Source organism: Dasypus novemcinctus, chromosome 28, assembly GCF_030445035.2.
Source record: "Dasypus novemcinctus isolate mDasNov1 chromosome 28, mDasNov1.1.hap2, whole genome shotgun sequence".
NCBI lineage: Eukaryota > Metazoa > Chordata > Mammalia > Cingulata > Dasypodidae > Dasypus > Dasypus novemcinctus.
Genome location: NC_080700.1, coordinates 33,977,704 through 34,192,153, shown reverse-complemented (window position 1 = coordinate 34,192,153; position 214,450 = coordinate 33,977,704). Strand labels below are relative to the sequence as shown.

General features: G+C 42.2%; 3 protein-coding genes and 1 non-coding gene across 9 annotated transcripts; 2 read left to right on the top strand and 2 right to left on the bottom strand.

The window, feature by feature from the left end:
- The first annotated feature begins 21,562 nt into the window (after positions 1-21,562).
- On the top strand, positions 21,563-54,118 carry ZC3H12D (zinc finger CCCH-type containing 12D). The gene is made up of 5 exons (XM_058289765.2): positions 21,563-21,851; positions 39,458-39,597; positions 47,347-47,581; positions 50,878-50,984; positions 52,199-54,118. Exons 1-5 carry the CDS (start codon positions 21,580-21,582, stop codon positions 52,642-52,644), a joined length of 1,200 nt encoding a protein of 399 aa, XP_058145748.1. The 5' UTR covers positions 21,563-21,579; the 3' UTR covers positions 52,645-54,118.
- A 23,636-nt stretch (positions 54,119-77,754) lies between these two features.
- On the bottom strand, positions 77,755-162,674 carry TAB2 (TGF-beta activated kinase 1 (MAP3K7) binding protein 2). Of its 6 annotated transcripts, none has more exons than XM_058289701.1 (8): positions 162,552-162,642; positions 138,812-138,960; positions 114,700-114,890; positions 100,768-102,268; positions 84,681-84,841; positions 84,378-84,471; positions 82,994-83,074; positions 77,755-79,797 (listed from the first exon to the last, which is right to left on the bottom strand). In XM_058289701.1, the coding sequence occupies exons 3-8, from the start codon at positions 114,799-114,801 to the stop codon at positions 79,655-79,657; spliced, it is 2,082 nt and encodes a 693-aa protein (XP_058145684.1). In that variant the 5' UTR covers positions 114,802-114,890; positions 138,812-138,960; positions 162,552-162,642; the 3' UTR covers positions 77,755-79,654. The 6 variants fall into 6 exon arrangements, with proteins under 6 accessions (XP_058145684.1, XP_058145685.1, XP_058145686.1 ...); XM_058289702.2 differs by lacking the exon at positions 162,552-162,642 and adding an exon at positions 161,951-162,371; XM_058289703.2 differs by lacking the exon at positions 138,812-138,960 and having other exon boundaries at positions 162,552-162,674.
- LOC111758985 (U6 spliceosomal RNA) lies at positions 95,297-95,403 on the bottom strand. Its single transcript, XR_002793091.2, has one exon. It is a non-coding gene; the product is annotated as a U6 spliceosomal RNA (small nuclear RNA).
- Positions 158,309-163,112, top strand: LOC139437794 (proline-rich protein HaeIII subfamily 1-like). Its single transcript, XM_071212472.1, has 2 exons — positions 158,309-158,376; positions 162,095-163,112. Exons 1-2 carry the CDS (start codon positions 158,309-158,311, stop codon positions 163,110-163,112), a joined length of 1,086 nt encoding a protein of 361 aa, XP_071068573.1.
- The last annotated feature ends 51,338 nt before the right edge of the window (positions 163,113-214,450 follow it).

Genomic DNA, 214,450 nt, shown 5'->3' with positions numbered 1-214,450 from the left:
ATCTGGAAAAGTTTTGCTATTCAGAATTTTTTTGTCTCTATGTAGTTTGCCACAGGGCTCCCAATGCAGAGTACCAGAAATGGGTCGGTTTTTATAATGGGAATTTTATTAGGGGAAAATCTTAACAGTTCTGAGACCATGGAATGGCCGTATCAAGGCACCATCAGAGATGCTTTCTCACCAAAGTCAGCTCCCGTGGGTCTTGGTGTCCCACCACGTGATGAAGCAAGATGGCCAATCTGCAGTCTCTCCACTTTGTCCCTGAGCTCGGCTGTGGTGATCAGGCATCACCGCTTGCTGGGTTTTGTCTCCTTGAGCCTCTCAGGGCTTCTCTTATCTCTGCAACTGTAGGCGAACCTGGAGTCCTCTCTCTCCTTTCTCCTTTTTCTCATGTGGCAAGATCAAAATGGTGGCTTCCTTTCTCTGTGTTCTCAGTGTGTATGAAACTCAGTCATGAGGGAATGGATGTGACTCAAGCAGTTGGGCACCTGCCTCCCACATGGGAGGTCCCAGGTTCGGTTCCCCATGCCTCCTAAAGAAGACAGGCAAGACAAGTGGATGCAATGGGCTGGCACAGTGAGCTGACACAACGATAAGAGATCAATAAGCAGTGAGTGGAGGTGGCTCAAGTATTTGGGTGCCTCCCTCCCACATGGGAGGTCCTGGGTTTGGTTCCCAGTGCCTCCTAAAAAAAAAAGAGCAGACAACACACGATGAGCAGACAGCAAGGGGGCGTGGTCGGTGTAGAAATAATCTTAAAAACTCAGCCAGAGTGTGGAGACCCAACTCTAGTCATGCCTCACTGACAGTTCAATCAAGAGCAATCTAAACGTGATCTACTCAAGGTCCTTTAGCTGAATCTAATCAAAAGTCCCCATCTACAGTGTATTTGCAGGCACAGGAATGGGTTAGCTTAACCATTTTCTGGGGTCCACAAAAGACAAACCAAGACACCCTCCCCTCTCCTCCCTCCTTTCCTTCTGGGACTAACTGTGTGTATGTTAGACCTGAATTGGGCCACAACTGTGTTTGGTGTGTGTTTTGTTTTAGTCTTTTTCTAAAAGACTAAATGTTGGATAGTTTCAGTTGCTGTGTCCTCAGAGTTCATTAATCTTTTCTTCTGCAATATCCAATCTCCTGTTAATCTCATACAGTGTATTTTTCATGTCAGACATTGTATTTTTAATCTTTAAACGTTCCATTTGGGTCTCTACTGAACATGCGTGTGCTTTCCTCTACCATTTTGAACACGTGGAGTATATTTGTAAGCTATTTTAATGTCCTTGTCCCGTAATTCTATCACTGGTAACACACCTGTCTGTTGCTATTGGTTGGTTTTCCTCATCATTGGGTTGTATTTTCCCTCTTTGTATGCCTGGTAAATTTGTGTGTGTGTGCTTTGTTTTGTTTTGTTTGTATGCCTGGTAAATTTTGATTGGATGCCGGTCATTTATTTTATGTTGTTGGGTGCTATTTTTTTTTTTTTTTGTATTCCTTTAAATATGTTTGAGCTTTGTTCCGAACATAAATTACTTGCAAACAGATTAGTCATTTCAAGTCTTTCATGCTTTGTTATTTAAGTCCTGAATAGCCTTTAGTCTGGGGCTAAGTACCCTTCTGAGCACTCGTCCCTGAGCCTTGTCTGTTACATGATTTGTCCACTGTGGCAGTCGGGAAGGTAAACTTGTGGGTCCTGCATGAGCGTCTGAATTGTACTGCCTGCTCCTTCCTGACCGTTCTTTCACCAGCCGGGGTGGTTCCTCGCAGGCACGCACTGGTTAGAATTCAGCTGAAGTCTCCAGGGCAACCCTCTGTACCTCTCTGGAACACTGTCCTCCTGTAGCTCTTCCTCTTCCATGCAATGCCCTATGGATTTTGCCTTAGCTTCCCTAAGTTCTCAACCCAGAGAGACTTGCAGGCTCTTTCTGGGTTCTCCTTCCTCTTGCTGTGCCTGGAAACTCCACATGGGAAGCTGGGGCAGTTGCAGAGCTTTCCTTCTTTGTTTTCCTTCTCTTGGGGGTCATTGTCCTGCACTGTTTTTTGTCCAGTGTCTGAAAAAACACTGATGAATCTATTTTGTCCACGTTTTTAGTTAGGTTGGGGAGGATAAATCCTGTCTCTGATACTCCAGGTTGGCCAGAGTGGAAGTCATATCATATTTATTATATTTACATTTCCTAAATACTGAGGTTAAATATCTCTTTATATGTATTGTAGTCATCCTTGTTTGCTCTTTGTGAAAAGTTCGTTTCATGCTGTTAGTACATTTTATATTAGGTTGTTATTTCTTATTGATCTCTTCAAGGAATTTTTTGTAGATTGTGGATACTAATCCATTTTTAAAATCAATTTTATTGAAACATTCATAAACCATACAAACCATCTAAAGTGTACAATAAATGGCATTTGGTATAATCACAGAGTTGTGCATTCATCACCTCAATCACTATTAGAGCATTTTCATTACTCCACAAAAAAAGAGAAAAAAAGAAAAAAAAAACAGTGAAAAACAAAAGCAAATGAACAAAAAGAAAGGAAAACACCCTTCCCCTTTGTAGTCACCTCTCAATATTTCTACTCTTTTCCTGCCATATATAATCTATTTCCATCTCTATAATTTATTTGTATTTATATTTTGTATAAATGGGGTCAAGCAATAAGCAGTACTTTTTTGTCTAGTTTCTTTCATTTAGCTTTTTTTTTTTTTTACCATTGCCAAACCCATTTTTTTGCGAATAGATTTCAATACCTCCAAGCCTGTGGCTTATTCTTTCCACTTTACTGTTAATGTCCTTGGAGAGGCACAGGTTTTAAATTTCCCCCAAATTTTAATAAATATATTATTGTGTAAATTATATAAAATTTGTCATTTTAACCGTTTTTAAGTGTACAGTTCAGTAGCATTAATTACATTCACAATGTTGTGCAATCATCACCACTATATTTTTCCAAAACCCTTTAATTACCCCAAACAGAAAGTCTATGCATTAATCAGTAACTCCCCATTCCCTTTCCTTCCATCCCCGGGTAAACTTTAATCTACTTTCTGTCTCGATGAATTGTCCATTCTAGATATTTCCTATAAGTGGAATTATACAGTATTTGTCCTTTTGTGTCTGGCTTCTTTTACTAGCATGTTTTCCAAGTTCATCCATGCTGGAGCATGTATTAGAACATCGTTCCTTTTTATGGCTGAGTAATACTTTGTTAAAAATATACAACATCGAGCTTACTCATCTACTGAAGGACAGTTGGGTTGTTTCCTCCTTTTGGCTACAGTAAAAAATAGTATGAACCTTGGTGTACAAGGATCTGTTGGAATCCTTGTGTTCAGTTCTTTGGGGGTATATACCTAGAAGTGGGATTGCTGAATCATTTGGTAATTCTGTATTTTACTCTCTGAGAAAATCCCAACCTGGTTTCCATGGTGGCTGCAGTATTTTACATTCCCATCAGCAATGCATGAGAATTCCAAAATTTCTCTACCTCCTTACCAACACTTATTTTCATAGTTTTAAGTAATAGTTATCTTAGTGAGTATGAAGTGGTATCTCATTGTGGTTTGATTTGCCTTTCCCTGAAGACTAATTTTCATGTGCTTATTGGACATCTGATTTTTTTTTTCATTGCAGAATGTGTATTCAAGTCCTTGGCCCATTTTTTATTTATTTGTTTGTCTCTTTGTTGTTGAACCATAGTTCTTCATATAGTCTAGATAGTACATTCTTATCAGGTTACGATTTCCAAATCTTCTCTCCCATTCTGTAAGTTGTCTTTTCACTTTCTTGGTAATGTTCTTTGGAGCACAAAAGTTTGTAATTTTGAGGAAGTCCAATTTATCTTTTTCTTTTGTCGCTTGTGCTTTTGGTAACCAGTCTAAGGATCCCTCATGAAATACAAGATCCTGAGTGTTTTATTCTATGTTTTCTTCTAATATTTTTATGGGCTTAGTTCTTATTTTTAGGGTGTTGATCCATTTTGAGTTAAAGAATGAAATTGAATAGGGGTCCAATTTCATTATTTAGACTGGGATATCCAGTTTCCCTAGCACCATTTGCTGAAGAAACTGTTCTTTCCCTATTGAGTAGACTTGACACCCTTGTCCAAAATCAATTGACCATAGATGTATGTTAATTTTTCAAAAACTCACATTCCCCCATCATTGTTTTATTTCGAGGAATTGCCTTAGAATTTTACCATCCTTGGGAGCAGGTGTAGCGCAGTGGTTGAGCACCTGCTTCCCACGTACAAAGCCCCAAGTTCAATGCCCCGTACTTCCCCCCCCCAAAAAAAAAATTTACCCTATTTCGCCCCCTATACTTAAAATATAATGTTGATATCTTCACCTTCTTCTCCAGTTGATAATACTGGAAATCTTCAAGTCACCCCTCTTTCAACCTTTTTGCTATAATCATCTAGTATCCTAGTCAGCTCCCTCCCCCAGGTGACTCCTTCATCTGTTTGCTGTTTTTATTTATTTTTTTGCTCATTGTCTGTTTTGCTTTTCCTTTAGGAGGCACACAGGAACTGAATCCAGGACCTCCCCTGTGGGAGGCAGGCACCCAATTGCTTGAGCCACATCCACTCCCTAGTATTCTAGTTTCAGTGTAAGATATTTAAACTTACAAATTAAGCCCTATTTTTATTATTGTTTTATACAGACAATTATTTGTTTAGATTTAGCCATGTGATAACCAGTTTCTTTTTTTAATGTTATTGAAGTTGTTGGTTTATAGAAAAGTCATGCATAAAATACAGAGTTCCCATATACTCCCCTAATGATTAAATATTGCATTAGCATTAACCAGTTTATTAACTATTTTCTTGCTCCTCTGACTTCCACGCAAGATAATTTTCTTTTCCAAAGCCTGCCCTTTGATGCTGCTCAAGTGACAGTCTGTTGATAGTAAACCCTTAGTTTTTGTTTATCAAAGTGTTTTTAATTCACTTGTTCTTAGAAGTTAATTTTCTGAATACACATTTATAAGTTGAAGTTACTTTTTCTCAGCACTTTAAAGATAACATTCTACTGTCTTTTTATTTATTTTTAATTTAATTTAAAAAAGCACTTATTTTATTTTTCTCCCCCTCCCCCCCTTGTCTGCTCTCTGTGTCCATTTCCTGTGTGTTCTTCTGCGTCTGCTTGTATTATCATGCGACACTGGGAATCTGCTTCTCTTTTTTGTTGCGTCATCTTGCTGCGCCAGCTCTCGTGTGTGCAGCGCCACTCCTGGGTGTGCTGCGCTTTTTCACGCGGGGCGGCTCTCCTTGTGGGGCGCACACCTTGTGCATGGGGCTCCCCATACACGAGGGCGCCCCCGGGTGGCACAGCACTCCTTGTGCACGACAACATGGGAGACGGACGCTCTATCAGTTGAGCCACGTCCGCTTCCCTGTCTTTTAAAAATATTTATTTTTATTAGAGAAGTTGTGAGCTTACAAAACAATCATGCATAATGTGCAGGATTCCCATACATCACCCCTCCACCAACATCTTACATGGTTGTGGAACATTTGTTACAGATTATGAAAGAACATCATCAGACTATCATCACTAATTATGGTCCACAGCATACCCTTAGTATATATTTTCATACACCCCCTCTTATTAACACTATGTGTTAGTACTGTACATTTGTTATAGCTCATGAGCAAGCACTCTCATATTTGTATGGTTAACCACAGTCCATCCTGCACCACATGGTTCACCATCTTGTTCCATGCCTTGCACAATCCATCCAAAGCGTATATTCAGTGGCTCTCACTTTCACCACAAAATTGTGCAGTAATCACCCCAGTAAACCTTTGAATGTTTTCCTTAGACCAAAAGAAAAAAATCCCATACCTCCCTATTATTGACCCTTAGCATTGATATGGCACCCTTTTTGACACTGATGCAAGAATATCACAATATTGCTGTTAACTATAGTCCACAAGTTACACTTATTGAGTCTTTCCCATGCATTACCATATTCTTACTATTCTACTGTGTTTTGATTTCTGTTATTGCTGAGGAGAAGTCTGTTGTCATTCCAGTTGTCATTTCTTCGGAGGTAATGTGTCTTCTTTCTGGCTGCTTTTGCTGTTGCTGGTGGTGCTAATTAAACTTTCAACTTTGAAGACAATTGTTAATTTTTGTGCCACAGCCTTTAGATGCACTTGCAATTAAAAAAAATACCAAGATATCACAGGTACCCTTTCCCCAGTTTCTCTCTATAGTAAAATCTTGCAAAGTTATAGTATAATGTAACTACTAGAGTATTGATATTAACGCGGTATAGACACAGAACATTTCCATCACCACAAGGATCCATCATGTTGCCCTTTTATAGCTCCACACACTCTCATTTTATCCACTTTCAAATATACAATTCAGTGGTGGTAATTACATTCATAAAATACCTCTATCACCATCCATTGCCAAAACTTTTCCATCACCCCAAACAAACTCTATCAATTAAATTTTAACTTCTTATTCCCGATCTTTAGTTTACTGTATTTTACCTGTTCTGATAGGTGTCTAGAGAGATCTCATTGTGGTTTTAATTTGCATTTTCCTAATTGTAATGATGTTAAACAACATCTCATGTATTATTTGCCATCTGCATATCCTAATCGGCGAAATGTCTCTTCATGTCTTTGGTCCCTTTCTAATTATACTGTTGGTTTTTTTACTGTTGAGTTTTGAGTTCAATATCTAAGTTCAACTAATAATCTAGACACTATTTCTTTTTTGAATATGTTGTTTGCAAATGTTTTCTTTCAATGTGTAACTTGTCTTTTCATCAATGGAACAGGGTTGTTCACAGAGCAGAAGTTTTTTGTTTTAATGAAATCTCGCTTATCACTGTTGTGAACTGTACTTTGGTAGTTAAGGGTAAGAACTCTTTTCCTAGTCCTAGATCCTGAAGTTACCTCTTTTTCCTTCTTTTTTTTTTTTCTAAAAGTTTTGTAATTTTGCATTATAAGTCTGTGATTCATTTTGAGTGAAGTGTCATACTTAGGTTGAGTTTTGTGTTTTGGTTTTTTTTTTTGGCAAGGGAGTAAAGAAAATTTATTAAGAAACAAGAAAAAAGCAGTACACAATCTGGGACATAAATTGTGGTGTACTGTACAGGGAGACGTGTGCCTTTTTTTTTTTTTTTTTTGCCTATGGATGTCCACTTGCTCCAGAACCATTAGTTCAAAAGGCTTTGTCTCCTTTTAAGGGTTTTCTTTGTCTTTGGTGTTCTAGAGTTTCATTATGATTTGTTTAGATTTGAATTTCATTTTATTTATCTTGCTTTGTATATCATTTCCTATGATGATGGCTTTGTGTTTTTCATTATTCTGGAAACTACTCTGCCATTTTCTCTTTAAATATTGCCTCTCCCCTATTCTTTCTGTTCTATATCTTTTTATGACTTCAATCAGTTTAGTGGTCGATCTCCGCAATCAGTTCTTTGTATCTTAAATTTTCATATTTTCCAGATAGTGCATTCCCTGAGTAATTGCTTCAGGTCTGTATTCCAGGTCACCCATTTTTTTCTTTCTTCAAATATCTGACCATAATCTGCTATTTAACCCATCCACTGAATTTTTAATTTCAGTGACTTCACTTTTAGAAGTTCTTTTTCAAATTTGTCTGGTTATATTTATTTTTTTATTGTTCCTTGCTCACTTACTTCCACTATCTCTCATTTACATAGTTATTCTATGCTATTTTTGATAATTGCAATGCCTTTATTTCTTGAGAATTTAAATCTTTTTTTTCCCTTCTGCTGACTCTTGCACATAGTGATTTCTTTCCTTGTACGTTTATGATTTTTCTTTTTTATGCTGGAAGTACATAATTTGGGCCTCCTAAGATCGTAAATTAAGGCTGCTTTTTTCCAGAGAGTGTTTATATTTATCTCTGCCAGGTTCCAGGGGATCCTGCCTGGGGCGACTTCCATTTCTTTTTTTTTTTTTTTAAAGATTTATTTATTTATTTAATTTCCCCTCCTCCCCCGGTTGTCTGCTCTCTGTGTCTATTTGCTGCGTCTTGTTTCTTTGTCCGCTTCTGTTGTCATCAGCGGCACGGGAAGTGTGGGCGGCTCCATTCCTCAACAGGCTGCTCTTTCTTTTCACGCTGGGCGGCTCTCCTTATGGGTGCACTCCTTGCGCGTGGGGCTCCCCCACGCGGGGGACACCCCTGCGTGGCAGGGCACTCCTTGCGCGCATCAGCACTGTGCATGGGCCAGCTCCACAGGGGTCAAGGAGGCCCGGGGTTTGAACCGCGGACCTCCCATGTGGAAGACGGACGCCCTAACCACTGGGCCAAAGTCCGTTTCCCGACTTCCATTTCTTGACTTGGACTTTCCCTTCGTGCACTCAGAGTGCCCTTCTGAACCCTGAGCCATTGTGTGAGTTGACAAATGTCAGGGGGGACAAATCTGTTAAGATTTGCCATCCCGCCCCCACTACCACAAAGCTGCTGAAGACGCCTGCGGATATTTTCTAGCCTACCCTTTTTCCTATGGGGGCCCTTCTAGTATCCTGGCCTTAGATTCTGCTCCCCAACTCTTTCAGGCCCTGTGGGCTGAAGCCCTTAGTTGCCACATTTTGCATTCAGGGCCACTCTGGCTGGTAGTTTGCTTACAGTTCTGTTCATATATTTCCGCTCTTGAGGAATTTCCTTGTCTTACATTCTCAGTAAAGCATGTAAAAGTATACATGACTGCTATCATTTACCTGGCATGGCTGCAATTCAGATACCCAGTCCACCATACCACTAAGAGCAGAAGTCTCTCCGTTATTGTACATAATTTTTGGACATCAATAGAAAACATTTTAATGGCATTACTGTAAGAAACTATCACCCTGAACATAGAAAAATAAGTATTGTTTGCATAGAAGGTCCTAAAATGTGGTCTGAAAGAAAGAAGGAGCAAGAGAGAGACATGATGGTTGTTATGTGATAGAAGCAGTAAGAAGAAATGACTTACTGACAGCTGAAACTTGAATTCAATTTGTTCTGTGGGAAATCTAAAAGCAGTAAAAAAAATTCTGGGCAAGTAGATTTGGCTCAACAGATAGAGCGTCAGCCTACCACATAGGAGGTCCAGAGTTCAAACCCCGGGCCTCCTGATCCGTGTGGTGAGCTGGCCCACGTGCAGTGCTGATGCGTGCAAGGAGTGCCGTGCCACGCAGGGGTGTCCCCCGCATAGGGGAGCCCCGCACTCAAAGAGTGTGCCCTGTAAGGAGAGCTGCCCCACATGAAAAAAAAGGTGCAGCCTGCCCAGGAGTGGCGCTGCACACATGGAGAAGTGACGCAGCAAGATGATACAATAAAAAGACACACAGAGTCCCGGTGCTGCTGATAAGGATAGAAGTTGACACAGAAGAACACACAGTGAATGGACACAGAGAGCAGACAACTGGGTGGGGGACGGACACCGGTGGAAGGAGAGAAAGAAAAAAATTAAAAAATTTATCTTAAAAAAATAAAATGATTAAAAAGAATTCTGAGCAAAGCATTTCAAGGAAAAAACGATTCTGAATTGCAAATGTTAGGTTTCAGAAACGAGTTTTAACAATGATGTGTGTATACAGAAATAATGAATTATATTGATCAGAAAGTGATTTTATTGGTGATGATCTCTAGTTAGGTGCTCAAGTGTGCTTGGTTAGATACAGGGCAGTCTTGGTTCTGGGTTGCTCTTGTCTAGGAGAAAGTGACCTGTTTCTTCTTGTTTGCCTCTCTAGCTTTTAAGTCAACTCTTAAAATCAGGCTCCAGTGGTACACCCCTCTGATTTTTCTTTAAACTGAAAAAAAATGGAGTGAGCTGCATCTGGTCAGATTTTATTGTGTGGTTGTTAAATGGTTGTTTTGAGGCTGACATTGCTCACTAATTATAACTTTGCTGTAAAGTTTCAGGCTGAACTCTCTTACCAGTTGAGTTTTCAAAAATTGTGATCAGAATTATTAAAGGCTGAAAGTGGGGAAACTTCCAATAAGCGCAGCAGTTATATTCACACTAATGTCTTTTAATAAATTGGGTTGATTTTAGTTACTGAAAGGTATATTTCAGACCCATGTTTTCCACTCACCACAAAAAAAGGTAATCTCAAGTTTTTTGACATTTCTCGCCTCTCTAGACTGAGTTGCAAAGAATGCGTAATAGATAGTAAAATCGAAATCACAGAAGCCTCACCTTCTGGTGGCTGTTGCTATGAAACCATGTTTTGATGGGAAATTTTAGAGAAGCTTACTCTTCCTGTTGTTAAATGAGAGAATATGGAGATCCCCTTACTTTTCAAATGTATCTTTTTTTTTTTTTTTAAGCAAGTAATCTCAATTATTATTCTTACTAATGCGACAGTCTTTACTCCTACCCTGTCTTAACCACACAGGACTACAAATTCAGCTTAATTTTGCTGGGGGCTATGCCAAGAAAGAACCATTTTATGTTTTGCCTCTTCTAGTCATTGAACAGGTAGATGAGCAGCGTTTTTGAGAGATGTTTTATGTGGAGCTAGAATGTTGAACTGCTGTTATTTATTTTGCCTAGGACATTAGGAAGCTTGACACACAAAGAATTGCCAATACGTTAACCCACTAGCAAGAGAGCGTGTATAAAAAGGGATCTTAGGGAAGTGTTGCTTCTCTGCTTTCTTGCCATGAATCTAGAAAAAGACCACAACGACTTGGTTCCTGAAAAAGAGAAAAGTTTTATTTCCTTCAAATGTATCTTCATCTGGTGGAAAAGAGAGCTTGGGATTCTGAGCCTGGTTATCTTAGAAAGTCGCCAAACCTCTCAAAGGGTTGTTGGTGAAAATCAAGTGAAATAATATGAAAGTAATTTAACCGTGATAAGAAAAATTCCTACCTCACATTTAACCTCGTTGGTAGAGAAGACAGATAGAAATTGGATATTGCTCACAATACCTGCTCGCAACTAATTTCCTAGAGTTTCCTTGGGGTTTATCTACTATGGGATGCCAAGTTCCTTCAGAAAAGGGCATTTACCCAACTTTCCACGGGGCTCTCAAGAAAGAGTGAAACAACAGTGACAGTATCTCCACTCAGTCGCTCACTGAGTGCACAGCTCTGTGCTAGACTCTGCTTGGGGAGGTAAAAGAGTAGGATCCCATTTGATCATTGACAGGTTAGTTAAAAAGATAATTCAGAATCCTTCTTAGGAGGAGACAGCCTTGCACAGGAACATAAACACTTCCCCAAGGGGACAGTGAGATTGGGGGATACAGGAAAAAAATGAAACAACTCGAAATCGGTTCTAAAACTACTTAATCAAATAACTGCCAGGCTGTGCTTAGAGCATGTGCATTAGTTTCCCGCAGCTGCTATAACAAATGACCACAAACCCAATGGCTTAACACAAAAGAAACCTCTTCTCCCTCAATTCTGGAGGTCAGAAATCCAAATCTTTGTCACGGGCCTTAGTCAAGGTATCATCAGGGCTGCTCTCCCTCCAGAGACTCCAGGACAGGGTCCATTGCCTCTTCCAGCTTCCATGGCTGTCGGCATTCCTTAGCTTGTGGGCACATCACTTCAATCTTTGCCTCTACGGTCATGTCAACTTCTTCTTCATGTCTGCCAAATCTCCCTCTGCCTCCATCTTTTTTTTTTTTTAAGATTTATTTATTTATTTTATTCTCCCTCATCCCCCTCCCCCTGCCCTGCTGTTTTTGTTGTCTGTATCCATTTGCTGTAAGATCTTCTGTATCTATTTCTCTTTTTTTCTCCTCTAGGATTCACTAGGATTCGATCCTGGGGACCTTTGATGTGGAGAAGGGTTTCCTGTTGGCTGCGCCACCTTGGTTCCTGGTTTCTGCTGCACTTCACCTTGACTCTCCCCTTCATCTTTCTTTTGTCACGTCATCATCTTGCTGCATGACTCACTTGCATGGGCACTGGCTCACTGCGTGGGCACTCTTGCCGCATGGGCACTGGCTCACCACACAGGCAAGCTTTCTCTTCTTCTTTTTCACTGGGAGCCCCCTGGGATTGAACCCACGTCCTCCCATATGGTAGGTGGAAGCCCTATCCCTTGAGCCACATCCGCTTCCCTGCCTCCATCTTATACGGATCTACGTGGTTGCATTTAGGGCCTGCCCAGATAATCCAGGACAATTGCCCCATCTCAAGATCCTTAACTTAATCACACCTGCAGCTACTTTTGCCGTAGAAGGTAACAGTCACAGGTTCCAGGGATTAGGACGTGGCTATCTTTTGGTGAGCCATTTTCAGCCTTGCATGGTCCACCCTCTGGCCCCCAAAGATTCACATCCATCCCAATATTCCCCAGAGTCTCAATTCATCATGGCATCAAGTCCAAAATTTCAACTCAATGTCATCAGCTCCAAAGTCCCAAATCTCATCATTGAATTCATCTAAATTGGGTGTTGGTGAGACAGGCTCTTGGTATGATCCACCCTGGGGCTAAATTCCACTCCATATTTGGAGCTGTGGAACCAGAAAACAAGTTACCTGCTTCCAAAATACGATGGTGAAACGGGCATAGGATAACAGTCACTGATATTCCTAGTTCCAAAGAGGGGAAGTGGAAGGAAGAAAGGAGTCACTGGTCCCAAACAATTTTGAAATCCGGCAGGGTAAATTCCATTAGGTTTTAAGACCTGGAAAGAATCCACACCACCTGCCTCTGCTTCTGCTTCTCTGGCCTTGGCATCATCTGTCCTTTTCCTTGAAGGGTTACGTACTGGTAGCTGGGTAGCTTCATCAGCCTGTTGCCTGCTTGTAGCATTTTGAGAGTTTGACAGCCTTCATTTCATCCTGTCTCTGTCCCTTCCAGGTCAAACTAACAGTGTTTTCTGGTAATATAACATTCTCACAAACCTTGTGGGTCTCCCGTGTATGTAACAGGGGGATCGGACAAGAGGGCTGTTTAGTTTCTGGGCTGCTAAAAACAAATTCTGATTGGATGGTACATTGGGAATTTATTGGCTCCAGTTTTGAGACTTGGGGAAGACCAAAATCAAGGCCTCATCGGGAGAAGGCTTTCTCCCAGAACGCTGGCATTCTGGGGCTGGCCGCCAGCCACCCTTGGTCCTTGGCTTTTCTGCCACATGGCAGTGCACATGGTCGCCTCTCCTGGCTTCTCTAGGTTCTGTTGACATCTAACTCCTTCCCATGGCTTTCTCTCTCTCTATCTGAATTTCTTTCTGCTTACAAAGCACTCAAGTAATAGGATTAAGACCTATTCTGGGGAAGCGGATTTGACCCAATGGATAGGGTGTCCGCCTACCACATGGGAGGTCCACAATTCAAACCCCGGGCCTCCTGACCCATGTGGAGCTGGCCCATGCACAGTGCTGATGCGCGAGGAGTGCTGCGTCATGCAGGGGTGTCCCCCACTTAGGGGAGCCCCACGCTCAAGGAGTGCACCCTGTAAGGAGAGCCGCCCTGCGTGAAAAAAGCACAGCCTGCCTGGGAATGGCCCCGCACACACAGAGAGCTGACGCAGCAAGATGATGCAACGAAACGAGACACAGATTCCTGGTGCCAATGACAAGAATACAAGCGGACGCAGAAGAACACACAGGGAATGGAAAGAGAGCAGACAACTGGTGGTGGGTGGGGCAGGGAGGGGAGAGAAACAAATAAAAAATAAATCTTAAAAAAAAAAAAAGACCCATTCTGATTCAGTTGGGCCACACTTTAACTGAAATAACCTCATCAAAGGGTCCTGTTTAAAATGAGTTCTCTTTTCTCTTTAGTAAGAAGAAACCAGATCTTACTTTCTACACTTTGCTTTGTAATCTCAGCTGAATATACAGGTTTGTTGCTTCCACGCAGGTACAGGACACAATTCAGTTAAGTTTTCTACCACCCTATAATAAGAATCCCCTTTCTTCCAAAAAGTCTTAAAGAGTGGTTCAGTTCTTTCAGCTTCTCAGAGTTATGGCAGCAAATCGAGAAGAGGTTACTCTGCAGACACTTGTACACCAATCTTCATAGCAGCATTATTCACAATTGCCAAAGGTAGAAACAACTCGCGTGTCTATCAAAAGATGAATGGGCAAACAAAATGTGGTACGTACACACAATGGAATAGTACTCAGCTGTAAAAAGGAATGAAGTCCTGATACATGCGACAACATGGACGGACCTTGAGAACGTCACGCCGGGGAAGTGGACTTGGCCCAGTGGTTAGGGCGTCCGCCTACCACACGGGAGGTCCACGGTTCAAACCCCCGGGCCTCCTTGACCCGTGTGCAGCTGGCCCATGCGCGGTGCTGATGCGCACAGGGAGTGCCGTGCCACGCAGGGGTGTCCCCCGCATAGGGGAGCCCCACGCGCAAGGAGTGCGCCCCCTAAGGAGAGCCGCCCAGCGCGAAAGAAAGTGCAGCCTGCCCAGGAATGGCGCCGCACACACAGAGAGCTGACACAACAAGATGATGCAACAAAAAGAAACACAGATTCCCATGCCGCTGATAAGGATGGAAGCGGTCACAGAAGAACACACAGCGAATGGACACAGAGAGCAGACAACTGGGGGGGGGGGGAAGAAAAAAAAAGTCACGCTGCATGAAATGTCAGACACAAAGGGACAGATATTGTATGATTCCACTTATATGAAATAGCCAGAATAAGCAAATTCGTGGAGATAGTCGATTACGGGCTACTGGGTGATGGGGGCGAGGGAGTGAGGAAGGTGCCAGTTGTTGCTTAGTGGGTGCAAGGACTTTCTGTCTGAGGGGATGAAAATATTTGATGTTGGGGATGGTAGCACAGTATTGTGGGTAAAATTAATGCCACTGAATTACATACTTGAAAGTGGTTAAAATGAGAAATTGGGAAATTTCGAGTGGCGTACATGGTGTCACAATAAAAGCCACCCCCCAAAAAAAGAGATAAGGTTATTCCAAATCAGATGTTGAAAAGGGACATTACGGGGGTCCCTGTCTTATGGAGACAACCAGGTAATGATTTTTCGGGTCTAAATAACATCTCCAAGACTTAAGACAACCCAGGATTCTGAGGCATCGCCTTCTCCCCTCTCCCCCACCATTTCTATTTTGTCGAGCCCCTTCTCACTCTGGACTCCTCCACAGCTGCTCAGCTCCTCACCACAGGAACGCGTCAGCCCTGCTGAGCAATTCTGCTGAAACCCTAAGACCTCTTGAGGAGACTTTGAAGATTTTAGAGGTATCACTAATCATCTGTACTATCTGTGACTTCCAGTCAAGATCGGGGAAGACAACGGAAATGAAGTTCTTCACAATTTCAGGTGTTAAAAATAGAAAACAGAAGCTTCCAGCAGCCAAAGGCCTTCGTGTCCGCAGAGCAGTGTGTGACCTGGGGGGTGGCGGGCTTCTGAGAACAGCCCTGTTTCTCCCTTCTTTAGAAGACTTCTGAAAGGAAATTAAGTTGATTTTAAAGTCTCAGGCGAAAAAGTCTCGGAAGTAGGTGCTTTCTTCAGTTAATTCTGTGTAAAAACAGCCCTTCCGTCTCACACATAACCTTTTGAAAGTCTATGAAAAGCAACTCTTGAGCTGTAACTAGAGGGTTCCGTAGAAAGCTGAGCAGTCAAGGGCCCCGAAAGGTCAGGAAAAATCACTCTCCTTCCCAACCCCAGGTAGAAGCCCAATTTGTTTTCATTTTGAAAATGTTCATGTGTATGCCCCGCCAGAATGCAAGACTACAAAATTAAGTGCAGACTCTTGTGACCAAAGACAAGTCACCTGACCCACTGGTTTTTCCATTTCTGTAATCACAAGGTGCTGCCTCCCTCTCCAGTTAGTGAAAAACTCAAATAGAATTTACCATAAACACCTACTACCCATCAGCCTTCACCTTTTACTAGCTGCGTAACCTGTTCGAGCTTCTGTGACTGTCTGAGCCTCAGATCCTCACCTGTGAAAAGGGAATAACTCTATCCACTGTCCAGAGCTGATGTAAGTTAGAACAAGAGTACACATGAAAGCAAAGAAGCTTTATTTTCAAGTTGTCTGGTACTCTTGTTCTTCTCTTTCCTTCTTGGGGAGACGTGGGGTCTTTGGCGGGACGTGGGGTCTTTAGAGAGACATGATGTCCTTGGGGAAAGATGGAGTCCTTGAGAAGATGGGTCCTTGGGGAGACCTGGGGTCTTTGGGGGAAATGTGGGGTTTTGGGGGAGATGGGGGGTCTTTGGGGAGATGGGGGGTCTTTGGGGAGACATGGAATCCTTGGGGAGAGATGGAATCCTTGAGGAGATGGGCTCTTGGGGAGACATGGGGTCTTTGGGGGAGATGTGGGGTCTTTGGGGAGCTGTGGGGTCTTTGGGGAGATATGAAGTCCTTGGGGAGACATGGGCCTTTCATGAAACGTGTGTCCTTGGGGAAACTTGGGGTCTTGAGGAGATCTTTGGGGGTCTTTAGTCAATGCAGTAACAAGACTGCAGCTATTGTTTTGAAATTCCAGGTGGGAGTGGGGCAGAAGGCCTCCAGTGGGAGCAGGAGGGCTGTCACTGGGCAATCACTGGGTCCACAGGTGCAATGCGCTGGGCCCTTCTCCGTCTGGTGAAAGCCAGCTCTGGTCTTTCTTTTCTCCTCAGAGGAAGAGAAGTCATTCCTTCACCTGTATTTTCTTATTTTTATTTTTTAGGAGGTAGCAGGGACTGAACTCGGGACCTCAGACATGGGGAGCAGGCGCTCAACCTGCTGAGCTACACCCGCTCCCCCTTTCACCTGTATTTTGAAAGCACGTTTTGCAAATCAGAAGCATTATACCTATCGTCGTGTTTTATAGCTTGTTGCTGGCATTAGCTGGCCTGGTTTCCTGCCCTGATTGTGTACCAAATTGAAATTGGACTATTGTTGCTTTTATTTAAAAATTTTTTTTATAGAACTGTGCCCAGCACACGCCTGGGTCAGTTAATATTGGTTGAATGGCTGGATGGCTGGATGGCTGGGTGGATAAATTAGGCAGTGGTGGCGTCCAGGAAATAGACTTAGTCATCAACTAGATGTAGAGGTGAGAGAAGGAGAGGAGTCGAGGGTGAGAGTCCTTATTTGGGCCCCAAGGTGATGCCGTTGAACGAGATGGGGAAACCAAGACGAAGTATTTGAAGAGAGAACTTCAGATTTGGCATTTATTAAAGCAGAACATATTAACCTCGTATATCCTAGGGGGCTGTACCATCGGTCACATCAGCTCTGCCTTGAAACTCTTGCACATGACACGTCCATGACGTAGCCTCTGGGATACTTCGTTGTGCACCAGCGAGAGCATGAGAGTGACAAAAGCAAATGACATTGGTGTGCATCTATCTGTTCATGCCAGCTGGGCCCTGAGCCTCAGCAGAGTTGCAACACCTACTCTCCAATTTGTTGGACCCACCCAGGACTGCTAACAAGGAGGTGAGGATGGTCAACCACCACACCAAGGAACAGAGAGAGTCTACAACTGCAAGCAAGAGAGTCCCATCTACCAGCCATGTGGGATCAAAGTCCCCTCTCAATTAGAGGGGAGTGGGCGCCACCACCCCAGAGTCCTCAGGATTGGGGAATAAAATATGCACTAGAGTGGACTTACTAGTATTCTACTCTAGATTTATTGTGATTCTAGCAATGGAAGAAATCGTATCATTGATGTGGAGACAGTAGCCACGGGAGGTGCTGAAGGCAGGGAGCGGGAAAAAGAGGTGTGATGTGGGGGCATTTTCTGGACTTGGAGTTGTCCTGAATGATATTGCAGGGACAGATGCAGGACATTCTATATCTTGCCATAACCCACTGAATGGACTGGGGAAGAGTGTAAACTACAACGTAAACTATAATCCATGCAGTGCAGCAGTGCTCCAAAATGTATTCATCAATTGCAATGAATGTGCCACACTGATGAAAAGAGCTGTTGATGTGGGAAAAGGGGTGTGTGTGTGGGGGGAGTGGGGCATATGGGAAACCCCTATATTTTTTTAAGGTAGCATTTTGTGTGATCTATGTATCTTTTAAAAATAAATAGAAAATATATTAGAAAAAAAAGCAAATGACAACATTATTATGAATAAAGCTTTCACCTTGCAGCCTTTCTGTAAGCACCTAGGGGTCCCCCGAGGGTCCCTGGACCAATTTTGAGAGGCACGGAGGTAGACACTTGGGCAATGCGTGCTCCGAGCTCCCACAGCATTCCATCCAGCTTGCGTGGCCTTTACCGCACACACGGACCCGGTACTGGCTCTGAGCCAGATGCAGCTGCAGGGCTGTGCGGCGCCTGAGGGCGGGGGAAAAGAGATGGGGACGCTGAGGAGGGAGCAGGGGCCAAGCAAAGAGATGGACTGACTTAGGAGGAGAATCCCACCAAGGTGTACAACCTCCGGGAGCAAAGGGTTCAGCCCAAAACGTTGGCATGTAAAATAATGACTAAGGGAGTGGTCCTGTGCCCAAGGCGGCAGGGAGCTTGTGTACGGCCAAGATGCAAAAGGCTCTTGAGGGTGGCACCGCCCAGGCTGCTGGACCAGGGCAGGGTCCGTGTTCTCCGGGCGCTCCAGGTCGCCTGTAGGCCAGGTCCCCGGGGGAGGAGAGAGGTGTGGCTGTGCAGGAGGTGGCTGCCAAGGGACCTACCCCGCCGGACCTCCTGGTGGTGGCTCTGCCCCAGCCTCAGCTCCACGGGAGAGACCGGGCAAGGGGACGGGAAGCCAATCGGGGAGCTCAGAAGCGAGGAGTGAACGCTGTGGAGGACCCAAGTATGAGAGTAAAGAACCTGAAAGAGCGACGAGACCGAGTAACAAGGCAGGTGTGCGAGGATGTGGGTTGAGCGCCATCTGTAATAGTGAAAAATCATACTATGTCATCCACATAGTTTGATACCATGTAGTGTAACAACCACACACACAAACAAAAACCCAAACCCTGAAATCATCCCCGTGCGAATTCCCATATTTTATGTGTGGTTAACCACTGGAGAACTCCTCTATCTATCTATCTATCTATCTATCTATCTATCTACCTACCTACCTACCTATCTATCTATCCATTCACCTACCCATCTATTCATCATGCCATCCACTCATCCATCCACCCACCTACCTACCCATCAATCCATCCATCCACCCAGCCACCTATTTATCCATCCATCTATCCATTCATCTGTCCACCCACCTACCTACCCATTCATCATCCATCCATCCATCCACCCACCTATTCATCCATCCATCCATCCATCCACCACCCACCAACCTGTCCACCCACCTATCATCCACCCACCCATCCATCCATCCATTCACCCACCCACCTGCCCATCAATCCATCCATTCATCCATCCACCCACCCACCTATTTATCTACCCATCCATCCATTCATCTTTCCATCCACCCACCTACCCATTCATCTATCCATCCATCCACCCACCTATTTATCCATCCACCCATCCATCCATCCACCCACCCACCCATCCATCCAAACAATCATCCACCCACCCACCTACCCATCCATCCAAACAATCATCCACCCACCCACCTATCCATCTATCCATCCACCCACCCACCCACCTAACCATCCATCCATCCACCCACCTATTCATCCATCCACCCACCCACCAACCTATCCACCCACCTATCCATCCATCCACCCACCCATCCATCCATCCATTCACCCACCCACCTGCCCATCAATCCATCCATCCATCCATCCACCCACCCACCTATCCATTCATCATCCAGCCATCCACCCACCTATCCATCCATCCACCCACCTATCCATCCATCCATCCATCTAACCATTCACCCACCCACCTGCACATCAATCCATCCATCCATTCATCTATCCACCCACCCACCTATCCATTCATCATCCATCCATTCACCCACCTATTCATCCATCCATCCATCCACCCACGCACCTACCCATCCATCCAATCATCCACCCACCCACCTATCCATCTATCCATCCATCCACCCACCCACCCACCTAACCATTCATCCATCCACCCACCCATCCACCCATCCATCCATCCATCCATCTATGCATTCACCCACCCACCTGCCCATCAATCCATCCATCCTTCCATCCATCCCTCCCTCCCTCCCTCCATCCATCCATCCACCCATCCACCCATCCATCCATCCATCCATCTATGCATTCACCCACCCACCTGCCCATCAATCCATCCATCCTTCCATCCCTCCCTCCCTCCATCCCTCCCTCCATCCATCCATCCATCCATCCATCCATCCATCCATCCGAGTTCTAACTGTGTCAGACACTCTTCTCAATCCTGGAGAATACAGTGGGCAGGGGACAGCTAAACAGGCATTTTGAAACGAAAAGCAAGTTGCTGAAAACAGATACAGCCCGACACCACGTACGTAACCACACACACACACACACACACACAAACCCTGAAACCATCCCACAAACCAGTCTACGTGACAAGCCAGGAAATGCGCAGCGAAAGCCTGCAGCTGTGAACACGCAGCAGCGGCGGCAGGTGGGGTTTGGGGTGTGCACGAAGAGGTACCTTATCTCTGTTCTTTTTTTTTTTTTTTTTTTTTTTGTTTTTTTTTTGTTTTTTTTTTTTTTTTTTTAATTTTTTTATTTTTTATTGACTTTGTAATAATATTACATTAAAAATATATATGTGAGGTCCCATTCAACCCCACCCCCCCACCCCCCCCTCTCCCCCCCCCCCAACAACACTCGTTCCCATCATCATGACACATCCATTGGATTTGGTAAGTACATCTTTGGGCACCTCTGCACCTCATATACATTGGTTCACATCATGGCCCATACTCTCCTCCATTCCATCATGTAGGCCCTGTGAGGATTTACAATGTCCGGTGATTACCTCTGAAGCACCATCCAGGGCAGCTCCATGTCCCGAAGACGCCTCCACCTCTCATCTCTTCCTGCCTTTCCCCATACCCTTTGTCCATTATGTCCACTTTTCCCAATCCAATGCCACCTCTTCTATGTGGACACTGGATTGGTTGTGTCCATTGCACCTTTATGTCAAGAGGAGGCTCAGATTCCACCTGGATGCTGGATGCAATCCTCCCATTTTCAGTTGTAATCACTCTAGGCTCCATGGTGTGGTGGTTGTCCTTCTTCACCTCCATCTTAGCTGAGTGTGGTAAGTCCAATAAATCAGATTGTAGGTGCTGCTTATCTCTGTTCTTTACACTTCCGGCATCTTTTGACTTTTTCACAGGGCGCCTTCGGTGATTCTTTCCTTAGTTTAAAATCTTTTCTGAAAAGAGGGAGGTCCTTGCGGGCAGAGAGGAAAGAGGGGCCCAGTGTACCCCCAAGCTTCCGCTGGGCCCACCGTCCCTTTTTTGCAGCGCCCACCAGGCAGGGGTCTGGAAAGGAGCAGAGGGGCGAGGCCTGGGGGGGTAGAGATGGGGTGCGCTCTGAGTTGCCTGGAGGAGAGGGTGCTGGTGAGCACAGGTGCATCCGTGGGCCGTGCGTCTGGCGGGCCCGTCCCCCCACCCCCGGCGCGGGACACGCCCCCGAGGCGCTGTCGGCGCCCCCGAGCACCCAAAACCCCCGGGCCCGGCCGCGACCGGGCTTCCTGCCATCAGAGAGACGGGGCGGCGCGGGGCGCGGCGCGGGCCCTTCCTCTCCGGGCGCGCGCGGGAGGCGGCGGGGCGCGCCATGGAGCGCGCGGGCGGCGCCGAGCTCTTCCAGAAGCTGGGCTACGGCCCCGAGGACGTGGCCCGGGCGCTGCGCAAGCTGGGCGACGGCGCGCTGGTCAACGACGTGCTGCAGGAGCTGCTGCTCAGCGGCCGGCCCCGCGCGCACGCCGACCCCGCGCGCCTGCTCGTGCCCCGCGGCTCCTGCGCCGCCCCCGACCCGCGCCCGGAGGACGCGGGCCCGGCCGGCGCCCTGAGACCCATCGTGATCGACGGCAGCAACGTGGCCATGAGGTGGGTGCCCGCGCCCCGCCTCGGAGGGCTGGAGCCCTCCGGGCAGGGAGCTGTGTGGCCTTCGGGAAGTCCCTGAGCCTCTCTGAGCCGCCCTTTCGCCCTCGGTGAAATGCGGAGGAAAGGCGACCGGCAGGGGAGGCCCAGGGCAGGTGCCCCACAAGGGCGCAGAGAAAGGAGGGCGCCCTGGGCCTCCTTTGTCTGCATTCTGTCCCTAGCCTTGGCACGACTCTGGGAGAGCCACAGCACCTCAACTTCCTCTCCTGTGAAGTCCTCTTCTCCTCCCTCCCGACTTTGAGAGGCGGATGGGAAATGAACTTGAATTCCGTGGGGAGCGGGCTGCAGTTCCCTAGTTAAATCCCAGAGAAGTGCTGTGCCCACCCCCACCTATTTACCCGGCGCCCTGGCGCGTTTGGGTGAAGGGAGCTCCGTGCACCTGCTGCTGGCCAGACCAAGGGCGGAGCCCCGGGCAGTTGTTTCCTGGCAGGTGCAGAGAGGCAGGCTTCCCGGCTCCAAGGCCTGGTGGGAGCCCACAAAGTGTCTGCAGAGCACCTGGGAGTCCTGGCTGCCGCGTGTTCCCAAGGGACTGGGCGCCCTGTGGGTTTTGGGGGGACTTGGCAGGGTTCTGATCAGCTCAACCTGGATCACCGGCCTTGGGGCACCCCCCGTTGCAATCAAAGGGCTCCCGGGCTGGCCATGCAAACAGGGAGCGGGGCCTCTTCTCCCAGCAGCAGGCAGCTGGACCCCCCAGCTCTGCCCCCTCACCCGTGCTCCCTGGCAGGTCCAGAGAGCGAGCCTGGGAGATCCAGACTAGTCAAGATCCCTGGGGAAATCCAAGGGATTTTTGAGAATCCAGTGGGTTCTGACTTCTTTGTTGTCGGTGCGATGGTAAAAGGGCGCAGCGTTGTGGAAAGACAGACTGGCGGTTCCTCAGAAAGTGACGTCTAGGATTACGGTGACCTGGCAATCCCACTGCTAGGCTAGACCCAAAAGAATCGAAAGCAGGGCCTGGAGGAGACACACGCACACCAGTGCTCATAGCAGCCTTATTGGCAATTGTCAAAAGATGGAAGCCACCCAAGTGTCCAGATGAACAGATAAACAAAATGTGCTTATCTCTACGTAGTGGAATCTTATTCAGCCGTGAAAAAGGAATGAAGTTCTGATACATGCGACAACGTGGATGGACTTGGAAGATATCAGGTTGAGTAAAATAAGCCAGACCCAAAAGGACAAATATCGTATGATCTCACTGATAGGAAATAATTAGGATGGCAACTCCATCGCGTCAGACACCCAAGAACAGGTTACCAGGGATGGGGGGCGGGGGTAGGGAATGGGGAGATCATGCTTAATTGGTACAAAATTGCTGTTTGGGGTGATGGAAAAGTTTTGGTAATGGATGGTGGTGAAGGTAGCACAACATCGTGAATGTAATTAACATAATTGAATTATATACTTGAATTGATTAAAAAAGGGAAGTTTAGGTCGTATCCATATGACTAGAATAAAAGTTAAACAAACTTTAGGACTGTACAACATGTGCAGTGAACCCTAATTAAACCATGGGCTGTGGTTAATAGTACAATTATAGTAACATTCTTTCATCAGTTGTAATAAAGTTACCACACTAGTGCAAGATGTCAATAATGGGGTGTGTGTGCATAGGAAAACTCTGCATGAGTTTTCTGTAGATTTTTCTTTTTTCTACAACTTCTCTAGTACCAAAAAAAACCCCAAAAGCATTTTTCAAAAAATCCAGTAGGCTCCGAGGATCCTCAAGATAAAGCCTGAGAGGAATTGTGCCAAGTGGGCAAGGAGCGTCTCTCTCTGGGCATCTGTGGAGAGGGGGTGTCGCATTTAAGATGGCATCGCTTGGCTCGAAGCCTCACCCAGCGCTAAGATTATAGGAACCCTGCGATTCCAAATCCACCCGGCAGGACGGCTGTAGGGTTCAAAGACCACTTTAGCGGGGGAGCGGATGTAGCCCTGTGGTTGAGCACCTGCCTCCCATGAACGAGGTCCCAGAGTTCAATCCCTGGTCCCTCCTAAAAACGAAAACAAAACCCAACACTTCGGGGGCACCAGAGAGGGCCTTGGAGATTAGACACGGAGAGGCGGGGGGCACATGGAGCCCCCGGTCTGCCTGCGAGGGTTCTCGCTCTGCCGCTTCTGATGTGAGAAAGGCAATACTTATAGCCGGATGGGTAGAAGGTCAGGGCAAAAGTGGAGCCAAAATTCCACTGTGGGGTGTGTGTGTATGTTAGGGGGTGGGGGCTACTTCCCAGCAGATACCTGTTCATGCCAAGGCGGGGAGAGGGCACTCCTTTTCCTCTTAACCTTTTCGGGGTCACAGCTCCCCCTGAGAATCTGATGAATGCCACAGTTGTGGGGGACCTCACGTGGCAAAATCTTTGCAGATGTGATGCACTGAAGCGATTGAATCTCGAGCCGGGGAGATTGTCTTGGGAGATAATTTAGGGGGGACCTTGAATGGCAGCACAAGTGGCCATAGAAGAGAGAGGCAGAGGGAGATTTCGCAGGCGGAGGAGGGGGCGCTGGGAAGACGGGAGCCAGGCGGCTGCAAAGCAAGGAGCCGCCAGAAGCTTACAAGCTGCAAGGCTCCCCGAAACCTCCAGGGGGAGCCCTGCCCGCACCTTGATCCAGCAGATGGTAATTTTGTTAGAGCAGCTCCTGGAGGCTCATACAGCCATGCTCCTCTCCCCAGGGAAATCCACCGGCACCCCGAGCTTCCCACTTCCCCATGGGGACTCTGCTGAGCCTCTCATCTGTACTAACACACGTAGGGATGATGAAGGTGGGATTTTCTAAAGAATGGGAATAAAAAGGTTTTGTTGGCGCCCACACCCCATAGTGAGAACCACATGCTCTGCTCTAGACACTAAGAGAAGACTTTTTTCCAGAACTTGTTGCAGACTCTGATTATCACCTCCAAATGCTTTTCTTTTTTTTTTCTTTAGGAGGTATCGGGTTGAACCCAAGACCTCATACGTGGGAGGCAGGTGCTTAACCACTGAGCTACATCCACTCCCCAGTGAGAGTTGTTTGTTTATTTGTTTGTTCTTAGGAGGTTCCTGGGATCAAACCTGGGACTCCATATATAGGAAAGAGGTGCTCAACCATTTGAGCACAACTGCTCCCCAGTGAGAATTTTTTTTCCATTTGTTCGTTATCTGGAGGCGCTGGGGATTGAACCTGACACCTTGTATATGGGAAGCAGGCACTCAACCATTTGAGCTACATCTGCTTCTCCCAAAAGCTTCTTTATTATTATTTTTCCTTATTCTTCCCCCCGGTGTCTGCTCTCTGTGTCCATTTGCTGTGTGTTCTTCTGTGTCTGTTGTGTTCTCATTAGGCAGCTCTGGGAACTGATCCTGGGACCTTCTGGAGTGGGAGAGAGGCGCTTACTCTCCTGCACCACCTCAGCTCCTTAGTTCACTGTGTCTCATATTGTCTTTTTAAAGATGTCATTCCATTGTCTTTTTATTTACTTAAGATTTATTATTTTTTAAATTTATTTCTCTCCCTTCCCCCCCCACCCCCGTTGTCTGCTCTCTGTGTCCATTCGCCGTGTGTTCTTCTGTATCCACTGGCATTCTTTGTCAGCAGTACCGGGAATCTGTGTCTCTTTGTTGCATCATCTTGCTGCGTCAGCTCTCCTCGTATGCGGTGCCACTCCTGGGCAGGCTGCGCTTTTCTCGCGTGGGGTGGCTGTCCTCATGGGGCGCACTCCTTGTGCGTGGGGCTCCCCTATGCGGGAGACACCCTTGCGTGGCAGGGCACTCCTTGAGCGCATCAGCACTGCGCGTGGGCCAGCTCCACACGGGTCAAGGAGGCCCTGGGGATCGAACCCTGGATCTCCCACGTGGGAGGCCGATCCGCTTCCCTGTACTCAGTTTAACTGCTTCGTGCTCAGTGTGCGGGGGCTGCAGGTGGAAATGCACCCAGACTAAGGCGAGGAGGGTTTTAGGATATAAATGCTTTCACTCGCGGGCTGCCTGCCCAGCCCCTTGCTTCCCAGAGTGCACGTATGTGGGTGTGTTGTGTGTGTGTATGTGTAGTAGACACACACACACGAATGACTGCACATGCCCAAACCTCCCATTCTGGTCCCACAGTAGTCAAGAAGAGACAGGGCATAAGGACAGGCTGGTAGTAGGACTTGTTTGTTCCTTTAAAAGCCACGTTCAGGGGAAACGGACTTGGCCCAGTGGTTAGGGCGTCCGCCTACCACATGGGAGGTCCGCGGTTCAAACCCCGGGCCTCCTTGACCCGTGTGGAGCTGGCCCATGCGCAGTGCTGATGCGCACAAGGAGTGCCCTGCCACACAGGGGTGTCCCCTGCGTAGGGGAGCCCCACGCACAAGTAGTGCACCCCTGCAAGGAGAGCTGCCCTGCACAAGAAAAGCACAGCCCACCCAGGAGTGGCTCCGCACACATGGAGAGCTGACACAACAAGATGACGCAACAAAAAGAAACACAGATTCCCGGTGCTGCTGACAAGAATACAAGTGGACACAGAAGAACCCATAGTGAATGGACACAGAGAGCAGACAACTGGAGGGGGGGGGGGAGAGAAGTAAAACAAACAAACAAACAAATAAATAAACAAATAAAAGGCACGTTCGGGGGGCGTTGGGGTCCGAGGCTTAGCTCCATGCCTCCTTCTACAGTCAAGGTCGGTGTGTCCTCCAGAGGGGGTCTCAGCTCTGCCAGACCCCCAGCTGTGACAGATGCCAATGCAGGACTTCCTCCGGCGGAGCACCCCAAGTGGTGCCTAGGGGTTTAGAGTCTACCCGAACATTTGGTCAACCTCAGAAACACCCTTTCTGAACATCCCCCCTCGCCGAGGCTTTGCAGGGCAGTGGACCCTGCTGTCGTTTGTGTCCGAAGGCCATGCCGCGCGACCAGCTGTCTGGAGCTGCAAAGGCCCCTCAGATCCCCGGTCTCTTCCACCCCGAGCAGACGGGAAGCGCATCTTCCATGGGCAGCTGCGCATCCGCGGTCAGAAGTCGGGCGTGGGTCTCCTTGGGCCGAAATCAAGGTTGGCAGGGCTGGTTCCTTCTGCAGGTTCCAGGGGGAAGTCCCTTTCTGTGCCGTTTCCAGCTTCCAGAGGCCACCTGCCTGCCTTGCCCGGGGACCCCTTCTCCCATGTTCAAAGCCATCACCGGTCTGAAATGATATTGCAAAAGATGGGCTGTTGACGTATCGGTGTCCATTGGCTTTCATTAAAAGTGCCAGGGATCCCCGAAACATTAACCGCTGGTCTAGAAGGAGAAATGACAGGCAGTGCCATGCTTCTCTCTCCCCTGCCTTTGGGGGAGCAGGGGGATGTCCACGCCGCCCTCAGCACTTTGCATCTGACCTTCTCATCAGACAGAGGAGGAAGCACAGAGAGGGCTTTGGCCAAGGTCAGCAGCTGGCTCAAGCAGAACTCTGGCTGCCAGCCTCCGTGTGACCTCTGCTGAAGTCCCGTGGGCTTTGGTGGCCACCCTTCAAGGATGTTTTTTTTTTTTGGTCTCAGGGCGGGGATTGAACCCGGGACCTCGTATGTGGGAAGCCGGTGCTCAACCACTGAGCCACGTCAGCTCCCCTGGAGCTGTGGTTTTTCTGTTTGGCTGCTTGTTGTTTCTGTGTTTGTTTTAAAATTTCTCTCCACTTCCCCCCCATTGTCTGCTCTCTGTGTCCACTCACTGTATGTTCTTTTGTCCACTTTCATTCTTGTCAGTGCCACTGGGAATCTGTGTTTCTTTTTGTTGCGTCATCTTGCTGTGTCAGCTCTCCGTGTGTGCGGCGCCACTCCTGGGCAGGCTGTGCTTTTTTTGCACTGGGCGGCTCTCCTTGCGGGGTGCACTCTTTGTGCATGGGGCTCCCTTACGCCGGGGACACCCCTGCGTGGCACGGCACTCTTTGCACACATTAGCACTGTGTGTGGCCAGTTCACCACACAGGTCAGGAGGCCCTGGGTTTGAACCCTGCACCTCCCATGTGATAGGCAGATGCTCTATCCATTGAGCCAAATCCGCTTCCCTGCTTGTATTTAAGGAGGCACCGGGGATTGAACCCGGGACCTCCCATGTGGAAAGCAGGCCGCCTGCTTGAGCCTCATCTCTTCCCCAGGATGTTTTGTACTGGCTGAGCCTGGTAGACCTGGTGTCTGCAGTCTGGGGGCCGACAGTGGGAGTCACTGGCCAAGGGTTTTTTAAAGGCATGTGTTTGTTCGGAGCCCACAGGAGTTGACCTGTTTTATTAAACAATTCTGTCCAAAAGCCATTTAAACAGAGAACTCAGTTTGTAAAACTATCACACGATCAACCACCGTAACAACAAAAGGGGTCTGTTTGGGTGGTGTAAGCCGGATGTATGGCTTCCTTGATCATTTCAGAAGCTCTGGTGGGTCACCTCCAGTGAGAATTAGTAGACGCAACGTGGGGAGTGCATGCTGCAGGGACCTGGTGAGCCCCTGTCATTCTTTTTTTTTATGTACCCCACGTGGAAAACCAGGGAGGTAGAAGCAGGGGACAGAACACAGGACTTAGAGCCTGAAGGTCTGAATTCCAGCCTCTCACTCAGGGCTGCCCAGCAGAACTTTCCGTGATGATGGGAATGTTCTAGAATGTTCTAGCGTGGTCCATGACAGTGGCCTCTGGCTGCATGAGGCAGCTGAGCACTCGAAATGGCAGAGAACTGAATATTTAATTGGACTTCATTTTCACTAATTCGAATTTGAATGTAGATAGCCACATACTGCGACCTGACCACAATGTGCCATGCAAATGTAGCCTCTCAGCTGAGCAGCCACCCCGTGAACTTGGGCCAGTCACCAGACTCTTGAGCCCCGCTTTTACAATTAGGGGGTTGGAATAAAAATCCCAAGTGGCTTTTCTATCTCTAATGTTCTAGAATTGGAGGTGGCTGTTTTACACTCGAAAGAAAGAAATGCATTTTTTTCTTATAAAGGAATCTCTCTGCCTGGAGGTCCAGGGAGAGAATGTAAGTTGCCCACGGCAGTGAGTGCCACCTTCCAGGGTCTTGCCCGAGCCCATGTTTGCCACCTGCAGTTCCGAACCTTGTACCTTCCCTGTCTCACCCTGGCAAGGGTGGCAGGGTGGGAGGCCCTGGGTCCAAGCAGGCCACTTGCCTAGGGTGCTGGCCGAGGCTCTCCCCAGGCTGATGAGCGCTGAACGTGCCCTCAGCAGGAACCACCTGCCCGGTGACCCCCCACCTGGGTGCAGGTGCTCTCAGCCACACGGGGCCCAGGCCCCCGCAGGCCCTGCGAGCCTGCTCTGGTGGGGGAGCAGCACAGGCGCTGATTGCTCAGACCACTCCCCACACCTTCCAGGGGTGTGTGCGCCTGTGTGGGCAAGAAAGACTGGAGCTTGGGCCACTCAACTCAACACCCGGCTTGCTATACACCTAGCCTTAAGAAAAGCGTCCTGCAGGTTTTCAAAAGACTGAGGCTTTTACCGAAAGCTTGTTGACAGCTGCGTTGTGGCCTCTGGAGGAAGAGGGACCCTCCCTTGCCAGCTGCCACCAGCATTTCCTTGCCTGGGCTGGGAGCACGCCAATCTGCCTGATGATTTGCATGCTCTACCCGTAAGGCAAATTTAGAGAAGGCGTGGTATGAAGCTGGGGGAAAGCCACCCGGTCGTTTCACATCCTCTTACAACCCTAGGCAATGGTTTCATTTCATTGTGTCCTCATTTTGGGGGTATACAGAACTTTTGTTTTGGTTGTTGTTATTTTTTTTTTTATAGTCCCTCCCCAGGTGGCTCCCTTGTCTCTTTGCTTGTTGTTTTTACTTATTGTTTGTGCTTGTTTGTTTTTTTCTTTAGGAGGTACCAGAAACTGAACCTGGGACCTCCCATGTGGGAGGCGGGTGCTCAACTGCGTGAGCCACATTCATCTCCTGCTTGTTTGTTTTTGCTCATTTCATTCATTCATTCATTCATTCATTCATTTATCTCTCCTTCCCTGCCCTTCCCCCCAGTTGTCTGCTCTCTGTGTCCATTCTCTGTGTGTTCTTCTGTGTCCGCTTGTATTCTTGTCAGTGGCATAGGGAATCTGTGTCTCTCTCTGTTGCGGCATCTTGCTGCGTCAGCTCTCCGTGTGCGTGGCGCCACTCCTGGGTGGGCTGCGCTTTTTTCACATGGGGCGGCTCTCCTTACGGGGCGCACTCCTTGCACGTGGGGCACCCCTATGCAGGGACGCCCCTGCATGGCACGGCACTCCTTGTGCGCGGCAGCACTGCACATGGGTCAGCTCACCACACAGGTCAGGAGGCCCTGGATTTGAACCCTGGACCCTCCGTATGGTGGGCAGACGCTCTTATCAGTTGAGCCATATCCGCTTCCCCCCGTTAACATTTTTAAACCCTGAGAAAACTCAGCAGACTCTGGCTTATTCTAGAGTAATGGATTTTCAACGAAGAGAGAGCTCATGATCGATATGGAAGACTTTTCATTTTAAAATTTAAAAAAATTATTGTGGTAAGATAGACATAACCTAAAAGGTGCCACTTGAGCCATTTCTCAGTGTGAACTGCAGCGGCATTAATTACATTCACAATGTGGTGCTGCTGTCACCACCGTTCATTACCAGAACTTTTTCATTCCGCCAAACAGAAACTCTGTACCTGGTAAGTGACAAATTCCCCGTTCTACACCCCTCGGTTCCTGCCCCTGGTGACCTGTAATCTACTTTCTGTCTCTGAATTTGCATATTCCGGTTCTTTCCTAGAAGGGAAATTGTTCTGTATTTGCCCTTTTGTGTCAGGCTTATTTCACTCCACGTGATGGTCATCCGTGTTGGGCCAGGCATCGGGACGTCATTCCTTTCTACGGCCGAGTAGTGGGCCCCCGTGTGTCCCTCCCGCGTGGTGGTCATCCATCGTCCCCTGTGGTCTCTGCTGCCACCGTTCGGCAACTGTGAATACGGGCGTGCAGGTGGAAGGTCTTTACCACACCCCTTCCAGAAGCTACCAGCAGGCAGTAAAGAGGGGGGTCCCTAACTGGGCGGGGGTTCGCCCTGCTTCGGCGCCCCAGCGTCCGCTCGGCCCTGCGCTCCCATCTCAGTCTGCCCCCCTTCCTCCTCTGGTGAGACCAGGGTGGCTGGAGCAGCTGCTCACCCGCCCCCTTGCCTTGACTTGGGCTGGGGAGGGGGCTCTGGGTAAGGAGGGCTATCAACTCCAAGTTCAGAGCGTTTGCACTTGAACCCTCTATTAGTCGGCCAAAGGGGTGCGGATGCAAAAAACCTGAAGTCTGGCCTAGCATGTGTGCCCTCTGCAAATACCAAGGAGTTGCTGCAAAAAGCAGGTCGGGTCCTGCTCACGACCCCTGCCCAGCCCCCAGCTTTCCTAGTCGGGACCTGCGAATCCGCCTTGAGTAGAGGAAGGAGTGAATGCACGAATGCACGAGCATCTTGGCTCATGTGTCTGCCTGTCTAACATGGTAGCCAGAACCACATGAGGCTATTTAGCCATTAAAATGGGGCTAGTCACTTGTGTCTAGCAGCTACCACCTGGACAGAGCAGGTCCAGATTCCCTTTATTTTTTTAAAATTTGTCTTTATTTATTTATTTTTTTAATGTTACATTAAAAAGTTATGAGGTCCCCTCACCCCACTCCTCCCATAACAACAACCTCCTCCATCATCATGGGACATTCATTGCACTTGGTGAATACACCTCTCAGCACTGCTGTACCACATGGTCAATGGTCCACATTATAGTTTACACTCTCCCCCAGTGGGCCATGGCAGGACATACAATGTCCAGTAACTGTCCCTGCAGTAAGTACCACCCAGGACAACTCCAACTCCTGAAAATGCCCCCACATTGCATCTCTCCTTCCCACTCCCCACCCTCAGCTGCTACCGTGGCCACTTTCTCCACATCAATGCTACATTTACTTCCATTACTAATCACAATAGTTCCATAGTAGAATATCAGTAAGTCCACTCTAATCCATACTCTATTCCTCCAGCCTGTGGACCCTGGGATGGTGATGTCCGCTCCACCTCTTTATCAAGAGGGGGCTTAGATTCCACGTGGATGCTGGATGCAATTCTCCTGCTTGCAGTTGTAGGCACTCTTGGCTCCCTGGTGTGGTGGTTGACCTTCTTCACCTCCATGTTAGCTGAGTGGGGTAAGTCCAATAAACCAGAGGGTAGGAGTTGCAAGTCTGTTGAGGCTCAGGGCCTGGCTGTCACATGGTCAGTGTTATTCTAGTAACAGATACACAACCTGAAATTTCCCCTTTTAATCACGTATATAAATCAGGGCTGTTAATCACGTTCACGATGCAGTGTTCCCGTCACCTCCACTCGTTACCAAAGCTCTGCAGTCTACCCACATAGACACTGCACAATTTAAGCCTTAGCTCCCCATTGCCTACCCCACCCCCATCCCCTGGTAACTCGTTGTCTAGATTCTGACTCTATGACTTTGCTTATTCGAATTACTCCGTAGCAGCGAGGTCCTGCAGCATTTGTCCTTTGGGGTCTGGCTTGTTTCACTCCACACGATGGCTTCAAGTCCATCCTCACCATCCTTTCTTGCCTGGCCAGGGCTTTGCTGCTGCCCCAGGTAGTCTCGTGAACAGCTGTGGCTGTCTGGGGTCAGCGACAGGGCAGCCATGCTGAGGCTCTGAGGTTGGCAGGAAATGTGGAAAGGATCGAAAAGCAGATAATCTCCACATCCCAAGAGACCAGAAAGGTGGATGAAGGTTGTGGTTAATGGTACAAACACGAGAATGTTCTTCTGTGAAGTAGAACAAATGGACGTCACTTTTACAAGGTGGGACCAATATGGCGGTGCACGGGGAAATACAATCAATGTAACTGATGGGCAACAATGTTGTAATATTCTTTCATCAATGTCAAAGAAGGTGCTATAACAACGTTAAGGGTCAGTAATAGGGGAGTATGGGATTTTTTCTTTTGGACTAAGGAAAGTGTTCAAAAGTTGACTGAGCTGATGACTGCACAGCTTTGTGCTGAAAATGAGAGCCACTGAGTGTACGATTTGGATGGATTGTACAAGGCATGGGACTGTATAACACAGTGAACCATGTGGCGGAAATGGTCTGTGGTTAACTTACAAATACGAGAGCATTCTCTCTCTGAACTATAACAAATGTACAATACTAATACATGGTGTTAATAATAGGGAGTGTGTGGGAAAAATCCACCAAGTGTACATTATAGACCACAGTTAGTGGTAATTGTCTAATCATGTTCTTTCATAATCTAACAAATGTTCCACAACAATGCAAGATGTTGGTGGAGGGGTGATGTATGGGAATTCTGCATGTTATGCATGATTGTTTCGGAAGCTCACAACTTCTCTGCTATATGTATGTAGCAGTTTGATATGATTATGAATTCCAAAAATAGATTTTGGATTATGTTTGTAACCTGGTCCCTACCTGGGCATGATTAAGTTATGATTAGGGCTTTGATTGGGCCACATCAGTAGGAGGGCATTGAGTCCTCACCCTTTGGTGAGTGGGTGCACAGAGATAAAAGACACTGCAAAGGACAGAGTTGATGCTGAAGCCTTAACCTGGAGCCCCAGGAAGTAAGCTCACAGAGGAAAGAGAAGCCAGCCCCAGGAAGAGAGGAACCCTGAGCCCACAAAGAAGCAAACCCTGGGAAGAAAGGAACCTTGAACCCAGACAGAAGCAAGACCCTGGAAGGGAGGAACCCAGGAAGCCTGAACGCTCGAAGACGTTGGCAGCCATCTTGCTCTGACATGTGCAAACAGACTTTGGTGAGGGAAGTAACTTATGCTTTATGGCCTGGTGTCTGTAAACTCCATCCCCAAATAAATACCCTTTATAAAAACCAACCAATTTCTGGTATTTTGTGTCAGTGCCCCTTTGGCTGACTAATACAGAATTTGGTACCAAGAGTGGGATAGTACTTTTGCAATTACCAAAATGCTGGAATGGTTTTATAAATGGGTAAGGGATATTTTTTTGAGGAATTGTGAGATGCTTGATGGAAAAGGCCTGGATCACTTTGAAGAGACTGTTGATAGCAATATTGATGCTAAAGAGACTTTTTAATGATGCCTTAGAAGTAAATGATGAAACTATTATTGAAACTGGAGGAAAGATGATCTGGGTTTTAAAGTTGCAGAGAACTTAGCAAGATTAACTCCTGATGTTTTATGGAAGGCAGAATTTGAAAATGGCAAGCCTGGGCATTTAGCTGAAGAAATCTCCAAAGTAAACCCAGAGAATGCAGCTTGACTTCTGTTTGCAGCTTACAGCAAAATGCTAGATGAGATTGATATACTGAGGACTGAACTGTCAGGCACAAAGAAAAACAGAAACTAATTCTGGAAATTCCAAGCCTCTGGAAATCAAGCTCCCAGAAGAAAGTGTCCCATTGGAGGACTTAACTAAACTTGGAACTTGTAAATCAAGATTGAAGATACAGTTATCTCAGAAAGACTTGTGGAAAGTCTTACTGTCTGATGGCTTGGACCCCTGCTTCTTGCTTGCTAAACCAACGAGGTTTTTGAGAGAACTGTGTGAACAAAACCGCTGTCAACTTGGACTAAAAGGGACATGGAAAGGAGAGATTGAAGGAGAAACAGCTTTAAGAGGCAAACCATGGAAGCTGAGATTTGGAATTAAGACATTACCTTGGGCCAAGAGAGGAACTCCAACCATGTGTATAGAGAGGGTGAGTTTGCACCAGTAGTTGAAGAGGGTGGATGTTCCCACCCGATGTTCTGGGAGACTTTTGCCACCCCAGGGTACAGAGAGGGTGGGTGGAGCACGTTCCCCAAGGATTAGGGTAGTTAAGGTCAGCACTCTACAGGTCTGAGAGGGGCAGACCTGTTCCCCATGGATTAGGGAAGGCCAGGTGGTCAACTCGTTGCTCTGAGTGGGTTGAGACTGTATGCCAAAGGTTAGGGGGAATGTTGTCTTCACATCACTGTATTGGGGGGGTTAAGACTCTAACCCAAATATTGGGTAAGGTGTGGCAATCACCCCAACACTCTTGGAGGGTGAGGTCTGGAGCTTGGTTGACACCTAGATGCTCCGTAAGGGTGGAACCAACAAAATGGCCATTGGGCAAGCATGTGGAAAGTGTGGTTTCCCATAAGGCACCAAGGAAAATAAATCATCTTAAGAATGATTCTCAGGGAAGCAGTTGTGGCTCAACTGATAGAGCATCTGCCTACCATATGGAGGGTCCAAGGGTTCAATACCCAGAATCTCCTGACCTGTGTGGTGAGCTGGCCCATGCACAGTGCTCTTGTGCACAAGGAGTGCTGTGCCATGCAGGGGTGACCCCCGTGTAGGGGTGCCCCACATGCAAGGAGTGCACCCTGCAAGGAAAGCCACCCCACGTGAAAAAAGCGCAGCCCGCACAGGAGTGGTACTGCACACATGGAGAGCTGACGCAGCAAGATGATACAACAAAAAAGCAACACTGTTGCTGCATGACAAGAAAGCAAGCGGACATAGAAGAACACACAACGAATGGACACAGAGAGCAGAAGATGGGGGGGAAGGAGAGAGACATAAATAAAATAAAATCTGAAAAAAAATAAAAAAGGATTGACTCTCAGACTGAAATTAAATGGAGGATGCCCTGCAGGTTTACTGAACTGTAGAGGACCCAGTGACTCACGTTTCCCTCCCAACTTCTCTTTATTGTAATGAAAATGTTTATCCTTTGTCTGTCCATTTGTATATTGGAAACAGATAAATTGTTTTGTAAGTTTCCCTGCTATAGGTGGGACTTTGCCCCCAAACAAACTGTATTTCTTTAAACTGACTGAGATATGATTTAGTACTTGCATTGTTACTGATTTAAGGTTTTTTCAAATATTGTAACGTCTTTTTGGAATTTAGAGGGTGGATTGCAGCAGTTTGTTTTGGTTATGACTTCCAAAAATAGATGTTGGATTATGTTTGTAATCTGGTCTGTACCTGGGTGTGATTAAGTTAGATTAGGGCTTTGATTGGGCCACGTCAGCAGGGCATTGAGTCCCCACAACTAAGGGGTGGGGACTCACAGATACACGACATGGCAAAGGACAGAGTTGAGGGTTTTTGATATTGGAGTTTGATGCTGAAGCCTTAAGCTGGAGGACCAGGAAGTGCACAGAGGAAAGAGAAGCCAGCCCCAGGAAGAGAGGAACCCTGAGCCCACAAAGAAGCAAGCCTGGGAAGAGAGGAACCTTGAACCCAGAGAGAAGCAAGCCCCAGGAACGTAGGAACCCAGGAAGCCTGAACCCTCACAGACGTCGGCAGCCATCTTGCTCCAAATAGACTTTGGTGAGGGAAGGAACCTATGCTTTATGGCCTGGTATCTGTAAGCCCCTACCCCAAATAAACATCCTTTATAAAAACCAACTTCTGGTATTTTGCATCGGCACCCCTTTGGCTGACTAATAAAGAATTTCAGACAGTCCACTGGTCCTTGGGGGCTTGCCAAGGACCCCGAGGTGTGGCTTCAGACTCACCTGTCTGGCCCGTCTTCCCAGGCAGCCCGGTTAGGTGCTGCACGCTGCTGGCCCTGGACTTCTCCGGAAGGCTTGCCATCTGCCAGGCGATGCTGAGAAACAAGCCTCCTCTTCTCTTTACCCCCTCATTGTTTGCACTTGCTGCATCTGTTTGTTCTCCTTTTTCCTTTAGGAGGCAAAGGGAACCAAACCTGGGACTTCCTATGTGGGAGGGGACCACCTCCATTCTCTGCTTTGTTGTGTCTCTCATTATGTTTTTCTTCTTGTGTCTCTTGTCATGCCATCTTGTTGCATCAGCTTGCCACGCCTGCCCATCGCACCAGCTCGCTGTCTTCTTTAGGAGGCACAGGGATCTCAAGCAGGGACCTCCCATGTGGTCGGTGGGGGCTCTGATCACTTGGGTCATGTCCGCTTCCCTCTCTCTCCTTTCTTTTCTAATGTCCCCTGGATGGAAGCGTCTAGCTTCCCACTGATACGGTCTCCTTACTGTTTCCATGTCTCGTAGCTCAGCCTCAAAGGGGTGTCTTCTCAAAACAGGAAGTAACTCCAGACCCAATGGGCCAGACCTGGCTCTGGGTCTGTTACTGGAGCTGAAGGACTTTGGAAAGTTCTCTTGTGTCTCCACAAAGCCTGACTTTCAGTACGGTTGATCAGGACTTCTAAACGCTCCCTTCTTCTCCTTGCCAACCTGCAGCTATCCCAGTGCAAGGTAATTGGTTGCCTCTGGGGACACAGGCAGAGGCCCTGCCCGAGAGGAAGTGTGATGATAATTTAGTGTTATCCTCACTGACACGGGGTGGCGGGGGCAGGCTGGCTTCTCGGGACAAGGCACGGGTGTCAAGGTGATCTTTGGCTCTGGAAGAACAGGTCCCTGCCTCTCTCCAGCTCCCTGACATATGCCCATCGATGTGCCCTGGTGATACTGCTCTCTTTCTTGTCCCTGCATCAGCGTCTTTCCAGCCAGCCCCTCCCCTGACCCACGCAGCCCGTCCTACGAGGCTGGAGTCTTTTCAACCCTTCAGTGCTTCAGTGAATTTCTATTGAGCTCTTTCCAATGACCAGGCGCCCTGCTAGGCACTGGGAAATCAATGTTGAGCAAGGTAAATCAACGGCCTGTCGAGGGGGGGAGACCCATTTCAAGGAATCCCACGAGGGCCAACTTGCCACTGTGATCTGTGTGGGGAAGGAGAAGGGTGGTGCTGTGAGAGCTTGTAAAGCGGAATCTGACTCAGGAAGGCAACAAAAAGCTGAGGCTTGAAGGAGGAGGGGAGCCAGTTGGACCAGCAGGGAGAAAACAGCTGGTGCAAAGGCCCTGGGGTGGGAGTGGAGGCAGGATGCGAGCTGCAGGAAGGCAGGGGACTGGAGGGGAGCAATGACGGAGAGCCCTCCAGTCTTGTGGCCAGGCCACATCCAGTCCATGGCTAACACATCTCAAGATCGTCCACTTGTCTCTCCAGCAAAACAAACAAGCAGGCACCCAGACAACCACCGCCAACCCCCTCGGCTAAGTCTGAGGGATGTTCTCAGGCTCCATCAGTCTCTCCGGGAGATACCCAACTCCCTCATTTGCTTGGCTTTCTTGATGCCTTTTCTGCTCTCATAGGCCTTTTTCGGTCTCTCTTATAAGATTATTTTCCTCTACCTATAACCAGCTACTGAATTCCAGGGCTTCTCAAAGTCGGGCTCAAGCCCGCCTCTCCCTCCGGGCAATCAGACAATTCTCTCCCCACTGCAGCTTCACCGATGACTCACACATTTTATCACTCTCCTCTGAAGCCCAGGTGTTTACTTAACATCTCTACTTTGGGGTCACAAAGGCTCCTCCAACTCAGTGTGTGCCCAGAACCGACCTCGTGACTCCCCCCTCTAGTCCTCTCCCCACCCAGGCTTCCCTCTCTCGGTGAATGGACCCACCATCCAGTTCCATTAGCCAGTGCCTTCTTCTCCACCGCCCCCATATCCAATCAACCACCAAAATTCTGGAGATTTTACCTTTGCATAGTTCATAAATTCACCCACTCTTCTCCATCTTTCCCCACCACCAGTTTGGTCCACATCACCATCATTTTTTATTTTACAATGACAGTGTCTGTTTTTTCCTTAAACATTTTATTTTGAACTAATTTTAAACTTACGGGAAAAGTGTAAAATATTACTAACCCCATGCTGAGAACTCCAATATTCCCCTAACTGCCCCCCCCACAGGGTCCACCAATTTTAATATGCACCAATTTCTGTATCTATCTATCTATCTATCTATCTATCTATCTATCTATCTATCTATCTATCTATCTATCTATCCATCCATTCATCCATCCATCCATCCATCTGTTTATCTACTTATCAGTTTTCTAAATATTTGAGGGTAAGTTGTATACATCATTCTCCTTGCATACTTAATACTGCCAAGTACATTTCCTAAGAACAAGGCTATTCACTTATGTAACTACTGTAAGTACAGATATCAAGTCTACAATACCTTCTTTACCAGTACCCCACATCCACTCTTGCTGTCTTCCAATTTATTCTCCTCTCTAATGCTCGACAGAGGTTTTTAAAACAAAAGTCTGATCATATCACATATGCCCCCATTCTTAAAATCTTTTCATGGCTCCTCCTTCTTCTTAAGAGAGAAAAAAAATCCTCAAGACGGCTGGCAAGACCCTGCCTGGTCTCCAATCACACCTCTCTCTCCTGACTGCCCCCATTCGTGTCTTTGGTGGAACCTGTGATGAGGCACGTTGGCCTCCTTACTTGGACTTGGGAAACCCAATAACACGTTTACACACTACCGCTTAGGGCGTGTGCGAATGGTTGATCTCCATTTTAGGTTGATCTTCATTAGCTTCAGTTAATGAGAGACTCTTTATTAATTGTTGGGATGCCCTACCCTTGGGGCCTGAGACCCTCTCCATATTCATCACAAGCTTTGTGGCTCTATTTAAAGGATAGATTTTGTGCAAAGAATGAACTATTTTTAAAATGCAGGTTTACCTGCTTCTCTCTTGATTATATGACTGTGGTCCAGGATACTCCCAGGGGAAATCACCTTTAGGGAGCCTTTCTGTGTCTCTAGAGATTTCTTTGTTTCCCCATTTTAGCCATGGAAATAAGGAAGTCTTCTCTTGCCGGGGAATCCAGCTGGCTGTGGACTGGTTCAGGGACAGAGGACACACCTACATCAAGGTTTTTGTCCCTTCCTGGAGGAAAGACCCACCAAGACCTGATACCCCCATTCGAGGTATGCCGAAGCAGATTCATGCTCAAGCAGTACGGTACGCTTTTCATTGTGTATTAGCCAGGGTTCTCCAGAGACACAGACCATGGGGGCTGGCAAGTCTGAACTCCGCAGGGCAGGCTGCAAACTGGAAATCCCTAAAAAGGCGATGCTGAATTTCTTAGTCTGCATTCCCCAGGGGAATCCAGCAAGAAACAATGTTGAAGTTGAGTCCAAATTTTGCTTCTGACTTCTGAAATTCTCAGGTCTGGCTTTTAAGATCTCCAACTAATTGGATGAGGAGCCTCCTCAACAGTGCTGAGTCTCCTTTGTTGATCTTAGATGTGATCGACTGATTATAGATGCAACCCCACCTCAAAATATTCTCACATTAACAAGCAGACCCATGCAAACAACTGGACACCATAGCCTAAGCCAAGATGACACATGCAATTAACCATCACACTTATCTATTTATTTACTCGTTTAATGATGTCTGTCTTCTTCATTGGACTATAAACTCCATGAAGGCATTGACTATATGCCAAGAATTATGCCAGGTGCTAGGGCTATTGCAGTGAACCTATGTTCACTCATATGTTCGCATAGTAGGTACTCAATACATAGTCGTTGAATAGCCGAATGAACAAATTCCTCCATCTTGTAGTGTCAACAATTAAGTTCCAAAAATAATTGTCTTGCAACTTTTAACACTCAACAGAAAGATTGGCTTTCACCCTAAATAGAAAATAGGATCTGAAAAATTACTTCATTCAGTCAGGTAATATTTATTTACTGAATATCTGGTCCAATGTCTTCATTTTAAAAAAAGAGAAGGAAACTGAGACCCAGGGAATTCTTTATTTTCAATTGTGTATCAGTTTGGAATATTTTAAGCTACAATTAATAGCAAACTGAGGTTTAAACAAATGTTTTGTTTTTTTTTACTTTTTTCCCCCTTTTTTATTATCTTTTTTTTTTTTTTTAAGATACATAGATCACACGGGGTTTTATTTTTGTTTGGCTTTCCCATAAAGAAGTCAGAGGCTAAATTATAATTGGTATTGTTTCAACAAACCAATGAGAGTAGGACTGACCCCTTGATGATTCTGGGAAATTTCACTGCCTTTTTTCCCCCCAGCTTTTTAAAAAGTTATTTTATTGTGACAACATATATACAACACAAAATATCTCATTTTAACTCCTTTCATGTGTATAGTTTAATGATGTAAATTACACTCACCGCAGTGTCCTTCCTCCACCCACATCAATTACCAGCACTCCAAACAGAAACTGCATCTATCTAACAATAATTCCCCATTCCCCTACCCCCAGTCCGGTAACCTCTAATCTACTTTCTGTCTCTACAAATTTGCTCGTTTTGGATGTTTCATGTAAGTGGAATCATACAAAATTTATCCTTTTGTGTCTGGTTTATTTCCCTCAATGCATCTACAGGGTTCATCCGTGGTGCAGCATGTATCAGAACTTTATTCCTTTTAATCGCTGAAAAATGTTCCATTGTGTGTATATACCATGTTTTGCTTACCCACTCATCGGTTGATGGGGTGCTTGGTTGCTTACACTTTTTGGCAACTGAGAAAAATGCTGCTATAAACACTGGTGTAGCCTTTTTACCAATGGTCTTCGTGGTGTTGCTGTCATTTTATTATTTTTACAATGTTTAACAAGTGCTTCTTCTTTTCTTTCTGTCTTGCTTTCTTTTCTAAATAAAAAGCTATTCTTGTTTTATGGATGTAGCATCTTCCTGAGTATATCTATACCAATATAGTCTTTTTTATAAAATTCTCCTAAGGCCCATGAAGCACATCTATTTTTTTCTGCTGTCAGTTCTCTTTGTTTATCTATGTTTCTTTCCTCACTCCTTCCCCCTCTCTCTCCCTTCTTCCCTTCCTTAGCTGTTAGGTATTCCTCTCAAAAGTCTGGTCACCCTCAGTTGACCATTTTTATTTGAGACTGAAGAGCCAGACTGGTTTCTTTCCTGGTATGGAGACCTCTCTCTGGAGGTGGGGTGACGCTCTGTGTCGATGGGTAGATTTCCCTGTGGCACAGGCAGCCAGGAGCTGGCAGCAGCTGCCCATCGCTGCCTGCCACGTGCCCCAGCGCCCAAACCTGACATTGGTCTGATTTGGTCTGACTCTGGCAGTCCGCGGCCCTGCCAGCCGTCTTCTTTCTTCCTCCTTAGAGCTGCACTTTCTTTTTAGTGGATGGGAAAAGCTTGGCAGTCCCGGCCCTTGGAGGTAGCTACCCGTGGAGGGCCTTCCGTGTGTGGTCCTCACCCGGGCTGACCCCGCTTCTTCTCCTAGTGCTCGCAGGTCCTCTGGGACTTTTCCAGAAAAGGGCTCCCACCTGTGCTTTAGCCCTCTGTGCACATTCGGGGACTCAGGCCCCTGGGCGCGGAGGTTTCAATCAATGTGCCCCTACCTGCTTTCTGTCCTAAGATGGGTCAAAATCCTGGATTTGCCACTGTCTCTAAGCCCATTTTTAATGGGATCATGGAGTCCCTTTTTGTGCTTCTTTGCTGCGGCATGAAGACTTGTGCTCAGTTCTCCGCTGTGCCCTGACTGCCCCAAAGAATTCTTTATGGCCTTACCATGGAGAAGAGTGGCTTTCAACATACGTGCAGTTTTAAAGATAATAAGGAGGGAGAGTGTGGAGTTCATTGTGGGGTGGGCCGGAGTTATTTTTTTTTTTGCCTTTATTTATTTTTTTAATGTTACATTAAAAAAACTATGAGGTCCCCATATACCCCCCACCCCCTCACCCCAGTTCTCCCCCCATAACAACAACCTCCTCCATCATCATGAGACATTCATTGCTCTTGGTGAATACATCTCTGAGCACCGTTGCACCTCATGGTCAATGGTCCACACCATAGCCCACCCTCTCCCCCAGTTCACCCAGTGAGCCATGGGAAGACATACAATGTCCGAAAACTGTTCCTGCAGCACCACCCAGGACAACTCCAACCCCCGAAAACGCCCCCACATCTCATCTCTTCCTCCCACTCCCTACACACAGCAGCCACCATGGCCACTTTCTCCACACCAATGCCACATTTTCTTCGATTACTAATCACAATAGTTCATGAATAGAATATCAGTAAGTCCACTCTAATCCATACTCTATTCCTCCATCCTGTGGACCCTAGAATGGCCGTGTCCACTCCACATCTATATCAAGAGGGAGCTTAGATCCCACATGGATGCTGGATGCAATTCTCCTGCTTGCAGTTGTAGGCACTCTTGGCTCCCTGGTGTGGTGGTTGACCATCCTCACCTTCATGTTAGCTGAGTGGGGTAAGTCCAATAAACCAGAGTGTAGGAGCTGCAAGTCTGTTGAGGCTCAGGGCCTGGCTATCACATGGTCAGTCCAGAGATTCAGGTCCCCTGGGTATACACTAAACCCCAGCTACAGATTCAGGTCCCCTGGGTATACACTAAACCCCAGCTACAGATTCAGGTCCCCTGGGTATACACTAAACCAACTACAGTTCTGGTAAAAGTAACAGGAGAGGCTTGTGGACAAAGATCACATCTGAGTCCAGCTCCATCACACAGAAACACAAACTCCAAGGAAGGGCCAACTGACATGGCCCTGAACTCCATCTGCCATGACCATAGAACCTGTGGGAGATGGAGTTTTTAAACAAGCCACAAGCCTAGGGGGAACAGATGAATAAATGTGACTACATTAAAACAAAAGCTGGCGCTCTCTGCCTGGTGGAGCCCGCACCTACCCCTTAGGTGCATAATTCTATTCTTTTCTCCATTTCTCAATAAACTCTGTTCTTTACTTAAAAAAAAAGAAAAGAAAAAGAGCCTCAGTTTGGGAGAGGCCACACAGCACGTATTACTGACAAAGGATCACATGATGGATAGAGACCTCCCAAATTAGTGAGCAGAGCACCTGTGGAAAGAGACGTCAAAGCGTGAATAGGTCGTTCACAGAAGAGAAAACATAAATGGTCATCAAACATGAAATGATGGCCAATCCTGTTAGTAATCAGAGGTAGACAAAATAAAATCGCATTAAGAGACCATTTTGTCCCCACCAGATGGGCAATAATTAAAAAACCTGAGAACGCCTAGTGTTGGCAAGGCTGACTTACCTGTAAATTGGGATAGCCACTCTGGAAAACAATTTGTCCTTACCTTGCAAAGTGCCCTTTCCTGCAACTCAGCAAGATCCTCTCCTAGAGAAATCCTTGCACCTCTGCTCCAGAAATTTATATGCAGAACAGCAGTGAACACGATGACAAGGCCACATCTCACAGTCACAATTGCAAATGAAAAGGGCAAGCTGCAGAAGAGTGCAGTATGATTCAGTATAGGTATGGCCGCTTTGAAATGGTCCTTTCTGGGGATACATAAATATGCATATATATATTTAATGATAGCAAGATATTCATAACACCAAGGTTTTTTTTTTTAGGAAGTACTGGGGGTTGAACTCAGGACCTCGTACATGTGAAGCAGGTGCTCAACCACTGGGCTACACCTGCTCCCAACATGAAGTTTTTTTTAAAAAAAAGATTTCTTTATTTCTCCCCTGCCCCCTTGTTGTTTTTACACTCGCTGTCTGCTCTCTGTGTCCATTCACTGTGTGTTCTTCTGTGTCTGCTTGTCTTCTCTTCAGGCAGCACCGGGAACTGATCCTGGGACTTTTCAGAGTGGGAGAGAGGTGCTCAATCACTTGTGCCACCCCAGCTCCCTGGTCTGTGTCTCTTTTTGTTGCGTCATCACACTCCACATGGGCCAGCTCTCCACCCGGGCCAGCTCACCTTCACCAGGAGGACCCAGGAATCGAACCCTGAACCTCCTACATGGTAGACAGGAGCCCAATCACTTGAGCCACATCCACATCTCCCAACATGAAGTTTTAAAAATTGCTTATCTTTAGGGCCACAGGGAGGGATTCAACCTGGGAGGGTGACAGGGACCTCAAGAGCACAGGCTGTGTTCTGTTACTCAAGTGGCCTACTTTTTAATCATTCTTGTACTGGATGCACATACACTTCTTAAGACCATGTTATATTGGAAAGGACCTAGACTTAAAGGAAGAAATGATTTATGAAGAATGCACCAATATTTTAAGTTGTAACCCTTGTGCGAAGCAGGGATTCTCGTTTGCGTGTCTCCAAGGGCAAAACTAAGGTGAGAGAGTGTAGACCTTGCAGAGATGTGGGTTTCAGGCCCTGAAAAGAAAGCCCTTAAAAGAAAGCTCTTGTGATATTTGCACCCTCTGCTCCATGCCTGCACCTCTTGGCTTTTGTGAGCTCTCCCTCACTCACCGTGAGGCACGTACGAGAGCTGAGAACACCCTCACCTCGAAATAGGAAACCTGAGGGTAGAGGACTTCTTGGGTTCCGTGGCCAAGAGCTGGGGTAAACCAGAGTCCAGGCTGGACTCCATGCCCTGTGCATGTTACTGTCCTCAGAGCAGTCAGTTATGGGATGCCCCACCTCTCAATGGGGTCCCAAGCAGGTTCCTGTATTGGGGGGTGGGGGTCAGTGGTCCAAGGACCCCATTCAGGGGATGTGCGGCACCTCATAATTCCCAGGGTAGTGCCAGAATTCCAGTGAAAAGACGAATGTCTTTCTCCAGAAGAAATCCTCGTGTCTACCATGGGGGATCTGGTTCTTTGGAAGGAAATGAGAGCATCCAAAGTACAAGAGGGGAAGCAGATGTGGCTCAAGGGATAGGGCTTCCGCCTACCACATGGGAGGACCCGGGTTCAATCCCCGGGGCCTCCTGGTGAAAAAGAAGAAGAGAAAGCGTGCCTGCGTGGCGAGCCAGTGCCCACACAAGTGAGTCATGCAGCAAGATGATGACGCAACAAAAGAGAGACAAAGGAAAGAGTCAAGGTGAAGTGCAGCAGAGACTAAGAACTGAGGTGGCACAATTGACAGGGAACTTCTGTCCACATCAGAGGTCCGCAGGATCAAATCCCTCTGAATCTTAGAGGAGAAAAAATGACAAGAGAAGACCAAAAAGAGATAGATATAGAAGATCACACAGTGAATGGACACAGACAGCAAAAACAGCAGGGTGGCAGGGAGGGGTAAAATAGATAAATAAATAAATCTTAAAAAAAAAAAAAAGCACAAGAGCTGTGGCTTACAGTGCCCTGGGGTTGCCGTAAGGAAGTACCACACGCTGGGCAGCTGGAAACAATTGTCTCACAGGTCTGGAGGCCAGAAGTCCAAAATCTATGGGGCAGAATCCTTCTTTGCCTCTCTCCTAGGCAATCCCTGGGATTCCACCTGCACCTGAGTTGTCACCTGTTCTCCCTGGGGTCTGTATGTGTGTCTCTTCTCTTCTTATCAGGACACAAGTCAAAATGGGCTCCAGCCTCATTTTGAATGTTATTATTTTTATTTTGGGAGGATTTCCCATACTTACTATTTCTTAAAAAAAAGTTTTATTGTCATAATGTATCTATATCTAAATCATCTCTTTCTCTATCTATGTATATATATGTGTAGCTATTTTAAAATAAAAGCACGGGAGTCATAAACACCAAGTTTTAAAAATTAAGTATCTCTAGGGCAACAGGGAGGGATTCAAGTTGGGTCGGGTGACAGCGAGCTCAAGAGCTCAACACCTCCCATTTTAGCCCCACTCAGGTGTACCATCCAGTGGTGTTAATTTCACTCACAATATTGTGCTACTGTCACCAACATCCACAACCCAAACATTTTCAACCCTTCAAACAGCAACTCTGCATCCATTAAGCAATAACTTCCTCTTCCCCTCGTGCCAGGCCTAGGTAACCCATCATCTACCTTCTTTTTTTTTAAAGATTTATTTTTATTTATTTCTCTCCCCATCCCCCCCATTGTCTGCTCTCTGTGGCCATTTGCTGTGTGTTCTTCTGCATCCGCTTGCATTATCTGGTGGCACTGGGAATCCGCATCTCTTTTTTGTTGCATCATCTTGCTGTGTCAGCTCTCCGTGTGTGCGGCGCCACTCCTGGGCGGGCTGCGCTTTTTTCACGCCGGGCGGCTCTCCTTGAGGGGCGCGCTCCTTGCGTGTGAGGCACCCCTACATGGGGGCACCCCTGCGTGGCACGGCACTCCTTGCGTGCATCAACACTGCCCGTGGGCCAGCTCACCACACAGATTAGGAGGCCCTGGGGATCGAACCCTGCACCCTCCATATGGTAGGTGGACGCTCTGCCAGTTGAGCCACGTCCACTTCCCGTCATCTACTTCTGTCTCTATGAATTTGCCTACTCTAGGTACTTCCTGGTAATGAGATCATGGGATACTTGTCTCTGCACGTCTGGCTTCTTAGCTTAAGGGGCTCATCCATCCGCCTTGTGGTAGTACCAGAGCTGCTTTTCTTTTTACACTCTGCGCGCCCACCCCCTTTTGTCCAGTTCCTCCCTACCTTAACAAACCACATCTTCAAAGACCCAACTGCAAGTCGGGTCACATCTGGCAGTGGCAGTGAGTGTGTCCTTTTGGGGGACACAACTGCAACCCAAACGCCCTCCCTTGTTGGGTACCAAACTGCACCCCTTATGCCACAGGTCCTGGGAAGCCCTCCGGGCCTGGGGCTGCTGATGGACTGGGTGAAATGGAGTGAGAAGAAGGGAAGGGTACCAGGGAGAAGTCTGTGGTCCCCCTGCCCTCCTCCTGCACCTCCCTGTCCTGCTCCACGGGCTGGGGGCTCAGCTGGGCTGGGCGGCGGGGTGGGGGGCCCCCCAGCAGGCCGTCCCCAGCGCCCATGTGCCCTGTGGCCCCAGAGCAGCACGTGCTGGAGGCGCTGGAGCGGCAGGGCACGCTCGTGTGCACGCCATCGCGGAGGGCCAGCGGGCGGCGCGTGGTCTGCTACGACGACCGCTACATCGTGAAGGTGGCCTACGAGCAGGACGGCGTCATCGTCTCCAACGACACCTACCGCGACCTGCAGAGCGAGAGCCCCGCCTGGAAGTGCTTCATCGAGCAGAGGCTGCTCATGTTCTCCTTCGTCAACGACAGGTGCGAGGGCGGGGACTGATCAGGAGCCCCTGGGGCCAGCCTCGGCCAACAGGCGGGGTCCTGGGCACAGGTGGGGAACCAGGGGTCCCCCACTCCCCTTTCCAGGGCCGGGCAGCCCGTCCCCCAAACCCCTCCACCCCCTTGCTCAGTGGGCACCTTCTCCACTAGGGCTGTTTGTCCCCCTGTCCCCCCGGCCACCATCACCTAGCAGGGTCCACAGCGAGTTGCCCAAGAGGTTCAGTTTCGTTATTTGGGAAGAATTTCCTACTTCAAAGAAGAGCGTTGAAACGGTCATAGTGGGAACCATCTGAATTTTTGTTGCTAGTCCTTTCCTTTATTTTGTTCTACGTTATTTGAGTTTTGAATTATGTATGAGGCCGGTCAGTATCATCTTCCTTGGGCCTTGGACTGCGGAGAGCTTGTGTACGCTCCCCGGAGCTGAGTCTGTCTCCACACCTTTTCCTTCTGATTTTCAGGAGACTCTGACGGGTGGGCGCCCCCGGGGCTAACCAGCTGCCATGGGGCAGGGAGGGTTGGTGGGGCTGTCAGGTGTGAACAGGTTAGCAGATGGGTGGGGTGTCTAGATGGGACCCAGGTGGGGGAGATACCCAAGGCAGGCTTGAAGCAGCGTGGGTGTAGCTGAGGGGTTGAGTGCCTGCTTCCCACGTATGAGGTCCTGGGTTCGAGCCCCGATACCTCTGAAAATGATAGCAGGCTTGAGCTTCTGTCACGACCAGCACGTCCACTACAAGCTTGAGCTCGCTGAGGGCAGGTGCCAGGAGCCCGGCAAGGCGGGTGTGGATCTGCAGGGGAGGGACCAGGTTGGGAGAGCCCGGGGCTTCCTGCTCATGAGTCCATTTCCACGTCTGTTCGGACAGTGGGGGCTCGACCTCATTCTGGGCTCTGCTACTGGACTTTAGGGGTGTGGTTTGGGCCAAGTTCCTTGTGTCTGTGAGGGCAGGGGCCAGACTGTCGCATTTGCCAGGTCCCCAGCGTCCTGAGCACATATAGGTACTGGACAGCCATCTGTAGATGGGTGAGTGGATGGCCAAGTGAGAGACTGAGTGAGTGATGGGTGAGGGAATGAGTGACAGAGTGAATGACTGAATAAATGAATGAGTGAATGACTGAATGAGTAAGCGAGTGAATAAGTGAGAGTGAGTGATGGTGAGTGAGTAAATGAATGAATGAGTGAATGACTGAATGAGTAAATTAGTGAATAAATGAGTGAGTGGATGAATAAGTGGATGAGTGAGTGAATGAGTGAGTGAGTGAATAAGTGAATGACTGAGTGGGTGAGTGAGTGAATGAGTGAGTGAGTGAATAAGTGAATGACTGAGTGGGTGAGTGAATGAGAGTAGGTGAATGAGTGAATGAGTGAGTGGGTGAGTGAGTGAATGAGTAGGTGAATGAGTGAATGAGTGAGAGAGTGGGTGAGTGAATGGATGAGTGAGTGGATGAATGAGTAAATGAATGAGTGGATGAGTGAATGAGTGGGTGAGTGAATGGATGAGTGGGTGAGTGAATGGATGAGTGAGTGGACGAGTGAGTGAATGAATGAGTGAATGAGTAAATGAGTGACTGGATGAATGACTGAATGAGTGAGTGAATGAAAGTGAATGAGGCAATGAATGAGTGAATGAAAGAGTGAGTGAGTGGATGAGTGAGTGAGTGAATGAGTGAATGAGTGAGTGGATGAGTAAGTGGATGAGTGAGTGAGTAAATGAATTAGTGAGTGAGTGAGTGGATGAGTGAGTGAATGAATGAGTGAGTGGATGAGTGAGTGAGTGAATGAATGAGTGAATGAGTGAGTGGGTGAGTGAGTGGATGAGTGAGTGAGTGGATGAGTGAGTGGATGAGTGAGTGAATGAGTGGATGAGTGAGTGAGTGGATGAGTGAGTGAATGAATGAGTGGATGAGTGAGTGAGTGAATGAATGAGTGAATGAGTGAGTGGGTGAGTGAGTGAGTGGATGAGTGAGTGAGTGGATGAGTGAGTGAGTGGATGAGTGAGTGGATGAGTGAGTGAATGAGTGGATGAGTGAGTGAGTGGATGAGTGAGTGAGTGGATGAGTGAGTGAATGAGTGAGTGGATGAGTGAGTGAGTGGATGAGTGAGTGGATGAGTGAGTGAATGAGTGGATGAGTGAGTGAGTGGATGGATGAGTGAGTGGATGAGTGAGTGAGTGGATGAGTGAGTGAGTGAATGAGTGAGTGGATGAGTGAGTGGATGAGTGGGTGCGGGCATGGGTGCTTGGCCTGGGAAGGAGCAGGCAGAGGGAAAGGGAAACAGCCCTCAGGGGAGATGCTCTGCAGATTGGAATCAGCTGTGTCCCGGGGGTGGCCCCTGTCCCAGCCTCCAGGGAACGGTCTCCCGCTTCTTCCTGCCCGCCAGCCTCCCGCTGGCTGTGCCCTCCCAGCTCCAGGGCCGCCGCAGCCCCCACTGTCCCTTCTAGGTACACGAGGCCAGGGGCACTGGTGGCCTAGCTCAGGCGGGAGGACGCTGGCAGCTGGCAGAGCAGCTCCTGGGAACACGCAATCTCTGTGCTGCGCCCGCGAGCGCCCCGGGCACCGCCTGGCCAGGCCAGGCGGGCGGCCTTCGGGAACGTCCAGCGACCTGGACAGACCCCGGCGCCGAGAGGCTGACCGTGCCTGGACCTGAGTGGGGTGTCGGGTTGGACCTGGTGCCCCGGCCTGCGGGACTTTGGGGGGCGCCCACCCACAGAACAGACCCCAACCCGCTTAGGCTCCGGAGACGCTCAGTGAAGGACACGGCTGGGAGGGGCACCTGGCACAGGGCTCTGGGGACCCAGGGGTCACGGGCTCACAGACCCCCTCCTGGAATTTCACGTTCGCTGTGAAGTTCACCCTCTATGCCCAGGGACATGGGAGACATGGGATCCGAGCCTCAGGGGGCCCGTGAGCCCTGTGGAGCTTTGCACCCTTCTGTGGCAGGGAAGGAGCCCAGGGGGCCTCGGGGCCATCCGCTTCCTTTTTAGCGAGGCCCACGCAGGCTCCTGTAAACTTGAGGTTCAGGCCCCGTAGGTCCCACCAAGCCCCCAGCCTGCACTGTCAAGTTCCTAGGTGGGGGGAGGGGGGCGCACTGACACCGCCAGGGGCTGGATCCAAGGGGTGCAGAGGGTGGGCGGGCACGCGGCGGGGAAGGCCGAGAGCACCCCCATTGGTGGGGTGAGCCCCGGACACCCCCACCCCACCCCTGGGCGCCCGTGGGCGCTTGGGCCCCTGGCCGCATCAGGGCTCCGTGGCACTGGCAGTGCCCCCCTGCGCTTGTTTTCCAGGTTCATGCCTCCCGATGACCCCCTGGGCCGTCGCGGGCCCACCCTGAGCAGCTTCCTGAGCAGGCGGCCGGAGCCCCCCGAGCCGGGGTGGCCACGCTGCCCCTACGGTGGGTGGCGGCCTCGTGGCAGGGCCCTTCAGGGGGTGGGGGCCTAGGGGGCAGGTCGCCGGTGACTTCTGTCCTGGCTCAGCTGGGTGGCCTTGGAGAGGCCACCTGGCCTCTGGGGACAGGGTCCTGCAGGGGTCATCTCGTGCGTGGGAGCATCAGGGAGGGCCCGGGCAGGGGCCCCACTCGGGGCAGGGTGGTGTCGTGGAGCGGGAGGCCCGGCGCCCCCAGCTCCCCTCCTCAGCCCCTTCACCTGGCACCTGATGGCCGTGTCCTGGGTCCCCTCCCCGCAGTGGCGTCATGGAGGGAGGATCTGACCCCAGAGCCGCCGGGACCCCGTGCGGCCAGCTCTCTCACCACCTTGCACTCGCACGCACCTTGGCATGTCCCTTAAGGCCCCGTCGTGGTCCGGTGCGCGCGACGGTTCCATAAAGCCTTGGGCATTAGGGTGACCAGCCCTGTTTAGCTCCCGGTCGCCTCCCCTGGGTGGTAAACCATCGGATCATCTCTGTTAGAACCGGCCAGGGAGACGGCTGTGGTTCCACAAGGGGTGTGGGCCAGGAGGGAAACTGAGGCAGCACCGGGGGTGCAACCCTCCCAGGGCAGCCACTTCCCGCCCTCTATCCCCGTCCCCTGCCCCCCCCCCCCAAGTTGTCCTGCCCACAGGGTCCTGAGCTGGAGGCCCCTGGGTGCCGAGGTCCCTGGTCAAAGGGAGGAGAGCCCACCCACTCTGGCCAGGGTGCTGGGCCCGCTGCCCCACGCCCTGCGCACCTCGCCGGGAGGGGAGGCCACTTTCCAGGGTGGAAGGACTGCGGGGGGAGCTGCAAGGAGGGAGGGAGCGCTGGAAGGAAAGAGGGGCGCCCAGAGGCAGGAAAGGGGGGGTTCTGGGGAGGGAGGGAGGGGCCCCGGGGAAGGGAGCGCCAGGAAGGAAAGAGGGGTGCCCAGGGGCAGGAAAGGGGGTTCCGGAGAGGGAGAGGAGGGAGAGGAGGAGGGAAGGAGGGAGGGAGGGAGGGGCCCCGGGGAGGGAGAGGAGGGAGAGGAGGGAGAGGAGGGAAAGGAGGAGGGAGAGGAGGGAGAGGAGGGAGAGGAGGGAGAGGAGGGAAAGGAGGAGGGAGAGGAGGAGGGAGGAGGGAGGGGCTCCGGGGAGCGAGCCCCCTGCGCGCCCCCGAGCCCCGCGCGCCCCCCTCACCCGGAGCCTCTCGCCCCGCCCCTTCCAGGCAAGAAGTGCACGTACGGCGCCAAGTGCAAGTTCCACCACCCCGAGCGGCCGCGGCGCGCGCCCCCGGCGGTGGCCGACGAGCTGCGCGCGCACGCGGCGGGCCTGGACCGCAGCTTCGCGCGCCTGGCCTGCGGCGACAGCCCCGGGCCCCCGGCGTCGTGGCCCGCGCGCCCGGGAGCCCCCGGCGCCGCCCCGGAGCCGCAGGACGCGCGGGCCCAGGCGCGGGGTGGCGGCCCCGGGGACCCGCCCGGCCCCCGCCTGCAGCCCCGAGCCCCGCGGGCGCCCGCGCCGGGCCGGGCCCCCGTTTGCCCGCGGTGCTCCGAGCTGGGCCGTGTGGCCCGCGCCTCCGGGGGAGCGCACGGCCCGGGGGACCCCGACGGGCCCCGCGCAGGCCTCGCCCGCCCGCCTCCCGGGGCCCCTTCTCCTCCTGCGGGGGACCCCTGAGCAGCCGAGGCGCCCGCCCTGGGGACCCACCCACGGAGCTGGGCTGCCCGAGTGCGGTAGGGCACCGTGTCCTGACCCCTGGGTGCGCCCGCAATCCACAAGTAGCACATCACAACTGCACACCCAGCAACACGCATGCACCGCACACACCGCCCTTCCCTGCCACCCCCCACCACCACGGCCCACCCGTGCCCACACCACACATGCACACCAACCTGTTTTTTCCAGCCACCCTTGGTGGCACTTTGGGGTCCAGAGCAGGGCTGAGCCTCAGTCCCCAGGTTTACTGCCCCCTCCTACCAGCTCCTGGTTTGAATTTTGGGGCTCCCAGTGGATGAGAAATGGGGGTGGCGCCCCACCCATTCCCAGGTGGATCCCAGCTCTCGGGGCTTCTTAGGGCCATTCAACCGGGCAGTGCCAGGGGCCTCACAGTAGAAAACCAGCCCCTGAGCAGGCCCCCCTCCACTTATTGCCAGGCTGGCTGCGTCCATTCCAAGGAGATGCTTCCCGTGATGGGCGCCGTCCCCTGCTAGATGCAGCGACCTTGTGTGTCCCTGGGGTTCCTTTTGTTTTTTTATATTTTTTAGGAGGTACTGGGGATTGAACCTGGGTCCGTGTACATGGGAAGCAGGTGCTCAAACCACTGAGCTACACCCGCTCCCCCTTTTAGCTTTTAAACTATATACTTAGTGTGGCTTGAGCCAGATGTGCCCTCACCCCTTTTTTTCCAAGGACGATACTGCACCCACATTTGCCCCAATTATTTTGGGACCTCGGGCCCACGCTTTCTAGATCAATTGGATGGATGGGACAAGGGCCGCTTTAGGGCCGCTGTTTGTCGCGCTTGTCTGGCTCCTGGCCGGGACTCATCGCGTTGCTCAGTCGTAGTCGTAGTTGACCTCCTTGGAGGTCAAGTTGGAGTTTTCGTAAGCTGTAAAGCTGTTTTATTTGTGATTAAGATAAGCACAAAAACAAGTGAAGAAAGCACACACATCAAGTGTAACCCCCTTTGGAGTTTTTTCCAAAGCCTTTGTATGTCTTTGAGACACAAAACATAGGAGGGACTGGGGAATGAAGTGGCCTCAGTTGCCAGCTGTTCCCGTGCTCAGAAATAAACCGGTTTTGCCCATACCTGGCCTCTGGTCCGACTGAGCTTTCAGTTTCTCCTCCCGCCACTTTCCCCCCGTTGGCTTTTCATGGTCCCTGTTGAGGGTGTGAAGACTGAGGCTATGGCAGGTTTTGGCACCTGCTGCTCCTGCCATCCCACCCTGGGGTCCACCTTCCTGGGAGAAGCTGTGAGCCCAAAGCAAGGCTGTCCCTTTGCTGGATGTCCAGCAGGTTGTCCCCAGGGAGCCAGCGGCCTGTCCGCTTCCTGGACATTCCAGTCCTCACCACCTAACTTCGAAGGCATCCACACTGCTCCTCGGTTTGAAAAAACCCGCCGCCCCGGTCGAGTCTTCGGCTGAGTCCTTGGTTGCTCACATCAGGCGAGCCCTGTGCCACGCAGGGTTTGTTTCCGAGACGGCCGCCCAGAGGCCTCTCCTGGAAGGGGGTTTGGGGCAGAACTGCAGGACCTCGGAGGGAGGCGAATGGACACAGGGCATCCCAGCTCTTGGTACCAGGTTGAACTTGGACGGAGCAATGAGCGGCTGCCAGCTGCCCGGCAGAGCCTGTCCAGCCCTTGGAGTGGGGGGAGAGCACAGGAGGAGAAGGGGGGAAGCCCCACGACTGGGAAGCAGGGGAGGAGAGGCCAGAGGGCAGCAGTGAGGAGTAGGGTCCTAGAGAAATTCGCTGGAGCCACCAACACCCAACAGGGAGCCAGGACAAGCTACGTAGCTTCTGGGGGCAGGGGGCAGTGCAGAAGGAAACTGTGAGGTGCTTGGTTCAAAAGCCATTGGAATTTCAAGATGGTGGCAGTAGAGCGTTAAACCCTGTGCGGGGCCCAGGGGGACCCCCCAGCTCCCACGCCCGCAAGACCAGCCCGGCTCGGAGTTATTGGAAAGCCAAGTTACAGAATGTTCTCCACGCTCCCCGGGGAGTGAAAGAGGTCAGAGCCCAAGATGTGAACTGGAGGCCAGCGATGGCTGTTACTTTATGCCACCCTGATCGTGGGACTTTGTCACGGCAGCCCTGGAAGCCAAGGCAGAGGCTTGCCCACTCCCCCTGCTTCCCCAGCTCAGGCCCCCACCCAGCCCTCCCCCTGGGGGAGAGCCCACCGCAGCCACCCGGGGCCGAGCTGAGCGTCCCTGGCTCTCCCTGCCCGCCCCGTGATGGAGGTGCCTGGGTGCCAGCGGGGGCTGCCCTGAGACGGGTAGCAGGCTCTGGTTCAAGCACCTAGTGGGTGCAGCCGCGCTGCCTGGAGCCAGGACTCTCCTTTCTGGCTCTTTCTCAGCTCTTGCCAGTTGCTGGCATGCTCCCAGCTGGGGGCCCTGCGACGCAGCCTCGGACACGTCCTCGGGAGGACTCGGACCCAGCAGGCTTGGGCGACGCGCCCGTCCCCAAGCACCCCGAGGGAAGCCCCCAGCGGGTCCAGCCCCGCCGGGCCGGGGCGTCCCCTGGGATGGTCAGCCGCTGCCAGACCCTCACAGCGGGGTGGGGAGCTGTCCCGCAAAGAAGGAGGCGGGTCTCGGGCAGACCACGCACCTGCCCACCGAGATGCCCACAACTGGGGGCTGGTGCTGCCCGCCCGCCTCCATGCCAGCCCTTCTGTTTAGCCTCTTTTTAAAAATTTTATTTCCAAAACAATTTAAAAAAATAAACTTTTATTTCTCTCCCCTTCCCCCTCTGCCCCCCCATTGTCTGCTCTCTGTGTCTATTCGTTGTGTGTTCTTCTGTGATCGCGTCTATCCTTATCAGTGGCGCGGGAATCTGTGTCTCTTTTCGTTGCGTCATCTTGTTGTGTCAGCTCTCCATGTGTGCGGTGCCATTCCTGGGCAGGCTGCACTTTCTTTGGCGCTGGATGGCTCTCCTTATGGGGTGCATTCCTTGCGTGTGGGGCTCCCCTACGTGGGGGACACCCCTGTGTGGCACAGCACTCCCTGCACGCATCAGCCTGCACATGGGCCAGCTCCACACCGGTCAAGGAGGCCCGGGGTTTGAACCATGGACCTCCCATGTAGTAGGCAGACGCTCAATCCGTTGAGCCATATCCACTTCCCCGGTTTATCCTCTTTCTCGCAAGCCAGGAAAACCTGGCGTATGCGCCTGCAGACCCCCACCCTCCCTGGGGGGTGAGCAGGAAGTCTTGTCAGATGGGCGTGCAGGTGGGACCCCTGGGCGTGGGGGCGGTGGGAAAGGGGCTCCTGAGGCACCCTCCGCATTTAGGCTTGAGTCACCGCAGCTGAGTGGACGATGGGAGGATGGCTGTGCTCGGGGCAGAGCCACCCCAGAACCCGGGCACGGGAGAGGCCCTGAAAAAAGAAATGGGAATGGGGAGCGGATGTAGCTCAGGTGGTTGAGCACCTGCTTCCCATGTACGAGGTCCTGGGTTCGAATCCTGGTACCTCATAAGAAATAAAGGGAACGAGAAGGCTAAGGGGCACAGGGCCGGCGGCGGCTGAGCACCTGTCCTGACCGACGCGTGGACAAGGCTGGGGCACCCCTCAAGGAGGGGTCGCCGGAGGCAGCAGTTTGCCTCTCTCTGAAGTGAAGCCCCCTCTCGAAAACTGGGTGTGCGTGATGAAATCAAGACTCAAAGGCAGGCGTCCCTGAGTGAGGCCGGTGCAGGGACATTTCCCCCCAGGGAAGCTGGGAGCACGGGGCGCCAGGGAACCAGCCTTGGCGGGACAGCCCGGCCACCCCACCATCTGGGGAAGGGTCCCCAGACAGGAGCGCGTTCCGGCCCCGCCTCCCTCAGCTCTCACCCTCGCCCTCTGAGGCTAAGCCCACTCTGGCGACGGTGGAGGACTGGGTCCCCGCCATCCTCAGGGACATGGTGACACTGAAAACACTTTGGGTCCCTGAGCTGATCTTAGGGACTGTGGGGGGAGGGGAAGGGCAGAACCCAGGTCTTAAAATGAAGGAAAGGGGCTTTGGGCAGTGTCGGGTATTGACAGGTAGCGGGGTGGACGTGGGTGCTGATTCTGGGGCCAGGGAAGTCTCCGAGTCTGGTGCCGCCCCCCTAAGTGAGCGGCCCTCTGCCTGTTCGGGGGGGCGCTCAGGTCTGGCCAGAAGAGAGAAAATCAGCATTGGCGACATGCATAATGTCTCGTACAGACTTTTTTTTTTAAATAGGTGTTTTAATTTTTTTTAGATTAAAAAAAAATTTATTTCTCCCCCTGTCCCTCCCGCTGTCTGCTCTCTGGGTCCATTCGCTGTGTGTTCTTCTGGGTCTGCTTGTATTCTCACTGGAGAGCTCTGGGAATCGATCCTGGGACCTTCCGGAGTGGGAGAGAGGTGATCATTCTCTTGCGACACCTCAGCTCCCTGGTCTGCTGCGTCTCTTATTGTCTCTCCTCATGTCTCTTTTTGTTGCGTCATCTTGCTGCGCCAGCTCTCCTTGTGGGCCAGCACTCCTGCATGGGTCAGCACTCTGCACAGGCCAGTGCTTCACGTGGGCCAGCTCGCCTTCACCAGGAGGCCCTGGGCATCGAACCCTGGACCTCCTATATGGTAGGCAGGAGCCCAACTGCTTGAGCCACATCTGCTTCCCTCGTACAGGTTTAATATGATGTTGATGTCTACAATCATGGACCTCATTTCATTGCTGTGACAAATGCTGTCCATGCTTCAGCCTACCTCTGTGGGCCAAAAGTGCTGATTTGTTCAGTAATGGGTCTAGGTAATGAAGTTTTTCTACCAAAGGGGTTTATTGAAAAGACATCAACGGGAAAAAAAATGAAAAAAGCTCTAGACGCTTCCCTTCACACCTCCCACCTTACCCTGGTTCTAGGACACACAGCACCCATCCAGAGGCGGCTCACGTTTTAGATGATCACAGAGTTGACACCGAAAATCGGCCAAATTACTGAAGGGATTTCCTGAGTGGACAGTCATTGCTAAGGAGAAGCTTCCCAAAATGGTTTACCAAACGCAAATGTGTGTGTGGGGAGAGGTACATTGTGACACAGACACCTTAAAATCATGAGGCACGTTGGTACCCCTTACGTGCATTCCCATATTCTGTGTCATGTGGTTTCCATATGAATTCAGAGCCCTCTGGGTAAGTGTATTGGGTCAGCCAAAGGGGTGCTGATGCAAAGTACCAGAAATCTGTTGACTTTGGTAAAGGGTATTTGTTTGGGGTAGAAGCTTACAGACATAAGGAAAGAGTCCAACTCAAGGTACCATAAGAGGTACTTTCTCACCCAAAGTCATTGGCCGTGTGTTGGAGCAAGATGGCGGGCGATGAATGTGAGGGTTCAGCCTACCTCTTCCCTCTTAAGGCTCCGTGGTCCCAGCTTCTTCTGATCTCAGCCGTAGGCTGGCGTAAGGCTTGTCCCTCTGCCCAGGGCTGGTTTCTTTCCGGGCCCAGCTGCTCTGCTTGCTCCACGAGGCCAGCTGGAGACTCTAAGGCTCATCTCTCCTCCCAGGGCCTCTGCCGTGTCTGTGCAGCCGTCTCTCTTCCTCTGTGTTGTTCTGCTCTGTGTCTGCTTCCAAGTGAGAGTCTGTTTTATCAGCCCACCAAGGAGGCTGGGACTCAACGTTGAGTTGCACTCTAATGACGTGTAGCAGTTTGATTTTATTTATGAATTCCCCCTAAAAAGATAAGGGATTATGTTTGTAAACTTATCTGTTCCCTTGGGCATGTCACCTTTTGCTTCTATTAAATCCAGAGGTTTTACTTTATTAAATCAATATAGGGCTTCGATATCACCAGATCATTAGGGCATGCCGGGTTGAGTCCATGTGCCCTTCGTGGGGATAAAACAGACCCTCACACGGAAGTAAAATACACAGAAGCAGATACACAGGAAGAGAGAGTGCTCCATAGACACGGCTCCGGGAAGAGAGATGAGCCTGAAAAGTCTATAGCTGACCTTGTGGAGCGAGGAGAGCAGCTGCACCCAGAAAAAGACGAGCCCCAGGGAGAGAGATGAGCCCTCTGCCAGCCCACAGCTGAGATGGGAAGAAGCTGGGACCACTGAGCCTCAAGAGGAAGAGGAAGCTGAGCCCTCGCAGACACCGCCTGCCATCTTGAGTCAACACGTGGCAATGGACTTTGGGTGAGAAAGTACCTCTTATGGCACCTTGAGGTAGACTCTTTAGGGCCTGGTAAATGCAAGCTTCTACCCCAAATAAATACCCTTTATGAAACTAACAGGCTTCTGGTACTTTGTAACACAGCACTCCTTTGGTTGACTAATCCAACGTGGTTGAATCAAAGCCCTAATCTTAACATGATTTAATCAGATGTCTCAGCTGCGTCTAATACAATCAAAGGGTTTTCACACTTAGAGGAACAGACCAGTTTACAAACACAATCTATACCTTTTTTTTGGAATTCATAAAGAATATCAAACTGCCACAGTAGGTTTTATCTGCCCCATTTTACAGACGAAATAACCTGAGGCTCACAGAGGTGACTCATCTAAGATCACTCAGCTGGAAAGTGATGGGTTCTGGAGGTGGAGCCAAGAGACCAACCCAGGGTTCTTTCCACTGAGCAGGGATTGGGGAGGGGTCCTTGGCCACCTGCAGTGTGGACTTAGCGCTTGGCGGCTGAAGAGCTGGCCATGCCTCCGGCAGCCCAAGGGCGAACGCAGCTCTCCTTCCTACCGTCTTCTGTGTGCCCTTGGGAATGTATCTTAACCACTCAGCGCCTCCATTTTCTCACCAGTCCAATGGGCGCAGGACACTGAGGTATCAGATGGTTGAGGATTCAGCGAGCGTTGGGCAATGGTCAACCCAGCAACTGCAGGGCGTGTTGGCAACTATCATGATACATTGTTGCCTGCAGAGGTGAACGCTGGCTGGAGGCAGCGCCAATGGATTTTTGCTTTAGGTCTTCAGTCACCTAGGACTGGGGTGGGAGTGCGTGAGGAAGTTTTTTCCCCACGTGGACATTCTTTTCCCACTATCGACTCCCACTGCACATCAAGTTCCTGCTTCTGGGCTCTCAGTCCTGTCCCCCGCGCCTGTGCCAACAGCACAGCATCTCAATTAAAGTAGCTCTGGAGTGAGTCTTGAGGTTTGGAATGTCACTGAGCTCTCCAAGGGCAGGGCTCTCTAACCACTGGATTCCAGGCTCTGAAAACCAGAGTACACAGCAGGACCTCAGTAAGTCTTTGCTGGGAAGCAGTTATGGCTCAACAGCGTGTCCGCCTACCACATGGAGGGTGCAGGGTTCAAACCCAGGGCCTCCTGACCTGTGTGGAGCTGGCCCATGCACAGTGCTGCCACATAAGGAGTGCCGTGCCACACAGGGGTGCCCCTGTGTAGGGGAGCCCCACACACAAGGAGTGCGCCCCCTAAGGAGAGCTGCCCCACGCAAAAAAGGCACAACCCACCCAGGAGCGGCACCGCACACACGGAGAGCTGACGCAGCAAGATGATGCAACAAAAAGAGACACAGATTCCCAGTGCTGCCAGATAATGCAAGCAGACGCAGAAGAACACACAGCTAATGGACACAGAGAGCAGACAACTGGGGTGGTGGGGGGTGGGGGTGGGGTTAAATAAAATAAATCTTAAAAAAGTAAATAAAAATAAAAAACATTCCAGGGAGCAGATGTGACTTGAGCCAGTTGAGCGCCCGCCTCCCATATGGGAGGCCCCAGGTTCAGTTCCTGGTGCTTCCCGAAAAAAAAGCAACAAGCAAAACAAACAAAAACACCAACTCAGGGAAGCTGACGTGGCTCAGTGGTTGAGCACTGGCTTCCCACGTCAGAGGTCCTGGGTTCAATCTCTCACCCCGGGTACCTAAAAAAAAAAAACCCAAACCCCAAAAAGGGGGTGGTCACATTCCAACACGTTCCAAGTCGCACCCCTGATCAGCTTGCTTGGGGACGGAAAAAGGGATGTGCTCTAACCCCCGAGGTCTTTTCCGACCCACCCTCAGAACTAGTTCTTCCGCTTAAATTATGTTCCAGGCGCTGTCAAAGGGCCTCCAGCGCCGCGCGGGGTGGAGCTCGGCTGCCTTGCCTTCTGGAAGGGGAGGAAAAAAGCAGCTGACAGCCTGGAAACGTCGGGTCTACCTGCTTGGCCGTCATGCAGTCCAGCCCTGAGCCTTCCTTCTCTTCCCCCCCCAGGGCAGGAGGCCTCCCCCCACTCCCCCGCTCCGCCCCCTGCAGCCCTGCGATCCCCGCGCTGACCACCAGGGGTCGCTGTCGGCGCGCGGCCGGGGAGCCTTCCCCTGGGGCCGTGGGTGAAGGTGACCGCGCAGGTGCAGCCTGCTGGCACCTGCTCTCCGGCCTTTCGCGAGCGAGGCTGTCAGAGCTGGCACCTCGAGTGACGGGCCAGGCAAACAGAAGATGCTTTCATGTCGCGTACTGAAATTCATAATGACACATTGCAAACATACAGAAAGGAATACCGCGAAGGCCTGAGTCTTACTGAATTTGAACATTTGCCATGATGGCCTCAGTTGTTTTTGTTTTTCAAGAAATAAAACATTGTACACGCCACTGCAGTCCCGCAGATACCCGAGTACTGTTCCTATTCTGCCTTCACTCTCCAGAGGCAACCAGCATCCTGTGTTGGGTGTTTTCCATTCCTGTCCATATTTTTATACCATCACTACATTTATATATCCTCATGAACCTTATATAACATCGTACTGTGTGTTTTAGAATTTTACGTAAATGTTACCATTTACATTACATGTATTATTTTGCAGTTCCTCCCTCCCTCCCTTCCTTCCTCCCCTTCCTTCCTCTCTTTTCTCCTTTCTCCTCCTCTCCTCTCCTCTCCTCTCCTCTCCTCTCCTCTCCTCTCCTCTCCTCTCCTCTCCTCTCCTCTCCTCTCCTCTCCTCTCCTCTCCTCTCCTCTCCTCTCCTCTCCTCTCCTCTCCTCTCCTTCTTTTCTCTTCTCTCCTCTTCTCTTCTCTCCTCTCCTCTCCTCTCCTCTCCTCTCCTCTCCTCTCCTCTCCTCTCCTCTTTTCTTTTCTTTTCTTTTCTTTTCTTTTCTTTTCTTTTCTTTTCTTTTCTTTTCTTTTCTTTTCTTTTCTTTTCTTTTCTTTTCTTTCTCAGCCAAAGGGGTGCTGATGCAAAATACCAGAAATTGGTTGGTTTTTATAAAGAGTATTTACTTGGGGCAGGAGCTTACAGATACCAGGCAATAAGCATAAGTTCCTTCCCTCACCAAAGCCTATTTGGAGCAAGATGGCTGCCGAAGTCTGCAAGGGCTCAGGCTTCCTGGGTTCCTACGTTCCTGGGGCTTGCTTTTCTCTGGCTTCAAGGTTCCTCCCTTCCTGGGGCTGGCTTCTCTTTCCTCTGCGTGCTGACTTCCCAGGGCTCCAGCTTAAGTCTTCAGCATCAAACTCCAACATCAAAACTCCAACATCAGAAAACCCTCAACTCTGTCCTTTGCCATGCCTTTTATCTGTGAGTCCCCACCCACCAAGGGGCGGGGACTCAATGCCCTAATGATGTGGCCCAATTAAAGTCCTAATCTTAACTCAATCAGGCCCAGGTACAGGTCAGATTATAAATATCATCCAATAAATATTTTTGGAATTCATAACCATATCAAACTGCTATAGATGCATTCATGCATATGTTAGTAGCTCTGGCTTATTTATTTGAACCTCTGTATTCTATTCAATTGTCTCTATAACAATTTATTTATAAACATATGGACTATGTCCAATTTTTTTCTGGTCATTACAAATAAGGTTGCAATGACCATTTTTAAACAAACTTATTTACATATACCATAAAATGGTCATCCATTTTAAGGGTAAAATTCAATGATTTTTAGTAAGTGTAACTAAAGTGCAGTGCAACCATCACCACATATCAGCTTTAGAACATTTTCATCACTCCAGTGAGATCCCTTTTAATCTCTAGTCCCAGCCTGGGCAGCTCCTAAGCTATTTTTTTGGATGATTCGTCTCTGTGCTCATTGCAAGAGTTTCTCTCTTCATCTAAGCATGAAATTGCTAAGGCCACAGGCAGGCACATTTTCATCCCAATATTTTGTTTCCTGGGGCTTCCTGTGGTTGAGCCCACCTGCACTGTCTGTGGGGGTGGACGCCCCTTTGTCGACCTCACTGACAGCACTGTGTCCTCTCAAGCTGTTTATTACTTTTGTTCTTTTCTTCTCTTTGGTTATTTTTCTTGCCAGTCTTTGAGTGTAATTCCACTGTTTTTGTTTTTCATTTTTGAATTTACTTATTTTATTTTTTATTTTACTTTTTTTTTTTCCTAAGGAGGTACCAGGGATCATACCCGGGACCTCGTACATGGAAGCAGATGCTCAAAGCACTGAGCTACACCTGCTTGCCATGCTGTTGTTTTAATATACATTTTCTTCATCTCCATCTTTTGGTGTTCTCAGCTTTCTGAGTTTCCTCTTCTGTGAATTGCCTATTCAGAACTTTTGCCCATTTTCCAGAGTGTCATTTTTTTTTTTCTTTTTGATTCACAGGAGTTCCTTAGCTATTCTGGATAATAATTCTTTTTCAGTTACCTGCTTTGGCCATACTTTCTGTGTTTTATCTCAACTCTGTTATGGACTTTTGTTGGACAGAGGTTGTAATTTTTTTTAAAAAATTTATTTCTCTCCCCTTCCTTCCCACCCCAGTTGTCTGTTCTCTGTGTCTATTTGCTGCATCTTCTTTGTCCACTTCTGTTGTCAGCAGCAAGGGAATCTGTGTTTCTTTTTGCTGCATCATCTTGTTGTGTCAGCTCTCCGTGTGTGTGGTGCCATTCTTAGGCAGACTGCACTTTCTTTCACGCTGGGTGACTCTCCTTATGGGGTGCACTCCTTGCGTGTGGGGCTCCCCTACGTGGGGACACCCCTGCGTGGCACAGCACTCCTTGCGCGCATCAGCACTGTGTGTGGGCCAGCTGCACCCGGGTCAAGGAGGCCCGGGGTTTGAACCGCAGACCTCCCATGTGGTAGACGGACACCCTAACCACTGGGCCAAGTCCGCCACCAGGTTGTAATTTTTAAAAAATAATAAACCTTATCTTGTGGAGAAGTTTTAGGTTTACAGAAAAATTACACAAAAGTAGAGAGTTTCCATATACTTCCCCCCATCAAACATACAGTCTTCCCTATTATTAACATCTTGCATTAACAGGATACATTTATTACAATTGATGAATCCCTGTCGATACAGTCTTTTTTTTTTTTTTTATTTTTTATTATCCCCCCCCCCCATTATCTGCTCTCTGTGTCCATTCGCTGTGTTTTCTTCTGTGACCGCTTCTATCCTTATCAGCAGCACTGGGAATCTGTTTCTTTTTGTTGCGTCATCCTGCTGTGTCAGCTCTCCGCGTGTGCGGCGCCATTCCTGGGCAGGCTGCACTTTCTTTCGCACTGGGTGGCTCTCCTTACGGGGTGCACTCCTTGCGTGTGGGGCTCCACTATGTGGGGGACACCCCTGCGTGGCAGGGCACTCCTTGTGCACATCAGCACTGCGCATGGGCCAGCTCCACACAGGTCAGGAGGCCCGGGGTTTGAACTGTGGACCTCCCATGTGGTAGACGGGCGTCCTAACCACTGGGCCAAGTCCGCTTCCCACGATACAGTCTTAATAACTAAAGCCCATGTGACATTTTCCAGAACCCCCAAGTCCATGGTGGGCTGGAGTCTGTGCTGCTGCTCTACTGCCCCATTCCACGGGCTCCTGCTGGATAAAAATGGGTAAGAGTTGTGAGGAAATTAACACGCACCTTTCTAAATAGATCAAAGTGTAAGCTAGCAGGAGAGCTAATATTCAAACAATGAGCACTTGGCAACAAAGCTTTCTAGGGTACCACTGAATATTTCCATACTCTTTCATGGCTGAAATAGCCCTTCCTCAAAACTTAATTCTGGCTCATGTACATTCTGGGGATTTGCAACAGTGAAAACCACATTTATGATGGTAAATTATCAATACGGTACCAAGAGAGCCAAATATGGGGCTTTGCCTTCTGTAGTAGTTTGATATGGTTTATGAATTCCAAAAATAGGGATTGGATTATGTTTGTAGACTGGTCTGTTCCTCTGGGCATATTAGATTATCTTGGATTCAGAGGTTTCACTTTTACTTGATTAAACACTGATTAAGGCTTTGATTGGACCACGTTGGTAGGACATTGAGTCTCCGCCCCTTTGGTGGGTGGGAAGTCACAGAGAAACGGGACCGCAGAGAAGAGAGGTTGAGATTTTGATATTGGAGCTGGGGAAGTAAACACACAGAGAAGCAGATACGTGAGGCCCTGGGAAGAGAGACAAGCTGTTCACCTGAGAGTCTACAGCTGGCCTTGTGGAGAGAGCAGAGCAGCTGAGCCCAGAGAGAAACGAGCCCCAGGAAGAGAGGAACCCAGGAAGCCTGAAGTCTCGCAGACTTCAGCAGCCATCTTGCTCCAAATAGACTTTGGTGAGGGAAGTAACTTATGCCTGTATCCCAAATAAATACCCTTTATAGAAGCCAACTGATCCCTGGTATTCTGCATCAGCACCACTTTGGCTGACTAATATACAACTTGCTCGGCTTTGAAAGTGCTGTGGCTCACACTGTCCTATGTGAGCAGCTCACATCTGCTGTCCTGTGAGATTAAGCCATCCTAGGAGCTATGGTGGGGGCTGGTGGAGGTGACGACCATACAAATGCACGGCTCAGAGTTGGCCCAAAAGCCCCGGCTGCTGGCCCTCTGGATGCCTGCCCCTACCCCACTCCACGCCTGTTTCCATGAGCTGCTCCCAGCTGGTGCCTGAGCACAGCAGGTCCCGATGAGACGAGATGCTGTTAGACAAGCTTCCTCTCTGTTAGACAAGCTTCGCCCAAGGGCTCCCCACTGGCCTGCCTGAAGAGTCCTTAGAATTGATCTGCACACTGAGGCCTCCTCCTGGGGCCCCTGCTCCCCTCTCTCCGTCAGGGGTGTCAGATCTGCACCGCGGCCTCAAAGCTCTCCCCACCTCCCACTTCCTCCTTCCCGTTCATCTCCTCCAGGACACAGGATGCAGGAGAGGTCCCTAGGATGGGATTTCGAGGGACTTGATCAAGGAGGATGAGAAGATTGGATAGACAAGTCTTCAGCTGACATGGGGCATGTGATGGTTTGAAGCTGGAAGGATCCCAGGAAAGTATGTTCTTGAAGTTAGTCCATTCCTGTTGGCTATGGGCCCATGGTAAGTAGGATCTTTTGGTGAGTAGGATCGTAAGATGTGACCCAGGGCGGTGGACTTGGCCCAGTGGTTAGGGCGTCTGTCTACCACATGGGAGGTGCGCGGTTCAAACCCCGGGCCTCCTTGACCTGTGTGCAGCTGGCCCACGCGCAGTGCTGACGCGCGCAAGGAGTGCCGTGCTACACAGGGTGTCCCCTGCGTAGGGGAGCCCCACGCGCAAGGAGCGCACCCCATAAGGAGAGCCGCCCAGCATGAAAGAAAGTGCAACCTGCCCAGATGTGGCGCCGCACACAGAGAGATGACACAACAAGATGGCGCAACAAAAAGAAACACAGATTCCCGTGCCGTTGACAACAACAGAAGCGGACAAAGAAGACGCAGCAAATAGACACAGAGAAAAGACCACTGGGGTGGGGGGGGGAAGGGGAGAGAAATAAATAAATAAATCTTAAAAAAAAAAAAGATGTGACCCACCTCATTTAGGGTGGGTCTTAATCCTCTTAGAGTCCTTTATACAGGGGGCACTAAAAAGCCACAGACACAGAAAAAAAATGCCTTAGAGTCAGAAGGAGAGGTTCTGGAGGCTGGAATCAGCAGGGCCTAGAGGCACAGAAAGAGGCTCCCGAGAGGCTAGGCCCACGGAGCAGCTGGAAGCGGAAGAGAAGAGGCCTGGAGGAGAGGGGCGAGCCGAGAGGACCGCCCTTGCGCCTTGCCATGTGCTTGGCGGCTCCCAGCTGAGCTCCTGGCAGGTAAGCCTGGAGAAGGCAGAGGCCAGCAGGGCCACCGTTACGCCCTGCCATGTGCCTGATCACAGGCTGTCTCCCCCCAGAACCCAGGCCCATCCCCATGAGACGCAGGGCCCCTCTGTGGACAGCTCCTGCAGGCAGCACCCTCTCGGCCTGGTTGAAATGCTTAGTCTGCCCTGCAGCCTGCACCTCCACCTGCCTGGTCCCCTTTTCTTCCCCCTCTCCTGCCAGGAGGCTCCCCACCTTCTCCCGACCTCCCTCCTTTCACTTGTCACAAGCATGGAGCCCCCCACCCCCTCCACACATCTCACGCGTCCCTCATTTGGTCTCGGTGGCTGCCTGTTGGAGGGTGCAAATGAGCACGGCTGCTTCTCGGATTTAAAGTTTCTATAGCTGGGCCATTGCTTGTGTGAAAAAAAAAGTTAGAATAAAAGGCAGTCTTTAAAAGGACATCAGTTTAACTTTATGAAGATTCAGTGCCCTGTTCTCATTTTTTTCTTATCTTGCTGCAGATCCCTGACAAAACCACTTCTGGGCTGGGGGCTTTGGGAGCCCACGTATGAAGATCGCCCCACCTGACTTTCCTGGTTCCCAGCACAGCGGCTGCTCCTCCCGTGAAGACGCCTGGGGCTGGGTTTGCTCTTCTTTTGGGGTGGTTGGCGTTTACTTTCTCCATTGCTTCCCTGTGGGGATGGGCAGGGATGGGTCTCCCTCCGTCTAAGAGTGCTGATGTGGCTGACAATGGGTGGTTGGTAAATGCCCAGTGTAGAAAAGACTTCATCTTCATGCAGTTTAGGTGACAGCTTCCCTTGGATTTAAAAAAAAAAATCTTTTTAAAAAGGATATACCAGGGATTGAACCCGGGCAGGACCTTGTACATGGGAAGCAGGTGCTCAACCACTGAGCTACATCTGCTCCCCACTTTTTATAAAAGCAAGCCCCCTTGTGGCTTGCTTGCTGTCTGCTCTCTGTGTCCAATCAGTGTGCTTTCTTCTGTGTCTGCTTGTCTCCCTTTGTTGCATCATCTTGCTGTACCAGCTCTCTGTGGGCGTGGGCCATCAGCTCTTTGCAGGTGTGGGCCAGCTTGCCTTCACAAGAGGCCCTGGGGCACAAACCCAGGGCCTCCCATATGGCAGACGGGAGCCCAATTGATTGAGCTACAGCTGCTTCCCTGCTCCCCATTTTTTTTTTGTATCAATATACAATTTATTAAGAAGTTTATCAAGCCTTAGTATTGATCATAACAGATAAAATTTGTTTCCACAAACTTTCTATGACTATAGCCATTTAGATTTCATTCCTCAATCTGCTTTGCATTTAGTCTCTGGTGGGGTCGGGGAGCAACACTCACTTACCTGCCTCCTAGCTGGCTCGCCAAATGAAGATGGGGAAGTGTTGGATTCCTCTAGGTTCTTGGCTATGTTGCACAAAAGAATGTTAGAACATGCCAGTTTAGTCAGGCCAGTAAAAAGAATTTATTGGGAAATGGGGGGGAAGAACAGAGCTTGCTGAGAAATGAGAGAGAAGGACAGAAATACACACCAAGATTTGGTGCGGGCTCCTCTAGGCAGAGAGAGAGTTTTTTTTTTTAAAGGACACTTTTAGTTTCAAAGAAAAAGTGTGCAGAAAGTACAGAGAGTTCCCATATATCCTGTCCCCCCAGTTTCTCCTATTAATATCTGCAATTAGGTGCATTAATGTTATAAGTGATGAACTAATCTGGATCTATTATTAACTGAACCCATAGATTGATTTGGGTTCTCTCTGCACGGGTCAGCTCTACGGGTTTTGGGAAATGCATAACATCATGTGTGATCCACCACAGGGCCAGACAGGATAGCTTCACTGCCCTGGAAATCCCTCCCTCTTCCTCAGAGCCTCTGGCAACCTTTGATATTTTCACTGTCTATAGTTTTGCATTTTCCAGAACGTCCTGTGGTTCGACTCCTGTGGTACATAGCCATCTTAAACTGGCTTCCTTCACTTAGCAATATGCATTTCTGTTTCCTCCATGTCTTTTTGTAGCTTGATAAAACATGGCTTTTTTATTTATTTATTTGGGGATTGAGCCTGGGACCTCGTACATGGGAAACAGGCGTTCAACCACTTGAGCTACATCTGCTCCCCAACGCACAGCTTTTGATTGAGGAATACTCTTTCCTTGCGTAGATGTGCCACAGTTTGCTCATCCAGTCTACGGTGGAAGAGCATCTTGGCTGCTTCCAGTTTTTGGCAATCATGAATAAAGCAGGTATGGACAATCACATGTGGTTTCGGTGGTGACATGAAGTTTTCAACTCCTCTGGGTAGATGCCTGTGAGTGAGATTGCTGGGTCTATGGGGAGACTATGTTTAGCTTTGTAAACCAGCCTGTCTTGGAAAGTGGCCATGCCATTTTACATCCCCCTTCTTGCAACGAAAGAGAGTTTCTGTTGCTCCACAACCCCGCCAGCACTTGGCGTTGTCGGTCCCCTTTGATTTTAAGGTTGCTTCTGAGAGGGAGTCGAGGGGGGCTGGCAGAGAGGCTTGGATAGTGACAGCTCCTTGGCCCCTCAGTTTTGTCCCCTTTTCCAGGAGAACCACGTTTGTGCCATCTTTTGAAATTAATAAAGACCTTAGATCCCTGCTTTAACAGTTTCATTTGAACTATGGAAATAAGAACCCTGTAAGAAAATACTTCTAACATTTTCTCTGTAAAGTTTTTCTGGGTGAGCAATGTTTTCAGCTTAAAATGTTCCCTTGTAATTATGCCTCTGTCGGTATTTGGGCTTTTCTCTGGCTTGACTTCTTTTCTGTTTACTCAGCAGCTAAGAGCCATGCCACATAGAGATCAGCTGACAGGGACATCCTCGTGATGTGCTTAGAAAGCAAGAAAGTAAAACCCCAGGAAAGGAGCTGCCCACGTGCTGCCCCCTCTCCAGCTCAGCATTTGAGCTGGAAAGGCAGATGCTTTTTGAGATGCTTCCTGCTCTCCCTCCCCTGTTAAAAAGAGCATTGAGAGAGACCACAAATAATGTTGGACGCAGGAAGGCATCCAGTTTCAAAAAAGAAAATCGGACGTTGCTAACCATTCCACAATTGTTGAGATGAAATTTTTACCATATATAGAGCAAAAATCAACAGCCCCTGGGGAACTGGGACACCGTTTTCCTTTCCGTCCCTGTTTCAACAACAGCGACGGCATCACAACTAAGATCAGGGCTTAAGAGACTAAGAGCTGGTCTTTTGAGTATTTAGTAACACCCCTTGACTAATGAGGTTCTCTAGGGTATCACGAAAACAGAAGCCAGGAAAGCACTCACATTTTACGCATGCGGCTTTTAAGTACAGGTGATCTTCCCTTACATTTAGAATTTTATTTATTCTTCTGAATTTGAGCATAGGCTCCTAGAGAGAGCATCCAGTGCACTCTCAAAGCAATTGGGTGCCGTGCCGGCCAGGGACAAAACGAGGCCAGCCCGGGCCTGTGAGGGACCAGGGGGCAGGGCGAGTGTGGAAAGCACTGTCTTGAGTTCACTGCTGCACCCCCAGATCCCAGAGTGCTGGGCCCTGAGCACTGCACTGAGAAAGACAGACATGAGCTGTCTAAACTGAGGTTTAATTCTAGAAAGCAGAAGCAGCAGATGGTCATTTGGGATGTGGAGACAGCATGATGTGCTACGTGGCGAGTGTAACCAGAGGAGTTAATCTTCTGTGCCAGGGACTGGCTAGAATTAAACATATGTTTTAATGACAAGGACTCAACGACGGGCAAGCTGAAGTTGGCTCCCTGGAGATCGCGGGTTTGAAAGTGGAAGCCGAGCCCACGGAATGTCCGTCCTTGACCCTGAGTCCCTCACGGGACATCGGATGGGGGAGCGAGCATTGCCAGGGCAGGGCGGTTCCTTCCTCCCCAAGAGCCCCTGGCAGGCGAGTGTGAGGGGCAGGTTTGCTCACTCGGCGTCTCTGCAGTGCCTCCTCTGCACCGATTGCACGTGGAGTCCCCAGAGAAAGACAACGTGCTGCTCCTCTCTCAGCTGGCCTCGGGCAGTTCTTTCTGAAGCCTTAATTCAGCAGTGCAGTGGTTTGACAAGGAAAGCTTGCAGATGTGTGGCCATATAGGAGAGGAAGTTGCTAAACACGAAACAAGCTACACGGCAGCAACAGCACAGATCAGGGAAGTCCTCGGAGGCTGGTGCCTGTGGGTCTTTAGTTATTTCATGTCTGATAATCGCTGACATAGAAAGTGTTTCCACTTTTCCCCTCACTTGAGGCTTTCTCATGGGTGTTTTTTCCATCAGGGTGAGGAGGGAGAAGTATTGAAACATATTAAATGTTCCCTGCCCTACAGCTCCTTTTAGAAAATCTTTAGAAAAAACACACCATGTTAAGTTCTTACTTACTGAGTTATGATAGTTGCATCACCCCAAGTTCCTTTTTGCCCCTTTCCCATCAATCCCGCCCACCACTCTCTGCTTTCTGCCACTGGAAACTTGCTTTGCCTTTTCTACAGCTTCACAGAAATGGAGTCCAGCGGGGCATACTTTTCAATCTGGCTACTTTGATGCATTTGAGAGTCATGTACATCATTGGATCAGTATTTTTTTCAGTTTAATGTTAAATAGTATTGCAACGTATCATTTGTTTATCCATTGACCTCTTGATGGACATTTGGGATTACAAATAAGGCTGCTTCAATATTCATGTTTGTTTTTTTTTTAAGTACCTGGGGCTTATGTGCAGAGCACAACCACAGAGCCACATCAGTCCCCGAGTTAGCGGTTTCATTCGTTTGCTTGTTTACTTTTGTTTTCAGGAGGCATCAGGGACCGAACCCGGGACCTCCTGAGTGGGAAGCAGGCGCTCAATTGCTTGAGCCACATCCGCTCCCTTCACGTCGAGTTTTTATGTGGACTTCAATTTTCACTTCTCTTGAGCAAACTACCCCAAAACTTCTCAAGACTCATTTTTGTCTGCCAAATTTAGAACGCTAATTGTCCTCTATAAATGGTTCAAATGACCTCTTCGGCCTTGTCTTCCAGCCTGTACCCACCTTTCAGCCAAGTGAGGTTTCTTGCAGATGTCGCCCATCGTCCCCTGGTTTCTGGCCTCTGACGTAGCACAGCTCGTGCTGTTTTCTGCATCTGTCAAATTCTCACCTACATTTTGAGTCCTGTCTCAAATGTCTTCTTCCATAGACTGACTCAACACTTAGAAGACATCTGTCCCTCCACCGAACCTGTACCTACCTTCTCCCCCCTTCCCCTCCCCTGCCCCGTTGTTTTTGCTGTGTCTATTCGCTGTGTGATCTTCTGTATCTATTTCTCTTTTGGTCTTCTCATCTTTCTCCTCTAGGATTCACCAGGATTCAACCCAGGGGACCTCCGATGGGGAGAGAGGTTCCCTGTCAGTTGCGCCACCTCACTTCCTGGTCTCTGCTGCGCTTCACCTTGACACTCGCCTTTGTCTCTTTTGTTGCGTCATCACCTTGCTGCTTGCGTGAGCCACGTGGGCACTCACGTGGGCACTCGGCTCACCACACAGGCACTCATGCAGACACTCGCGTGGGCACTTGGCTCACCAAGTGGGCACTTGGCTCGCTGCGCGGACACTTGGCTCACTGCGTGGGCACTCAGCTCGCCATACTTTCTCTTCTTTTTCACCAGGAGGCCCCAGGGACTGAACCTGGTCCTCCCACATGGTAGGCGGAGGCCCTATCACCTGAGCCACATCCGCTTCCCATCCCTATCTTCTTGTACAGCACTTGCTGCATGCTAGAAATTCCTGCATTCATATTTTCCTTTCGTAAGCTCCAGGGCGGTGGGTTTATCTCCCACATAACCTGGCACTGTTTGGCCTATATGAGGAATGTGATGTTGAGAAGCATTTGGGGAAAATCACCGAAAAATAAAGTTAGAGCAGGTCCTTAAATTTATAACTTAAAAATTTGTTGTGTACCTCCTGGTGCCAGGCATGAGCTGGGAGCAAGTATGCAGTGGTGAATGAAATAAGGGAAAGGGTCTTCTCACAAAGGAATATGGTTAGGAAGAGTAGCCAAAGGAGGAAGGAGCAAAAGTTGAAATGTGAAATTTCTCAAAAGTAAAGGTGGCTCTGGAAATTGAAAGCTGGTAACTTTCTATAGCTATCTTGAAATATAAGTAAAAAGCAGACCATGAAAGCAGCCCAGTGAGTTGGTTAAAAGCATGGACTCTGGAGTCAGACTGGTCATTTGAATTCTGGCTCTGCCCCCATTAGCTGTGTGACCTTGGGCAAGTTCCTCAGTCTCTCTGGGTCTCAGTTCCTCTTCTGTAAAACAAGGTTATGAGGACTGCATGAGTTAATGTTTGCAAGGCATTTAGAACAGTGCCTAACATATACTGAGCAGGTGTTAGATAAATCATATTCAAAAAGTGACACAGGACCCAATTTACCTGCTGAAGCAGCACACCTTGCCAGATCAGTTGACCTCAATGAGAAATGGGCAAGTGGAAAGCGAGCCAGTTACTTCCAATAGGCACTCTCACTACAGCACTGGGAAACAGGAGCTTGCCACTGGCGTGAACCACCCTGTGTTCTGGCACTTACCATAAGCCTGTGCCTCGGTAGGTCCTAACGGTGAGAATCCACCTGCATCCCCGCCCCCTCAGCCTCCTGGGGAATGGCATACACACCTACTGGGAAAACGCTCTGATATGTAGATAAAGGACTGTCAAACTTGAAAGAAAAGTTCGATGTAAATCATCTAAAGCATTAGAAAAAAGGATTCTACAAAAATAGCAAAGTCAGTAGCCACAAAAGTAAAAGGTGCAGCACAACAAAATCCCAAACCAGAGGGAGTGACGGGATCGTTCACAGCTGGTGGTGAGCTGGGATCCAGGACTCACTACCCCAGGGAAGGCACCCAAGGCAGGTAACCGCCCATCTGCCCCGAAGGAAAAGGTAGTCACAAGCACAAGAAGAAACAAAACAAAAACAAAACAAAAACGAAACAAAAAACCAAGATGTGCAAGAATGGGGAACAGAAGCAGCTCAAGTGGTTGAGCACCTGCTTCCCACGTTCACGTCCTGGGTTCAATCTCTGGTACCTCCTAAATATATATATATATATATATATATATATATATATATATATATATGTGCAAGTGTCAGAGAGCCAGCACCAGCCTGTTTTCTGACCGACTCAGGATGCTGAAGGTACTAAGTTCAATCATAATTTACACATGGCCACGGGAGCGGGGCCCTAAGTAACGGAAGGGGAATGGATTGTATGAGGAGGAATTCGGCCTAGAGGAGAGAAAGCTGGTGAGGAGGGATGTGTTTGGAGTCTCAGTATCATGCCGACTCATTAGTCACAAGGTCCTTTTACCCGTGGACACAGGATTAGGTAACAATGGAAACAAGAGCCTTGTACAACCTCTCACATGCTCCGCAGCAAATGTAACTTAGATGCCAAGAGCATATATGCCCCAGGGGGAAAAAGGGCAGTTGTCCTGTCTTCAGTGAGTCCCCTGCAGAATGCGGGGCTGGCCCTGTCCCGTGAGCAGTGCATTGACCTGTAGCGTATTCACGGAAGGAAAGAGAAGACCAAGACTGCGGCTAATGGAGAGGAAAACAGGCGGCAAGTTTTCAAACCTTTGATTTTGAATGTTTTTGCCATCTAATAATAAATTATACTTTGGGATACATCGCAATCATAATAAAAATGACCTGTTATCATTCGCCGGAATGAAAATGCATTCTCATTGTTAGCTCAGCAGAGCTGCGGGTACCTGGACTGGGAGATTTGTTTGAGGTCCCCGTTTATTGGTCTATTAGGAAAACACCCTGGCACTTCAAAAAGGGGAGGCGAAGGAATTCCATTTAGAACCAAAAAGGTGGTCACCGAGGCTTCAAGCCAAATCACGTAACAAAACCTCGGCTTGTTTAAGCCACGCATTAGGCAGGCAGGGTCTTGGTTAATCATATACTCGGGTGGCAAATGGACAAACTCCTGGCTCTTATTCTGCTAGAGGCCTCTCTTCCCACCCCCTTGAACGAGGGGAGGAGAGAAATTCTTACATACTTGGCATTCAGGTTTCACCTTTCTTCTTTTCTTGATCAGTTTTTCTCAGGAAAAACATTCACCCGTGCCCCTCTTGCTTCAATTGTGGGGGAAAAAATGATCCTCATCACCACCAAGAGGTGAAGCGAAACACCGGTTATCTAAGAAAAAGCCAGTTTTAAGCTTTGAAGTGAACTCTGATGTAACAGAATCAGGGGCATGGATTTCAAAAGCCAATTTCTGAACTTTCCAGAATTATCCACAAAAGTCTGTACTTCCCCAATCCTACTTCAGCACTGCACTGAAGACAACGGAACCATTTTGTGTTATATTTACCAGTGTCCCGATAGTGCTCACTGCGAATGCATGGCATTCTAGCACATTTGTGGGCTAACCTGGGAACCTAGCACCTGAAATACTGGGCCTATTGGAAAATACAAACTAAGTTCAAAATGACTGTACCCATTGGTTCATGTGAATAAACAGAAATCAACTTGGCTTTCAAGTTTAGGATCACCATCACCACCAATAATTATCCTCCTCTTACTATGCATGAAGGTTATGTACTGTGGGGACACAGAGGGGCATAATTCAGTACCTCCCCAGTCGGGATATTCTGTAATGAGCAGGAGGTCAAAGCAGCAATGAATGCCAAGTGGGCAGGAGAGCCAATGTGCCCAGAAGGCGTGGCTTGGGTAGACCTCCCCTCATAACCTTGACCTGGTCCTTAGTTTAGCTGAGGAGAAACAGGAGAAGGGGAATGGGCATCACAGACTCGGGGGGCTGGGTGATCAGGCCGAGTTAGCAGTGGGAGGGTTCTGCTGGAGAGCCCTTGGGAGAGATCTTGACTTGATGCTAAGAAAGGGCAAACAGTCAAGGCTTCTGAGAAGAGAGGTGGAGGTGGTGGTGGTACCTCCAACCGTTGTGCAATCTGGGAAGCAGGAACAAGAGCCGGGAGGTAGGAAAAAGGGTTAAATGTATGGTGCAGGGCATATGGCAAACTAGGAACCGATGGGTGCGCTGGAAGGAAAAAGGAGGTAAGGACCAGGATTTGTGAAGAGGGAGGCACTAGACTCAAGCATATCTTGGGTCAGTTTTAGGCACGAAGCAAAACATGCAGATGTGCAGATACTGGACCAAGTCCAAGTGCTCATCTTCCTGGAGAAGTGATGTTACACTCCTTCATAAAAAGCCCATTCTTTAGATGCTGCATGTACAACGGAAACGAACACACTTGGTCTGCATGTCGGCCTTCAACAGGTTCATAAGCTTTGCAAAGCAACCAAGTTTTTGACATTAAACGAGGAAACGAACTCAATCTGTATCTGAAACAACAAATTCAGATTCACTGAAATGTGTCCAGACCAATGGAGAGAAGAGCAAACTTACCTTTCCAGTAGCTGATACTGCAGAAAAAGAAAGCTACAGAACCTAATCATGCAAAAACACAACCCACAAAGCACTTTTTAAAAACTGTGGCTATATCAATCTTAAAACTTGCCATTTTAACCATTTTTAAGTGTACAACTCAGTGGCATTTATTCAGTTTTGTGCTACCATCACCACTATTTCCAAAACCCTTCTCTCACTCCAGACTCTGGATCCATTAAGCAGTAACTTCCCCCTCCCTCTCCCCTGTACCTGGTAATCTCTTATCTACTTTGTCTCTAGGAATTGGCTTATTCTAGGTATTTCCTATACATACTTTGTTCTTTGGTTTCTGATTTATACACAGCATGTTTTCTAGGTTCATCTGTGTTGTAGCATGTATCAGCATTTCGTCTGCTGGAGATGTGGGCTGTTTCCACCTTTTATCCATTGTGAATAATGCTGCTATGAACACTGGTGGGCAAATATTGGCTTAAGTTCCTGCTTTCAATTCTTTGGTGGTATATACCGAGGAGTGGAACTGCCGTATTATATGGTAATTGCTTAACTTTTGATGAAACTGGTGATGCCATTTTTGAACACTAACCTATAAGAAATTTAAAGTTGTAAGGCAATGCATTACACCAAGCATTTTTATATGATTAACTACACTTTCCTCCACACCCCCAACAAAAACCAGCTTATATATACTGAAGGTAGAGAGATGCAATTTAACACATATAAAGTTACAAAACTGAGTTTAGAAGAGCTTTTTCTTTTCTCAGTTGCCTAATTATACTTTCAGATAGAAGCAGAAATAAGTATTAAAATGTAAACCTGAGCCAATTAATCTTCAAGTAAAATGGATATAATTATAACTTCTAAAAATTGGATCTCAGAATATGTTGTCATGGAGAAATATAAAGTATTTTGCAATATTGTATGATAAGCTATGCTAATACCTAAGGTGCAGAAATGAGATCTGGAGTTAGGGTCCACTACAGATTTAATATTTGAAGGCAATACAGCCAACTTCCCTTATTCATGGACTGAATATTTTATCTTATTATAAATCTTATACTACTCGCCTTTTAAACCTCTCATTATTCACTGTAATTTCTCATCAACATTTAATTGGGATATAGGATACTGATGAAATGTCAGTTGGTTTTGCTATCTATAAGTGTTTTAATTAAAATATAAGTTTCAAGCTCATCTGGTGATGATGATTTCCTTTCCACTAGGTTTAAAAAGACAAATCAAGGCAGGGCTTTCTACAGACATCATAGAGTGCACAACAAATACTACTTTGCTTGTTTCGGTCTCAGGAAAATGAGTCATACTTTTTCGAAAGTATGAAGATAAAATTTCTCAAAAGATGCACCATCATCCTCATCACCTACAGATTATAGGACAGAACAACAACAAAAAGATTACTCAGGCAAAATGGTTCAAGAAATCACATTTGTTTACAACAAGGAGGTAAACTTTAAAAAATCAAAAGAGAGGAAAAGCTTTAACGAACTGAAAAGAAGCAATATTCATTTTTCTGGCTCAGTTGATATGCTCAATCAGTTAAAAAGAAGCTTGGGGAAACTGATAAAAAATAACCCAAGAAATGTAGTTAAATGCCACATAAACTTGTCATGAGGAAGACACAGAGAATGAGTGTCTCTAATTTCAAATCACCACCAAGTGTTCTGCTGGGGCACAAATTACCTCCTGCTCCACACACTTTAAAAACAAGCCACAAAATTCAAATTAGAATATAAGTTTTTTAATTTTTATAAATAACTTATCTGTTACAAAGATAGTTTACCCAGCTAAATCACAAAACCATCAACTCAAGAGATCCAAATTACATTTTATTAATAAAACAAGTAAAAACTGACTTATTCAATCTTCACATAGAACTGCAGATGAAGCTGAAAAACAAGGCCTTGTTTTTAAAACAAAATGCATCAAATGCAAGGGCTTTGGGGGCTTCTAACTAGGATTGTCATATTTCTCCCCATATACAAAACGCAAAGCCTGCAAGTCACGGCTTTGACATTCCTAGAGATCACTTGTGATGATCCTGTTTATTTTAGAAATATCCACTTGCAAACATTTACAGTGGGTGACAGTCGACATTATCTTCTAACTTTTGCTACAATTCAGCAATTCCCTTAGCCCCATTATAAGCAATGATAATTTCATAATTTGTCTTTTTAAATGCATACTGTTACTTCTTTTTCTTGATTTCATTTAGTTATATACATTCCTGATCATCTGAATATTTATTTTCCTTATAAAAATATACCATCAAAATAAAGAGATGCTTGAGGTTGCTTCAGTGTTCAAGTTTGCATGTTTGTCTTTTTTCCAGCTTTTCTTCAGTTGTCCTAAATATGACAAGCCTTGTTTCATAAATACATTTGACACTGCCACCAAGTCAGGTTTAGAAACTGATTGCCTGAACAGTAAAGCATTTAAACTTCTCAAAAAAAAAAAAAAAAAAAAAAAAAGGGCTGTAGGTACTGCTGCTGGTGATGGTTTTAAACTGTACCTCCCCAATGATATCTCTTGTGAAAGTTCTGCAGAACACCAGGCAGATGAAGCAAGCTTAACCTTGTTGCTCCGGCAGTGGGTTGAAAATTTGTTTTAAGCTTCCTTGTGGAAGACAAGAACAGCGTTGTCATCCACGGCTAAAGTCAGTATATAGTGTGACCTATAGACGTGATTCCTGTCACCTTTCCTGCAATCCACTGTGCAGCATCTGCATGTCTTCACAGAACATTGGCACTGAGGAGGGCCAAGTACAGAATAAGTAGAGGAAAGTTATTCTGTGCATAGTTTCATTTCATTAATGCTTTTTAAATTTTAAGGCATTGCTTCTCTCAGGTAAGGCTTAAAAAGGGACATGATCGTGCTTAATCACTAAAAGGAAAAAAGAAAATTAGTTAACAAAAGACTATTACACTATACATACAGAAATATAAGAAAATAATAAAGAGAAGAAATCACAAAGCGGACTTGAGAAATCTGTACAGTAAGAAAAGCTTTGGGGTATTTCACTGCATGTTTGTACAGACAATGCATGCTGCTTTCTTTTTCACCTTCAGACTCTAGATGCTGGCTTCACAGAGCGGAGATGTCTTCACGGGAAGACAAAGACGAGGCCAAGAGTACCACAGATTTGTGAAGTTCTTCCCCGTCCACTGGCACTATGTGGCAGCAAACAGTTTAGTTACACCTTGTTCCTCTTCTTGGTGTACGTAGTGTTTCACTGAAAGCTTTAAAACAAACCAAAAAGCTATCGTTCCACACCTTCCTTCTGTCAAAATCCAGTAGTGACACGAGGGGTGAAAGGTGCTGGAGCCCCGAAGCACTAGGCTGGTGAGAATGATCCAGGACGGGACACTGGTAACACTGTACACGGCCGGGCGGCAGGTGCTGAGTCCTTCAGCAGATGGCCTTTCACGCGATGGGTTTCACTGCCTGCGCAGGATCCTGAGGTACTGTGAGCTCTGGGGCTGGCACTGAGCACCAGCACACCTTCTTGTCACACCTTCAATTTGACAAAATCCTATGGAGCAGTGAAACATCTCCCCTGATGGCAGACTAGTTTCTTGAACTTTAGATGCGGTTTTAGAGAAGATACAGGGCCTCTGGCTCAGAAATGCCTTGGCATCTCACACTGTTCACAACGGATTAAGGCTGGATGGTTCAAAAAAGTACAGGCAGTACAATTCCACTGAGCTCCCTCATCATCTTCTGTGTCTTGATTCTTTGGTGTTTTGATGGTGGACCTTTGATCTGTAAGTAAGCAAAAAATTTATTTTAGAAGTAAAAATCACAATGCCTGATACATTACTTTAAATGCTATTTGTGTTTGTCGACCAAATGAAGCTAACGGAGACACACATACTTGATCATCACCCAGCTCTAAGGAGCTGGTTCTTTTCCTCTGCGGAATAGCAACATGGACATGACACAATTACCCCAACATGTCCTTACAGGGGAAATCAATGTAATTTTCTCCAATTTGTAGCAGGAGAAAAAGGAAAACAATTTCAGATGGTAATTTACAACAAAGATCCCCATAATGTCACTTAAGATTGTGAAAAGGTACCTTAATGCAATGTAATATGGATAGCACATTTAAGTCTCATTAGAGTTTTATTTCCCACTGAAATTGTATTTATATTTCTGTTTTCTATCAACAGAAGTTTCTGTTAAGTGTTCCCTATCTGCAGGAAATGTAAGCTTTGAACAACACAAAAGTATAAAATATATTTATAAAATAAAAATATAATTTTTAATGGTTTATCTAACTATGTATCAACAATAGATTCTGGAGAAGTAATATGTATAAACATTTTTACCACACTTCCCTTCTTGATTTATTTTTTATCATATTTAGGATGATATAGTACAAAGAATACTAGACTGAGAACTGTGAGAACTGAGTTCTATACTTTTGGGTCCCAATTTCTCTGCTCTGTGATGATCTTAGATTAATCATGCACCCTCTGGGTCTAATCTCTTTTACTGGTAAAATAAAGAGTCAGGACTAAATCTATGGGGCCACTGTAGCTCTAATAGGACAATTTTCTAGAGTGGTTGAATGCAGAGAGGTATCTTAAACATATGGAAAAAGTATTTTCAAAGACTGTCTCTAAGACATATTGCATTTATGAAACCACTTTCTTATCTGGTTCCCACTGTAAATTTAGAATAATATTTCTGTAAGTTATTTTTGGGAGGTTTAAGATGAACGGAGCATGCACTGCTGGACTTCTCCCATCAAAGTTTTAATTTTGAGATTCAAAACTATTTTAAAGTAATGTTTATTAATTTGCAAATTCCATATACTCCACTGAGTTTCTAAGGAAATGATACCTTTTCTGGTATTTTAAAAGAGAAACTATTTTGCCTAGGAGATGAAAATACAGGAAGTTAATTTTTTAAAGTAAACTTAAAATAATTAAGTGAAATCTGGTACTTTGTACCCCTTTAACAGTACCTTTATTTACTGATTAGTCTTATAGAGCATTTTATTGCACAGTTCTCAAACTTTATTGGTTTTCCATCTTCACCAGTTTTGTCACATTCATGAAAACAACACGGGCTATTATTTATGTAGCATTTTTCCTTTGAATAATTTTAAAACAAACATCCCATTCACCTTATGCTAATAAAAATATTTGAGAAATTAAGGGTCTAGCAATACCAGTTATATCTCCTAAAGCACATTAAAATAAATACAATTCCAAACAAAGCTGGGCTCTTTACTATCTAAAATCATTTCATATCCCACAGTTGCATAACATGAGTTTAAAGAATGACTGTCTTAACATGGGGATCCGTCCCATTACCAGAATTTTGTTCTCACTCAAGTATTATAAAACATTCCCACCTGGCACATTTTTGTAGAACTTTGCCTACTATTCTTTTTGTTTGACCCCCAAGGTGTTTTAGGAAGGGGACCATAACCAAATACCTCTCTCAAAACTTCAGTCTATTATTAAATGCCAGCAAACTTCATTATTTAAATAATATCTAAGGTGATCAACTGGGAAGCCTGAATGTTTTCTTTCATTGAAAAATCTCCAAAGAATTTTTTTTTTTTACATATGCACAGTCTCATTTGGTATGCAGAAGTACGGATATTTCTATTAGAGGTATGTGGAAACTATTACCAACCAGAATTGAGGAACAGAGAAAATTAGATTCTGCGAAGAGATTACATGATTTCTGCATTTAATTTTAGCTGTTGAAAACAAATCTCTGCATTGTGAAGCATAACTGGTTTCAAGATCTCGCTAAACCTCTATAAAAGAAACTGATGCCTCCCTCTCTTACATGTATGGCAAAAGAGGGTGGATTCCTTACTTTGACCCGAAACAGCCAGCACAAAAGCTTTTATCTTCTGTGAAAGTTTTTAAGAAGTGGATTTTTTTTCTAAATAAAAATTTTCAACATATACAAAAGTAAGTAGAAAGCCTAGTAAAATGAATCCTCATGCACTCATCCTGCTTCAGTAAGACCAATTTTGCTTCCTCTACATTTGACCTTCCTCCCACCCCCAACACACAAATACAGGACTATGTACAAAGCAAAACAGGAAACTTTTTATAAAAGAAATTCCAGTTTTTCAAAGAGAAAAGAGAAGATGACATTAAGGCAACTCATTCAGAGTCTGGAATACCCACCTGCTTACGGTAAGGAGCTGGTGCTCATGCCCTCGTTTTCCCTATTCTCTATTCAATCGACACCCACACAGCCTCCAGTGACTGAGCATGCCCTACCGTGCCAAGAGCCCTCGTGTCACTCTTGCGCCTCTGTAATAACAGCTCTTTACACCCCAGCTAAGTTTGTTTAAAAACATGTAAGTAAAAAAAAAAAAAAAAAAAAAAAAAATGCAGTCACAGCTAAGTCTAATCACATTGTGCTTAAAATTGGGAGTGGGGAGCAGGATATACTGTATGAGAATGTGAAAATTCTTCCAACATGTATTTTGACATGTCTTGGTTTGGTGTGTATATGTTCTCTGATTATCAATAATGCATAATGATAACAGGAAATAATATTAAAAAATCATTCATCTGGAATTCAGGGTGTTTTGATTTACTCAGAATCATGTATAAATTACATAAGATATTCATGAAAATTAAATCTGTAAGGGTTTCCCTCATCATTTGTCTGTTATTTTAAAGAACACAATGTTTGCATTTAATGATGTTTTTCACCAAGATCTGAGACAGTAAGAGTATATAATGAATTCTAAGGGTAGGTCTACTACTTTTAAAGCGCTAATAAGTACATTGCACCTTTGCATCCTCCTCAATCCCCAGCATGTAAGTAAAAATAAACAAACATCTTCCTAATGAATCCATTTGAGAATGCCAAAGTCTGAAGCATTTCTAGAGTGGAAGGTTGCTAAAAATAAAAATTTTCTAAAATTTTGTTTTTCAAAATGTAACATTTTCACACTTAATGGATACACTACCTTTGGGTTTTGGTGGCACAGGACCTACAAATCCAATATTGTCATAAAAGTTATGAATAGCGCTGGGATTAAAATGTGGTCCTGAAATATATAAAAAATAAATGTATCAATGTTTATAGCTCAAAAATATTAATTTTATTTTTTAAAAAGCAAGTATTCTCTTTCTAAAAAAAACACAATATAAAAGAAATGCTTTTCATTTATTTAGAACCTCTAATCTCAAATTATATGTAAGGATTTCAAAACAGCTGAGGTAGGTATAATAATAGTATTCACAGAGCTAAGTGGTAAATGGGAAAATAAGTCAAATCAATGCTGGTAAGACATTTAACAGAATTTCAACTAAACCCCTGTTCTATGTGTCAAATTAAAATAACTTAACAATTTAAAATACAATTTTAATTGTCAAACATGGTATTTAAGTAATAAGTAGAAAAATCTTGTACTAATGTATTATAATGGTTTATATTTTAAACAAAAGGAACAAAATCAAGGATTATATAAAATCTAGACCAGCACTAACCTTCTTTTTCTCTCCAAAATTAAATTATGGCATTTTTCTACAAATGTTTCAAGATAAAGAGCTTACCAATATTTTAAAATAATATTGAAAGAAGAGATAAATATTCATCTTTCAATTTGCTGGATTCTGGAATACACTCAAAAAGTGTGATCAAGGCCTGCTTTTTTGTTGGTTTCCTTCCCTCTCCTGTCTTTTCCATTTTATATATTTATTATTTCCCCAACTTCAGAATTAGGTTTAACTTATACTATTTCCTTTTAATTGTCTAAACTGAATCAAACTGAGAACATTTTTAGTTACATTTTAGTAAATGTTTACTGCTTGTCACTAATATCTCAAGTATAAAAAATATCATTGTCCTACAAATGTATAAACCCATATTTTTATTTGTTTTCTTCTCTATTTTATCAAATAAGATAGTTCCATGGAGAGGTGGGAGTGCCTTTTTAGTTATGTTCTTAAAAGCATGATTCTTGAAAAGTAAAAGAAAAAAAGGGAAACAAAAAGGTTTATGAATACATATATTTTAATCTTAATAAATTGTATATTTATCAGAGTTTCCAAATACATAAAAGCAATACTTTTGCCAATACAGCCAGATGTACTAACCACTGTCTTCCCTTAACAGATGACTGAAGTGGATTTGAAGGATATAAACTTTATCAAGTTACTCATCAACCAAATACAAATTTTTTGGAAAAAGAAAATAAAAACCTAGTCGTTATTTTAGCAATATCTGGCTTTAAAGCCCAGTGTTCTGAGAAAATATGACTATGACTGATAAGTCCACTTTTAACTGCAGGAAATAGTTGGTAAATAAGTACAATAAATTTCAGCTGAGTATGCACTGAACTACTTTACCTCGGGCTTGAAAAAGATCAATTTCTTTGGTTAAGCAGTCAATGTCAATCTGGAGTTGTCTATTACAACTTCTCAACTGCTGCATTTCTTCGAGCTGAAAAATAATTCCATGTAAGAAAGATCTGCATTTAATTCTCATGTCATTAGTTAAGAAAGAGTGGAGTTTGGCAAGGGAAGGTAAGGACAGAAAAACAAGGATGAATTAAGAGCATTTCTAAAATATGAGTCGAAGCCTTTGCACTCAGGACAGACTGCCCCCTCTCAGGTTCAAGCACACAGATCACAGCAGTCAGAGAGACTTACGGAAGGTATTTGGGATATGGAATTCGATCTTTTCAGGCGCCTTCGAGTTAGATTATTTTCCATTTCATTGACCTCAGATTTTAGTTTATCCAACTTTTTCTTCTGAATCTCAAGTTCTCTTTGAAGCCGTTCCATTCTGGCCTTCTGGTGTACCAACAAAGCTGGAATACATATTAGGAAACATGAGGACCCACCCACTTCAGTCAACTAACAGTTAAAAGCAAGCTTGGGAAAACAAAGACAAATGATTATTTCTGTGACAAACAATAAATTGTCAGGAATCCCAAACTAGATTAAAATAGAATACAGTGAGTTTAAACATTCACTTATATATATGTAAGGGTTTGGATAAACTCACTTTATGGCTGAAGACGGCATTTTCAGCCTATGACTTCTCTAAAGATACACTCATGCTATCACATTCACATCCAAACCTCTGAAAGGACAAGTGTCTACTCCAAAATATCTGACACATTTGTTCTATGCATAAGATATTCTAATATAAACATTTTAGATATTTCAAAAGCAAATGTAAGAGTAGGTTGAATCCATTTTGATGTATGCAAGAAATAAAACAGGCAGAATGATTTCCATTCACCTGAATATTAATAATATAGGCTAAACTGTTCAAACTGCAAAGTAAAAATTAAATGATACCCTTTAGATTAATCAAACACTTATAATTTTCTTAAACTCAGATTATATTTTGTGAAAATAATTTCCCAAGATTTTTTCTTAGGAGGTACCAAGGATTGAACCTAGAACCTTATACAACATGAGAAGCAGGCATGCAACACTGAGCTACATCTGCTCCCCTAAGATTTTTGGAGAAACAAAATAAGCAATCAAACTACTAGCATGAATGAGGAACTGTTTAGGCCATCTAACTAAGCCATAAAAATTGGTATATGTTCATGTGATCCATCCCTGGGCAACGGAAGGCTTATCTTTTATGATGCTGTTTTTGAAGTGAAGAGACTCAAATCTACTTCTATAAAAAGACAGCTTGGGATAACCTACCATGAGAAAACAGGCAGATTTAGGAAAGTATCATAAAAAAGTGAAAAATAGTCATTAAAATGAAAAAAGTTAAATAGCTTAGACAAATTAGATCAATGTTGAATGGTCATATTCAGTTACACTCAAATGACTATATATCTAGGGGGGACAAGCCTAAATAAAGTACGACTGCACCACCTAAAAGAGCAGTAACATTAGAAGATTTAAACACATAAAAACAGTCTGTAGGATGGATTTGCCAAAGGGCTGGCAGTTTTGACCACTGCTACACACATAGGGGAGCCAATGAAAGATCTGACATAGTACAGTGATGACGTTCAAGTGTAGAAAACTTCCTTTTAATAGAGAACGAATGGAAGAAGGCACACAAGTAGCAGGCTACTGCAGATGTTTATCCAAGAATTACAGTGGTCTAGAATAAGACTGTGAGCAGGAGGATTAGGTAGGGGAAATGGATTTGAGTGGTATTCAGTAGACACAATCAAGAGGGCCTGGGTATCAATCAAATCCAATCATTCCACGAACATTTTCTGAGTCGGAGGCTATATATATGCCTGATACCGCCAGAGTTATTAGCCGCCGCCTCCCAGCAACCTGATCTCAGCCCAGTGGACATTTAAGAAAACACAGTGAAGCAAAACAAAAAAACGTGTTCAAATACTTCAAATCTTTTCTAGGTGCTTCAGGAGGTATTCTTAATACACAGCAACGATGTTTAAAATCTTTTCTTCCCATGACTAACCTTTTCAATATATTTTACATAGTATGCTACTGCTTTCTGAAAATTTAAATGTATTTCTTCCCTCCTTCTCACTTTCTGGTTCTAAATGACAACAAAAACCAAATAAAGTAAAACAAACCACCTAAAAAATGCCTATAAATCTGAAAAACAAGGAAGAACTATGGTATACTAAGGCACTAGTGTATTTAAGAACCCAAATGAGGGTTTAGGTTAGGAGGAGGCTGTTAGGTTCAGTTATGAATTTTAAAAAGTAGATAATCTTTCCTAACAAAGATCTGACACTAATGTAATCCAAAGATTAACATGTCTCAAAGAACATTACTTTGAAATTTGTTCAAGTAATGATTATTTTGTTTTAAAGAACCCCCTATTTTTTTTCAGATATGTAAGTAAAATATTAAACATATTTATTTAGTTCTAATGATTAAATGAGGGTTTATGTTTCTGTTGAAATTAGTAAGATACATATTTGCAATATTATTTAATATTACATATGGGAATATGATGAAAACAAATTTCCTGAGAAACTGAAACCTAACCTATATCACGCTCAAGTGATCAAAATTAACATCCTGGGAAACGGACTTTGGCCCAGTGGTTAGGGCGTCCGTCTACCATATGGGAGGTCTGCGGTTCAAACCCCAGGCCTTCTTGACCTGTGTGGAGCTGGCCATGCGCAGTGCTGATGCGCGCAAGGAGTGCCTTGCCACGCAAGGGTGTCCCCCGCGTAGGGGAGCCCCACGCGCAAGGAGTGCGCCCGTGAGGAGAGCCGCCCAGCGTGAAAGGAAAGAGCAGCCTGCCCAGGAATGGCGCCGCCCACACTTCCCGTGCCGCTGACGACAACAGAAGCGGACAAAGAAACAAGACGCAGCAAAATGGACACCAAGAGCAGACAACCAGGGGAGGGGGGGAAATTAAATAAATAAATAAATCTTTAAAAAAAAAAAAATTAACATCCTAAGGGCAGAAAGAAAACCCTCAGGGTGAGAAATTATTAAAACAATTAGCCCCAGCTGCTAAGTCCCTTAGAGTTCCTTGTAGAAGCAAAGGCCAAGTGCTTGGGCAACCCACTTCCACTACCAGGGAGAATGGGAACCAGAGAGGAAAAGTCTTCAGTGAAGAGAAGCTCAAGGTAGAAAACTGACTAAACAAGGAAATGACCCACCATGACAATCAATAGCAAAGGACTCCCCACCCCCCAAACTGAAAGATTACATAATAGCCTGTAAGAAGCTATGAAAAGTCTGTTTAAAATGATTACAGTGACAACGGAGGGAACACCATAGCAAAAGACACAGCAGATTCTGAAGAGTACTATAAACAACCTCTAGACATGAAAAGTCAGTGAAATGAAAAAGATGAATAAACTGAAAAGGAGATTAGATACAGTCAAAGGCAGGGCTGGTGACCTGGAAGACAGATCTATAAATATTATCTAGAATGCACAGAGAAAAATGATAGAAAACATGAAAAAGGAGTTGAAAGTTCTCACACATATTTAAAAAATGAGTTCCAGAAGGAGAAACAACAAAGGGAATGGAGAAGAGGTAAAAGTCAAAGAGGCACTGGCTGAGAATTTCTTAAAAGGGAAAAGAAACAACAGATACCAAAAGACAATGGAATAATTTGTTCAAAGAGTTAAGTAAAAATAACTTTTTTTGGGGGGAAGTACAGAGAATTGAACCTAGGGCCTTACATATGTGAAGCACTCAACCACTGAGCTATACCAGCTCTGCAGTAAAAAAAATAATTTAACCTAAGTTATCAGAGTTTGGAAGAATAGACATTTTCAGACAAAGTTTGGGAAAGTTTAGCAACCACAGGTGCTGCTGAAAGAACTACTAAAGTTTTTGTTTTTGTTTTGTAGGAAGGATACAAAGGGAAGGAGTGAAGGTGAGTAAATCTAAAAAAGGCCTGATTTTAAAACAAAACAAAAAAAAAGACCATGGTAGGGGTGGAGTGGGCCATAAATTGTTTTAAAGAAAGTAAAACTCAAATATTAGAAAAGAATAACAAGAAATTGGAAATCAAAGATTAGAGATGAAACATTTAAGCTCTTGAAAGTGTTTAGGAAGATTAGTCCCAAATGCTGCTAAGTCAAATGTGCATGTTAAATATTTAGGGATCATTACTAGAGAAAGTTAGAGAATCTGCAGCTTCTAAATTAAAACGCAGAACAAGAAAATAAAAAAATTTCAACCTAGAAGGCCAGAAAGGAGGGTAAAAAGAACAAAACAAAAGGGGACAGCAATAATTCCAAATACGTCAGTACACATAATAAATGCAATCTAATTAAACTTATCTTCTGAGAGACATGAGACCAATAGACTACACTCTAAAAATTCAGTTATATGCTTTTCTTCCTGTTTTGTAAATAAAATTTTACTGGAACACAGCCATGCTCGTGGCTTTTTTGTCCTGCAACAGCATAGTTGAATAGTTACAACAGAGACTATGTGGCCTGCAAAACCCTAAAATATTTACTACCCGGTCCTGTGCCAGATCATGTAGCGCCAGATTATATTAAGGGTTCTGAGTACAATGGGGACCCATCACAGCATAGAAAGGTTTAAAGTAAAATAGATATCCTGCACTTCAAGCAGCTCTCTAAAGCTGGAGGTGTTTGAGACTATAGTGCACCGAAGGCAACAAAATCCACACCCGGCTCTACACTTGACTAATTTGAGCCAACTCCCCAGAATGAGGTGTACCTGTTTGCAGGCATAAATACTATTTGCCTCAATCTCTTCTGCTCTGCTATACACAATGTTTGACATCCAATAAAAAAGTAGAGGACACACAGAAAAGCAAGAGAAAAACCCAACCCATCATTACGAGATAAAGCAATCAATAGACCCATAAAGATGACCCAGATGCTGGAACTACCAGACAGGGAATTTAAAATAGCTACGATTTATATGTTTAGTCAGGGATCTAGTTGAAAAGGTGGACAACATGAAGAGATGGAGAGTTTGAGATGAAATGGAAATTATAAAAAATAATCGAATGCTAGAAATAGATATTATAACAGATAAAGATTACCTTCAAGGAGCTGGACACTGGACAAAGACAAAAGAATCAGAGAACTTGACAGAAATTACCCAAACTGAAGGCACAAAGAGAAGTAGAAAAAGGAACAGAGCACCCAAGGGTTGTGCAACAATATCAACCAAATGTATGTGTAATTAGTGAGGCAGGAGAAGAGCAAAACAAGACAGCAAGGCAGAATATTTGAAGAACTAATGGCCAAACATTTTTAGAAATTAATGAAAGACAACAAGCCACAGAGACCCTGAAGTGGTATTAAAAATAAAAACAATACATCTAGACACATCTTAGGCAAATTACTGAAAACCAAAGATAAAAGGAAAATTTTGAAGGCAGCTAGAGAAATGAAATTGATATACCAGGCAAATATAAAACTAAAATAAGGCTGGCATAGCAATATTCATTTTGGAAAATTATGACTTTAAGGCAAACCATTAAGAGATGTTAAACATTAAGAGAGATAAAGAAGTGCTTTACTTAATGACTTTTCAACATGGAAAGACATAAAGGAATATTTTAATTTATTTCCAGCTAATGCATCTCATAGCATACATTCCAGGACTGGTGAATATTCTCCCAGGTACATATGGTTCCTCTAGCAATACCCAAACAGATATTTCAAAGTATGGAAGTAAACTAGAGTTAAGAGCTATAGAGAAAACCAATGTTAGTGGGAGATAGCTTTTAATATTAGGCAGAAATCTGATTCAAAGAAGATTTAGGAGAATTGAAGGAACAACAGTTGCTGAAGATACCGTAAGGATGTTTTTGAAATTAAAGAGTAAATGCTTCAGAATATTTCTGAAATAAAGTATTATATCCTTGGAAACCCACACACAAAAAAGAGGAGTTTTTGCAATCGCTGAAGATGTGGCCTGCCTTTGGGAGTAAGATCTCCTATGAATGGACTAAAACTCTAAAGTAAAATATTCCGATGACTTTCTCTGCCTAGAGGAGCCCAAATCTACAGGTTAAAGTGTGTAATCCTGTTCTCTTCTCCCATTTCTCAATAAACTACTGGCCTAACTAAAAAAAAATGTGTGTGTGTGTGTGTGTGTGTATTCCGAGTCCATAGCCTGTCAATTTAATGAAGAGATACTTTACAGTGAAAACAAAATATCTGAGCACAGTTATGACAATAGTACTAGAAATGACACACCTAGTTTGCAGACTACTATCTTTTAAGTATGTCTGACTGAATTATAAATAAGAAAAAAAATTCTTTCTTGTAAGGTCCTGGACTTTTATTATTTGTCTAGTCCAATTTTTGTCTGTGTTTTGGGGTTTTTTGATATTAACCTGAAAAAAATGAATTATGGAGAAAAAAGGATAATCAAGGTAAATTTCTAAAAATCACTACGAAAATTCAGCTAAAGCAAAATTCCTTTCTTCTCTAAATGTTTTTTTTTTTAAAGATTTATTTTACTTAATTATTCCCGCCCCTCGTTGTTTGAGGTTGCTGTCTGTTCTCCGTCCAACTGCTGTGTACTCTCTTGTGTCTGCTTGTTTTCTCTTCAGGAGGCACTGGGAAGTGAACCCAGGACCTTCTAGAGTGGGGGATAGGCATTCAATCACTTGAGTCACCTCAGCTCCCTGCTTTGTTGTGTCTCTCATTGCCTTTCCTCTGTCTCTTTTCTGTGTCATCTTGTTGTGTCAATTTGCTGTGCATGCGGGTCGTGACAGTTCGCCTTCTCCAGGAGGCACCAGGAACTGAATCTGGGAGGTCCCATATGGTAGGCAGGAAACCAATCCCTTCAGCCACATCCACTTCCCTCTAAATGTGGTTTTGTCTGCAATTTTAATCTTCTCTGTGCAAACATATTACACAGTACTTGTCCATTAAGAAATAGCATCACTAGCATCAAATATGAATAGATTCCTATTTGAAGATGGATAATTTTATATATTATTATAAAGACACCTTTGCTCTGATCAGCCTCCGCTAAATGAAGAAAGGTTAGGTGTTGACTGAGACAAAAGAGTTGTCATAAGAACATACTTCTACCAGGGAGAGCTTTAACAAGGAATGCTTACAAAATGAGGGCTGCAGTTACTAGGTGAGGCTAGAAATTAATTTTCACCACTGTTACAGAAAATGAACACAAGCAGAGATTTGACATACTTTTTTTTGGTTTTTGTTTGGGCATGTGAAGAAACTGTTATAAACAAAATCAATGAAGTACACATCATGAGTTATTATTTGGACAAAAGAAATATAGTACCAACTGCACATACAGATGAACTAGGCTCATGCACAATCTAGAAATATATACTTAAACAGGCAGAGGGGTGATTTGCTACACAGACTTCAGTAGGTAAATGCCACGCCAGCACTGCCATTTATTTTGAAATGGACTAATACTGACTTAAACGTCAAGCTATAAAGATTCAATTACACTAGCCAGGACTTTCTTTTAAAGATAGTTGACCAAGCATTGTATTTACATTATCTTCTTTCTCATAAATCCCATGATAATGTCAGAAGACTAAATCAGGTATAATCCAATAACAATAAAGAATAGGCAGAAGGGGAAGCGGATGCTGTTCAAGCAACTGGGCTCCTGTCTACCATATAGGAAGTCCAGGGTTCGATACTCAGGGCCTCCAGGTGAAGGCAAGCTGGCCTGTGCGGTGAGCTGGCACACACGGAGTGCCACCCTCAGCAGGAGTGCTGGGCAACATGGCGAGCTGAAGCAGCAAGATGACACAACAACAACAAAAAGAGACACAGAGGAGAGACAATAAGAGACTCAGCAAACCAGGGAGCTGAGGTGGTGCAAGAGAATGATTGCCTCTTGTCTACTCCGGAAGGTCCCAGGATTGGTTCCTAGAGCCACCTAATGAAAATACAAGCAAACAGAGAAGAACACACAGTGAATGGACAAAGAAGGCAGACAAGGGAGGGAGAGGGAAGAAATAAATAAACAAATCTTAAAAAAAAAAAAAAAAAGGCAGAAAGCAATAATGGACAAGAGATTTCAACAAGTTTCTGAAAGAATGAAAACAGATGAAATGGCAAAGATGAATGAAAGAGAGTAAAGAAAGATGCAGTGCTGAAAGACTAGTCAACAAATATAATAGGGGAGGGTAAGAGACCAGGAATAATCAAAACGTTTTGGGGGAAACAACAGCAGCAACAGCAACAAAGTTGGAGGACTCATACTTCCCAATTTAAAAACTTAGACAAACCTCAGCAGTCAAAACAGTGTGGTAGGGGCACAAGGATGGGTTTAAGGACCAATGATACAGAACTGAGGGTTCAGAAATATAACCAGAACATCTGCGGCCAATTGGTTTCTATACACAGCCAAAATAGCTCTCAAATATGATGATATTTTTAGACATTTAAAGACTGAGAGAAGTTATCACCTAAGCCCTTTATCAGGGTGGTATAGAGGATTCTACCAAAACGCAGGAACCAAGGAGGAAGGATTCAGGAAATGGTGGTGTGGATTTGTAAACACAACAAAAAGAAATCCTTGGATGATGGCTGTCAGTAAGGCTAGTGAACACCCAATATGTCAATAATGTATCAGAGAAGAGAGGTCCCCTGGAAAAAGTAATAGTATCTTGGAGATATTTAAAAAATATAATAGAGGCAGAGAATGGGAAAAAAACAATAATTCCAAGGAAAACAAAAAACGGTACAAGGAAAGAACTATAATATAAACTACTTGGCTCTGCAGTGAACATTTACAAGTCTGACTATTGTGCATATATGCCATGTATTACCTTTCAGCTTTTATAATTCCTACAGAATAAGCATAAAAATGTATAATTATGGTTATGGACAAAATGTAAAAGTTATCTACTATGAAAATGTAAGTTTTGTAAGTAAAATTAATAATGCTATGAGTTGGGAAGAGGAGAATTAAAGAGACAGGAAAGGGTGCTAATAGTCTGGGAGCTACAAGCCTTATCTATGCTGGCAAGAAGTTAGCAGGGAAAAAACCCTTAAAGCTGGTAAAGGAAAAACAACAGCATAAAGAAATTTTTTTTTTTTTTTTTAAAAGGAGGTACTCGGTATTGAACCCGGGACCTCATATATGGGAAGCAGGCACTCAACTACTGAGCTACAACTGCTTCCCTGTATTTTTAAAGCCATATTAAAATAACAGTAAGGACTGAAAAGTAGAAATGGTTAAAAGTGGTTATACTGGGGAATGGGCCTGGGAGTAGCAAAGGGAAAAGAAAGATCATGCACTGGTTTTTATTATAAACTGTTCTGTACCAATGGATTTGTATAACCTTGGTAAACATTAAAACAATATCTAGTCATATATAAGTAATTAAACCCTGATAATCTGGATAGTAATTGTAGAGGTTTAATTTTTATACTGCCTGTTCAAAGGGCATTAACTAAATTAATGCCATGAATAAAGTGTGAAGGGAGGAAAAAAATTAAAGTTAACAAACTTCATAAAGAGCTTACATATAATTACTTTGTATTTATAAATCAGCATCATACTAAAGAAGAACTTTTTTTAGAAATTGTTAGACTAGTTTATTTTGAAGTAATTCAGCACGTTAGATGTTCCATTATCAAGTACATCGCTCAATTAAATCTCAAACTCCTTGAGGGAAAACACTGAATTCAATTTTGAAACCTGGTATCTTAGTATTAAATCCTGAAAATTGTAGGCACTTGATAAATATCTATTAAATAAAAAATAACAATAATAATTTTATAGTTAATGGAGTAAAATTCTAACTTTAATAAATCAAATAAATAGAAAGTATTGATAAAATGAAAACAAGATTTATTTTATACTCTCCTTGAATGTTTATTAGCCTTCATGTTTTTTAGTATCACTTATCAAGATTTAATACATTATGAAATATGGCAAGCTTTCTAAATTGCTGTCACTGGTAGTTCCAACAAGGTAATAAAATAAGTGTGTATTTAACATTCCAATCATATACTGAGTTCTTTAGTTTTCTAAACTTACCTGCCTAGCCTGTTTTCCTAAACAGATGAAAAGCAAAGGAATTACAGATACAGAAGATAAACTTACTTGTCTAACCTGCCCTCCTAAATAGATGAAAAAGGAGGAGGTATTAGAGGTATAGAAAAATTATTCAGCACCTTTTAAATCATCTTTCAATCAAAATTAAATTTTAATGGGTTGAAAGTAATTTAAGCCTGTGTCTCCCTCTTGTGGTTGTTAAAATAACTATTAGTTAATTTAAATACCAGGGTTCTTAAAGCACTATTACAGGCATGCTAGATGTTTATATAGCAATTTCAGAAAGTTCAGTCTTTATCTAACTTTTGTCAGCTTCCAATGAAGACAATTTCTTAGTTTCTCAGTTTTATCTGTAATTAGGAAAACACCCTAGAAGTTCCAGACAGTGTTAGCTTTGCTAAATTATAGGCATTCTACAGTATAAATAATGTTTCATTTCTTGCAATATACATATTAAAAAATACATTAGTCATTGGAAAATATACCTGTTATTTATACAAACATCTTAGAACTATTAAAAAAAATTTGCCACTGGAAAACATTATATAAATAAAACTTACAGTGCCTTTTATTTTTTTTGCAGGCAGGCAGTTTATTGGGAAGTTCTCCCAACGGAGGGGGTCTGAGGAGAGACTTCAGCTCCCTGGTGGAAGGTGCAGACGTGATTTATACAGTACATCAATAGGTGGGAAAACATTAGCTCAAGGGGAGAGGATTAGACTCTGAGTAAAGCCTCTGGTTAAAAGTGAATTCTTCTCATGCATGGCTTGGGGGGGCAGTGGGCTAAGAGGTAGGGCACTCTTGGAATGCGGTGGTCTGGAAGGGATGGGTCCTTTTTGAAAAATATGGTAAGCTTCACAAATTTGCGTGTCATCCTTGCGCAGGGGTGATGCTAATCTTCTCTGTGTTGTTTCAATTTTAGTATATGTGCTGCCAAAGCGAGCACTACAGTGCCTTTTAAGTTTGTCTATCATGATAATTTTATATGCCTAAGTCTTTCAGAAGGTACAATGCCAGCTTCTAAAATAGCTTTTTAGACTCTAATTTTGTTGACAGCAGAGATCATATCTGTTTTATACACCACAGTGTAACTGCAGTCACTTATTATTAGATGGTTAAGTCACAAAACATTCAAAGATAGCAATTATACATTAAAATTTAAAAGTGTCCTGATACTTTCATCTATTTTGCTATTGTTAAGGACCGTATTAAACCATTATCTTGCAGTAGTGATATAACAGTTCCCATAATCTGGGCAACAGATTCAACAACAAAACTATGAGGAATGATGCTTAACCTCTGTAATTAATTATAGGAAATTTAAATTATTTTGACATTAATGAGGTGAGTGTTATGCTATTTTAGCAGAACTGTGGGGCCTCTGTTAGGTAAGAATCTGTTGGCACTTATTTGTACATAATTAAGATTCTGCACGCAATTTTATAGCATTAAGGATAGATGACGTCTGTAATTTCCGTTTTACAGATAAAGTAAACTGGGGCCCAGAGACACCAAAGGTCCTGAAAGAAATACAACTGGATAAAACATTACAGGAACCGGGATGTTTAAAGTTTAGAAAGGTTTTGACTTTACAAGGGGATATGGCAGCTATTTTCAAGTTTTTAAAGTTTTTCCATATGGAAGAGAAATGAGGTCAGTTCAGTATAGTTTTAAGGAGTATCATGTAGCTACAAAGAAGATGCAGCACAAAATTTCTATTCTTTTTGAAAAATTGTGGAATGGAGAAGGGCTTTCTAAGCAAGCAAAATAAAACCCAGAAGCCATAGGGCAAAAAAAGATTGATAACTGTGGATATATAAAAGTAAATAAAATTTTAACAACAACAAATATTGACCAAATTAAACACAACAAACTAGAAAGACCAGACTAAGGAGCTTACAAAAACAAAGTTTTGCTCACACACACATGCACACAAAAAAAGACACACAAAGGTTTAAAAATGAATACATGAAAAGATGCTCGACCTCACTTATATTTAAAGATAAACAAATTATTTTTATTTTACTTACCAGGTTGACAAACATGTATTTTTTTTTTTTTTCAATTACCTGTGATGTGTTAGGGAGGGAAGGCGGAAAAGAGCATTCTTAAAAATTTTTCCTAAACTAACTCCCCATTTAAAAATGAGGGGGCATAAACTGGTATAGATGTCTTAAAGAGGGCCTCAAAATTAACACTGGCAATATCTACTGTGATAGTGATTAGTGTCATTCACAAAATATTTTTGGCTCTCTGCCTCATGTAAGTCATTAATCAGCACTTCCCCATTTCCTCTGAAGTTAGGTGTGGCCATATGGCTTGTTGTGGCTAAAGAATACCATATGCAGGGGCAGAATCTTTAGGGGGCCACACTGATTGCTCTACTTCCTTTGTCATCGTGCACTCGTGCAATCATGGAGAAGGAGCTTACTTCATCCTGGGTCCCTGAGTGAGGATGATATAGAGCAGAGCCCACCAACTAATCTATAATGGACCGGGTGTTTGGGCTAGAAAGAAATCTCTGTTGTTTCCAACCATTTTGTTATTGCAGCTTATTCAAGCCTAAATGATACATCTAACAAAATTAAAAACACACATATCCTTTGACACAGCAGTGCCGTGCCACTCCTAGTAATCTCTTCTGCCAACATACTTGGACATGGGCACAAATATGCATACAGAAGGATTTCTAGTGCAGCACTGTTGGGAAGGCAAGATCAGCTGCTATCTTAAAGGCCATCAAAAAAGAACTGGTTAAAGCAGGTGTTCTTAACCTGTTTTATTCCATGGACCCCTTTGCCAGTCAGATGAAAACCATGGACCCCTTACTAAGTCCACACTATACTGTGTATTATTTAATAAATGTATCACCCCCCACACCAATACGTAACCACGAGAATAATGTTTTTTTGAATTTTCAATTCAATCTCATGGACCCCCTGTTCAAGAACCCCTGAGTTAAAGAGATTACGGTGTAAAATACTATGGATGTGGCTATTTTTTTAAAAAGGGGTAGATCTGCATTTGCTTACATGGAATATTCTCAAACATGTAAAATGATTTTAAAAAAAAGCAAAGTATGTTCCATTTGTATAAAAAGAGGTGTAAGTATACAGGCTTAATATACAATTTCTAGAAACATATACAATCAACTGTTTGTTAATAGCTTTTTGTCACAGGTGAACTTTTCTTTATATCCCTTTTGTTCTGGTTGCATTTTAAATAAATCAAGTATGTTTAGAATTCTATCAGAATCCCAGCTGACTTCTTTGTAGAAACTGGTAACAGCTGATTCTAAAATTCATATGGAATTGCAAGGACCTTGAAAAGCCAAAACAAATCTTAATATGTAAGAGGAGAAGAATAGTCCAAGATCAAAACAATAAAACTATAGTTTTACAGTTTTATAAAACTCTTAAAAAGAAAACATAGAGGTAAATCTTCCATGACCTCAGATTTGGCAATGAATTCTTGGTGAAGACATCAAAAGCCTAAGTAACAACAACAAAAAGTAAGATACAGTGGACTTCTTCAAAGTTAGTAACTTTTGTGCATCAAAGGACATTATCAAAAAAGTGAACACAACCTAAACAATGGGAGAAAACAGGTGTAAGTCATATATGTGATAAGGTTATTTGGACTATATAAAGAACTCCCACAGCTCAACAATAAGAAGACAAACAACCCAATTAGAAAATGGGCAAAGGACTTGAATACATCTCTCCAAAGGTATACAAATGGTCAATAAGCACATAAGAAGATGCCCAACATCAGTAGTCATTAGAAAAATGCAAATCAAAATCATGAGATATCATGCCACACCCACTAGGACGGCTATGATCAAATAATGAGATACAATCAAGTGATGAGGAGGATATGGAAATATTAGGATCCTTATGCATTGCTAAGGGGATGTAAAATAGTACAATTGCCATGGAAAACTATGATTAATACGAAGTTACCATTTTGACCCAGCAATACTCTCCCAGGTACATACTCAAGAGAAATAATGTCCACACAAAAACTTGTACATGAATATGGACAGAAGCATTATTCACAGTAAAACCAAAAGGTGGAAACAACCCGAATGTCCATTAACTGATGCGTGGTTTAACAAAATGTGGTATATATCTATACAGTAGAATACCGTTCAGCCATAAAAAAGAATGAGGTTCTGATACATGCTACAACATGGATGAACCTTAAAATATTATGCTAGTGAAAGAAGCTAGTCACAAAGACCACAAATTGTAAGATTCCATTTATATATGTCCAGAACAGGCAATCTATATAGAAAGAAAATAGATTAGTGGTTGTTTAGGGCTGGGGTGGTGATGGATGGGGTGTGGATAACTAAAAGTACATTGCTTCTTTCTGAAGCAATGAAAATGTTCTAAAATTGTGGTAATGATTATACCTATCTTTGAGTACACTAAAAAGCACTGTATACTCTAAACAGGCAAACTATATGGTATGTGACCTATTTCTTAATAAAGCTGTTAAAAATAATGAAAACTTAAAAAACGAAATAAATTGGACATGCATTTCACCATGCTCTTAATATACATTAAGCAAAGATCTTAACATATATTGAGTAAAAAATGGTGTCTATTCCCGTAGAGTATATTTATGTTGTATATATTGTGAAGTAGGTATATATTCCCACATATACGTTTATGTATACCCACAGATGTAGTGTTCCCATAAAAAAAAGAGTGTATATATGTGTATTTATATGAGTGAATATTCTTTTTTTAGTTTGAATTTATTTTTATATTTGCACATAATTTTCACAATAATATGTTAAGATATCAGTTTAATATAAGAAATAACCTGCTGTGGAGTGAGCACAGCTCAGTAGTTGAGTGCCTGCTTCCCCTGTACGAGGACCCGGGTTCAAACCCCAGTACCTCCTAAAAAAAAGCAAAACACTGAATTTTGGGAAGTCCATGTGGCTCAAGCGATTGGACTCTTGTTGACCATGTGGGAGGTACCAGGTTCGATTTCTGGGGCCTCCTGGTGAAGGCAAGCTGGCCCGTGCCGCAGAGAGCTGGTAAGATGACTCAACAAAAAGGGAGACACAGAGGAGAGATAATGAGAGATGCAGAAGACCAGGGGGATGAGTGGCTCAAACAACTGAGTGCCTCTCTCCCACACTGGAGGTTGGGGGATCAGATCCCAGTGTCTCCTAAGGAGAAAGTCAAAAAGAAAAGACAAGCAGACACGGAAGAACATACAGTGAATGGACACAGAGAGCAGAGAGCAAGTGCAAATAACAACATGGGGGGGGGGGGTGTGAAAAGCGGGGAAGAAAAAATAAAAGTAAAAAAGCCCTGGGGAGTAATTCTAAAAATAAACAAACTCACAAAAAACCCCTAATATTTCTAAAAAAAAAAAGAAAAAAAAATCCACTGAATTAAAAAAAAAATTATATATATTAAAAAAAAACACAACTCAAACAGGTTCCCAGTCAAGTATAGATGGTCTTCTGTAGAGATAATGGGGAATGAAAAATGTTGCACTAAGTGAAAACTTAAGGGAGATTGAGAGAGACAACTATCAGCAAAAAGGTTCAAATTTCTCTGAGTTTTGCAGCAGTTTAGATTTTTTTTTTTTAGGTACTGGGGGCTGGGGATTGAACCCGAGGCCTCGTATGTGGGAAGCCAGTGCTCCATCACAGAAGCCACTTTGGCCTCCCTGAGTTGGCCTTTTCATTTGTCCTTTTTGTTTTTTCTTCAGGAGGTACTAGGAACCAAACCTGGGACCTCCTATGTGGGAGGTGGGAACTCTACCTCTTGAGCCACATCTGCTCCTAACAATTTAGATTTGATATAAACTAAGACCAACATGTCATTATAAAAATGAATTCTTTATTCTTCCAATATCTGGTTGAAGAAAGGAGAATTGCCATATTAGTCGAGAGTCAACTAACCTGTATTAAAATTTGTGTTTTTATGGATTTTGATTTGCAAAAATTTAAAAGAGAAGCCAGCAAAACCACTTGTGAAAGAAAAAAAGATTAACTGAAAAAAAAAAGTATTATGAATGCCAAAAAATTCCAAACAGGGTTGATAATTCTGAAGATCAGATCACTCCAATATTCACATTTCAAGTTAAATGAAAATAAAATTCAAATTCAAAAATGTATATGAATACTCTCAAATGTTAAGACAACATTATTTGATGCAACATTTAAAACCTTTTGCCATTAAAAGATTAAACAATAATGCTGATGTCATTTCTGCTGTGAACTCAAACACATCCTGTTTACCCCACCTGGCAAATCTCCCACTTGTAACGCTAACATTACCTTGTGTGTAGGCAGCGTCATCAGATCCCATGCTCAGTTTCCGCGCATCGTTTATTCTATCCATGTGTGCTAAAGCAGGGTCCGTGAGGTGCTGAACACTCTCTGTTTCTACATAATGATCAGGATGGTTCAGAAGATTTGTAAGTTCAAAGGTAGGAGACACCACCCCTGGAGAGACTGCCGGGGGTTTGTTGGGAGAAACCGTGATCTTGAAAGTGTACTTTGTATTGGGTTGAGTGACCACGACGCGAGGAGAAGTTGCGGAGTTGGCACCTACTGCCCGGCTTTTGGGGGGGTGGTGGTGAATAAAGGTAGGGCCCATGCTCACTTGCCCAGACATGTTCCTGGAGGTGGCAGATGCTCCAGTGTTAGTGGATATGAAGAGTGTGGGCTGATTCCGTACGACCTGGTCATCTCCTGTGGTGGCATTAGCTGAAATATAGACCTTAGGTTGACTACGGGACATCACCTCGTCGGAATTTGGGGGGCTGGCAGCTATGTAAACAGTGGGCTGATTTCTATTTAAGGTCTGGCTGTTGACCGAGGAGGAACTGCTGGAGGTTCGAGGTCCAGAGGAACGCAACTTCGAAGAACTGTTTCTTTGCGGAGGTTCAAGTTTAATTTCAATCTGGTTTTTTCGAGGTCCTGTTGAAATATTCTGAATGTTATATTGGCCGTGGGCAGAAGACTGTGAACTACCAGGGGGATGGACTGTTGGTGGCTGTGGAGTCGTAGGTGAGCTGATAGGCATGTAGACATGGGAGGTCTGGTGGCCTTGCTGACTGGGCTGCTGCGCTGAGGTATGTGGCAGAGGGCTAGATGTAGGATAGGTAGTCCAGGGACCAGGTTGTGAAGGTTGATAGACTTGCTGAGGGTTCACGGGATTGAACTGAGATACCCAGCCAGAATGCTGCTGTGTCTGTCGAGCTGTACCACTAGGAGTTGTAATGTAAGGCCTAATATAGATAGAATTTCCCTGGGGACTGTTCAGTACAGGTGGAGGTACACCATGGATGTGCAAAGATGTGGGAGTATTACGACCGGTCTGGATATTTGGGGCTAAAGTTACCATAATGGGATTAAATCTGGGAGTTTGTTGAGAAAAGTTAGCTGTTCCTTTGCTGCCTAAGTGAAATCCAAGATGTGGTGCTGAATTTGAAGCACTAGAAGGACTGGACATTCCAAAAACATTAAAGCTGTGAGGAACTTGAGCGGGTGCCGTCTGTGGCTCTTGCTGAAATAGTTCATTATTGGACTGGCCACTGTGAAGCTGTCCATCACTGATGCTGTGCATTAGAGTCCGACTTCCATTTACTCTATTCCCTTCTCTACCGTGGTGGTAAACATTCTGTGACTGCAAGTCCAAGTTCAGAGAAGTCATGTGATTGCGTAGACCAGAAATTCCAGAATCATCCGAAAAATTCAAGTCTCCTTCACCATAAAGATACCTTGTACTCTCCTGAGAGAGAACTGCACAGCAGGCATCCAGGTTATTATTATTCTATAAAACAAAATAAAAACAGCTTGAAATTAAGAAGTAGAAGCTAATGATTATACTATTAGTGCTATAATGTTACATAACGAACAACTGATTCATTAATACAATGAAAACATATATTCGAACTTTTCTATTTGAAAAAAACTATTTTTTATGTAAATGGTTGAATTAAAACTCCTCACTACTAATGTAATGGAAAAGCTCTCTGACTAGCAATCACTGAAAGTAAACTAAATCACTGTTCTGTTTAGGACCTATTTTAGAGTAAAACGGATTCATGCAAAACAAACTTACAACCTAATTTAAAAATGCAATTAGAATGTTGCACAAATAAATCATTCAAACTTAAGTATATAATACTGTAAAATCAGGCATTTAAAAATTAAAAAGTTAAAGATGGGATTTAAAATTTCTAAAACTATTCGCAGGAAATTATTCTATCAATGCTTGCACATTCACATGCTCTACAAATTTTTTTTTTAAATTACATTTGTAGGACTTAAAAAGTTCTAGAATCCATACCAAAGTTATCTGAATTCTTTACATATGTCCTCTTAACTTGTGTAAAACATTTATCTATGTCTGAAATATAGACTCAAGGTAGCCTCCAGCATAATTTGGTTCCTATCTCTGAGTTTAAATAGTACAATATACATCTATTACAGAGAAATGAAAAAGCCAGACTGTTTTGAAAAACTCCCAAGAGACGGACTATCCTCTAGTCATAAATCATCCATAAGAATATTTCCTGAGCACCTGCGAAGTGTACAGTATTGTATTTGAGGCAGTGAAAGACTAAACATTTCCTCTACAAGATCTTGAAATTCTAAAGGGAGACAATCCGTGCATTTTTAAAAAGGTAAACTTATCAAAACACGAATATGTGCCAAAGCAGCAGTGGCGGTAAAATTAAACAGTTAATCCTATAGGCTATTGTAAAGAGACTGGGCTAATGATGAGGGAGGTAGGGCCTAAGAGGTTTCACAGGATATGTAGGATTTAGATTGGGGGTGGGGGGTGGGGAGGAAAGAATTACTGGTGAAGGGAACGGCATGAATAAAGATTTAAATGTGACAGTAAGCAAATCATGTTCCAAACACAGCAACTGGTACAGATCTGACTGGGGTAAAGGTTCACATTAACAAAATGCATGGAACAAACTGTTGGAAGGGCAGAATGGGAATAAATAATGGAGAAGTTTGAAAGAAAAAAAAAAGTCACTCTATAGTGGGAGTTCTTAATAAGGGGTCTGTGAGGTTGAACTGAAATTCAAAAAAACATTCTTGTAGGGAACGTGTTGGTGTGGGTATGATATATTTATTCTACACAGCACACTGTGGACTTAGTAAGGGGTCTGTGGAACATTAAAGGTTAAGAACCCCTGCTCTAGAGTTTGGACTTTATTACAGGCATTTGGAGAGCACCAATGAAAGTAAACACACAGAAAAATGAAGATTTGAAGGGTATTTTGGGAAGATAAATCTGTTCATAATTTGGATGAATAGGAAGGAAACCCTTTTGACAAGACCAGTTAGAAGACATGAAACAAGGAGTGTGTGGCAGTGGAAATGAATTACAAAAGATAAATAAATGCTCAGCACAATTTGGCCATTAGTAAGAAGGAGATTTCAAAGAAGACTGGGAGATTAGGAGCCTCAGAGAAGGCTGGACAGTTTCAGATGTCAAAAAAAATAAAAAAATAAATCAAGGTAAAATGTCCACAGGTGGTTTGAGATGAGATAAAATCTTTTTAGAAATAATTGGACTAAAAAGGTAGCTTCAAGTCTTGTTAAGAAATAATAGTCCACAGTTTGAATGGGAAATGTAAAAGAAAAGATGATTAAGGTTTGACTTATTTTTTTTAACCAACAATTTAAATCTCTCAAAAGCTATAAAAATCATTTTATCCCACTCATAACTCTGAATTGATATAAACTAGTTGTCCAAATAAAATTTAAAAATTGAGAGCAATTTTTATCAATGGATTACTCCTTATCAGAGTCAGACTTTTTTTTTTGACCAGACCTCACTGGTGCTTTAGCTCAGGCTAATTTATTGCCATTCTTTTCATTTAATTTTTTTGCCATTTTCAGTAAATTATTCTCCCTTCTAAGCCACAGCTCTCAGAGACCTATCTTCTTCTCACCTTCTTTCTGCCAACATTCCCAAATTAGAATGTATATTTCCTACCAAATCAAATCTCATACTTCCTCTTTTATTAAAAGACCGATAGTCATATTTATAAAGTTCTCCTCTTTAATCCTCGTGGGCTCGCAAAATCCCATTAATTCTTTAAAATCTTTGATCATTTAATATTTTCATATTAAACAGCAATGTTCTATAGCCCAAGTTATGCCATAACTGTGTGTCCTTAGGCTATTTATCCTCTACAGACATCACTTTTTTACCAGCAAAACATAAAAGAACTTCCAGAAATTTTAAAAGGCTACAACAGGATTAAAGGAAATGTGCTTTTTACTAAACATTTTGTTACATAAACTCTGAAACACATACATAAGTAGAAGTGACTATAAGTTCTCATACATAAAAAGAAACAATAAATAAGCTCCCATATACCCATCACCCATCTTCAGTATTATCAACATGAGGCAACTTGTTTTTCACCAATGCGTGCCCCAGCTATTCCCTATCCCATAACCAAGCTAGATCAAGTCTCACACATCAAAGCATTTCATATGTAAATACTTCAAAATGTATCCCTAAGAAACAGGGACTTAAAACACACATACTCCCATAATGTCATTATCGTACCTTAAAAAGAAATCACTACTTAAATATCATCTAAATAAATGTCCCTGACTATCTCATGTTTCTTTTTTTTTTTTTTTTTTTTTTTTTTAAAGATTTATTTTTATTTCTTTAATTCCCCTCCCCTCCCCCGGTTGTCTGTTTTCTGTGTCTTTTTGCTGCGTCTTGTTTCTTGTTTCTTTGTCCGCTTCTGTTGTCGTCAGCGGCACGGGAAGTGTGGGCGGCGCCATTCCTCGGCAGGCTGCTCCCTCCTTCGCGCTGGGCGGCTCTCCTTATGGGTGTACTCCTTGCGCGTGGGGCTCCCCTACGCGGGGGACACCCTGCGTGGCGCGGCACTCCTTGCGCGCATCAGCACTGCGCATGGCCAGCTCCACACGGGTCAAGGAGGCCCGGGGCTTGAACCGCGGGCCTCCCATGTGGTAGACGGACGCCCTAACCACTGGGCCAAAGTCCGTTTCCCTCATGTTTCTTTTTAAAAAGCAGTTTTTATTTACATACCATACAATCCATCCGAAGTGTACAATGGTTCTCAGTGTAATCAGAGTTGTGAACTCATCAAAATCATTTTTAGAAATCCCATATCCCTTATACCCCGCTAATACTGACACTTACCATTGATGTGGTACCTTTGTTACAAGTGAGGAAAAGAATACTAAAATATTACATGAGGTGTCCAGTTTGCATGAGGTGTATTTTTCCCATATATGACCTCATTACTGACCCTTGTGATAGTGACACATGTATTCTAGTTCACGGAAGAAATTTCTTATTTTGTATTATTAACCACACTCATCATTCACAACAGGGTTCACTATGTTATGAAGTCCCATGTTTCATCCTCTAGCTTTCCTTCTAGTGACATACATGATCTTAAACTTCCCTTTTCAACCACAGTCATGCACACAATTCAGCTGTTAATTATACTCACAATTATATGCTACCCTCATAAATGTAGTTTTACAGTTAGTTTCAATCAGGATAAAAATTTTTATTTGGTCAATATGCTTCTCAGGTTACTTAAAACAATTACCCCTCCTCCTTTTATCATTTTTCTAACCATTTGTTGAAGAAACGGAATCAGTTGCCCAATAGAATTTCCCACATTCTGGATTTGGATGACTGTACCTTGTGGTGTCATGTGTTTATCCTCTGTATGCCACTGGGAACGGGTGTTTTATCTCAAGGCCTGATCAGGTTCAATTTAGAATGTTCGGAAACAATTTTTCATAGGGTCTATTTCTTATTGCATTTCCGAAGGCACAAAATGTCTGCCTGTCTTTTGTAATTTTTTTTTTTTTAAAGATTTATTTTTATTTATTTAATTCCCTTCCCCTCCCCCGGTTGTCTGTTTTTTCTGTGTCTTTTTGCTGCGTCTTGTTTCTTTGTCCGCTTCTGTTGTCGTCAGCAGCACGGGAAGTGTGGGCGGCGCCATTCCTCGGCAGGCTGCTCCCTCCTTTGCGCTGGGCGGCTCTCCCCATGGGTGCACTCCCTGCACGTGGGGCTCCCCCACGCAGGGGACACCCCTGTGTAGCAGGGCACTCCTTGCGCGCATCAGCACTGCGCATGGGCCAGCTCCACACGGGTCAAGGAGGCCCGGGGTTTGAACCGCGGACCCCGCGGACCTCCCATGTGGTAGACGGACGCCCTAACCACTGGGCCAAAGTCCGTTTCCCTATCTTTTGTAATTTTAAAGCTGAGTGATAGATTCAGATTTTGTTGGTTTGAACCATCTAATGATTTTATCAGTCACTGAGGATCACTGTTCAGAAACATGATTTCATTAAAGGTTGAAAAATGATATTGGTAATATCCTAAAATCTAAGATTCTTTTTACATTTATTAAGCTGCCATTCTTCCTTGAAGAACTTGCTCTCTCCAACTATTTGGTTACTCTGTACAGAAGAGATAGGATAAATATATTTCTTCTCTTCACCAGTTTTCAGTATACTGAATTGGTGCTCTACTCTAGTAACATCCAAAGGTTACGAGCTTTTTTTTGGGTATTATCATAAACTCATGTATCTTTAATGTCTTTGATGTGTTTTGAACCACTAGAGGGCCAGTGGGAACCTCCCTCCAGGTTGCCTACTGTGTGCATGTGACATGAACCCAGTTGTCTTTCAAAAGCTTCCTTGCTCTCTGATATGATAGATGGTATATTTCCTACCAAAGGCCTGGAATTAGCCATTTCTTAAAGAAGTCCTGGTTATTCTTACAGGACATATATATTTATAGGACCTCCCTTTATATGTATAAAAAGGGATAGGATGCCCATTTTAAAAAGGTTTGTCCTGCTTTTCTATATATAGTCATAAATATGTATTCTTTTCAGAGCTGCAGAAAAGTCGGAATCATTACTTCCAGTTCCTCTTTCATTTCTGCCTTAAGCTCTACAAAGATCCCAAAATATCAAAGTCCAACCTATGAGCATCCCTCTCAAACTCTGATCCATTCCCTTCTTCAACCAACATTTACTGAGTATGCACTAGGCAAGTAGAAAAGAATATAAATCTCTGCTCTTAAGGATCACACAGACTAGAGAAAATTAATGGGCACACAATTAAATGTAATACAGAATGATAGGTGTTGTAATGGAATTATGTATGAGAACTATGGGTGGAGGTCATCTGAAAAGGATTCAATGAAGGATATGGTATTTAAATATCAAGTCTTATAAATACTCAGTGAACAATTTATGATGCATTTTTTGAAAAATATCAAGTAGCAAATTTCAAACTACAGATCAATCACATCCAGATAATACTGAAAAATTCAATAAACAGGAAAAAATTTCAAGTGCCAACTATGCAGTATTTTTACACTATGACAACTACCAAATATGAAATAAAATTTAAAGATACAAATGACAGCTGCTGCTAATATAACTATTGTAGAGAGTCCATAGCACAAGGAAATGATGAGAGTAGGGTTCTGAGCCATAAATAAAGTCAAAAGGAGAACAACAATGAAGATGCTTTTGTTCTCCTCCTAAGAAGCAAGCTGTTTAATATGGAAATGCACATAGAAGGGAATGGCAACATATGTGATCACTTAACTCTAATTTCTTATATTCTGCATGTTTTGTTTTGTTTTTTAAATCTGGAAAAAGTTCAGAACCAGTACATTAAAGGGAGGATCTCAAGAGAAGGACAGAAGACCACCCAACCGAGAGAGAGAGCAGCCCCCCCAAAAAAGGCTGTCTTCAAATCAATAGATGTTCATACTACATTTAGAGGTGCTTAATCTACCTTTATAGTATAAAACTGTTTTGCCAAATTTGGGAAGACTTATACCCCGGTTATATTCCCAGAGAAGCCCTCCCCATTTCTTTCTTTTTTATTTTAAAAACAATTTATTAAAGTATATCATTCATACATGAACACACATAAACTTTAAGTGTTTAGTAAAAGTCGTGAACTTACAAAACAAAGGTGCATAACCGTACAGGGCTCTCATGTATCACCCTACCACAAACACCTTGCATTGTTGAGAAACATTTGTAACAAATTATGAAAGAGCATCATCAAAGTATTACTACCAACTACAGTCTATAACTTACATTTGATGTATTTTTCCCCAACCCACCCTATTTTTTTTCTTATAAACCATATAATTTCTCTCAAGTATATAATAAATGGCATTTGGTATAATCACAGGGTTGTGCATTCATCACTTCAATTCAATATTACAGCATTTTCATTACTCAAAAACAAACAAAACAAAAAGCAAAGCATAACAAAAAAACCCCCCACTATCACACTCAACGTTAGCGATAATTACAAATCCTATGGATGTGCTTTCACCATTTCCATCCCATTTCCAAATACTAACACCTTTTTACCAATTATACACAGATTAAACCTCCAATTCTCTAACCATATTCTGTTTTCTAGTAACTTATATTCTAGCTACTAACTCCATGAGTTTGTTCAATTTATTTAGTTCATAACAGCAAAATCATACAATAGCTGTCTTTTTGTGTCTAGCTTCCATTCCTTTCTCTTCAGAAATTTCTTGTTAAATCAACTACAAAGCATATTATCTGGATGCCCAGAATGATTATCAACTCAACTGAAATGAAAACATTTCATTTTAGTTACCAGTAGGTGTTAAGAGTGAATACTTTAGGGGGTTTGTTTTTGTAAAACCATATTAACACAGTGAAGGTGACATTACTGGGCACTTGAAGGAAATTCAAAATCATCTATTTTTTTGTTTTTTGATAAAGTAAAAACATGCTTAATTATTATTATTTTTTGAATAGGTAATTTACTTCATGGATTCGAAACAACATAAAAAAGAGTTTCACTCCTAACTGTCCCCTATCTGGCCTGTTCCCTTATGCCCACTATGGGTAACCATTTTTATCAATTTTTAAAAAAAGATTTATTTTATTTCTTTCCCCCAGCCTCGTTGTTGTGCTTGTTGTCTGCTTTCTGTGTTTGTTCTTTGTGTCCTCTGTCTGCTTGTCTTCTTTTTAGGAGGCACAGGGAACCAAACCCTGGGACCTCCCATGTGGGTGGGAGGTGCCCAAATGCTTGAGCCACCTCTGCTTACCCAGTTTTGCTTTAATCCTTCCATTATTTCTTTATGCAAACTGGGGGTGAGAGGGGTGGGGAAATATACATTGCTCTGCATCATTTTCTAAACGTAATACATCCTGAAGAGCATACTGTAAGAGTACTTACAGATCATCTTTGTCTCTGAAAATATTTTTAATAATTGTACAAAAGGCTTTGATACCTTTAGTCAAGGTACTTCAAAATTCCCTTTTTTAATACCAATCAAGTCTCAGACAATTTTATTGAAGAACCTACGTATTGTGATATTAGTTTTTCAATGATTCACTCCAAGTACAGCTTTATTTTACCACAAAATTCCATTTTATTTGGAAAGGGAGCTTCAGGTGACTATCTTTTCCCCATATTTCTGCTCTTCCTCCATACTCTCTTTAACTTCTCATCCCATCCTCATTACCCTCCCCCTTTTTAAAAACAAATAAAAATTTTATTGATACATATTAATTCCTCACCTCTCAATCTCTCTGTTTCCCCTGCTGTATATAGCTATTTCTGGCTATCCTTGCACAATTATTTATTTTTTTATTAAGCAGTTTTATTGAGATATACTCACATACCATATGATTGATCCAAAGTGTATAATCAATGGCTTTTTCTCTGAGTTATTAAAAAGACCTTTATTGTAAAATTGTAAAATAAACAGAAAAATAGATTGAAAGAAATTACAAATTTTAAACTGGAAAGCAAGGCCAGGTTAGATTTAATATAATCAATTATAAAAAATAGATAACATAGCAACATTTATAAATGTAAATGATAATTCAAACATAATAGAAATTATAACATAATTGTAATTTTTATAATACAGATCAAACTATTGGATATAATCTCTAAGAATGAAATAAATTAATTATTGGCTTGGTTAGTTTTTTTCTATTTAGGCCATAATTCTTTCTGGATAATCAAATTTCTATTTGGGAATTCCTCATATCTTATTAGAATGAATTAGAGCAGGTAACAACTTGCCAACTCATAATTTTATGAGGCAGAAAAACACAAAATCTCGTTCAACTGTAGTTATGCCAAATCATTATTTATCCAGGTAGATTATTTAAAGAGTATAATGGTTAAAGAAAAATGAATTATCCAAAAATATATCTCTTCTCCAGTCCTCCTCAATTAAAAGTGTTTATTTTGTATGAAAAAAATTACAGAATACCGACTGCAGGAACAATCTGCTAGTGGCACTGAGTAATTACTGTTCATACAGTATAATGTTATTTTACATTTATCTGGTCTATTCCAGCTCTTTTTTGAGTATTATTTACATGGAATACCTTTTCCCAACCTTTCATTTTTAGCCTGGTTATGCCCTTACATCGGAGGTGGGTCTCTTGTAAATAACATATAGATGACTCATTTTTAAAAATCTATTCTATCAGTCTATGTCTTTTGATTGGGGCGTTCAATCCATTAATATTCAGTGTTATTACTGTAAAGGCATTACTTACTTCATCCATTTTGTCCTTCAGCTCTCTGTTATCATATCATTTTACTGCCTGTCTTATCCTGTAGTTTACCGTTCCTACTAGTCTTGATTTCTAAACTCTTCTCCAAATCTCTCAGCCTTGTTTTTTCCTTTCAGGGTATAGTACCCCCTTTAGTATCTCTTGCAAATCTGGTCTTTTGGTAACATATTCTACCAGCTTTTGTTTGTGAAGACTCTGAACTCACCCTCACTTTTGAAGAACAGCTTTGCCAGATATAGAATTCTTGGCTGGCAGTTTTTTTCTTTCAGTACCTTAAATACATCATATCACTTTCTTTTCTCCTCCATGGTTTCTGATGAGAGGTTGTCACTTAATCTTAACAAGTTTCCCTTGTACGTGATGCTTTGCTTTTCTCTTGCTGCATTCAGAATCCTTTCTCTGTCTGTGATATTTGTCATTCTGAATATTAGGTGCCTACTCCTGAATATTAGGAGTAGGCCTATTAGGATTTTTTCTGTTTGGAGTTCACTGTCCTTCTTAGATATTGATATTTATGTTCTTCATAAGGAATGGGAAGTTTTCAGTCATTATTTCCTCAAATATTCTTTCTGCCCTTTTCCATTCTCTCCTCCTCCTGGTATACCAATAACATGAAAGTTTGTGTGTTTTGTATTGTTCAATTCCCTGAGACTCTGTTCCATTTTCTCCATTCTTTTCTTGTTCAGTTCCCCAGTCTTTTCCAGTTCAGATGTGTTGTCTTTGAAATAACTAGTTCTATAATCAAGCAATTCAAATCTGCTCTTATGTGCCTCTAAATGTATTTTTAATCTCATTCATCATGTCTTTCATTCTCATAAGGTCTGTTACTTTTCTTTGCAAGTTTTCAAATTGTCCTTTATGCTCTCTCAGTGTTTTCTTAGTATCCTTTATTTCTTTAGTCATATTTTCTTTCAATCTCTGAAGTGATTTAGGTGAGTTGTGTGATTATCACTGACTAACTGCACTAAATCCTCTATCTCTTCAGGATATTTGGTTTGTTCTTTTGGCTGGGCCATATCGTTCTGTTTCCTAGTATGGCTTGTAATTTTTTTTTTTTTAAAGATTTATTTATTTATTTAATTTCCCCCCCTCCCCTGGTTGTCTGTTCTTGGTGTCTATTTGCTGCATCTTGTTTCTTTGTCCACTTCTGTTGTCGTCAGTGGCACGGGAAGTGTGGGCGGCGCCATTCCTGGGCAGGCTGCTCTTTCTTTTCACGCTGGGCGGCTCTCCTCACGGGCGCACTCCTTGCGCGTGGGGCTCCCCCACGCGGGGGACACCCTTGCGTGGCACGGCACTCCTTGTGCGCATCAGCGCTGTACATGGCCAGCTCCACACGGGTCAAGGAGGCCCGGGGTTTGAACCGCGGACCTCCCATATGGTAGACGGACGCCCTAACCACTGGGCCAAAGTCCGTTTCCTGTAATTTTTTACTGATGTCCAGGCATCTGAATATGCTGGTGAATTTACTCTGATGGCCAATTTCTCTCTCTTGCCTATTTTTTTTTTCTTTCCACAGTTCTTCTTTGATATTTGGTTCAACTTATTCTCAGTCTTTAAAATGGTCCAGTTTAAGTTTTCAAAATCGGGCCAGGGCCTCACTAGTGGGGCGCAGGTTTTCTCCCAGGGGTTGGATACAGAAAGCTGGAACAGTTTTTGTCCAGGTAATTTCAAGACTGGCCAGCAGGTGGCACTTCTCAGTGTACCTTTCCACAGAGGTGTTTCAGTCTTGGCTTTCCTGTGTTCCTGTGTTAAATTTCCAGATTGGAGGTTCAAGTGGGCTCTGCTGGATGAATTCACTGAAGAAAAAAGCACCCCAACATCCCCTCCCTCTTCCTTTGAAACAGCTGACAGAGAGGAAGATGCCTGCTCCCCTCTCAGTTGGCTGCAGTGAGCCAGGGGTTTTACCCCAGCTTAATGACCATCTTGGGGGTGGGGGAGGGAGCCCTCCCCCCACTGCCATCAGGGCTTGGTAACTCATGTTTGCTGTTCTGGCTTCTTCGATGCTCTGTCTCTCACCCTCCTGGGAGCTATGTAGCACTCTCCTGGTCTGCTGACCCCCAAAGCAGGTCCCTTGGACAGCTGTTGGCCCTTTCTCTGTTGTTTTTGTGAACACATTCAGCTCTGCCTGTTAGTCCATTACCATCTTCCCACGATCCTCTTTCTCCTTTTTCCCTCTCTCACTTTCTTCTCTCCTATCCTATATTGCTAACTGTGAACTATTAATTCATTAACCAAATATTTATTATGGGCCTTCTACTATTATTACTGCTATTAGTATTGGCGGTGATATTTATTGAGCACTTACTATGAGTAGGGTTCTCTACTAGTGGCTTTATATTCTGTATCACACTTAACTCTGTGTGAAGTTTTCTTTTATTCCAATTGTACAGTTAAGGAAAATGAGGGTCAGGAGAAGTTAATTAAATTACTGCTAGTGAATATAAAAATTTGAACTTATGTTTATCACCAAAACATACGCTCTTCACCACCACAGACACAACCAGGCATGTCTAAAGAACTCCAAGCAGCTCAGGATGGCTAAGCCCCGGGGTGTGAGGAGGTGGGACTGGGAGAGAGCTCTGGCTGCACATGAAGACCAGGTTCCAGACCACACAAGACCTAGTGTGCCCTTGACCCCGAAGGGCCTGGGAACAAGGGTGAGGTTTTAGGCAGGCAAGTATATGACAAATATTGCCTTTGGAAAGACACTTGGGCAGTAATGAGGAGGATGGATCAGAGAGGCCAAAATTGGGTTTGACTGAAGACAAGTAGAATAAATAAAAGTGCAGACAAAAAAGGTGCTAAGAGTGTGAACAAAATGTAGTTCTTTGATATCCAGTGTAGGCTTGGAAATTTCATAGAACTGTAAACTTCAAAAATGATTTGTCTCACTGAGCCCCAATTCTTTTTATATTTCTATTGTTAACAAACTGGAAAGTTTTTGAAAGATTCCAGTTTAATCAAATAGGAGGACACAACTATTGCTAAGTATTTAGAGCTAAGAACTATGTAAGAAATCATGAGAGGTTAAAAAATATTAATGGGAAAACTTACAAATTAAATTTAAAATGATAAACATTTTTCTTAAGAAGTGATACCTTGGGTACCATCCAGCCAAACTATTACATTTCACAGGCAAAAAAACCCCTGAAGTATAAAGTGGGCATATTACATGCTGAGTATGCTTGGGGTACCCATTTAGGAAACTAGATTAGAATCCAGTTTCCTGACAATTTATTTAACGTTTTTCTTACTTTTCTATGAAGATCTGAAATTTTAAGAAGTTTTTATGGCAAAACAGGAGAGGGAGAAGAGAAGCAAGTTCTTAGCCAGGTAAATAGAGATCTCTATATCAAGGCTTTACATTCAGATTGCACCAAATTCTCAAGTCTACTCTATGAGGCAGGTCTTATCCACCTTATAGGGGGTACAGAACACTGAAATAACTCATCAAAGGTCATGCAACTATCAGACAGCAGAGCTCATCTCTTTTCATTACAGCAGGGTACCACCATCAAGTTAACACCAACAAGAAGATAATCTAAAAGTCATCTTCCAGTGTTTAAAACAGATACCAGGTATGTATTAATAAATTCAGAAACCGCTGAACACTGACCTGTAACATGCACCTGGATACAACAACTTCGGGTACTTCAGGGAATTTTTGTCGCAGGTCATGTAAAACCTGAAAGTCAATTTGGTGGCTTCCTTGGGCCATTCGTATGTTGCCTGATCAGGACTATCTGTGCGGTAGGCAAGTTTAGGCCTTAGTGGAAATAGTACTCATCTCTTCTTTCCATGCATTTTCTGTGAAAGAGAAAGAAAATTCAATGAGAAATGATTATAGAATAAATAGTATGGATTGGCATTTAATATATATTACAAAACTATTATTTCGGGCTATAATGCTTTCCATATGGTTATACGGTCTTTTCAGTTCGTAATTCCTGATGACAAACTTTTATATTGTCTAATTCCTAGATATTTGCACACTCTATTACAGCTATGCCAAAAGGCATTCAAATGAGAAATTACTGGCAAGGTTGTCTTCCCTATTTTTTTTTTTAAAAAAAGGGGAGTATGAATTACTTTACTGATTTTTTTCCTTAAGGATCAGCAGACAGCTTGAGATAGTAATCTTACTTGCTCTACGAAATACTTAACTCTTTGAATCCTGAAAAGATTGGTTCTACAAATGACTGTGCGTTTTGTTTAGAACTTAATAATCTATCGCCTAATACATTTGATTCTGTCTTAACTTTCAGATATACTTAAAATACGTAACCAATCCATTCTCAGGGGTCAGGAAGCATTTTAGTCCCTCTGCTTCTATTTAAACAGTATTTTTTTAAGAAAAAAAAAAATAGTTGGGGCCTAACCTCAGAGATTCTAGCCTGAGGAGGAGTCTGGACTAAGAATTTTTAAAAGTTTCCCAGGTAATTCTATTATGTGGCCAAAATTGAGGACTACTTTTTTATTCCTAGTGGCCCTAAAATTATCTGAAAGCCCCTTTGGGATATACATACATTAAACCTAAATAATATAGTAATAATATTTAAGATCCATGCCATTTGATTAATAATAAAAATATACTTCATTTTATGATAAATTTAATAGAAAGAATTTCTTTAAATGAATTTCTTATCTTCTACGGTATTTCTTTCTTTCTTTTTTTGAGATACTGGGGCTGGGGAATGAACCTGGAATCTTGGATGTAGGAAGTCAGTGCTCCACAACTAAGACCACTTCGGCTCCCCTGAGTTGTTTTTTATTTATTTTTTCATTTGCTTGCTGTTTTGTTTTTAGGAGCACCGGGAACCGAACCCCAAGATCTCCCAAGTGGGAAGCAGGCGCTCAACCACTTGAGCCACGTCTGTTCCTCTGTAGTATTTAAGACCTCAATAATATAAGCTTAAGAAAGAAACAAGTCTATAGATGCCATGAATGTAGGGATGAAGTCTTTTTTTGTTCACTACTGCATACCTAGCACTCTATACGGAGTTTTCAACATAACAGGAGATATTCAAATATTATTGAGTAGACTTAGTTACAGTACAACTCCTGAGTCTTCAACAGAATAAAAGCTTATTTTAGTTATCAGGCAAATCTTTCAGTTTTTTAATAAATTGGTTACGTTTTACTTAATTCTTTTGTCTATGTGACTTCAGTTTAGTTCTATCTGATAGGTTTAAAATTATTGTCAAACAAGTTACTGGCATTACAGATTCCCCTAAACTCTCTATTTCTTAACACAAAGAGATACAGTTTTAGCTTTTGAATTAAGAGTTTCTAGAAATGGATTACAGGAGGGAAAAAAGTAGTGGAAATAAGCGAATGATATTAAAAAAGTAACTTAAGAAATGACACACATACCACAATACTGTTCGTCTTAAAAGCCCTTCCTGGCTTCCACATCCCTCTCCAACTATGGCCCATTACTTTGCCAATTCTCAGTCTGTACCTTAGACCTCTTGGCAGCCACACCTCCGTTCTCTTTTTCTTCATAACAGGATTAATCTATACCTGACATATATATATTTATTATTTTTTCTATCCCCAAAATGTTAGCACCACAGGACTGGGCTCACAGTAGTGCAATGTTTGCTAAATAAAATATTCTACTATACAGTTTCTTTATATTATTGTCTTCAAATACATTTCAAATGATCTAGATTTGGAAAAAAGAATAATTTATACATTTTGGGTGAGATGAATTCTCAGTCTAGAGGAACCTCTTTATTATTTAAAAGAGGTTCAACTGTGAAAATAAAGTGCAAACTAGTCCATTATTATAACATACAGAAATTGCTAAAGCTCTCTGAAAATCTACTATACTTGCCTTCTTTTCTAATAATGACTACTGAGTACAAAAAGGAGGAAATCTTTCAAAATACAATTGTATTTTTAGGGTTCTGCTTCCAGAAGTGGCGGAGTAGCTTATACTGGACTAACTCACACAAATAATGACTATGAACTCTATAGACAAAATATGTGAAAAATTGGGTGGGGAGTGGTTAGTACTTGGAAGAAGGGAATAGCACTGGGAGAGTTTCCATTTTTTTATGGCTTTTAGCTAGACAGCAGGCTTGGGTGGCTAACACCCAGAAAGAAAACCTGCAGTCTTACTGGCTTGAAGAACCAAAGGACAGAGTTTGGCACAACCACAACAGTTAAACACTAAATGAGTAAATCACAGAAAGGAGAGAACCACAGAAAGGGAGCCCCAAACTCTGTCTAAACGTTGCACACATCTGACTGCCAGCTGCTCATCTGTGAAGCAGATTCCAGGCAGCCTGGCTAAAGACTGAACTGAGCTGAGACCTCAGAGTCTGCAGCTTGAGTTTAGCTAAGTTAGCAGCATACTAGAACAAACATCAATACTCAATGGAAGAACACAATACAATCCAGCCTATCTATGATGTGTCATTCATGATGTCCAGTAAACAACCCAAAATTACTACACATAAGAAACAGAAAAAATTGGTCCAAAACTCAAGAGAAAAGGCAATCAATCGAGAAGAACCCTAAGATGACCCAGATGTGAGAATTAGAAAATAAGTACTTAAGGAGGCTATTATAACAAAATTCAGGGATGTAAGGGCAAATATTCTTGGACCTCTTAGTGAAGAAATAGAAACTATAAAAAATAACTACCTGGATATTCAAGAACTGAAAAATACAAGATCTGAAAATAAAAAATGTACTGGATAGATTTAAAAGCAAATTGGAAATGAGAGAGAAAGAACCGCTGAATCTGAAGACAGAGAAATAGAAATTAACTAACATGAAAGATGGGGAGAAAAATGACTTTACAAGAACAAAAATAGGCGGTGGACTTGGCCCAGTGGTTAGGGCATCCGTCTACCACATGGGAGGTCCGTGGTTCAAACCCCTGGCCTCCTTGACCCGTGTGCAGCTGGTCCATGCGCAGTGCTGATGTGCGCAAGGAGTGCCCTGCCACGCAGGGGTGTCATCTGCGTAGGGGAGCCCCACGCGCAAGGAGTGTGCCCCATAAGGAGAGCCACCCAGTGCGAAAGAAAGTGCAGCCCGCCCAGGAATGGCACTGCACACACGGAGAGCTGACACAGCAAGATGACACAACAAAAAAACACAGATTCCTGTGCCGCTGACAACAACAGAAGTGGACAAAGACGACGACGCAGCAAATACACAGAGAACAGACAGCCAGGGTGGGGGAAGAATGGGAGAGAAATAAATAAATCTTTAAAAAAACACAAAAAAACCAAAAATAAAACAAGAACAGAATCGAATCTCACAGATCCTGGGACAGTATCAAGATATGCCTATCATTGGAGATCCAGAAGGAAAGGGGTGAGAGGATAGGCAGAAAAATATTAGAGGAAATAATATCCGAATTTAGATTTAGTTAAAGACATAAATTTACTGATTCAAGAAGCTCAGTGAACCAGTAACAGGAAAAGTAAGGAAATCATACACAGGCGCAACAAACTGCTAACAACCAAAGAAAAAGAGAAAAGCCTGAAAGAAACTAGAAAAATCAAATCACATATAGAGGAACAATTTGAATGAATGCTGACTTCTTATCAGAAACTACAGAGGCCAGAAGATAGGTAAATGACAATTTTAAGTTCTGAAAGGAAAACAAACAAACCCAAATAACAAAAACAAAAACAAACCCCATACACATCCACCAACCCCACATTACATTAAGGATAAACGCAAGAAACTGTACTTTAAACTGTAACTTTTGTGGAGAAATAACTTGTAAGCACAACCTAAGTACACTACTGCAACGTGGTATTTACTTAATTTCAAAAGGAAAAATGAGAAATACTTTATAAATGTTAATTTGGAAAATTATTTTCAGAAAATTACTTTTAATATCAAAGAGACATGTTTTCTATGGTAAGATGTACAATGACTGATCTTCTGAGAAAAGAATAAAGAAATTCTGTTTTATAGAAAATGTACCTATTAGCCAACTTTTGGTACCTAAACTTCAGCCAGCTCAAATGATCTAGGGGGACTCTAAGGAGTATATACTGAACTACAACAGGAAATACACTGGAAAGACTTAAAAATATGCCATATTCTTTCCTTTCTTAAGAAGAGTCTATAAGCAACTTATACCTGACCTCACAGTAATTATTACGATAGTGCAGAGAGTACTAAAGAATCAGTTCATGGCTCACAGACTACAAATGATGCTAGTTAGTAAACCTTCATATTCAGCATGGTTTACAATAGATTACGGAAGATGTTTCATCGACTATATTTGTACCCATAGGAAGAGACCAGAGTCTCCAGATTAAAAATCAAGACCAAAGAAAAACAACCGGACTTACAGGTCTGATAAAAATCTGGGCATTTACGAAGCAAATAGATTAGAATACTTAAAATTGGGATTGGTCATTTATCTATCCACCACCCATGCACTTACAGTGTATGCAGCAGACACTATGCAGAAGACACAAGCCTAGAATCCCTGCCCTGCCCTGCAGAAACCTCTGAATTAAAGGTACAGCAACACAAGTTTATAATTCAGATAACTATTTACTTGTCTACTATTTTATTTTCTATTCTGGCTGTTTCTGCCAATAGACTGCCTGCCTGCCATCTGTCTTACTGCTATCATCACTGTTTTAATCTCTTTTGTATCACTGAAAGGTAGACACTGGAAAGGAGCATAGCACATTTGGAAAACTATACAGAGCAGAGAGCAACAGGATCCAAATCATGAAGGGCATTAAATATTTGGGGTTTTATTTCAAGAGTAACAGGAAGGCCACTGAAAAATCTAAAGCTCAGAAGTAGGGAAGGTGATATGACTGAGAAAGGTGCAAGAGAAAATATGAGAAGACCAGTCAGAAAATCACTACTGTAGTCTAGACAGGAAATGGTTATAGCTTGTACTACAGAGACAACAATGGAGACCGAAGAGAAAGAGGGAAAAACTTAAGGGATATTTAGGAAGTAAAAATAAACAACTTGGTGATGGATTAGGTATTGGGATGAAGGAAGTGTCAATGTTCATTTCTGATCTGCTCAGCCAGGCAGTGGTCCTATCCATGAAATATGGACATAAAAAAGGTCCAAGAGTATAAAGGGAAGGATTATAGAGCTGGTTTTGAACACGTTAAATCTAGGGTACCTTTTTATTTTTTTTGTAAAATTTTTTTTAAAAGATTTATTTATTTCTCTCCCCTTACCCCCCCCCGCCCCCGGTTGTCTGTTCTCTGTGTCTATTTGCTGCTTCCTCTTTTATCCGCTTGTTGTTGTCAGTGGCACGGGAATCTGTGTTTCTTTTTGTTGCATCATCTTGCTATGTCAGCTCTCCGTGTGTGCGGCGCCATTCCTGGGCAGGCTGCACTTTCTTTCGCGCTGGGCGGCTCTTCTTATGGGGCGCACTCCTTGTGCGTGGGGCTCCCCTATGCGGGGGACACTCCTTGCACGCATCAGCACTGCGCATGGGCCAGCTGCACATGGGTCAAGGAGGCCCGGGGTTTGAACCGCGGACCTCCCATGTGGTAGACGGGTGCCCTAACCACTGGGCAAGTCCACCACCTAGGGTACCTTTTATACATCAAAATACAGATGTCAAGCAGGAATTTGGGATATGTGAGTTTGGACTTAAAGGAGAAGTCTGAGCTGCTGATAAAATTTTAAAAGTCTTCTTTGGTGCTGACATTACTAAAACCTGTGTAGATTAGATAATCCTACCATATAATTCAAGAAACCTTAAGAAATATACTCTTAGTTTATATTTTGGATAAACATTAGTTCATTGTTATTTTTTCCCTAAAGTTCAATATACTTTATAGTACCCACAAACTGACCAGTATAAGAAAAACTGATTTGAAAATATTTTAATAATCTTGTTCAGGAAATATAACATTATCCTGTAGTAAAAACTTTAAATAAAATTTTAAAGAAGAAAACACAGAGTTTAAAAAGCCAAATAGTACAGAAATGTTTATGATGGAAATCAGCAGTTTTCCTGTCTCATCCCTCTCCACCCTTGATTCTGACCCTGTACAGGTAACCGCTGTCGCTGTTAAGCTGCTTCTCCTCTATTTCTGCATCAGATGACTACAGGGTTATTTCTTGAAGATTTAGCTTTCTAACTCAGTCCCTACCCATATATACCATAGATCTCCACTTCCATGTCCACGTGTCCAATTACCCATTTCACAATTTTTGCTTAAATCAATATTCAGTGTTAAATTACTTTTTCTGTAAAGATTGCTGAAGCTTAGTCACTTAGTCTACGATAAGGGATGGACTATATCTACAAGGTTCTGCCCTACATTAGCGTTTTGGGAAGAAAGTATGTTAGTGGGAAAAATCCTATAGAATATTAATAAAATGTGACTGAAAGCTGGTTTTTCTGTTAAGTCCAATGAAACAGAAAGTTCCTGCAATTCTAGCCCCAGGGGAAATTGGAGGAGTGAGGCAGGAAAGGCAAGACACTACTATTGTACTACTGACATTATACATTTAGATGAAATGCATGACTAAGTAAACAAACTGCCTAGATATTAAAAAGCAAGAAAAACAAAACAAAACAAAACCCCCCAAACAACAACTACAGATATATGGAAAAGTCTTTGCCTGCCCCACTATACCAAGCCAGATGGGGCAAATCATATTAAACTTTCTTGGGGGAGGGGGTGGTGGGGAGAATTATTATATGAAACTGTTTCAAAGCCTGGACAAATTTCAGTTTTTAAATTCACTTAAAAGGCTACCATTCTCTGCTGCAAAGTCTGACACACACAAAATTGCACACAAAACACCTATATATGAGTAACACTTAGGAAGGATGGTGCAAAGTGCTTAAATAAAAGATTAGGAAATGAAAGACATCATTTACATATAATAATTGGAGTTAATACAGGTATCAAAGAAGGTTTAACATAAATTTATCAATGTATTTCATTCTGTTAATAGTTAAAATTATTATTATGTCAACAGATAACAGAAAGGACATCTAGGAAAATTTATCCCTGCTTTGGGGAGAAAAAACACCACTGAAGTTCTATCAGGATGGTGTGATAAGCTAATTCTGAACCTCTTATATGGACAACCAGAACTACTGAAAAAAATATTAAATTTGTTTCACTACATAGCAGAGCTTGCAAGGAAGAAAAATTGCCTGGAGCCAGAAACAAAGCCAGAAGATAAGTGCACAAGTTGAAATGCTGTGGTGATATGAGGGGGTGGAGGGAGATAGTGGAGGAGGAGAGGGTGGTGGCAGTAGTTAGTGGAACTGGACACATTCCAGGGGATTTTTAATGCTATGGGAAAAGGAGACAGGTTGTAGGTCTACATGAGAAAGACATCATAAAACAAGGCAGTTGTGTAAAGTCCAGATTCTGGAAAAGCCTCCTTATCAGTGAAAAGGCAACTAAATCTTTACCCACAGCCACATGCAAGCTGTTGACAAAGGCACCTGATATTCACCAGAGCTGTGGGTAGGAGGGAAAAGTCTCCCCTTAAAAAACTAAAATCGCAAGCCTGTATCATGTACAGGTGTGGGATCCAAAGTTACAGTACAGGTGCAGAAGAAACTCCAAACAGAAATTAGCATTAATATTGGCCTGCAACTGGTGATATCACCCGGCACTTGGCAGAAACAAATGCAAAACCACTCTGGAAGAATACTTCCTACCCAGGCAGTGTAGGATTCCTAGAGGAAAAAAAAAAAAAAACATTCTCATGAAAGATAAGTTCCCTAAAGTATAAAAACACAAATAAATAATCTACCATGAGTAAAAATCAGGGGTACCAACAAGATGATAATCCAAAAATGGAAGATAAAAGAAAAACATGAAAGAAGGTATAAAACAAATATATTTAAAATGATCACAGATATGAAAGGAAATCATAAATGTAAGATACAAACTGAAGAGGTAGATTTGAAAAAGAACCAATTAGAACTTCTGTAGATTATACTATCATCACTAAAATAAGTAACTCAACCAATAGGTTAAATAGCAGAAGATACTTGAGAAAAGAGAAAAAAAGTTAATTGGAAAATAGATATAAAAGCAGCAGATATAAAGCAATGGAAAATATAGAAATTAAGAAACACAGAAGATAAAAAAAAAAAAAATACATCTAGAGGATTTCCTGAAAGAAGAATCAAGAAAACGAGGGAAAAGTAAAATTCAGAGATAATGGCTGAGGACTGAAGACAAGTGAGACACTAAGTTCTGAAGAGGATAAATGAAACAAATCTATGCCTGGATACACTAGTGAAACAGACAGTTTCCACCTCAGAAACAACCAAGAGAGAAGAGACCCATAACCTACAAAGGAATAACCTCAATCAGTAACAACAGATGCCTGAAGATAATTGAATAACATACACACCTTTCCCAGGGGAACACAACTGCTGTTCTAATTTTATTGTACAGACCTTTCCGACCCAGCAATTCCACTTCTAGGAATTTACAGAAGGAAATGAACAATCACACAAAAATTACATAAAAGGATGTTTATTACAGCACCATTTATAATGTGGAAAACTTAGAAACAACTAAAATGCTGAGGGGGACGTATATGGGGACCTCATATTTTTTTAATGTAACATCTAAAAGAAAATAAAGGAGAAGAAGAAAAAAAAGAAACAACTATAACAGAAGACTGACTTTTAAAATTATGGCATGTTCACACAATTGATTAAGTAAAGATGTTGCAAAGCATGAGGATTTATCTAAATGTACATGGACAGATGTCTGTTAATACTGCTCAGTGAAGTAAAAGCCGATTACCAAACAATGGACAATATAATCCCATTTACATATTGGTAGACTTTATTTTTACTTAATGATTTTTTGAAAAATTTTTATATTCAAAAATTTACTTTAATAATAAGGGCACTGTCATTTTAGGATTTGAAAAGGAGTATACTGCCAACTGTCCTATGGTTTTCAGCTACTAGATTGCTACAAATGTCGTAAATACTGGTGAATGAAATAATCTCTGAAGTCAGGTTATCTATGAGACACAAAAATTACTGTAAGTATTTGTTTTGAAATGACAGGTATATTTTGATAAATGTAAAAAAAAATCCTATGGGAAAAGGAAAGCCTATTTTTAATACTGAATTCATTTCAGACCCAAACAAAACAAAAACAAGCTCCTTCTTAACATTTGATGTCAAGAGTTTCTTTTTCAGGTCTACAGATTGGATGTCTGGAGAGGTTCTTTGCTTTAGATCCACTCTCATCTTATTTCTGCAATCTGCTTTAACTGTTACTCATTCTCACAACTCATGGCTACCTGTATAAGACGACACTGTGTCTGAATTTTGGTTAACCTTCAGTTTTAGTTACCATGTCCTTCTGATGGCCATACTAAGTTTTCTATAAACATCAGCTGAATGGCAGTTTCTTCTCTGGCTGTGTGGAACTATCATGACCTCTGGTAAGTGGGAGATAAACATTTGTTTTTCTCTAATGTATTAGGAATATTATGACTCAATTAAGAAGTATAAGAACAAACTCAAGAATTCAATTTTAAGAAACCTATTTGAAAACACAGTGTATCACTCCTCATTATCTTCTCTCCAAGTGCATTTCAAGGGCTATTATTGCTACAATTTAAAACAAGTTTTTGTGGCAATACCTTTAAAGTTTAGGAGGTTTCTTTACTGCTGGACTTTACTATGCAATATGAGTCTTGGGTGGAAGTAGGAGGAGATGGGAGATGCAGTATTTCCCAAACTTACATGGGCATGGTCCTTTTATTGTTTTGTTTTGTTTTTTCTTTTTGAGGTCCTGGGGGCCAGGGATTGAACCTGGGACCTCATATGGGGGAAGCTGGCGACCAACCACGGAGCTACCCTGGCGGGATCCCCCCTTTTATTCTTAAGTACCTCGAGGTAGAAAATACACAGGGAAATGCTATCACATAAATAAGGTCATCAAAAGATGGTGTACTCACAGGACAACTAACAAGGAGGTGAAGATGGATTACAACCACACCAAGACACCGAGAGAGTCTACAACTGCAAGAAGAGAGTCCCATCCATCAGCCATATGGAATCAAAGCCCCTTCTCCATTAAGGGTAGAGTGGGCATCACTGTCCCAGAATCCTCAGGAATGGGGAATAAAATATGGACTAGAGTGGACTTACTGGTATTCTACTACAGGTTTATTGTGATTCTAGCAATGGAAGAAATTATCATTGATGTGGAGAGAGTGGCCACTGGAAGTGCTGAAGTCAGGGAGGGGGAAAAAGAGGTATAATATGGGGGCATTTTTGGGACTTGGAATTGTCCTGAATGTTGCTGCAATGAAAGAAACGGGCCATAATATATCCTACCATAACCTATAGATTTGAGTGAGAAAGAGTGTAAACTACAGTGTAACGTATATTCCATGCTAAGTGGCAATGCTCCAAAATGTGTTCACCAATTGCAACGAATGTACCATGCTAATAAAAGAAGTTGTTAATGTTGGGAAAAGTGGGAGTTGTAGAGAGTGGGGCATATGGGAATCCCTTATTTGTTTAACGTAACATTTTATGTCATTTAAGTATCTTTTAAAAATAAATTAAAAATATATTTTTAAAAAACGGTGCTACTAAATTCTTTTGGAATTTATCCTAAGAAATATAATTCAATTTACGTTTAAAATATAAGTGCAGTGCATAGTTTTCTAACAGCAAAAACCTAGGAACAATTAAAAAGCCTAAATTTTGATGAGCTGCTTTGCAAACTAATTTAGTAATACTAGAATATAACGCAGACATTAAAAGTTATAAAAACCTTCAGAAAACACGAGGCGGCGGACTTGGCCCAGTGGTTAGGGCGTCCACCTACATGGGAAGTCCGCGGTTCAAATCCTAGGCCTCCTTGACCCGTGTGGAGCTGGCCCACGCGCAGTGCTGATGCGTGCAAGGAGTGCCCTGCCAGTGTCTCCCGCATAGGGGAGCCGCACGTGCAAGGAGTGCGCCCTGTAAGGAGAGCCGCCCAGCGCAAAAGAAAGTGCAGCCTGCCCCGGAATGGTGCTGCTCACATGGAGAGCTGACACACAAGATGATGCAACAAAAAGAAACAGATTCCCGTGCCGCTGACAACAGAAGCGGATAAAGACGACGACGCAGCAAACAGACACAGAGAACAGACAACTGGGGTGGGGGAGGGAGTAGAGAGAAATAAAATCTTTAAAAATAAAAAAAAGGCTACAAATCAGTGATGTCTACAATGTGAACGTGGTCCTTTTGGTGAGGCACTTAAAAAAAAACACAAGGAAATATTTACAATATTTTAAGCAAAAACAGCATTGTCACATAAATCATTTTCACTGGGGAAAAAATTAAAATTGGAGGTATTACAAACCAAAAGAAAACATATTTGTAAAAGAATGGTAGGATCACAGAAGCATGTCTTATTAAAAACATAATGATCCTTCACTAATATCAAAATGTTTTTGTTAATACATCATTTGGTGAGTATAAAGGGCAACAGGCTTTTAGATGTATGATAGCACAATCGCTAAAGGATGTCAATCTGGCAATATATATCAAAATTAAAACTGCACAATTCTTTGACTTCACAATTCTACTTTATGAAGAGTCTCTAGACATAGTCATATACATACAGAAAAGTATGTGTATATCTTACAGCACTGTCTGTAATTACAAACCACTAAAAAATTTTTAAAAATCTGTTAATGGCAGACTATATAAAAATTACGCTCATTCATATAATGGGATACTATGTAGCCACTAAAAAGAACTAGGTGCTAATGTGGAAGAATTCCCGAAATAGACCATTCAGTTAAAAAACAAAAAACAAATCCCCACCAAATGACTGAAATGCAGAACAATGTTTTGTATTCTCTCATAGGTGTGCTTCTGTTAAGGTGCACACATTTTAGAACACATAGTTTAACGTGAGTAGAACATCTCTGGAAGGACACACAAGAACCAGAAACACTGGCTGCTTCTGGGAAAGCAACTAAAGGAGATTCAATTAATATGTTATATTCTGTATTAAAAAATTTATTCGCTGAAAAGGGACGATGGGGTTTATACCCAGTGTTGCAATTAGACTTGGGGATGGGGGAGTTTCTTGCAGCTCTGAAACTGAGATTACATTTTAAGGCATAATCTAGCTTCCGAACATGTTAACTACCTTATTTAATCAATAAAGGTTCTGAGATTTACACAATTCAAAATGATGCCCTGGGGAAGCAGATGTGGCTCAAGTGATAAGGCCTCTGCCTACCATAGGGGAGGACCCGGGTTCAATCCCTGGGGCCTCCTGATGAAAACAAAGAAGGTAAAGCGTGCCTGCGTGGTGAGCCGACTGCCCACGCGGTGAGCTGAGTGCCCACGCTAATGCTAGTGTGGTGAGCCGACTGCCCACGCGGTGAGCTGAGTGCCCACGCTAATGCTAGTGGGCGAGCCAAGTGCCTCTGGGGTGAAGTGAGTACCCCTGTGGTAAGCTAAGTGCCCACATGAGTGTCTGCGTGGCAAGCTGAGTGCCCAGGTGGTGAGCCAGTGCCCATGCAGTGAGCCGAGTGCCCACCCAAGTGAGTCACGCAGGAAGATGATGACGCAGCAGAAGAGAGATGAAGGGTAGAGTCAGGGTGAAGCACAGAAGAGACCAAAAAACTGAGGTGGCGCAAACTGACAGGGAACCTCTCTCCACATCAGAGGTCCCCAGGATAGAATCCTGGGAAATCCTAGAGGAGAAAGACAAGAAGACAAGACAAAGAGAGACAGATACAGAAAATCACACAACAGCGAATGGACACAGACAGCAAAGACAGGGCAGCAGGGGGTGGGGGGGAGGGAGAAAAAATCTTAAAAAAAAAAAAAAGAGGTTTTGTAGACTGCTCATTTATATATTTCTCTTTAAAGAGATTGATATGGGAACAAAGCACAGAATACAGATTGTACGAGTTAAGGTAAGCTGGAGCATACTGTGCTCAAAGTAAGTACTTATAAAACACTAGGGGCTTGATTTCATTTTGGGTAAGCAAGAGCACATGAGTATAATAGAAGTTTTAATGCATGCTATAATGAAATCAATATCCAGTGAAGAACACTGTGGAGAAATTTTTTTTTCTTTTTTTTTTGGTCTTTATTTTTTTAATATTACATTAAAAAAATATGAGGTCCCCATATACCCCCCATCCCCCTCCTCCCCCTATAACAACAATCTCCTCCATCATTTATCTACACATTTGTCAATACTGGGAAGAAAACAAATAGCAGAGAAGGATTTAACTTTCCTGTGTAAATATACTTTGAACCCCTAAGTTTTAGCAGTGAGCCATAATGGGCTAAAATAAATATATACATACATATTAATATAAAAGTAATACATATTTAAAGAAAAATTAGAAAATAAGCACTATGTAAAATTACTGCATAATAGTCCATCAAATACATAATTTAGCTGTTTTTATAAACAAATAATTAGGGTGCCTCCAATTCTTACTTGGAAATCTATTTAAACATTTTTATTTAAATTATTTCCTTTGCAGATGAAAAATTTATTTTAAATACTTGTAATGTCAAAATGAAAAAATGAAGTAGGCTAACCTTTAAATCGCATTTTTATTTTAAGATTTAAAGTTCTTTTCCCTTTCCCTGTGTATATACTTGTGGGATTTTTTCTAACACCTGTAGAGTATATTGCTTGCCAGCACCAAGTTAGTGGTCTCCACCTGGGGTACACGTCAAAATTACCTGTGGAAGAAACTGGTTAAAAAAAAACACACGGGGGTATCTGGGGGAATAGGAGGTAGGGAGAGAGACCTGAGACTTCCTTTTCCCTGTGTGCGTTTCTGTGCTTTTTGAAGTCTGTATTATATTCACGTGTTACCTACTAAAGAGGAGAGGAAGGAGGAAAACAGTAGCAGTAGCAAACGCAGACTCAGTACCACCAGCTCCACCAGCACCACCAGCACCACCAGCACCATCAGCACTACCAGCAACTTTGCAAACTACAATCCAAAGCTGGAGAAAGTAACTCAAACCTCATGATTCAGAGTGTCTGGACATGGGGCCTAGGCACTGTCATTAAAAGAAAACACTCCATCAGTAATTGTGATGGGCAAAGTGGAGAACCAAGAAACCATTATTTCCATTCTGACAGGGCCAATGATGTTCAAACCAGGTAAATCTTAGAGCAAACAAGTTGAATGTGGGAGTAGGAAAAATAAAAAGCCAATCCTTAAAGTTCCTTAAGATTTCTTTAGGATACACATTTTGGTACAAAAACTGCAGGCTCTTCTCATTGAGAAAAGGGTATATTTCTTAGGCCAGAATTTTTTAAAGTTTGGTCTGTGGACCACCAGTATGGGAATCGCTACTGGACTTCATCTTAGACCTACTGGATCAGAATACTAAGGGGAGGGCTCAGATACAGGCACTGATTTGTTTCTGAACCCACTGAGATAGGACCCATGAGGGTAACCTCTCATCTGAATGTTTCCTCAAAGTTCATTCCAGGTCCTAGAAGACCCCTGGTTGATAATACAGTAAATGGAAAAAGGAGAAAGGGATACTCAGGATCAAAGTGACTATGATCAGAGGATCATGTATAATAGAAGCTTGTGGTTTTTATAATAAGGAAGAAAAAGATGGGGATGGCTGCGGAAATTCATGAGTTAAAAAAAAAAAGGATAAAGATAATGAAATAAAAGGGGTTATTAAAATTAGTCAATTACCAAAAGACTTTCACAGGAATGGTTAGGAATTTTAATGTAAATTGATACAATGGAAAGAAATAGCTATCAGAGGGGGAAAGTACCTTTGTAAAACGTACAGAAAGTGGTTTCTGCAACTATATATTTAGGAGCTCTGAACAAGTAAAGCACATGTGGACCACCTTAGCTCAACTGAAGATGAAGATCATATACTGTAAAATGCAAACTGCTTTTGGCCAGGTCAACTTCTGAAAAAGCAAGGAGGTATCATACAAAGTAAATGGAGGAGACAAGCTAAATTCCCGGAGATTCAACTTTTAAAATAAAAGAAACAATCAGTGATGTACCTCATGTAATCTATTTAGATTTATATAACTTATAACTTGATGAAGTTTAAGACCTCCTATTGAAGTCTTTTTTTTTTTAAAGAAAAAAAATCAATGAATAAATAAAATGTAATTCTGAGACAGGCTTAAACTTTTCTAAAACTGGACAGTAGTATTTAGAGAAACAGTAGTCACTCTAGCTATTTGTGCTTCTCAAGTTTTCTGGTGAAGGAACCTGTTAATACTTAAAAAGGGAGAGCACCTAACTAAGATAAATATTTCAACCTTGATTCCATATAAGTGCACACTATCTCATTTAATGAGATGAGACAATTTTATAATAATACATACATCTCATGAGATATATGCATTATCTGTGTGTGAAATATTATGCAAAGCCCGTACTATTTGACACACAGTGATAGCTGGTTAAAAGTGCAAATTCTAGAATTCATTTTTATCTATGAAATTAAATCTGTCACTTACTTGCAGTGTGACGTTGGGCAAATAATGTGTCTGTTTCCTCATCTATGAAATGGTGACAATAGAGCAGGTATCTCATAGATTATGAGGACTAAATGAGTTAATCCACATAAAATAAAAAAGCACACAGTAAGCACACTTGTCAACAAGATAGCTTATGTAAATGTTAGCAATACTATTATTTCATTCTTTGTAAAATGGAGAAAACAACTCCAAGAGTTGTAAGGATTATAGATAAAATAGGAAGTTAGTTGTATTACACCTGCCTGGCCTATAGCAAAAGATGAAAACATGGGTAGTACATTTATTCTAAATATCATGAATTTCCACCAAGTACAAAGGAACAAAACCTTGGCAAATACTAAAGGAGTTGATTGACTCTTTGAGGCTTCCTTTTCAATGTAGCTGGGAAATGTAACTTGTGTAACTGAGGAACCTGAGAAACCAAACTACACTAGATTGTACAATAAGTGCCAGATTAGTGATATAAATTGTGCTGTAAATGTTTAGAGAGATCTCTTTGGGCTGGGATTGGGAGGGTCTTCAAGCAAAGGTACTTAAGTAAGAAGCTTACGGTGTGAAGCAAGGTAACTGAATAATAGGCAGATTTTAGAGACAGTGCGTCACCTGCCTGGCTAAAGTAAGAGAGGAGGGAGAGGAGGAAAACCGGATTATGTAGGGTATGGTGTGGGAAGTAGTTGCTGGAGAAGAGGAGAAAGAATGATGAAGGCTGCGAGTGTACAGTGATCTTTCTTACAGAAGGTCTTGAGATACACCAACACTGAAGTTTTAATATTCTATAAATTTTTATTATGAAAATTATGTAAATGATACATTGTCTGGTCCCTTCCTAAGATTTTGAGTTTTAATGGAACAAGTTTACTGTTATTTTAGCAAAGATAAATATATTTCAAGTTGAATATCAAAAAAGAAATAGAATGAATTATATAAAACTAAAATTCTTTTTTCAATATTTTCAGTTTGTGGAAAAGAAGTTAGAGACAATCTTTCTATTTTAACATGTTTAATGGCCTAGAATTCAATTATATTTTCTATAGGAATAATTACAGAATTTTTTCTGTAAACCATGGATTCTCATGAACCAGACTGAAGCCTAGGGAACTATCTTGTAAATATACTTCAAGAGGCCAGAAAAAGATACTTTTGCCCAGTAGACTCCTTCTCCCACCCATCTCCCCAATTTTACTTCTTAAAACCAACCTCTAATCACAAACAAATTCTTCACGTAAGTAATGTTGGCTCCAAAGTGGATGGACTCTTGTATATCACTGCAGCATCCTAAGTATTGAGAAAGTTCTATGGCATGTACTAGGTGTTCAATTAATATCTGTTGCAATGAATGTCTGAATATACATCAGCATACATGAGTTTTTAAAGACTACTAATTATATAAAGTGGCATCTATCTCCCCATATTAAAGTCTTTCCCTTAATCTCACCTATAAGCCATTCTGCTATACTGCTTGTTTTCAAAATACAAACGTGTTCCCATGTTTGATGAGGGAACAATGTGGGCATTAACAGAATTTTGCTGCGTGCCATCTGTGAGAAACACTAGGTGATCATGGAAAACTATACCCAGCCGAAACAAGCTGGGCGTGAATTCACAAAACACACCCATGAATAACCCCCAAACACCCAGCAGCTCCCTCTGCTCACCGCGCAGGCGCTGTGGGCCCTACCGTTCCACACCTGGCAGTACAGCTTCCTCTCCAAGGTGACAGCCCACCCTCCACCACTTCACAAGAACTCACAAGCCCTTCCATGGTCACTACCACCAGCATACTTCAGGTCTCTTTCAAGGTGCAGTACAATACTGACTATAGTCTTTATTTCTTTCTTAACTTTTGACATCTCTTTCAAGGTGCAGTACAATACTGACTGTAGTCTTTACTTCTTTCTTAACTTTTGACATCCACAAAACTGAACTTTTTTTCGGGTCCCTATGTTTACTTAAACATTCACGCATGGAGTGTATGAGCACTGTACCCTAACCCCATTTTCTCCGTAAGTCCTATAGTTTTTAGCACACAGTTTTGTGCAGTGTGGTGATTTTTAGGAACACTTGTGCCAAATTTTAACAGAACTGACTGTACTTTAAAATCCATCCAATCTCAACATATGTTAAGCTAACCTTCCCAGGATGCCCTAATGCAAGGGAGAATATTCTCACTTGTCTACATTTGGTTGTCAATATGATGTTGAAAGTTTCTTTTATTGTTTTGATACAAAAACTTTTACAAAAAACTTCCCCTAAGTTTCTTAATACTAATTATAATATCTGCACCATAGAAAGAAGCATTGATATGTAGGTAAGAACAGCTGACTGAAGCTATCTTTTTTTTTTTTAAGTTCAAGTAAGTTTCTGAAACATCTGGCCTCAACTAAGATTTTAAAGTTGAACTTTGAAAAATATAAGAATTGTTACCTGCCTAAGTCATATACTTTTAAAGACCATTTATAATCTGGATTTATTATGCAAGTATTGCATCATATGCCAGTGAGATAATACCTGATAGACTTCACATCTGGTTAACTTTACAAATGTGTTTACAAATGTCATTAATTTGTGATAAATAATTCCAAATCTATTTTTATAGTAAATTATTGAAATTACATTTCTTGGAGCATGATGCTAGGCAAAGCAAATTTTCTCCCCACTCCATCTCCCCACAAATTCTGTACGCTCAATTTATTTTCCTAAGAATTAAAATGCATAAATTATAGCTCTGCAATTAAAAATCTAAAATTCAAATGCTATTACCATTTAGGATAAAACAAGATACCTATAGTCTATTTTCAGCATAAACTTTAGTAAACTGTTGTAATACTGAATCATTTTACCATGATAATCAGTTATTTAAAAAAACACACAAAATATCAGTCATCCAAATGTTATTACTTTGAGTTAGCTACTTTGTTCAGTGTTATTTAAAAGCTTGAAGGAAGTGAAGGATTATGTCACCAGAAAACTGATTTCTCAACTTTATGTTTATCACTGTTCATTTTCTAAAGAAAAACAGTAAATATTAAGTCAAATAATGATTTGCACTATTTTCTCCTTAAAAACAATTTCCCAAATTTCTCATTTAATGCCTTGCCTCAAAGTCCACGGATGTTGGCCATTTTTATGGTACAGGCTACTAGTTATAAGTTCTTCTAAAAGGAATGTGCAAGTCAGCCACACTTGGCAATTTATGTACTGTGGTTTTGCGGTGAGGGCTACCATTTTCAAAGGATCAAGAAAAGTGCAATAAATCTGAGAATGGTCATACTTCATCAAAACATATTATATAACTGACTACCTTGTATTTCCCAATTCATATCTCATTATTACTTTCCAAAACTTTAGGGCTTTAAGATAGACAGTAAGTTACCTTTCAGTGCTTTTTTTCACTGTGATTTTTGGGTAATCTGTTCTGTGCATAAATATCATCTTTAAAAGAAACTAGGAGCTAGGTAGGTAATAAGTTCCTATTTATGGGTAAAAGGAAGAGGATAAAGAAGAGAGCTCGAAAGAACCAGTTTTCATTTTATGCCAAGAATAAACATTTACAATGAACCATTTAAGTGTAAAAGCTGTAATAGTTTGGTCAAGATATTTTAAAGGCATCTTAATATAAAGATTCAGAGAAAATTAGATATTTCACTAACTGATCCCCATGCAGTTTCATTCCCTTACTTGGCCCCAGGTTTTCCCTGTTCATCTCCTAACTCTTCTCACTTTTCTAATGTTGTGGAACTCAGCTGAGGTCCCCATAGCAGACTGCTTCAGCCAACTCTTGGGGTATGTGTGTTTGTGTGTTTTATATGAAGTTTTTGAGTTAGAAATAGTGTAATTGGTTATTATATATTATATATAATAATTTACTAATAACTAACAATCAATCAAATTGGCAGTTTTAAAATTACACAATACACTTGACAGGCAATTTGACTGGAGTCAATGAGACTGGTTAAGTCTCCCAAAGAAGGAAATAAAAAATGTGCAAAAAAATTTCATTACTATAACAGTATTCAGAATTTTAAAAAAATGGTAGAGAATTCAAAATGAGCAAAGTTGATAAAACGCAATATTAAATGAATCCAGTCTCAGTTCAGTATAATCATCTTGTTCAAGTATGTGCCAATCTTTCAACCTAACACTGTGAAACTGTTGTAGAGTTGGTGATTAATCTTGTAACAGTTATGGTCAATGAATTTTATACTAGATGGTCAAGAAGAATCTTAGGAATATCAACAGATTTTATATATATATATATGTATCTATTTAACAAGTCTCCAAGTTACTACAGATATCCTTATAGAATATTACTTTAATAACATTTTAAACAAAATTATCTTAAGAATTATATAATTGAATAAAGAACCAGAATTTCAAGGAAATGGATGTGGCTCAAGTGACTGAGTTCCCGCCTACCACATGGGAGGTCCTGGGATCGGTTCCCGGTGCCTCCTAAAGGGAAGACAAGCACAACAGTGAATGGACACAGCAAGTGCAAATGATGAGGGGGTGGGGAGAAATAAATTTTAACAAATAAATCTTTAAAAACAAAAGAAACCCAGAAACCTCATCCTATAATCATTTTCTGTAATCTAGACTTTCCTAATGAAACATGAAGTTTGGAATTGTAAAAATATACAAAAGCAATCTACTTAACATTTTGATTTATGAAATATTTACATTTCGTAAGTATAATTTTATATCTATTTTTTACAGTTCCATATTGTTTCTTCTTATTCCAGAAACACTAGTTTAGTGCCTACAATTTGCCCTATAATAGATGTTAAAAATATTAAAAATTAATAAAAGCACAGTTGCTTACATTCAAGCCCTGTTAAATGAAGACTTTTATATTCCTAATCCTGCAGCAATAAGAAAATAAACTATTTTTTAAAAAAGGCGAGAATGGAAATGCTGGCTAGCTTGGTTATCAGCTGTGTTCTCATAGGCACTTGGTGGTAAAATTTTTTTCGAGTTCTTTCATGTATTGTCACAACCAGGTTCCTTTGAGGAAAATCAGGGTGAGATATAAGTTCAGAAAGTCCTCCATCTTCTTTGAATGCTTTTGCATTAAAAAAAAAATACTTTACATATAGCTGTATGACTTTGTAAATGAAAGAGAATTGCAGCAAATGGTTTGGTAGTATCCCTCGAGTTCCTGAGGAAGGTATGTGTTCATACAAAAATGACCTGCTACAGAGGCCAAAAGGAAGAAGCATCTCAAACTTAGGCAGTTAGGAAAGGCAGCAGTGCTTGAGCTTAGCCACTGGAGATGCATAACAAAAGTCTTGCAGTATATTAACGACAAATGTTTGTGATGAGGGGCAGGCCAGGAAAGAACATGACATACATTTGAAGAATTATGGCTGTAGTGCAGCATGGATGTGACAGAAGATAAAACTGAAAAGGTATAAAATTTTTAGAGAAGTTATATGTACAGATTTCAGAGAATGTAAAGATAAATCTAAGAAAATTCTGCTGGTCTGGAACCTTCTCAGAGATGTGATTCACTCTTTGGTTTGCCCTTTTTTCTGGGATCCACCCCACAAACCCTGATTGCCCGCTATGTGCCAAACATTGCATTCTAAATACACACAAATGAAGAACATATATATCGTCTCTACTTTCAAAAAGATAATCTAGTACAGTTTTAGAATTCCAAAATTACATTCAACTTCTTATAGCTCCTATCTATTATCTCACTCTTTCCTCCTCACATATGAGGCATGTAGGAGAACTGTTACACCATTTCTAAATGAAGAGAATCATGGAGACATATGTCCACCAAAAAGGAATAATTGTTGTACAGTCATCCTCAGGAATACCGTGCAGCTTTCTCTTGCTTTTATTTTTTTAAGTGGTGTAAATAGCCAAATAATTACATGGAAAGATATGTAAGATATTACTGATTGAAAAAGAGATGCAAAATTCATGTAAAATAAATTTATATTTTCTGTTTAAAAAAAAAAGGACACAACTTTTAACAATATAGTCATATGACTGCATAGGAAAAGTTCTAAAAAGATACACATTCATGATTATTTTGGGGGGCACTGGGTAGAGGAACACATGGATGGAAGGTGATAAAGGAGATTTAGTTATCTCAACTTTTAATTATTTTAAGGAAGAATGTATTCGTTTATTACTTGTATAATTAAGCATAAACAAGTAATAAATAATTGGGGCAGAATAAATGTTTTCGCTGAACAATTATTCTCTATGTATTTTTCCATAAACTTGCTTGGATTCTGATATGTGGGTAGGAGGGTAAGAGCAGACTCCTGACTGATAAACCAGTAAGTGAACAAAAATTCAGCTTCCTTTTTTCATCCAAAGGCTAACTCAAGGTGAACTATAATAATAATACACAAGCCCTACAACTGAGAAAGTAGTACTCACCCACCAACGAGGTGGTTTAATTGTTTAAAGGCAAGGGGCTGGAGGCGGTTAAGCTTAGAGGTCCGCAATAAACACAATGCATGTATAGAAAGCCATCATCTACAAAGCTGGACAAGACACACCGTTTTCTCTGGGCTTACAGAATGATGCTCACTCTGGCTCAGCACTTACAATGGGCCAGGTCCAGTGCTAAATGTTTAACATGCAATTCCAGTTACTTTTCACAACATTTCTGTAATAAGGAATAAATGAGAAATTGCAGATAAGACTTCACACAGTGCCTGACACACAGAACAATAAATATCGCCTCTAATAGATATTACCATGGCCTAATCTCTAACCCCATCAAGTCAACCCTCAATACTGTTACTTTTTCCAAAAGGCTCACTTACTTACTATGCCAAGGCTGTGGGTTTCCATTACCTACTGAGTTAAGTCCAAACTCATTCACCAGACATTCAAAAGCATGTATATGATAAAGCCCCATCTCCTACCACATCCCTGTGTTCTGCCATTTTCTAAGCATGCAGAACTGCTCACAATTTTTAGAATATATTATATACTTTCATTTCCATAACCTAGAAAGTCTTAGCATTCCCTTTAATACAGAAAGATTTCACCATTACTAATAACACCACTGATGAGAATTAATTAAACGTGAGATCCATATACAACTATCTCTTTCATTTTCCCTTCAATTCACCTAACAGTAGTAATGATTCTACAATAATTCTGCTACTAGCTTCCTTTCCGTCCTAATTCAGCACTCAGTGGGGACCTAATTCTTTCAATATCAAACAAACAATGTGGCAAATAACCAGTGACCTAAAGCTGACTAACACGGCTGGCATTAAATTCCTTATGCATTAACCTCGGAGGAAGGAATATTAGGAAGGAGTTAGGCACACACTAGGATATTAGACTCATGTTTTAAATTTGCTTTTGGAATACAAAGTTCCTCTACTCATTTTGGGTTATCTTTAACCTATCCAAATTGAACTTCAAAATTAAAACATATGTATAGTTATTTACCCACTTAGAAGCAAAGTCACCTTTTATGTATTGCTTCTAAAACTACACAAATTGGCAAAAGCAATAAATATCCTTAAAAAGTTACCTGACCTGAACCCTCTAACCACTCATGAGTTGTTTTCTTAGTTAAAATCTAAGGCATTAGGATATCTGTTTTTAGTTTTGCTGTTGTATTTTAGAACAACTCCAACTACTTAAGGCTTTTCATCTGGCTTCTTTTGGGCAATTTTGATCAAATATTAGTTTTACAGTTATAGTTAAAATATAATTAATTAATTATCAGGTATAACTACTATAATACATTATTTGGCTCTCCCCAGAAATCTTACTTCAGATTTCTGATGAGTGAAGAACATATTAACTCCCCGTGTGAAGGCATTCATTGGGCAGAAGAGTTCGAGACCTCAGGAAGAACTGATTTCATTCATCTTACTCTATGCTACTTGTACTATATGTGAACCTCATAGAGGAAGATGATTTTGTTGTTCCTGTTTTCTTTTCAATAAAGACCAGAGCATTCTTTATACCATTTACAGGGCTTAACTCAGGAGCATTTTCGATTTATTTTTCTTAAATTATTTTTGCATTAGTTTGCTACTACTAGCAAACATGTTAAATTAGAAATATTCAGGCAAAAAGGTATGTTAAAGTCAATACTAGCCGCATGTTACCTAGATGTTAGGGCTGTTACTGCATTATAAAGCAAGATGACCACAAGTTTTGAAAGTAAAGTTTTGGTTATTATAGATTTCATAGTAAGGCAGTTATATAGGCTAAGCTTGACTGGTGCCATGGACTTTAGCATACCTGGAAATAGAAAAATTCAAATTGTAGCTGTTCTTGATTGGCCCATTGCCATTTTTGCAGCTTACAAATTTTTAATTAAGTAACTGCAGTGAGCTCATCTCTACCGGATACTTCTTTTCCAGGGCGGGTCCAGGAACTGGGTCTGGAGCCTTGAAAGCAGAAGAGAAACTAGAGTAAACTGGAGGTAGGCAGAACAAGAAACGTGACCAGATAACATCAGGAGATCTAAAAGTAGTGAGACAGTCCCCAAAGTCTCTCACAAAAAATATTCCTAAGTGGAGAAAGGGTCTCTTAAATGATCAAAAGATGCTATTTACAATAGAGAAGCCATTCTTTTAATCTACCCAACTCTTCTGGACTCCCAATTATAGAAAATGAAACAGTGGCTTTTATGTAATCTAATGGCTTTTAGCAACAAACTGTTCAATATAGTACCACAGAGTAACTAAATCAGAAAGGAAAAAAAATTCCATTTTCAGTGGTTAACTGGAATTGTAAACTCATCATTTTCAGGTCATTGTGCTCCTCCATTTCATGATCTTATTTTTCACCTTCCTTCTTTCTGCTTCCATATTTTCCTATGATATATTCCCACAGGTTTCTTAAGAAATACTTTAAATACATCCAGGCATTGAACTGAATTTGAAGCTCCAATTAAAAAAAAATACTTGGTAATTCTTAAACAGGAAGGCAAAGAACAGCTCGTAAGATTTAGTTTTTAACCATACTGGAAATTCTTTCTTTTCCATTACCAAATAAATTTAATGATTAAAAAAAAAAAGGTCCACATTAAGAAACTCTGGAATTACAAAGGTTAGGGAAATGGTAGGAACTTAAAAAATGATAAACCACTGCACTAATTAGATTACTAGGCCCTGGAAACAATGTCTTTATGCTTGATAAACTGGCAATCTTTTATGAGTTACTCTAAAAAACTTATCCGCAGCCATCAAAATAAATTGAGTTCTCTGCAGCTGTCAAATGATGGCAGATATTGTGAATTCTAACAGAGGGAAAAAAAATACTGAAGACAAGGATGCAAAGACCTTAAATCCTTGCATTTCTATTAACAACTCAACGAAGTAAAATAGAGTAAAAGTAGTTTTGGGGGAAAATATTTATTCTCCAGCTTTTGTGATGGTATATAGTATAGAAAGAGAGTTTGGGAAAAGATCTGGCTTCATCACAACCTTGGATTAAAACTCGCTGAAGAAGTTTCCCATGTTTACAATAGGACACCACTGCCCACCCCACCGAATTGGGTGTGAGAATTCACTATGTAACAGATCACCTAACAGCCTGGCACACATTTAGAACACTGCTCTGTTCGAAACAGGTAGTTATATTTAAGTTGATACTCATTTTCATAAGTGCTGAAGTTAACAGGTTACACAGCTTTAGGTTTAATTAACAACTGCATCACATCCGAAGAAGTATTAGCTGATTTTATCAACACTGATTTCAGAACAGCTACAAAGCAAAAAGGTAAAAGAGAGCTCAATTAAAAGAGCTGATGATGAATTAAAATATAATAAATTTATATGTAGGACATAGGAGAGTTAATGTAAACAAGAAGACAAGTAATTACTCTCCATCCAAGTCAAGGCAAAATTTACTTCTGTGAACAGATCTGCTGTTTAAAGCAGGGGTTCTTAATAAGGGGTCCATGAGCTTGAATTGAAATTCAAAAAAACATTCTTGCGGGGAACATGTTGGCACAGGTGTGAGATGTTTATTGTAATAATATACAGTATAGTGTGGGTTCATGGGTTTTCATCTAACTGGCAAAGGGAACTGTGGGGAAAAAAGGTTAAGAACCCCTGGTTTAAAAATTAATCTAGGATATGACGCTTTAATAAACCTTAGAGTCATCAATAACATGATAACACTTATCTTTAAATCAGGGAAATGCTTTAAATACAAAGGAAAGGCTTACATTTAGGCAACAGTTTTCCTCTTATTGATAAAACACTGGGTTCCACACAAAATTATTATTTACCAAATATGGCTATAAGATCAAATTATACCTTCCCTGACATTACCAAGTAATAATGTATTATAAGCCACAAAGAATTTTAAGTGATTTCCCTAATAGACACTTCAAATGCATTTACTGCCACAACTTTATTTCAAAATAGTTCTGAGAAGTTAACAAGAAAAATGCCATATTCAAAACAGACTCAGTAATTTTTCAGTTAATTCTCTTGGTTTTTCCAGTATACAATATCATTTACAAATAATAATGAATTTAGCTCCTCCCTTTCAATTGTTACCCTCTTATTTTTTTTCTGGTCTAATTACCTTTACCAGTATTCTCAAGGCAATGTTATGTAAAAGTAATGCTGGCCAGACCTTCTGTAATTTCATGACATTTTAATAGGAATTTAAAATTTTACTAAATATTAAATAAGAATTCTAGTAATTTTACCATTTCTAGTAACAAATGATGGCTTCTGGTCTGATACATACAAAATCTTAGGTATACCTATCCTTGATTTATTAAGGATTCTTACTAGAAATATATGTTGATGCTTTTTCCTGTCTTTCAAGATATTTACCCCTACCCCCTGCACCTACTAATAAGAATTAATCTGACCAAGCATTAGTTTTTTTTTAAGGTTTATATTTTTTATTTATTTCTCTCCCCTATACCACCCCCCCACCCCACCCCCCCTCGCTGTCTGCTCCATTCACTGTGTGTTCTTCTGTGTCCACTTGCATTCTTGTCAGTGGCACTGGGAATCTATGTCTCTTTTTGTTGTGTCATCTTGTTGCATCAGCTCTTCGTATGTGCAGTGCCACTCCTGGGCAGGCTGAGCTTTTTTTGCATGGGGCGGCTCTCCTTGAGGGGCACATTCCTTGCATTTGGGGTTCCCCTATGCAGGGGACACCCCTGCGTGGCACGGCACTCCTTGCGTGCACTGCACGTGGGCCAACTATCAAGCAGGTCGAGGCCCTGGGTTTGAACCCTGGACCTCCTATGTGGTAGGTGGACACTATCAGCTGAGCCACATCTGCTTCCCCCAAGCGTTACATTTTAAAAGTGACTCCTACTTGGTCACAATATTATTCTGTTAATGTAATGTTGTATTCCATCTGATAATTTTATTAAGCTTTTTTTGCACCAATTTTTATGAGATTTGTCTGCAGTCTTATTCTTTCATGTTATTGCTGGCTCTGTAAAAGGAACTGGGAAGGTCATTCTTTTTTCTCTATATCCTGAAACCATTATCTGGTGCTTGAAGTTTTAAAATCAATGGTAAAACCTCTCAGTTCTGGTACTAGTAAGACTACCATTTTCATCTATGGCCCCAGACCTTATCCACTTCTCTCCTTGCGCATAGCTTTGGGGAAACCAGCCCCATTTCTTTCCAATCTTTCTTCAAACTATGAACATGTTTAAGTTTTAACCATCTTAGACATACATCCATGTACACACTTGTACCACACAAAATGTTTCACCAGTTAAGATTTCTAAGTATTCAGTAGATATTCACTCACAAAGCTATTTATTAAATATTACTACTTTATTCAAGGCACTGAATAAACAATGAGAAGAAGGTGCTGCAGTTTCTGCCCTCTACCTTACTCCCAGACAAGAAGCAAACACAAACATGTATATGAAAAAAACAAACAAATGCAACATAAGGCAGGCCACCTCTCTCTAACCATTAGTGCACTACCAAACTCCTGAGTATTTATATTATGGTCTCTATTTTAATCTGCCTTCAAATGTTCTCCCTTGATAATAGTTTCACTCAAATTACTAAGTGCAGTACTAGCATCTTCAGGGTCCTCATGCACCTTTTTGCAATAACTGGATTTAAATAACATTTTAAATGCAATAACATTTTAAAGAAGTGGATTTAAAATGTCACAGAATGGCAATAAAGTTAAAGGTATTCAATCCTGCAGATCATGCGTCAGTAATCTAGATAGCAGCTCAGTGAAGAGGACTGGGAGTCAAAACCACCCCCCTCCCTATGCTAAAGCTTCCCTCATGGCGAGGCCATGGCCCACTCTCCAGGGCACCGCGGCGCCACTGTACTGCTTGCTGTGAAGCACTGAGCACAGCGCCTGGCACATGGCTGGCACTCAGAACACGCTAGCTACCTCTGCTACTGCAACGACCACTCCTTCTAGACATACACGTGTTATAATTACTGTGTTATGTGGCATTGTATTAGTGTATATATTAATGATTCAACTACAGAGAACAGAAGAGGGGACAGATATCTGACTCTGCTCTTTTAGTCTATTTTTCAGGTTTTGTTCCAGGGAGTAGGGCTACAACCCCTACTTATCTACTAACATCTTCCATTCAATCCGCAACCCATATTTACTTTAAGATAGCAACATCAGTCTGCAGGCTCCTCATTCATTGCTGAAAATTAAGAGTTCATTATAAAAAAGAAATTTTACACTCCAACACTTCCAAGCTTTCCTGAGTTTTAGCGCTTTTAACGATGTAAGGACTGTATGAAGAAAAGCGTCTCAGGTGTGCTATGGACCATGGGTGGTAGTGGTAGTCTGATGATGTTCTCTCATGGTCTATAAGAGATGTTCTGCCAAGGGGTGGTGTGTTGGTGAAGAGGTGTTGTGTGAGAGTTCATGACTGTTTTGTAGGTTCATAACCTCTGTAATAAAAATGTATATTAAAAAAGATAATCTCACTTGAAGCAAGAGGTGTTTCTCCTCTGAATTGCATTTGTTTAAAATCAAACTCTTCCCCAAACTAGCCTCCCTCTTCCACTTCCACATTTTTGTCAGAAGTAGAAATACTCTTTTCAGCCAGAAAACTGAAGTTACTTCAACTCTTCCCTTGCCTTTATCTTTTCGGACTCCTTTAAATTTTACCTATTTCATAATTAACTTTACTCAAAACACAACTCCTTAAGACTTTCTTCACTGGGTGTTAACAGCCAAATACAATCCAGTCGTGTCATAATTCTAAAGTCTCAAAAGTTCTGAAAAGATTTTTTCATGTTTCATGTCAAAAACTCATCTAATGTCTTTGAACTGATGTGCGATATCTATTAGCTGTATTTCCACTTACTGTGAATATTTATATCTTTGGTGTCTAATTATAGGATGATATCTCAGACCTTGCGTGGGTGTTATGTAATAAATACTTTATACAATATTATACACCATGATACCATGATACCTTTCTAAAATCTAAAAATTTTTGAACTGCAAAACGCACACAGCCCTAGTGTTTCAGATAAGATATCATGAACTGTACAATATTATTCCAAGAATCCTATTTTAAGGCACCCTATTTTTATCTTAACTTTCTTCCTGATACTCTCTCCTACATCATTCCAAGCATTTCAGCCTCCATATTTATCGAGTCCCATAACTTCTTCTTTCCAAATATCTTTTGGAATTGCCAATTCAAATCCACCTCTACTGCTACCATGCCATTCCTGATGTCCAACACGTAAGTGTCTAGACTCATAGCCTAACTCCCTGTCACCAAGGTTTTTCCATTCCAAGCTATCAAGTATAGTACAAAAGATTAAGAAATGTTTCTAAAACATCCACTTTTTTTCAGGAGGTACTGGGGACTGAACTCAAGACCACATTCATGCGAAGCAGGTGTTCAACCACTGAGCTACAATGGCTTCACTACATCCTCTTTAAATATTTCACTCCTTTGCATTAAGAACTACAGACTGGGGCAGATGCACGCTAAGAAGTTAAAAGCAGCGGCTGTGGGATTATAGATGAGTTCTGTTAACTATTTAAAACTTTATCCATCATTGTAAGCTAAGATCTCCCGACTAGTGTTTTTTCCTTTAACTTAGTGAAATTTAAAAAGTTTCTAAATTAACTTATTCTGTAATCAAACCAAAACAATTATTAAAAGAACTACAATCAGATATTTACACATGGATGTTCATAGCAACATTATTCACAAAAGCCAAAAGGTGCAAATGACTCAAGTAGCCATCAAAAGATAAATGGATAAATAAAATGTGGTTCTAGCATACAATGAATTATTATTCAGCCACAAAAAGGAGCTCTGACACATGCAACAGCATGGATAAACCATGAAGATAACATGTTATGTGGGGAAGCGGATTTGGCTCAACTGATAGAGCATCCACCTACCACATAGGAGGCCCAGGGTTCAAACCCAGGGCCTCCTGACCAGCATGTTGAGCTGGCCTACACGCAGCGTTGATGCATGCAAGGAGTGCTGTGCCATGTAGGGGTGTCCCCCACGTAGGGGAGCACCATGTGTAAGAAGTACACCCCCTCAAGGAGAGCTGCCCCGTGGGAAAAAGCATAGCCTGCCCAGTAATGGCACCACACATACAGAGAGCTGACACAGCAAGATGACGCAACAAAAAGAGACACAGAGTCCCAGTACCACTGACAAGAATGCAACAGATAAAGAAAACACAGAGCAAATGGACACAGAGCAGAAAATGGGGGAAATGGGGGGGGGGGGGGAGGGAAATAAATAAATAAATAAGTAAATTAAAAAACAAAACAAAACATGTTATGTGAAGTAAGCCAGTTACAAAAGAACAAATTATACAATTCCACTTACAGGAAATACTTAGAATAAGACAGAAAGCCATTTAGAGGTCACAAGGTGGGGAGGAGAGGCAATAGGGTATTACTGCCTAATGGGGGCAGATTTTTGTTTTGTGTGATCAAATGCTTAGAAGGTGGCGATGGGAGCACAATACTTAAATGTAACTAATGCCACTGAAGTGTACACTTCCAGCTGTTCAAGGGATCCATGACTCCAAAAAAGCAAAGCAAACAAAAACCCACTTATCCTATTGGAACCAAATAGGAGAAGGTCTTGAAAACCATGCTGCGGAGTTTAAGCTGACATGATAAGCAGAAGACCCCTTAAGCAGTTGGAAAAACTACAGATTCCCTCTCAGGACGATTTTTTTTCCCTCTTTTTTTTTTTTTCCAGGATGGTTTTAAAGGCATAAAATACATATGATTAAAAGAAAACCAGGGAGTGGATGTAGTTCAGTGATTGAACATCTGCTTCCCACGTACAAGGTCCATGGTTCATTCCCCAGAACGTCCTTAAAAAACAATAACAAAAACAATTATACTGAAATAAAGTTCCCGAAAGTTTTTAAAAAAATCCTTATGTGTGATAAATTAATGTATGCATGTTTATTAATATCTAACACAATAAAATTTACTAGGGGTCTAATAACTGTAATTTCAAAGTCGTAATACGCAAAACTATATTCAGACATATCCACCATTGTAATATAATAGGAAAAGATTTGTGATTTTTCTATTAATGACAAGTCAGGGGTACTGCTAATACGAGGGTGGTTATTATTTAAAATCATCGTAATTAGAGGAAACGCTAAATTTCAGTTAGAAGTTAGTGAAAAAAAAAATGCAATCTTTTTCTCACCCAAATATAAGGACCCCTCTGAATTCTACCCTCAGATACATGCAGGGCCATGGACCACAGGTTAATAAAACTGCTCTGCTAAATATCTATTCTTATTTCCCACTACTTCTTACACCTATAGAAATCCAGTCAGGCTTGTTTGAGCATGTTCAACTCTCTTCTTTCCAGACTAAGCTATTGCCCTTGCATAGAATGGCATTCTCCACCTTGATGGTTACCTCTTCAAAACCAATTCAAGTTTCGCCTCCTTCTTGAAGCTTTTTCTATTGCTTCAGCCCACAATTAATCTGTCTATTCCTAGAACTCCTAATGTACCTGTAAGTCAACGCTTTACAATTCAACATTTAATTGTTCACTTATAGTTCTACTGTGTGTCTGAGACATAAGATCCCAGAGGACAGAGGCTAGGTGCCTGTATATATGACACTGCCTAAATACAATACAGGCACCTAAAACGTGCTCAATAAACATACTGTAATCAATAAATCAATAAGTCATGTATTAGAAGGCCATTTATTTGGCAACTTTTAACAACAAAAAGTATTCCAAGAAAAGGCCAAAAATGCTAACAGACTAAAACACGTTAATTAAGCTTATAGTTCAGCTCAGTCTGAGCCCGCGTACTCCTATTATATTAAAAACTCAGAAGTATATTTACTAGGCAGCAATGAATTCCATATAATAAATCAATAAAGGAATACCAAAGGAGCATAAAAACGATTCTTTCAAAAAAAAAAATGTACTTACACCTATTATGTACCAGGCACTGTTCTATGTTCCTGGGATTAACTGGTAAAAACAACAAAAATATCTCACAAAGCAAGAGTGTTACACTGTTAGATTTAAGATTAGAACCTGGGGCTTCTGACTCACATTCTGAAGCTCTGAAACAAAACTGTTTCTATCTTCCAGAAAGGGTTAAATATGCATTTGAGAAGGCAGCAAATCATATAAAATATTATAAAGAAATATACTTAAAGCTTTATTAAAGGAGGTTTCAATTATATAGAAAATTATTTTATGTAGAATATTTAATCACCCAATGATATGAGATGAGGTGTTTACTCATTGACAGATTAATATTTTAATCATAAATATTTCATAAAGATTTGTTTTTCTTCAAAGAGCTCTGTCAAGTTGCATCGTTTACTTCATATAAAACTACAAACACTTTTCAACCAATATTCCAGAGATGGGGTGAGATGGTAAGTCATGATGATGGTAAATATTATTCTAAGTAACATTTTACATTGGGGAGAAGGGACCAAAAGAGGAGGAGGATAATGGGAATGTGGGAAGGAATAAGGACTTGCTCTCTGTATTTCAATCTGTACTGCTGATTATGACAAAAAAGAAATGCCTTCTCCTAAAGTGAAGTGCATATGTTAACAGCATAAGCATCTAGAAATGGGGGGGGGGAGAGGGCACGGCAAGGAGAGAAGGGAGAGAGGAGAAACCAGAATACAGTAAGCTTATAGACTGACAGTGTCAGAGTAGTGACCTAAGGTCAGCTTGTCTGAAACTCATCTCACTGTTTCCCAATAATGTATTTCTACATTAATCACAAATAGCATGATTCTGAACCTAGAAACAGCAGAGTCACCAATTCTTCCTTATATACAATAAATAGCAAAGTTCCAACGATCACTGCCACAAAAACCTCTTGCATTCATCCCTCCTCTGTTTCCACCCACAATGTCCTTGTTCAGTTATCTGCTACCTGGATAATCACAGTAAATCGACAGCCTTTTTCTTATATGATAGGTTATTCCACCTTCAGCCTTTCTAAGCTAGATTTCACAGTGGTAACAAACTCGCTAGCTTCCTAAAACATGAGCTAGATTAGGCTACTTTCCTCCCCAAAAGATGCAACAGATTTTTAAGTTATACTCTACTAAATTTCAGTAGAAGGTGGTACCTGTCGTTGACCTAGGGAATAATGGAAAAGAGGCAGAGAGGAGATTTGAGGACCATGAACTCACAACAAAGAAGTCAGAAAAGCTAGATAAAATGCAGCAAAGAATGGTATCAAGAAATAAATGAAAAAGGTTATAACGATAATTTTTATATAGTTGAAAGGTTATTTTAACAACAGTTTAAAATCATGATAAATTTTCTGTAAATAGCTGCTTTAGTTTCCCAACTGCTAAAACAAAATACCTTCCAATGGATTGGCTCAAACAATGGGGATTTACTGGCTCACAGTTTTAAGATTATAAGAAGTCCAAAATTAAGGTACCAGCAAGGCGATGCTTTCTCCCTGAAGGCTGTGTCACTCTGGGGTTGGCAGCCAATGTTTCTTGGTCCCTGTTTTCCCATCACGTGACAAGGTACATGGTGACACTTCTCCGTTCTCTTCTCGGTTCTACTGACTTCCAGGTTCTGGCCGCTCCTGTGCCTTTTTCTCCTGATTCTCAGTCTGCTTATAAAGGACTCCAGGAATCCAGATTAAAACCCAACCTGATTCAGTGGGGCCACACCTTCACTGAAGTAACCTCATCCAAAAGATCCTCTTTACAATGGGTTCATACCCATAACAGTGGATGCAGATTAAGAACAGGTTTTCCTGAGGTGTATAATTCCAGCTACCAACAGTAGCTAACATTTTTCAAGGTTTATTATGGGCAAGGCCCTGGGCCAAGCGATTTACAATGGATCCACTCATTTAATGCTCCCAATAACCTTGTGAGGTAGGTACCTCTGTATTAAGACTCAGTTGATGATGTACTGTTCTTTCCCACTGGAACTAGAATTATCTTATAGAGTACCCCTCCTATATTCCCCATGATACCTACAGAGCACTAAGCAATTTATATTCTTACTAGGTTGATTTCCACAATACTGGAGAAAATATTTCCTATAAGCTTTATTAACTTATCACAAACTAAAATGAACAAATGAAGATGTGTGTGTTTGTATAAATGTGCGTGCACACACACACATATATACACTATGGATTCGGAAATATGTTAATACTACAGCTTTAAAAAATACGCTCTTGGCATTTAAATTTGCACCAGAATAGTAAAAGCAGAAGGCATTTTCATCTGGTAAAGCTCAAAGAAGAAAAGGTATATGAAAATGCTTTGAAAAAAAAGGTTTATGGAATGCTTTTGTAAATATAATTGTCACTAAAGAAAACCCTGGCCTCAACCATCTACGTAGAAATGGGGAGAAGGACTAGGCAAAAGGTAGACGAACATTCCTTTCTTTTAAAATGTGGACAGGAAATTTCCAATAAGACATGCTATTATGGACTAAACTCTTAAGCCCAACCTACCATTTGCAATATGCATGACACTGGATACAAAAAGTCTGGGCCAAAGTTTAGATGAATTTGAGTAAATCCACTAACACTTCAAGAAAAAGAACAAATAACAGAAAGCACAATGTTTGTATCATTGACTTTGGGCTAGTAATGGTGCCATTATGGCTGCATTTTCTTCCAGGAGAATGTGTGTTTGAAAGCGTCACTGTAAAACTCAGAGAAGACATTTGACCATAACTGTTACTCTAAAATCTCAGAAACTCTTTTAGTTCCAAAGGCAAGCAAGTCTACTCCTTCAGCAGGTGCAATTTTGTTCATTTGTTCACTCATTAATTCATTCACAAATACTTGCTGAGCACTCAAGAGCCAAGGCATGGTACTGATGCTGGAAAAAACTCCTATAGAGTGAGAGAAACTAAAAGGTAAACGGATAATTTATATGGCAAATCACACAGGAGGAATAAATATATAGTGCTAGAAATGTATGGTTTATCAATAAGGACACATATTAGAGCTAAACAGTTACAATGGAAAAGAATAGCAGTGCTTTAAAAAATTTTTACAGAAAAAACAAACAAACAAACAAAAAAATCTTTTTGCAGATTACCTTAGAATGAGTAAACATCTGAATGGAACTTAGAAGCTCTCTCTTTAACAATTCTCTAGAACTGAGGCTCACTCTCTCCCGTTACCAATATTTCTGGCCCTAAGTTAGAAATCGACGTCTCCCCTTGCTAGCTATTTTGCATTCCTGTTTTTTAATTTTTCCGTTTGATCTGTCTGTCTGGCTGTTTTACCTACAAAAGAAATATTGGCACAGAAAGCCATTCAGGCACTTAATAACAGTGTCAATCCCTTTTACAATACTTGTAAAGCTATTTTCATTTTATAAAGATTTAGAATAAAGCTCTGAAAAGTAGTAAGCACATGTCTATACCACTATTATAGTCATTTCCCTATCAAGTAAGCATAATTAAATATGTATTGCAGTAAAACTATATCCCCCTAACCATCTCCTGATCACATAAATTCTGGTGCATTTAATTGTCAGATACACAATAATCTGTTAATAAACACTACCAATCCAATTTTCATAAAGCTCTTCACAGCCTAGGAGAATCTGGCTTTTTGCTAATAAATCAATATTAAGTATAGTAAATAGAAAGAAGCTACAGGTATTTCACAAATACCACTATAACTGATCACACATTGACTCAACCGATGACTTCCAAATTTGTATTTGGAGCCTGGATCTCTTACCTGAATTCTATTTCACATATTGAATCACCCATCTGGAAAGCTCCAGTTGTATGTCTTACAAGGCATTTCAAAGTCAACACATCAGAAACAAACTCTTAATTAGCCAGTCCCATCCTAACTTGCCACTTAACTCGTACTTCCCAACTCATTCAACAGCATCTCCATACTTCCAACTGTTTGGGCCAAAAATCTTGGCATCCTCCTCTATAACTTCTGTTATGGTCTGTCTCCACCTCTACCTTACTCCCATAGTCTACTCCACACAGAGGAGCCAGAGTGAACCTTTAAAAGGAATGTTACCATCAGTTGCCATTAATTAACAAACTAAAGAAAAGCCACATGTTCATATGAGTTGATGCAGAAAAAGCATCTGACAATATTCAATACTGACTCATGATAAAATAAGTTAAAATCAACAACAAAAAACTCTTAGCAAACTAGGAATAGAAAGGACACTTCCTCAACTTGTAAATGGCATCTACAAAAAATCTACAGATAAAATACGCAATGGTGAAAAATGATCTTTCCCTCTAAGATTAGGAACAAGACTAGCTTGTTTGTTCTCACCACTCCTATTCAACACAGTACTGGAAGAACAAGCCAAGGCAATAAGGCAAGAAAAGGAAATAAGAGATCTACAGATTGGAAAGGAAGAAATAAAAATATCTCTATTCACAGACACAGTAGAAAACCAAGGAATCTGGAAAAAAAAAAAACCTCCTGGAACTGGTAAGTTAATTTAGCAAGGTCACAGGATACAAAGTCAATCCACAGAACCAACCAAAATGCTATACACTAGCAATGCACAACTGGAAACAAATTAAAAATACAACACCATCGCCAAAACAATCTTGAAAAAGAAGAGCAAAGTTGGAGGACTCACATGTCCCAATTTCAAAACTTACTACAAAACTATAGCAATCAAAACAGTGTGGTACTGGCATAAAGACAGACATAAAGGCTAATGGGATACAACTGGGAATTCAGAAATAGACCTACACATCCATGGCCAATTGATTTTGACAAAAAAAGTGCCGAAACCATTCAATGGAGAAAGAACAGTCTTTTCAACAAATGGTACTGTGCTGACTGCATTTCTACATGCAAAAAATGAAGTTGGATCCCTATCTCACACCTTATATAAAAAATATTTTGAAATGGATCAATAACCTATATATAAGAGCTAAAACTACAGAACCCTTAAAAGAAAACACTGCAGAAAATCTTCATGACTTGGCCTTGGCTATCGTTACTTAAACATAACACTGAAAGCAGAAGCAAAAAAAAAAAAAAAAAGATAAACTGGACTTCATCAGAATTATTAACTTTTGTGTACTGAAGAACATTATCTAGAAAGTGAAAAGATAACCTACATAATGGGAGAAAACACGTGAAAATCATATATCTGACAAAGGTTTAATATCCAACTATATAAAGAGCTCCCACAATTCAACAACAAAAAGACAAACCACCTAATTAAAAAATATACAAAGGACTTGAACAGACATTTCTCCAAAGATACACAAGTGATTAATTAGCCCATGAAAAGATGCTTAACATCATTAGTCTTTAGGGAAATGAAAATAAAACAGCAATGAAGTACCATTTCACACCTACTAGAAGGGCTATGTGTTAAAAAATACAAAACAACAAGTGTTAGGATATGGAGAAATAGGAACTCTTGTATACTATTCAGAGGAATGTAAAATGGTGCAACCACTGTAGAAGACAGTTTGGCAATTCCTCAGAAAGTTAAGTACAGAATTACCAAATGACCCGGTAATACCACTTCTAGATATAGACCTAAAAAGGTGAACAGACAATTGCACATCGATATTTACAGTGGCATTACTCACAACTGCTAAAAGATGGAAGCCACCCAAGTGTCCATCAGTAGATGAATGGATAAATAAAATGTGGCCAATACATTCAATGGAATATTATTCAGCCATAAAAAGGAAGTTCTGAAACATGTGACAACATGGGTGAACCTTGAACACATCATGTTGAGTAAAATAAGCCAGAAGTTAAAAAGACAAACATTCTATGATCTCACTGATTTGAACCAATAAAAACAAGCAAACTCACAGAGTCAGAATCTAGACAACAGATTACCAGCATTAACTCCTGTTAATGCTTAAATTGTACGGGAATGCTTAAATTGTACAGTTTCTATGCAAGCTGACTATAAAGGTTTAGGAATGGATGGTGGTGAGTGGCAGCACAACACTGTGAACATAATTAGCAGCACTGAATTATATATGTGAATGTGGCTAAAAGGGGAAATTTTAGGTGGCATGTATGTTACTAGAATAAAAATTTTAGAGAAACATAGGACTGTACGACACAATGGATCCTATTATAAATGATGGACTAGAGTAAATAATACAATTATAAAAATGTTCCTTCATGAATTTATAACAAATGTACTACATTAAGACAAGGTCTTAATAATAGGGTGGTGTATAGGAACTCTGTTTTCTGCATGATTTTTCTGTAAACCTACAACTTCTCTAATAAACATTTTTTAAAATAATATAAAAAAACACAATGTGGATACCACTTCATACTCATTAGGACAGCTATTAGTTAATAAAAAACAACAACAACAGAAAATAACAAGTTTTGGCAAGGAAGTGGAGAAACTGGAACACTCATGCATTGATGGTAAGGATGTAAAATGGTGCAGCCACTGGAGCACTGTGGCAGTTCCTCAAAGAGTTAAACACAGAATTACCATATTACCCAGCAATTTCATTCTCCAGATGTATACCCCAAAGAACTGAAAAGATAATTTTCCACCAAAAAATATACATTTACACCAATGTTCACAGCTGCATTACTCACAAAATATAGCCAAAAGGTGCAAACCACCTATGTGGCCATCAGAAGAACAGATATACAAAATGTGGTCTACACATGCAATGAAATATTGAGTAAAAAAAAAAAGTAATGAAATTCTGATACCTGCTACCCATGGATAAAATTTGCAATATTTATGCTAAGTCAAAAAAGTCAGACACAAAAGTATGTGTGCTTCTTGTATGCTTCTACTTAACAGGAAATATGTGTAATAGGCAAATTCATAGAGACAGAAAGTAGATGAGAGGTCAACAGGGAGTTGGAGCAGGGGGAATAGGAGTTATTTGCTTCGTGGGTTTGTTTTGGTAATGGATGGTGGGATGGTTGCACAAACACATGAAATGTAATTAATGCCCCTGAACTGTATACTAAATCAAGGCAAGTCACCATACACAATTTGCGCTGACTGGATTAAAATGGAACACACAATCTATTCTGATTCTTTTAAAAAAAGGAACATTTCTTGTCCTTACTATCTTCTCCCTAATTTTCTTCCAATGATGACTTAGCACCAATAAAAACCTATGATCAGGAAATGTTAGTATAAAATAAAAGAATAATAAGACAGAATAGTACATAGAATGTCAACAATATGGAATAAATATTTATATAACAGGCTTTACACTACAGATTTTTATTATTAATTTTTAAAAGAAGGTTTGTATGATTTAAATTTTTAAGCAATCTATTATTGGATTTATTGCATGTAAGACAAACTGCTGCAAGCGGCAAAAAAGCAAAATTAATTTGCTGATCTAATTATTACTGGCATTAAGTGATCCATCTGAAAAGATTTCAAAATTTGTCAATCAGGTTTTCAGAATAATGTATTTGATCAAAAGAAAAACAAGTTTTTTGGGTGTATATACATATAAATAGCTCTATACACTACATGTTGACTTTGCCAAGGGCAAAACTATCCAGCTTCAAAAAGAAGATTGAAAAGACCAATATGTACTTTACAGTTCTTTCTGCAACAACATGTCATTCATTTGTGGCTAGAATCCATCACTATTTGTACCTCTAGATTTATTTTACGGACTGCACGTGCATGTGTAAGAATTACCTCTAGAATTAGAAGTATTATATAGGCACTACAAAATGTTCTAAAACATACTTAATAAAAAGGCTGCCAATTTTTCTTCACTCTTTCAAAGAATAATGACAGCACTTGGGTTTATATTGCAGTAGTAAATTATATGCATTACTACGGTAACAAGAACTCTGAAGTTTACTGAGCGAACAATTAAAAACTGGTATTATTAATGTGTCAAAATATTATCATTTATACAAACAGTTAATACTAATTATGGAGCATAATATTCTACAACGATCACTCCAAATTGTGCTCAACAGATGAAGACAAAATCTTCAGGAAAAAGTCAAAGTAAAAGACAATCACAGTTAATCAAGTAATAAGCATAGGGAAAGATATCACTATTTGCCTTTTGAAATATGACATAAAGAAGAATACTGTCAGAATAAATGAAAAACATTAGCTAGCCATTTGAAACAGAAAAAATGTAAGGATCATTTTATACAGATCATTTTGGTTCAAGTTTTTTTTTTTTTAATTATTTATTATTTTTTTAAAATTACATTAAAAAAAAATATGAGGTCCCATTCAACCCTACCGCCCCCACCCCCCGGGTTCAAGTTTTATAGTCATATATTTAACTTCATATTTGAGGTGAATTCAAAATCTGATATACCCCAATTTTCTAAAGTATTTCCTACAAAAAAAACTAAATCATGGGTTGTGGATTAATTTCAAATCGAAAATGTGAGTTTTTTCACAGGAATGGGTTTTTAAAAAAAATTAAGGGTGATGTTTTATTTCTTCCTTGGTCTAAAGAGTTATGGTAAATTAAACAGTATAAATATTATCTCTTTTACATTCTATTTGTTGAGGAAAAAATGAATAGGGACACTGAAGGAAAAATCCACTGAAGTGAAATTCCAAATGTAAAACTACTTCCAATCATTTAAACTACATATCTAATGTTGTAACTAGAACAAGAACTCTCCTTGCTCTACGTGAAAGAGTAATAATTTTTTAACTAAATTTTGCTAAATAAAAGCTGATCAAAATGAAACTAATTTAATAGTCAGAGGGGAAAAAAGCTGCTTTAAAAAGCACGGGATATACCTTACATTTTGACTACTATTTATCGATGCCTATGAAGTTCCGGTAGGTGCTGTGCTAGGCTATGTAAGAAGCAGAGAGCCAGCTGACACAACAAATACAGAAGATGTAGTTAAGACGCAGAGTTTGAAGGGTCAGCCCATAGCTGCCATCAGCAAGAGCTCAGATTTGGACTTGGGCTCACCTGACTTTGAAGACCAGGCCCTTTTGTACTAACTTCCAAGAGAGTAAAATTAAGATATTTCATTAAAGATGTGAGAGACGGGGAGAACTTAAAGCCAACAAGTTAACAAAAAGACCAACTCAAAATCAAAAGTACAATTTTTCTTGGTTTCTGAGAATTAAAATCAAGTTAAACGCCCTTCTACACTGGTCTCCCCAGATCATATCAGAATTACTGGTTGTGTTGATTTTGATTTCTCTGACTAAACACAACTTTCCTGGCATGAGAATCACATCCTACAGGATCACAGTGTTGATTTCAAATTTTCATTTGCATTGGCAAGTGTTTTTTATCCCAGTGATGGGAAATGGAGAGTCATTTCACTGAGTGCCCACTGGCACTATACTGATGAAAAGCAATGTCTCTGGCCCAACTTGATGGCACATTGAAAGGAAGGAAGCTTGCAACGTGATCAATTTTGCTAACACTAAAAAGGTTAACGTAAGTGAGAGCTCAAAAGAAGTTTTCAACAATGTAAATGTCAGAGTAAAACAAAGCTAACACTCAATAATAATTCAGACGGAAGTATAGCTAATATACCAAGGAATAAGGAGGATTTACTAATTGGTTATTACTCTTTCACACAACACTTCCTTTAATGGAGTAATTCTAGTCACAACAATCAACATAAACATATTTCCACCAAAATCTTCAAGTCCCACATTTCCTTACTCTTGCCTCTTCCCTTCCTGCCTTCCTCCCTCTTTCTCTTTCTCCCCAGAACCTTTCCAATCTCAGCTTTATTATTTGGCTTCTGTGGCTTGAAATCTGGAGCACTGGTACTAGGCCTGTTTTTGTTTTTCTCCTGAAATGAAAACAAGAATGCCATTTTCTTTAACGAGGCAATTAAAATACTACAAATTCTTATACCACCCTGATGTATGTTGTACCTGTTTATGAATAAATCAGATTTCCTTTCTGAGGCCTCCCAAGCTGACTCCTTGTAGTAACAGTTCTTTGCAGTGGTAGATTTTTCACTATTGTTCAAAACAAGCAACAAAAACCACAAGAATATCAAACTATTCAATTGAACGTGTCTCTATCTCATTTCCAAATAGTACTGTCATGCCATATTTGAATATAAAGCAAAGAAATTTGTTCCTACACATCTTTGCAGGGGATTTTAATCTGAGAAATATTCTGTGTAAAAATAACATCTTAGAACTTGACAAATGCCTTACACTTTAGGAGAGCTATCAGAAGATAACTCGCTACAAAACAGGAAAACCTGATTGGTGCCGAGATTTAAACATTTGAAAAAATGTTACTGTCAAGGAGGCTGGAGGCAGGGGATGTTTTTTCTTGCCTATGAAAATAAAAATATCATAGTAATGTAAGGACCACTTAATTTACCTATACACAGCTTCACTGAAATTGCCTTAAAGAGAGGAGGTAAACTTGTCCTTAACAGTTACTTAAGAGCATAATAATACAGTGAATTATTTTTTTCAACTCTTTTAAGAACTGCTATATCATTTTTTTCACTTTGATGCTGACAACTTCAGACTCTCCATAGGTTATAATGATCACTAGCATGGCGACAAATGATTTCTCTTATTACTTTCAATTTCTAGGAAATTTTTTGGCTGCTTTTGAAAAAAGGCATTCAGAAAACTTTGCATGACGTCCTAGTCTGTGCTAAAAAGTAGAGGCTGAAAGACTGAAGTCCAGTGCAGCCACTTTTCAGATGCTTACTACCACAAGGATTTGTGAGATGCTGGAAAGCTATCACTAAGCACCTTTCTACACTTAACATGTAATACTTCTTGAGCTCCTAACTACATACAGGCAAGGCACTGTGAAGATAAGAATGAAGACCGAAAGGAAAATAAGACACGGTCTGTCCTCAAGATGCTCAGTCCAGCGATCTCCCAGTCTGAAAATGAAGAACGTATTGCAATTTGAATGGTTATTCCATTCTTCCCTCAAAAGACCCTTTCATGATTTACATTTTCTTGTATTTTGGTAATAGTTTTCTCTAATCCTTTGCAAATTCTTTGAAGTAACCCTCATCACACAAGAAAATAGTAAATAATGACAAAAGTGAGCAATTATCAAATATTTAGTATGTGCCAGTCTTGTTCTGTTCTACATGTATTTATGTGAACTGGAAACTTACACAGTATTTGTTGACTGCTTGTCAAAAAGTCAAGATAGCTGATGAGATAGGTCACAAGATTCCTTCACCAGAAAAAGTAAGACTGTAGGCTCACACCTAATATTACACTGACGAGATAACACGTACAAAACCCCCAGACGTTACTAGTCAATAGAGTATAGAGCTGTAATTTAATTAACCTTATGCTGACAAGACTGCTTTAGCTGTTCAAATGAAATATATGTTAAACAACGTATCACCCAGTGCTATCAAGTTTTCTGTAAAGGACATCAACTTCAGGTATGTTTTACAGAGAACTCCATAAAGGCAATAAACAAACACAAAAGTTGCAATTTAACAAGCCCCTGCTATAGACCAGACAATTTATATAAAATGTATAATGGAGTCACAACAACCACTTTGTAGACATACTATCCCTACTTAATTGAGGAGAAGAGTTCAGAGAAGGCATGTAATTGGCCCCAAATTACAAACCTAATAAGTGACAAAATTAGGATTCAAAACCAGGATAGGCGGCTCCATTCATATTTTTCTTTGAGCCACAAAGCAGCCTTTTAAAGTACTAACAACAGGAAATCTCTATTAATTGAAACTTTGTAACTCTGAAGTACAAACATAACCCAGTTTCCAAGAATTACGAATTATATTCTTAGTCAAATAAAAAGTTTTAGTTTTTACTTTTTGAAACCAAGGATAATACCCATTATGCAGTCTTAAAAGACCAAGTGTGGAATGTTCACCCCCCAGCTCCCTTTCCTGTTTTTTCTTCATTTTTTATCCCCCAACACACTACATTTTACTCATTTAGTTAGTATACCTCTCTCCTCTAGAATATAAACTAGATGAGGGCAGAAGCAGTCATCTGTGTTATTTTCACTGCTATCTCCAGCATCTAGAAGAGTACGTGGCACAGAGTGCATATTTAAGTGTACAATAAATATTTGTGAAATGAATGAAAGCCTGGCACACAGTCAATAAATATTACTTCCTGAACTGAAATTGATTGAAAATATAAGAGTTTCTTATAAGCGTTATATTTAAAAAGTAAAAGGCAAGTCAAAAATAGCCACATTTATCAGCAAAGCCTCATTGGTCATGATGATGATCAGGAGATAAGGGGGTCCACATAAACTAAGCTTTGAACAAACGCATGTTTAAGGGGCAAAACTTTAATCAATTTTCATCAGGATCTTTTATTAATATCAGTATCTGTGATTTTACTTTGCTGCAATTCTGACTGAGCTCTCCTGAAACAGCAACTTGTCAGTTGATACATCTCACTGTGCTTCTTTTAACTATACCTCATTCCATTTTTAAGGATTAGGAAATTGGAAACTAACCATCTTCTGTTAAATGAACCTAAAAAAATCCAAAGGAAGAGTTAAGTGAAAGGCCTAACTCAGTGCAGGAGTCTGTGACCATTATTCTGGGGCTTCTTTGCTAGTTGGCTGAATATAAGTAAAGCACTACTTACTAAACATGCTGTTTGAGAGATGGGATATATAGGAAATGAAGAAATAGAGAGTCATTCTTAATCTCTAACTCTTAATTATCAAGACCACAGTCAAGGTTAGTGATTAGGTGCTATTTTAGAGAGCCCCAATCTTAGATGGATCAAATAAAGATGACATGAGTGAAACAAAGGAAAAGTGCTACTATTCTCTCCTGGGTCATGGGAACCTGGCCCAGAAATATAATCAAATTAAAATATTTTTGAACTACAGTTTAAGATCCACACATACTGTAAAGATTACCAAAACATCTGTAACAAAGCAAAAATTCCTTGAAAGTATTTTGATGATCACAGAAACTTTGTAGGTATGAATTCATGCAGTTTTAGTCTACATTACAACCTTATACCAATTTTTCAAGATGCAGTACATTCATAGATTCATGTGTGTATTTCATTCTAAACAAGACTTTGAGGGGGAAACGGACTTTGGCCCAGTGGTTAGGGCGGACTTTGGCCCAGTGGTTAGGGCGTCCGTCTACCATATGGGAGGTCCGCGGTTCAAACCCCGGGCCTCCTTGACCCGTGTGGAAATGGCCATGCGCAGTGCTGATGCGCGCAAGGAGTGCCGTGCTGATGCGCGCAAGGAGTGCCGTGCCACGCAAGGGTGTCCCCCGCGTGGGGGAGCCCCCCGCGCAAGGAGTGCGCCCGTGAGGAAAGCCGCCCAGCGTGAAAAGAAAGAGCAGCCTGCCCAGGAATGGCGCCGCCCACACTTCCCATGCCGCTGATGACAACAGAAGCGGACAAAGAAACAAGACGCAGCAAATAGACACCAAGAACAGACAACCAGGGGAGGGGGGGAATTAAATAAAAATAAATAAATCTTTAAAAAAAAAAGACTTTGAGGGAAAAAAATTCCTTACAGGGTTGCAACTCTTCAGATGTCAGGCTGATTTTGTTAATTTACCTAATTGTAATGTGTTAATAATACTAAAGAAGCAATACTTAATGCTGCCGAGATTGGGGATCTGGGTAGTTCCTTCTTAACTGTGCAGTTTTTCAAAATTTCACTTCATTAGATATACTCATGTTACTAAAGTCTCACAACACCCTTAACTGAAGGCAAATACTTCTTTCCAATAAAGTGAGGGCCAAATATAGGTGTTATTTCAATCAAATGGGATTGAGCTAAAATAGAATTTAAGTTAGAAACCTGTTTCGGATAGACTCTGATCATTTACCCACCCCTTAGTGATTTACAAAACACAGGTTCTACTATGAGACAGTTCGCTCCTGAGTTAAAAAATATTCTCCATGGTACATTTCTTCCATATCCTTTGGAGACTACATAGAAACTGAGGATAAGGTATTCTATGCACCCAATAGAAAAATGAAATGATGGAGCATATTCAGTGGGGGGATTTAATAATCTAATCAACACATTCAACTTTCAGTTTGATTCTTTACAGACTTAAAACCTAAGCACCCTCTATTAGAAACTAATTAGACTTAAAGGGGGAAAAACCCAAATAGAAGTTCTGAATCACTGGAATTTTTATTCTATTTCCTGTTAACACACTGATAGGACCATCATTCAACCTATTCGTTCCATTCGAGTTTTTTAAAGTGCTACAAGATCCTTTTGAAATAACTCAGTACTAAGTTAGCCTGCAGCTCCTTTACCTGACAGTTCATCCTGTTTCTCATTAAACGTGCTCAGCCAAAAGCATACAGTAAGATGAAAAGCAAGCCATCCTTTATGAGAAAATGCAATAGTTACAAAATTATTAAAAGTTGAAAATGGCCAAGGTTTAAAATCAATCACAATTTCACTGTTCCAAAGAACTCAAAAGTTTTTTTTTTAAGTGTCAGTACTGTGGCTACTCTAGGAAGACTGAGGTAAGCAGTAGTAGCGCAAAAACTGAAAGCAAAAAAACGATCCCATGCCCACCAAATTCTCTGGCCAAAGCTGAAACTGCATAATAAGCAACTTATTCTTTTTAGTGAGCTAAAGCAGAAACTAATTCCTGTTACAAAACGTGAATCAACTTGACACTACAACTTGACACTTGACAAACTTAAGTAAAACGGACAAAATGGATGCAAAATTATACTGCCTTACTGAGGATGCCCTGAATACACGGGCTTAGTGTTCAAGAACTTTCCAATGAATAAAGGCCCTGAAAACAGCCTTCCCGGTGAGAAAACCTGAATTCCGTGAACTATCGAAAAACCCACGTGAAGTTGCAAATTATACCCCAACCCCCGCCGGAAACCCCTCTTATCAGAAAAATTTGAAGAATTTCGCCACAACAATTAAGCTGGTTTGAAGAACGAAACCTAACATTTCAAATAGCCTATATATGGAATGAAACACCGCCAAACACACAAATACAAACTCACAAGGACTGTCCCTGACGCTTCAGTATCCAACGCCGCCTGACCCATCCCAGCATCAGCAGCCAGAGGTACACCTGTCACCTGTTCCGCACCACCGAGAGACCCTTTCAGCCTCCCTGCCTCAACCACAATCTTGGGGTTTTTGAGGTCGACCGCACAGGAGACTAGAATAGTCCCGCGAAATCGAAGGGGCTCGCTCCCCACGTCAGAGAAGGCTTCAGAAAACCGAGCCCGGAAAAGGAACGTTCTCCTCCGCCCCCGTAAACCCCCGTCTCCTCCGCCCCCCGCCCCAAAGGCCTCTTCAACCAGACCACTGCTCCCCAAACAGTCCCCCCCCCCCCCAAAACCCGCACACGCCTCAGGGGCGGGCGGGGGCTTCGGGGCAGCGCCCTCCTCACCCGGGTCCCCGCCCCGCGGGCCCCCCACCGGCTCTTCCCCTCCCCCTCCGCTCCCCGGGGCCCAGGCCCGGCCAGCGCTCCCCGCCCCCACCCGGCCTGAGGACTCGGGGGGCCCCTCGCCTCGAGGGCGCAGGAGACGCGGACACCCGCCCGGGCCTCGCGCCTTCCGCGGAGCCCCTGCCCCACGGGGTCCCGGAGCCGCTTACCCTCGGCCGCCGCCGCCCCCTCCTCGGCCGCCGCTCCCACCAGGGCCGCCGTCTCCGCCTCCACGGCCGCCGCCAGCGCCGCCGCCCCCGGCCGGGGGGTCCCCGCCGCCCGCCCGCGCCGCTCGCTCAGCCCCCGCCGCCGCCGCCCGAGGCTGGGGGGTCGGCCGGGCCGCCGCGCCGCGGTGCCGCAGCTCCCAGGGGACGGCTGGACCGCGCCGCCGCGCCCCGACCCTCGGCCCCCACCCCCCGGCGCTCGCCTGCCCTCCCCCCACCCCCCGGCGCTCGCTCGCGCTCGCCGCCGCGCCGCCAGCCCCGTCCCGACCAAAATACGGCCGCAATATGGCGGCGCCGCGGCAAACACCGCGAGACCGCGCGCGCCCGAGACTGCGCGGGGCGGGGCCGGGGCTGCGCGGGGCGGGGCCGGGGCTGCGCGGGGCGGGGCCGGACGGGACCTGGGATGGGGTGGCGGCGCGCGGTCTTACCCGGTGGCCCGGGTCCTCCGACCTCGTCGGTTCCCTCAGATTGCGGGGAAAGGGTCTACCGCACCCCCGGGTCCTGTAAGGGTTTGGGCTGAGAGACGAGACCTCAAGCTCTGGTCCCCCCGCGTGCGCACTCGCTCCAGCCAGAACGGGCGGGGGGCTCCAGCAGAGGTGCGGGAATCGGGGGGCGCAGGCCTGGGGGATCAGGGCAGGAGCCGCTGACCCGACGGGATCCGGGCGGTGGGATCTAAGTGGGGGGTTGGGCTGGGGGACTCGGGGATGGAGCGTGGGGAGGAGTTGGGGGGATTGGACCGGGGGGGATCCGGGAGAGGAGTGTGGGCCGGGGGGCTTGGGACTCAGGGGGCGTAGCCCGGGGATTTCGGAGTGGTAGACTCGGGCTGGAAATATCGGTGGATTCAGGCCAATCGGGGGGGATCGAGTCAGGGGGATCGGGAGAGGGGGCTTGGGGCGGGAGGCTTGGGGGAGGGGCTCGAGGCGGGGTTGGGAGGTTCGACCCTGGCCGGAGGGGAGCAGGTGGGGGCGGGGATCTCTTGGGGGTGGGGGGGAGCGCGGGCGGTCCCGAAGCCTCGGTCCAAGAGGTGTCCACACTTTGAAGTGTCTGACTCGTAGTTTTCTGGAGCGCTTGAAAAAAAAATGGGATCTAAATCCTGCAAGAGTTTTGTTTCGATTTTATTTTAATTGCATGTTCCTAGAAGTCCTAGAAGTAGAGCCAAAGATACTTTAACTTTAGGGGAGAAGGAAAGCCTTCAAGTGTCTATCTCCTTAAATATTCGTTTAATTTCCCCACCGAAAAAACGTGTTTAACACTTAGACATTTCTCACAATGTAAAATATTTATTTAAGAATTCTAGCTCTTTCATGGTGTCCAAAACACTACGGCATTCTTCGGTCCCTGTCCAAAATGTCCAGATTCCGGCCAACTTCTTCCTTGAAACAGTTCTTACACCCCAGAAAATCCTTAGGAATGTTTTTATTCTTCTTTTTCCAGTATAAGTGCTACAGCTACAGAGAAGCTTCCCCTCCCACCTTTTTTAAGCATCTTTGAGAAGTGCAGGCTTCTCTTCTCCAGCTTTTCCCACTTCACTCTAACTCATCCTTTAAAAATACCTGACATTTTGCAAATAGCACCAATTTGAACCCTAGACTACTTCAACAGCCAAAAGTGCTTATAATTTTTAATGTATTTTCTGTTCATTAGCCATATTAAGATAAGTAAAAGTAAGTTAGGATTTTAAAATAGGAAAGCCCTTATACCTTAATTCATTGCTAATATTAGAGATCACTGTACTTGAATACTTTATGGTGGTAGTTGCTGAGGAATTATTTCTGTACTCATAAAGAATTGATGAAATGATTTTAGAAACAAACAAGTCATTAAGTGAATTTCACTTGTCTTTGAAGCCCCTAGAAAGTACAGTGCCAACAACTGCTTTTGAAATGGTACATTAATGACAACTGCTTTTGAAATGGTACATTAATGTATTTTATAGAAAGAAACTTTTTTAGAAATTTATTTTATGAAATATATATCTACATATTTTAATGTAAATGCAATGCTTTTTAAACTTATGAATATGATAAGTATAAATAGGTCAAGTCTAAGGGCCAGTAAGTAGCAGGGAAGTATGTATAGTAATATACCCAGGGCTGGAGAGCCTTATCCTGCCTAATCACAAAGAAGCATCAGATAAGCCCAAACAGAAAATTCTATAAAATAACTGGCCTGTAGTATTAAAGAAAACCAAAAAACTGTCAATATCATAAAAGACAGAAAAACTGCACATTGAAGTCAACTGAAGAGACATGACAACTAAGGACAATGTATGGCCCTGAACTGGATCCTTTCCTGGAGGAAGCAATGCTATGAAAGAACTTTATTGGGATAATGGATGAAATTGGAATATGCACTAACAGATTAGATAAAAAACGTTGTGTTGGGGAGCAGATGTAGCTCGGTGGTTTAACACCTGGTTCTCATGTACGGGGTCTTGGGTTCAATCACTGGTACCTCCTGGAAGAAAAAAAAAAGCATTGTCAATGTTAAATTTCCTAGATAGGTTGTATACAAGAATATCCTTGTTCATAAGAAACACACTGAAATAATTAAGGATTTTTAAGATTTAAGAACTGATGAATCTGAATGTCTATACTGTTCCTGCAGTTTTTCAGTAAGTTTGAAATTATTGCAAAATAAAAAGTGAAAAATAAAAACATTAACCTGCAGAGAGTTCCCCTACCTGCCTAAGAGGAGGAATGTTGTTAGGTATAGATAGATGGTAGAAAGATACAGATAGAATGATGCTAGGTAGATACATGCTAGGTTGTATTATGATGGAACTACCCATCTGTTCCTCAGTAACAAATTGGAGTTTTCCCATATTTATTCTATTTGAATTTGGAACAAAAATAGGGACCTTGACTCAAGTATTTGGTAAATGTGATTTCCATATTGCTTGATCCAATAAATATTCAGGACCTACTATCTGCAAGGCTCTGTGGAGAAAATAAGAACTAAAACAGACTGTCCCTTTCAGATGCTCTCTGGTTATAGAGACAAAATATGATATTATCCCTATACTACCTTCAAGAGCCTTTTGGTCTAATACTGTGCTATCTGATATAGCAACGTGTGGCTATTTAAATTAATTCAACAAAATTAAAAATTCAGGTCCTCAGTTACACTAGCCATATTTCTTGTGTTCAGGAATCACGTGTGGCTAGTGAAGGACAGTAGATACAGAACATTTTCATTTCTGCAGGAAGTCCTTGGGCAGCGCTGGTAGAAGAGATTATATATATAAATAATACCAGTACAAGGAAGATGGTAATAAACACCACAAAAGTTTAGGGGAAGGAGAGATTATGTCCCAGGGGATGGAGGTGGGGGAAGTAAGGGAAGTTACCAGAAGATTGCATATAGCCTGGTGGAGGTGGAGCCAAAGTATTTCAGGCTGAGAAAACATGAACAAATCAGGAAAGAGAGGATTGTGAGGGTAGCACTTAATTCTGTGCATCTGTAATACTGGGTCTGCAAAGCAAGTTAGGGCTGTAAAAAGCCACAGATGCTAAGCTGCTGAGCCTGAACTATACTTTAGGCAATAGAAAGTTACTAAGGTCTTTGGAAAAGACGAAGACATGACCAAATCGTTCTTTAGGAAGAATGATGTACCGGTGGGTGTATGAAATGGATTAGGATGGACGGAATTGAAGGTAGATAGACCAGATGGCATCGCAGTAGCCCAAGTCAGAGTAACGAGGGGCTAACGTGGGGGTGTCTGTCACTAAGGATGCTTTCAATGGCATATAACAAATCCCAATTTAAAATGACTGAAGCAATAAGGAAACATCTCACGGAACTGGAAATGCCACAGAAGTAACTTTAGGTTTGAAGACTTCAGAAGCTCAACGATGTCACCAAGGACCGGGTTCTTCCCATTTCTTCTCTACTATCTTCAGTGTAGGCATCATTCTCTGGCTGATGGCAAGATGGTAGTGGTAGTTCCAGGTATCATATCCTGAAACCTTAAGACAGGGAAAAAGATCCTCAGAATCCCCCTGTGCAGACTTCCCCTCACAATCCCAGGTCATCTTTGGATCACATGCACATTCCTGAACTATTCTTTGTCTTCCCTGCTGACATGGTAGAACACATATTTAGGAGCCAAAGACAAAGAGATAAGAGTCAGAAGGTTTGAGCCTAAAGGGCTAGGGTTCATAGGAAGAGGAGAAGTTATGGAAGGAAAGACAATGATTTTGTAAGGGTTTTTCTGAGTTTGAAATGCCAAAGGGATGACCTGCGGGTGAAAACGTGGGACTGGAGCTCAGAATAGAGATTGAAGGTGGGGATATGAGTTGGAAGGCATCTGCAGAGAGGTAACAAACTAAGCCCGTGATATTGTCAAAGGAGAGGAAGGATGGGGAGGGCCTACAACACCCTGCTGGAGGAAGAAATGGAAACAGGAAAGGCTTGGTTTTGAGGTGAGCAAACTTAGGTTTATAATGCTTGGAAATCAAGGGGAACAGATGGAGTTCCAGGAAGACCAGTGGCATTAAGGGCTACGGAAATCTTGATGATGCAGACTTAGAAACATTGGGTTGACAACCAGAAGTCATTGTGACCTTTAAGACAGTGGTTTCACTAGCTGAGTGGGTGTAGGTGGACTTCAGGAGTTGAGGGATGAGCAGATAGGTTAGTCAAAGGATGAAATACAGATGACCCTTTTGAAAAGATTGGGAGTCATGAAAGGGAAGACTATAGGAATGAAGATGCTTGTATAAATATTGTTTCTTTAAAAGACTAAAGAATCGAAGCAACTGAAATTCTTGAATATATTCAGGAATATATTGCTTGAAAAATTAGGGTTTGCTTACTCAATTGTGCATGGTGCAGTCATTAAAAAAATGATTACGGGGAAGCGGATTTGGCTCAACTGATAGCGCGTCCACTTATCATATGGGAGGTCCAGGGTTCAAACCCAGGGCCTCCTGACCTGTGTGGTGAGCTGGCCCGCGTGTAATGCTGATGTGTGCAAGGAGTGCTGTGCCATGCAGGGGTGTCCCCTGTGTAGGGGAGCCCCACGCACAAGGAGTATGCCCCGCAAGGAGAGCTGCCCCATGCAAAAAGAGCACAGCCTGCCCAGGAGTGGCACTGCACACATGGAGAGCTGATGCAGCAAGATGATGCAACAAAAAGAGACACAGATTCCTGGTGCCACTGACAAGAATGCAAGTGGACACAGAAGAACACACAGTGAATGGACAAAGAGAGCAGACAATGGGGGCAGGGGAGAAGTGGAGAGAAATGAGTGAAAAATAAATCTTTAAAAAAAGATTATGAGGACAATGAAGCTATATGGAAAAATCTTACTCTATAATGTCTGTGAAAAGAGAAGATAGAAAACTTATATGGATTACAACTCCAGAAAGTATGTTATATGCATGCACATATAAAAACACTGTAAGAAATAGATAAAATAATAATACCTGTCTTGGAGTGGTAAAACAATGGACTATTTTCACTCTATTTTCTCAATTTTGTAGAATGTTATAGAACATTTATAATTAGAGTGTATGTCTATACATTTTACAATACTAAGTATCAAAGATAGAGGATAGTAATCTGAGGGAACTGTACAGTTGAAAAGCATTTGGTTTTTGTATATTTGCCTGCTCTGGCAGGGATAAATCACACTTGATTTGATATGATAATAGGCTAAGGGGGAAAATTCTAAATAGATGAAAAGGTTGAAGGTGCAAGAATAAGGGATCATCTAGTTTACTGAGTGTATTAGTCAGGGTTCTCTAGGGAAACAGAATCAACAAGACATATCTATCAATAGTATGCAATCCTTTAAGAGTCATTCACGCAGCTGTGCAAGTCCAGGATCCACAGGCAGGCTGCAACCAGGGACTGCAGTGAAAGTCCAGTGAAGGTTCTTGACGAGTATTGGGAGATGTTGGCCATCCAAAGACGTGCTGGGAAATTCTCTCTCAATGCTGAAATCACTTCCCCTTTTAAGGCATTCAACTGATTGGGTTAAACGGCACTCATTGCTGATGGCGATCTCCCTGATTGATGGAATTATAACCAGCTATCTATGATTTACCACTGCAGTAAAGTCAATTGTTATTGAAGTCCATAAATGCCCTTGTATTACAGTTAGCCCAGTGCTTACTTGACCCAACAACTGGGCACAATTACCTGGCTGAGTTGACACAATAGCCTAACTGTCACAGTCCACCTCTTGTCAACTTGGCAACCATACACATTACCTTAAGCCATACTTAGTCTCTAAGTAAAAACAATAACAGACATGCATATATATATATATATATATATATTTCCACCTAACAATGTTTAACACTCCAGCATACAACTGGAAATGCATTAATTCCATACAGAATAGGGTGCAAGTTCTTGGGTAATAGTCATTCTCAAACTTGACATCCTCAAATATTATGACATGAAATGGATACAACTTGTTATATGATAAGGGAAAAGTTTGGGGAAGAAGACAAATTCGTTTTTTGTACATATACAATCATCATCATAATGAAACAAGGAAGAAAGATTCATGACCATTATAGTCCATTTCTGTAACTGGTCATGTGGTAGAAGTTCATATTTATCACTACCTTCCTCCATTACCCATTCCATGTTTTCATTACCCTCAGCAAGCACTTCAGCTGGCCCTGATTTTTTGCCTGGTGAGGTGAGCTTACAGTTCTGAGGCCATGAAATGTCCAAATCAAGGGCATGGAAAGGAGAGACTGAAGGAGACACAACTTTAAGAGGAAAACCATGGAAGCTGAGATCTGGAATTAGGACATCACCTTGGGCCAAGAGAGGAACCCCAACCATGTGTACAGAGAGAGTGAGTTGGCCCCAGCAGCTGAAGAGGATGGATGTTCCTGTCCTATATTCTGGAAGAGTTTTGCTGCCCCAGGATACAGAGAGAATGGAGCACATTCCCCAAGGATTAGGGCAGTTAAGGTCAGCACCCCACATGTCTGAGAGGGGTGGACCTGTCCCCCGTAGATAAGGGAGGGCCAGGTGGTCAACTCATTGCTTTGAGAGGGTTGAGCCTGTATGCCAAAGGTTAGAGGGGATTTTGTCTTCATATCACTGTACTAGGGTTAGGACTCTGACCCAAATATTGGGTAAGATGTGGTAATCACCTCAACACTCTTGGAGGGAGAGGTCTGGAGCTTGGTTGACACCCAGATGCTTGATGAGGGTAGAACCAAGAAAATGGCCATTAGGCAAGCCTGTGGAAAGGGTGGGTTCCCTTAAGGCCCCAAGGAGAAGAAACCATCGTCTTAAGAATGACTCTCAGACTGAAATCGAATGGAGGTTTACTGAACGGTAGAGAACCCATGATTCATGTTTCCCTCCCAGTTTCTCCTTATTGTAATGAAAATGTTTATTCTTTGTCCATTTGTATATTGGAAACATGATAAATTGTTTTGTAAGTTTTAGAGGTCTATAGCAGACAGGACTTTGCCCTAAGACAAACTGTATTTCTTTAAATTGATTGTGATATGATTTACTATTTGCATTTAACTGTTTTAAGGTTTTTTTGAATATTGTAATGTATTTTTGGAAATCAGAAGGTGGAGTGTAGCAGTTTGATATTATTGATGAATTCCAAAAAGAAATATTGGATTATGTTTGTAAAGTGATCTTTTCCTCTGGGCATATCAGATTATATTGGATTCACAGGTTTACTTGATTAAGTAATTATGTAAACCTCTTTACCAGTAGGGCATTGAGTTCCCACCCTTGGATGTGTGGGGACTCACAGATAAAAGGCATGGCAAAGGACAGAGTTAGGGGTTTTTGATGTTGAAGAGTTGGAGTTTGATGCTTAAGCCTTAAGCTGGAGCCCCAGGAAGTAAGCACACAGAGGAAATAGAAGCAAGCCCCAGGAAGGGAGGAACCCAGGAAGCCTGAACCCTTGCAGGCATTGGCAGCCATCTTGCTCCAACATGTGAAAATAGACTTTGGTGAGGGAAGTAACTTGTGCTTTATGGCCTGGTATCTGTAAGCTCCTACCCTAAATATCCTTTATGAAAACCAACCAATTTCTGATATTTTGCATCAGCACCCCTTTGGCTGACTAATGCATGAGCAAGGATCCAAGAGAAGCAGAAGGGGATAAAACTGAAGGCATGAATAAAGAGTTTAATCTTTCAGGAGAAGGGATATTTATTTTCTGAGACAAATAAATAAGAAGTGAAGAAAATCCCCAAAGATTTGTGTGCAAATTGTAAGCTGATTCTAAAGTGTGTATGGAAATATAAGGTCCTAAAAGAGCCAAGACAATTTTGAAGAAGTTGGAAGACTTACCACTACCAAATTTCAAGACTTGTCATAAAGCTTAGTGTAAGATAGTGTAGTATTGGAACAAAGATAGATTAATACACCAATGGAACACAAAAGGAGTCCAGAAACAAAACTTGATCTACAACAAAGACATCACTGCATTTCAGTGAGAAAAGGACGATATTTTCAAAAATCCATGCTTGAGCAATTGAATACTCATGTGTGGGGGATGTGAAAATGATAATTGACCCCTACCACACAACATAAACAAAAGTTAATTCAAGATGTATCAGAGACCTAAATGGGAAATTAAAAAACAACAACAATACCAGAAATGGCATGAGAGTATCTTCATGATCTTGCAATAGGCAAAGATTTCTTTACAAGTACACGAGGGCCAATTGATTTCGAACAAGGCTGCCAAGACAACTCAAGGGGGAAAGAACTCTTTCCAGCAAGAGGTCGTGGGACAACTGGATATTCACATGCAAAAGATGTAGGTAGACCCTGTGACAGTTTGAGGTGAGTCCCCGAAAGAGATTATGTTCTTAAACTAAGCTATTCCTGTGGGTATTTATACACTTTGATTGCATTAGATCACTTGATTAGAATGCTTTTGATTGAACTACATCAGTAAGGCATGACTTAGGCTGGGTCTCCACCCTTTTGCTATATAAACAGAGAACACACAGATGGGCACAAAGAGAGAAGCTGCCATTTTGATCCTGTCATGTGAGAGAAAAGAGAGAGAGAGGACTCCAGGTTCGCCTACACCTGCAGAAAGGCAGAGAAGCCTGAGAGACTGAGAGAGTTCCTGGAGTCTGGGATCAGCAGAGCACAGAAGCATGGAAAGAGGCCCCTAAGGAGCTGAGCCCATGGAACAGCTCAAGGCTGAGGAGACAAGCCCTGCCATGTGCCTGATGGCCACGTGGCAGGAACCAGGATCCTCAGTAGCTGACTTTGGTGAGAAAGCATCTCAGTGTGCTTTGATTTGGACATTTCATGGCCTCAGAACTGTAAACTTTACCCCAAATAAAATTCCCACTATAAAAGTCAACCAATTTCTGGTACTTCGCATTGGTAGCCCTTTGGCAAACAAGGACAGATCCCTGCTTCACATCATATACAAAAAGTAACTCAAAACAGATGACAGACCTAAATGTAAGAGCTAAAACTATAAAACTCTCAGAAGAAAGCATAGGAGTAAATTTTTGCATTCTTTTGTTTCTCAGTTATGGCACAAAAAGCAAAAGCAGCAAAAGAAATAAAATTGGTAAGATGGACTTCATAAAAATTAAAATCTTTTGTGCATCAAAGAACTCTATCAGTATAGTATAAAGACAACCTATAGGATAGGAGAAAATCTTTGGAGACCATATACCATATATCTGAAATATATGAAGAACCCATAACTCAATAAGAAGAAGACTATAATGTTGTTTTTAAAAAAGGAACAAAGAATTTGAATAGATGCTTTTCCAAAAAAGATATACAAATGGCCAATACGCATGAAAAGATGCTCAATATCGTTAGTCACTAGGGAAATGCAAATGAGACTCACAATGAGATACCACCTCACTCAATAGGATGTCTAAATTAAAATAAAACAAAAGAAAAAGAGAAAATAATAAGTGTTGGATAGGATGTTAAGAAATTGGCTCCCTCATTCCTTGCTGGTGGCATTATAAAATAGCATGGCTGCTTTGGAAAACAGTCTAGCGGTTTCTCAAATGGTTAAACAGAGTTATCATATAACCAAGCAATTTCATCCTGGGTTTATACCCAAGAGAACCAAAAACAAATGTTCACGCAAAAAATTGTCCACAAATGTTTATGCCAGCATTATTTATAATAGCCAACAAGTAGAAGCAACCCAAATTTACATCAACTGATAAATGGATAAACAAATGTAGTTTAATCCATAAAATGGAATATTATGCAGAGATTAAAAACAGAGAATGAAGTCTTGGTACATGCTACCACATGGATGAACCTTGAAAACATTATGCTAAGTGAAAGAAGGCTATAGCAAAAGACCACATATTGCATGATTCCATTTACATGAAATAGTCAGCATGTGCAAATCCATGGAGACAGAAAGCAGATTAGTGGTTGCCAAAGGTTGGGGTGAGGGAAGTATATGGAGTAACTGCTAATTGGTTCCAGGTTTCATATTTGGAGTGAAGAAACTGTTCGAAAATTATAGTGGTGATGGATGTACAGCTCTCTAAATACACTAATGACTGCTGAATTATACACTTTAGGAGGATGAATATCTTAATATCATAATGTATGCAAAAAAAGAATGAATAACTGATTGTCATGCAATAAAGTCACGTCTGGCTTTTGTCCCCAGTTCCTGGGAGATATCCTCCGAATCTTTGGAATTTCCTGTGGTAGAGGCTTCTTTCGTTATTCTTGGTGTAACCCAGAGCACACACACCTGGTGGTTTATGCTAATGATATGGCAAGGTGGAGACTGACACACCTATAGTTTTAGGGACAGAGGGCTGGTCACACCAGAAGGACCAACCATGTGATTAGGAGGTTGGCCCTTTGACCCTCGTCATATTAGCCAACCTCTGGGGAAGAGGAAGGAGCTACAGACCAAGCTCAACCAGGGGGCAATCCTCAATCAATCAATCATGCCTATGTTATGAAACCCTAATAAAAACCCTGGACACTGAAGGTCAGGTGAACTTCCCTGGCTGGTAACACACATAGAGGTAGATGTAACAGGAGGGTGAGAATCCTGACTCCACAGGCAGAGGTCACAGAAGCTTCTGGTTTGAGCCCCTCCCAGACCCTGCTCTACTCTTTTGGCTGGTCCTGATCTGGATCCTTTTTGCTACAATAAAACTGGCATCATAAATACAGCACTTTTCTGCCAATCATTCTAGTGAGTTACTGAACCTGGGGGTGGTGGGAACCCCAATTTGTAGCCAGTTGGTCAGAAGTGCAGGTGGCATGGAAACCCCTTGAATTTGTGGCTGTTATCTGATGTGAGGGCAGTTTTGTGAGGAATGTGCCCTAAACCTGTGGAGTTTGACACACAGGTGAGTCACAAATGTATTGTAATTGGTGTCAGAAATTACCGTACCAGGGAGCGGATGTAGCTCAAGAGGTTGAGGACCTACGAGGTCCTGGTTCGATCCCCGAGATCTCCTAAAAAACAAAACAAACAAAAAAAAACAACTTTCATTGAGGAGTGGATGTCGCTCAGTGGCTGAGCGCCTGCTTCCCTTGTATGAGGTCTTGGGGTCAATCCTCTGTACCTCCTTAAAAAAAAAAAAGCAGTTACTGTGCAGTTACACCCAACAAATCTCATAAGCCAAACTAATTGATGACGATGCAAGTCAGAATAGATTCCTCTGCAGGGGTAGAGGTGTGGCCTATTAATAGCGGGGCGCTACCCGAGGGGGCCTGCTGGGAATACTAGAAATGTCCTACGTCTCGATCTGGGTGTTGGCTATTGGGATGTATCTATATGTAAAAGTTCATTGAGCTCTTTACTTCAGATAAGTACAATTCAGGCATTTTATGGAACATACTTTATACTTCGATAAACATTTTTAAAAAAGGAGAAAGAATGGATTACAATTGCTGGAAAAATTTAAGGGTAAAGAGAGACAGTTGAAAAAAGCTGGGCAGCCTCTGTTGTTTCAGATGCATGGAAAGCCAGGCCTTTTGCTCAGAGTGAAACTGTTGAGAGGGGGCTTAAAGACTCATGGAGAGGAGACAGTGAAGGGAAGGAAGAGGTCACTCACTCACTCCTGTCTATTTCTCCCTAGGGTAGACAAGGTGATTTATGGGAACTCGCTCGTCTGTGTTGGTAATATGGTATGTGTGGGTTGTGGGATGTCAGGTGGGGAAAAGCACCAGAAGTTGTTATGAATACTTGAAAAACTTCCTTCAGGAGAATAATAGCAACAGTGAGAGGTCAACAGTCTTCACCTACCCAACCATCCTTTTGCCTCAAGACTAAACCTGAAAACAAAAGGAATTAGGATGGCTCATCTTCTCATCTTTGTCTCTTCCTTTTGCAAAATATCTTAACCTTTTTAATGAAAATAAGTTTCACTCAGACTGGTTTCTATCAGCATATTTAGGAACTGAAAACAATGTCACCTAACTCTACGCTGGATGTGGGTGCTCAAAGGTTCTTTTTCTCCCCCATATTTATTTAATGAGTTATATTTATATTTTATACAAATGGAATCATATAATATGCTGCACAATGTATTTGGTTCATAGTAACACAATCATACAGTATTTGTCCTTTTGTGTTTGGCTTGCAGGATCATCAATGTTGTCATATGCTTTACGACTTCATTTCTTCCTACTGCTGCATAATATTCCATTGTGTGAATACACCACTGTTTTTTTGTCCATTCACTGGTTGATGGACACCTGGGTTGTTTCCAGCTTTTGGCAATCGTGAATAATGCTGCTATGAACATCGGAGTGCAGATGGCTATTTGTGTCGCTGCTCTCATTTTTCTGTGTATATACCCAGTAATGGTATTGCAGGGTCACGTGGCAAATCTATATTCAACTTCTTCAGGAACTGCCAAACAGTCCTCCACAGTGGCTGTACCATTCTGCATTCCCACCAACAGTGAGTAAGCCTTCCTACCAAAGCTTCTTCTTCACCTTTAGAGAACCATAAAAAGGTCATTTTGTTGCCTTCCCAACTGACCAATAATAATGGTTTCCATTCTTAAAAGTAGACCATTATACAAGACCTTATCAGAAAATATTGCTGCCCTCTGCTGTAGACTATTGCATATTGGTGCATTGGTGTACTGCACAAATATGATAGGTAGAGCATACAAAATTGACTGTTATAAGCCAATATTTATTATGCCATGCTTTACAACTTTTACAAAGCTTTTCGAAATCCATCATCTTGGTTCTTCACAGGTTCTTTGTTGAGTACATTATTACTAGCAGCACAGCTATTTTCTACCACTACCAATTCCCACTCAAAGTCCCTGAAGTTCCAGAGGTGCAGTGACTAACCCAATCTAGAACAACTAGAAGTGAGCGATGGGGCTTCAAACATCTTCTGGCCACATTTCCCAGGTCCTTTTCCTTATATCCTTATGCAAGACATATTCTCTGGGCTGAGGCAATTTACACCCTTGTGTTAATGGCTTTATTAAGTTTAAGATAAGCAAAGTTACTCTAGGACTTCTGAAGAGGAGGAGGCCACAGGAAAAGTTTCTTGGAGATGATATTCCAGATGGGCCTTGAAGATGGGCTGGAATTGCAAAAGGCAGAAAAAATGGGCGGGCGTTGCAGGTACAACGGACAGGAGGCACAAAGGCATACAGCCTGAAAAGCATGGAGCATCTTTCGGGAAGAGGGAACAGTTTGGTTTTGCCGAATTGTAGGAAAATGTTGGTAGTGGTGGGAGGCAAGAGCAAAAGGAAATAATCAGAACTCAACTTGGCAAGCAGCGATGTACCATTTGAGTTTCATGAGCAAGAGAACGTAATTGGATCTGCACTTTGTTCAGGTAGAAAATGGAGAAGGCGCAGGTGGGGGAGACCATAAAGCAATTGTATGGAGAAGGTTGTGGCGATGAAAAGGAAGAGTCAGGGCAAGAGGTATTTTGATGGTAGATTTTTGATCACTTTAGGAAAGTGATCCATAGTAAGGGTGACGGAGAAAAAAGTATCAAGGATATTCAATAGTTTTGTGTTTTTTTTTGTATTTTAAAAAATTTATTGAAGTATATCACTCATACATAAACATTCATAAACAGTAAGTGTACAGTAATAGTATGAACTTACAAAACAAGCATATATAACATCATACAGGACTCTCCCACCTCACCCTGCCACTAATACCTTGCATTGTTGTTAAACATTTTTAACTTATGATTAAAGAGCATTGTCAAAATATTACTACTAACCAAAGTATTTGCCCCCAACCCACCCTATTATTATTATTATCTTTATATCACTTACATATGAACATAAACAATAAGTACATAGTAAAAGTTGTGAACGTACAAAGCAAACATGCGTAACATCATACAGGGGTTTTGAGCTTGAGTAATAGAGAATTGTTTTTCTCTTGACAGAGGGAAGTAAGGTGGAGAAATTGCTTTTGGTGGGAGTGATGGATGCGATTTTTAACACACTGAATGGTGGTATTCCCAATGATTTTTGTTGTCCTGGGGGCTTTCTCCAGGCTTTCTTTGTCATTCAGATATATATGGCCAATAAATCCATGAAGAGACTTCAACCTCATTGGTAATAATGTAACTGCAAGTTAAAATACCAAAGGAGATAAGATTTTCCAGCTCCTCTGATAGAGAAAGCCTGAAGTGACACAAACTACTACCCAGCAAACAATAAAAATTGCACAGGATTTAGAAGAAGACAAAAAATTCTACCGAAGGACACAAAAGAAAGCTAGAAAAATAGAGAAGTAATATATTCTTGAGTGGGAAGATTTAAGACTTTAAAGATGAAAACTGCAAGTTTATCAATTTAACTTAATCATAAAAAATTTAACAGGATTGTTCTGATGGGTATCTGGATGTTTTATTAAGTGAAAGGAGATAAGCAGTTTGCAGAACTGTTTGTACAGTGTGCTTCTATTTGTGTAAAGAAAAAGTGGAAATACACATATGAAACTGGTACTTGTACTTGCTCTAGGAAGGAAAGTGGGGGTGGCTGAGATACAGGGGCAAGAGGGAGGCATTTCATTTTATCCCCTTTCCTCCTTCTGATTTAAAAAATGTGAAAGCATTACCTATTAAAATTAATGGAATCACTTAAGAGGAATACCTAGGGCTTTTTTTTTTTTTTAAAAGAGAAGGAGCTGGGGATGGAGTGGAGGGGTAGGATGGCATTCTCGTCCAGACAAAGGCTGCCATAAGGATTCCATGAATGGATGCCTGTAAAATGTTTGCCGCAGTTTCTCACGTGCTGAGTGTTCCATAGATTTTAAGATTTTAAAAAAATGTATTTATCTCCCCTTCCCCTCTGTGTCCATTCACTGTGTGCTCTTCTGTGTTCACTTGTATTCTTGTCAGCGGCACCAGGAATCTGTGTCTCTTTTTTGTTGCGTCATCTTGCTGCGTCAGCTCTCCATCTGTGCAGTGCCACTCCTGGGCAGGCTGGACTTCCTTTTGCGTGGGGCGGCTCTCCTTACAGGGTGCACTCCTTGCGTGTGGGACACCCCTTACAGGGACACCCCTGTATGGCTCAGCACTCTTTGCGCGCATCAACACTGCGGGTGGACCAGCTCACCACGCAAGTCAGGAGGCCCTGGATTTGAACCCTGGACCTCCCATGTGGTAGGTGGACGCTCTATCCGTTGAGCCAAGTCCGCTTTCCTGTTCCATAGATGTTTGCTGTTCATTTTATGATTGTGGAAGATTGACTCATGTACACTGTTAAAAGAATGTTCTTGACCTGTGCTCCTGTGGGTGTGAGCCCATTTGTAAGTAGGACCATTTGAAGATCAGACAAGGTGTGGACTCATTTGTGAGTAGCATCTTCTAAAATCCTATTTAGGTGTGGCCAAATGGATTCAGGGTGGGCCTTAAACCACAGTACTGGAGGCCTTATAAAGAGAAGCTCAAAGTCAGTGGGAGCCAGAAGAGCAGACAGAGGAGAGGGGATTGCCACATGGCAGGGGACAGAGGCACAAGGAACCTCGAGGATGGTGACAAACCAACCCAGCTCCAGAACACTACAGACTTTGGGGAGAAAGCATGGCCTATTCTACTAGCTTCTGAAATCAATAAATGCTGGTTGTTGAAAGCACTCATTGTGTGGTATTTGCCATAGCAGCTCAGGCAGACAAAGACACTCATCTGCAGGACTCAGACGTCATCAATTGCAAAGGAATGTATTGATGGGCGTTACAGAAAATCTTAAAACTTTTGTATGGGAAGAAATTTCAAAAGTAAGATTATAGGAGACATAAGAAACTGGGAAAATATACTTATGAAGTCTATGATAGGCAAGACCAGTCATTCACAAATGTTTTCTGAGTACCTGTCCTCGGTCAGGCATTGCCCCAGGAGCTGGCCATACGGTGACAGTGAAGATCGTCTGGCCCACATGGAGTTCTCAGTCTATCAGAGACTGAGGGTTAATATTCCTAAAATACAATGGATTACATAAAACCATAAGGGACAAAAAACCCATGGGTCAATAGGACACAGGTGAAGGATTTAAATAGGCTATTTTATTAAAGTATGGCTTATAGTCAATATACATAGGAAAATAAATTTCATCTCAGTGGTCAACTTCACTGAAATAGAAATAATGAGATTTAATTTTGTGTTCATTAATTGTAAACATTAAAAAAATGAACAAACTTCTGCATCAGCATGCTGGAGACAGTGGCATTCTTATATGCTGGGAGTGGGAGTATAATTGGTATAAGCTTCCTGCAAGGCCGGTTAACAACATGTATTGAAATTTTAAATATGCAATCTGTTTGACCTAGTGACTGCATTCCTAGGAATTTACCTTGAAAAAGTAATTAGACATTTATTATATATGTAACAAGGATATTTACCTTATCAACCTTTATAATAGTAAAAAAAGTAGAAAACAACCCTACTACTTCATAATAGGCAATGAACTAAATGTTGGAGCATGGATGAAACAGAATTAGATTAGAAAAGATGATGTGGATCTGTGTTGGCATGAAAAGATGCTTCAGTGTTATATTGAGAAATGCAGATTGAATGACAGACTGAAAAAAAAAACTCTAGTCCTATTTAAAAATGTGGGATTGGGAAGTGGACTTGGCCCAGTGGTTAGGGCGTCTGTCTACCACATGGGAGGTCCACGGTTCAAACCCCAGGCCTCCTTGACCCGTGTGGAGCTGGCCCATGGGCAGTGCTGATGCGCGTAAAGAGTGCCCTGCCATGCAGGGGTGTCCCCCGCGTAGGGGAGCCCCACGTGCAAGGAGTGCACCCCGTAGGGAGAGCTGCCCAGCGCGAAAGAAAGTACAGCCTGCCCAGGAATGGTGCCGCACACATGGAGAGCTGACACACAAGTTGATGCAACAAAAAGAAACACAGATTCTCGTGCCACTGACAACAACAGAAGCGGACAAAGAAGAAGAGGCAGTAAAAAGAAAGACACAGAGAATGGACAACCAGGGTCGGGGGTGGGGGGGAAGGGGAGAGAAATAAATAAGTAAATAAATAAATCTTAAAAATGTGGGGTTGGAAAGCAGATGTGGCTCAAGTGATAGAGCTTCCACCTATCATATGGGAAGACCCAGATTCTATCCCCGGGGTCTCCTGGTGAAAAAGAAGAAGAGAAAGTGTGCCTGTGTGGTGAGCCAGTGCCCGCGCAAGTGAGTCACGCAGCAAGATGATGACACATGAAAAGAGAGACAAGGGGAGAGTCAAGGTGAAGTGCAGCAGAAACCAAGAACTGAGATGGTGCAATTGACAGGGAACCTCTCTCCACATCAGTCTCCAGGATCGAATCCTGGTGAATCCTGGAGGAGAGAAAATGAGAAGAGAAGACAACACAGACAGCAAAAACAGCGGGGAGGGAGGAAGGGAAGGGGGAAAATAAATAAATCTTTTTTTTAAAAATGTGGGTATATGTCTGAATGCTGGTATGTAGAGAAAAAAGTTGACAACATAGACTCAAAAAACCTAACAGATTATCTTTTGGGTGGTGCCATTTAGGAGTGATCTCTGTTTTAATCTTTACTTATTTTGGGGGTTGGTATTTTTTGAATGCTTAGCAATGACTGTTTCCTATCTATCAATGAGCAAAACGAAATGATTTAAAAGTCGTTTCTTGGCTATTTTCTTTCAAAAGCCCTTTAGGAATAACCTTGGTTTTAACTAAAGCCGTCATCATCTAAATTTTTATTATTAGGATTCTCAGGTTTTGCACACGCATATTTTTTTGGGTCCTAAGTCAGTAGGGAAAGCTTTTGTAAGTAATGAGATATTGCAAGAATTTGGAAGAAAATGATAATCACAGAGTACTGACCTCATTTCTGCAATGACGGTTAAAAAGAATCGAAGGACGAAGAAGCCATGTCAGGGCAGTGGAGGGGAAAGCCGAGCGACTCCTTGGCAGAGGCGACAGAGGAGCCACGTGGAGGTGATGGCTTTGCCCTCCTGGCTCTCTCTTCCCACCGGCTTTTCCATCCCACCTGTCCTGGGTGCTGGGGTGCAGGAGAAGGACTGCTCTCTCTCATCCGGTCCCCGTCACTCTTTGCCCTGGGAGGCGGTTTGCTCTGTTGCCCTGAGCCCTGCAGCCCCACTTGTTCTGAGTTCAGCCGTAACCCTCGGGGCAGGTGGAAGGCAGATCCTGGCTGAATGGACAAAGCCACAGTCATTACAGTGGAAGGAGCCGCCTTTTAATACACTTGGACTGAAAGGTGGTTGTCATTCTCAAAGAGGGCTCAGACCACGAGCAAGGGAGCAGATGTCAAGGGCGCTGGGCGGCCGCTCCTCTCCCCGCTCCCCCAGCACCCAGCAAACTTTCCAGAGTTTTAGTCCGCATTTTATAGATCTGTAAAGAGTCCCCCATCCCCTCCACTTCTTTTCCTTCCTCTTTTCCTTCTCTTAGAACAAATTCCCATGTGCATTATTAAAAAAAAAGAAAAGAAAATGTGCTGTGGTCCTTGGAGGCTGGGGTAAGGAGAGGCATCTGTCCTAGACCTAATTATTGGTTTACTTACTAGAAAAATTCACATTCTCTAAACTTCTTTTTTTTTCCTCCAAAAGAACGGTTGAGACGTTCGCTCTCGTAAAATGGAAAACCTTATGAATTCTGAAGCACTTTATAATAATAAGTCTATGTATCTGAGCTGGAGGAAAAAATGACATGTTAAGGAAACGCTTGGAGACTCCAGTTTCAGCTACTATAGCATTTCTTTAGATAAAATGGAAAGGAATGCTCCTTGAGATTTATGAATAACTGCTTTGTCTATGTTACAATCAAAGTCAGCTTTTCACTGGAGAACTTGCTGTTCTATTGTTTTTTCCTCGAACCTCTTTCCTTTCCACATGATAACGTCAGGATTTTTTATGTCTTAACAGCTCATCTATTAACAGCAAAGAACAGGCGAGACGTTTGAGATAAGGAAATGATTAGGAGGGGCTTTTATATGTTTAATGGTTCCTGAGTCTTGTGAGATTTGGACAGGACTCTTGGAAAAAGGAAATATACTAAAGAGACAAGATATTGCAGTATTCGAATCTTAGCTTGTGGTGAGCCAAGTAACAGTATTGCCTCGAGCAGCAGAATTGGACTCTGTTAATAATACTCACTCCTGCCCCAACCCTACCCCACTTATACTAATAATCACCATTTCAGAAAAAGAATTGAACAAGGAGAAAAATATTCTATTGATGACAAAAGGGTTTTCAACAGTTTCAAATGGTATACTTCCCAAACTTTGAAAGAGTACAGGGGAGCGGTGTAGCTCAGTGGTTGAGCACCTGCTTCGCATGTTTGAGGTCCCAGGTTCAATCCCTTGTACCTCCTAGGGAAGAAAAAAAGTGCAGCCCCAAGCCACTCTAAGAGAAATGAGTCTAGTCCATTTGGTCAAAGGACGGGAGCTCCCGTGTGATTCTGGTCATGGTTCCCCCATAGTTTTGTTTTTTTTTTTTTCCTAGTTACATCAGCTGTAGGTTATCTGTTGGCAAAGCCAACTGCTTGTTGAGTCGAGCCCAGAGATGAGGACTTTCTAGTAAAGCCAACTGCTTGGAGCACTGAGGCCAGGACTGGGACCTAGCCTTCTGCTGCTCCTGAATTTCTTTTCTCTTTGCCCGATCAAAATGCTTCCTGCTGGGAAGCAGATGTGGCTCAAGCATTTGGGCGCCTGCCTACCACACGGGAGGTCCCGTGTTTTCTTCCCGGTGCCTCTTAAGAGAAGACGAACAAGACAGCAAGCTGACCCGACGGGCTGGTGCGGCGAGCTGACGCAACAAGATGATGCAATGAGTTGATGCAATGAGGAGACACAAAGAGGAAACACCATGAGAGACACAACAAAGGAGGGAGTGGAAGTGGCTCCAGCGACTGAACTCCTTTCTCCCATGTCGGGTTCAGTTCCCGGTGCCTCCTAAAGAGAAGACGAGCAGACACAGAGAGCGCACAACAAATGGACACAGAGAGCAGACAGTGAGTGCAAACGACGGGGCTGGGGAGGTTATAAATAAATAAACTAAATCTTTAAAAATAAACGCTACCTGTTCCTGCAAGATCTGGCTGAGATGCCAACACTGTGCCCTCTGGGGTGGAATGTCTCGCCTCTTTTTGGAGCCCACAGCACATGCTCTCTGTTCTCTTGGGCACTTCCCACAGTCCCCTCACCTCCTATTTCTTCTATGTCCCTGTTTCCTCTTCACCTCTGCGAGCATAGCATCCCCTGCAAATATCTCAGCGAAGAAACAAATGAGTGAAGACATTCTTCAGTCAATCCTGTGAAATGCAAGATTTGGTACTCCCCCAAAAATCTGTCACAGATTGAACTAAATTAGTACTATGTAAAGTTTATTTTCCCCCTTATTACACAATAATACATATTTATTGTAGGAATTTAAGAAAACACCGATGAGACAAAATTGACCTATACTCACCCTATCCAGAGATAGCTCCTCTTCCATTCTTTTCCAGTTTGCAAACGTACTCAGCTACCTGTGTATCTACATCTATACACATTTTTTCAAACTGAAATATAATCAGGTGCTATCTTGCATTGCAGCTTATGTTATTTTGGATTTTCTGAGAAGCAGACACCGAGACAGGATTAAATGTGCCAGGATTTTATTAGGGAAGACGTTGGGAGAGAAAATGTGGGGGCAGGGGTTGTGTGGAGGGGCCTGTCCCGTAAGCCTGACCCCGAGAGAGGGAGAAGGCCAGGGGATGCGGCTTGGGTCATGTGCAGTGACCCCGGGGAGTCCTCACGTAGGACAGGCTGTCAGAGGGGTCCCCTTAGCACCCCCCCGGCAAGCCCGGCCCTGGCCAAGCACCCCCGGTGTGGGAGCAGCAGGGGCGCTCGGTCAATGTCCCGCCCTGTAGTTGGAAGTCTCTTGCCAAATCACTGCCCTTTCAATTTACTCTTCCATTAGGAAGAGCTCCCCAAGCTGTGTCATTTGCATCTCCAGTGTCTTAGTAAATATTTCCATTTCACGAGTAATGCATCATCATTTTAGAACAACTGGAACATAAGCTGAAAAAAGATAGAAAGTCACCAATCATCTCATCATTCCCTGCCTAGAGTTATCCACTGTTAACATTTTGATACATGCTTTTTCAGATTGAAAAAAATGTACATATATACACACAGACCACATATTTATATATTTGTTTATATATACACACACATACAAATAGACATACATATATAATCATACTTTCCTAGTATTTGTGCAAGTGATGGTATATGCTGCATAGCCTATCTTGGGCATACTTCTGAATGATGATACGAAACAGAACAGACTGTAAGTTTGTAGAAGCTGGTTGAGAGGTTTTCAACACACACAAATCTGAATTTATATATACTGAATTGATTATATATCCCAAATAATTTTTTATTATATATCTATAATTTTTTTTTTCAGGAGGTATTGGAGATTGAACCCAGGATCTCATACATGGGAAGCAGGTGCTCAACCACTTGAGCTACATCTGCTCAAGTGATTTTTAGATTTGAAAGTAGGTTGCATTTCACACCTCTTAGCTGACACTGCTTTACAAGTGGCACACATAGTTTATTATTAAATAGGATAAGGCTGTAATAGGCAATTATGTCTTAATCCTTCAGTTTCCTTCTATACTCCAAGACAGTGGCTTGGGGACTAGTCAATAGCTTTCACTAAATGATTTATTTTGAATTCATAAAAATAAGATTTTAAAGAATATATTTCAGTGAAGAGCATTTGCTGACAAGCACACATTAAACACATAGCACTCTCCTTAGCAATAATGTGGGTGACAAAAGATGGAATATTATATGGAAATTTTCAAATGAAGATGCAGTTCTTTTGATCCACAACAACTTTCACATGGATAAAATAAACAAGCAAGCCAAGAGCACAGATGGAGATAGGCATTCACTGAGTTAGGGTTCAAAACCATGGTGTTGGAATTAACCACACAGATAGAATTAATTCAAATAATTTTTAAACTCAGGACTCTATACATCCTTAGCAGGACACACTCTAAAGGCCGAACAAAAAAAAAAGGAACTGCAAAGAAATCTTGAAAACTTTAGCATTGTTGCTTGGTATGATAGACACAATTATGAAACTATTACGTGTATTATATGATAGTAAAAATTTGTAAGTATTTAAAAAAAAATAGCATAAGCAGAAGAAGTGTACTTAGGTAGTATGGAATTAATCCTTTTAGCTGAGATTGTCTTCAAAATTCTCCAACAGGTTCTTTCAAGTGAGAGAACATAATAATATCATTTTATGGGGCTTACATCTGGAGTAAGAAGAACTAATGTTTCATTGTGTGTTTTTGGGTTCTAGACTTTGTAAATTGCTTTCCACATCTCAATTCTTCCTCAGAATGACCTTGAAGAGTAAAGACTATGATCCATTATAAAAACTCAAGTTCAAAGAGGTTAAGTGACTGGTTCAAGGTTACATATAATAAGTAATTGATTTGAAATGATGTCATCTGATTTGAAACTACATCTTTCCCCAAGGAAAGTGCAATTCCAATGAATAGCATTTGTACTTTCAAAGAATTCTTGAACAGTGGATCACAATTCCCTAATATTACTTGATTTTGTCTTTCAATTGAATTGTGATTTAGTACCAATGACTTCCTTGAGTTTTTTAAGTTGGTAACCCTACTTTTTAGGCAAAGCAGAGTAAATTAACAATAACGTTGTGAAAAAATGAAATTATTGCTTCTAGAATTTTCAGAATTTTCATACACCAACGAATTGTCACATAAAACCCCATTTGTTTTTCTTGTAATGAAAAAGGAGCCTGCAGTATGAAAATGAAGTAAAAAAAAAAAAAGCCAACAAGACAAACATCAATGATTCTTGAACATTGTAAGTTATTTTAAAGTGCAGTCCTTTATTAAAAAATGAGTTAAAAATTATGTGTTGCACATGCTTGTTGAAAAAAAATACAACGCAGTAGACTATAAACTAAAATGTTCAAGTTCCTCTTCCCACCGGCAAATCATTATTTTTGTGTATGTATCTGTTAAAACTTTTTCTAATCATTCTTTTATAAAATAAGAAGGTATAGATAAGACAACCAAATGAAATACATGATCCTTGATTGGATGCTGGATAAGGAAAAAACAAAAACAGCTACAAAGGATATTATTGGGGCAACTGGGAATTTAAAACAGTTTTTACATTTGATAATGGTACTATATAGATATTAAATTCCTTCAAAAATGTTAATTGTGTTGGGACTATATAGAAGAATGCCCTTGATTTTAGGAGATTTGTGATGAAGTGCTGGGATTGCAATGTCAAGATGTCTGCAACTAACAACCAAATGGTAGAGGGTTGAGAGAGAGGGAGAGAGGAAGGGGAATGGAGGGTAAGGAAGGAGAGGCGGGAATGAGGGGGGGAGGGAAAGATAAAAGGGAAGGGAGATGAACTGGGGAGGTAGGAAGAGGGAAGGAGGGAGGGATGGGGGCAGGGAGGGACAGAGAAAGCAACTGTGTTGAAATTTTACCAATTGGTGAATCTAACTAAAGAATAGCTAGATGTTTATTATCTTTTTCTCACAACTTCTATGATAATTTAAAACTTTTTCGAAATAAAAAGTTAAGGGAAAAACTGAAGACATACTAACTTCATGCTATAATGAAAATAACCGTTTGGGAGCAATACTTAATAGTCAGGTGACTTCAGGTTTTACCTCCTTAAAATAAAGATACTATCTAACTTGAAGCATTCTTGCAAGAATTACATTAGAGAATATATACTAATTGCCTGGCGTACAATATTCTTAACAAATATTGTTTCTCCTTCCCTCATAACTAATACCCATTTTCTTTAATAATAGAAACAAAGTGAGAACTTCCTGTTTACAGTAACAGCTAAATTATCCAGATCAACACCCCCAGCTGAAAATAACGAAAAAGCCTGGATACAATACTTAAAAATATTGAAGAGATGTCAAGAGAGTAAGACATTTTCAGACTAACTGTGGACGGAAAATGAAAACCCTAGAGGAAAGCAAGAAAGGAAGCTACATTTGCATTGAGGTCACTTTATGATTCTGGAAGACCAAAACCTTCATTCTGATAGGCTCGAGAACAAAATCAACAGTCCAGAGCTTACAGAGGCTGGGGAGTGGAACGACTGATGCTCTGCGCAATAAGCCGAGATGTCAAAGTTTACAATCCCAGGGAGAAGTACAAGCAGGCAACCGGCTCTGTTTCAAGTTCTCTGGTCAGTTTGAGTTTCCTGGGATGTTCAGGGAATGGCAAACCTTGAATCTGGTAAATGTGGTCTTGAGCTGGTAGTGTCCCCACACTTGGCAGAAGCAAGCACCCCTGAGCCTCAGCAGAGTTGCAACACCTTCTCTCCAGTTCATTGGACTCACCCAAGACAACTAACAAAAGGCTGATGATGGACATCTACAACTGCAATACAGTTCCATCCATCTGCCTCATGGAATCTAAGTCCCCTCTCAATCAGAAAAAGAGTGGGCATCACCAGCCCACTCATCCACTCATTCTCAGGATTGAGGAATGAACAAACATAAGGGGAGGATGCAACTATGTTCTAAAGTAGACTTATTGTTATTCTAGTAATGCAACGTCTTGTAACATTGACATAAAAGCAGTGGTCATCAGAGGTTCAGAGGGAAGGGAGAGGGAAGAATAGGTGTGACATGGGGCATTTTGGGGACATTGAAATTGTCCTGCATGACATTTGCAATGGTGAATACAAGCCATTATACATTTTGTCAAAACCTATAACATTTTGTGGTGCAAAGTGTAAGCTATAGACCATTGTTAGTAGCAATGCTTTAATATGTGTTCATCAATTGAAACAAATGCACCCCACTAATGAAAGCTGTCATTAATGGGGGAAAGTGTGGGAGGGGTAGGGAGTGGGGTATATGGTAATCCCTTATATATATATATATTTTTTTTTTTTAAAAAAGATTTATTTATTTATTTCTCTCCCCTTCTCCCTTCCTCCCCACCCCCCCAGTTGTCTGCTCTCTGTGTCCATTTGCTGTGTGTTCTTCTGTGACTGCTTCCATCCTTATCAGCGGCACTGGGAATCTGTGTTTCTTTTTGTTGCGTCATCTTATTGTGTCAGCCCTCCATGTGTACAGCGCCATTCTTGGGCAGGCTGCACTTTCTTTCGTGCTGGGCGGCTCTCCTTATGGGGCACACTCCTTGCATGTGGGGCTCCCCTACGTGGAGGACACCCCTGTGTGGCATGGCACTCCTTGTGTGCATCAGCATTGTGCATGGGCCAGCTCCACACGGGTCAAGGAAGTCCGGGATTTGAACTGCCGACCTCCCATGTGGTAGGTGGATGCCCTATCCATTGGGCCAAGTCTGCTTTCCTATCCCCTATATTTCTGATGTAATATTTATGTAATCTAAAGCTTCTTTAAAAATATTAATAAAAAAAAGAAGCAAGCACAGATCTTCTATGAAGGAAAGTATCTTACTGTAAGCCTCAAATTGTCCTACAAATGCTTTAGCAAATGCAATGCACTGTTCATGGTCAAAGATAATCAGGCACAAAGATACAATGAGAAGAACAATAATCGCAGATCTGAAAACAATTTAATGTAGCTACCAGAAGTAAATAAATATGTAACTGAAAATTTTAAACTTAGTGGATGGTTTTAACACTAGATTAGAAGCATCTGAAGGAAAAATTGATGAACTCTGAAATAGGTCAAAAGAAATTATCCCAAGAATGACATAGAGAAATAAGAAGATGGAGGACTGTGAAAAGATCTAACACAGTTTAATTGGAGTTCCAGAAGGAGAAGAGAGAATGGAAAAAGGTAGTATTTGAAGAGATAGTGGCTGAGAATTTTCCAGAACCGATGAAACATACCAATCCATAGAGTACAGATCCTCAGTGAATTTCAAGCCAGGTTTAAAAAAGAAAATCCTCTCTGTGGTGGTTTGGAGCTATATGTACCCCAGAAAAACATGCTCTTAAATTTAATCCTTTCCTGTGGGTGTAAACCCATTGTTAATAGTACATTTTGATGAAGTTACTTCAGTTAAGATGTGACCCGCCTCTTTCAGGATGGGTCTTAATCTTACTACTGGAGTCCTTTTTAAAGCAGAATGAAATTCAGACAGAGAGAAAGCCATGGAAGCAAGAAGCTGAAAGCAACAAAACCCAGACAAGAAGGAGAGACCAGCAGAGGCCCCCATGTGCCTTGTCACGTGGCACAGGAACTAAGGATTGTCAGCAGCTGGTCTTTGGGAAGAGAGCATCACCCTGATGATGCCTTGATGTGGACATTTTTCTGGACTCTAACCATGAGCGAAGGAATTCCCACTGTTTAAGTTGAACCATTTCATGGTATTTGCTTTGAGCACCCTTAGGAAACGAAAACACTCATTTACACCCATTATAGTGAAACAGTGGAAAACCAGTGATAAACGGAAAATCTTAAAAACAAGCAGAGAGAAAACAACAGCATCAGATTATCTTCCAAGGAGAGATGGTGGACTAATTCAAGGCCCAGAGGGCTTCACTAGCCTCTCTACCAGGTATTTTTGAAAGAAATAAATCAGATCTTCTGTGTATTCTTATAGTGAATCTTAAGTCCCTTTTAAGAATCCACCGTAACGTCTACATGTAATGAAAAGTCTATTCAATATCGTACCAGGGGTTTTTGGCAGCATAGTAAGGTGAGAAGAAAAAATAAAAGTATAACGACTGGAAGCGACATAAAACTGCAATTGTGGACAATATGCTTGTGCACTTTTTTGTATGAGTGTTACATTTCACTCTAAAGAGGCTTAAAAATGCCTTAAATTTGAGAAGCACTTTATGGTGTTCAACACACTCCTGCTGAATTAATGATCTTGCCTGATGGTCACAATTCTGTGAGGGAACTAAAGTTCAGAAAGATTGCAGCACAGAACTGGTGAGTGGTAAAACCTGTACCAGAATCTGGGTCTAATGATCCTTTGAAAGTCTTTTTGTTGGTATCTCTACTGTGCCACGAATTTTGATGACAATTGTCCAGGAAGCAATCATTTGCTTGGGAACATAAGTTCCATTACGCGGTCTGCTATTGGCTATAAAGTGATATCAAACCACATATGAACTTGGGATTAGATGGAAGGGAAAAGCTCTAAGTTAACCAATGCAGCTGCTTTACCTGAATGGCTCTACTTATCAGAATAGCAGGAGCTAAAATCACGTTAGAAGCCATCGGTGATACTAGTACCTGAAAGAACACAAAGGCCATTATGTTTGAGCAAAAGCCAGATGTGATGAGATGCTGGATTTGCACAGGGATGCTTCGCTTTAATGACGGTTCACTTCTAGCTTTGAAAAAAGATCTTAATTTAGTTCTTTCGGGAAAAATTACTTTGCTGTTTAGCATTTGATACTCTTTAGTCCCTAACTGCCTTTTCACTATTGAAACAATTGTTTTTGTAACACTGTATTGGATTAGTTGAGGTTTCATAGTAATTACATTATCATGTTATAGCAGTATAAACATTTAAAAAATATTATCAGAAGATGTAAATGAAGTCGTGTGGTCTGTAAAGTGATCTAATAGCATTTTGAAAGATGTAGTAAATTTCTTTTTAACAGAAACTCATCAAGCCAGTAGGTCTTAACCAGGGGTCCATGGGCCCCCAAGGGTTCTGTGGAAAGATTTCATAGCATCCTTGAGTTTGAATTGAAAAAAAATCAACTTGTTAGATGTCCAACTTGACATACGTGTTACCTTGTCAAATACTACACCACAGTTTAATGTTCTTTTTCAAGATAAACAACAGTCTGCACATTGACATGTCTTTAAAAAATAAAATTTAACTTTAACTTTCCTATATTTTTGATGTATTGGTTATTATTTAATGTGCTAAGAAAGAAGCACATATGTATAATATTATATCATATGGTTTTTATTTTAGTAACCGTATTGCAATATATGTAACTGATTTCCTTTGTAATTTTACTTTATACATTTAAAAACATTATTCTTGTGGGGACATGTTAGTGCGGGTATGATATATTTATTAAATAATACAGAGTATAGTGTGGACTCAGTATGATTTTTATTTTCATGTAGTGTTTTCTGAATGCAGTGGATAACTGCCTGCAAAAAGGTTGGTAAGGATGGCGGAGATGGTTTTATGATACCATGGGAGAACTCCAATTTCTAAATGTTTGCCAAAAATGACCCTTTGAGCAAATGTTGAACCGTATTAGGTCATCAGGTATTGAAATTATGGGAAAGCTGTAAAATATAATTTTGAATAATCCTAAAATTTAATTTAAAGACATGCTGATGTTGAGTGCCGTAAAACTATCTGATGCTACATTCTGAGACGGGGTCTGTGGTTTTTACCTGACTAGCCAAGGGGTCCGTGGAACAAAAAGGGTTCAGAACCCCTGTGTTAAGTTCATCTTTAAGGGGTGATAATTTTGAAGAGTTACGATGAATACTAATTTATTAACTATTTGGAAGGGGAGCCAGTGATATATGCCCTTCTCTATCAGGCTGAATGGACCTAGAATCTCCCATCTTTCCATTCACTGGATGCAACATTCCAGTGGAAAATGCTATTGGAATGTACGAAGATTCAAACAACAAGCCAGGGCAGCTGCATCTGAGACTAGTTTTATTCCGAAACCAGAAAACCCATGCAAATAAACAACAGCAGTACACATAAGAAGCTAATTAATGACAGCTTTCCTGGAGATGACTCAAAAAGAAAAAAAGAAAAAAAAAAAAGCAGTTTCCAGCCTTCACTCTAGCATTAAAAGCGGTGGGTTACTAATCATCCGAGGGAGATGGGAGATTTACATGCAACAAATTTATCTTTTTTCAGGGCATTTTATACTAACTGCTTTTTGTAAATGAAACTGGTCCATTTGCTCTTCATGCCGAACATTCCCTGTCCCTCTTCTGTTCTCCAATTCTAAACTAAAGGGAAGAAAGACCACTTGAAAGTTTTCTAATGTCCTGTTGTCGTTCTTGGGCCCCTAACTGCAGGCCTGCAGTCAGGAAGCCTGGCCTGGGAAGGACGTTTCTGGAATTCATGTGTTTGTTTTCACTGGGGCATAGCTCAGTTGGAAACTTCCAAATTGCCAGCATTTCTATCAGGGAAACTAGTGAAGATATTTATCTGGGAAAATTAATTTACTCACCTGGTCGAAAATGTTTAATTCAACCCTCACGTTTAGTGAATGATGAAAATTTTTGTAATCAGCTTGGATGAGATGATATTTTTAAATAAAGAAGCAAAGGAATTTAAGAGGAAAGAAATAGGACACATGATCAGCTGTGATATAACTCTGACTTTTGAAGAAGCTCATTGTTGCTAAATTCGGGTATATTGATTTATAGAACCTTCAGGGGTGCTTTGGTTTCAAATAAAAAATAGGCTGATTGGAACATGGTCAACAGCATAGCTTAGTGTTGTCCAAAAAAAAATGTAATGACTGGTTTTTTCTCTGCTTTAAAAAAAATGTATTTATGTTATTCTATGTTCTTTTTTCAAAGCAAGCAAAAATTCTAGAAACGCTTACTGGCAGAGTCTCACTGTTTGAACTCGCTGCTTTATAGACAAGCTTTTCCTTACTAATAACTTTAATTGCCTCAATCATGCGTTCTAAAAGGATGTTTTCTATCTTGACTTGTTCAGTTCTCATGGACTCCTGATTATGGAACAGTTTTCTGATGCACAGGCTGATAGAGTTCATCCAAGACACTGGGAAAGGAAGGAATTCAGGTTTTGTTGTCAAAAATTTTACTGAAACAGGCACTCTTTTCAGAACATTGTACAACCGGAAGCCCCATGCTTCTGTCTGGCGAATCAATCTGCTTGCCATCCCACTCTTAAACTGCAGTGTTCCCATCTCCTGCTCAATCCAGATCCCAGTCACATTCTCCTGGCAGGTTTCCAAGATTACCCATTTATGTTCCTCTTTTATGTTTTCCATTGTATCGTCTTAATCCGCACGCGTTGGTAGGTTATTTCCTAGCTTGTTTTCTAATGATTTAGTCCTTGTCTTCCTAGTTAGACTGTAAACCCTTGAGGGCGGCCCCTGCCATCTGTTGATTTTATGCTGACCTTGCCGAGATGAGCACACATTCGCCTGGAAGGCAAAAATAAAACTAGGGATGGCATCATTCACAGCAAAATTCTGAAACACCTCTGACTAATCGAAGAAAGTTCATATCGAGTTTCCTGCTGTACTGTAAGTTTTTGAAATCTGGCAAGCCCTGAAGGGTAAATGTACGTGGCCTCTACAGATGGCAGAGCATGCTATCCCCAATCTTTCATTTTTATGAGAGCGAATCAGAGCTTCAAATACTACATACACAGCGGGAGACTCTTTAGTGGAGCTCTGCTATATTGAGATAAATGCTTAAGACCTCCTTAAAAATAATACACCATTTACATAAATTCTCAGGTCTTTGATTTACTCACTCCCTTTAGAAAGTATACAGTAAAAACCTGCCTTTTGGTGAATTTCACTTGACCAGGAATTCTGTCACATGGAAATGTAAGTACACACAGTGCCTTTATTTTAACACATATGTCAAATAAGGCTAGGCATAGTGTCCCACTGAAAAGAAGTCAGTAACAGGCTGGCGGAGAGGGCCCTGTGCTTTGTCTGCCAGCTGTGTAGTTAGTATACACACCAGCAGTTTGCATCAAAAGAAATGCCTTCCACCAGCCATAAAAAAGAACAAAGTTCTGATTCATGCTACAACATGGATGAAATAAGGCAGACACAAAAAGGCAAATAGTGTATGATCTCGTTTATATGAAATACCTAGAATAAGCAAATTCATAGAGGGGGAAAGTTGATTACAGATTACCAGGGGCCAGGGGTTGAGGGGAACGGGGAGGCTGGTGATGGCAGCACAATATTGTGAATGTATTGAATCCCACTGAATTGTATATGCTTGAAAGTGGTTAAAATGAGAAATTTTGAGTTTTGTATCTATATATATGTAGTTGTGTATATGCTACTACACTAAACAAGTGTTTTAAACAAGGAAATGCCTTATGACAACTTTTAAAAAAGCAGAAGTCATTTTCTATTTGAAAAGGTCACAATTTCCTACCGTTCTCTTTAAAAAACACCAACAACCAGAAAACAAAGGTTGCTTGTTATATTCCCTCTTAACCTAATGTGTAGGTGAAGCTGATTGTTTTTACCCATTTAATGTATCTGGGATCATTTCCAGTCGGGGCACACATTTACACATTTCAGGTTATCTCCGGTTTTATTTTAAAAACAGTGTTTATTGTGTTTCTATTTATAAAAATAATACATGCTCAGTGTAGAAAAATATAAATTAAATTATAATTACAAATATGATTCTTCCATCCGTAGATAATGCATGTCAATGTTTCGTGTTTTTGTCTTCTTTTTCAGTATATACTTTTCGGGGTTACATAGTTTTAACCTGCATTGTTTCCTTAACATTATATCATAAATATTTTCTCATGCTGCTAAAAATTCTTCATTCATATGTCATGGTTAACTTAACTAGTTCCTTGTTGCCGATAGGTGAGTTTCTAATTTTTGCTATTATAAATAATGAAGTGATGAACATTTTTGTGGATAAAGCTTTTGTCAGATTATTTCCTCAGGCCTGGTTCCTGGAAGAGGAATTAATGGGTCAAAGGATGTGAAAATGTCTAGGAATTTTGATATATGTTGACAAAGTTCTTTCTAGAAAGGTTGAACCAGTTTGCCTTTGGGGAACTTCCAAGCACGATGAGTCCTCTGGCTTTATTTTTGGAGGGATTTAAAAATTGCTATCATCATCCTGTTCTGAAGAAGCAAAGTTGAGTAATATAAAGTATTAGTAATAACCTAGCAAAGCTAAAAATAGCCATGAGAAGCAAATAGCTATCTTGGATCTACAGAAATAATTCCCATAGAGATGTGCACCATAGAAAAAAAGACTTGAAAAGATTTTTTGTGTTCTGTGCATGTGTGATGTGCAACTCCCTTGGTAGCAACTGAAAGTTTTCCAAAATTGATTTTAACACCTTGGCATTGGAAAAAGTTAAACAGCAGTGTGTCATTAAGTTTGAGGACTTAACTATTTGATTATTAAAAGGGTATTTTTTTTTTTGCATCATCTATACCTGATTTTCAAAAAAGAATAAATTATTTTAAAGGAGTAGTAATAGAGTTTATAAAATGTGTTTTTGGGGTCTTTCTTTCCCTGAAAACAAAACAAAAGACTTAGTTGTTTTAAACTGTACACAGCATTACTTAGAGCAGGAGTTTTCAAGGTGAGGTTCCCAATCAACAGTAGCCACATTAGCCGAGAACTTGCTAGAAAGGCTAATTCTTAGGCCTTCATGAATCAGAAACTCTGGAGGTGGGGCCAAGGAATCTGCATTTTAATACACTCTCTGGGTGATCCTGATGTAAGCTAAAGTTTGAGAACCACTGATGTAGAGTTTGAAAACAAATCAGTTTGCCCTCCCCCGTTGACCAACACATGAGGCTGCATAGCAACCAGCTAGAAATGGACAGTTTCTCACTTATCCACAAGAGTGTGAGGACATCATTCAATAAACTGAGTGCATGACTATATGTGCTGAAGAGAGATCTAAGTATATTAAGATAGAAGTTTTTAGATATGAATCCTTCTTTCTTCCTTTTAAGGAGGAAGGATTCTTGGTTACTTCCAGGCTTTGTCGTGTTAATAGAGGTAACAGGTGGAAAGCAGAAAATGCTATGAGAAGGAGGTAGATCACTTTGTTTAAGATAGTCCTTAGAGGGAAGCGGATGTGACTCAAATGATGGAGCGTCTGCCTACCATATAGTTGGAACCCAGGGCCTCCTGGCCCATGCGGTGAGCTGGCCCATGTGCAGTGCTGCCACACGCAAGGAGTGCCATGCCACGCAGGGGTGTCCCAGTGTAGGGGTGTCCCCTGTGTAGGGGAGCCCCACATGTAACAAGGAGTGCACCCCACGAGCAGAGCTGCCCTGTGTGAAAAATAAAAGCACAGCCCACCCAGGAGTGGCGCCGCATACAAGGAGAGCTGACGCAGCAAGACGCTGCAACAAAAAAAGAGACACAGAGTCCTGGTGCCGCCAAGAATGAAAGCGGACACAGGAGAACACACAACGAACGGACACAAGAAAGCAGACAAGGGGGGAGTGGTGGGAGGAGAGAGAAAGAAATAAAATAAATCTTAAAAAGAAAGATAGTCATTGAAAGAATCCCTGGAAGAAATTGTGTCCCTCCAAAAGATATACTGAAAACCTATTCACCAGTACCTCAGAATGGGACCTTATTTGAAAATAAACTCATTACAGATGGGATTAAGTAAATTAAAATGGGGCAGCCTGGAGTAGAATGGGCCCTCATGATTTATTGGGACTGGTGTCATAAGAAGAGCACATTTGGCCACAGACAGAGGGGAGACAGCTCTGTGAAGACTGAGGCAGAAAACAACAAGGATTGCCACCACTGCCAGCAGCCAGGAGAGAGGCAGGGAGTAGAATCTTCCCTGGAGACTTTGAACTGTGAGGTAGTGCATTTCTGTTGTTGGAAGTCACTGGTTTGTGGTACCTCGCCACAGCAGGTAGGCGGAAGCCCTATCACTTGAGCCACATCTACTTCCTCTGTTTTTTAAAAATAATTGATTATTTTTATTTTAAAAGAAGCTTTAGATTATATAAATGTTACATAAAAAACATAAGGGATGCCATATGCCTCACTCCCTCCCCCTTCCACACTTTCTCACATTAACAATATCCTTCATTAATGTGGTATATTTGTTACAATTGATGAACATGTATTAAAGCATCATTATTAACCATGGACTGCTGCTTACATTATAGTTTACATTTTGTCCTGCACAATTTTATAAGTTATGAGAAAATATGCGTACAATGGCATATAATGTATCCATCACTGCAGTATCATGCAGTACAAATCTAATGTCCCCAAAATACCCCCATATTACACTTATTCTTCCCTCCCCCATCCCTCAGAACCTCTGGTGGCCACTGCCTTTACATCAATGATACGAGTTCTTCCATTGCTAGAATAATAATAAGTCTACTTTAGTCTATTGTTCATTCCCCAGTCTTGAGGATTTTGGGATGGTGATACTCACTCTGCTTCTAATTGAGAGGGGGCTTAGAGCTCGGGGGGCAGATGGATGGAAATATTTTTATTGCAGTTGCAGACACTCTCTGTTCCTTGGAATGGGTGTTGTTCATCATCATCTCCTTGTTAGTTGTCCTGGGTGAGTCCAGTGAACTGGAGAGTAGGTGTTGCAACTCTGCTGAAATTCAGGGCCTAACTGCTACATGGATGGGCCAAAGATTTAAGTCTCTGGGATATTTATTTATCAAGTATGGAGTTAATTATGCTTTCAAATAAAAAGGGCAAAAGAGCCATGTGTAGAGAACCTATAAATGAGTCTAACTCTGTTACACTGGGGAGCATAAATTCCAAAGTAAGACCAACTGACAGGGTGTTGAATTCCTGAGCTATTTGCACTGCTTATAGTTTCTGGACATTTCTAGAGCTCTCAAGAGCCCAGCTATTTGAGACACTGTTTACTATGGCAGTCAATGAGATTCTGCTGAGACTTGCGTAAGTGTAACCCCTGGAATGATCTTCCAACTATCCTTGGAATCTCTTAGCCATAAAAACACATTGTATTTACCATTTCCTCCTTTTGGTCAAGGTCTTTTTCCAGATGCATTGCTAGTTGGTACTTGATAATAATCCCTTGGTGCCAGGGAGGCTCATCCCTGGGGGTCATGTCCCACGCAAAGGGGAAGGTAGTGCATTTATATGCTGAGTTTGGCTTAGAGAGAGGCCACATTTGAGCAAAAAGGAGGCTTTCAGGAAGTAACTCTTAGGCAGTATATAATACTAGGTTAAATTTCAATTTCACAAGGAAAGGTTCATAAGTAACATTATCAATGTCAAGGGCCAGGCATAATGGTCTTCTCCCTTTATTAGACATTCTGGCTTAGTCTTGAACGGGAGGAAATCAGAGTGGACAGCTGGTGGGTAGTGGCACCAGGCTGAGTGTGTGGGTAAATCAAGCCTTTGGGTGTTGCAACAGCCTGAAGCAAGTGGTGATGCAATGAGGGGTGGGGAACTTCACACAGTATTTGGGAGCATTGGTTTTCTGAACTGGGAAGCCATTAAATGCTCCAAGAAGAGAAATGGTGAAGTCAATTTACCTTTTAGGTGGGTGCTTTGGCAGATGAATGTATTTTTGAGGACACCAAAAGGTAGGGATGAATGTTGCAATTAATCATTGGTAATTATATCCTAGTGAAAATGCAGATTCAAGGTTGGCATTATTTGTATACTGAAGACTTGAATTTCACTGCATTTTTATTATTTTTATTGTACTTTAAAAATGGATTTTAAAATCAAAGGAATACACACATACACAGTTATAAGCTACAATCCCCTACCCTCCTCTTTTCAGCTCTAGTCTTGCTCTACAAAAGCCACCACTTCTCTTTGCTATTTCTGTACCTCTGCCTCAGTTTGCCAGGGCAGCTGTAACAAATATCACTGACTGGTTGGCTTAAACAAAGGATTTTTATTGTCTCACAGTTAGGGAGGCTCAAAGTCCAACATCAAGGTATCAGCAGGATCAGGTTTTCTCCTGAAGTCTGTAGCATTCTGTTGAAGACTTGCCAGCCTTCTATAACTCAATCTCTGTCTCCATCTCAGGCCATGTTTCATTCTGTCTCCTACTGATTGTCCAAATTTCCTCTGTTTATAAGGCCTCCAAGTAAATTGGTTAAGGCCCATCCTGATTCAGTTTGGCCTCATCCTAGCTAATATCATCTTCAAAAGCCCTATTAAAAAATGGATTCACATCCACAGGACTGGGAGTTAGGATTTTTAACATATCTTTCAGGGAGACTTGAGTCAATCCCTAACAACCTCCAAATAATATTCATTTTTCACTACTCAGTTATAGATTTTGTTGGTTGATTTCCTGTCATATTATACAAAGATATAACTTACCCGCTTCCCTTCTTCCATAGGCTCAATATATTACTTTTCTACCTAGATTTTTCTATGCTGTATTATGGCTTGAGGTGGGTTGGAAGAATTCTTTTATAATGCAGGTAATAGTATTTTTTGTCAGTACATGGCAAGAGTGCTGGTGACCAAGACCCCTTCAGAGTATGACCAATTCACATGACTCAATCTGAGTCTTACTCTTTGTTGTGGAAAAGAGTAAATTCCTGTTGAATTCATATTTGTCCTGAATATGCCCTCAAATAAGATCTGAGATGCAGTGAATAATGTTTTTGATCACGTATGACTTTCTTCAATTATTACTCACCCTGTTACCCTTAATTTCCAATTTAATTCAATTGTGGTTAGAGAAAACACTTTGACTTGAATTTTTAAAACATTATTGATATTTGTTTTATGGCCCAGATTATAATCAAATTTGGTAAATGTTCCATATGTACTTGAAAAGAGTGTCTATTCTGTCCCTGGGTGGAGTGTTCTAAAAATATCTACTATGTCAAGTTGGTAGATAGTTCTGCCTTAGTCTTTACATGCTTCTTGATCTTCTGTTGCCTTGTTCTATCAATTCTGGAGAGGGGTTGTTGAAACATATAATCTATAGTTTTGAACTTGCCTAATTCTCCTTGCAGTTCTATCAGTTTTGCAGCATGTAGTTTGAAGCTTTGGTATTAGGTGTATAAATACATAGGATTATTATATTCTCCTGGTGAATTGAAATGACTTTCTTTATTCCTGGTAAAATTCTTGGCTCTGAAATATACTTTGTCAGTTTTCATTAGACTACAGTTAGCATTGAATATTTTCTTCCAGTCTTTTACTTTTAATCTTTTTGTGTGTTTATAAGTAAAGTGTATTTCTTGTAGGAAACACAGAGCTGGGTTTTAATTTTTTATCCATTGTTATGGTGTTTAGAACAATTATATTTAATGTGGTTATTGATAAGGTCATGCTTAAATTTATAATTTTGCTATTTGTTTTCTATTTGTCTCAACTATTTTGTTTTGTTCTCCCTTGTTTGATTTTCTGTCTACTTTTGGTTTAATCATGGAATTTTATCATTCCATTTTATCTTCTTTGATAGTATATTAGTTATACAAAAATATTTGGAAACCACATAGTTGATAAAGCTTTAATATCTAGAATACATAAAGAAATCCTTCAACTTAACAACAAAAATACAAACAACCAAATTTAAAAATGGGCAAAGATTCAACATCTCTCTAAAGAAGATATACAAATGATCAGGAAGCACATGAAAAGAATTTCAATATCATTAGCCATCAGGGAAATAAAAGCCACAATGAGATACCATTTCACTCCCATTAGAATGGTTGCTGTTAAAAACAAAACAAAACAGAAAATAGTGAGTGTTGGAGAGGATGTGGAGAAATAGTAACACCTATTTGCTGCTGGTGGCAATGTAAAATGGTGCAGGTGTTGTGAAAGACAGTTTGGTGGTTCCTTGGAAAGTTAAGTAGAAAGAACTTCTACATGACCTGGCAATCCCAATACTAGGAACATATCCCCAAAAGTTGAAATCAGAGACTTGAACAGCTATTTGCACACTGATGTTCATAGTAGCATTTTTGCCAAAAGATGGAAGAAACCCAATTGCCAAAAGATGGAAGAAACCCAAGTGTCCATCAACCAATGAATTGATAAATAAAATGTGATATACTCATACAATGGAATATTACTCAGTTGTAAACTGTATGAACCTTGAAGACATCATATTCAGTGAAATAAACCAGACACAAAAGAATAAGTATTGTATGATCTTACTGATTTAAAATAATTAGAATAAGCAATCATACTGAGTCAGAACCTAGAATTTAGGTTGTCAAGGGATGGGTAGGGACAGGGAATGGGAAGTTAGGGCTTAAAATGTACACTTTTCCTATTTGGAATTATGGAAATGTTTAGGTGATGGATGGTGGTGATGGTAGCATGACATCATGAACATAATTAATAGCACTGAAATATGTATCTGGATGTGATTAAAAAGGGAAAGGTTAGATTGTATATATGGTAACAGAATTTAAAAATTTTAAAAATCCATGGAACTATACTACACAACAGTGAACCCTAAGTTAAACCATGGACTATACAGTAAATAGTATAAATATGAAAAGGTGCTATCATCATCATAACAAATGTTACACCATTTGCAAGGTATACCATTGCAAGGTATTAATGATAGGATGGTATATGGGAATCCTGTACTTTATGTATGAACCTAAGAAAAAAATGTTAAAGTTAAAAAAAAATGCATGACCCAACTATATGCTTATTATAATAATTAAACTTCACCTTAAATTCAGAGACACAGGTAGGTTGAAAGCAAAAGGATGGAAGAAATATGCCATGTAATAAGAAATTAAAGGAGAGCTGGGATAGCTATACTAATGTCAAATAAAATAGACTTTACATCAAAAACTGTTACGAGGGACAATGAAGGTCACTATATACTACAGTCTAAAAGAAAACATAACAATTGTAAATATATATGCACCTAACAGTAGAGCCCCCCAAAATATAAAGCAAATATTGACAGATTAAAAAGGAGATGTATTGAAAGATGATTTCACATTGATTGTAGGAGGCTTCAATATACCTCTCTCAATAATGGATATAACATCTAGAAAGAAGATCAATAAGGAATAAAAGACTTCAGTGACACTATAAACCAACTAGATATAACAGTCATATACAGAACAGTTCACCCAACAGCAGAAGAATATATATTCTTCACTAGTCCACAAGATTAGACCTCAAGGTTAGACCATAACTGAGGTTATAAAACAAGTCAAATTAAAAATATCAAATCATACAATATATCTACTCCAACCATAACAGAATGAAGCTAAAAATTAATAACAGATGGAGAAATGGGAAATTCACAAATACATGGAAATTAAATAATACATTCTTTTTTTTAATAAAGCTGTTTTTTAAAAAACATTTTCCCTTCCCCCCTCCCCACCCCCCCGCTATTCCTGCTGTCAGTGTCCACTCACTGTGTGATCCTCAGTATCTATTTCTCTCTCTTTTGTCTTCTCTTCTCATCCTTCTCCTCTAGGATTCACTGGGATTCGATCCTGGGGACCTCTGATGTGGAGTGAGGTTCCCTGTCAATTGTGCCACCTCAGTTCCTGGTCTCTGCTGTGCTTCACCTTTTTTTTTTTTAGATTTTTATTTTATTTATTTCTCTCCCCTTCCCCCCCTCCCTCATCCCAGTTGTCTGTTCTCTGTGTCCATTTTGCTGCGTGTTCTTCTTTTTGTCCGCTTCTGCTGTTATCAGCGGCACGGGAATCTTTGTCTCTTTTTGTTGCATCGTCTTGCTGCATCAGCTCTCTGTGTGTGCGGCACCACTCCTGGGGAGGCTGAAATTTCTTTTGTGCTGGGTGGCTCTCCTTATGGGATGCACTCCTTGTGTGTGGGTTTCCCCTATGTGGAGGATACCCCTGCGTGGCAGGGCACTCCTTGTGCGCATCAGCTCTGCACGTGGGCCAGCTCCACGTGGGTCAAGGAGGTCCGGAGTTTGAACTGTGGACCTCCCATGGATGCCCTATCCACTGGGCCAAGTCCACTCCCCCCTGTGCTTCACCTTGACTCTCCCCTTCATCTCTCTTTTGTTGCATCATGATCTTGCTGTGTGACTCATTTGTGTGGGCACTGGCTCACCGTATGGGCACCTGGCTCACCACACCCACATGCTTTCTCTTCTTTGTTCACCAGGAGGTCCCAGGGATCAAACTCAGGTCCTCCCATATGGTAGGTGGAGGCTCCATCACTTGAGCCACATCTGCTTCCCAAACAATACATTCTTAAATAAGCAATAGATAAAAAAAATCATAAGGGAAACTAGGAAATATCTTGGGGTGAATGAAAATGAGACCACAACATACCAACACTTATGAAATGCAGGAAAGGTAATGCTGCGAGGGAAATTTATAGCTGTAAATGCTTATATTAAATAAGAAAGATCTCAAATCAGAAACGTACGCTCATGACTGGAGGAAAAAGAAAAGGAAGAACAAACCAAACGCAAAGTTTGCATAAGGAAGGAAATAACAAAGATTAGAGTGAAGATAAATGAAATAGAGAATACAAAAACAAATAGAGAGAATCAAGGAAACTAAAACCCGGGTCACTGAAAAGATCAATAAAATCAACGAATGTTCAGCTGGGCTGACAAAGGAAAAAAAAGGAGTGAGGATGCAAGTAACTAAAATCAGAGATGAAAGTGGGCCCGTTTCTATTATGCCACAGAAAGAAGTATAAGAGGATACTATTAACAACTATGTCTCCTACAGAAGAGCTAACTTAGATGCAATGGGCAAGCTCCTAGAAACACACAAACTTCCTACACTGATTCAAAAGAAGAAATAGAGGACCTCAACAGGCAACAGCAACAACAACAACAAGAAGCAAAGATTGAATCAGTAATCAGTATTTTGAAAACTGGGGAGATAGATGGGGATGTGCTTGAGGCTCCATGAAGATCCAGGGGTCTTGTGGCGCTCCAGGCCTGGGGCAGGCCCTCTTTCTGTCCTGGTTGCTGCTGAGAAGCTGTGGTCCCAGCCGACATAGTCTTTTGAGCAGCTAAGCCCCGTGGCCTCGTGCCACCATTGGGGTGGGGCACCCATCGTAAGGCAGAGGGTCCAGCTTCTCCAGGTCCATGGGCAGGGGTCCCTCTGGGTCAGGTGCCTCCTGGGGTCTCTCATGATCATTGCCTTGGTCTTCACTTTCTCTGGACCCCAACTTCTTTCCTTTTCCAATCCAGACCAGGACCCCTACTCTTCCTCACTTACTTCTCAAAGGTCCCTTTTCTCTTTAGAAGACTTTTTCAAAAGAAAGAAAGGGAATTATTTTGCAGGAAACTTTGGATTTGGGGCCTGTAACTTCTTACGCCTCCTATCATCAGCGGGTATGGACAGGCCTGGCCACCTGCTTGAAGTGGAAGAAGGGGAAAAAACAAAGGGAGAAGAAAGCCAAGCTAACGGATCAAAAAATTCCCTGCCTTAAATAGATCATTTTGCGTATGGAAAGACAAGATGATAAACTGCTATCAATGAGAGTTAATAGCAAAAGAAACATTTTCTTCCTGGAAGTTGTGGAATCTGTGATTCCACTGCTGAGAGCCCCGAGCTCAGCCAGACACACATTAGCAGTGGGACTTCTTAACCGAGACATTTGCCCCATGAGACTTTTGCATGACTGGATGACCAGACCACTGGACCATAGTGATCCCAGAATCCCGTAGTTTCTGTCACATGGACAATTGTCGAGTCTAGCCCTGGCTGCAAGATTCCACCAAAGATGTGAGTTTTGGACTGAGAAACTTTTATGTTTCCAACAAAGATACTGGAAATATTGCCTTTTTTTTTTTTTTAAGATTTGAAAAAGAATTTATTTCTCTCCTCTTCCCCCCTGCCCTGCCCCTGTTATCTGTTCTCTGTGTCCATTCGCCATGTGTTCTTCTGCGTCTGCTTGCATTCTTGTCAGTGGCACTGGGAATCTGTGCCTCTTTTTGTTGCATCATCTTGTTGCGTCAGCTCTCTGTGTGTGCGGCGCCACTCCTGGGCAGGTTGCATTTTTTTTTTTCACTTTGGGTGGCTCTCCTTGCAGGGCGCACTCCTTGCATGGGGGGCTCCCCTAGGTGGGGGACACCCCTGCATGGCATGGCACTCCTCGAGTGCATTAGCACTGTGCATGGGCCAGCTCCACATGGGTCAAGAGACCCTGGGTTTGAACCCTGTATCTCCCATTTGGTAGAGAGATGCTCTATCAGTTGAACCAAATCTGCTTCCCAAAATATTGCCTTTTTAATGCATATAAAGGAGACTTCACTTGGTGGGTTGTAGGCAGGAATGATTTTATTTTCCATGACCACTGCTTTCAAGTATCCTTTGCTGACTCTCCTTGGTCTACTATGAAGCAGATTTTTAAGTCATCTTGGGCTGACCCTTTTACTTTCTATTCACTTTGCATTTATTGGAATTAGTCCAGTTTAATGTCTAACCTTCCATCTCATTCAAACTTTCCCTTTTCTCCCATTACAGACCAGACGCCTAGCCTGAAGGATGTTGGGCAAGTTCGGTGTGTGGTCAGCCTGATGTCCCTCTCCTCCTGGAGGGAGGAGGGACAACGAGGAGGTGAGGCACAATCAAAATCTTCTCAAGCTGCTAAACGTTTACTAAAATGGATGGGCTGTGGATGGTCTCTTTGTGGCCAATGTCCAAAGGCTGGTCCTCCCGTGGAATATATAAATTAGTTCTCAGAAGGCCATGTGAACTTCCTTCTGCAGATGGTTTGGCTCTGGTTCCACCTCCTCCAGCTTCCTTCGACCCCCACTGCTGGCAGTCTGTCCTTGCTATGGGCCGCCCATCTGGGAGGTGGCTCTTCAGAGTACAGCTGTTTGGGGGGGCAGGTTCTCCCAGTGCCTTGCACAGGAGCCACACGACCCTGAGAACACCCAGGTGTTCACTGCAGGCCAAGGGTCAGAGTCCGTGCTTCCTGCTGCCAGCTCTTCTCTGAGACCTGTTGTTTCCCTTCATCCTCTTTTCTCCTGCCCAGGTAAGCACAGAGAGAAAGTTATGAGTTCTTCCCTTTTGTAGATACCTCTAGCCCGACAGAAGGAGCTGGATGTTTTTTTGGCATGGGAGCTGACCTGTGCACTGTGGGATGTTTAGCCCAACCAGACTGCTGTTATCACAATAAAAAATGTCGGGAGCAGGTGTAGCTCAGTGGTTGAGTGCAGGTTCATTCCCTGGTACCTCCTGAAAAAAAAAAGTCTCCAGAATTTGCCAAATGTCTCTAGTGTTAGGACTGGTTTCGTATGCAGAATAATGCCACCTCTCCTCCTTCCCCAAGTTGTCCATGTCCTAAACCTGTGAATATGTTACCTTTCATGGCAGAAGGAACTGAAGATGTGATTCAGTTTTGTAAGGATCTTGAGATGGGGAGATTGTCCCAAATTATTCAGCCGGGCCCAATGAATGTGGTCACCAGGGTTCTTACAAGAGGGAAACAGGAATGTCAGTGAGAGAAGGAGATGTGACAGTGGAAGCAGGGGTCAGAGAGACACGACTGCTGGCTTTGGAGATGGGAGGTAATGAGCTGGGAAGCAGAGGTGGCTCAAGCAGTTGGGCACCTGCCTACCACACAGAAGGTCCTGGGTTTGGTTCACGGTGCTGCCTAAAGAAGACAAGCAAGACAGTGAGTAAGACAAGGAAACACAACGAGGGAATTCAGTGAGAGACAAGCAGGGAGCAGATGTGGCTCAAGCAATTGGGCACTTCCCTCCCACATGGAAAGTCTTGGGTTTGGTTCCTGGTGCCTCCTAAAAAAAAGAAAACGAGCAGACACAGAGAGCATACAACCAACAGACACAGAGAACAGACAATGAGGGCAAACAATGGGGGCGGGGAAAAAGGAAAAAAGAAAACACATTTTAAAAATATTCTTTTAAAAGTCAGGGAATGCAGGTAGACCCTAAGAGCTGAAAAGGCAAGGAAATGGATTCTCCCCTAGAGGCTCCAGGAGGAACCCAATTCTGCCAATGCCTCGGTTTTAGCCTCGTGAGACTTCTCACCTTCGAACTGCAAGCTAACAGATTTGTGTTGGTTGAGTCACCAAGTTCATGGTATTTTGTTAGAGCAGCAATAGGAAAGAAATCCACTGGGGAAATCCCTCAGTCCTGAGCAAGCCAGGACTGTTGGTCAGATTACCTGGGAGGCAAAATTGCCCCCAGATGAGAAACAGTTCTTTGATCTTTAGGAGTGAGTTTCTTGAGCTTTGCTCACTTAGCTTGGAGAAGGGACATACCCTTTTCCCTCCTCCTGGGATAGGGAGGGGCTCCCCTCTTGCCACAGAAAACGACATTCCTCATAAGGGCAATTACTCAACAACTTCCTTCCTCTTGAAGGAAGCCTTGTCTTGAGAGTTTTGGGGGCGGGGCTGGGGGTTGCGTGGTTGGGTCAGTTTTGTGGAGACTGACCCACTTGTTGCTCAGCTCCCTTCAGTGTCTGGGGGCACGTAACTCCTCTTTGTCTGCAGGGTTTGCCAGTTGCTTCTGCTAAGTTGGAAGCCAGAGGAAAACTCCCCTTCGGCTTCCTGTTAACCTCAGAATTGACCTTGGGGAAAGGTTTTTTACAGCTCTCCAAAAAGCAACTTCACTTTCTGATCGTCTGTGTGTAAGAGGCTCGGGTTTTAGTCAGAGCATCTGCATTTCCTATCTAGGATGGACTGCTGCTTGGCCCCCAACACATCCTCTTCCAACGCAGTAGAGTTTGAAGCATGACTGCCCAGCCAAAGAGAACATTCTCAAGCCTTCCTGGCAACTAGATGTGGACAAATGACTAAGATTTGGCCAATAGGATCCTGGTAACTGCTGGGTCATGTCCTAAAAAGGAAGTGGCTTGCCCTCTACTTCCTGTTCTCCTTCGGGTAGGAAAGTAGATAAAGTGCTGGTGAATCAGCTATAACTAACTAGATGAGGACACCGGGGAGGGGCCAGAGAGCCACTCGGTCAAAAGAACCTGGCTCCCTGCATGACTTCGTGGAGTAGAGCTGCCTACCTGGCCCCTGGTCTCCTTGCCCCCATCTGGACTGTTAGGTGAGAGGGAAATAAACATCTCTCTTACTTGAGCCCTGTGTTCTGGAGTCTTCTGATAGGACAACTTACCCTGTCCCTTCACAAGGATGGAGTTGCTGCTGACAGGTAACTGGAGGGTTAGGGTGCCTCCCGTCCCACCATCACCCTCGACTCAGCCACTGGTATTATCCTGTCATTTATGTGATGATCCTACTATGTTGAACCTCTGGGTTCCTGCCAGCTGCTAGTATCCATGACCCTGCAATGTGCAGACAAAGCTGTCCTGGATGTCATGACTAAGTGCGGGTGCTGAAGCAGTGCTGCTGGACTCAGACCTTGCCCTTGCCAGTTAGTTAGTAGGTATGAGAATCCTGATACATTTCTTACTCCCTGTGTGAGTCATTTCCTCTGTAAAATAAGGTGACTACTAAGAATCTATCTCAGAAGGTTGTGGGAATTGAATGACTTCATATATGCAAAGCACGTCGTGACCTCCCACCAAGGGAGTCAGTAGTAATCTTTTGCTGGCATGTCTGGTTTCTTAGGAATCAACTCCTAGGACAGGAATTATTGGATCAGAGAGTATGAATAGATTAAAATCTCTTGATAAGTATTTCCAAACCACTTTCCCAAAGTTTGTGCCAGCTTGCCCTTCCACAGATGGAAGTGAACATGTCCACTTTGCCACATTCTCAGAGTTCACAGTAGACTTTATAACTGAAAGGAAAAAACGTAAATCTTTATGATCTGAAGGACACACCTTCAGTGAAGCACAGCATAATTCTTGCAGCAATTCCAAGGAATAAATGGACTCATCTTTTTGAGAGAGTCTTTATTCTCACAAAGTATAGGAAGCAGAGTTGAAAACAGAGATGGTCACTCAAAGGAGAGGCATTTGTTTCTTGTAATTGTTACTGTTTTTAAAAAATGTGCTTAACTGGGAAGTGGGTGTGACTCAATTGATTGGGCTCCCGCCTACCATCTGGGAGGCCCTGGGTTCATATCCCAGGGCCTCCTTGTGAAGGCAAGCTGGCCTGCACCCGTGGAGAGCTGATGGCCCATGCCCATGGAGAGCTGGCACAGCAAGCAAGATGATGCAACAAAGGGAGACAAGCAAACCCAGAAGAATGCACAGTGAATGGACACAGAGAGCAGACAGCAAGCAAGCTGCAAAGGGGGGAGGGGGGATAAAAAAAAAAGTAAGCAGAGGAATTAATATGATTGTCAAAAAAAAATAACCCCAAAACAAACAAACAAACAAAAAAATGAGCTTCACCAAAGTGTGCTCTCAAGATGGCAGGTGCATGGACAGAGGTTGGCACTGAGTAGGCACCCACAGGTTTGTTGAAGGAATGCATTCAAAGCTTCATGGGGATACTGAGTTTTAGAGTTTGAGAGGCTCTTGGGATCCTCAGCTGACCAGCTGACCAGCCCCTCAGTGAGGGGCCCCATCTGTAGGACCTCTACAATGGACTCATGTCTGCAACACGTTCAGAGATAAGAAGGGCTCTAAGAGCCAGTCGAAACTTTTCAGGCGTTGGAAAGGACTATCTTGCATTCTTCTAAATTTGCCTCCTGGAAAACCAATCAAGAGCCTTAATATGGTCATACACTTTGACCCAGAAACTTTACTTCTGGGAATCTCTCCTTTGAAAATAAGTCCAAATGTGGAGAAAAAGTTTTACGTGTGAATCCCCTGTAGCATTATTCATGCTAGTAAAAAAATGGAAAGAAATCAACAATGGAGTAATGACTAAGCCATAAGTAAGTTAGAGTTAACAATAGTGACAACTAAAAATTATTGGGTGCTTTCAAGTGCCAGGAATCATGGGAAGAATATGATGTATTGTATTTAGTACTCACAGAGCCTAATGCGGGATGACTAGTATTCTCTTCCTATCTTGCAGGTGAGGAAATGGAGGGACAGGGAGGTTAAGTGCCTTGTCTGAGGCCACACAGCCTGTAACGAGCAAAGATGGGATCCAGGAGGTATATGACTTCAAAGCTTCTCCCTGTAGCTCCTTGGGATGGATGCAGGGAGAGGGTGCCCGGAAACATTCAGAAACATTATTTGTGGGACTGGAAAATGGTTCCATTCCATTGTTATGCCCAAGGAACCCAAGCATTGTCTCAAGACGCTTGGAAGGAAGAGTCTTCCCAAGAGAATGGCCAGGGGTACTTCTGGAAGCATCCTTTTAGAGACCCGTTTGGTTTCAGCTCGCTAAAAGGTCAATTTATTCCACTGTTATTGATTGGAAAAATCATCCACTGGCTATTTTGGAGTTCCTTAGTATTGTTTTGTAGATATTTTTAAACAGTACTTACTCCTCAGACATCAGGGTTCATTTTTAAAAACGACATGTACATCAGTGAAAACCCACGTTTTTCTGCCTCCCCCGTGAAACTTTCTGAGACTGACCCTGACTGTCGTTGATCTTCTTATATTTGCAACATTTTAAGGCACATAAACACAAATTGTATTACCATGTCTTTGCTTGGACTTGGTCTCTACAGGCTTCAGTTATGTATGTACTAGCGCACCGACAAAATTATCCACGTCCCAAGAGCGGAGACTGTTGTCCACTATTTTCTTTGTGGTCCTCAGAGTTTCCAAATACTTTCATGCCAATGATGTCCATGGCAATATTTTCAACTTAAAAAATAAGAATATTGTGGTAGTTAAGAGAATGAAAAGACAAACCACAGACTGGGAGGTAATAAAATGCAAAGTATATCTCTGAAAAAGGATTTGTGGCCAGAATATCTAAAGAACTCTCAAAACTCAGTCATTTGGAAACCAAGCAACCTATAAAAAATGGGCAAAGGAATTAAACTGACATTTCACCGAAGAAGATATATGGACACCAAATAAGCACGTGAAAAGATGTTTAATGTCATTAACCATTAAGGAAAAGCAAATCAAAACCACAAGTACCACTAAAAACCTCTTAGAACAGCTAAAATAAACAAAAATCGATAATATCAAGCACTGTTAAGGATAATGGGGCAATTGGAACTCTCTTATATTGATGATGGGATTGCAAAATGGCACAACCACTTGGGAAAACAATTTAATGAGTTAAATATATACTTATTGTACAACCCAGCAATCCCTCAACTAGATATTTACCTGAGTGAATTGAAAACTTACATCCACACAAAAATTTGTGTATAAATGTTTTTAGAAGCTTTATTCATTATCTCCAAAACTGGAAAAAACTCAAATGATATTCAACTTGGGAAAGAATAAACAAACTGTGGGACATCGATGTAGTGGAATACTACTCAATAATAAAAGGAACGAATTGCTGATAAATGCAACAACACAGATGCATCTCATATATATTATACTAAGTGAGAGAAGTTAGACTTGAAAGGCTACATGGTGTATGCTTCTATGTATATGATAATCTTGCAAAGGCAAAACACAGGGACAGAGAACAGATCAATGGTTGCCCGGGGAGGGGAGTTGGGAGAGGAGTGAATTGCAAAGGGGGTAGAAATGGAACTTTAGGGAGATAGAACTCTTCTATTTAACTGTTGGATTGAGGTGGTATTACAGAACTACAGATGTTTGTCAAAACAAAGAACTGAACACTGAAAGAGGTGTAATTTACTGTAAATTGTATCTCATAAAACTGGAAGAAAAAGATGTAGTGAGTTTTTACAAAAACTGATCAATTGACAAGTGTTATATATTGTACATGCATTATAATTTGTAGCGGAATGTTCATGATAGTATGGGGTATTACTTTTTTTGTTTAGTGGTGGAATGAGAAGCTGGCAACTTTATGTCTGAACCCCAGATTTTTGGTGGAAATCTTCCTGGTTTATGTCATTTCAACCCAGGATTCACTGCCCTAGAAGGTCATGCTCTACAGGTTTAGTCAGGGTTTGTTGATACAAGAAAATGAAACCTACCCAAATCATATTGAGAAAGTTTACTGGGGAGATACAGATGATTCTCATGGAAACCAACTATAAAAGCTCTCCCAGTCTTTGGAAACAAACAAGACTTCAGGCAGCTTTTCTTTCTGCTCTTCCTTCTGATTTTCCCTCTCCTGGTTATAAGGCCTGACCTTTCTTATTCTCTCTCCTACATAGTTCTCTGTTCCATCCATCCATCCATACATGCATGCATCCATCCACCCACCTATCCATCCATCCATCCACCTACCTATCCGTCATCCATCCATCCATCCATTCATCCATCCATCCACCCACCTATCCATCCATCCATCCATCCATCCATCCATCCATCACCCTTCTATCCATCCATCCATCCACCCACCCACCCACCCATTCCTCTGCTTGTACATGGTGCAGACTGTCTACTGCCCCTATGTTCTAAATAACACTGACTTATTTTCAGTTCTTAGAATATGGAATCCAACTGAGTCAGCTCTTCTTGGGAACTCTGTCCTCAGTATAGTCAGCCACTCTGGCCCAAGGTCAAATTAGGAAGAGCAGAGATGCTAAAACTGGATATACACAAGATCATTTAAGAAGGGGTGTGTGGGGACAATGACTGGTACCTTTAGGACAAATGACTTTTGTTCATAGTTGCTCTCATTAATGCTTGACAGAGTAAAGTAAACTAAGGCAGGATTCCAAGCTTCTTTCTCCATGTCAACCAAAGCAGGTCCTGAATTGTGGGAGTTTGTCCTACTGAACACTGATGTTTATAACACACCTATAGGAGATATCATTTTTAAAAAGATTTATTTTATTTCTTTATCCCCCCTCCATTGTATTGCACTCATTGTCTACTCATCTTCATTTTTTTTTTTCTTTTTAAGAGGCACTGAGAACCGAACCCAGCACCTCTCATGTGGGAGGGAGGCACCCAATCACTTGGGCCACCTCTACCCCCTACTTGGTGTATTTCTCATTGTGTTTCCTTTTTGTGTCATCATCTTGTTGCGTCAGCTTGCCATGCTAGCCCCTTGCATTAGTTTGCTGTCTTGCTTGCCTTCTTTAGGAGGCAATGGGAACCGAACCCAGGACCTTTCATGTGGTAGGTGGGCACCCAAGGGCTTGAGCCACATCCACTTCCCAGGAGATACATTTTTAAAAACTGCGCAAGTATTCAGGAAAGCGGTTCATATTTATGTGTTATGCTTTTGACTGAACATTTGTCCTAATGTGTTGGTATTCATCTTTACAGTCCTGGGGAACACCGATCAATTACATTTTCTAATGTTCCTGAGGATGCTTACTTATTGGACAAGGAATCTAGGATTCAGAGAGGTCAAAGAGATTGCAAAGGATACACATCAGGTGCTTTCATAAGGATGTGCAAGCTTCCAGCTCCTAAATTCATGCTCATCCTACTAAGCCACGATCTGAAATGCTTTTGACATTAAAAAGACTGACTCATTGTGTGACCAAGAGTTAGAAACAACTACTGTACTGTTTTTTTTAAATTTATTTTTATTTATTTCTCCCCACTCCCTTGTTGTTTGTGCTTGCTGTCTGTTTGTTGGGTGCTTATCTTCCTTTTAGGAGGCACCTGGAATTGAACAGGGGCATGAGGAGGGAGGCACTTAAATACTTGAGCCACCTCCACTTCCTGTTTTGTTGTTTTCTCCTTATGTTTTTCTCCTTGTGTCTCTTGTTGCATCAGCTCACTGTACCAGCCTGTTGCATCAGCTCATTGTCTTGCTCATCTTCTTTAGGAGGCAAAGGGAACTGAACCCAGGACCTCCCATGTGGTAGGTGGGAACTCAATTGCTTGAGCCACATCTGCTTCCTTATACTGTTTTTTAATGGATTAAAAAAATTTTTATTTACAAATACTCTATACCTACCAAGTGAAAACTCCCCCTTCTTCCCTCCCTCCATCCACTGGTGATTTCTAATCTCCTTTCTGTTTCTGTGAGTTTGCTAATTCTAGATATCTCATAAAACTGATATCACACAATATTTTTCCTTGTGTGCCTTACTTATTTCACTCACTATATAGTTTTCAACATTCGTCCATATTGAAGCTGGTCTCAGAAATTACTTTCTTATGGCTGAATAACATTCCATTGTGTGTATGTACCACATTCTGTTTATCCATTCATTTATTGATGGATACTTGGGTGATGGCTACTACTCTTTGGCTAGAAGGAATAATATTGTTTTGATCATCGGTGTACAAATATCTGTTTAAGACTTGGTTTCATTCTCTTTGGGTATATACCTAGGAGTAGAATTGCTAGGTCATATAGTAATTCTATATTTAACTTTCTGAGGAACCACCATAATGACGTACACAGAAGCTACACCATTTTATATTCCTACCAACAATGCTCTAGAGTTCCAATTTAATGTATTTAATATATTATTATTATAGTAGTCATCCCTGTGAGTGTGAAGTGGTATCTCACTATGCTTTTGATGTGCATTTCCCTAATGGCTAATGATGTTGAGCATCTTTTCACAGGCTTATTGGACATCTGTATATCTTCTTTGGAAACATGCCTGCTTGAGTTCCTAGTCTATTTTTACATTGGGTTGTCTTTTTGTAGTTGTATTATAAAAGTTCTTTATATATTCTGAATATTAACCCCTTATCAGATATATGGTTTGCAACTACTTGCTCCCAACCTGTAGGCTGTTGTTTCATTTTCTTGATAATATCCTTTGATGCACAAAAGTTTACTTTTGATGAAACTGAATTTAATTATTGTTTCTTTTGTTGTTCATGCTTTTGATGTCATATCTAATAATTTGTTGCTGAGTCCAGAGTACTGAAGATTTCTCCCTACTTAACTTCTAAGAGTT

What these genes read in the sequence shown, in the direction of transcription:
- ZC3H12D (XM_058289765.2), top strand. Translation starts at nt 21,580, where the DNA reads ATGGAGCGCGCGGGCGGCGCCGAGCTCTTCCAGAAGCTGGGCTACGGC. An exon ending in ACCTGATACCCCCATTCGAG is followed by an intron (nt 39,598 to 47,346) that starts GTATGCCGAAGC and finishes CTGTGGCCCCAG; the next exon opens with AGCAGCACGTGCTGGAGGCG. An exon ending in GTGGCCACGCTGCCCCTACG is followed by an intron (nt 50,985 to 52,198) that starts GTGGGTGGCGGC and finishes CGCCCCTTCCAG; the next exon opens with GCAAGAAGTGCACGTACGGC.
- TAB2 (XM_058289703.2), bottom strand. Translation starts at nt 114,801, where the DNA reads ATGGCCCAAGGAAGCCACCAAATTGACTTTCAGGTTTTACATGACCTG. An exon ending in TATCCAGGTGCATGTTACAG is followed by an intron (nt 102,269 to 114,699) that starts GTCAGTGTTCAG and finishes TTTGTTTTATAG; the next exon opens with AATAATAATAACCTGGATGC. An exon ending in CCATATCCCAAATACCTTCC is followed by an intron (nt 84,472 to 84,680) that starts GTAAGTCTCTCT and finishes ATTATTTTTCAG; the next exon opens with CTCGAAGAAATGCAGCAGTT.
- LOC139437794 (XM_071212472.1), top strand. Translation starts at nt 158,309, where the DNA reads ATGAAATATATGTTAAACAACGTATCACCCAGTGCTATCAAGTTTTCT. An exon ending in GTAAAGGACATCAACTTCAG is followed by an intron (nt 158,377 to 162,094) that starts GTATGTTTTACA and finishes GGGGTTTTTGAG; the next exon opens with GTCGACCGCACAGGAGACTA.